Source organism: Triturus cristatus, chromosome 10, assembly GCF_964204655.1.
Source record: "Triturus cristatus chromosome 10, aTriCri1.1, whole genome shotgun sequence".
NCBI classification, from domain to species: Eukaryota; Metazoa; Chordata; class Amphibia; order Caudata; family Salamandridae; genus Triturus; species Triturus cristatus.
The window spans coordinates 1,080,399,538-1,080,687,895 of NC_140593.1; the positions used below are offsets into that span (position 1 = coordinate 1,080,399,538).

The following is a 288,358-nucleotide window of genomic DNA, read 5'->3' on the forward strand; positions in this document are numbered from 1 at the left end:
TTTTGTAGGATTGAACCTGCCTAAAAATGGTGCATTAGTAACACAGGACTTGATGGCAACAAACGCTGTTTGGCAGTCTTCCTCCCATACAAAGGTTTTTTTTGCTCTGAGTAAATTTCGTAGATGTTCCACCATGCTGGCATAGATTTGTATGAATTTTGAGTAGTATTCTGATAGGCCTAAGAAAGAATTAAGTTCTTCAACATTGGAAGGAGCAAGAGCATTAAGGATGGCATCGACCAAATTAATCTTGGGCTTGATACCATCTCGGGAAATAGTATGTCCTAGATATTCCACAGAACCTACTCCGATTTGGCATTTCTCTTTCTTTAGTGTTAGGCCAGCTTTACTCAATTTGTGTAGAACTTGTCTCAGCATGTCATTGTGCTCTTTTATGTCTTTCCCATGTATAAAAATGTCATCTTTGAAGCACAGGATGTCTGGAACATCCTTGGGAATATGCTGCATAATTCTTGTAAAGGCAGCAGCAGCTGAGGCCATTTCAAAAGGCGTTTGTAAATATTGAAATGCACCTAAAGGAGTGATGAACGAAGTGAGGTGTTAAGACTCAGGGTGCAGTTCCACTTGGTGGTACGCCGAGGATAATTCAAGGGCACTGAAATAACTGGCATCCTTGATGAGAGTTAAAATCTCATGAATCTTCGTAAGTGGGTGTCTGTCTACCCAGATATTACTATTTAAATCTTTGAGGTCAATGCATAACCTGACTTCCTTACTAGCTGATTTGGACGTGATAACGATGGGAGCTAACCATTGGGAGCTCTTTATAGGTTTGATAACTCACAATTCCAACATCCGGTCTAACTCTTTTTGAAGGGGAATCTGCATGAGATGTTGGATGGGTCTGACTTTATGTGCTACAGCTTTAGCCTTGTCTTTAAGTTTTATGTGGTGCTGGAAATCTTTTAGAAGTCCAAGTTTGTTAGTAAAGACTTCTGAAATTCCTCACAAATGTTTTGACCACATACGGAGCGATCAACTAAAAGTACTTGGTCTGGACTGTTAGGGTCAAGTTTGATACCCAGTTCCTTTTGATGTTTCCAACATAAAAGATTGGAACCCTCCTTGGTAACGTAAACTTTACCAACAGTGATCCTCCCCTTGTACCCGAACAGCATGGTGGTCATCCTCACCAAGGGGATAGGATCACCATTGTATCCTCCAGGTTTAATGACAGCAGCCTGGAGTGTACTTAGTCTGTTGGGGAACATTTCGTCAAAAGCTTTACCCTCTAAAAGAGTGTAAGGGGAACATGAGTCCGCAAAGACCTTTTGTTGTCTACTGCAATACAACACTGGGGAAAGTTGACACTATCATCCTTGTTCTCCAGTTGGAACACCAGTTTGGTTTCTACTGATGTAGTACGTTCTATTAAGGATACAGTTTCTTCAACGCACATCACGACAAACTCTGGCCAAATGTCCTTTCCGTCCACACTTATGACAAATCACATTCCTGGCAGGACAGGATGGGCTATTGGGCAAGTGTGCCTGGTTACCACACCTGTAGCATTTGGACTTGATACTTGCACTCCCTTGGTTAGGTCTCGCCTGAGCCAGCGCATGCGCTGGTCTGGTGAGAAATTTAGTGAGGGGGCTTTAGAAATCTGACCACACGCTTTTGCTTGTGGCCTAAAGCTTGCGGTTACGCACGCGGTTACGCGCACATCCGCCATCTGGCTTTCCTATCTCTCCCTCATTAAGCGCATCGCTCAAGCGCATCGCTCGCGGGCACGCTTAAAGCGCGCGCACCAAATCAGCATTAGTTATTCACTCCTGCACGGCGTGTGGACCGAAAAGGTTCCCACTCTACCGTACACCGATATAATTGCAGATGTTTACCTCGCAGCCCGATATACATAGTGCTATAAACACTAAATATGTCAGCAAAAGTATTGCCATACGCAAATCTTTACTTACAATATTTACCCAACTCCAGTCAGACACACTTCTGCCTCATACCCTGCAAGATGCTTTGTTTCATTCGTAATTGCTCTGCCCCTAGCAAATTGGTGTGCACCTTCGCGGCAACACGTACACACCCACTCTTAAACAGCGGTAGCCTAGCCAATTTCTATACCGGGCCTCCCATCTACCGGTGAATTCTTACTACTTTGCACATTGGTTATGCAGTCCAAGTCGCTGCACTAACTAAAAGGACACGTCTTTTTACACTCTCAGCAACACCACTTCCCCAAGCACAGGGAAAAGGGCTCGGCTGCACAGTAAGTTCAACTCCTACAACTCGGCCCCCCCACGGGACCACCACTCACTTTAGGCCATTACGCAAGATTTTGCCTCCTGATCCTACTGCTCCCCTTATAATAAACTCCCCGCCAGGCGCCAACAGTCCGCTCACCTCACCCCCAGTTATAAGAGTGCAAGCTCACCACCATATTACACCTGCACCCCCAAATGCTTTCAGTCCGCCGCCGCTCTACAAAGCTCACAAAAATAAACACATATGCCACATACCACCCAACTCGCCCGGAAATATGTTAGCTCTACAAAATCTTCAATAGGCTAACTCCCGGGCCCCCACTCACCCGCCAAAAGCTCCCTGCTACCCGCTACCCATAACCTCATCAACCCCTACAAAGCCTCTCCAATAGCCTAACAGCATCTCCTGCTTACTCCATAGCCCTTGCTGCATACCCCCCTCAAGCCCCATTATCGATGCGCCTCATCCTAAATTCACCACAGCGCCCCAGCAGCCTTACCCCCAGCGGACTCTCTCACTAAACCTCTCATCTGCCTGTGGACTCTTGCTGCTTTGTACCTTACTCACACAGTCCCAGCCGCCATACTAACAACTAACACAAGTCTATCAAAACCTCCGCAACACAACTCCCGCAAGCACAGCGGGAAAGGGCTCCTTTACACATTAAGCGCAACTCTGAAAACTCTGCTCACCACAGGGCCACACACTCACTTTTCGCTGTTGCCCAGGGCCTTACCTCCTTAACTGCTAATATGCGATATGCCTGCTTCGATTTGCAGAGAAATTAGTTACAATATATCTAATCCCTCCCCCATCCTCTAAGAAGTTCTCACACCCCTTCCTATGAGCTTCTCATCTCAGGCAGACACGCTCCTTTTGCGTCCCTGGCCTCATGACATTGCCTTCCTCTTCCTCGGCCGCAGCCCGTAGGTGCCCCATCCGATCAGATAGATGCCACAACCCCCACCTCTACCCGCTTCCTCCCTCCGCCATTTTCCCTCTTCCTTCCCTTCCCCCTCAGGGGATTTTTTTTCATGTTCAACATCGTAGAATTGCAAGAGCACACGTCCCTGCGAGAGACGAGCGCGTGCTTGGGGAAGATGAACGTGCACGAACCCGGGTTTTGACGTGCGCGTGACAATCTTTGCCTGTTGACTGAAATGACAGTCTAAACAGAGAAAAAAGGACTCTCGTGGTTCGCTCGGATTTTGTTGATGTGCGTAAATGCAGGTTAGATGAGTTTACGTTACATAAAGAAGTATATAAAGTGTTAGAATCCCCTGATATTGCTGTGTATGTCTGTTTTCTCCGGTTCTTTCATTCATGCCTTCTCCATTTGCCCTCTGCCGAATCTCTTCTTTTATCGTGTTTATTTCGCCTGTTCTCTGTCACCTTCTTCTCTCTTTGGGATTTACACTGTTCATCTTCCCTACACCTCTTTCTATCTTATCTCATCATTTTATTTTTCCTTTCGTCTATTATTTCCTTTACGTGTTTTACTGCTACTCTCTTTTCACCGCGGTTTGTTTTCTGCCCGCTCCTCCGCCCTTTTCACTTTCCTCTCTGACAAGCACTTTTCCCACCTCCGCGCCTTCCCTCCTCAGCCCGCGCGCTGCCCCGGGCTCCCGCCTCTGGCAGATCTTATCTTTGGGCCTGTGCACCTCAATAGAGAAAACCCAACTTTAAAGGCAGGACTTCAGGGAGGCTGACATAATGTAGTCAACAACCCACCCCGCCCCCCCGCACTGTTAGCCTTTTGAAGAAACCTCAGTGACATCTGTATCCATTTCAGGGAGATGTTGGCGCTGTTAATTGCTTATTGGCCTTTACCAGGACAGTGAAGATTTGTATTAATCGGGGGTCTTTTGCTGTTTGCCTGAGTCAGTCACTACTCACTGCACCCTACCTCACTCACAGATCGGTCTTCACTCGCTGATATACCCCTTGCTTGCACGTACATGCCAACTATTTTAGAATGGAAGCTTTAACAAACAAGCATTGGCATAGCCAATAGGTCTTGCCTTTGGGACCTTATACGTGTTTAGCCATGCAACAGTTGATGTTGTTGCACCAAGGATATTGTGCTGCATAATTAAATACTTATAAGGTCCCAAAAGCGATACCTATTGGCTATGCCAATGCTTGTTTTTGAGTTTGTAGTCCTTATCTGACCTGTGAATCTCTTTACTCTCATGTTTGGAAATGGCATTGACCTCATTACAGGATTCAGTGCTCACCAGACCTTTGAGCACAGCAATATATGATCGGATCTTCTCATTTTTGCCTTGGACTCTTGAGAAAAATGTGTGTCTCTCTAAAACTACATAATGGCTTGACCAAAATGTTTCTCCAACTTGCTCACAGTCGCTAAATAAACATTGAAGTCACCATCCCCTTCATCAAGTTTTACGACCTTCAATACCCAAATTGTGCAACAGAATATGTTGTTCCCTGCAGTGGGAGAATTTGTCCCCACCAATAGTTATAAGATAAGACTAAAACAGATCTTTCCATTCTTTCCCAGGAATAGTTGGTTCACCGACTTCATTTAAGAATGGAGGTGGTAAGGACATATTCAAGGCAGCCATAATACAAAATACAAAGTTAACAGGCTTGACAGAGAAAGGTAGCCAAGGGGAGTAAACAAGGAGGGCTTGGGAGGGTTAATACCAAGCCAGCTACGAATTACAATGGTAAGTATCAATTCAGTAGAAATAAAAAAATACAGTTCTTTGTTGTGCTAGTAACGTGAGTACAGTGAGAAGGAATCCCTTCTGTTGTTGTCTAGTTAGTTGAGTTATCAGCGAACCAGAGGGAAAAGTGAGCGACAAGCTTGCTGGGCGTGTCAGTGTACGGAAACGAGTGACTGACGAGCTTGCTGTGCCCGTCAGCGAAAAGGAATCCAGTGACTGACGACCTAGCTGTGCCGGTCAGCGAAATGTTGAAGCAGGTGTGAAATTGATGGACTTGCTGTGCCCGTCAGTGCCAACGTGGTAGATAGCGCAATAGGAGTCAGCTGTGCCCATCAGCAATGGTAATATGGCGGAGAAAAAGCAGCAGCTTGCAATGCCCGTCAGCGTACACCAAGGCGGAGCTACAGGCCGTCACTGCCTAGTTTACACCCAACCTGTGGAAATGCGTAGGTCGACATTACGGTGGGCACAGATGAAGGAAGGCCACACAGGAATCCCACTTGTACACATTTTTCAATGCCGGGAACACTCTCCGAGCAGAACAGAAGATGTGGAAGGTGCGTGGCTCAAAAAATGGCCAAGGTCTCTCCGGGTGTCTTGAAGAAAATCCAATTTCAATGTTATCAACGGAATCTCCGTTAACAAGTAGCTCCAACAGGACACCAAACTGGAGAATGAAGAGCCTCCCTGGGTGGTCTCGTGAAGGCAGAAGGTTGAATAGTAGGGCAGAGACCACCCCCCCCCCCCGTAGTCAAGGAGACGGCACAGGAATGCTGATATTGGAGACAGAAATTACCTGGGCACACGATAAGGCTTCTTGAGATCTGATAGGGATGTATGGGAGAATACAATTCTCTTAAGAAAATGGATTAACAGTACCTTGGCAGTTGTCAGAGACGTAACGTGAAGGTCTTCAAAATAATTATTGCTGTCTTGGAGTACTGCTTTATCGTAGGTAGAATACAGCTGGGATGGTGGTGTGGCTGCCCCCATGTAGCTGGTCGTCGCCAGTGTTAAAAGACGTAACACTGAGTAAGTGAAGAGGAATCTTTAATGCATCTTACACCACCAACAGGTTCCAGTCTGCTGGAGGCAGCTGTGGAATATTGACTCACCAACTGTCAGAACATTGTTAAGGAAGAACATGGAAGGGGGAAAGGTGGAGAAGGGTAAAACCAAGTAGATTACAACCATATTGTAAGAGTATTTGGTCTTGCCAACCACACACTCAGTATTGAAAAAGTATCACAGTGACTTAGGTTGTGTTTTACTAATAGGAATGTATTTCTAGCCAAACAAACCCTTTTTAGCAATATTAGGATATTGAAAGACTGGGCAAAAAAGCATAATGTTCCCACTTATACCATGCAGTTTGCATACAGCTCTTTGATGATGCTTCATAGGTCACTGTGCTATATTATGATTGTAACTTATGAACTGCAAGTAACAAAAGGATCTCTGTGACAAAATCAGTAACCTACTGAGCTTTATACATAAAATTCAACTCTGATCCGCATGGAACACGTTCTTTGCAGCAGGCATGTTAACCTTCTGCATTACTTTAGGATGAGTTAAAACTGCTACTAGACAAAACTCCAATCTGTCTCCAGCAGGAACATTGAATACCAAAGTTCTTGTGACACTTTTGTTGTTGCCTAAAAACTGTTGAACACACAAGGAATTCTGCAGCAGGTGCTTTTAAATCCATAAGTTATTTCTAAACACTACTATCTCCACCTCTCAAACTCTGTGCCAGGTGCAGTTGCACCGGTCACACTTAAAGCCAGCCCTAATCGAACTCTAAAGGAATATTTTTATTCATCTGCATACTATACTGTTTTGTCTTTACTTATCTTATTTCCAAACATTTTTGTTGAAACCCTGCACATGCATTCATAAAGCTCTGTGGGCTAAGCGCCTGTATCTGTCTGACCTATAGCTTCAGTTCCTGGCATGGCCAAATGATCCATTCTTTCCTTAAATACCAGTGAAGTCAGCATCAAGTTAAATTGGGTAACAGTGGACTAAATAAAGGTGCAATGTAGAGAGCTCTTTGGATAAAAGGTCCAGCTTAAAATTATTTTTAAGAATGGCCTAGAGACCACTTCAACTTTCTCCCCAGCCTCACTATAATCACAAATAGTCATAAATAAAAATGCATACACATATACTTACATAGAGCGGCTTTGGGTCAGCCCTCTTCATCTACTGAGCTGTTCCATTGTGATTCACATTTACTTCCTCTGGACTCGACATAGAGCATGGGGTATTGGGTTAGCCCACTTTAGTCACTCGTTTTCGTGCATTGTGAATGATGATGGTATATTTAACTGATCACATGTAGATGTCCTCCTAATGTATACTTTGCTTTATATTTCTTTTATTTTTTTCCCCATCCTCTTTTAAATATTTTTAGCCATCCTTGTATGTTTAAACTAGGTCTTCTGGTTACAATAATTCAAAGCCAATAGTGCCTTTTCGTGTGCCAATAAGAATAATATTTTCTTGTGTTGTAAAACTGAAAAGTTTTTTTTTTTCTATTTATAAATCTTTTTATTGCAAACAGCTCAGCAAGTAGTACATCAGTGACACAATGGATTCAAATAATATTCAACCAAGTTTACATTTGACTTTATGCACACAAAGAGAATACCACGGTAGTGATGGGCGACCATCCCCACCCAACCAGAGCCCCTTTAGAGCCCTTGACATGCCTGCCATTGTCACCCATTTCTTCGGGCATCCTCTACTTTAATATGTTGTCCATTCAGCTAGCCAACGCCAGTTCAGATCAGTCTGCCAGTCCACCACTCTCGGCAGCGCCCGGGCCCCACAGCACCATGGCCATTTTGCGCTTTGCCACTACTGCCGCCAGTGCTAGCTAAATTTTGGTATACCTAGGCCAATCTTCCTCCCCATCAATCACTAACAGGAAGTGAAATGTAGAAAAGGAGACTGATGTAATGGTAAACTATATGCTCATGACCACTGGGATTACGCAGTGTGGGAACACAGGTGATAACTAAACTGATAAACTCTTCTTCGGTGTATCTCTGGGAAACTTCCGCCACTGTGACTTCACGGGAACCTCAAACCCGGTCACCTGTGCCATGACACTTTTGATTTCACCCCAATATTTCTATGTTTTCGGGCACTCCCAGAGGAGGTGATAGAATGTGCCTTTGTATCTACACCCCCTAGGGCACATGGATGACTCTGTTCTGCCCAGGCGACACAACAATCCTCTGGAACAATATATTCTATGTAAGACCTTCAACTGAATCAGATGAAAACAGGAGCTTATTGCAACTTCTCTAGAGCCTCTATCCAGTATGCATCATCTGTTTTACCCATATCACCTTCCCATGCTAATCTGAGTGGTCCCAAGGGATCTGGAGCGCTGTTCACCAATTTTTTTGTTTATGCATATTAAGGAGATTGCCTTCCTCTCTATGGGGTCTGTCAGAAGTCTATCTTCTAGGTAGGATGCCTCCACCAAGTCCTCACCCTCACAGATGTGACCCTGCAACGCGTGGCCCAGCTTCAGTTATCACAACCATTCACCAGGGCCTATTTCATACTCTTGTTGGAGGGCCACAAACGTCACAAAAGTCTGGTTCCTCCAGACATCTCTGAGTTTTTCCAGACCAAGCAGTTCCCAATTACTGAAGCCATTCAACCTGCTAACCTCCCCCAGTTGGTTGCTGGCCCATAAGGGAGTCATTGCCGTCAGCTTGCCCTTCCAGCCCAAGTATTTTGACGCCTCCCACCAAATTTTAACCACTGTTTGTGTATGTACCGGTAGTACCTGAATCTTTTTCCCATCGTATAGTAGAGAGGGATATCCCCTGACCCCCATATACGACCTATCAACCCTATAAGCTGGTTCAGCCCGGTCCCCAAAGGCCCAGTCATTCACCGTAACCAGCTGAGAGGCCCAGTAGTACAATTTTACATCCGGGACCGCTAGTCCACCCCTCGTAGATGCCCCTTTGTAATTTGTGTGGAGCTATGCCCACAGTCCACCACTCCATAACAGGGATCGCAACTTTTGCTCTATCGACCGGAAGAATAATGTCGGAATTTGGTACGGAGCATTCTGCAAAACATATATTAGGTGTGGGAGTGCCATCACTTTAAATAAGTGCTACGCAAACAAATGATGGACGGAATGCTGAATAAATCATACATTCACCCCCAGTCATAATATCTGTTATGTTATGTTATAAGGAACTTGTAAAAGCGCACGGACACCAGGGGTTTTTTATGGCGCTAGACTTGAGTAGTGTAGACAGCGAGAGGGCCTATGCATAAGCTTGCGTAAATAACCAAGTTTTGAGAGCTTTTCTGAAACCTAACAGATTGTCACAGCTCCTGATTGCTAGGGGTATGGTTTTCCAAAGTTTAGGGGCGAGATAGGAGAACCTACGGCCACCTTGCCGTTTGAGCTTGAAATGGGGGAGGGTTAGAAGATGGAGATGGGCAGAACGCAAGTTGCGACGAGGTGAATGTTTAGAAATCATGTCGTTGATGAATTTGGGACTCCTGCAATATAGTGCTTTGAATATCAGACAGCCAGTCTTGAATGCTATGCGTTGGGCTATAGGGAGCCAGTGAAGTTCAGATAGCCAAGGTCTGGCAGAATGCCAGTTAGGTTGTTTAAAAATGAATCTTGCGGCCTGGTTCTGCACCAGTTGGAGACGGTGAAGTAGGAACAGGGGCAGGCCAAAATAAATGGAATTGGAGAAGTCGAGACGTGAGAGGACCAAGGCGATGACAACTTGTGTAAGTGCTGAGTGAAATAGTAGATGGGCGATCTTGCGAATTTTACGCAGTTGAAAGAAACATGAGGAGACCACTGCACCAACCTGTCCTTTAAGAGACAGGTCAGAGTCAATGGTCACCCCCAAGCTCTTCACAGCGGATGAGGGGTTGGGGGGGCTCCTAGTTCGGTAGGCCAATAATGATGTCCCCAGAGAGTCTCACTCTTCCCAGGCAGAACCAGTTCAGTCTTGCCTGGGTTAAGTTTGAGATGGTTGAGATCCATCCTGCGCTGGATATGAAGCATGGTGGCTTGGAATTCGGCCACTAAATCAACAGAGTCCAGGGTGAACACTAGCTGAAGATCATCAGCATAGTTGAAGGTAGTTACCTTTCTGTCTTTTAGTGAGTGAATCAATGGTTTAAGATATAAGTTGAAAAGAAGTGGAGATAGGGACGAGCCCTGTGGCACCCCACAGGTGGTGGGAAGTTTGGGGGCCGTGAAAGGACCAAGGCGAACTGCCTGTGTCCTGTCTTCGAGAAATTACTTTATCCAGTTGAATGCGGAGTCCTGTATGCCGGCCTGTGTGACACGATCCAACAAGATTTTATGGTCGACCGTGTCAAAAGCGGCCGACAGATCCAGTAGCACCAGGGCCTGAGGGATGTTCTTATCTGAATTAGCTCTAAGGGTGTCCAGTGCTGCAAGAATCACTGATTCCGTGGAATGGGCAGGCCGAAAACCGGCTTGGCGGGGCTCTAGATATTCTGTTTGTTCAATGAAACAGGAGAGGTTGCCTGTAACATGGGTTTCTAAGATTTTGGCCAGGAAAGGGAGGAGAGAAATAGGGCGATAGTTTGATAGATGCAAAGGATCAGACCCTGGTTTTTTCAGCAGGGGAACCACTATGGCGTTCTTAAAGGCTGTGGGGACCGAGCCTTGCGCTAAAGACTGATTAAGAAAGGGAAGCGCATGCTGAGAGAGGTTAGCAAGGGCAAGCCTCATAACTTGGGAGGGACAGCAGTCGTTTGGGGACCCAGATTTAACACGGGTCATTAGGTCCGAGAATAACTGAGGGCAGATGGATGGGAAATGAGAAAGGGTTGCAGAGTTAGTAGGCCCGCTGGACAGAGGTTCTGGATAAGTACTAGTAGATATGCTGGCTTTAATGGTGGAGGTTTTGTCCTGGAAATAGTAATTCAGGGAATTACATAGCTCTTGAGTCGGAGACTGATTGGGAAGTGTTCTCTCAGAGTTGCAAAGGTCATTTACAATCGTGAATTTCTTTCGACTTATTCTGAGCGTTAAGAATTCTGGCTGAGAAATAGGCTGCCTTTGTCTCCAGTATTACTTTTTAGGTCTCGCCTGACCCAGCGCATGCACTGATCTGGCGAGACTTATTGAGAGGGCTCCAAAAAGTGCTACCAGGCCAGCCTAGAGCTACAGTGCATGTGTGCGGGCGCGCGTGCCACGCTTTACCCCGATTACTTTCACTTTCGCGGCCGCACGGCCGCTTTGATGTTTGATCGTGATCACTTTCACTTTAGCGGCCGCATGGCTAAACACTTATAAGGTCCCAAAGGCGAGACCTATTGGCTATGCCAATGCTTGTTTATACTCTTTACAAGCCTGTACAAACAGCAATTTATCTTCAGTGGAGTATCTGGACCTCCATTTCCTCTCTTTTTGGCGGAGCATCAGTTTTAGTTTTTTTAGCTCTGCCGAAAACCATTTGTGAGCGTCCGAGTGACGGGCGCGGGAGAATTTGGTGAGGGGAGCATGAATATTGGAGGCCGACAATAACCAATTAGATATGTTTTTTTCCATGATGTTGACATCGGGGTTGAAAGTCGGGGCTGTGCTGGACAGTGTGTTAACGAAGTCAGATTCGTTAAGTGTCCTCCATTTTCTAGTCACCCCTCCTGTAGTTGTGGGGGCTTTGGACCCGGCGTTTATGGAGGCCGTAACAGTCTAAATCTGGGTTAAATCCATCGTTCTCTTGCTCACCATGCCACCCCAGTTTAGACCCAGCCATATGCAAATCAGTCTTGACCCTGTGCCTCATGGGAACAGACCAGACCGAACTGCCAAGTCAGGTCCTCCCTGGACCGGAAACAAGCATCCTGGGACCGGTTTCTGGGTAATACCCTTAATCAGCCAGCCTAGCTTGAATCCAGTGGCATAGTGAGCAAGGGACCCATGTCTGGGCATACCCATCCCACTTAGGGTGAAAGGTGCTACGCAAACAAATGATGGACGAAATGCTGAATAAATCATACATTCACCCCCAGTCATGAGATCTGGGTTAAATCCATTGTTCTTTTGCTCACCATGCCACCCCAGTTTAGACCCAGCCATATGCAAATCAGTCTTGACCTTGTTTCTCATGGGAACAGTCCAGCCCGAACTGCCAAGTCAGGTCCTCCCTGGACCGGAAACAAGCATCCTGGGACCGGTTTCTGGGTATTACCCTTCATCAGCCAGGCTAGCTTGAATCCAGTGGCACAGTGAGCAAGGGACCCATGTCTGGGCATACCCCTCCCACTTAGGGTGAAAGTTGCTACGCAAACAAATGATGGACGAAATGCTGAATAAATCATACATTCACTCCCATTCATTAGATCTGGGTTAAAGCCATCATTCCAGCTGTAGAGGCCCAGTAGTACAATTTTACATCCGGGACCGCTAGTTCACCCCTCGTAGACGCCCCTTTGTAATTTGTGCGGAGCTATGCCCGAAGCCCACTACTCCATAACAGGGATTGCAACTTTGCCTCTATCGACCAGAAGAATAATGTCGGAATTTAGTATGGGGCATTCTGCAAAACATATATTAGGTGTGGGAGTGCCATCATTTTAAATAAAGCAGCGCAGCCCATCAATGTTAAAGGTAGCAACCTCCACCACTGGGCATCTGTCTTGAATCTTTCTAACTGGGGCAGTTGGTTCTGGTCATAAAACTCCTGGAGGGTTCCTTGTTATATTTATCCCCAGGTATTTGAACCCATACAGCACTAATGGGACCTCGCAACTGGACGTTAGTTTGTGGGCAGCTCCTACCAGTGGAAAACATAGAGATTTATCCCAGTTGATATGATACCCTGCGAAGTCTCCAAAGATGCAGAATATTTGCAGGATTCTATTGATGGACTGCCTTGGGCGCTGGACATATAGAAGAATTTTATCTGCGTATAAAGATGTACGCTCGTCCCACTCGTTGCCAATGGGAATGCCCCATATCAATGGGTCTTGATGGACCCATGCAGCTAATGGCTCTAGGGCCAGGGTGAATAAAATTGGTGACAGGGGGCATCCCTGCCTCGTCCCCTTCTGTGAGGGAAACTCGCGGTAAACGGTTGAATTAACTTGCACCCTAGCCAGTGGTTGTTCGTATAGCAATTTCATCCAACTGATAAACCTCGGTCCAAACCACATGTTCCCTGGCACCGCCCACAGGTAGTTCCATTCCACGCTATCAAAAGCCATCCTGGCATCCAGGGACAGAAGAGCCAATGGCATCGAAGAGTTTAACTCTGTGACATGCAAAATTCTGAATAGTCTACGCAGGTTGAATGTGGTACCCCTGTGAGGCATAAAACCTGATTGGTCTGTATGTACGAGAGAGGATATTACCGTACTCAGTCGCATGGCCAGAACCTTTGCCAGTACCTTCACTTCAAAATTAAACAGAGGCATCAGTCGATATGTTCGGCAACGGAGGCTTGCCCTCTTTGGGTATTGTATTGTATTGTATGAGATATTTATATCGCGCAACTATCACCCCACGGGTATCCTGGCGCATAGAGACCATGATGACATAAGGCAACCAATCGATTCGGCCACTAGACGGGAACCTACTAGCTGTTTCTGGCAAATAGCCAGGTCTTAAGGTTTTTCCTAAATGACAGTAAAGAGTCTACTTGTCTAAGGCTTAGGGGAATTTCATTCCATAGACAGGCTGCTGCCAGGCCGAAAGCTCTGCCCCCTAGCTTTGTCGAGTTAACTCTGGCAACAGACGCCAGGCTTTGGCTGGCGGACCGAAGAAGTCTTTTGGGCGCATACCAGGTAAGCCGTTCTTGTAAGGAGAGCGGACCGGAATCATGGAGTGCTCTAAAGACGAGACATAAAGATTTAAAACTGACTCTGTCCTTGATAGGAAGCCAGTGTAAATCCCTCAGTGCCTGCGTCGCGGAGGAATTACGCTGTCTCTTAAGGGCCAGTTTAGCTGCCATAGACTGGACTCTTTGCAACCCCTGTAGAATGTACTTGGGAGCACCCAGATACAGGGAGTTGCAATAGTCCAGTCTACTCATGATGATACTATGGACCACCAAAGGCCTCACTTCACTAGACAGTAGAGGGAGGATCTGACGGAGGGCTCTCAATAGTGCAAAACATATGCCGATTGTTTTATTGGCCTGGGTTTTCATTTGAAGGTCTTCATCAAACATGACTCCCAGGTTACGCACCGTCCTGGATGCCTCTATAAGGGCATCCTCTGGTCTGAGCCTGAATTCACCTATCAGTTGTCTGGACAGTCTCGCTGCACCACAGTACAGCAGCTCTGTTTTCCCCGCATTAAGCTGGAGAGAATTAACTCCAAGCCAGTCTGAGATCTGCCCCATGCACGCCTGAAAGGAACTCATGGATACTGCATGCTTTCCGTGGATGGAAAAAGACAATTGAATGTCATCGGCATAGTTGATAACATCAATCCCAAAAGATTTTATGATGGGGATCAAAGGGCTTAGATAGACATTAAAAAGAATCGGGCTGATTGCTGAGCCCTGGGGTACTCCAGAGCATACTGGAGACCATGAGGAGACATAAGGCACCATACTGACCGCCTGCTGTCGACCTGACAGATATGATTGAAACCATTTCAGGGCACATCCCCTTACTCCAATACTCTCTAGTCTTGCCATCAGTACTGCGTGGTTGACCGTGTCGAATGCGGCCGACATATCCAGTAGGACCAACACTGAAGAGGTCCCACTGTCGGCTTGCATTCTCAACTTATCCATCATTGTGATCAGAGCGGTCTCCGTCCCATGCCCTGGCCGGAACCCAAACTGGTCCCTGTCCAGGAGAAGATTATCCTCTAAGTAGCATGACAGAGACCTACTGACCAACTTTTCCACGATTTTAATAGGGAAAGGCAGCAATGATATGGGGCGAAAGCTAGCTGGCAGCAAGGGGTCCAGGGATGGCTTCTTCAACAGGGGGGTCACCATCGCTTGCTTCCAAACGCCTGGTACCGCTCCTTCATTCAAGGATTGGCAACAGATGAGCCGTAAGGCCGGAAAAAGGATGGGGCCGTGATCCTTCCATATTTTATGAGGAAGGGGGTCAAGAGGTGATCCAGGTGAGACCTCCAGTGCTAAACTGTTGAAAAGATCCTCTGTGAGGGGTTGGAAATTTTCCAGTGATGTGGTCGATCTATTGTCCTTGATAGTTAATGGTGAGCCCTTAGAATCAGAAACAAAGCCCCCCACAATTTTGGCCACCTTATCAATAAAGAAGGCGGCAATCTCATTGCAGAGCCTTTGTGATGGCTGGATTCCATTGGCCGTACACCCAGGGTTACTAAGGTCTTTAACAATTTTGAAAAGATCCTTAGTACTATTGGGCGCCTGTAAGATAGAGTTGGCATAGAACTGTGCCTTGGCTCCCCTAATGGCTTGATTATATTGGGCTTGGGCTAATCTGGACGCTGTTTCATCTGACTCAGAGTACGACCTCCGCCATCTTCGTTCTGCCTGCCGGCGGGCAGAGAGGCGCTTTTTCAATTCCTCACTGAACCACGGTGCAGAGGGTTTGCCCTTGATTTTACGTCTTTTCCTGGGAATGCAGCAATCGAGCGTATTGTTTATAAAATTGCTGTAGCTATTATAGTTCTCCTCTACTGAGACATCAGGATCATGTAGATATTGCTCAGTAAAAGGAGAAGCTAGACTCTCACTAGGTAATTTTGACCAATCTCGGCCCCATCGAAAGAAAGCTTGTTTTTTCCCTGTGGGAGAAGCGCTAGATATAGTAATCCTAAAACGTATCAGGAAATGATCTGTCCAGCTTAGCGGGGATATGTTCAACACCTCAAGCTCGGACTGCTTGGCGAAGACCAAGTCAAGCGCATGTCCTCCCTGATGAGTTGGCTCTTGAATGTGTTGAAATAGGCCGCAGTTTTCGCAGGTTTGACAGAGAGCTTGAAGATGATTCCCCAGGCTCCCTGTCCCCCAGAGATTAAAATCACCAAGTATTAGCAATCTAGAATGTGTTAGTGCTAAGTCGGCAATTGTGTCAAGTAGGGCCTGTAGCTGGTGATCAGGGCCCGGAGGTCTGTAACAGACCAGGCCAGTCAGCACTCTCCCTTTGGGTTCTTGTAAAGTAAAACCCAAAAGCTCGTGCCCAGCTATCTCATTTACCTGCAGCAATGCGCAGTCCCATTTCTCTTTGAATATTAACCCCACTCCTCCTCCTCTTCCCGTTAAGCGGGGTTTATGAAGAATTTTATAGCCTGGTGGACAGGCAAACCCAATTTCCACCAGGGAATCTGGGGTAGTCCAGGTCTCGGTAATGAAAAGGAAATCCAGATTCAGATCTTCAAGCAGGTCAAAAATCTCCTGATGATGCTTTATCAGGGACCTGCTATTGATCAAGCCACATATCAAATTCAATAGAGATCCCCCCGTCCAGCCTTACCGATACTCAACAGACTGTCCCTCGAATAACAGATCCGACCTGTACTGGGTGCACCAGCAGGGGGGGCGCTGGGCGCGACCAAGGCGCGGACGGGCGCAGACGGGCTTGCCTCTGGCGCGCCTCCGGCGCACCCGCTGCGCGCGCGCGCTGCGCGCTTGCATCCCCTTGTTCAAATAGACCGCTAACAACAATGGCGCTCGGTGGGTGGCGCGTTCCTCGGTCGTTCCGTGACTGTCTCACCAAGCGGTGATGTGAATACCTTTTTAGTGTGCAAGTAAGTGGGCTATTGTTGCGATCTGCTGGTCCTGCAGTAAAACCCCTGTCTGGTTAGCTTCTTAGAACATTGTGAGGAGGTGCAGTACCATCATATCATGCATAAGTTTGAATAGCTCCACTGGGAGACTGTTTGGTCCTGTGGCTTTCCCCAACTGCTGGGCTTGGACGGCCGCTGTAATCTTTTCCTTTGTCAGTTCGTCCTCCAATCTTTCCTTATCCGCTTCAGACAGACCTGGTAGGGCGATGTCCCGCCGGAAATCAAAAAACTCTGACTCTGTGTGCCCCAGGGTGGATGTATATAGCCTTTCATAATATGACGCAAAAGCCTCCACGATCTCGTCCAACCATACTAATAATTTACTGGCCTTGTCTCCTATCTCATAGATCCTGTATTTGGAGGCCCTGGCCAATGCCCTGGCCTCCTCTTCCAGTAGCTCCCTCAATTCTCTCTGGCATAGACCGAGGCGATGTGCCCACTCCTCAGGCATACCTTCCTTTCTTTCCACCCTGGCCTCTAAGTCTAAATTCTCTCTCTCTAGTGTCATACATTTTAATTTCTGTTCTTTTTGATGGCCCCCAATAGGAGTCTGGGCGTGGCCCCTCAGTACTGTTTTAAACGCCACCCATAATGGCAACCCTGAGTCCACTGATCCCATATTTTCAGTAAAGAAGTGGTCGGTGCATTTCCTGACACTGTCTTTAAATTGTGCATCTCAGAGATACCATGGGTCAATTCGCCGGGGCATGACAAAGTCCAGCGGGGATCCTCTAACATGGCCGACACCGGGGAATGATCGGATATTCCTCGAGCCACGTGTTTGGCCTTCTTATACCGGCCCATGTCATGCGTGTGTGTGAGCAGATAGTCTAGATGTGTAATGCTGCCGTGTGCAGCGGAAAGGTGAGTGTACTGTCAAAGATTGGGATGATAGCGCCAGATATCACCCAGCCCCATGGTCAAAAGGAAATCACACAATGCTCCGGCTCTCCTCCCAGAGGCTACACCTCCCAGGAGGTCCATCTCAACTGAAAGCACGTCATTCATATCACCCCCCAAAGAACAGACTCCCTTGTGAGAGCTCAAGTAGAAGAGATCCCAATGCATCAAACGTGATGGGCGGAAGTCTCGGCGGAGCATACACCGAGCATAGATTGATAGTCTGGGCCTCCCATTGGCCACTCAATGCCATGCATCTACCCAGGGGGTCTGTCCATTGTCTTTCCTCGTTGAAGGGGAACTTTTTCCTACAAAGCTCTCCTAACCCCCTGGTGCCTGTGGTATATCCCGCGTGTGCCAGTAGAGTGTAGCCGTATATATCTAGTGCCTGACACTGATTTCCTCTTAGGTGCGTTTCTTGCAGTAGAATAATGTCTGGGGCGTGTTTCCTGATAAATTGCAAAGCTATTGTGCATTTCACCTTGCCATTTAGGTCATTCACATTCCATGACCATATCGTCATTGATTGTTCAAGCTACTAGGCAGTGGTGTTAAAGTTTGGATTCCAACCCGTACAGATACACCTGGCTGCAAGGGGTTGTGGTCCCTCTCCCCCACTCCCTCCTGTTTCGTTCAGGTACCCCACTTCCCACCGCAATTTGTCACTGAATTGCCTGCATATAACAGGTACAAAACTACACCAACCCTCCCCTCCCCCTCGCTCCCTGCTACCCTGCAAAGCTGGGTGCAAAGTCCCCAACTACCCAGCCTGCATTGCGTAACATTTCTAGACTTCAATAGGGGTAGGCTTGTTCCACCAAGATACTTAATAAACTAGCCCAGTTTCAATTCCGAGCCCCTCCGAGCCCCTAACGAATTGTAGTCGTTGCATTTCCCATAGGGCCGTTACATGGCCGGCAGTTCCAGAATGTTCTCTTACATTCTTCCGGTCTTGATGCCCCCAAATATGACCCTCCTCAGGATCAATCACCAGTACCACTTACTCTCACCTCTTTGGCGGCCCCACCTATTTAGGTCCCTTGAGTCCCAACATCCAATTGCTGGCCCTCTGCCTGTGACCCCACAGGTTGTTGACTTTGTGAGGCTCCATCTTCCTTGCAGCCTTTGCTTCCTCCTTGTTTGCAGCCCGGATCTCTGTCTCTGCTCCGACCAGCTGTGCTCCAACCCTCCAGCCACTCCCAGGCTTACTCCGGAGATGCGAAATGCCAGGTTTTCCCCACCGCTATGACCCGAAACCTTGCGGGGAAGAGCATCCTCTATTTAATGTCTCTGTCTCTTAGTTCTTTTTCTACAGATTCAAAGCTTCTACTTTGTTGCACTTGCAGAGTAAAGTCGGGAAAGAATCTGACCAAGGTATTCTCAAAGTGTATTTCCCCTTTCGCTCTGGCTGCCTGTAGTATTGTGTCTCTGTCGCGGTAGGTAAATATTTTTGCAATGATTGTTCTAGGCGGGGCCCCCCGGTTTGGGGGAGGGCACCGGAGCTCTATGTGCCCTCTCGATGCAGTATAATTTCTATAGTCTTTTGGGCTGCAACTTTTTTAAAAGGAAGTCCTCTAGAAAAAGGTTGATGCTGGGGCCCTCCGCCCTTCTCCGGAACCCCCACCACCCATATGTTGTTTCTCTGTGCTTTACCCTTCTGGTCTTCCAGCCTTGCGGCCATGTGCGTAGCTTGCTGTGTGTCAATGTGAGCACCTGTGCCTCTAGGTGCTTTGCTGTGGACTGGAGCTGAGCAATATGTGTTTTGGCAGTTGAGACTTTGTCACTCAATTTGGAGAGGTCCGCTCGAATCAGCGTGACCTCGACCGACTCCCGAGTCTATTTTAGGTTCTAGTGAGCCCTTCACATCCTTGATCGCCGCCATTATTGCTGCCAGCGAGGGCTCCTCAGCCCCTCCATCCTCCATAGCTTTAGTAGGCTTCAGGACGGCAGAATTGTCCATCTTGTTGGTTTGAGGGGGTCCCGCGCACTTCGGCTTTACCATTGTCTACCCAATTATTGCCAAATGGTATGCAAATCTATCCGTGGTGCTGGGCCTGCGACTCGCTATGCCACCGCTGATGGATTGTCAGCCAAGAGTCACTCAACATGTCGGCACAGGACGTGCTCGCCCACCCGTGTCCCACCTAGACACCGTTGCAGGATCTACTCCAGTTGGCACTAGTTATGTCGCCCCCCTATCTTCCTCTGAGTCGCCTCCTCTGGGCCTAATCAATAGTCTTCCCTCACAGTTTGCACCGACCATGTGGGCCTGTCACAATTTCTCAGCCTTTCAGTGGGTCTCACAGCCCGTTGTCTAATTCGTCCTGGGCCTAAATCAACTGTGTCAGAGTAAGGGATTAGTTACGGACAACAGGGGCAGCCCTGAACACCTGAACCATGGGCACATAATACTAGATTCGTAACAAAGGTTAAAGGTAACAATACATAAACACACCTAGATTCAAACAATAAAAAAAATTCAATTAAAGAAATCAGTAAAAATGAAGAAGAAAAGAAAAGAGAAAAAGAGAGAAAAAAGGAGCAACACATGTACAAATAGTTTACAAATTGTAGAAAATGTACTCACAACATTTTTTAAGTACTAAAACATATAACACAATGGCGATCGAGACAATACACAAACAACAAAAATGAGTAAACAGTACAATGTGTAACCAGACAGGTGGCGGAGGGAAGGAATTATACAAACATTTGAGGTTCAGGACAAAACTGAAACAACACCAAGCAAAACAATGCGTCCTTCTTCAGTTGCGGCCACATATGTGCGTCGACGACGTTTCGACCATTGTAGAAATACACTGTCATCCTCAGGACAAAGCAATAGTTATCTGAGCGTCCAAGTGAATTGAATAAAACATCTGTTCATGAAGGAAATCACATCCAATAAGAATTTCGCGACTAAGTTGGATCCGAATTTCGCGACTAAGTCGGATGCGTCAATAAATTGAAACAGAGTTTGGAGTGATTAGAACATGGAATGTAAATTATATTGTGGTGTCTTTTAAGATCAGGGACTCAATGAGCCCACACATGGAAGTAAAGGGACCAACTAAGGTAAACTAAGCCAACTAAATTGACAAAGAAATTGCAGCATGTGATCGCCTTAACTATTGGTCACGTACTCACGACTGTTGTAATTACTGCATTGGGCACAGACATGAAAATGAAAGGAGGCAGTGCTAAAAAAGTCCATTCATGACTGCCGGGCTCTCAGTCTCCCGTATGTTTTGAATGAATTGAAGCACCACCATGAGTAAGGGATTAGCCAGAAGGGCCGGGAGACGTCTGTCCCTCTTCCAGGCAGTCCAGTAGTCCTGCCACCCGATATGGAGCCGGCTGCAGTGCAGAGTCTGGATAATGAAGACCAGTGGGGAATACCCCTCCTCTCCCAAGGTGGGTCTCCCACCGAATAACAGCTTAACATGGCCTCAGCCCGACCCTAACACTGCACCCTCCCCCCCTAGGCCCACATCACCTCATCGCTGGCCGAGGGACCTGCTAAGTCGGAGAAGGCCCAGCTGTGCACTCAGTCCCACGGCGATCCCCGGGGTGGTCCTGGCTCTGTTCCTCACGTCGCCACCTGCCTCTCGCTCCGCTCCCTGAACAGGGTGGAAAGCCCTGCAATGTGCCGCCGGTCATCTTCTGCCCAGTCTCAACTCTCGTTACAGGCCTTCCCTTAGACCCATCGGGTCTCCCCCGGTGGCCCAGACCTATGCTTGTTCTCTGCCTGCCTCTCCCCCGGCTGGACCACAGACATGCCCCCATGGTCAGCTTCGCACACTGGGCCTCTTGATTCCCTGACCTCAGGGGGGGTCAAGTTCTGTCTGATGGATTTCGTTGCTGCCTCATCGGTCATTGATCAGGGCTTCCGGTAGCCCCGGGGGCCCACAGCTCTGGAGCAGGACCGGGTGGAGGGGGCAAAGTAGAAGGCCACCCTCACTCCTTCTCACAACTTTGAAGGCAGGATAAATGTCCCACAGGGACATGGATGCAGCCGGATGTTTCGGGATTGGATGGGCGCTCCTCTAAGTTGCAGCCATCTTGGTCCGCGGTCAAGCCACGCGCCCGAAAAGGGTTTCTAAACATGTTTTATATACATCTGCCTGTCAGAAAGCACCAGCCTTAATCTATTAAAATGAAATGAGTTGGTTATTTTTTTTAATTTAAATTTATATTGCATGCTTTTGTTTTTTTATATTTTTCTGGCATATGATTGCAACAAAAAAATAAATAACCACCACACTAGCTTGCAGACGCGATAACTATTAACTTTGCCAATTCTTATTGGGGAAAGAATGCTTCTCACCAATGTAACAGGGTGATGCTTTAGTTTCCTTGCAATCTGTTAGTATTTTTCTTACAAAAGCACCTCCTTCAACATATGAACAGGTCTCCAAATATTGGTAGATATCACTTGTGGGGGGTGACTGCACCCCCAATACAGTAATTTAAAATCATGTATGAGCACTGGGGTTGGGCATTTCCTTCAGCAGACAGAAAAGAACAAACTGTTGTTGTAAATATGTGGCCCAGCGCCCCATCTCTGTCCTTCTTGTAGCTAAAATTGATGCATCTAGGGGGTTTAAAATGATCGTCTAGATCTTACGCATTACCTCAGTTCCTAGTACATGAAATAGCATAAGACCCCTCATTCAAATATTGCTTGAGTGAAATGTAAACACAGTAATCCACGAAAGCAAGGCTTACCATAAATTATTATTAGGCCCAGGACAAATTTCAATTACACCTTTGTAATTCAAGTAACTATGGGAATATCATATTACGCTTGTTATGCGAAATCCTTGGAATTACACCATTGTGCCATGTTGCTTAATTATTTGAGGCAAAATTATAGTGCACGAGTGCGGAAACAACATGAACAATCAGAATGCGACCAGCTTTTATTCACTGTAATTGAGGTTTTTACTGTTTTTTTGTGTGCAAGATGCTTCCTTATGTCAAAATTTGATGCAAGGACGCATTTCACACTAAACATAACTCTAAATGATGGATTGAAATTTGATGTAAGTATGATCTATTTTCACCAAATTTTCCTGAAATTTGCAAAATTACTCAAAAGTATATTACACTTATTCCACCCCCACCCCCTTAATTATTATTATAAACTAGATCAACAGCCCTGGAGTGCACTTCCATAATCCAGTCCACCAATGTGCATCTTTGTCAAATACCAGCAGGGTAGTAAAACCTGGACATCTTGTTGCTGTTTCACGGCAAACACAGAACCGAAACTGGCAGTGCTTAATCTGTAAACAATCAAGCGCCAGGGCCCAAGGTTTTACTCTATGATCCACTGCAGCTGACACAGCCACACGTAAGATTTAAGTGCAAGTTTTATCATATATTTACACATATATTAAATAGTGTTTAACGCTCAACTAATGAACCTTGCTTAAAAATACATGCACAGCGCCACCATGTGGTAGTTTCTCATTAATATGTGCCATGTTTACAAATTAAAGCTGGTGCTGAGCACCGGAGAACACCTGAACAATTTAAGCACTGGAAACTGGGCTCTTATCACAGGCAGTACAACAAAGCATTTCAACTTATAGAAAATGTTTGTAAAAAGTCAGATATAGTCAAGCAGGTCTTTGATACGACAAAGACCACAATTCGAACACTTTACCATCTTTATTTTTCTTCAGACATTTCAACAAAGTTGTATTATTCTTAGAAAACATGTTTTTCTTGGATCGTGTGGAATAGGTATAAAAGAGTAAAAGTACTGAAAAATAAACATGCCGAAATCTAAAGGTCAACAAAACAGAAATAGTGCCAATGCTGCACTCCACTTTGAAAAGAATTTTAACCATGAACTGAATAAAACAGGTTCACTCTCAACCACTTTTTCGTTGAATTTAATCAAAATTATTTTCATGCAATAAATTAACTTATTGATTTGCACGGTTTCACAGTAACAATTAAAGCATTACACAAATAATAGAACAATATATCATTGATATTTACATTACATGGACATATATAAACGACACCACCACTAGCATACTCCAAACACTCAGACAGAAACAAACAGACTTCTCAGACACACTAACTCAACACAGTTTGAAAAAACGATTAACAATTGAATGTAGAAAATACATCAGGCCATCAGCAAATATCATTTAGAACAATGATAAAAAATTGCATTTAGTTGTTTAGCAGATGATTGGCCAAAAGCGAAGATAGGTCTACGCGTTTCGAATCCCTTCGCAGATGGGGATTCTCATCAGGACCAACACTATCTGAAACAAAACGGACACACTTGGTCAGGGTCCTTTGGTTTAATTCAGTGTTGTGTCCAAGGGAAGTTTAACACAATCTTTGTGAGCCCATGAAAATGTTAAATATTTACCACACACATAAAAAGCACTCATTTTTAAACCGGGACTTTTGTTGGCATCCATGTGTCATTTCATGTCAATATCTTTCTGCTGAACACAACTGACATGAGGGAAAGCATTTTAATGCGTTTTTATGTTTGAGATGAGTCATATTTACAGTTCCCAGAAGCATCTGTATATATTAAAAAAACACTTTTTTTTAGAAACAAAAATTTCTTTTAATGTTCTAGTTGAACATTGCTAGAGTGCTCCTGCCTCTCAGATAGTCACAGTGAACGTTTTAAATCTGCGTAGAGAAGACGAAACCAAAGCAACAATAGGCGAATATATGTTAGGTAGGCCCGAGCCTAGAATAGAAGGAGACAACAGCAGGTCTCTGTGTTTCACAACTAGAGACAGAAACGATGAAGATTGTTGTGTGTTAAATGAAAAAATGATTTCCTTCCACAATCTACTTTAACTTTTTTTCAAAACTTTGATCAGTAAAGGTTGCAAAATGCTTGAAAATAAACATTTGTGCAAACAAAAATCATGTGTAGTTAGGTTTCTTGAGGAACCATCAATGCAGAATGCAGGTTTATTTGAACAGCATTCTTGTGAAAAGTATTTATAGGAGAATTCTTCCCACCAAAAACATTTTTGCTCGGATTTTCATCTGCAGACAACGTTTTGCAAAGATTGCATCACGAGTTCGTGAAGTTGCAAAGTCTTCCCCCCAACAAAAGTATGCAGGCAGAGATTTATTTTCTTACACCCTTTCTGCGGAAACAAAACAAGAAAGAATTCATTGTCTGCAAGAGATTTTGGTAGACGCTCGATGGGACAATTCCTCAGAAGTCAGAGGCCAGGATGGAATACAGCGAGCAGTTTTAGTAGCCATCACAGATGTCTGAGCCTGCCCATGTAGTCAACCTGTTGATGAGATTCACGTTTTTCTTTTTTTTTTTTTTGCTTTATTTTACTTTCGGTTCATTTTATTTTAGATTTTTGTAAAGTGCTGCATATAAACTTGCATTCCCTCAGGTTACCCTGGGAGTAATGTGCTAACAAGGAGAGTAGAAACAGTCCCTGAAATGAGCAGTCAATTTGCCAATAGGGTCAGATCACTGATCATGTATGGCGACATTGAATGCTGAACCGTAGGAGGAAATCCAGAAACGTCACAGGAATCCTGAACCAGAAAAGATGAGGACCGGTCTCTAGGACTTTCACATAGAATTTGCTGAATGGAGTTGCTAACATACTGTTTCACCATTTGCCACTCATCGAAAAACACATACCAGTTTTTGGGGACATTTTTTCATACAGAAAATGTTTTTGCAAAAGAAGGGCTGTGTCTTTAAACCTAAGAGGCCCAACTTGCATAATTTAGATGTCCTGTTTGTGCCTAGTAGATTTCACCCATGACCCCTTCTCTGAGTCTGAAAAGACTTTTAAAAAGCAGTCCATTCAAATTCACTGGTCTGAAAAGTCAGTCACACTTTAATCTTAAACATTTAAATATTGAAATTTAAATAAAATGTTGAGTTATTTTCATCCCTAATAGGGATATAGGAAAGACTATGACATTAAACCAGGTAGACGTTTTGTATTGTTTAAATACTGGTAGTACTTAAAAGTGCCTCAATTTCAAGATTACGATTTATAAGGGAAAAAACTGGCAAGATGTGCACAGAAAAGAACAAAAACGAGGAATAATCGAAGGAAAAGACATTTGTGTAAAATGCATCAGTTAAGTGGATGGTGTGAATAACGAGAAAATCTCACATTTTCAAAGAAAAGGACAAAAACATGCTTTCAGCAATCACTTTAAATACTGGGCTAATTATGAGTCATTATCTTACCCTCTACCTCTCGCTCCATTAGCTTTATTTGAATTTTGGGTGATAATAACATAACTCCCTCTGCCTCTCAGCCTGACATTCTTGATGTCTCTTTAGCTCCTTCCACCCCCACCTCTCAATTCACATCACTTCTCATCTACAACTGAAGCTTGGTTCCTCCACCACCCGCCCACACAAATAGCATATTTTTGCACAATGGGTGGTGCAGGTAGAACTCTAATGATTTGACTAGATATACAGAAATAGTCTTAGCCATGTAGGTTATGTTGTGTAAGATAAATATTTTGTCAAACAAATTTCTTGAAAGAGATTAAGTTCACTCTAACCTTATGCAGCCTCATAACCCCTACTACAGAGTAATACATTAGATATTCAACTCAAGGCAACCTCTCTTGGTGGAAAAAATCTGAGATACCGGTCCCAGAAATTGGCAGAAGTGTGAATCCCCTGGTAGGTCTTCAGGTAAATTTAAGCAGATACATTGTAAACACAGGACTTGGCTTTATTAAGTTACACTTTTGCATCACTCACATTTTTTCATTGGCATGACCTCATAACACTTTAGTAGTCCTGTGACTCTCCATGCGAGACTGTGAAACTGATTTGAACATGTGATGACCTGATTGACCTTGTGATGATGGGTAATGGTGGGAAATGGGGCAGTGGCAATGTTGGTTGCCAACAATAGGCCACATCAATGCTGGGACGGAAGTGTATATGTCTCCTCTCTAATATTGTTGGCTATCCTTTCTTATTGGTTAGTGCTACTGCGCATACCCAGGCTTTGATGGTTGTCTGAATGGTCCTCTCATATGTGTTCTGTTAGATATTTTAGTGTGTTTTCAATCACTGGATTGTGTTGTTGTCAACTAATTGCATTTGCTACCCATTTCGGTAGTACGTAAATGAATAAACCGTGAGCTCATCACATCAGGAAGTGCTCTGTATTCCCAAATTTAAAATCGGTTAATGTGAGGGCTGAGCTATCTCAATTTAGCCACTGGATGTAGGGCTGCAGGGGGTGCTACCGCACCCCAAAATAATTATGCTGGCAGTCAGAAGGGGAATGAGCAGTAAAGATGCTTTTAAATGTTGGTTGTATCTTGTCACTTTTTCTGTGCCTTAAAAGACAGAGGGCACATTTCAGGCTGTGTTTTCTGACACATTGCTGCTTATTCTTTTTACATGGAGATTAGTGTTTACTTTTCATTCTCTGACTTAAATGTCAGTGGACTTTATAAAGTGAACTGTCCGACAATCTTGCTAGGGTACAAAGTGTGAAAGGAAATGCTGTGGGATGTCAGCTTTTTTCCCTAACACACATTTCCTAACACACTACATCGAAATCCCTGTAAATTAACTGCACAGATATTTCAAAATATATCTGTAGTTAGGAAAGCGCAAACAAAGCAAATTTTTTATACCTGTGAATTGTGATGCAAACAAAGATTTTAGTGGTTTCAAAACAAATCAAGACACTCTACTAGGTGATGTGTGGTGATGTGCAAATGATAAATATTTGCTGAAACCCAATGTCTACACAAGTATTGTATGTGAACTGTATAGTTTTATCAGTAAAAGTGCATGACTGTGTGTATTTCGTGGCCATTCCAAAGGAAAATGTGCTGTCTATAAATGGCAGTGCGCTACAACTCCCTGCTTTAGTAATATCTTTGCAACAGTGTGCTCCAAAAGCACCACAGGCTTCTCACCCTTGCCACTCTCCTGCTGAACGGGGGTGACTCATTTGACTCTGAGAGTTGATTTTCTGTCAATAAAGAGAATTGCAAATTTACACTGTCCTCCATCTTGCCTCAATGTCACAATATGTCATGTGATGACTACTGCTGATTTCTATTCTAAATAAAGTGTGTCTAGTATTTACTTTAGTAATCAGAAAGCGCTCTCAGAGAAGTTTCTCATTGTGCCGGATCTAGGATGGCTCTCACCATCCCAGGCTTATGGTAAAATAATTTATTAGCATAACTGTACAGCCAAGACTGTGAGACAGGGGCATCCAACAGGGCTTGCGGTGGGGGAGGGGGTGGCTAGAGGGGGTAGATCTTGCGGGCTGCTTTAAAAAAAAAAATGCCGCTGTCGGGTTCTGACTCCAGGTCGGAATAGGAAGCAGGCAGCCAGCCTCCCACCCCTAAGCCAATCACAACGCTGCAATGCAAGGCGCTCAGCCATGAGCTGAAGGGATGGGCATGTTCTCCATACAGGCTGTAATGCAGGCTGCATGGAGAACAGGGGAGTGCGCATGACAGTTTTGGGTGGCCCGAGAGGGCGACCAAACAGACATTGCGCATAGGAGTGTTCTACCACTCCTCCCCTGCAGCTCAGCTCAGGAGCCGCCACTGCTGTGAGAATGGTTGAATCTCTTTTTTTTGTATTTATTTTTATTGAGCAGAGCAAAAGGGTTCCAAGATACACATTTACAAACACAACATATGGACCACCACGATTGGACAAACCATTAATGCTTGGTATATTAACACAAACTGGGGCAAAAAAAAAAAAAAAAACATTCAGGGTGCTGTGTGATTATATATGCTATATCATGCCAATCTATCGTGATATTAACAAGCCATCAAATAAAGTGCAAATGCAGAATGTAGCAACAAAATCACATGTATCTCAACTGTGATATAAGATCCATCTTGGGTCATTTAAAATGAAAATTAATTCCTACATTTAAAGTGCAAATGCAATAGCAGCCAATAATTATCTTAGTAAAAAACAGTACTATTAACATCACGTGCAATTATTATCACCACATAAAGTGGAAGTATAATAGCAGCAAAAATTTGCTTAAAAGAAAAACACAGTATTTAAGTCATAAAATGCAGAATATAAGATTAACAAGATAAAGTGCAAATGCAAATAGCAGCCAATAAATAGCATAATAAAATCACATTCAATAAACCAAATTTTTCTTCATCGGACCCCTGAAATTGTGCGTTATAAATCATATACAGCTTGGGAAAGTACAAAATCATTGCCCCAGTCCCCTTGGAGATCATTACGATTGAACCTGTCAGATTAAACACCAATAAAAGTATATAATACTCTTCCAGAATTAAAAAACCCGCGACAACTCTACGTCCTATCCTTAAGTAGAAGCAGTTCCTCAAATGTTTTCCAATTTTTCTCATATTTCCTTATGCCGCCTATTCTCTTGGCATAAGCCTCTTCAAATTTCGAAATCCTTTTCATTTTATTAAACCAATTTAAATGATTTGGGATCTCCTTAGATTTCCAATTTTGAAGTATCAAGGAACGAGCCACCATACAAGATATAGCTATAAAAACCTTATCAGAGCTAGATAAGTTGGCCTCGTCCCTTGAAAACCCGAATAATGCAGTTTCAACCTGGGGAAGAACACTCATACCTGTAACTACTCCCATATCATTAAAAATTTCCCCGCAGAACTGCTCAAGTTGCGGGCAGGAAAAAAAATATGCAGCCATCCTCCTTCCTCCTCCTGGTGGCAGCGAAAACACCTATTAAGATGGTCGGGGTATCTGTTCTGAATCTTAGCCGGGGTCCAATAAGCGAGCCACCTTGATAGAAAGGACATTCTTTTAAAATTAGCAGCACGTAAGGACCTATGCCCTAAAAGGCACATTTTTTCCCATTCCTTAAGACTGAATCTACATCCAGTGTCCCTAGCTATTTTTTCAATGTGGGACACTATACCCTTTGCCTGTTCGTCCTTCCGCAATACAGAATACCATTTTCCAAGTCCCGAGCGCTTGAAATCATAAAGTTCTACCATGGTATTATGTGGAGTATTCAAAATGCCCTCGGTATTGGAAATGAAATGGACTATCCGCAAATATTCGAGAAATGTGGGCTTTCTACAGCCTTCTGTCCTGGCCATAGTTTCTTGCCAAGATACTATTTTGTTATGGGCAATGAAATGTTTGAGTTGAGAGAACCCACACTCTCCCCAAATCTCAATGTGTCTTAATTGCAGATGTAGGCCAATGCCATTACACTCACCCAAACCCAAATATTGAAAGCCGGAGGAGCTATTTTTTTTAAAGAATGCTTGAAGCCTGAATTGGACTTCTCGTAGAGACTTGTAGCGGGTTTTCTTAGGTAATTTAGCAGTTTTTAGAAAGACGGGCGTTTACGTTCCCCCTTCTACTATCATTTTATTAAAAAAAAACTGTCATAGATGCACTTATGATGTATTAGGTCCACCACTAAATTCAATAGGGCTGCCTCATAATATGTCCGTACCTGCGGAAATGCTAGACCCCCTTGATTTATAGGCAGCTGAACTGTAGCTAATTTTACTCTGGGGACCTTTTTCGCCCAAATAAATTCCCTAAACAATGTATCTAGCTCATTAAAATAAGATTGGTTGAGATGAATAGGGACGTTTAGGAATAAAAAAATCAATAGGGGAAGAATGGACATTTTAACCAGAGAAACTCTCCCTATAATAGTGATGGGAAGTGCAGACCATTGTTCGAGAGAGCTTTTTATCTTCTGCTTAGTTCTAAGATAATTTAATTCAAATAATTTCTGATACTGGTTAGTAACATAGATATCCAAATATCTTATCGGATCAGTTTTCATGGCTTGGGCCCTCAAATTGTTAGGAAAAACGTTGGGATCAATATTAAGAGCCAGTATCTCGGTCTTTTTTTCATTTATTTTGTATCCACCGATTTGTTGAAAAAGAAAAAACTCTTTAAACGCTAACTCTAAGTTCTCTTTCGTCGGGGCTAAATATAGTATGATGTCATCAGCGAATAACTTAACTTTTGACATCCCTGGTATAGGAGAAAGAATAGCAGCATTATTACGAATTTTTAAAACCAGGGGTCCAATAAAAAAGGTAAAAAGTAGCGGGGAAAGCGGGCAACCCTGCCTGGTTCCCCGTTTTATTGTAACTTCCCCTATTAGTTCTTGATTAATAACCACCTTAGCACTAGCACTCTGATAGATATTCCATAACATATTAATAATCTGTTGTGAGAGACCAATACGACCTAAAGTTAGAAACAATGTTTGCCAATTCACAAGATCAAAGGCTTTTTCAGCATCAACCATAATAATTGCAGCAGGGATTTCGTTGATATTAAAAAAGTCTAAGGCATGAATTAAAAATTGAGTATTTGTAGCCATAGATCGACCTGCTATAAAACCTGTCTGATCTTTATGGATTGTTTCTTGTGCAGCAGGAAGGAAACGTGAGCCCATACTTTCATCAGGATCTTGTAATCAGCATTAAGTAGGCTGATTGGCCTAAAAGAGTTCACATCTAATGGGTTCTTGTCTTTTTTCACAAAAGATATTATTATAGATTCCTTGAACTCACTCGATACAGTTCCGCCCTTTCTGATGTCATTAAAAAGTCTCTTTAAGGGAAATAACAGATCTTTAATAAAAACCTTATAAAATTCAATGGGAAATCCATCCTGGCCACATGCCTTGCCCCCTGCCATGGAGTTGATTGCACTTATAATTTCTTCCTCCATTATTTCATCGTCTAATTCTCTGATTCTGTCCTCTGAAAGCCTGGGAATATCTACATCTATCAAATACTCCTGAATTTGTTCGTTATTAACCGGATACTCTGTTGAATAGAGCTGCCCGTAGTGATGGAGAAAAATCCGTGAAACATTATCCCTATCTGATACAACTAGTCCTGTAACCGGGTCCCTGATGGAGGTGATTAGGGAGGATTCCATTTTTTTCCTGGTGGAATTGGCTAACAGCTTCCCCATCAACTGACTCTCTTCATAGATTTTTTGCTGAAAGATTTTAGAGTTACATATTTCCTCCAGGATAAAAAAATCTCTTAGTTCCCTACTAGCTTTATTAAAGCAGTTGGGGGAATGCTGTAGCATTAAAGAATATTCTTGATCCACCTTATTCTGAAGGTTCTCAATTTGCAACCTCCGAGTTTTGGACTGACCGGCCATTACAGCTATTATTTGGGCCCGGGCCGCGGCCTTAAAACCTCCCCAGACAGCAAAGGGGATGGCGGTATTATTGTTGATCTCAAAATATTGTAGAATCCACTCCCTAAATCCAGTAATCCAATCTACGTTTTGAAGGAGGAGGCGATCCATCTGCCACCTTGATCGTTCCTTGTCTCTCCCCCCCCAAAACCAAGGAAACCCCTACAAGCGCATGGTCAGAAAAAGAATTACTACTGATCCATGCATTTGTCACCTGTATAGACCTTGAAGTTAATAAATAATCTAGTCGAGAGGCCGAAGAGAAGCGATGGGAGTAGAAGGTAAAAGATTCCATTTCTTGATGGAGATGCCGCCATGAATCTACGAGCCCAAACTGCTCCATAATTGTCCCAATTATTTTTTTGGTGTTGGGCTTCAACTGTCTTTTGATTTTATTAGTGGTATCCTTCCTAATATCCATAATAGAGTTAAAATCCCCCCCTAGAACAATTTGTCCAGGAGAGCTAGTCAACCTTTCATGAATCTGGGTCAAGGGTAAGGCATTTTCGGATATTGGGCCATAATAGTTGATGAAGTTTATTATCCGACCCCTAATTTTAGTTATTACCCAGATCCATCTTCCCAAAATATCTCTGTGTACTTGAAGAAATTCCCAATCCATTCTGCTATAGAAATAAATTGCAACCCCCCTCATTGCTGCCCCAGAAGAGGCAAAAAAGGCCTTTGAGAATTTTTTAGGGATAAACAAGTTAGGGGAATTAGACTTAAGATGGGTTTCCTGGAGGAAGAGAACTTGGGGGTCGAGAAAGGAAGCCCATCTTATAAGTGCACCATATTTCTTTCTATTTAATAACCCATTGGTGTTCAACGACAGAATCTTGCAACTACCATTTGCCATATTTCTTTGCTCTATAGATCAATCCCGACCACCCTGACAAAAACCCCTTCCCTGGAAATGTGGAAACCCCCCCCACACCATGCAGACCACATCTCCCACCTCCCACAATTGTTCCTGGGTGTCATGTTGTTACTCCCCGTGGGGCGATCGTGGTCACGCCCCCCCTCACCCCTCCTGTCCCCTGATCAAAACAAATCGAACCCTACGGAGCTGAGAGAAAAAAGATAGAAAAGAGAATAATAGAAAAAAAAAAAATGAAAAACATTACTAGTCGAGAGCGGCCAACCCAAGCTTAGATAGAACTAGGGGTCACGCTTCACCTGAGGGACCAGATATCTCCTTCAAACAAAGCTGGGCCTCCTCAATATAAGAGAACATAAAAAATCTCCCCTTCGCCAACACCCTTAATTTCGATTGCTGTACGATGGAGGCCTGAGCCCCATGAACTTTAAAGAGATGTAGCATCTTAACAAACTCTTTTCTTCTTCGGGCTGCGACAGCTGTCATATCGGAAAAGATTCTACATTTCTGTGTCTCGTTAATGGGGAATTGTCGTTGTTAAATAGCTTTTGCCAGAACTTTCTCTTTTATTCTAAAGTCAGCAAAGTTGAGTAGAATTGTTCTCGGGTAAGGGGAGTTTGGAAAGGGCTGGGCTGGAATACGATGTGCCCTAGTGATGGACAAATCTCCTTCATAATCCGGCAACACTTGCTGCTTGATAAACGTGTTTACCCAGAGGAGGGTCTGGGAACCCTCAATCCCTTCGGGCACCCCCACTAGGCGTAGATTAGATCTCCTAGAGCGACTTTCCAGTTCCTCAACCTTATTCTCAAGATATCTTTTCTTCTTAGCCGCATCCTTTGACTCAGCCATCACCGTCACCAGTTGATCTTCAATGGTGGAGATTCTGGCCTCTACTTCAGAAAATCTGGAGGGGAGGCCCGTGATGGCCTCTTCGATTTTATCTAGCCTCAGATTAAGGGTATTAATCTCTATTTGCTGAAGCTTTTTCATTTCCCTTATCTCTCCTAAAATTAAATTCAGCATAGGGGGCTAGAATGGTTGAATGAATCTCAATGTACTACTATCCTGAGAGACACCTTGAATGTATTTCGTAAAAAAATGTTTCTTTCAACTTTTTCCACATTGGTGCAAACCCTGAGAACCATGTATTCCTACAAAGTGTATGAAAGACTTTGTTAAAAAACCTGTAAAAGTGTGTGAATTTCTGTAAATAGATGGACCACTTTTTCCCCACCATAGAAGCCGAATCTATGCTGTATTTCATCCTGAACTGTACTAAGTTTTCTTTGTACTTTATATGCTTTGCAGCTAAAACTTGCTCTTGCTACCTTTTATTGTAGCTTTCCTATTGATTTTTATATAAAGCATTTAAACAAGAATCTTTGTCTATCATTCTTCTGAGAATGTTTTAGCCTTATTATATGGGTTCCCTGCACCAAGTAAAAGAGAAAGTTCCAGTCGGGGATCACCAAAGTCCGTATCGGGACTAACCCGCTCCAGGTCCTAGGTGTCAGTGCACACAATGTGATAAAATTAAGACTGATTTGTGTGTTGACGGATCTGGTATCAGGGGTGATGGTTACGACTGGAGCTGACCCATAAATAGAGAAATCTATTGGCTGAAAACTGAGCACGGCACCCTCATGGTCCAGACGGCTTTCCCCGATATTTAAATTGACCAATCCTAATCCAGTTCTAGTTCCAGAGGGAGAAGATGACCGAAGAAACACAATGACATGAGAATCATTAGGGATTGCATGTGAAATTGTGAATGAAGTAAGCGCAGTGCATGTTGGAAGGTGACAAAGCAGCAGTTAGGGAGAGGTAAAAGAGTTCTCCTTGTGAGAGGTACAAAGAGGAGTGTATGTACATTCCCCGTGGTCTGAGTCAGATCTTTTCCATTTCCCCAATTCCCTTCCAAAGCTTATAGAGAATCCTGATAAATGGTACACTCAGATGGAACAGATTGTGATCATCTCCAAAGTACCGTGGCAGGGCTTGGATATGTTACTTGAAGTAGTGGCCCAGAAAGATCTGTGGGCAGAATGCAAGAGAGCTGTGGAATGGCCCACACATGAACCATTACAGTTGGCAGGAACAAATGCCTCTTTGCCTATTGCTAGGGCCAAGTATGAAGAGATCATGACACCTCAAGACGAAGGTCCTCGAAAGAGAGATTAATTGGCCTCAAATTTACTGAACTTCTCATGAGCCCAAGGAATCAGTGAACGCCTGTTTTGAGAGACTAATGGAGGTGTATAGAGAGCACAGTGAGATGAATGACCCCTTAGGCAAGTAAATGGAAGGATATCTTGCCTCTTTTGTATATGGACTGAGGCCAGAAATTAGCAGCCACATTTTGATGGTGTCCTCTGTTGGCAGAGCAAGTCTGTTGCCAAGATCATACGAAATATTGCAGTGAAACTTAAAAGGCAAAGCAAAAGGGGCAGATGGAGAAGTCCATGAATTCCCAAACCCAGTTGGCACAGAGTGTAGGGACAAGGTAACTTAAGGTCCCACCCTAAGGGTCCGAATTAGATCCCAGTTTTGGAATGGTAATGCAAGGAGTTCCCCAAAACTACAATGGGAATTTTCCTAAAATGGGGAGAGGTCATGGAAATGCGGAAGGGACAAACATAAGTGCCCTAAAGAATGTTACTCAGTGCCATATTTGTAACGGGGTAGGGCATTGGAAGCAGAAATGTAGGTACTATCCAAACCCAATTGTGACAGAATCCCAAGGGATGACTTTGACAGGACAGGGAGAGTTTACCCCAGTATCTAGACCCTCTATGGCTGTTCAGAAAGTTCAAATAGTGGGAGCATTGCCCAATAACCTTAACTCAGTACAGATGCAAGGAGGTATTCCATCTCCTCAGCCAAACCATAGGGTCCCCCAAAATCTGAAGATTCAGCCAAGAAACCCAGTGCTCATGTTGTTCGAAACTTCCATAGACCCGTATTAATGACGGTGCCCGAGTGGGGGAGAAAGAGTGAGTGCTTGGCTCAGTCCTGGAAGTGGATCAGAGTAGACAGTTTGTAGACTGAGAGGTTAATGGATATCCCAAAACTATCCTAAAAGATACAGGAGCCACTTGTTCAGTTGTTACAACCCCTGAGGTCCCTAACCTACCCCTCTTGGGAAAAGAAGTCCAAATTGTAGGTATCAGAAATCAGCTGTATACTAACCAAATTACTGCCCTAGTGACAGTAAAGATAGGAGGCATTAGGGAGAAACATCAGTTTGTAATCTCTAATTCCAGTCCTGTAAACCTTTTCGGACAATACCTTCTCTGTAAGCTCAACTGTGTTATATATTACATGCAGGACGGGGTATGAATTAAGACCCAAGCGGTTGATGCCAAGTTCAAGTTACAGCCATCAAAGCCTGTCATCAGACTGTACCCGGTCCTCACTACTGAGGACTTGCCAATCGACTTGGGGAAATAGTCAAAGAAGAGGTCTGGATTATACCGGAAAGGTAACTGGGTTGATCAAGGATGCCAAGGCTCTAATGATTGCCCTTAGGACCAACGCTGTTTACCCCCAGACACGCCCATACAAGAAGACCCCAGAGGCCATTGCAGGAATCACTCCCATCATAGAGAACATGATAGAACAGGGGATCTTAAAGGAAGTTATCGGAAGCCCATGCAACTCCCCAATACCGAACCCTGCTGTGATTCTATTGCAAATCACGCCAGAAGCGGAGTGGTTTATGATCATTGATCTTTGTCAAGCATTCTTCTTGGTCCCATTGCATGAAGAGATACAGTTTATCTTCAAGTTGTGGTTCCAAGAGAAGACGCTCATGGGATGTTGTGTCCCACAAGGCTACACAGAGAGCCCATCCTAATTCAACCAGATTCTTAAAAAGAACCTAGTGTCCTTGCAGTTGCCATGCAGCTCGACACTAATCCAATACATAGATGATCTCCTGATTGCCCCAATGACCAAAGAAGCTTGCAAACAGGACACTACTGCCTTACTCAACCATTTGGCTGAAAACGGGCATAAGGTCTCATCTAAGAAGCTGCAATACTGTGAGTGGGAAGTCATGTATCTGGGACATAAAATAGTGAAAGGAGTGAGGCGAATGTCACACAAACATTTAGAGACAGTTCCTAAAATGAAGTTTCCAACCACTGAGAGAGAGGTGAGGATGTTTTTGGCATGGTTGGCTACTGTCAACAATGGATCCCAAACTTTTTCTTGGTGGCAAAGCATTTGATAAGGTTGATGCTTACTGATCTCGATGGCCTGGTACCAAAGGATGATGGAAGCCATCCAGGAGCTCAAACATTTGCTTTGCAGTGCACCTGCTCTTGGAATGCCAGACTATGCGAAAGATTTATTTTGTCGTGAAATAGATGGGTGTGCATTGTCTGTATTAAAACAAGCCCATGGAGATACCAAGTGTCCCATCGGCTACTCTTCGTTGCATGGTTGTCTCAAAGCAGTTGCAGTGGTTAGCCTTAGCATACTGCACTCAATTGGAATCCTCATGACTCGCACCAGAACTCAGCATTTGACAAATAACCGCCTAACCCTCTATGACAGAATCATCTTAGCAGCTGAGAATGTTTCCATTTGGAGATGTAACACACCAAACCCTGCTTCACGATTACCAACCCCAGAAGGAAATGATGAGGGTGACTTCGACCATTACTGTAACAGTTTAACTGAGCTGTGCACAAAACCAAGGCCTAACGTAGTTGCTATATTTCTTCTTTGTGTGAAGCTTGGATTTTTCACAAACCCTACGAATTCAGTGATTTAACATTAAAGGCAGCACCCCATTTGAGAATTGTTCCAGCACCACTATTTTTCATTTGCCAAATCCAGATAATCGAACTTCTTGCCACTCTGAATATTTGTCAAAACATGACTGTTTGTTCAGTACCCTTCTTTTTTCGTCTTCTGCTTGGAGTACCTTTTACCTAATGTACTATTGCCTTGAAGCTTCTGCAATATGTGTTGTACAAATTAAACCAGCGTAAACAATAGGCAGTTGTGGCGAGAACCACTGGAATTATGCAGCAGTGGCGAACCAACTAATTCAATTTGTTATGGGAAACCTATGTGGCAAAAAAGTAAATTATTCTGTTATGATGCACATTTGTTGGCATCACTATATGACTTTTTTGATATTTTACCTACCTACCTTTATATTTTAAACATAATGTTTTAAAATAGTGGAGTTAAACTGCCTTTTGTGGCTGAATACAACAATCCGTAGCTAACTTTTGCAAGTGTCTGGCATGGCAGTGCACGCTGTGAGAAGCAAAGGTAATAACTTTTCATGTATGTCAGCCTGAAAGCAATTTTTTGGAGAAAACTATTTCAAGTTTCATGTTTTGAAACTTGAAAACTTAAAATAAATTGTGCAAATGATGATGGATTATGCGGCGAGCTCAGCAGATGAATATTTATGCAGCAAACACCGCAGCCACCTAATGACATTTTTCAAGTAGCCCAGAGTAAAGGGCTCTTTTACAGGGATATACTGTGCCACCACTAGGTCGGCAAAACAAACTTCAATGATTTTGGACAGTGGTTTGTTTTAGAAGATTTGGCCATGAACCGATCTATTTTTCTCGAAGATATGAGAGGAGTGCTGGGAGAGGGGGATATTTCTGCCTCCAGCATGGTTGTATTACAGAGCACGCATGCAATTTTATCGCTTGCCTTAACAACGCGATCTTTACCACGACCGCGTCTTTACCACGCATGCCTTTACAACAAATTTTATAGTAAAGACTTGATTGGTAAATGGATATGCGTGGTTTAGATTACATCCCAGCCGATCACCCTGAGCCCTAAAACTTGGCCCACAGGCCCAAAAATGACCCAGACCCCAGCCCTAAAAACACCCAGCCCCACTCCCTGAGACCTAAAACTGGTCCCCAGCCCTAAAAAATGACCCTGAAACTCCACCCTGAGCCCTGAACCAGGCCCCCAGCTCTAAAGATGACCCGACCACAGCCCTGCAAACACTCCAGCCCCCCACCCTGAGCCCTAAAACTAAACCCCAGCCCTAAAAACTCACCCACCCTCAGCCCTAATACCCAGCCCTAAAAACTCCCCCGACCCCCCCCACCGCCGTGAGCTCTAAAACCCGGCCCCCAGCCTTAAGAACTACCCTAACCCCCCCACCCTGAGCTTTAAAACCCCACCCCTAGCCCTACTCACCAGGCCACGTCCCAATCCTTCCTGTTCCTGTTCCAAGACTTCCCACCACTGCCCATTTGCTCTGAATCTAGAGATCTGACTTCCTTCGCCACATATATGCCTCTATCGCCTTAATGCATGCGTGTAAAGAGCTATGCACGGTAAAGGCATATGCGTGATAAAGGCAAGCATGGTAACGGAAAGCGCTATTCCGTCCGCATTGTAAATGCTGTTTCCACTCCAGCACTTAATACCAGTGCATTATCCACTACTCCCTCAAATGGAGGTGGACTGCACTGGAGTAATAGCTTAGTCAGTGGTCCCTTCAGATACAGCCTGCGCTTCGACTATGATGGGGTTTGAACGTTCCAACTACACTGGTCTTCATGATACAGGGCCTACTAACAACCAGTGCAACACGCGACTGTTGTGTTATAATGATTCTCTCACACAAAAGAAAACCATCCAGCAACAAGCTGATCCACTTTGAGTATTTTTAATTTACTTTAATCGATCGAAGGTGAAAATTATCATGGCGGGTAGCGGCAGTCCCAGATCGTAGCTCAATGCTCAACATTTCTACTCAACTGAGCTTTCCGGCTTCTGCTCCCCAAGTCTTTATCAAACCTCTGGCATCTAGGCAATTCCATTTGCTTCTCAACCACATCATATTCACTCACTGCCTCCCCTGTGAACTTCCCATTTCATTCATTGTCACAAATAGAGGGATAATGGTAACTTTGGACGCTTTAGATTCGAGACTAAAGCTCCTCTTTAACATCCCTCAGCATTTATTCTATTTTTTATCTTTTACTTCCTATGGTACTCAACGCTATCAATTACAAACGAATTTATAACTCAAAAGAGAAAAATTGTGTCTTGACCCCAAACCAAATAGCAAGGGTTTGAGAGCTGTACAGAACACATTAAGATAAAGACAACTTTAAAATGAGACAGGCTGGAATTGATCACAATAAATAATATATAGCAAGGCCGATTTGGGCCAGCCCAATTCACACATTGGCTTCCTAGGGTCACCCACAACCAGATATTGCTTGTTTGCAGTGTCTTTCACACTTTGGGACACAACAAAGGATTTTGAGGATAGCAGCATCTTGCACATTTACATATTTTTTTTTTTAAACAAATTTTATTTGCCAAGATGCACATATATTGCAGGGCTCTGCACTCCAGAGACAACTGCACAATCAGACCATACAAAAATCATGACTTTGGCATTTTTCACGTGAAGATAATAGTACATAAGTAACAATATAAAGATGTGTCCCAACTCCCACCCCCGACCCTCCCCCCCAATCGCACTGAGTCCTCATACTCCTGGTCAAAACCCATGAATATACCAAGGGGATCTACCCCCTCAGGCCCCTCCCCCACACAGCACCTCAGCCCTCCAAACATGTACACATCAGTCAGCCCAACGGGTGAGCCTCTGTTGCTGATGGCGGATCCAACAGTAGCCCCCGATAGTCCGCCCATCGTTTCCAGATCTTGTAGTGTTTGTGTGGGCACCCCCTAGCAATAAAAAGGGGTTGTTCCAGCCCCATGCAAAAGTCTAGGCCATTCTTCCAAGCAGCCACCGATGGGGCTCTCGCCCTGGCAATGTCCCTTTTCGCTAGAGTAAAGCCCAATTGCATCAGATGCCGCTTGTAGATATTGCCTCCTATTCCTTCCATAACATGAAGCAGGGGCAATCGCAGTGTGCGAGGGAGTTCTCATCCCAGGACCTCCGAGAGGCAGTAAATACCCCCCTCCAGAACCGGCCCAGGGAAGGACAATGCCAAACCGTGTGGATAAATGTGCCCTCCTCTCGACTGCATCGAAGACACATAGGAGAGGCCATTGTGTAAAATAAACCCTATGTAAATATTTGAACTGGATGCGGTGAAGTTGTATGGCTATGGCCGACCCCATGGGGCAGCCAGGGCCTCAGGCCAGTCTTCCCCCTCCAGTGGACCCACATCTCCCTCCCAGTCCCCCCGGAGTTTCAGAAGCTTGGGCGAGTAATGAGTAACCAGGGACTGATAAATCTGGGAGATTTTATGATCTTTTAGGTCCCCCATAAAAACCTTTTCCTCCAGTGGGCTGAATTCTGGAAAGGACTCCATGCCTTCCAAGCTGGGAGACAGGGCGCGTCGAAACTGAAGATAACGATAGAACTGGGACTGCGGCATGAGGAATTCTTTCTGAAGGTCCTGAAAGGATTTGAGAGTCAACCCCCTCATCACATCACCCAAGACTGAGATACCAATATTATCCCACCCCCGGAATCCCTGTAGAGCCGCCAGCTGTGGTAGGCGCCCATTATTCCACAGGGGAGTCTCCCGGGTCAGTGTGTTCCACCACTCCATCCGTCGCAGCACCTGCCTCCAGATCTGGAATACCACCCATTTCGCCGACGGAAGGGAGCCCCACAAAGGCGCCGAATAAAGAAGGGTGTGTAGCGAGTGTTGTCCCATGATTTGCCGCTCCACCGCATATGCTGGGTTGTCCCTGTTGCCGTACCACCACTCATTAAGGACCAGCAGATGCGAGGCTTGATAATACGAGTGAATATCAGAGGACGCTAACCCCCCGTAGTAAGTGGACAAGAAACAGGTTCGTAAAGTTACCTGCACCCTTGCCACTCCGATAGAAACTGCCCCTGCGCTGCATTCACTTGTCGGAACCATCGGGATAGGATATGATAGGGATGGTTCTCTAAGTGATAGAGGAGCCGGGGGAGCACCACCATCTTAAATATGGGCGATCTGCCATATATTGACAGGGGCATCCGAGACCGGGACTTGATGTCCTCACGTATTCGTTCCCACACCAGAACCAGAATACGCTCCCAGGAGACCACCGGCACATCTGTCAAGAACACACCGAGGTATTTCAGACCCCCCCACTGCCAGCTGGACAGAGAAAACCCACGTGCCTGCGCCCATCCGATCTCCAAGAATCCATGACGTGGACTTACGGGGATTCATATATAATCCAGATGTCTCCCCAAAAATCTGCATGATATGCAGTAGCCTCGGCCCCATTTTGTCCACGGCCGTGAGAAAGAAGAGGACATCGTCCGCATATAATGCAATCCTATCTGAGAGTCCCGTCACCCATTCAAATCCCCGCACCTGTGCATCAATGCGCACCCATGCAGCCAATGACTCCATAGCCAGAACGAAAAAATAAGGGGATAGGGGACACCCTGCCGCGTGCCCCGCCTGATAGAGAAAGTGGAGGAGGTCGCACCTGCCACCCGCACTGACACTGTCAAATCAGTGTATAGGAGCATTAGATAGGAAAGGAAGCGCGGTCCCAGGATGAGTCTTTGCAGCAAGGTGAACAAATACGCCCAGCTCAGGGAGTCGAACGCCCAGTCCATGTCAGTCAATAAAAGCGCCGCCGGTTCCCCCAGCTGCCGGATAGCCGCCATTGCCACGTGTGCCCGCCTGATGTTATGCCTGGTCGCCCTGTGGGGCATAAACCCAGCCTGTTCTGGGTGGACCAGGGTGATGACGTGAGGCAGGAGATGATTGGCCAGGGCTTGGGCCACAATTTTCACCTCCACATTTAAGAGGGAGATGGGCGGTATGAAGCATGCTGCTCTGGGGACCTGCCCGGCTTATGGAACACCACCACCTCTGCATGTCTCCAGTCCGGGGGAAGTGAGCCCCGTTCACGAGCCTCCTCCACCACGGATCGATAATGAGGGGCCAGTTGCATGAAATAGCTTTTAAAGAATTCACTAGGGAACCCATTGGGCCCCGGCGCCTTCCCGGGATTCAATTCCCCCAAGGCCACGCCCAACTCCTCATCCGACAGCGACAGCTCCAACTGGTCCCTTATCTCATCCGATACAGCTTTGGGCAGAAGATCAGTTATGAATTTATAAATAGAGGCGGCAGGTAAGCATTCCTTGGGAGCATACAAATCCGCATATTATGCGGCAAAGCTTTCCGCAAGGGCCAGTGGATCTGTAAGCGGTTCACCCGCAGGGCCCAAGACGCCCCGGCAGGGCTTGAGAATGAAACGTCCCCTGACAGAGTCTATGTAGCATCTTGCTAGACTTGTCGCCCCACTGAAATACCCTGCTGCGCGTCGCCAGCCAGGCTTGACGGGCTTCGTCGATCAAAAGGGCTGCATAGTTCTGTTGAGCCAACAATAGCTGTCTCTGAGCCTGGCCGCCTTCTGCCTCTTGACTCCTGCGTTCTAGTGCCTCTATACCTGCCTCCGCCTGCAGCAGTTCTTCCCTGCGCTCCCTACGTGCTGCCGTGCACCAGGAAATGTCTGCTCCCCTCAGTGTGGGCTTCAGTGTCTCCGATACTGTCCCGGCTCCAGGAACGGACCCCACGTTGATCGTCAAATATTGATCTATAGCTTCGCTGATATGTTCCCTATAGCCCTCATTTTGCAGATGCCACACCGACAGGCCCATCTGAACGGTTGCTTCTTTCGCCCTATTTGGAGCGTTAGAGCCACTGGGGAGTGATCCGATAGGCCCCATGGAAGAATCTCCAAGGACACCACCCTACCAACCGCCACCCGGGGAACAAAGAGATAGTCAATTCTGGAGTAGGAATCATGGACCGCAGAGAGGTAGGTGAACTCCCGACTATCTCTGTGGAGGCGCCGCCATACATCCACCCAACGAGTGCTGTCACTAGGGAAATCAATCTCATGGGACGGCCACTCTCTGGCCCAACCCCAGCCCTCCATCGATCCCTTGCCAAGTCCATAACATCATTCCAATCCCCACCCACCACGGACAATGCATCAGGTATGTCTGCCCAAATGGTCATGAGCTGCTCTACCAGATTCCATTGTAACGGGTGGCATAAACACTGCCCAGCACCAGGGGGTCCTCCCCGATCTTACCCTGGAGAAATAAGTAACGCCCCTGAGGGTCTGTCCATTGTTTATCATGTGTATAGGGGACCCTATGGTATATCAATATCGCCACCCCGTGACTCCCTCGTAAAGCCGGCATGGAAGACTTGTTGAAACCCATAGCGCTGAAAGCAGAGGCCCTTCGTACCCATAAGGTGGGTTTCCTGTAGCATGAGGATGTCCGCCCCTGCCTGTTTAGCCTGCTGGAGAATGGCCCCCATATAATCTTGTCCAAGGCGCCATGCACATTCCAGTCAACAATTCGGAGAGTACCAGGGGTCGCCTGCCCCCTAGTGGGTGTGCTGGCCATCTGGGACTGTATCTGCAACTACAGGAATGAAGGGAACGTCTCGGTGCATGTGTGAGGAGCAACGGACCATCAGTAAATGTGCGATCTGCAACCATAAACAATGCCCACCCAACAAACCCCCCACCCTATACCTCAAGAACACTGAAGCATCTGTCACGGCGGGACTGACCCCGACCCCCAACGGGGGGACGCGAGCCACCCCGACCAATTGATCCCCAACTTACAGTCCATGTCTGCTGGGCACGTCCCCGGCCAGCGAAAACCTGGCAGATGTCCCGGCCCTTGTCAGAGTCTTTCCGATCAACATTAATTAGGTTAGAACCCCACAGTCCCGCAGGAACCCATCAATCAGTCCGCCAATGTCTGCTGCCCAGTGGCGGAACCCTTCATGGAGGAAGCGCCACAGGACTGTGAGCGGTGCTGGGATCGCAACCACCGGATACCCTTCTGCTGCCACAGGGTTCCCCTCCGGGCCGCGTCGCCAGATGAGGAGTCAGAATCCCTACCAGGTGGCGTGTGTGCCCGCACCCGAACTGTCTCATCAGTCCATTTGAAGATCTCTTCCGGAGAATCGAAGAAGTGGGTACGGGAGCGATATACAACTCGTAGTCGGGCAGGAAATAGGAGAGCATACGGAAGCATGAGATCTCTCAGACGGGCTTTTGCTGCCATGAACGACTGCCGCTGTTGCTGTACCTGCCGCGTGTAGTCTGGAAAGATGAGGATACGTACATTGTCATAGAGCAGGGGCTCCTCGAGACGGCCCTGTTTCAATATCGCGTCGCAATCAAGATAGTTCAGTAATTTTGCTATCACTGGCTGTGGGCGAGCTCCCGGTGGGGGTTTCTGCATGAGTGCCCTGTGGGCCCGCTCCACCACAAAACAACGGGACAATGCATCCAGAGGGAGCCAACTCTGCAACCACTGTGTGAGGAAGCGTTCCATGTTGCCCCACTCGCATCCCTCTGGAAACCCAACAAAGCGCAGATTATTGCGTCGGGCCCATCACTCAGCATGCTCCACTCGCAGCGCAAGCCCCTTCTAAGCAACCTCCATGGCAGCCTCCTTTTTCTTCAGTGTGGTAACATCGTCCTCCACTCCGGAGATATGGGTCTCAGCCTCCGCAATGAGTGACACCGCGTTGCGCAAATCTTGCCGCAGAAGCGTAACATCAGAGCCAACCGCCCCTATTTTGGCATCCAACATATCTCTGGATTGGGTGATAGCGGCCATGACTGCCGCGTTATCTGACATAGTCCCCTGCCGCCCTCGGGAGTCCCCAGCTGCTGCTCCCGGACCAGTGAATTTATCAATGGGGCCCTGCTTGGGCGGGCCACTACCTCCTTTATCCCTCGTCATGGCCGCAGTCGGGGCTCCCACTCAAGACCAGGGAGATCAGGGGAGGGGGCAAGAAGGGGAAACCTGCAGTAGCGGCCTCCTGTGGCCCGACCCGGCCGCCGAACAGGAGCCCGTATGAGGCTGCCCCAAAGGCCAGGGCCAACAAGCCAACCCAAGGCCCCGGCGGCGGCGAATGCAGTCAAATGCCCCGGCGGCGCTCACCGATGCGTGGACGTCCTGTAAACAAGGCAGGGGGGCACTTAATCGCATGCGCCCACTCGGGCCCCCTGAGTCCCCAGAGCTGTCTCAGATCCCGTGCCTCCAGGCCTCACTCCCCCACTGGCACACACAAATCCCAGCCAGCTGCAGGGTCGCAAATGTCTTCCTCGTGGTCCGACTGACCGCTGATACTGGCGTCCCCTGTGGCCGGGGGACGGGAAAGAAGAGATGCTGCGCACAGAGAGGGGCCCCAGGCAGGCCCAGGGAGATGCTGACTGTCACGCCTGCCCACCACCACCACCGCGGCTTGTTGGCGCTGCCGAGTTCCCACTGCTATGTGGGCCCGCTGATGCGTGGATGTCCCATACCCAAGGCAAGGGGGCACTCATTTGTATGCTCCCACTTGGGCCCCCTGTGTCCCCAGGGCCGCCTCAGACCTCGTACCTCCAGGCCTCACTCCCCCACTGGCACTCACAAGTCCCAGTCTGCCAGAAGATCACAAATGTCTGCCTCGTGGTCCAACTGACTGCTGATACGGGCGTCCTCTGTGGCCAGGGGGGACGGGGAAGAAGAGATCCTGCGCATAAAGCGGGGGGCCCCTTGCCGTCCCAGGGACACGCCAACTGTCGCACCTGCCTACTACCACCACCACGGCTCGATGGCGCCACAGAGTTCCCGCTGTTATCAGGGCCGAGGGTGGAGAGGGGGGAGAAGGACCAATTCTTGCAGCTTGGATCCTACAAGGCCCAATAGCTGCGCACACTCCAGGCCTCCACCACTGCCGAAGGGGGGACTCTCTAGCCACAATGAGGACACGCCCACCCCGTGGGACCAGGGGACCACCGACTCACTCACTGTGCCAAGTGCAGCCCTAGGCCCGTCTCTCCTGTCCCCGCACCGCACCTCACCTCCACGACCCGATCTGGCCACCGAGCCGTCCAGCCGCCCCCGATCTACGTCACAGGCGGTAGTCGTCCCCCTTCCTGCTTCTCTCATCTGCCGGCCGGCCTCAGGGTACGCTCCTCCCCGCCTCAGCAGCTATGTCGCCCCCAGGAGGCTGCTCTCTCCCCTCCTGCGATTTCAGCTAATTTTCAACGCAACGTCCCGGTCTCACGTCAGGCAGCCAGGCCTCGTTCCCAGCAGGCCCCGTCTCAGCTGAAGCCCCTCAGCGCCGCCTCGAGCCCCAACGAAAGCCCCAGTGCAGCTCAGGACGATGTCCCAATATCGCGGGACTGCCAGGTCTCTGTGGATGCACCACCCGGTAATTTGGGGGCCATGCAGCTTGGGATTCACCAGGCTGTGTTATGGGACCGCAACGAAGGATCTAAAACGTGCCCTACCTGCTGAGGCTCATCTAAGGGCTTGGAGAAGTTACCAGCAGAGATACTGAGTGCACCCATAAGGGGCTTAATAATCACGACACGGACTATGAATCCCAGAAATCAATGCGAACACCGCATCGGCGGAGCTCATCTGAGAGCAGTTAATTATTTATTTAATGGGGGCGTGTCAGAGCAAGCACACCACTGAACTGTCGAGCCTCTGAGGAAGGAGGAATCAACCTCTGAAACGCGTCAGGCTTATCGGCATGTAAGCTGCCAAACGGATTCGGCATGGTGGTGCACGTTTGTACCTAATAAAGGGCTTCAAGCTGGTTGCTGTCTGAGTGCGTCCTCAATCAATGGGCAACCTTGGAGCGTGAATATATATATATATATATATATATATTATCTACTGGCGGTCGCCAGTAGATAGTTATAGTTAGGACCGTGTTTCCATAGGAAATCTCAAAATTCTATTTTGAATAACTTTGGCGCCGGTTGACGAATCCTCGCGAAATTTTCAAAACTAATGGGGCGCTCCGTTCAGCTGCTACCCTGAAAGTCTCGGGGTGATTCGTCAAGCGGGGGCCGAGAAAAAAAGGGGGTCCCAAAACGCGTTTTCCCCATGCATTTTTCCATAGGACCTTTAGACAGGGCTACAGCCCGAACGGCTGAACAGAATTACTAGAAATTTGGCAGAGAGGTAGTCCTCAGGTCAAGGAAGTGCCTTTTGTAGGTTTGGTGTAAATCTGTTCAGTAGATTCTGAGAAAATAGCCTTTAAATCAATATATATATCTGAGCCAGCTTACGGTGCGCTTACGGTACGCTTACCGTACGCGTACGGTGGCGTGCGCGAGCGCGATTCTGATTGGCTCTTAGATCTTAGTAAACATTCGAATCGGCCGAAACCAGGAAGCGGCGGCCGCCATTTTCTCTCTCGCACTGAGTGATGTTTAAAATATAAAGCACAAAAACATGTAAAGGGGCTGTTTAGACAGCTCCCACACACATAGCCATATTGAGGGAGTCCCCAAAGATCCCCCAAGGCCAAAAACGGAATTTTTATTTTTTCGCTAATTTCGCAGATTACGCTTACCGTACGGTAAAAAATAATAAAAAAAAAAAATTATCCACACTCTCCCCAACCCGTGTGCAATTGGTGGCCGAAGGCCACCAATTGAGCATGGCTTATTACTGGTGAGATAAACTATAATATTTAAAAAAATAATAATAAAAAAAAAAATTATCCACACTCTCTCCACCCCGTGTGCAAATGGTGCCCGAATGGCACCATTTGTGCATGGCTTATAAAAATTACGAAAAATTAAAATATTACCTTTCAAAACGAAGTGCATCATATGTCCTCCATGTGCGCACGGTGCGCGAAGCGCATCGTGCGTACATGGCGCATCTAGCGTAACGTGGGCACGCGGTGCGCGTAGTGCACCGCGTGCCCACCGTGCGTGCACGTCACTAACTGCGTAAAGTGGGCGCGCGGTGCGCGAAGCGCACCGCGTGCTTACTGTGCGCGCACGGTGCGCGAAGCGCACCGTGCGCGCACGGAACGAACTGCGTTAAGTGGGCGCGCATGCCACGAATGGCGTAAAGTAACTTAGCATTTAAAAAACTGTACAAATTCACTGAAAAAACCATAGGTTTCACACACGTTATAGTTAGGAATTAGCATTTAAAAAACCTTGCAAATTCACTGAAAAAACCATAGGTTTCACACATGTTATAGTTAGCGGAAATTTTACTGATAAAAAACCAATGAAATTCCCCCGTTATAGTTAGTGCAGGCAACTATAACTCACGCGACCGCAATCTTCTGCTGATGACATATGTGTCTTTATGAAAAAAAAAATATTTGTAATATATGTATAGCTAAAAATGTATGGAAGAAGACATGGGCAAATAAGTGTCTAAATACAGTATTAGCATCAGCAGAGGATTGCGGTCGCGTGAGTTATAGTTGCCTGCACTAACTATAACGGGGGAATTTCATTGGTTTTTTATCAGTAAAATTTCCGCTAACTATAACATGTGTGAAACCTATGGTTTTTTCAGTGAATTTGCAAGGTTTTTTAAATGCTAATTCCTAACTATAACGTGTGTGAAACCTATGGTTTTTTCAGTGAATATATATAAATATATATATATGGGAAACATTTTTTTAGGGTTTAGTGTGGGTATATGTTTTTGGATGGTAGCAGTAATTTTAGGGTTCAGGGTGGGTATGGGTTTTTGGGTGGCAAGGAAATTTTTAGGGTCTAGGGTGCATACAGGTTTTTGGGTGGCAAGGGTATTTTTTTTTTGGTTCAGGATGGGTACTGGTTTTTGCGTGGCAAGGGTAATTTTAGGGCGGATATGGGTTTTTGGGTGGCAAGGGAATTGTTAGGGTTTACGGTGGGTAAGGGTTTTAAGCAGCAAGGGATTTTTTTAGGGTTTTGGGTCTGTATGGGTTTTTGGGTGGCAAGGGTCATTTTAGGGTTCAGGGTAGGTATGGGTTTAGGGCATCAAGGGAAGTTTTAGGTTTCTCAGTGTGTGTGGGTTTTTAGGCTTGAGGGTGGGTATTGTTCTTTGGGTGGCACGCATAATTTGGGGCTTTAGGGTGGGTAAGGGGTTTTGGGTGGCAAGGGTAATTTTAGAGTTTAGGATAGGTATGGGTTTTTGAGTAGCAATAACATTTTTAGGGTTTAGGGTGGGTATGGGTTTTTGAGAGGCAAGGGAAGCTTTAGGGTTTCAGGTGGGTATGGGTTTTTGGGTGGGAAGGGTAATTTTAGGGTTTAGGTGAGTATGGGTTTTTGGGTGGCAAGGGTAATTTTACAGTTCAATGTGGGTACGGGTTTTTGGGTGGCAAGGGTAATTTTAGGATTTAGGGTGGGTATGGGATTTTGGTTGGCAAGGGTCATTTTAGGGTTTAGGGTGGGTGTGGGGTTTTGAGTGGCAAGAGTAGTTTTAGAGTTTAGGGTGGGTATGGGTTTTGAGAGGCAAGGGAAGCTTTCTGCTTTCAGGTGGGTATGGGTTTTTGGGTGGCAAGGGTAATTTTAGGGTTGAGGTGAATATGGGTTTTTGGGTGGCAAGGGTAATTTTAGGGTTTAGGGTGGGTATGGGTTGGCAAGGGTAATTTTAGAGTTTAGGGTAGGTATGGGTTGAGGAGTTGTGGGGTTTTAAGGATATATATATATATATATATATATATATATGTGTGTGTGTGTGTGTGTGCGTATTCATATTCAAATATATAAAATATATATAAATTTATGTGTACATATATTTCATATATTTATCTACACACACACACCCATATATATATACGAAAAAGTGTATGCACCTACCCATTGTAACAGCATGTGTTACAACAGAATGCGTGGTTCCGTCATACATCCTCTCACAGCCCAAATACTGCAGGCTACAGCAATAGTCATGTTCCCATCTGTTCGATTGCAAATCTACCATTGAATCCTGGTTTCTCCTTCTGAGCTCTAGGTTTTGACAGTTCAGTGGTCAAATAATTTGCTACAATATACTTAGAGTGGGTTTTGTGCCTGCCCCTTTCATTTATTGGCTTTCTTTATCCATAGATGAAGCAATTAGCTTGTGACATTGTCAATGGTGTCTTGTAGCAGCCCAGTGTATTAATAATTTCTCATCTAATGCTAGTGGCTTTTTGGGTGCATCCTTCCCCTCCACTTGAGTGCTTGCATCAAAATGTATGAGAGCCAAGATAGTCCTCCAGGAGTGAGTCTTGCGCTATATCAAGAAACAGAAATAAATGAACGAGAGACTATTTATGATTAATATGTGGTATTTATGAAGCACAAATCTCTATGCAGGGTTCCAGAGCACTTTGCAACCATTGCCATATATATCCTCTCCTGCTGTCCTTCTGCCATGTTACTTACTCTAATGTGCAAATACAACATGCATTATCACCTTAATTTCAGCCCTAGTGGTTTTGCTAATGTTTATACATTTTATGGAGAACTGATTCAAAGTCTATTGCTTCCCATATGAGTAAGGTTCATCATGGAGGCAATAGCTCCCATTTGAACTCTCACCCCTTTGGAGCTTCTTCCTCTAAAGTTAGTCCTGGCCCCTTGATATATCTCTGTAAAAAAAAGTGTTGTCCAGAGAATTTCATTTTTGATTTGTGTTTTTGAATAATTAGAGAAGTAATTTAGCTTGAGTAGACATTGCTTATCCAGGCCAAATTTTTCTGGATACCATTTTTAAAAATGGCGAATGTGTTGCAGTGATGATGTGAAATTTCAGGAACCATGAGACCTATATTCTTTATTTTGGTGTCAAAACATAGGTTTTGGGGGTCTTGTAGACTTATAGAGACAGAACATAACTCCTCAGAGCAACTCTTCTGCCATTTTCCAAAATGTTGGCTCTATAATGATGTGTTTTAGCCATCATACTGGTAATTCATTTTAATATTGATTTTGTTTCAGGTTTTCTGTTGACTCAAATTTGTAAACATGAGTGAAGCAGGTGGTAGCAGAGGATCTTTACCACCTGGCAAAGTGTTGCTGACTACAAAATCTGAACACTCCTTCAACAAAGAAAAATGTGTCATATAGCAATTTAATTCGAAAGAAAAGCCAACATCAACTGCGGCTGGACAGAAAAGAGTTCGAAATGCAGCAGAAATACAGCAAGACGAAGTTCCCAAAAGTTTGAAACGGATGGGTGAAGAGGATCAAAGATTCTACCATTGTAACAACAAGTGCTACAAGTTGTATACAATGCACAGAAAGGGAGCTCCAGGGTTTGGGATCACAAACCAGTTAAAATCCTGCCTTAATCCCTGCTATCCACCCTTCTGATGCCTAGCATGCTTACAGACTTAATGCTAGAGTGTGTAGTGGTATTCTCTTCAAACATTACTCACTCTGATAGATGAGTTTCACCAGCTACAAGTCACGATACACTCCAACGCCGGGGTCGGATGCAGTCCTACAGGCGAGGTTGAAGTGAGGTCCAGGTCTAAGATGTGGATCTTGTTATGGGGCATGGTGAAGCTTGACAGGAAGCCTGGAACCACTGATGTTGAACACGTTGAGGACGACTCGCCGCTGTTCCGGCCACGTAAGTGTGCTGGCCTCCATGATCGTCATTTGGGAGTGGTGAGTAGGGACGTGGATGGTGTAGAGGGTGTATGTGGTCATTTGACCTGGTGGTAGTTCCTTACCTTGTAGGCAGAGAGGCATGCGATGAGCCCAGATCGCCCTCCCTCCCCCTTGACCCGCCGACACCTCTTAGATCGGCCACTTCACCACTCCGGTAGAGACACAAGGCACTGGATCGGCTCCTAGGGTGCTGAGGGTGCTGGTGAGTGGGTTGGGCCCAGACACAGGAACCCACCACCTTCGGCCTGGCGTGGGCATGCACTGTGAAGCTTCTACAGCGGAGTCACTGTGAGGATGGGTGCGTTTGCTCTTCCTGCCTGTCTCCCTTGCGGTGCTACCAGGGAGGAGCGAATTTCACCCGGTCTGCAGTAACACCTTACAGGAAGCATTTGGGCTTTTGGTCGCATCTCCTCCTGCCTACCCTTTTTAGGCATGTTGTGCAGGGTGTTACAGACATGACCTAATCACTCGGTGGGAAATGGATTTCAGATCGGCTGGCCGACTCTATGCAGGCGCGCTTTGTGATTTGCCTGAACTGTGTTGTGTGTGCTGTTAGACATTAGTCATCGCACCATCTGGTAAGTTGATCTCTACAGCCCAGATCTTTGGGCCCCTGCCACAGGATGGGAATATGACCATCCTATGCAAAATAGACAAAGGACTCTTCTAGCCCTAGAAAGACCCTGGCAACTAGACTGAGGTAGGACCAGCTCATTTAAAAATAGACATAAGACTATCAATTTCAGCCCAAGAAAGTCACGGAAAGCAAAGTACTATGGCATGTTGACCTTGCATTGAAAGAAAGGTAGGACTTCTCACTTCTTACCTATTAGGTCCTGGAAGCAGCAATCTTGGAATGATTTTTCTGCACTGCCAATATTTTTACCATGCTCTCTCATTGAGCCTCCACAGGGTCCCTGATGCACTAAATCATTATCAAGTCCCTTACTAAATATACATACTCTAAGTCAGAATATAATTCAGTTTTAAAACAGGACATCTGATTATGAAGACCTTGACGCAATTATAATAATTGGAGTAACATGCAAATTCCATATAATTGGCCCTCGAAAACCCTTACCCAGCATTGAATCCTCTCTGTTGTTGCCCTCTCAACCATGGCTCCTGAAATCACTAGCCCCAACGAGGACCTGCTGCCACTGGTGGAGAACAATGCTTGTAAGATTCTTTACCCCCTAACCTGTCGAAAATGCTGCTAAAAACTTTAAACATAACCTACTTAAACGCAGCCCAGAAACGCTGGTCTTGGATGCCTACTTCTGTACATCTAAAGGCATTTTCTTTAACGACCTAATCTTCTTCACTAACAGGAGAGACTAATGGAGAAGAGCCTTTTAAGTCCATGCTCAGATCCAACCCAATAAGGAAAACACCTCACGGTTTCAGACTATCCATTATGCCCTCACCAGTCCTCAAAGCTGATCTTGCAATATCACCTTACAACAAGGGGAACATTCTTTTTTTACTAGCTCCAACCACTCCACCTCATGTTCATCACTTATGAGAAATCAACATGATCAACCCCCCTGCACCAATGGTGAACACTCAGTGGTTGAACCAAAGCCTCAATTAGCACCTACAATCTTCCTGAACAACAACTTACCCTATGGCACCCTCTACAATTATGGCATTGAATCACAATGATCACCCCCCCTATAGCTCTCAACAATAACTAACGGGAGAACTTTAGGTCTACTACCCATCCCTCATCCACACCTAATCTGCCCCGGGTGAGCCCCGTCCTTACAGCCCGCCTCCCAACCCACAGACTTCAGCGGTCCCTCAACTCAAGATGGCCAGTGAAGGAAATATTCTGACACCTCTTCCTCTCTCCAACTCCATTAGACCATCCACTAACCCGCAAACGCCCATTACCTCCTCCACTACTTACCCCCTGCCTTTTGAGAATTCCACACTTCTCTCCTCCTCTCCCCCCTCTGAGGGATCGCCTATACAGCCTACCCCTAAACCAGTCACACTAACGCCTAACCCTCCCTCCATTGAGGATATGCTGGCTGACATCAAAAAGGATCTTCAGCTAGTTAAAGAGGGCCTCCAGAACATATGACACTTCTTGTTGAAAATGGAGAAGTTATGAGATCTCAGTTCGCTCTCAAAAACTAACCAACCCACCCTCTCCTCAATGAGCAAACTCTGCCGGAACGAAATCTCGTCCATGGAAATACCAGTGAACACAGACTGGATTTTACTGCAAGATCCCAATCACCACTCCAGGCCACATAGGATTACAGATCACTTGACAGATGCAGATATTCACTCCCTACTATTATCCTACAAAGCTGCGCGTCTTGACCCTTCTCCCTCAACTTTCAATATCCAAATTATTCCCTCCAATTTGTTTCGAGAATCCACTGTCAGTCTCAGATCTATGAACAAGGAAAACGTAGGAACTGTACACACATCACACCTCGAAAATGTTGTAACCAAAGCTCACATCAAATTGATAGTCATTAACCAGTAGCGGCTCGCATAGGGAGTGCTGCGGGGTGGTGGGGGGCGGGGGAGGGGCAGGGTGGGGGTAGCAAACACGGACATACGACGGAACGGAGGAACGTAATAATTACTTTTCTTCCGTTCCGTTGTATGTCCGTGTTTGCTACCCCCCCACCCTGCCCCTCCCTGCCCTGCCTCACCACCCGCAGCACGCCCTATGCGAGCCGCTACTGTCATTAACTAGAAATTGGCTGTAAGACATGCAGCGGATATTGCCGACCTAATACTCGTTCAAGATTTAGACCTCCTGGTATTAACTCAAACTTGGCTTAATGACTCCTCTGCACCAATCTTGGACATTTTAGTTTCCCCTGACATCATTAGACTTGATGGACCAGTTAAAATCAGGGGTGGCATCACTTGCATCTATCGGACCAATCTCTCCTTGAGACATGCACAACCAGCCCCGATGTCATCCTGCGAATACCTGGAAATCGAAATCCTGAACAATGACAAGTTTGTATGCACACTCCACATGATATACAACCACCCTGTAGAGAATCTTTTGTTCATCGAACAAATAATTGAGACCATATCAGTTAACTCTGATCAACTCCCTAACCATATGTTCCTCTGGGACTTCAACTTACACTGGAAAAACGAAAATGACCCTTTACTATGCACTTTCAAGGCTTTCATCTCTGACCTTAACTTCAAACAATCAAGCAACAGTCCTACATATAACATGGGGGCCACCCTAGATCTAATCATAGCCAAAGACAACGTCATACAACTGGATGACATATCACCATGCCACTCGTATGCCCATTTCCCAATCTCTTTTCTCATCCTGGAAAGAGTGCTGTTTAGGCAAGGACAACCGCGTAAGCCCAAACAATGGTCTAGAGATTTAAGAAACATCAATGTAAAGGATCTTACCAGCGTGAGCAATAATATTCTTCCTCCCCCCAACATGATGAATCTGGATGCACTCAATGATGGGAGAGGAGTTGCCTAACGGCTAGGGCGGTCGACCTCGCATCTGGGAAACAGGTTCGAGTCTCCGCAATGACATTGCACATCCTGTGATTCTGGGCAAATCACTTAATCTCCCCGTGCCTAACAAAAATTAATGTCTCCTCATGTAAAGCAACTGGTGCTATGTAAATCACTCTTATGCCCAATTCGGGTCAAGTTCGCGCTATATAAAACTCTGTAAAATAAAAAAATAAATCACTACATTCATTCCATGATGAATATTTTCGACTTGCTTGCTCCAAAGCAGCTCAAAAGGATTTCCAGCAAACATTCAAAACCTTGCTTTAATAGCTCCCTTAACAAGGAACAACATAAACTAAGGCTTGCTGAAAGATCTTGGAGAAACGCTCCTTCCATATTAACCTAAGCAGTTAAGGATGACAAGAAGTGCCAATAACAAACATATCCATTGCGCCAAAACCGATCACTTTAAGGCTCAGTTTGATAAGGTGAAAAACAGACCAAAAAAACTCTTTGAAATCATCAAACAACAAGCGAACCACTCTACCAATCAACTCTCCACACTCAAGGACTCACTCCCAAGTGGCGAAGAGTTCTCTTCACACTTTATGGAAAAGACAAGGAAGATCGAACTGGAACTGCAACGATCCTTCCCTGACACGCAGAATCCAGCCCGATCCTCTCCCTCTCCAAGGCTTCTTCGGGCGAACTCTCTTCTGGCAGGACCGGTGGTCAGCATTCCAAATGATGCTTCATGGAATACCTTCATACAAACGGATGAAACGGAACTGCTCAACATCATTAGTTCATTAAAACCTTCAAATCATTTCAAGGATCCTTTGCCCGCCAAGTTCTTCAAAGAGCTTTCCTCTTCCACTTTTCCTCTGTGGTCTAAGATTGTACATGAATCTCTTGTGCAAGGCCTGATCCCAGATTGTCTCAAGATCAGGCTAGTTGCCCCATCTCAAAGAAGTCAAATGCATATTTTTCTGATCCTAACAACTTCCATCCTATCTCCAATATCATGACTTTAGCCAAACTACTTGATAAGTGTGTACACCCACAACTCTGCGATCACATTGAACAGTTTCAGCTACTAAACCAATACCAGTCGGGCATCAGATCTGGACATATTATTGAATCTGCTGTAACACACATTGTTGATGATGCCCTTCGACTACTTGACCAGAACGAACCTTCCCTACTTATACTGCTTGATCTTTCATTGGCGTTTGACATAGTCAAACATGACAACTTGGTTGACCTTGTTGAAAAAAGGATGGGGCTATCGGGTCCAGTCTTAAATTGGTTTCCTTGGTTCCTTCAAAATAGAATACAAAGAATCAAAGTCAACCACAAACATACACCATCACATGCATGCCAGTGATACTCAATTGTACTTGAAAATGTCTTCACCAGATGACATCAATACTTTCAACTCTGCTCTTCTTACAACTCAACAGTGGCTATTTCATTACCACCTTATGCTGAATACCCTCAAGACGGAATTCCTCTAGCTGGCCCCACAATCATCCTGCCCCCATTCAAGATTAACTCACACAACTAACAACCCTCCATTGCACCCCACACATTGTTGACTCAACTAGATCCTTAGGCATAACTTTGGACAAATTACTGAATATGCAGGACCACATCGGTGCAACAACAAGAGGAGCTAATCACTAACTCTACACTTTAAGGAAAATCAAACCGTTGTTGCCGACAGCAGACATGCAACTAGCAGTCCATTCCCTAGTTATCTCCCGCTTAGACCATGGAAATGTGACCCTAGCCGGATTACCCAAAGCTAAACTGGCCCCCTTAAGGGCCACTCTGAACTCTGCTTCCAGGCTCATCAGAAGATCTAGAAAACGTGATCACATCACACCAGATCTAATCCAACTCAACTGGCTGTATCTCAATGCAAGAATCAGGTACTAGATAGTCTGCTTGACACACAAAGTGCTGTATCAGAACACTCCTACTTACTAGGCAAATAAGCTTGAACTATCTGGTGGGAATCAAGCCCTATGAAGCTCAAACATTCTACTGTTAAAGCCACGAAAGTTACAAATAAAAGAAATCCTACAGCGGACCATTTTCTGGTCTTGCTCCTAGAATATGGAGCGTTCCCCTTCCCATATCAGAACAAACGCTTTGACCGATACATTTAAAAGAAAAGTCAAAGTATTGCTCCTGAATAGCCACCTGCGACAATAGACCTGTAACCTTGCAAGCCAACTGTGTTTGCTCCACAGCATTGACCTACTTATCTACCATGCAATGTGTACCTTTTGTAACTACATTTATCTCTATTATTTTCTGGAATGGGCATGTGATGTATCCTCCCCTGTGTCTATGATTTTTTATTAAATGTTTTCCCTTTACCAGCACAACTTCTCAACCTCAATGTACAGTGCTCTGATACCCTGATGGGTCTTGTTCGCGCTATATAAAACATTTCAAATAAAAACTTTTTTTAAAAAACATGTGCAAAATCACTACAAGCCATTAACACATCCCAGTATACCAGAACGTTTCAAAGTGGCTGAAGACATGGATCTTCTTCTATCTGATGTTGCAGTCCACACAGCTGATTTAACTGAATTTAACATATTGCTTATTCGGTGTGGACTGAAGGATGAAGTTCCTCTGTGGGTTAGAATTCATGCTCTGATATCCCAGAATACCATCCCACTGAGGAACTTTGAGTTTTTACCAGTAATACCATCTCCAGACACAAACTATGCAACAGTATACACAGCTCTAAAGAAATTCCAAAATGTGCATGCTTAGATTGAAGACCAGCCTATCCTGCCAAATTTCTGTGATGAAGGGGTTTTCCGTATTATAGCTGACATTTTTATGAGCAATCCAGTAGAATTTGATGATCTTTATCCAATGATGGGCATTTGCCATATGACAAAGGTTGTGTTGAGCTGTGCAGGAAGTTATCTCACTGGATGTGGCATAGATTATGCACTTATTGAGGCTGAAATCTCTGGAATAAAAACTGTACAGTCAGTATTGAGAGGAATTCATTATGTTCGTTTGTTACAAGGTATGCTCATCATATCTGAGGCTATAGAAACATTACGTTGGAATGCTTTCTGGAATAAGAATGACAAATTAGGTTTTGCATATCCTATCTCCGAAATGAACAAGGCACAGGATGCACTTCATTCAAAGGACATAATTCAAAGCCAGGCAATAGTCAGTACACTCAATCCAAAATCTGAAAACCAAGTTTGTAGAGTTTGTCAAAGAATACGGTAAAACATCAGAACTTTGCAAGTACTGGGGAAATGTTTTACACATGATAGCTCTAGTGAAAATCTGGGTACATGCTGATCGGGAAGGTGATTGGGTGCTGTACGTGAAGACTGTGGAGTTACTGGTTACTGTGTTTTGCGAATTCGATTGCATAAACTACCTGAGCTATAGGTCCTGGTATTTTGAAAGAGTGAAGAAGCAAGAGATGCGAAAACCATACCTCTACAGAAAATGTATTCAAAGACATTTTGTGGTGAAAGACAGACAAGAAAGGTTCAATTCTGTGGTTCCAGATATGAAACTGGAACAGACAATCCAGAGATTATAGAAAAGCTCCAAGGAAATTGTTGCTCAGGCATGTAAAAGTGAATATGTTTCTCAATGGCAGCTAGTTTACCATGAAGTCCTTTCTATTTGCAATGTTTTCTGAGAAATGACAAATTCAAAATTAATGGACCATCGTGAAACTGTTCCTCGCCACAAACTTGTGGGATTGAGAGGGGAACTTTTTTAATAAACATGTTGACAGCCTTCTTCATTTCATGCAGCAGCAAGGAAACCCCTTTGAAATGACTGAGCCTGTGCGACGACACAACTTTGTGGCCAAACAATATGTGGATAACGATATACAGACATGTCTACTGATCGAATATGTGACGTTACAACGCATGCTATTACATCGCATGCCGTTGCAACGCAAACTTTCACTCCGACTTTCTGTCGGGGTGGCGCTGGAAGTTGGAATAGATTAATTTTCTATTCCAACTCCAGTTTGTGCAACAGTAGTGAAGGTGTTGGAGTTAAATCCAACACCTTCTACCCACTGCTGCACACCTTTTGTGTTGCAACGACATGCGATGTCAAGGGATGCGTTGTAACAGTTTCGTTGTAAAGGCTGTCTCCCCTACTAAATGTACTGGAACATGGACCGAAAGTATTCGCACAACTGAAGCAGGAGAGCTTTGTATTGAAAGAGAAAAAGCTGTTTGGCATACTCACTAAAGCTAAACTTACACACTTTTTATTGCCATAGTAAGAGTTTCTTCCAACCAGCCACTATTAAACAGGTTACAAAAAAGCAACATTCTGAAGCACATAGAGAGATGGATATAGCACAAGAAAGGGGTGAATTTATCAAGGACATTCTGTTGCATGATATTCTTTCAACAAATGCATTATTTGATGGAGATGCTGCAACCAAACCAGTGAAGCACAAACTCATGCAAGAGCTAAAAAAAAACTTCCATTTAAGAAGGTGCTTTCATTGAAAACTGCAGTTGTGGTGGACTATATGTCACAATTGTGAATGGTCAATATTTCATCCATGCAAATCTCCAAAGAGGTCGTTCAGACTGTTCTACAGATATCAAAGTCAGTGTGTACCTTGGAAAAACTGCATATTGTCTTTGAAAGTTATCTTGAACTATTGACGAAGAATGTGAGAGAGTCAAACGTATGTCTACAAGTGGAACAATTGACCTTGCCTCCATTCAAATGTGGACACCTATACCTGTGCAACTTGATAAATTCTGGTCATCTACATCAAACAAGATGAACTTGGAGATGTTAACTCAACAAAACATTGCTGATGCTTCAGTGAATGCTGGATTTGCAATTATTGCAAGTGAAATGATTGTCAATGAGTTCCTGCAGAGATATATTCAAAAGGTATGGGCCATATTGTTCAAGAACTTAACACCCAATTGGTGGAAGCAGACCTTTGTGTTGTGCCACATGTTGAGTGGGCTGTTCGCAATGGTTCCAATCTAGTCATTGTATTGTCAAATGGCACGGATATTATTATTGTGCTACTTCGGTTTGTTGCAATGTTCATAAGTCAAGGATTGTCAGAGTTATGGATACGTTATGGAACTGGCAAGAAAATACACTTAATTCCGCTTCATATTCTGTACAAGAAACTTGACCCAGAGATGCCCAGTGTTGGAGCTTTCTCTGCTGAAACTGAGAAGTTTCTAACAGGATTTACTGAGACAGAAGTAGAGTGTGACTTTAAATATATTGTAAAATACCTTGTGCATGTGTGGAAAACTAGTTCGGACGGTCACACATTTGGAGATCTTCGGTACAAGGAGTTCAAGAGATCAATCCCGCTTAGTGACCTTCCACCGACATCATATTCTATGCGTGGACATATTAAAAGTGTTTTCTACTCGATCAGAAAATGTGTAAATGTTTTCGATCATGCATATACAGAGAGAGATCCATGTGAATTTGGTTGGGAAGATATTGATGGGGTGCTAAAACCTATGAAAGTTCTAAAGCCTCTACCCACAGAAATCACATGTACTTTCAAAACCTGTGCTACAAAAAGATGTCCCTGTCGATATGCTCTTCTCAAATATTCAACATTCTGCAAATGTACCACGAGCAATTGCAGAAACTAATAAATAAATCAATTGAAATATGAACTATTATTTAGTGTATGCATAAAAGGATTGAAAACCATTATTATTTGTTTCATGTCTATATATGTCTCTTCTACCTCTATTGTAGCTGCCATTTTGGAAAATGGTGGAAAGGTTGCTCTAAGGAGTGAATTTCTGTCTCTATAAGGCTACTTGTCCCCAAAACCGATGTTTTGACACCAAAATGAAGTATATAGGTCTAATGGTTCCTGAAATATTACATTATCACTGCAACACATCTGCCATTTTTAAAAATGTCATCCAGAAACATTTGGCCCGGATCATCAATGTCTACTCAAGCTAAATTGCTCCTCTAATGATCCACAAACACAAATCAAAAAAGGAAATCTCTGAAAAACATTTTTTGTTTTTACAGAGGTATATCAGGGGGCCAGGATTGAGCCTTGCCACTCTGGCTCGGAATACAGTGGCCATCTCCAAACAAAATGATTTCCCATGTGCTGCAAGATAAGTTGACTTGTTTTGCCTCAAAATGTCCATTTATCATGGCTTATGGTTTCCAAGCATCTGCAATACACACTCCTGCCAACTTCAAAATAATTTTCACCATGTGAAAGGCTGGATGGAATATTGAAGGGGAAAAGGTTTCACACCAAGATCTGCCTTCAAGGCACTCCAGCCTCCTCTTTTCCACAAATCTGTCCACATCGCAAAAAACAGAAACCTGCTGAGACTGCCACTGCCGCTCTAGGGTGTTTTCAAAACCCATAATGGACACTGGCTGTTCAGGGCCTTCAAAGACTAAGTGAAAACCCACAAAGTACATGGGGTTCCAGCTGGCCTTCAGGAGTTGGCAGGTTTGAATAAATATGCATTTAAAAAAAAAAAGAAATCGATCTTATCTGGCAGGTGCAAAGAAGAGAAAACTCAAAAGGACAGCCTTATCTGAATGTGCCGTCTATCTCTTGATGGTGGACTGAATGAATGATTCATGAGTACCACTTCCTGTTCTTGGAAGATTACTTGTTCCCTTCCTAGAGCACACATGGTTCCCCAGTATCTTCTTGACCTAATATTCTATAAGCTTCTGCCTGCTGCTGCCTTCCCATATATGATTTCAAAAGCGTTTGATGTCTTGCTTTTCACATTTATCAGTTCTGGAGGGTGTTTGCTGTTTAGCTCAAAAATTGTTTTGAACCTGATGCAGGATGCTTAGGTCTGCAACTGCAACAAACAGATAAGGCGGGCGCAGCACTTTAATACAGATGTTTAACCACCATGACCTGGTTTTATGAAGACACCAGTTTCTTAAATCCTTTGAATTTGCCAAATCGTGTTTTTTTCGCTTATGTTTTTTCTGAAGATTAGCAGAATGGGGAGTGCTGTAAATGCATGCAAAGCTGGTACTTTACACTTTTGTACTTGTGTAAAGGAGGCTGAAACGATCATTGGTTACCTGAAGGGTGAAAGTGCACACCCCAGCCTTGTCAACAGCCACAAGTTCGGTAACCCTTGTGTTTTACATCCTGGCTAAGCAGAAATCGGCATGCAGGGAAATTCATGAAGGCAGCCATACAAGAGTAGAGTCTGTCTCTAGGAGAGAAAACACGAGCAAAGCCCAAAAAAAGAACTTTTATTTTTCATCCTACATCAAAATATTTTGCATTTAGCAAAGGATGAACTGTGTTTTCAAAGTGTTCTATGTTAGGGGTTGGTACACTAATTTAACAATAAACTGTCCATAGCCATGTATCACTGGTTTTATTTTATTTATATTGATTTACCTTTAACACATTATGTAGGTTAGCTGAAGTTTTATTTTCCTTGGGTGAATTTGAGCATGACTTTGAATCCTTCATTTTTTAACTGACTGTTCTACACTATATTCTGGTGGCTTAATGTAACCAGCAGAGTGAACAAAGCTATCCCTGGATTTCATCCCGTTTGTGCCTTTTGAAGTCTTGTCATAATGTCTAACATTCACCAAGAGCTATCCAACGCCTTCTTTATTTACTTGTTCTCACCAGAATATACTTCTATGTGGCACGTGTACTTGCCCCTTTGTTGTTTGGCCTCTACACTGAAGCCCTTGTTGCAGCTCTAGCCTCTATTGGAGCCTTTCCTCTCAAATTAAGTAGCACACAAGTGCACATCTTGACCAAACTAAGGCTGGCCTGAGGAGACCATTAATTAACATATGGCCTGTTTATGAATAAGTGGGGCCACCTATTATGAGTTTGGCAGTCGGACCACCAAAGGACAGATGCAACCTCCAGGGATCCGTGATCCCTCAGCGGTGCTGCTGCGGTGAGAGGCCGCAATATGCTGACGGTGCTTCTGCTTCACAGCCAAGCAGATTACGAGTTTGCTCACATCCACCATTTTCATGGTCAGCCCACAATAAAAAGGGTAGTGGTGAGGAAACAAAGGGAGGCACTACAGGGCACCCTGTTGCCTCAAGGCCTGGGGATGCATGTAGGGAGGCCCATGGTGTGGCCCTCTGTGTGAATGCACCCCCTTTTTCCTGCACAGCATGGACTTCACTGTCCATGCCGTGCAGGAACAGGCTTTGGCGCTCCCATTGTGGTGCCTTTCTAATAGGCACTGCAGTGGGACCGCCAAAGGACTGCCTGTCAGACCAGGAAAAAACTCCTAACCGGTAGTCGAGTTTGGATGTCTTGGAGCGGGACGCTGGAGTGGTGGCCTGCTCCAAGACCGTCTAATTCATAATCAGGACCATAGTCTTTTGGTTAATGCTACAAAGCAAAGGTCAAGAACTCTGAGAGGGGAGCTACACGTGGGCAAGCACACATTTACAGAAGCACCAACTTGGAACTATTAACGATTTTGATTAAATAAAGGTTGGTATTCCTGCTGTCATCTAACAACCTTATAAAGTAAATCATCTGCCCTGACATTTGCTTTCCAGCATCTGAGTAAGCAGCTTCCAGGTTTGTCAGTAGACCTCATGCTAGACGTCATGAAGGAAAGATAATGCACAACCTTTTGTATGATCACGTGGCCTATTTTGGAGCCATTGGTGCCTGTTTAGATTAGTTTCAATGTCAGGTTCATAGAAAAGTTTTTTAGCTACAAAATGCAGTGAATAAGAAGCCACTTCGACTCGAATTTGGCCTGATAGGGCCACTCAACTTGTGTTTGGAAACTGAGCTACTTTATTCGATCTCCTAATAGCCATCATCATTATCCTTCATATTTGGGAAGAAATGAATCCTTAAGAAAAAAAGCAGGAAGAACAATCCCTTGGCAATTTCTATAAACTCTGTCTTGAATACATTTATATGTGTACATTTACTCATGTGTGAATCTACTCCTGCACCTATGAGTAAATTAACACTTTTGAGCTATTTGTCATTTCCCAATGTCGATTTACAACTAAGGGCCTGATTACAGTGTCAGGCGGACTTGCGTCCACCCAACACCGTTGTGCATTAGAAACCACCCGACCACTGATCGGCAGTTCTGACTGCACAATTTGGGTATGACGTCCCATGGGCGGTCGTAAACATCCATTTTTTAATGGCAGCTTGTGCGACGGAGGAAAAAGGCCCACAGGACAAGCTGCCAATAAAAATGACGTTTCTAAACATCCCTTCACCGTGTGGCAGGCACCTGGGGGGCACCACCATAGGTGCCTCCCAGGCCCCATAGCGGAGGGCCATCGGGGAAAGGGCAGGGCCCCCAAAGTAAGTTTCTGATAGCCTTTTCATGTCAGAAAGACCAACAAAATTATAATGACCCTGGCGCCCTGTGAGTTTTCTGCCAGGGTGTGGGGTCATTTTTTCCGGCTCCAGAATGCCAAGGTTTCCCTGGCGGTCCTGAACAGAGAAAAAGGTACATTAGATGGTCCACTCTAAATAGGGTGGCTAGTCTGAATAACTTAGACAGAAGTCTCCAAGTCCGTTGGGTCATCAATGTAAGGCTCACACCCTCAGAGCCAGCAGGGGCACCACTAGCAGAAGCACGACAGTGCCACTGACTCGGAATAGAGGTGATAGGCCGTCAGTTTGGCGTATAAGGAATTCTACAATGTGGTGGAGTGCCCTGTCCATCAAATTCCAAATCAAGCTCATAATGATAAATTGAAGTTGTTCTTCCAGCCTGCATCATACATGCAATATTAATTTACTCTGTTTTACTCTGTTATTTCTCAAATTAATATCGGGGGTACATGACCTTTTCCTAGTTAAATATATATATTTGCATACAGATTAGATTATGGCTTCACGATGTGCTTCGGCTTTCTGCATTGAGGAGGTTGATGGTCTGAATTTTTTAGACAGTACATGTATGTAATATTCAATACAAAATATTTCAAAATTCTTAAGGCATCAACCAAATTTTAAGTAAGAACTCTGCTACGTTCATTCCATGTGGGGAAACTGGAAAAATCGGTTTATTCATGTTTAACAAAAAAATGATTAATGTGGTAGATAGCGTTCCCACCGAGTCGTTGGATAAACAATCACATGGAAGGCAGACAAATGTATCAGCAGATCTAAAAATAATCTGAATTCTATTGTAAATTATTTTCCGCTGACTGTTGCTCAGCCTTCCGAATCTGTGGTAGAAGAAGGTTCTTCTCTTTTATTATGTGGAAATATGGATTTTTATGGTCGGTTATGTCCCCTATCTTGGACCCCAACGGTTTCATGTATAAGTCACAAGTACATGTATGTTCCCTCCAGTTCCAGTTTGAAGACGCAAATACATGTGCGTCCACCGTCAACATGTCCTCTTTCAGATCCGCCATGAATGAGCCGGATATTCTATTCCTAAGTATGAAAGGCCACCGGCTTTATATGGTTCATTTATCCCATTTTACAGTCCAGGCGAGTAGGCCCTGATTCTGCCACCAAGCCTTTTCTTGCCTTCTGCCTCTGAAAGCTCCAGTCTGAGCCTGCATCTGTGACCATGAACTTTGTCTTACTCCCTGCGCGGCTAACGGTGCCTGATCCAGCCCGTAGCCTGCCAGAAAACTGTATTTCACCTTCAAGATTATCTCCTCCGCCCCTCATCCGATGCATTCCTGTCTAGCAGTTTAGGTAAACATTCCTCCAGCTACCGTGCAAAGGGGCCAGGCTTCGCTGCCCTCATGCCAGTAATTCATAGCCCTGTTACCATGGAATATTCCTACCCCCTCGCATCTAGTGTAGATACTTAGACGCTTGTACACGCACTAACAGTCAGTATAGTCAGTATAGAATAAGATTCTATCCTAAGAGACCTCTCTTTTTGGATAACACAGTTCTTTAAACATAGGATATTAGATATGATTTGGGATTAGGTTGACATAACCCCAGACTTTTGTCTCCACATGTAGAGCTAAATGTCAAGTTCCTTTCTCCTTCTAGTTGCACGTCAAATCACACGTCATGCTGCTGCACGCGCATCTCTGCCAAGTATTTTTGCTGACATTGCGAAATTCTTTCATGGAACCACCCATTTGTGACATCATACCTAATGACGTTCTTTAGTTACGCCTAGTTACACCCATTTTAGTTACGCATGTATGCCTTTATCTCTGTTATCAACTGTTACGCCTCCTGCATCTGTTTTACTGTAATGCCTTTTCTATAAAAATGATTACCTGTCAATAATGTATTGTTCCTTCCTTCCTGAACTTTCGTGGTGATGGAATAGAAGGCCCATAATTCGAATTATGTTCCTTTGTATAGGAATAAAGCCCGTTCCGAACCTCTAATACCACGGATTCTGCCTCTTATTTTATTGAGCTATTCTTATTAATGTTCCGCATCAAATTAAGTTCCGGTAATTAAATTATTTACCACATATATGGCGCCCGAATAGGGACACTTTCTCATCTCACGCGCCGGAGGTGCGTTGCAGGCCCGGTCTCCTGCCACAGCTGGACGGACAACAACGCGTACCCACAGGATTTCCTGTATCTCCCTCCTGCCGAGCGGGGGTAACTGAGGCTGCGATCAACACCCAGACGAGGCGGTGAGAAGTGCGAAGTATCCCGACCAGAGCCTAGCTGAGAGAGCAAGATCCGAGGTATACAGAGGCCCACCAAGTTCCGAAGTTCCGAAGTATCGAGTCGAGTCCAGTCCGGTCCAAGTCCAGTTCAAGTTCAGTTCCGAGGCCTTCCGTTCCGAGCTACCCGGTGAGTACCATTGCCGGGGAGGCGTTCTGACGTGCACATAGGTTGTGCCGGTCAAGACGGGTTTGGGTACACAAATCCGGTCTGCACTGTTTCAGCAGTGTATCTGTACTGTTTAGCAGTATATCTAGTATGTCTAGTATATAATTCAGGATTACCTAGTTAGTGCCGAGAATTATGCTTAGTGACTAGTTCCCTAAATGGCCATCATTGTTGTTCATTAAATGTTAAATGTTAAATGTTTTAAATACGTTCTGCATATTGTGGTGTGAATGACTGTTCATTATTGTGTTTTGTTGTATTAAACGTGTTCAAAATTAGGTATCAGATCAGTTCTCAGTATGCCGCTCTTTTCGAAATTAAGACAGATCAAAACTAGAAAAGGGGTACTCGAAGAAGCTGTTCCCATTCCTCCTAGGGACACTCCAGGGTACTTCATGTATCATAAACATGGCCTAGACGCCATATTATTTCTTGACTTATGGGTAGACTACACCAAGGAATTACCAGAAAGTCAGAGGTGGCCCGCAGCTGGGACCTGGGATGCAGATTGCATCATGAAAATAGAGGAAGAATTATGGAAAAAGAAAGCTAGACAATCACAGAAAGATGCCATTGAATTATGGCGTAAAGAATCGTATAGACGTACAGAAAAAGCACTCAGACAGGAAGAGAAGAGTAAGGAGAATTCAAATAAAGTCCGAGAAAATCTATTAATTGAAGAAGGTACCCGAACAAAAGCAGAACAAGTAGACAGACAAAGAAATGCCCTTATGAATGGTATGTATCCTCTTTTGGCCGAAGGGTTACCTAAGGCTACTCTGGAGATACCCAAAGACTTGCCACCTCCATTGTTTCCGATAAAATCGCATCCCAAAGGGCATCCCAGAACCGCAGAAGATGTTTTCCTTTCCTCTTATTTAGACGACGCAGCTCCCGAGTATGCTAATACTGCACCACATAGACCGCCTGCCGAGGGGGTTCAACGCCAAGACCCTCCGTCTGTACCTCCGCAACAACAAACTCCGACACAAGTTCCGGCAAGCACATCTGTTTCTACAGCTGTACTCACACCTATGGTTGCTATATCACGTTCAACGAATCCTTTCCCATCCAGCACCCCAGGCGGTGCTACAGGAGGTACAACAAACATTTTTTCCACGCCACCCAGAGTAAATAAACTTTCCTTTCAAGAATTAGCCCACCAACGTACGCCCAAACTAGTAACTCCCGACATGCTTAAGGAACTTCTAGTAGATTGTAGATATGACCCTGTGCCCGGCAAAGAGGATGAAATGCTGCTGGCATCATTACGTATCCGACGAGCTGCAATATATTTGGGGAGGCTACCAGGAATGACTACACATTTAGAAAATATATATCACTTTGTCCAGTCAGGGCGAGATTCTGAAAGTATTAATAGAGCCATGGAGTACCAGAAAGTGGAGATACAGGGGGAACTGTTACGTTTCCTCATAAATTGTGTGGTCAGAAATCAAGACCGACCAGGGGTAAATCCGGAAGAAATGCGAATTCTTACCACATGGAGTCGGAATATATCAGAGGGGAGACATGATAAACTACTAAGTATAGTAGCTATGTGCCGAAAGATCCGCAAAGAAGTAGAACGAATACACGAAGAAAGATTGGCGGTAGACCAGCCTGAACAAAACGAGGAGGAGGAAGAATTAGAACTGCCCACAGGACAGTTAGAAACTATGGCCTATGTAAGTAAAGGAAGACCCCATAATAATACCAGAGGCTTTACTGATCCGATACGTCCGATACGTCCAGAAGATAACAGAAATTTCCAAACCCCTATAATAAATATAAGGTCCCCCGAACATTCGTTCCAAGCCGCTGACAAATTACTCCGAGAACGAAGGGGTTATCATATACTCGATTCTATGGACGAACAAGAATTAGCCAGGTCAGCCGTTCACTGGGTTGACGGTCCCGGAAAATATAGTGATGATACACTAGCGCACACGTTTTTGAACCTCACCCCAGATGAACAGCGTTTAGCTGGTATCTACATGATTCAACAACTCCTTATATTATATAAAAGCCAACACTCCGATCCTGGTCCCTTACCTGATATATTGACTGAATTACTCACGAATAAATGGAGAGGTTCAGGTACTGAGTTAATTAGAGAAATACTAGAATCCAGAAAGCAGTACATTCTTTTTGTATGCCCCGAACATGTCTCACTGCCCATCAAGGAAAGAACGACGTATTACATGGATAGACAGAATCCCTTACGCGAAGTACACCCGATAAAAGGTGATGACAATCAGTTTAAACGTGTGTTTGTATACACACCCATATCTAAAATGGAACTATTAGAAATGAAGAAAGTGGTACCCAGTCATGACAAAGACCCAGCGGGTTTCCACCGTGAAATTAAAGACATGTTGCTCATGGGAGAGTATACCTATCCCGACATTATGAAAATATTAAAGGTATTAATGCCTGCGGGCATTTACGAAAAACTCAAAGAAAAGGATTGGGAGGTGGGAGACCAAAAGATAGATTGGACAGCATTAGAAAACGAAGAAACAGCTCGAGGTCCAGGTTGAGGGCTTGGGGAAAAGACCAAAATACTACCAGGTTTATTAGTACAGGTACTGCCACGTTTATTAACTACGAAAAAGGAAGACTGGGGTGCAATCTCAGCCTGTAAACAAAAGCAAGATGAAGACACTAGTGATTTTTATGCCCGATTCGAAAAGTGTTTTGGTATAAATAGTGGAATAAAAGCAAGTAGCGAATCGTATCCACATCTGTTTGTGACAAAATTAGTTGAAAATGCCCTGCCCCAAGTTAAGAATAGAGTATTGAAATTCGAGAGTACCTGGCAAGGTAACACTCCGTCACAAATGTTACAAATGCTACAGTACCATCACAATAGAATTAGAGAGGAACAAGAACATGAACAAAGACGCATGAAAGACACGAAAATGAAAATGCTAGTTTCCCAGACAGTTCCAGCTGACGGTCATAAAAAGGGTATGACACAGTCCAGTGTTTCAGCAGGTTCTGTAAAAGGGACATGCAACTATTGTAAACAGCCAGGTCATTATGTACACGATTGTCCAGTTTTAAAACATAATATCGCCATAGGTAATACAAAAGAAAGACCACGGCCACTTAGACAGGATCAGGCACCGAACCAACAAGGAGCCCCGCAGCATGCACAGGCCATGCCAGCTCCGCAACAGTCTATGCCAGCTCCACCACCGCAGCCTATTGCTGCCACACCAACAACGACACGACAGATGTACCAGACCGCACAGTATGACTACCCTGATTATCAACGATACTCATGAAACAGCCTAGAGAGGGAAGTTGGCTTACCCCTTATCGAGGTCCCTGTAGATCAAGAAGGACCTTATGTACACAGTGAACTATTAGGCCAGGACAGAAAATTTTTACTTGATACAGGGGCAAGCCGAACAACCATAAAACGTAGTGAAGTTCCAGGGGCACCCCTCTCAGGCTCACAGAATATTTCCCTTGGTTTTTCAGGAAAACCTATCGTTAACGAAGTATCACAGCCTCTTCCACTTACGATTGGTCCCTTGACACGAACTACAGATTTATTGCTTACTAAATCATGTCCAGAAAACCTGTTAGGTATAAAAACATTGAAAGCTCTAGGAGCTATAATATGTTGTTCTCCGGAAGGAGTAAGATTGTTTTTACGTGATTTCAAAGGGCACTATGTGTCCCGAGACATGGATCACCGACTGCAGACTTTACCCACACATTTATGGGCACAAGGCCCTACAGATGTTGGTTGCATGAACATTACACCATATCGAGTCACACTAAAGACAGGAGTGGTACTACCACGAATGCGACAATACAAGTTACCCCCAGATGCTGTAGTGGCTTTACTGCAAATCGTTGACGAGCTTATTACCCAAGGAGTGGTTGTGGAAACCGACTCCAATGTATGTAATTCCCCGATAATCCCGATTCTTAAACGAACTGATCCAAAAGCCCCGCCAGTATATCGATTGGTTATTGATCTGCGCGAATTAAATAAATGTATTGTACCACAATACCCCGTAGTTCCAGACATTTCTTCATTACTGACAGCCATTGATTCCGAAGCAACATTCTTTACTGTAATTGATCTCAAGAATGCCTTTTTCAGCGTCCCAATAGATCCGGAAAGCCAATACTTGTTCGGATTTAGTTTAAATGGACGAAGCTTTAAATTCACACGCGCACCTCAAGGATTCACAGAAAGCCCCAGCATCTATAGCCAAGCACTGAAACGAGAACTTGACAGTATCCACATGCCAGTCAACACTGCACTGCTTCAATATGTCGATGATCTGCTGATCACCGCTAGAAGCGAACCTGAATGTGAAAAAGCCTCACTGACGGTTTTACAATTTTTGGCCGAAAAGGGGCACAAGGTGTCCCCTTCTAAGCTGCAATTCTGTGTTCAGCGAGTTGTTTACCTTGGGCACTCGCTGTCCAAGGAGGGAAGGCAGCTTACACCAGATCGCATCCAGTTAATTGCTAACATGCCAATACCCAAGACACAAAAGGAGGTACGAGCTTTTATAGGCCTCACTTCATATTGTAGGCAGTGGATCCCTCAGTATGCATTTCTAGCAAAACCACTCATTCAGTTGACAACACAGGAGGCGGCCACATCGACTGTCCTCCCTTGGACTCAGGAACATACACAAGCTTTTGAAAGCCTAAAGAAAGCTTTATGTCAAGCACCTGTTTTAGCAACACCATGTTACAATAAACATTTTACGCTCTTTGTTACAGAACGCGAAGGTACTGCCTTGTCAGTACTCACACAGGAACAAGCAGGATCACACAAACCATGTGCTTATTTCTCTAGTACATTAGATCCAGTAGCTCAGGCTCTGCCTGCGTGCCTGAAATCAGTGGCAGCGACAGCTTTAGCAATCAGACAAAGCGATGCTATAGTGTTAGGACATCCATTGACAGTACAAGTACCACACGCAGTAGAGGTTCTTGTGAACAGAACGCAAACACAACACTTGACTATAGCAAGACTCACCGGTTACGAATTAACATTGTTTCAGCCACACATAGAAATCAGACGTTGTAGTACATTGAATCCTGCCACACTTTTGCCAGTAAACGGAACAGACCCACTAGCACATGATTGTATTGAAGTTATTACTATCACGACGAAACCCAGACAAGACTTGACAGACGTCCTATTGTCAGATCCAGACCTGACGTTGTATGTAGATGGGTCATGTATGAGAACAAGTACAGGAGAGCTAGTGGCCGCGTATGCAGTCACAACAGACACTGAAGTCATTGAAACAAATTGCATAAACACCTTGTCAGCTCAAGCAGCAGAGCTCATCGCTCTGACACAAGCCTGTATTCAAGCCACAAATAAGAAAGTCAACATATACACTGATTCACGTTATGCATTCGGAGTTGTACATGACTTCGGCGTGCTGTGGCGAGAGAGAGGTTATTTAACTTCTCACGGTGCCCACATTCAGCACGGACCCCTCATTCATGCCTTATTAGATGCAATACATCTACCCACTGCAATATCAATTATGAAATGTAAAGCTCATACGAAAGTTACTGATATCATTTCCCAAGGCAATGACCTAGCTGACAGAACAGCTAAACAGACTGCTCAGAATAAAACTCACACATCTGACATGACAAAGACAATAGTTCTGACACCAACACATTGCATGACGGTTAAGGATCCCGCTCTTGACGTAATCGACATACAGACACATGCTTCACCAGATGAAATAAAGAAATGGACTGAATTAGGAGGGATCCAAACAGATCAGGGATGGATGACGAAGGAAAAATCTATATGGTTTCTTCCCGACTCAATGGTCCAAGTCATCATTAACACAATACATAGTCCAGCGCACCTAGGAGAAAAAGCTATGCTAGACAGCATTCAACACATTTGGTTCAACAAACATTTACGAGCAGCAGCTAAACAAAAAGTTCGTACCTGTATGATCTGTTGTCAGTTTAACCCAGGTAAAAGCATTCCCGTAGAACAGGGTGGATTTCAGCCTCCTGATCACCCTTTTGAAGTCCTCCAGATGGATTATATCCAGATGGAACGATGTCGAGGATTCAAATATGTTCTCGTAGTTGTCTGTGCTCTTTCCCGTTGGACAGAAGCATACCCGGTTTCAGATTACACTGCCCCGACTACTGCCAAACAGTTAGTTCGAGAATTCTTCCCACGGTACGGTTTACCACGTGTTGTCTACTCAGATAACGGCCAGCCGTTCTCATCCGAACTAATGAAACACGTTTCACTTTTGTTAGGCTATCAATGGAGATTTCACTGTGTCCGACACCCCGAGGCAGCAGGTCTCGTGGAACGACATAATCAAACTCTGAAAATTAGATTGTCCAAAATATGTAGAGAGAAAGGTGTCGACTGGGTAATAGCCTTACCAGTTGCACTCTTTTACATGAGAATGGTAGCACACTCTCGAACAGGGCTATCCCCGTATGAGGTGATCTTCGGTAGACCACCAAATATGTGGGGGACGCCTATACCACGCAAAATAACTGATGTTGACTGTAATATGCTGACAGATTACCTGGCTTCCTTGATGTCTGCACTACAATCTTGTCGTTCACAGGTAGCTGCAGCCTTTCCCGACAACACCGAGGTGAAACCCCATGACGTAGTTCCCGGGGACCTGGTGTTAGTGCGTAATTTTGACCGGAAGACTCAGCTGGATCCTAGGTGGAAATCGCCTCAACTTGTACTGCTCACCACGAGGACAGCCGTGAAGATCGAAGGTCGCAAAGGTTGGATACATTCAAGTCATATCAAGAAATTTTATGGACTACCATCCGATATAGAGACTAAACCCTGTATTTCCTCAAAGACAGACTCAAAGCTCCCTTTGGTTGAGCAATCGAACTCAGAACTATATAGACTAAAATTGAGGTCCAGTCAGTCAGACAATTTGATTGTTTAAGTCCTCCCCAAGGTGAATCGGTTGAATTTGTCTCTGACATGTATCCTCTGGACCGGAATAGAGAAAGAAATAATCAAATGCAGTTGAAAAAACATGCGTACTGTAAATCACTGCGTAGTCATTGCACAGTGACGTTATTAATTTTGTTCTTCTTATGTCTTTTAATAATCGCTGCAAGTATATTGTTGCACATATATTATCCTATTTCTAAACATGTTTACAATGTTACTGCTGAACATTCTTTTAGTGAATTACCCCCGCATGAGTTGTCCTATAGATTTGCGCTGCGCAATAACACTTTTATTAGTATGTTACATCATTCCCATCAGACTAGCAATGCTACAAATTGTTGGATATGTGGCCGACTCCCTCCCTATCAGAACTATAAGGGAGTTTTGCCCCTCTTTCCCTATCCGTTCACACACAATGGCTCCTGTGGAGCATGGTTTAGTTTGATCAATTCCCTAGATTCGGATTCCGCAGTTTATCAAGACAACTGGGTATGGGGAAACCTGAACTTAGTTTTGCTTAAAGTCTGCTACCCTAACAAGGAGGGACTTCCCAAAAGAACAGGAACTGATCTAGAAAATGAAGTATACGGATTAGGTAATTTTACACTTAACCTCATGATCCTGAACGTTGAATCTGAAGCTACACCAATCTTGTCCGCCATGTCAGTATTCCCAGTAAAAGGGGAACTATGTATAAGAAAGAATGGCTCCATACACATGGGCCATAGTAAATGCACCACTGTGATAAAATTCAGTGATCAAGGCAAGTCTACATTTAGAGCTTCTCGTCATTCCTACTTTATATGTGGCCAGACCGCATATATACGCCTACCTCTAGATTGGGATGGTACCTGTTATATAGCATTCCTCCTACCACCTGTTTTCCTAGCTCCTCCTGATTATCATAGAAACACTCATTTAGTACACAATAGGCAGCAGAGAGATCTCCCAATCGTCGATTACACTGAAACAGCATGGGAAAAATACACAGATTTCAATAAAGGTTTCTTTCCTTATATAGGTACAGTTACTAATAGTAAGCTAATACGTAGATTAACCAGAACCCTCGAAGCAGTAGTGAACGAAACTATTTCCGCCTTAGGCAATTTAACAGAAGAGCAGTCTGCTATGCGGATTGTTGTGCTTCAGAATCGTCTTGTCCTTGACGTCATCCTGGCCGATAGGGGCGGAGCTTGTAGGGTCATCGGATCAAGTTGTTGCATTTTCATACCAGAAAATTCACCGTCAGTATATAAAGCCATAACCCGCCTTCATAAGATTGTAAGCCAGATACACCAGAGTCCAGGCACCTGGACTTGGTCCGGTTGGTTCTGGGGCGTGTGGTCAGCCTGGGGATGGAGAATTCTATCCTTCCTAGGTATTGGCTTTCTCATACTATTCAGTTGCTGCTTATGTCTACAATGTGGGCCAGCGATTTGTGGTCTGTGTGCCACCTCGTGTATCCCACATCCAAGTTTTCGTTCGAGATCCCGGAAGAAGAAAGAAGAACAAATGATGTTATATGAACAGATCGATGGATTGATGAAGATTGATATCTCCTAAGGGCCAGTAGGGGACAAGGAGGGAATGTGGAAATATGGATTTTTATGGTCGGTTATGTCCCCTATCTTGGACCCCAACGGTTTCATGTATAAGTCACAAGTACATGTATGTTCCCTCCAGTTCCAGTTATGAAGACGCAAATACATGTGCGTCCACCGTCAACATGTCCTCTTTCAGATCCGCCATGAATGAGCCGGATATTCTATTCCTAAGTATGAAAGGCCACCGGCTTTATATGGTTCATTTATCCCATTTTACAGTCCAGGCGAGTAGGCCCTGATTCTGCCACCAAGCCTTTTCTTGCCTTCTGCCTCTGAAAGCTCCAGTCTGAGCCTGCATCTGTGACCATGAACTTTGTCTTACTCCCTGCGCGGCTAACGGTGCCTGATCCAGCCCGTAGCCTGCCAGAAAACTGTATTTCACCTTCAAGATTATCTCCTCCGCCCCTCATCCGATGCATTCCTGTCTAGCAGTTTAGGTAAACATTCCTCCAGCTACCGTGCAAAGGGGCCAGGCTTCGCTGCCCTCATGCCAGTAATTCATAGCCCTGTTACCATGGAATATTCCTACCCCCTCGCATCTAGTGTAGATACTTAGACGCTTGTACACGCACTAACAGTCAGTATAGTCAGTATAGAATAAGATTCTATCCTAAGAGACCTCTCTTTTTGGATAACACAGTTCTTTAAACATAGGATATTAGATATGATTTGGGATTAGGTTGACATAACCCCAGACTTTTGTCTCCACATGTAGAGCTAAATGTCAAGTTCCTTTCTCCTTCTAGTTGCACGTCAAATCACACGTCATGCTGCTGCACGCGCATCTCTGCCAAGTATTTTTGCTGACATTGCGAAATTCTTTCATGGAACCACCCATTTGTGACATCATACCTAATGACGTTCTTTAGTTACGCCTAGTTACACCCATTTTAGTTACGCATGTATGCCTTTATCTCTGTTATCAACTGTTACGCCTCCTGCATCTGTTTTACTGTAATGCCTTTTCTATAAAAATGATTACCTGTCAATAATGTATTGTTCCTTCCTTCCTGAACTTTCGTGGTGATGGAATAGAAGGCCCATAATTCGAATTATGTTCCTTTGTATAGGAATAAAGCCCGTTCCGAACCTCTAATACCACGGATTCTGCCTCTTATTTTATTGAGCTATTCTTATTAATGTTCCGCATCAAATTAAGTTCCGGTAATTAAATTATTTACCACAATTAGAGGAGTCCATTCCTCCAGGACCCTCTGGTTCTTCTTAGATTAATATTTCGACCCAAGTATTGCAGCCTCTAATAGGCAGCATATATTATATATATATATATATATGTATATATATAGTGTGAATAATACTAATGATGACAATTAGTATGGTTCTGATCTGATGATGATGATGTCATTGATTTCTCAAAGTCAGATGACGATTTTCAGAAATTCAGAACAGAAATGTAAAAAGAAAATCTGTTGATGGTTCTTTTGTTGATCCAGAAATAGTAGTTGTAAGTTCGAAAGGTGTTCCAATGTTTGCCCCCCCCCCCCACTTTACCCTTCTAATTCTTCTAATTCTATTGAGTGGATGCCCTTGGGGCACGTGGGACTGCATGTATCAAGTAAATTGTAAACTCCCTTAGATGAACAGACATGTTCCAGGTTACATTTTGAGTGGTCACGTCCAGCCCTGCTAATTATTATGACTTTCACCTCTGTGATGGATCAAAACAAGCTGGTATTTTCCTCTAAGTTTGGAAAAGGTCCAAATAAAGGGTTATAAAAGGCGTAGTTGAATTGTCGGGATACATTGCCAAACGTTATAGGGTCTTTAAATAGAAGACTGGACACTGTGGAGTAGGCAAAGTTAGAGGGCACCAAAATTGGACCCAGGTTTTATTAATTTGGACACAAAAAGCTATTGGTCTCTTAGGCGACACCAACACGGCCTTAGCCTCATGAGCACGGGAAAGGTCTCCTTTTTAAGTTATAGACTAAACAGGGTACAGTGGAACTTTCTGAAGTGCGCACACAAGAACAGAGAATGATTTTTGGGGAGATTCAATTATTTAAGAATTAAGAGAATATGTATCCACCTTTGCATCCTTAGACAAGGCATAATATTCTCTAAGGAGAGATTTGGGGATGCATATTTGTCCGAGGGTCGGCGAGGAAGGGGCCTCTTTGAGACCCATCACAGCTCAAGAGGAACTCTTTCTACGGATTTTCTAATTTCCTATTCCTGGAATACAGACTACAATTCTATCCTCAAGTATACAGTGGCTAAAGATGCCACGGTCATGAGCACAAAGAGCAGCTCTAATCGCTGGAAAGTTCAGCCTCTGGCCTCTCTTCATTGGTAGCTGACAGACAAAGTGTTTTTGGCTTCGCAAAAAAAATCACAGATGATCCTTGGGTGTTAAGCACTGTCTAGTGGTATTTCATTGTGTTATACTCAACTCCTTATTGGATTTCTCTTCCAGACCCTCTCTACTTTTCTCAGGATCACAACAATTTAGTTTCTCAAGAGGTTTTTCAAAAAGAATCAATAAAGCAAACCGACATGTCATCTAAGTACAATTTTCCTGGTTCAGAAAAAGAACATTAAAAAAAAGTGACCAGTGATAAATCACAAACACTTCAGCCAATTTGTAGGGGACCATCATTTTGAGATACAGACAATTATTCATCTCTGAAATCCTCTGTTGTATGAGGATTATATGACTCCGCTAGATCTCCAGGACATCAGAATAACTTTTCCTATGCACCAAAGTTGCAGGAAAAGTCTACAATTCCAATGGCTCTACCAGATTTATCCGTTTACTTGTTTACTGTGAGGCCTTTCCTTTTTTGTGTGGATTTTTACAAAGGTCATGTGACTGCTGATGCCAGTCCAAGACCCTGTAGTTTTATACTGATATTTTACTTTGATTGCATTCTGTTCATGGTGCAGGAGGCACTTTTTCTTCCTCATCATCTACCTATGTCAGTTTAGTTACTTCAGGACCTGGGTATCATTCTGAATTTTAAGGAGCCCACCTTAACTCAATTCATCTGGACAGAGTTTTCAGGATTTTTTAAAGATTCAGAAAAATCCATAGTCCAATTACCCCAAACAAAGTCTCAGCCATAAAAGAGGAGAAGAGGAGATAAAACAAGCTCTTCTCAAATCCACAATTTCCCTACATCATTTGGCATTCTTCTTTAGTTCAGTCTGTCTTTCCAGGGTCGTTATATTACAGAGCATCACAGACTAAACGTTTGTCATCTTCTATGGGGTTTCTCCTTCTCAGATGTAATACCCCTTGAACAAAAGCCTTTCTAGGTCCCCCAATGGTGGCTAGGCCACTTTGACAAGTGAAATGGAAGAATAATCTTTATTTCTGGCCCAGATGTAGCATTAGCATCAGATGCAAGCTTAGGCTGTGGCACAACACATGGACAGTTCATTATTGGAAGCTCATGATCTAATCAGGAGTCATTTCTGCATACAAATTGTTTAGAGATGGTTGCCGGCCCCTTTGCATCCAGAGTTTTGCAAATGACAAGGTAAGCTGAACAATACTCCTTCAAATGGAGAATCTGCTAGCAGTCAATATATATTGGTTATTGAAGAAAAACAAAATCTACACCTCTCCGTGACTTGTCAAAGAGTTCTTGGCAGATCTTTCTCCAGCCACAGTTATCGGTCCAGTACAATGCAAGGGTGGTATCAGTAGATAATTATTCAACATTACACACACCATAAAAGGAAGATACGAAACATAGTGGAACAAACACGTTGTGTACTGGAAGATACAGTGTTATTTAATCACACTGAACGTACATACATTTGTAACAATGATTGAATCAAACAATACCAAAAAGACAAGTGCCCCAGAAGGGGAGAAGAGAGGGGTGTTGGTGATAAGAAAAGTAAAGTGATTTGGGTGAGAATAGGAGTTTAAACAGAGAAGATATCGTGCAGATCACATAATTTTTACATGAAAAAACGGCTTATGCTTAAGCCATAAAAATCAAAACAGTTTCCAAAAGTTAAATAGCCACGATTGAAAACACTATCCCAGTGAAAAATCGCTGGTGATCAAGCTGGCAAATGGCAAAATGTCAATGTCAGACATGTTGCCATTTGCCAGCTTGATCAACATCAGTTTTTCACTGGGATAGTGTTTTCAATCGTGGCTACTTTACTTTTGGATACTGTTTTGATTTTTAGGGCTTAAGCATAAGCCGTTTTTTCATGTAAAAATTATGTGATCTGCACAATATCTTCCCTGTTTACACTCCTATTCTCACCCAAATCACTTTACTTTTCTTATCACCAACACCCCTCTCTTCTCCCCTTCTGGGGCACTTGTCTTTTTGGTATTGTTTGATTCAATCATTGTTACAAATGTATGTACGTTCAGTGTGATTAAATAACACTGTATCTTCATGTACACAACGTGTTTGCTCCACTATGTTTCGTAGCTTCCTTTTATGGTGTGTGTAATGTTGAATAATTGTCTACCGGGACCACCCTTGCATTGTACTGTCCTATACCCAGGTCCCTGCGGCGTATGTTGGGTTTACCCTTATTTGTAACACAGTTATCAGTCCAAGCAGAATGCCTGCCATGCATCCTCTATATAGTGTGAACTTGCATTTCAGGTTACTTTATGATTATAATGTCTGGAGGCTGCATCCTGTTGTATTCAAATGACTTTTTCCTACTGGTTTCCCTTCATAGTGGATCTATTCACTTTGCGTTTGAATTTCCATCTCCAACATTTTCCATTTGGAGACCAGATTCCCCCGCTTCCACTACAGATGCTCTTCCATAGGACTGGTCTCTGGGGATGAGGTGTGTTTCCCCCTTTTATGGTTGCCAGAGTGCTGGCCCAGGTGTGAAGACAAGATGTAGTTCCAGTCTGTGGCTTTAATAACATCAAGACTTTTCTGTACTGACAGATAGGAAAATGTGTATTCTCTGTGTTAAAATAAGCATGCAATATTGTGACTTTCTAGTCAAGGTACACATTAAATGTACATTTTAAAGCATTATGCATGAATTTTTATGATATGAGTTGAAGTCATGTGGAATACACTTAAACCATATTTTGCTCCTAAATGTAATGGAATCCTGAAACAAATAATCTGATTTAAAACATCTCTTGCTGTAAGTCAAAAATCTACTTTTACACCTCCATTACAATTTGTATACTAAGCCTCCTGCATGATGGAGTCCCTATTGGCTTCTTTGTTGGTGCTTCACTGAATGGAGGCACTTGAAGGCCAGTCCTGGATCTTTTCACAAATAAAATACAGGCATAATAACACCACCATATGTAGGTGGTAAATGTAGGTCTTCAATATTGCACCAAAGTTCAAATCAGAATAGGGCAACAACAGTTTTATGTAGCCCACAAAAAATAGCATTTTGCTTCTGGAGTACCCGCAATACATTGAAACCAAGCAATGGCAAAACCAATGAGTCTGACTTTATTGTGCCAGTGCATGTAATGACAGGCATTCACGAATGCTGTTTATGTGAGCTTCATGCACAAATGCTGTTTGTGCCTTTAATGCCTGCCCTTTTGACTTTGCTAATGCTGGGATATAAACAGAAGAAAGGGTTGCTTGTGTTCTGTACAAAATGCATATAGGAGATAAAGAATTTAATGACTGTACTTTTCAAGAGAAAAATAGTCCCTTATCCATTTCAATGGAAGCATTTCCTGTAAGGCGGAATAACATGAGATGAGAGATAATACTCCTCTGGGTGAAGTCAAGGCCCACTCTGTGTGCTATAAAGAATTGTTAACAGATGTGCTCTTAAGCCAGACCTAAAAAGGTCATTCGACTAACATGTTGTTGTAATGTGGTGATACCCAATGGAGGCTCCCCAATGCCTCTGCTGTACTTCACTTTGTGGGAGCGCCGCCTGCTGCAAGTCATTTAATAAAACGAAGTCTCAAGAGGTTTAAGTGTACTCACTGTGTTATGCATACAACAATATGCACTAGTCCTAGCCCTTCCCGCACAAAGTCAAATAGTTCAGTCGGGGTGGCGGAGGCTTTCTTTGTTACCTAGCAACGGTAGAAGGTATCTAAACATCCATCATAGCGAGCAGGGCATATATAGGCCCCTAGGGAAACGCTGCTTTTTTCAGAACTTCTCTCAAACAGGACTGGAAAAAATGGCAGGCAGATAAATATAAAAAAGACGGGCCAATCATGGACCAATCTTTTCCACACACCATTAAATTAAGAATATTATCTGTGGCACCCTGCTTAGAATCAGAGCCTTCTGCAAGGTGCCCGCTGTAAGTTTTAGGACTACAAAGTGTTTATTTGCGACATACCTCATAAACAAAATAATTCTTAAATGAATTGTAGAAACAATTCCAAACATATTTCAAACCCCAGCTGGGATCGGTGGCAGTCTGAACCAGGTTCCTTGGACGTCCCTCTCTCTGCAGTGCCGATCCTCGCGACGACCCCCATCTGACAGTGGGTTAAAGATAGCTGCACACGGCCTCCCCACAGACCAGCCTGGAGAGTGAGTAGCGTTCGTTGTTCATGTGTTACAGCCAAGAAATGGAAACCCCTGTTTCAATTTCATTAAAATGTCATTAGCCAGAGCGCGGGTCCCTGAGGGAGGGGGCTGGCTGATTCCCAGCTCTCGGAATACCTGTCTAAACCTTTCAAATACATTTTTCATTGGCTCTTTACATCCATATTAGGCGCATTCATCACTGCAGACGCTCCGAGCAGGCCCATCTATATTTTATGATTTTTATTTAATCATACAAGGCTGCCCCCCCCCCCCCCAAACAACACCCCCACCCCCTCCCGGACAGCTCCTAGACCCTCTTTAATAACACGCTTGTTACAGCGGTTATTTCGGGAGTGGGTTACTGCCCACCTGTTTTTTCTGGCGTGGCTTCAATTAAAGCGACCACGCGACGAACAACCCAGGCAGAGGCCCGGATGACGCGGTCCAATGGCGCTGCACGTCGGGGATCAGGGACTTACATTTCATTAGGAGCAGATAACAGCCAATGAATATCTTAGTGGCCCGCCTCGCGCGGCCCTTTCCTTTACCGCACGCGCTCGGTACTAGTTTGATGCAATATATATGGCTCGTGGGGTCTCCGGCGCACGAGGCCGTGAGGAGACGACGCTTAAGCTGCATGAACCTTGGCGGCGAGAAGCTAACATTTCATAGTAATTTATTGTGTGGCCATAATTTGATTTGTTTATACTCCTTTTTTTAATGTATTGTTTATAAACTGACATGTACTTCTCAATAAACATATACCAAAAAAAAAAAAAAGAACCTTGGCGGCAAGATGCAGGGTGTTTAGCACTCAGGAAAGAAGCCTGTCGCAGGATATAGGAGGGAGTGGAAAAGGAGAAATTGTAATAAAAGTTATTTAATTTCTGTTTGACATTGGGGAAACCACCGTGACAGTTCATGGACTGAAGTGGTGGCTAGAAATATGGATGACCGTGAAGCAGGCTTCCTGTGGGATAAGTGGAGTTAATGCTGTCATGTCTCAGGGGAGGTCAGATCTGTACTAAATGCCCTCAAGAGGTGGGAGAGGTAGATGTTTGGAAGGATTGACAAAAAAAAATGTAGTTTGTCTCCTTGTGATTCAGTATATTACGGGGGGCCAAAGGCCGGACTGGAAACCCAAAGTAGCCCTGGCAATTTTATCGGACAGGCCAGCACCCCTGGCGAAGAGTGGGAAGCTTCTGCTTAACAAAACCGTCCCCCAGAAACAAAACCAGACCCCACCGCTCCAAAACTGTCCCCCACCCTTCCAAAACTGGCTCCCACCCTTCCAGCATCCTGGGCAAACGACTGTTAGCCGCTATGGCCAATCCGGCGCTGCCGGGACCAACACTGAAGTAAAAACTTCGACTACAACTTGGACCTAAACTGAAAATTTAACAGAGGCCAAAACTGAGATCATAAACTGGCCTGTAACTGCCATTAAAGCTGTGGCAATAACTGAAACCATAATTGTGATATTAGGAAGTCTTAAATGGCGCGCTCCTTAAGAGTTTTGCAATTGTACTGGTGTTTGCCCATTTAGGGTGTACGAGGCAGAGTATTATCAACTTTTAAAGGCAGCTACCAGCAGCATCAACTCCCACAATAGCAAACCCCACTGTACAATCAGCAACCCTACTATCCACCACCAGAAGCCTGACCAATTTACTCTTCAAACACTAAGCAACAACCTAGGAAGAGATCGCACAGGGCCAACAAGCATTTGCAATGCAATAGGTCTCGCATTTACGCAAGTTTAAGCTATTAGCATTGTAAATGACCGTGCCTCTGTACCTGACAGTGATGGACGTAGATTGTGCGGTAGTGGAATTGATGACATTTGGCATGCTTGTGATGGGACTGTGGGCTAGTGCACAGATGTTGCTGTCAAGGGGGTTGTGTGTATAAAAAAGTGATTTCATGCATGCCTGCTTGCTCCTGGGAATGCGTTAACATTAGCACAGGAATGGAACTTTGTTAGAATAAACCAGTTTGTATATATGGTTTCAGCAGTTTTGTTTTTCCCCATTTTACATGTATAACAACATTTAATTAGAAAAACAGGGGGCAAAGGAACGTTAAAAAAGAATACAGCTTGAAACACCATGGGATGCGTAAACGAGCACCGTTTTGCACTTTTGCTGCATGTGGAAGCTTTTACTAACTTTAACTAGAGCATTTGTACATTTCCCAGGTTACCACAACTTGTTTCTTACATAGAGCTACTAAGCACTGCAAATAATAAGTGTCAATATGACAGAATATAGTGGTATCATTTTCCCTATCACCAGTAGGAAGGAAGGCTGCAATACCTTTGCTGGGGTTCTAACGTGTAAAATGCAGATCACCACATGTTTCAGAGGCGGGCAATCGAATCTCCAAGGCTTCCTGCTGGTTTATTACGCGTCATCGCTACAATTTTTGATACTTTCCTGTGGGTATTTTTACATATTTTCCAGCTAGTAGCACTCCTTGCAGAATCTTTTACACTGCTCCCACTCCTTTTGGGGCCTGTAGTGTTGCTCCAGTGATGCAACTGGAACAATGCACTCTTAGACTTTGTTTGGATTGTAAGGGGTCTTCCTGTTGCTACCCCTCACCTTGTAGCTTGTGTAGTATCACCCCGTAACCACGTGGACCATAGTTAATAAATAGGTAGACGGCTAGGCGTGACATCAGAGACTGCCTGCCACGAATCCCAGTCACACTGCACTACATGTCAGCATTTGCGGAGGGTTTGCTCGGAGCCACACACGCGCGCTTACACTGCACTACATGTCAGCATTTGCGGAGGGTTTGCTCGGTGCCACACGCGCGCGCTCCACCGTGTGCCTCACTCCCTATTGTTGTGGAATCGGCATGGAGGGGGGTTGTGAGGCACCATTGGCTGCCCTTGAAATCCCGGCATCTTAGTGTGTGCATGAAATAAAACCCTAATAATAGCAAGGAGCGGACGTTATTCTTAAAGCGTCCCGCGTTGCAAACATAAATATATAATTTTATTTTGTTGTTGTTAAATTAACCCGCATTTTAAAAAGAAGATCCGCTGGCGCCATTAACGATGTGCTGCGAGAAAAAAAAAGTACAATGTTAACACAAATAGCACATCGTGCGATTTAAATATATATATATATTTTGTTATATTAACCCGCATTTTAAAACAAGCGCGCGCCTCGCGCGGCAGCAGGGGAGGGGGCCTGTGCGATTACCTTGCGGGAGCGTGCGACCATATGGCACCACCATATGGCGCTGCGCGCTCCCGCAAGGAAATCGCCAGACGTGCACGCCTTAGCATTGCAAACAATGCAACACATGCATGTTTTTGCCCCCAAAGCTGTGCCGATGACATTAGGTCTCTTTCCAATGCAGCGCATGCGTGCTGCGTAGGCGAGACCTAACAAGACTACTCTCTTTAACAGTGATCTTCCGTGCGTAGGCGAGACCTAACAAGACTACTCTCTTTAACAGTGATCTTCCGTGCCTTTCAAGTGACCTTCCTCGATTCCAGGTCCTCTAACAGATCCTTTCCATTCAGATATGATCTGTGGGTGACGGGAGCTCTGTTTTTTGTTCTCAATGCCAGGCCATTACACCTGACTAGTGGATATTGGGCATAGTGAAATTGGTTGCACACTCAAGTTTATCCATAAGACTCTCCAAGTCCAAGAGCTGAAACCTACTCTCTACCTCCTGCGAATCCTACAAGCAGAAATAAGATTCATGCATTAAAATGGGGGCCTGGATCCTGTCCACAAATCGCAATGATGCAAAGAGTTCTACTCAAGGTTTTTTCTAGTCAAGAAAAAAATTGGGAGAATGGGAACACATCCTGGACCTCAATCAGCTCAACAAACATATAATGAAGCAGTTTTTCGGATAGTAACTCTGCTAGAGGCACTGCAATTGCTTTAAGTAGAAGATGTCACCACCCCTCTAGGCCTGCAGGATGCCTATATTCACAAACCCAGCCAACCAAAACAATGCAAATATCAAAGATTTGACAGAAGACATACACTCTATGGGTTCAAGACGACACAGAGGATATATGTAAAATTGATGGCACCAGTTAACTGTGATGCCTCAGACCCCAGATCCTTCCCTACCGGGACGATAGGTTGGTCAGATGGAAGCTATATCCAGAAGGGCCATCAATACAATCGATCAAGTCTCATCTGCAGCAGACCGCGTCCGTTAACTTTCTAGTTGACATCAGCAATCGGGCCTAATGAAGAGGTGATCTGTAAGGTATTTATGCAGCACACAAACAGTCATAAAGTGAAAACACAACATAAGAAAAATCCCAAACTAATCCCAAAACCAGTTATAGAGGAAACAGAATAGAGTATACAGAATAGAGTACATTTTAATAAATATATTGATACCAGAATGACAAAAATGAAATCAGTAGAATCAGAGATATTCAATGTGAAAAATGTTTGTGAAATAAAAATAGCACTTTAAAGCACAAAGAGCCACTCATGCTCAACTCGGTGCACTTGACCAGGGAAAGTCACAAGTTCAGACCGACTGCAATGGAGCACGGTTCCTATACAGGAACCAAGTTAGTCCCTCTGAAAAGTTACCTACTCAAGACCAGCACAAATAGTTCCATTGGCATTGAAGGAGGCCAAGAGGAGCAGGTCAAGCATCTCAGAGAGTCGTCACTGTAGCGCGAGGAGCAAGCCTGGTGTCGTGGACAGTCATTGCTGTAGTGCGAAGAGCCGGTTGGGCATTGTGGAGGTCGTTGCTGTAGTTTTGCGTTGGCAGTCATCGCGGGCTGTCACATTGCCAGTCATTGCTGGCTTTCACTGGCGGTGCAAAGAGCCAATCTCACCAGAGCTTTGTGTTGGCAGTCACTGCAGGTGGCAAAATCCTGGTGCACATGGCCTGTTCGCGGTCGCGATTAGCCCAAACATCAGGATTTTCACTTTCTATTCAGGAGGAGTACACTCTAATGCCATCCAAGTGTCCAAGACCTAGGGGGTCATCCCTTTGGGATCAGGACTCACCCCAGCAGAGGCCAGCAGCAGGGCTCGGTCAGATCCAGTTGCAGGTCCACGTAGGTCCAGAGTGGCAGGTCAGCTGGGCAGTTGCAGGAAGGCCTCTGAATCTTGTTGTGATCCTGTATCTCCTACAAGATGTCAGCCAACTCACCCTTGAAGTCAGCCCAGGATGAAGGCAAGCAGGTCCAATCTTCCTTCTCATACAGCAAGGTTATCTTTGAAGCAGCAGGGCTGTCTGCTGACAGGAGGGCAGTCCTTCTTCTGTAACCTTCACAGGTCCAGGAGTATTCTGAAGAGTGGCTCTGGAGGTCCGATATTTATACCTGATCCCAGCCTTTGTGGTCAGGGACTCCATGTCCTACCCACATATCTGGTTCTGGAAAGTTCATCTCTTTCCCCTGTCAAGACTCCAAATCCTCTGGAAGTGACAAAGTGCAGGCCTGGTATCAGGTAAGGGTGGGTGATAATTTCTGCTCCACGGGCAGAGTTTTGCCTCTCCGCGCTATGCCAGGTACACAGAGTTTGGCAAAACGTCCGCCAACCCGCCTGCAGAGAGAAGTTTACCGGCACATTCACCCCTAGTCCCAGCAATCCCTCTGTGGAGGACTTACTTGTGGCAACAATAGGGGTTCTTTGCACCCAACAACCCTCAGCAGCCAAGGGGACTTCATAGCCCAACCAGTAGTGCGCCCGGAGGCCCCTCTGCAGAGTGGTTGAGAAAGGGGATGGGCCTCTGATGACATCCTAGAAATCCCGCTGTGGGGTACTTACATGTGGCAAGAATAAGGGTTCTTGGTTCTTGGCCTCCAGCGACCCTCAGTAGCCAAGTGGACTTTATTAGAGGTGGCTGAGCAATACTTCGCTGGCTCACGGAACTCTGCAGAATTTGGCAGAGTTTTTAAGCAACTCCTCGGAGCCACAAGCTCTGCTCAGGCCTAATATCAGGTTCCTTTGTGTGTGCAGTAGGCAAAGACCTTTGACGTATAAGTGTGGCTGGGTACAGCCCCTTCCCAGTCATCTTCTCAAGATGGCCGACCTAAGCCTGCTTTGTGTAGCTGTCTGGAGGCAATAGACAAACCCGAACAGCAGAGCCATTCACAGCCATGTGACTTAGGACACTGGCAGGTGGCACAGATATTTGGGACAAGAAAATGCCAGATTTTTGAAAGAAGCATTTTCAGAAATGTGAATTAAAACTAGATTACACCATTAAAGAGGATTTTAAATAACAATTTATGTGAGTGCAAACAGCATATCTCTATCTGCCCTCAATCTAAAGTTAGCATTTATTAAATATAATAAGGTAATCCAGTGTTAGTCAATGGGAGAGATAGGCCTTACAGCAGAGAAAAAACAACTTTAGGAGTTTTTCACTGCCATGACATATACATCTTAAGTACACATGTCCTGGTTTCTAAACATAATGCATTCTGCTTTATGAGCCTTTGGGGCCCACTTAAGGAGTGATTTATACATATTAAAAAGGAGGGTTTAGGCTTGGCAAAAGGTTTAATTTGCCAGGCGGAAATGGCAGTTTAAAACTGTATCGTAGAGTGCTCTGGCAGGCCTGAGAAATTATTTTAAAGTGCTACCTTAGTGGGAGAACAATAAGTGCTGCTGGTCCACCAGTAGCATTTAATTTACAGGCCCTGGGTACATTTAGTACCATCTACTAGGGACTTACAAGTACAATCACTTTAACACTGGTTAGTGGTGGTGAAGTCTACAGAGTCCTAAAGCCAACAAAGATGAATTCAGCAAACAGGAGGGGTGAAGGCAAAAGGTTTGGGGGATACCATGCCAACGATGTTTGGTCTAACACCCCATAACTGAAACCATAACAGGACTAAGTACCTGAAACTATATCCAAGATCATAACTGAATCCAAAATGGAGTCAATAACTGAGAACATAAAAGTGGTCATAGATTATATCAAAACCGAGGGCAAATCTAAGGGAAAAACTGGAATCATACTTAACACCATACATTAGAACATACTGCAAGCCACAAGTAAAATCATGAGCAAAGTTAAAATGGTAACATAACACAAGCCATAATTTAAAGAATATTCAAAGCCTTCAGCTACATTCAAGCAGAGACAGACCAAACCTAAAAACGTAACTTAGACCATAATCAAGACAAATACTGAGACCATAACAAAGACAATAATGGAGACAATAACTGAAATTATTAGCAAAATTATAGATTAAACCATGACTGAGACCATCACCGACACCATAACTAAAACCATAAAAAAGTCCATAAATTCTATGGACTTACGCTTAGTGATTCCCAGTGATGTCTTGGGACGGGGCGGGCAGAGGGATGGGGGGGTGGGCCTGGGGGGAGCCGAAGGGACATGCGACTGCCGTCTTACTGTTTACCACTGTATAAAGAACTTGATGCTGAGGTATTATCATTGAAATGTCTCCCAATTCTTGCTGAGTATTGTTTAAAAAAAAATCTGTACTGCAACTATGAAAATGCCAATAAATACATAAAAAAAAAAAGTCCAGAAATTCAACAAATTCTGAAACAATATGAAACAATTCTGAGCAGAATTAATTGCAACCTGAGATCATAAAGGAAACCAACTAAAACCTTTACTGGAACTAAAACTAAAAACATAATTACAATCATCACCATAAACGTATGGTTAAAATTAAGTGAGATCACAGGTGTGACAATACATAAGGCCGTAAACAGGACCATATTACTGTGACATAAAGAAATCTATTTAATATAGGTATATAACAAAATCTAAAGTCACAAAGTTAAAAAGCAGTAGCAACATAATCAGGATTAGACAGATTGATGTGACAATCCATACGTTGAACTTGCAGCCGACACGTGTTACACATCATTTCAGGAACGACTGCGCCGTGAGGGATTCTTCAATATGAATAGGGGCATATCATAGCCCAAGATTCTGTGACTAGCAAAAATTTGAAAACAACCAGTGTTCTGATACGAATAATACGAGACACAGTCGAATGATACAACCTAGTACTATAACATACCGAGAGACAGACGATCTCTTTCTACAAGACTTGGACAACCTCTATACAAAGTTACTTGGTTTCTTATACAAATACCGATTAAAGCCTTGAAAAAGTTTAAAGAAACAAAACACGTGTCGGCTGCAAGTTCAACGTATGGATTGTCACATCAAGCTGTCTAATCCTGATTATGTTTCTACTGCTTTTTAACTTTGTGACTTTAGATTTTGTTATATACCTATATTAAATGGATTCAGCAAGAATTATACTCATGTTGTGCTGATATTTAGAGTAATCATTCGGAACAACTTTGTGAATCAATAGAGAATTGAATAAGAGTGCCGAGGTTTATACTTTTGTTTCCACGTTTTCACTGGGTCCAATTGGGCTTCGGTGTTTTAGCACCTTAGGCAGTGGGGTGCAGTTATTCTAATCTTGAGGGGCACCAATACATGTATGTTTACATCTAATGCACAAAGAGAATAGATGTGCTACCAATTGAACCACCATTGCCATTTGTAAATATTATAAAGAAATCTATAGCTGAGAGCACAGATGTGATGACATCTAAGACCATAACCAACGCCTTATCTGAACAATAACTTTGAATATAAATAAGACTGTAAGTGGGACCACAGACGAGAATAAGATGAGATCAAAAATTATTTAGTAGAAAGGGATATTAAGTGATTTAATAACATTTACCATACCAGAAATGTTGAGAAAACATTAGGTGATGACTGTGAGATTGCACCTTAATGGTATTTATAGATATTGAAATGTGTGTTATGTGGGTGTGCAGGTGCATTAGGAAGAACTGTGTGCAGAGGACATGTCATGGGAAAATATTCTTCTACATGGTAGTTCAACCTTTCACATGAGCGCGGTTGTTCAAGGATCAGAAACTAGTTTGTTAAACTGAATCCAGAATTTGCTTAGTAGGAGGGAACAAAGAATGTTGATTATTAGCATTTACTCTGTGGAATGGATAGTTATGTGTAGGCTGAATCATTAATGAATCCTGTGTGATGCAGTGTGAATTTCTCTTCTTCTTTCCCGCTTGCCTGCCTTTTCTGCCGTAAGCTCATCCATATCTTCCAGCTGCCCTCCTCTCCCCCACGCCCTTCACTCTCTTTGGATGTCTCTCCACCCTGTCTTTCCTCCCACTGCACCCCTCCTCTCTTTTGGCTGGCATGTCATGGTGTTCCTGATTGGTGCTATATATACTATGCAGGTACCCTTCTGCCCCATGCTGTGCCCCTGTGTGGGATCTTAAACTGTTGTATATCCTAACAAATGTTACTGTGTTGGATTCCCGGGTGGTCAGGTTGCAGCAATATTTGCTATTGACCCCGTAGTCACCTGGTCCCATCTCGGTGCACACTTGGTCCCCTCTTTAAGCAATTGCACAACGTATTACTTGTTTCTGTAGTTTTGCTTGTTTACTCTAGTTTGGTCAAATGAAAGTAGTTTGTTGGACCTAGAATTGGGGAAATATTTCTTCTTTCAACAGATATGTCTTAGTGCTTTCCTTGTCTTTTACTATTTGGGAAGTCGTCCTGCACCTACGATTATGACTAAAGTAGCGACATGTCAATTGTTGCATAACTTTTACATAAGTGACATAGGGTCCTGGCACACCTACAATTCCTAAGCCCACTTTAGTCCATTTGCAGGTGACTCACAAATCCGCCCCTGAAGCTGTTTAATTGCATACAAAATAAAGGGGGCAACTGTTTGCCACAACTTATTCAGGGTTCGCCATTGGGAGGCTGTCTGAGGGCAGAAGTCCTGTTTGAGGTGCAGGCTACTAAAATCAATACTTAGGAGTATTATGTCTTTGTTCGTGGTTTGCTAAATGCAGTGATGGTGGTCTTTGGTAGTGTGTACCCCCTCAGCACGGAACAGGTCGTCTTCCTGCAGCGGTTGTTCCTTATCCACCCCCTCAGCACTGAACAGGTTGTCTTCCTGCAGCTGTTGTCCCTTATCCTAGTGGAGTGGTCCAATCTTACCTGGTTCATAGGTGGGAATTTCAATGCGGTCTTGGATATTAAACTTGATAGTTCCCATCCTCCCTTGCCAAATACTAACTAAACAAGGCAGGCTCAGGCTCTCTCGAGCTGCCTCACCCATTGGTCCCCGTCCGACATATGGAGGGCTCACAACACGGGCATGCGAGAATGCTCCTTCTTTTACCCCCCACAAGGCTTGCATGCCCGTTTAGATCGTATCCTATGCCCTATACATATGATCGTGGTGTTTTCCAATGCAACTTATTTGGGGAAAACCTTTTCTGACCATAACCCGTTGAGTTGGTCCTAACATGGGGCAGAATCCCCTCACCGATACCCACGTGGAGCATGCAGCCGTCACTCCTGGAGGATGTAGTCTTTAGGGATACCCTGGATACTGCCATTGATACTTATTTTACTACAAATGAGGGCATGGCCTCCACACCCCTGGTGGATTGGGAGGCCTTCAAGGTTGTGATTCGGGCGGTTGTCAACAGCTGAATAGACCCTCCGGGATTTCGCAATTTTGCGATTTGAAAAAAAAAATCACGAAATCAGCAGTTATGTAAAAATGCCATATTTTTACAAAACTGCCCACGAAATTTGGAGAAGGTGATCATGTTTTTTTTTTTGACGAGGCTGACAAAGGGCTGTGAAAACAACAGATATTTTCACCTCTCAATTCCCAATTTTTGGAAACAAGGACCTCTTGTGGTCATCCCATTGGAGTGCTCACTTTGTAGCTCAAGACACCTCTTCTTACCTGAGGTTGGCACAAGATGACATTTTCTTCAGTGCCATAAGGATCTTATATCTATTGGGTCAATTGGAGAGCCTTCGCTGAACTCTGAGAACCAAATAGCAAAGCTGACTGACATTCCACAGAAAATGAGCGAATACTGCCAAAGCTGTTTAGTGCACAGATCTGGTGGTAAGGGCAGAGTCACTATCGTAGCTTCTCTTGGCTCCTAACCGAGTCGGATATTTCCTTCCAGAGGGAATTTCCATAGTGCATGGAACAGGAAATGCCTTCAAGCAGATTTTGGAAAACACGTTCCCTAGTAAACGCCGTAGTATTAACTGGGATTTTAGAATGATAACACAGAATTTCCCAATGTCCCTCTTTTGATCTTCGACCAAAACCACGTTTGACTATTTTGTTTTTCTATATCTGTGTACTATTTCTCTAAAGGATTAAAAGGATTACACCCAGGACGGACAGTGTGTACTTCTTTTTTACTGCACCAAATCCCAGGAATCTCAATCTCTTCCTATTAGATCGCTGTAGACGGTTTTTTGATACATTCTTATAGAATGTGGATGTTTCAAGATACTGCAAATGCAGTCTTCCAGAAGAAACAGCCAATTCCTTGCACCTTGCATCAATGCCATGGCCATCTTGGGAAAACAAATGATGATGGGTGGGGTTCAGCATTCATGATGCCATCACATCTTGCATGGATGCCACTGCCTCTCTGGGAAACCAACTAACATGGGGTTTCAGCCTTCAGAACACCTCTCAACTTTGTGGTTGTGGCTAGACAGCTAACACTTTCCATTAACCCGTTGAGCAAACCCTCTGAACCCTGAGTGGTCACTTTGGGACTGAGTCGTGGTATGCATTGTTGGCACAGAAAGCTGTTTCTTTTCCTTCACATGACTTCTTCCTGCCAGAAAGCCCTGCTTTACATCCATCATTTAATTGTATCCCTTTCTCAAGAGCCAGTCTCAGTTATTTATGCACAAACATGTGCATGTGGTCACTGTCAGCATCATTTAAGGAAAAGTGCATGCCTGGTCGGGGTGCGGAACTTCGATGGAATTGCAAACACCATCTAAATTCTTTATCAAATTATCTACAACAAATACCTCCTGCGCCACAGGATCTTGGCACCAGGCGTAGAAGTAACATTTATGTTAGCAGGGGAAAAAAGAAAAATAGGAGACCAAAAGGGAAACAAGAAAATAAAAGCTTCTGGTCAGCTGCAGCATCGGTTGGGGCTTCAATAGCTGGTCCTAGACTGCTTTGGATAAAGTCATGGAAACTAGACTCCACTCAGAGAGGTCTACTTAAAAAAATGACATTTTAGAGGATCAAAACTATTTGGTAATAAACTTGATGACATGGTGCAAAAAGCAACGGAAGAGTAAAAAATTCTCAGACCTTTTAAGCTGGGGTCTAGAAAGTAATCCTCTATGTTCAAGCGTCCTCTCCAAAATCTTCAGAACAAGAGTCCCTTTCGAGGCCAGGCTATGTTTGCTCAAGTCGACCTATGAGGAATGGACCAGGTAAGCCGGAGGTGACCTATCTATGCAGTCTGTCTCACTTATTTGGATGGGCCACTACCATCCTGTGTCTTAGGGTGCCTGAGGAAGAGGTGTCCTGCTTCACGGATCCGGGAGGCAGTGGTGCCCCGACAGGGGTGCATACATGGGTGCTAGAACATAACAGGGAGAAATACAGCTCCCCCCCCCACGAGGTTGGGACTGGAGCTGTGCTTCCGTAGAGCTGCAGACACTTTAAACATGCCTATTTCAAAGTGAAATACTCTACTAAAACAGTTTCCATTGATTTCTGGCTAAAAATGAACGATTATGAGTAAAATAAGGAGCAGCAAAAATGAAGCTAAATTTCCACATTTGTGACACAAAATCTGCTAATCCATGCCGCAATATTCTGGGGGGTCTGGCTGAAGCAGCTGGAACCAGGCACTCAGTTCTTAACAAGCTACACTAAATTGAGATGCGCATGGGCATCCTCGAACAAGAAACATTTCAGGACCCCACACAATTAGAAGAATTCAGGACATTAGGATGCAACACGCAGAAACCCTAGAGCAGCTGTGGTTAGTTACTTGTCTACAAAACCTATACGCACAAGCTACTCTCTAAAGGTAATAAGGCTGGTACACTTCTTGCCTGCATGATCCAGCCACAACTATCTCCCTCACTGATCCTATCCATTACGTCGATTACAGGGGGCCACTGCAATACACAACTGGACGTTAATGACGCCTTTCATGCCTATTATGAGAACCTGTATAGGGCTAATCCTACGCTGCCCCTGGCGTCAAGGGATCGATTCCTAGGTGACTTGAGACTCCAGCAGGTCTCGAATGAAGCGTCTGTGGTATTGGCGGCTCCCCTCAAATCGTTAGAACTGTGTGCGGCCATTAAAGGGATGAAGCATAATAAAATACCTGGTATAGAGAGTCTGCCTGTTGAATTCCATTCCATGTTTGCCACATGTTTAGTTCCTGGGTTGGAGAAACTAAATGGGGGATCTCTAGAGGCAGGCTCCCTACCTTTAACCTGACCAGTCAAGACCTTGTCATCTCCCTGCTTATGGTTGGTTGGTCCTCAGATGACCTATCCTCTTACAAACACTGTCTCTTTTAACCTTGGAATACAAAATACTGAGCAAGGTGCTCGCTCAGAGACTGCTCCCCTTACTGACTTATTTGTTGCATATAGACCAGTATGGAATAATTCCCCGTAGGAGTACCTCTTTGAATCTTAGGCTCCAATACCAAGTTAGGGAGATGGCGCATGGTCCTTTCCCTCTCATTGGACCTGCAATAGGCCATTGATTCGTTGGACTGGAACTATCTGTTCTGGGTGTTGCAAAAATTTAACATTCCTACTGCATTTATTAAATGGGTCAAAGTGTCACATGTTCATCCATCTGACCGTGCAAAATATCTCAGCACAATACCAAATATCCCACGGAACAGGCCAGGGATGTCCATTATTGTCATTACTATTTGCACTGGCGATGGCACCCCTTGCCCATCGGCTCTGCCAGAACGCAATGGGGAAAAATGTTTGCTGTGGATCCCCCTATACGAGGACAACATCATTAAATACATCCACGATCTGGACATGGACCTTGCTCCTATTTCCGGGTCAATCATGCAAAGTCACATGCGTTCTCTTTCCAGGGCACTGTGCTGCACGATATGATCCCCCTAGGCTCACATGGTATTCCAGTAAGCCAATTGCTGAAATACTAAGATATGCCAAGTATAGAAGCGACAAATTGGAAATGAAACACAAGAAATTGAAGGAAAATCTAATGGTAGCACAGATGAAAGCTGCACAGCGAGGTCAGAATCAGCAGTTTGTTGGGAAAGCTAGTCCTGTGCAGGAGATGTATCAGCAGGGAGTTCCAATGATGCAAGGTGTCAATGGATTTCAGCAGCAAGCTAGAGGGCGTGGTGTCCCAATTGATCCGAGTACAAGGATTGATGTGGTGACTTTAAAGAAATCCAATCCATGCCACGTCTGCGGCAGGCAAGGGGACTAGAAGGGCAAATGTCTATTTAATTCCGACAAGTTCGCTAATAGGAATATGGTTCAGGATGGTGGATTTGTGCAAACTCAAGGTAATAATATGGTACAGACACAGCAAGTACAGAGGCAAAGGGTTCACAATCCCAATGTACTTCCAAGCTCAGGTAATGCAGATTCCACAAGTTTTAATGCAACAACAAAATGAAAATGATCATATGTACAATATGAATCAGGCTCCCAACGTGAATACTAATCCTTTCGTGAATCAGGGTACGTCTCAACAGTACTTTATGATGCAAACAGAATATTTATTACAGCTCAAACCTGTTGCAATGATGGGGTCTGAGAGCGGAGGATTGCGTACTTGAAGCAACCTTGGAGGAAGACCAGAGTGGTCCATTTGTGGATGGTGAGGTAAATGGGAATCCCATATCATTCCTCATTTATACTGGTGCTACCTGCTCTACTGTGAGAACGGCAGAGGTTCCCAACCTACCTCTTCTGGGACAAAGAATCCAAGTTGTAGGAGTTCCAAATAAGCAAATGACTAGCCCAGTTTCAGAAGCGGTACATGTCAAAATAGGGTCCTTTGAGGAGAATCACTGATTTGTGGTGTGTGATTTGAGTCTGCTTGGACGAGATCTTTTGTGCAAGCTTAATTGTTCCATTTACTGTACCCCAAATGGGAAAGCTTTTCAAAGTCTTGATGAAGACATTGCCTTTAAACCTGTCAGACAGAGATCAGAAATCGGACTGTACCCTATGTTGACAAAAGACGATTTGCCCCCAGAGCTGAGTGACACAGTGTTATCTAAAGTCTGAGACTTTTCAGGGAAAGACATAGGTCTAATCAAAGGTGTTGAACCAGTCCGCATTACAGTGAATCCTAATGCTGAATACCAGAGAATCCCACAATACAATCTGACCCTTGAAAACATTGCTGGGATTACTTTTGTGATTGACTCAATGATTGAGCAAGGCATTCTGAAAGAGATTATGGGGAGTCCATGTAACTCATGTTATGGGTTTGCAGAAACCCAACAGAAAGTATCGCATAGTGCTGGATTTGAGAAAGGGAAACTCTACAGTTGTTCCTTGTTGTCCTGTGGTGCCATATCCAGCTATGATTATGTTTCCAATTCAATGTGAGGCCACGTGGTTTTCTGTCATTGAGTTGTGCCAAGCCTTCTTTCCCATACCATTTCATGAGGATAGCCAATTCCTTCTCGCTTTCCATTTCGGCAGCAGAGTTTTGTCATGGTGCGGAGTCCCCCAAGGGTACATGGAGAGGCCATCCATTTTTAATCAGACATTTAAAAAGAATGTGGAGTCTCTGGTGATGCCCTATCACTTAGTACTAGTGCAGTCCATTGACGACCTTGCCCATTCTTAAGAGTCCCTTATCCCCTTGACGATATGACAGCACCTGTTCCTGATGTACTGATGGTTAATGTGAGACAGAGAGAGCAGGTTAGTCAAGCTGTTGAGGATCAGCAAGAAGCTGGGACAGCACTTGTTTGACCTGAGGGGGGTCTGAGAGAATCAACGGTTGAAGTTGGTACAGAAGGGTGTTATCCTGTGGTGTTGATTCAGACCCTGGTGAAGGGCCTACTGCAGCAGTAACATGAGTTGTACCTGGAGACCTGTGTCTAAGAAGACAGGGGAGAGGGAGACACAGTTTTTCTAAAGTTCGTAAAAGATCTGGCTTAAGTGACAGTGATGAAGAAGGGCCAACAGTAAGGAGATCAAAAAGAGCTAGAGTACCATGTAGGAGGTATTCTTCACCTGAATGGACATACCTAGCCGTCTTTGTGGCTGAACTGAGTTTTGAAAGTTCATTGGCACTATATTGAGTGAGTCAATTTATCCTAGAAGTGATCATTAGTGAGTTTGAACTGAGCATATTTTAGATAAGGAACGTAATAGATTTTCCCAAACTACTAAGGACAGTACCAAGGCCCAAGTCTGCTGAAGGAGCATATGGTTGTCCCCTAGATGAATGCTAAGTAGGGCTAAGGAAGTTCATTTATCTGTACTTTACTGGAAAAGACATTCAAACTTTGCTTTGCTATTTTCACAAGTGGAAACTAATCGAAAAGACTGTGCTGCAATCTTCTAGTTAAAAGGTCTGTCAACAGAGAATTCATGGAGCCTAATGCCAATACTAGTAGACTTAGATGCTTATGTGTAGGAGTATTTGTCATTTTGACATTAGTACTGATCGCTTTACTTGTAATATTGAGTCTACCCCATCCTTCACAAGTAGAGGAGCTTAGGTCTTTAAGTCAAACACCATTTCCTACTGACAATAGTTTACCTGCAATAGATGAGAAAGACTTACATGTAGATTCAGCTAGAGGAGATTATTCATTGAATGTTCATTCAAAATTGCTTTAAGAATATGTTGACACAATGAATGCTAGGGATTGCTACGTTTGCATGCAATTAGTCACCTCCCCTTGACATATGCAGCTATCTGTAGCTTAAGGCTGAGCTTATTCTATGGAAAGGGTCCTCTTAAATATTATTACTCCAATCATGACTTGGTTTTATAGAAGTTCCTGTGCTGAAACATTTGAATCGACAGCCTGATACTAAAAACACTTATATAGTGGTACATTTCGTTAGACCCACCATGGCACTAGACTTTGCTTATGCACAAAGACATAACTTAACTTGTTCCTTGGGGGGCGTGGTACGACGCGTGGTGGAATGGATGCCTCTTGAGGGAGCTCCGCACGCCAGACCCACATATTCGGCAAATCCCATGCATTATGGACACTTGTGCCGCTAAAAAACTACATGCATCGGTGACTATTTGCCTTTGGCACGATCGGGGAGATTTTTGAGCCTGTCGAAGCGGATGAACCCACTGTAATTGACATTTGACTCCCCTGATCGGCCGTTAAGAAAATGGCACCTGCCCGCGGCCCTGCTGCAAGCGAAGACTGCTGAAAAGGAGAGACGGCGCGGTGCACACGATCGCTGTACTGATCCCTGCAAGACGGCGCACTGCACCGAGCGGGACAGCGCTATGCCGGCAGTGAATTGCTCCTGAGACGGGGCTACAGTCAGCGTGGTGCGAGATAGGGCTAAGGCGAGAGGAGTCCCGGAGGCCTGTAGGTGCCGTTGCGGGACGGGAGGAGCCCTGCTGAGAGCGACCTGCAAACCTGACCCGAGACGGAGCTCGGCGCGCCTGAGGACCCGGTGGAGGTGCGGTAGGTGGGGAGTGAGCCGTTTACTGTACCGGGTGTTGGTTGGGCTGCGTGGCCCTGCTTTGACGTGCCTGCATTGTACATAGGCGGCGTTTGAGAGGGCCAGGGCAGGCTGACTGTGCTAGGTGCGGTGTAGTGGTACAACCACTGCTTATCAGAGGGAAGCTGTGCCGGCTTGGCGCCCCGTGATGAGGGGGTGCCAGTCTGAATGCCCTGGTACATGACCAAGCCTGCTTCTGCGGGCTGGGGTGTCCAGGGCTCTGCTGGTGCTTCTGGGCTGCGGGGTGGGTCGTGTGCGTACCCCAGGCACGTGTAGAGGGGTTGGCGCGGGCTGGGAGCATCCTGGGTGGTGCGGGCTGAGCAGTTGGAGGCAGAACTTTACTTGGCAAAGCAGCCGTGCTCCTACTTGACAACAGCGGGGGACTGTAGTGGAGATCATCGGCCGTTACTGCGGCGCTGCAGGATATAGCATAGTAACGCCATAGACTCATCTTGTGTGGGGGCAATTTCTGGGGCCTGATTGGCCGTTGCCTAGGTGGTGGTGATTGAAGGAGTCGTCTGAGGGTTTGGCTCACGACCACGCTGACCCCCTGAGAGTGACAACGGCACGCATCCCTGCAGGCTGCTATACCCACCTGGCTGCTGTGGGGCGCTGAGGCATCGCTGCACGGCTGGGGGACTGAACTACTGACGCAACGGATCTGAGTGTTGGTGTTTTGACCATGAGAAGAGCTGAGGCGGGGACAGAGCGCTATACCCTGTTCATATACCTCCACCATTATGGGAAAAACTGACCCAAAACAGCCGAAAATTCAGTTTGAAAATAAGCGTAACACACGTGCGAACAAAGCCATGGGGGACCAGCCTGGGACGCAGGGTGCTTCAGGGACAGTGGAAGACTCAGAGGACGACACCAGGACTATCCTGTTAGAACTACGCTCTGGGATGAAATCAATAGACAGCAAAATAGACGCGCTGGCGACTGGTCTTGATGTGGTGAAGAAGAAGATGGCCAAGCATGAGCATAGGCTTGATGTCCTGGAAAACAGACTTTCAGACACGCAGGACTCGCCAGCGGAATCCCGGACCCAAATTCTACAGATGGAGAAGGTTTTAGAGGTCATAAAGGCAAAAAATGAGGATTTGGAAGGGCGCGCTAGGCGCATCAATCTTCGTATAATTGGCTTGCCAGAATCCACCGCCATATCCAAAATGGAGACATTCATTGATGGCCTGCTGCGCGAACTGTTTGGCTCGGTGTTATCCACAGAAATGATTGTTGAGAGGGCACACCATTCCCTGGGCCCCAGAGCTAAACCGGGGGCGTCGCTGCGCCCGATAATAGCGTGCCTACAGAACTACGCCAACAGGGACGCTGTTCTGCGGGAGGCCAGAGCTAAGAGCCCCATCAATTATAAGGGAGACAACCTGACTACACCCCTGCGGTGCAGGCAGCACGTAGGGAGTTTGTGCCAGTGAAGAAGCTGCCTCTGTACCATATGCAATGTTGTACCCGGACAAATTGATAATTTCTCACGAGGGGCAAACGCCCTGAAATTCTCAATACATATCTGCAAGACTAGGCCTCAGCAGAGCGGGCTGGGGAGACCATCAGCCTCACCAAATCTAGTAGACACAGATTAGGGATGATGACATTGTTTTTCTTTTGATGGTCAAGGGTAGATTTATAATGGAGTTGCGGGCCGTTGCTGATCTGGTCTTGTCTGTTTGAACAGTTGTAGATAGGGGACAGTTCCCCTATATATTTGTCACATGTTTGCATGTAGTTATATTAAATTGTGTTGGGTCAGCGTCTTGGACTTTGTCTACATTAATGGTTGACAACGCACAGGTGTACCACACAGTTAAAGTCTGGCAAGTCTCATCACGGAGTGAGTGCTCGCTGCTGTTCCCTCCCCCCCAGCGGGTGTTCCCCACTTGTTGAGTTGTATGGAAGATGGGGTAAATGTGTGGGAGGGGGGATGTAGATGGTCTCGACCTAATTGGGACGTTGGAGTGGGTGGGGGGTGAGGCGATGGGGGTACGTGTTCTGTTTTATTTGGGTGATTGTAGCATTGATGTCGGTTGGAGTGAGAGCTGGTCATTGTGGTGAGGGGTCGCATGTGGCAATGACATTGCCCTTCTGCTGCTGATCGCATTAATTATCACGCTTCACAGGGTCATCAAGTTCAAATATGGGTGAGCGATACCAGTTGTTGACTTGGAATGTGAGGGGCCTCAATTCTTCTGAGAAAGTACGTCAGGTGTTGGCCTACTTGATTCGCCATGACATACATATAGCTTTATTGCAGGAAACACATTTGACTAAACATACTGGCGGCTTCTTTTTCATCATATGCCAGAGGCTCGCTGATTCTGATTAAACGGGGCATTGCCTTTACGCCTGCCCGGACATATATAGATGAGGAGGGGTGATGCGCAATGGTTCAAGGGAAGCTGGGAGGCTCTTTGGTAACTATAATCAGCATGGGCCTATTGTAGATGATCCGGAGTGTTTTGTACGGATGTATGCTAAATTGAGGGTCTGGCCTGAAGCAAATATTTTGTGGGGAGGTGACTTAAACACATACTTGAACCCTGAACTAGATAAGTCCAATCCAATGTCACACCGAACTCCTAGAGTAGCCCGTGCATGATGAGTGCTATGCTTGAATTTGGATTGAGTGATGTGTGGAGGGTATGAAATGCCCTGGTGAAAGAGGGAACACATGCGACACCGCTACACAACAGCTGGTCGCGTCTAGACTATTGGCTGCTGGGTAGGGATGCGAAAAATTGGGTCCTGGAGGTCGCGAACTTGCCGCGAACTTTATCAGATCACAATCCGGTACAGGTAGACATAGAGATCCTGACGGCCATGCATCACCCATTCATGTGGCAGCTGCGCTCGGAGGCGTTACTCGATCCGGTGTATGAGGCCACAGTGCGGGAGGCCATTGAACAATACTTTCTAATTAATAAGGGTTCCGTGGATGAGGCTTTCACTTTGTGGGAAGCTTTCAAGGCGACGATCAGGGGGGTGTGTATAGGTACCGCGGCGGGCATTTTGAAAGATATTAGGGCGCAGCTTTTCAAAGTTGAGAGTACGCTTCAGGTATTGGAACGTAGCTACGAAGTGGCTCCACCGGCTGACACCTTGACCCGCATACACGAGCAGATCTTGGAATATGGGGCCATATGTAGGTAAATTACATTTACCGATTCTTAAATACCGAATTTTACCGATTCGGTATTTATGAATCGGTAAATGTAATGTAGGTAAATAATTACCGATTCGGTATATGTCGGTATTTTAGAATCTGTATTTACCGATTCGGTAATGGCAACTGGCTTCCCATTCATTCCTATGGGCCTGGAGGCCCATAGGAATGAATGGGAAGCCAGTTGCCATTACCGATTCGGTAAATACCGAATCGGTAATGGGGGAGGCATCATCATGGGTGGCAGGGTGTCACATTGACACCCTGTTGCACCCCTGATTCGTCCATGTGTGCACATGTGGCGCACATACATGCCCTAAGGGCATGTATGTCTGCCACATTGCACACTTCAAATTGCAAAAAAATGCTTTTTTACAGGTATTCGTCATTTACCATCAACTTTTAGTTGGTGGTAAATAACGAATCCCCACACCAACGACACACTCCCCCTACATATCATTTCAGGATTCGGTATTTACCGAATCGGTAAAATTACCGATTCGGTAATTTTACCGATTCGGTAAATTACCGAATCCTGAAATATGCCCCCTACATACCAAAAGCCTAAATACCGGTTGGTAACGGGATTTTTACCGAAAATCGGCCGTTACCGACCGGTATTTGGCTTCCTACATATGGCCCATGATACCTTAACTGAAACTGAAATACGATACACTTCTCGTAGGTACACGGCGAGAAGATACGGAGAGGGAGGGAGACCAGGGCATACACTAGCAAGCAAGATTAGAGACCGTATGGAGCAACCACATAGAAATAATATCACGGACCCACAGGGGAAGGAGCATTATCACCCATTCGCCATTACCGAGCAATTACACGACTTCTACGCGGACCTCTATACATCCAAAGGGGAGTCGACAGCGGCTGAGCTGGAGGGGTACTTGGAAGACGTGGCATGCGCTTGGCTGTCCAATGTTCATAGAGAATATTTAAGCTTGCCTATTGACACCGAGGATAGTAAGGCTGCTATACTTGCCTTTCCAATGGAAAGGTGCCAGGGCCGGATGGCCTAATGGTTGAATTTTATAAAACATATGCTGATTTGATTACTCCGTATCTGCTAGAGGTGTATGCTGAGGGACTTATTTAGCCCTGCTCGCGCCTCGCACAACTGACCGAATCATTTTTTAGCTGTTTTTACCTGCTTTTAACATTGTTACTTGTCATTTCATGCTGGGGAGGGCTGTTGACGCTAGGGGTTTTTTAATTTGTTCTATCCTTGCACTGACCTACCTTTATCTTTGCACTGGCTTACTTGATTTTTAAAACTTGCTCTGCTTCTCCTTGCGTGATTTTGCACTGTCTTACGCTGATTGCTTAGGGCCGCCGCGGCTGACGTGCCGATTGAGCGGAGGGCGGACCCTTCAGCTCACACTACTTTGGCCAACCCACTTCCGGTAAGGACGCGCTCTAGACGTCCGTCGGAAGGGATTTAAAGCGCCCATGGTACGGACGCGCACCGGACTTATTTAGCCCTGCTCGCGCCTCGCACAACTGACCGAATAATTTTTTAGCTGTTTTTACCTGCTTTTAACATTGTTACTTGTCATTTCATGCTGGGGAGGGCTGTTGACGCTAGGGGGTTTTTAATTTGTTCTATCCTTGCACTGACCTACCTTTATCTTTGCACTGACTTACTTGATTTTTAAAACTTGCTCTGCTTCTCCTTGCGTGATTTTGCACTGTCTTACGCTGATTGCTTAGGGCCGCCCCATTCCGCCACGGCTGACGTGCCGATTGAGCGGAGGGCGGACCCTTCAGCTCACACTACTTTGGCAAACCCACTTCCGGTAAGGACGCGCTCTAGACGTCCGTCGGAAGGGATTTAAAGCGCCCATGGTACGGACGCGCAGCGGACGCGCGCAGCGGGCGCGCCGCTGGCGCGCCTAAGGCAAGCCCGTCTGCGCCCGTCCGCGCCAAGTCCGTGCCTAGGGCCCTCAATTCTGACCCGCGGCCCCTACCTACTATTAAATATACTAGCGGCGACCTTTATGCCTTGGATAAGCAATGCAGGTATAATCGGGATGACTGTTGTGCTATGAGTCTTGGGGTTGACATGGCACGTTGTGTTTGTGGATTTGCTCTCCCCCACCCACAACTCATCTCGGCTCTGCAATTATCTCAGCCTTTAGCGAATGACATTGCCTATGAACAAACTATGCTTTTTGGCGGCCTTATTAATGCCAGATCACTGGGCAAACATAGATACGAGATCGCTCACAGCATAGAAAGCCTGGGTCTGGATATACTATTCATAACAGAAACCTGGGCAGATGCAGCATCAGACCCCGACTTTATTACTGCTACACCAGCTGGGTTCAGAGCAATTAGAGTAGATAGGGCTTCTAAACGAGGAGGTGGAGTAGCTATTATTTTTAGGGATCATCTTTTGGCCACACATTATCCGGTGTCCACCCCCGCTTATGAAGCTCTTCATTTCTCGTTTTCACTCAATCCCAAATTGACATTTAAGGGAATTCTTCTTTATCGTCCTCCAGGTATTCGTAACCCTTTTCTAACTAACCTGGATACTCTGCTGGAGCCAGTTTTTTGAATTCAGATTTTACGATTCTTGGAGACTTTAACTTCCATCTGGAAGAGTTAGAAAATAAAGACACATTGGGGTTATTAGACACCTTAAGTTCACTGGGACTCACTCAATTGGTGCAGTCACCGACACACATAGCAGGACACACGTTGGATGGTGTGTTCTCCTCAGCCTATGGCCTTGCGGTAAAGGAAATTCTTCCGCTACCATGGTCCGATCATTCACTTATTAAGTTCAGCCTTCCCTTCCTTAGGACAGGAGAGAGCTGTATCACCAAACGGTCTGCCTCCACTGTCTGGAATAAAGTGGACAAGCCAACCCTTCATACCTACTTGGAAACCTTTCGTCCTCTCTGTCAGGACCAGGTGGATTCAGCCGTTACCAGCTACACTAAGTGGATTTCGGGCGCAGTTAACGCCTCTGTCCCTTCAAAAACACTTTCAGGCAATAGGACTACGCCTTCCGCCCCGTGGTTTTCGGAACTTCTTCGACTAGAAAAACAGATGTGCCGCCGTTTAGAACGGCGTTGGCGTCTAAATTATGATGAGCCGGGTAAATTAGCTTACAAAAAAGCCCTCCTGAATTATAAAAAACTTCTTATCTTAGAGAAAAAAGCAGCAGATTGATTCGGCTATTAATTCATCCAAGGAACAGTTTGCTGTGATTAATAAATTGGCTACCCCCTACAATAAAGGCAGGAAGATCAATCAGAAATTTTGTACTGAAATTGCTGACACTTTTAAATTAAAGGTTTTTGACATTTTTCAAGCCTTTAAGGAGGCCCCTGATTCTTACTCTTGTGGCACTGACACCATTAATCACACTTTATTCGCGTTCTCTCCGGTCTCTATAGAAGAAGTAAGAAAGCATGTAAATCAGTCTAAGTCAGGGTCACCTTCAGACCCATGTCCACCGGCATTCCTCAAAGTTTTGGTAGATTTTGTGAGTCCAGGTCTCACAGATATTTTTAATCTGATGTTTACCTCCGGTGTCTTTCCGACCAGCTGGAAGGAGACATCCATTTTGCCGTTATTAAAAAAATCTACATTAGATGCCACTAATCCCACTAACTACCGACCCATTGCTAGATTGCCCCTGCCGGCAAAAATAGTGGACAAAATTATGAACACTCAATTGTCGCAATTTATCAACGCTAATGGTTTGCTGGATCATTCCCAGTTCGGTTTCCGTAAAGATCATAGTACGGAGACCGCCCTTATCAAAGCAACAGAGGAGATCAGAGTGGTGATGGATGGGGGAGGCGCGGCGGCTCTCGTGCTTCTCGATCTGTCTGCCGCTTTTGATACGGTTGATCACTCTCTCTTGCAAGGCCGTCTGGAGAAGTTGGGGGTGGGGGAAGTGGCGCTCGCACTTTTGTCTTCCTTTCTAACTGATCGACAGTCTATTGTATCTATTGATGGCTTCAGCTCAGACCCCTATACTTTACCCTGTGGCGTCCCTCAGGGTAGCTCGCTGAGCCCTTCACTGTTTAATATCTACGTCTCCGAACTGGCCCCTCTTATCCAGGAGTTTGGGTTCAGCCTGACTACATATGCCGACGACACTCAGATCGTGGTAGCGGCACATAAACTCCAAAATTCCCCTGCTCCGCAGTTTAGATGCTGCATGAGTGCTATCAACAGTTGGATGACAGCACACTGACTTGAACTCAACTCCAATAAAACGGAAGTTTTGATTTTTGGCAGTCTGAAGCCCTCCTGGAACAATTTGTGGTGGCCAGCGGAGATGGGTCTACCACCTAATCCAGTGACTAAAGTAAAAAATGTGGGTGTGCTGATGGATAATAGATTGTCATTCAGCCAACAAACCAATGCTGTGGTGTCCGCTTCTTATTTTCTCATAAAGAAGATCAGGAAGATTTTTCCATACATCCCGGATTATACCAGGAAGACAGTTATTTCCTCCCTTATTCAATCCAAATTGGACTACTGTAATGGTCTGTATCTTAACGCCCAGAAGCAGTGTCTGAAGAAACTCCAGATACAGTTCAGTTTCCAATGAAATTCGTAATCTGCACTGGCTCCCGGTGCCTCAGCGTATTGAATTCAAGACATTATGTATTGTTTTTAAAGCTTTACATCATCTAGGCCCGTCATTTCTGCAGAATTTTTTCACATGGTATCAACCGACTAGACACCTTCGGTCAATGGGGGCCCGCTTATTGCTGGTACCAAGAATTCGTACGGCCCACTGGGGAGGCTGCAGCTTTTTTTATAGTGCATCAAAACTGTGGAATTCCCTTCCTTTTCATCTTAGGAATGCTAGTTCTCTGACTGCCTTTAGAAAGCAATTAAAAACCTGGCTCTTTCAGTTTTAGGTACGAGTCGGTGGCTGTACTTCCTAGCGCCAAGACACCTTCGGGTATTTGTGCGCTTTTATAAATTTATTTAACAAATTTATTTAACATAACATAACATGGGTCGGGGATACTACCGCCGTCATTGCGGCTGGAGCTGATTATAACATTGCTCAAGAAAGACAAGCCCCCAGATAAATGTGACTCTTATCGGCCCCTTTCACTGATTAATATAGATGCTAAGATCCTTGCCAAGATTTTAGCTGTTAAATTGCAACCCCTGATGCCGTGCTTGGTGCTGCCGGACCAGCCGGGTTTTATACCTGATACATCCACGTCCCACAATCTTCGGACTATATTTTCCATGTTTCATATCTTGGAGCCAAGCATGTCGGCCGCGGCGGTAATGCTGGACGCAGCTAACGCGTTCAATTCGGTCGAGTGGAACTATATATTTTTTATCCTTCAGCGCATGGGTTTTCCGCCTATATTTATTCAGTGGATCAGGGTGCTATATGCGGATCCATCGGCCAGGGTTCGGGTTGGCGGTTTGACATCAGACCCGTTTGATATAAAGAGAGGCACTCGTCAAGGCTGCCCTTTGTCTCCGCTACTTTTTGCGATTATATTGGAGCCACTGGCGTGCGTTATTAGGCATAGACATAGGGAAACAGCGCTAAACTTTAACTATTGCCCAGTTGCCATCTCATTATATGCTGATGATATGGTGCTTTTTGTTCGTGAACCCTCCAGGTACCTGGCACAGCTGCTGCGGGAGTATGTAAGGTTTGGTCGTTTATCGGGCCTAATCGTAAATTGGGATAAATCCGTTGTTATTCCTCTGATGGAGTCCACGGTACAGCCGGACATGGATTTTCCGTTGGTATGGTCTGTGGACCCAATAAAATATCTTGGAGTCTGGATCCACCGAGACCCGGATAAGGTGATACGTGAGAATTATGGTAGGGCATACACCAAACTGGAGCAGCAGGTGGACGTATGGGTCACCTTACCGCTTTCATTGGCGGATCGTATTGCGTTAATCAAGATGGTGGTCCTGCCGCAGTTTTTGTACTTGTTTACTAATATCCCGATTGTGCTGTCAAAGGGGTTTTTAGCACTCTCCGAGGGACCCTGCTCCGGTTGGTTTGGGGAGGCAAACATGCCTGTGTAAAATGGTTGGTTCTCAGTAGTGATTATGATAAAGGAGGGTTTGGGGGCACCGGACTTCTATGTTTATTATCTGAGTGAGCAAGCCCAATATGCGTTTTATTGGATGAGACCGCATGCGTTTACTCCACATGTCGCGGTAGAGGAGGGGGATGTATATCCAGTTCCATTACACAGCATGATAAGATACCAGGTACGTGGAACCCCGAAAACGGAGATAAATGCAGTGGACAAGACAATTGCTGCCTGGCAGGAAATAGGGCGTCTGGCGCGTAAACTCCCGTTGTACGCGCCAGCCATGTGCATAGAACATCATGCTGCACATTCGGTGACCCATGAAGCACCATCGATGCGGCTGCTTAAAGAGGCGGGCTTTCAACTGATGCGGGATATTTACCCAGAAGGGTCGTTTCTCACACCAGACACCCTGTAATATATCAGTAATCCAACGTTGTTGTTTAGATTCGCAATGCACAGACTTAGACACGCGGTTAAGGCTCCCTACGACACCTACCCTCTGGAACCTCCCACATTGTTGTCCCTACAGTTCGTGCTTACTACTCCCACTAATAAAAAAATGATCTCTTGGCTGTATAGGTTGATAAAGGAAGAATGTATGAGTCACCTGGACAGAAGTAGGGAGAGATGGAATACCTGTTTACCTGATCCGATATCAAAGAAAGATTGGAAGTATGTGTGCGAATTAACGGGTACACTTATCATGAACGGAAACTTATGTATCATACATTTTAAATATATACACCAGGTGTATTATACTCCTGCACGGTTGTATAGATTTGGACTACGTGAGTCTGACTGCTGTGCGCGATGCGGATAGGCGGACGCTGACTTTCTGCATCTCGCTTGGGTTGTAGGAGAGTGGCTGAGTTCTGGGCGCTTGGAGTGAGAGACTTAAAGACCATGACAGATGTAGAGCTGCAGTGCACTCCGCTTGTTAGTCTGCTGTGTTGCGTGCCCCACGTCAAGGGAGTTAGTGGTAGATTTGTATGACTGGCCCTGCTCATGGCTACACGGAGAGTGGCTATTACGTGGGGTGGGAGGCGTATACCAAAAGTAGAACACTGGATAAAGGACTTGTTCTATTGCAAAGATAACCTGGAGACATATGCAGAAGAATTACCCACAATCTCAAGACCGAAGGACATTTGGGAGCCCCTGAGACACTTTCTTCTGAAAAGGGCAGCTGAAGCTGAGCAGAGTGATGCGAGTTAGGCGTTATGGGAGGGAGTAGTGTGTGGCCTGGATGTGTGATATGAGTGAATGGAAGGGAGATGCTTTATTATTCCAACACGACTTTGTAATTAACGCTCAGGAAGGAAGTGGGGATTTATTTGTCTCTGTATTATAATTTGGTGTTTTTGTGTTTTTTGTTGGATTTATGGGAAACTTTATGTTTATGACTATTCATGCATATTGATGATATGCTACAGGATTATGTTTATGTTTATTGTAGATGTATTGTGATGTCCCTTTTGAAAAAAAAAAGAAACGTAACTTGTTCCTTAACAGGTGTAGAAGAGAAATTCATAGATTCAGTAGAAGATAGACGAAGAGCCATATTGGCTAAAGCAACAAACATTCAAAAGTACTCCAGTGGGCCAAAGATGAGAGTGAACATAGATTAGTGGGAAATATGGCAGCATTAGCTTAAGACTGGCAACACAGAGGGAAATTATTCACATTCCTTAGAAAATCCACAACTCATAAACATTTCATAGGGAATAGTGAATGTGATCATACTTTTGAAGTTTGAAGAAATTGGGGGCTATACTTAGATGGAGTAGATCCTGTTTTCCCTAGAGTTTATTGCATTTGCGAAAAAAATAAATTGTATAAGTTACCCTTGAGATGGTATGGAACATGTTACATGGGGATAGTTTTTCTAAAGATTTATCATGTGGGTCAACTTGATAATCCAACAGGTGAACAACATGTGAAAACAAAAAGAGGTGCTGGTGCTCTGATATCATCTGTAGGAGTCATACTCAACTCACGCAAGATTAGAAAGCTTTCTACTGCAATTGATATGTTATCTACTAGTACAGCTGGAGGATTTTCAGTTATAGATACTGAAATTGTTGCTATAAGGTCTATGGTTTTGCACAATAGACTTGCATTAAATGTTCTTCTAGCAAACGAGGGTGGAATCTACCAGATGTGAAAAGTTCAACAATGTTCAGATGAAGGCAAGGACTTGAAGAAATACATTAAGAACATTACTGTCGTAAACAAAGATTTGAAAGGGTTAGAAGCAACTGGTGCTTGGGAAGCAACAGGGAATGGATTTTCTGCTATAGGCCGATGGTTTGGAAACTTATGTAGTGGAATTGTTGGAAGCATTTTAAATCCTTTTGTGATAATTGTTCTTTGTGGATTATTCTTCTTTGCAGTCTATAAGGGATACAAACGTGCACAGGTGAGAACTGAAGTGAAGAGAAAAAGAGCAGACATCGAACTGGAGGATAGACAGAGAAAATACTATGATGACATGAAATTTCTGCAGGATACCAGAAGACAGATGATGAAAACAACCAGATTGTGATTTGTCCATCTGATAAGACATTGATGTGATGGCTTCATTTTCCATCAGAGTGGGGATTGGTGCAGCACAAATTTTGGCTTCATCTTTACACGTCACAAATACATGATATGAATGTGCACTTAGAATTTTCTTTTTTAATTTTTAAGAAAAGAACATGCACTTAGCACATGTTTCTCGTGTGGTCTAACAGCATTAAAAAAGGTACTGAACTTGACATTGTTACTAAAGTGCATTGATTGTAGTATTAGCAACTTTATTCATACTGTGTGCCTTAACCATATTAGAGATGTTAATAAATCATCCTAGTAGACATGTACTCACAATAAAATGAAGTTGATTTACATAATGTGTGCCATAGTAAATTAATTGACCTTTACTGTTTAGGTGTTTGAATAGAAACCATCCCCACATTATGAAGTTTCATTTATATTTGAAACAAATTAGATTTATGTAATGTGTACTTTAATGTTTCATATATTGTATTAAAATGAAGTTCTTAGACATGCTTTCACGTATACATTTAAGATTTTACTGTATGCCACATGTAATATGAATCTAATGTACTGACAGGGACAATTTATATTCGTTTGCGTTTAAATGTGCACACACATATTGAATATGCACCATTGAGTTAATATCTTAAGTTGTCTTTAGTAGGTCTGTTTTAATTCTGCATAAAATACAGTTTTCCATTTTCTGCTAACATGATATTTCTTTCAGGTATTCACACGCATTGTTAGTTTGAGAATAAATACATTACTGTATTAGTGATAGATGGAGAAAACCTGAAAAGAAGACCTTGACGGAAGAACATGGATAACCAGAGTGTTAACCGAAAGACCAATTCAGCAACGTTACAACCTAATCTGAGTGTGAGAAGACTATTTTGTTCCCATGTCCAGTGTGAGATCTTTTGCGAATGTTGCAGTCTGCAACGTGAGAATGGAAGAGGATAACAGTACCTCTGATGATGTGTACAGAGGGGTGTTGCTCTCACGATCCTGATGGAAATAACTGTTGTTCACACCGTCTGAAGGTAACACATTTTCTTTGGATTTTGAGAGGTTCGGATCTCTATGCTTCCTTTTGATTCTTCCCTAGTGTGGCTTAGGCTAGCACTTATTTCTGTTTCCCAATAAGATTCTTGATTGAGCCTCAGCAATGCTGGCACATTCTTACTTTTTTTCCTGCCCCGTTCTATTTTCCTTTATGGAATTTCCCTGATTTTTTTAGATCCTTTAGAGTTCAAACCCATCCTTTCAACTTGGACTTTGATTTAGGTAATTTAGATTTCCTCGTGTATAGACGAGAAAATCTGAGATTCTTCTTTGAGATTAACTTGTATTGCTGTGACTGAACTTCTTGTTTTCTTAATACTGGTACACCTAAACTTCTTTAGGAGGTTGGGTTTCCCAGTTGTTATTCTGTATCTTTAGAGCATAGTGCTGAGAGTTGTGCACCCTAACTTGAATGTTAACTTGTAATAAACCTTTTTAACTATGGTTATCGATTCCTGGTCCTTATTGTGTAGCCAAATAGAATACACTGTTATTTGAAACTGATTAATGTAATGTTAATTCTCCTCACCTCTCAGTCAGATAAGAAAAATGTCCACCGGAGGCTAAACGGTAAGAGAGTGAGCCCAGAGCACTGGATCCTTTCAAAATGTACAATTAGCTGGATTGCCTTATTAGAGTAAAATATTTATATTATTTCAACCCTGCTATCATTATGATGGCTTGTCTCTGCATTCTCTGCATTCTTATTAGTTGTTTTTTTTTGGGAAGTGTTAAAAGTGGGCCATTGAAGATTGATTAGTAAGACATCACTAATGAATAAGTGTCTTGCAACAGGGAATTGCAATTTTGCTTGACTAAATGTTTCTTTTTCTAAATTTCTAGGCATCCAGATTCATGAACCACCATTTTGATGCTCTTCAGCCTAAATCACCATTTTGAGGCTTGCCAGACTATCCTTGGGGAAGTGTAAAGTTCACCATTGATGGTACTGAATTAATAGGCTAGTGTGTGTTTTGGGCCTCCTTATTGGGTGTCATTTTGGTCCACTAGTGAGTTTGAAATGTTTTGCTCTTTTCCCACTCTTACCCGAACAAAGCAGAAAAGCAAAATCGAGATTCCACAGCCCAGAGAGTCTTACTGTGCAAAAGGCCACTTTAAAAGACATTTTCTAACATCGCCCCATCCTTAAACTTCTCTAGAATCCAGACACCCCATCCCACAATTCACATCCACTAAAAGCCAGTACAGGGCTTGGAGCCAATTCCCAGTCCATTCTAGACTGGTTCCTACTCCTCCCTCCTTGACTCTGCCCACCTTTCCTTGCTATAAGGCTCTCAAATACTTGACCATCCCTTCCACATCCCATCTGAGCTGAATCTGCCGACCAGTAATGGTACAACCCTCTCTCAATACTCGACTATCTACCCCCTTCTGCTCATGGCCTGTCCTATAACAGCAATGGCATTAAAACCTCTGGACCTGTGTCATCTTAATCAACCAACAAATTGTAAAAAATCAACAAAGTAATAGATCCCTCCCCATTTTAGTAATTCGAAGTCCTCCTGCCTCTCACACACTACCCTAAACCCAGGCTCCTGGGTTTAGGGTAGTGTGGGTTTAGGGTAGAACCAACCACACTTCCCTCAATCAACAGGAGTGAAGGACCCCACTGAAAAAAGGCCGACCTTCGAACTCACCTCCTTAACCCTACCTAGGTCTCTGCCCCAAATGCCCCACCTGCACCCCTACACCAACCTTCCCAGGCCACCCTTCACCTATCACTGGCGTGCTTTCATGGCAAGCACTCTTCAACACAAAAGACCTGGGGAAGACTTTAGTATGGCTCCTCCCTCTTCCTCCCCACCCACCAATCCACCAACCAGCACAGAGGAGAGAAAATACAGTTTTGAACTTTTTACTTCTGAGTGAAATGTCTCTCCCATCCCACTCACAATCCCCCACTACATCAGGAATATGAAATCACATACCAGTCGAAACAAAAGGGACTTTCTACAGTTGCACAAATGATATCAGTATAGCATAGTTTCAACAGCTTAACACTTTGCCCAAATATCAATGGGCAGAAGTACAAATATAAAACCCGGAAACAAACATTTAGGCGGTCATTTGGAGTGTCTTACTAAATCAATAGCAAAATCAAGAACACATTACTTTCAATTTAGTAGAATGCAATGCACATGCTAGTGTCCGATTACAGCAAATTATGCATATTTTTTTGCTGGTCAATATCAAATACTTAAAAAAGATAATGTGCACAGAAAACAATTTTTTTTAACAATATGTATATGTAGCAGTGATTTTAGAAATGTCACATGGATATTGCTTTTCCCAGCTGAGCATGAGAGATATGCACGTGAACGCCTAAAATCATGCAGAATGACACTGACCAACCAACAGTTAAAAGAGCACCAGAGTCCAAACTCATTGCTTCATTATCTGCAAGAATGCACATTCCAGCTCTCACAGGGCCCAACCATGACACCCCAACCTTCTGTTACACCAATGTCTGGAAAGAAACATTGAGCCCACAAAACACCCCAAGCTCGTTACTTCTGCCACGAAGCGGACCATTTTGTAGAGAGTTATGGTGCAATAAACTGTGGTGCAGGGACATGCGCATAAAATATTTAGGAAACGCACAAAGCCCGGGGGCCACGTGAGTTAGAGGTTTAGAATGTGCACGCTCAGTGTAGAGTAGCAAATCAAATGCCGACGTTCTAATGGCCCTTGGTGACACCGTGAACTGCTGCAAAAGGCCTATGATCTCCTATGCAAAGGGGGCTCTTGTCATCATGCTAACGTATCATACTGGAAAATGAAAGTATCTTCTGAAGGGGGGTGCCCCTGCAACCCTAGCATCTCCAAGATTAACTTAGACCTCACAGTCAGAGAATGCAATGAAGGATGGGTTTCTTACTGGCCAGTTCCAAAGTGAGTCTGAACTCGAGTTTCAAGTCAATTGAGTTCAGCAGACCTCAGCAGTTTCCTTGATGTTTTTTCCCAGTTTGCATCTCCACTCCTCAACAAACCCAATGAGTGATGGGTTCCGAGGGCATCTGGTGTAAAACCCAACCAGATAAACATCTACGCCTAAAAATAATCACCAGGTGACTCTTAATTGTTCATGTACATTGCATTTCTCTCGCACTTGTCTCATGTTTAGTAAGTTACTCGTTTTGTACCAGGATCTACCATGCAGAGCAATGTTGCTCCTAAATAGATACTCCTTCACTCTTCCATCTGGTACTCCAAGGTGCCGGACTGGAAATCAAAATCCGCCCTGGCAAAATGTTCAAAGCAGCCACCCCTGAACCTACCCTCCTGCGGACATGTCCCTGGCCCGCACCTGTGGCCAGATCCACTTGCCCAAAAATAACTGGTGGGGATGCCATTTTGAACTCTGCCCTGACCACCAGTTGACTAACTCAGAGCATAGTAAAGAGGAAGTAATGATTTCATCTTTTTACGTTTGAGTGAAATGCCTCTCCCACCCGACTCACAATCTCACACTACGTCAGGAATATTAAATCATTTATCAAAGGAAACGAATGGAACAATGCACTTGTAAGTCTTTTTAGAAGTCTTACCATTGCAGAAGGCTCTTACTAGCTTGGGGTGGGTGGAACTCCAAAGTTTCACTCCATGGAATTCCAATGAGTTACATAAAAACTCCATGAGATTCCGCAGAGTTGCGCCAAAGTGGGAATCTACTTGTGGGGCATCAAATCTATTTGAGAAGCAGCCCTCTGATTCCAAACAATCGTAATCACCCACCTTAGAAACTCGTACAAGGGAATGCCAAATCTCGCTCACCAGTTCACATTTCTGGCACCTTGCAGGGAACAAATTCTGCCATGGAGTGATTGGTGAAATTTGACCGAAACTCCACATTACAGGAGTAATCCGAGCACTCTGCCAATTCCGTGGGTGGAATGAAGCATACCGCCCACCCCTAGCCGTGACTAGAAAGGTATCATGAGGGCATGGTTGGGTCATGGCAGCCTATGCTTCTCTCAAAACACCCCCCTAGCATTTGTAGACATTGAGTGGATGGTTCGTTAAACAAGCAGTTGGGCTTTCCCAAAGTGCTACGTGAATGTGATTCCAGACGGAACTGTGCCTATTACTGCAATGTCTTACCTTGTCAGACATTACAAAGTAGACTACGGGCCTATTTAGATCTTGATGGATGGGTTACTTTGTCACAACAGCGACAGATATCCCATCAGCCACAATATAAATCCCATTGAAGCCTAAGGGATTTATATATTGGCGGACGGGATATCCGTCACCATTGTAACGGAGTAACCGATCCGCCATGATCTAAATCAGGCCCTAGGTCTCTTATCCCATAACTACTATAGATATATTTTGGAACTGGAAACAAACTTAACCGCTTTTGCCACCACAATTACCAATATAATGCAAACTTCATTTGAGGTGCATTTCCCAATTCAAAGTTACAAAATAAATGTCATATTACCTTTTGTATAGTGGAAGATTTGTCAGGTGGTCCCTGTGTTTCCTACATGAATCCTAATTGTACCCCATACTAATGTCCTCATTATGAATGCCCTATTAGTTACCAGTAATCTTTATTACTCCTGGTCCCGTTGTCCCCGTCCCATTCATGACAAGTGAGATAATCCTATCTCACATACAGGGAGTACATAAACTTACTTATCTAGCATTCCTCCTGAACTACCAACCCCCCCAGATGAAGGCCGGCCGACAGGAAGGGAGGGAAGTCATGAATGGGCCTTGGACAACGGGATCAGGAGTAATGACAATTACAGGTCATTACCCCCAGGTCCCTCTTGTCCCCGTCCCCTTCATGACAAGTGAGAATACCGAAGCAAAACACCGGCATATTCATCCACAACAAAATACTAGGAGACAGAGAAACAGCAACACCCAGTGATTTATTGTAATACAGAGACATGAAGTCAGGAGCGCACAGCCTGCAATGCTCCCAACCCAAAACTAGCATCAGCACGCAGCAAATTCTGGATTCGATATTGCCTTACAAACGTTTTAGAGGATGCCCAGGTAGCCCCCCTCCAGATCTCAGACAGGGAAACCCCTTTCACCTCAGCCCAGGAGGTCGGCATCCCATGAGTAGAATGACCTTGCACCCCAACAGGAGGGATGAACCGGACAGGGAGTAAGCCAACTCAATGACCTGCCGCAACCAATGACCAATAAATGAAGAAGAAGCCTTCCCACCTGAGAGGCAACCCCAAAGGAAAGAAACAGTGAGTCCGACTTCCGTACATCGGCAAAGCATGACTGACATCCAACAAGGACCAAGGAAGATCACAGTCTGACAAATGAACCCTGCATAAGGCAGGTGACACCAACTCTTGAGAACAATGAAACTGGGAAGGAACCTTTAGAACAAAAGAGGAATCCAAACGCAACACCACCCCATCACTGAAAACAGGAAAGGTTCCTTTGCCATCAGAGCCCTCAACTCAATAAGGCGCCTGGCCGAAGTGATAACCTCCAAAAAAAACACCTTGAAGATGACAAACTTAACATCCACCTCAGTCAAAGGCTCAAACGGAGCAGCCACAAACACACAAAACACAAGGGTAAGGTCCCACAAAGGGAACAAGGGCTATACCAAAGGAGGGGACAAAGAAATACTACACAGCAACCGGGAAACCAAGTCGTCCCCATCCAGCAAATTCCCCCTAGGGGAACGAAACACCCCAATGGCTGCCCACTGAGCCCACAAGGTGGACACAGCCAAACGCTTCTCGAACCCCTCCCAGAGAAACTGCAGTACCACCGGCAGGGAACACTCCAGTGAAACCAACCCCAGAGCCTGACACCATTGCTGGAAATTCCCCCAATGTCTACGATAGGACTTCAGAGTTGAAGGCCGACGAGACCGCTGAATAGCCAAGGGTAAAAGAGCGGAGAGACCGCGACAGGAAGCCACCCGCCTCCCGACAAACCCAGCAACCTGAGAGTTGTGGAATGCAAAACTAGGAATCACCTCCGCGGCTTAAGGTAACCGCAAGGTCTCCCTTCAAACCCAGCAGGGAGGGAAACAAGAACACCAGCCACGTCCCCACCGGCTTGCAGAGGAGACATCCCGCCAGAAGCTCCCGCTCCTGACTCATTCCATTCTGACGAAGACAGAAAAAAAGAACAGGAGGAATGCCAGGTAAGTACGTTTATGTACTCCCGGCAGGAGGAAGGGGACGGGGTAGGGTGCAGCATTCTTTTGTTCCTTTTTTCTGTATGTGAGATAGGGTTAGCTCACTTGTCATGAATGGGACGGGGACAGGAGGGACCTGGGGGTCATGGTCAATTAATTTCAACAGGGATTTTCTGTTTACTTTCTCCTGGAGATGTCAGCTGCTTTCAGCTCAGGCAAAATTTAGAAATTACGGGGCGGGGGAACCGTACCCACAATTACTGATCCTCCAAGCAACTCCTCCTTTCTTAGTAGACCCTTATTAATTAGTAGATTGGATTTTCCTTATCCTGAGAGTTACCAGTGCGACTGATATCTGTAAACCTGGCGGGGAGGAAATGCCAGCTAATTTCCGTCACTTCTCATAAGGAGAAGCTAACTGTTTAGTTAAGTTGGTTCTAAATTGAAGGTCAGGCTATTAGGACAGTATCTACTGATCAACACACCAGGAGATGGGTCTTTACCACAAGAGGCTTTGCAGCCAACCTAGATGCGCCCACCTGCCTAATTAATTATGTCCATAAAGGTTCAATAAGTCCTTAGGTAAGTAGAAAACGAATTGATGTGCTGCTAGGTGTCATAGGGATGCTATGAGGAGAGCTCTTTTAATAATGAAACTGTATGTGTAATTTCAGGAGCTTTTTTAATTAAGTGTCTGAATCTCTCAATTAAGTGCAAATGATTGTTATCCTGATTCTGTATGTTGTATGTAACTGTAATTGGAAATGCGGAATGCAAAGAACCGCCAGCTGAGCTGAACTGTCCTTATCGGATTACATCGGGATAAGCCTTCACACCTGACAAAATGCTTTAACATCCCTGCCTTGCTGCTCTATCATTATCTGATTGTAATTATATGCTGATATTACAGAGTGTTAAGGATTGTTCTCAGAATAAAATTATGAAGAAAAAGGTTTCCACACATTCACAGCGGGCTAGTTTTTTCATGTTCAGTCGCTCATCCGTAAGAAACGAGGTTAACCCTTGATTGGAAAGACGGCAAGGCAATGTTCAATCTTTAGACCTACAAGGCACATGCATAGTGGGGTACACAAGCTCACTTTTTAATCACATTTTGTCACATCCTATTGCCAGCTGTTCACTTATAAGCATTTCAGCTATTCGCTGAGACGCGGTGCCTGGTCACCTCTTTTACGGCGTGCAGGAACGCGTCTAGTAAATCTTTGCCAACATATTTTTTAGGCGCATGAAGCAGACAGAAAACGTGCACGGAAAAGGACCAAGGGCCAAATGTGCGAAGCATTGTATAGCAACTAGTAAAAGGCTTTTTGCCATGTATCAACCCTATTTTGCAAGTCGGTAACCTATTACTGACTTGCAAGATAGGGTTTGCAAGTCGCTATTAGGAAGGGGCGTGTTAAGGGCGATAGCGAGTCACACTGGTATGTAGGAATGTTTTGCGTCCGGGAATTCGGTTACAAAACATTCACAGTTAACATTAACTTCAAGTTGGTGGTAATACATTCGCAAACGGGAAAGGGTCCCAGAAGGACCTCTCCCCTTTGTGAATGTGGGCGCCAAAATTTTTTAAGAGCAGGCTGTGGTCGAACGAACTACTGCCTACTCTTATAATAATTACATTTTGTAGCTTTTTATTTTTAATTTCGAAGTAAATCTCGATTATCTTTAAGGAAAACGGGCTGCATTACAAACAAACATTGCTTTATTTAAAAAGCAATCACAGACATGGTGGTCTGCTGACCCCAGTAGGCCACCATCCCTGTGAGTGCAAGCCATTCCCAATCGGTCACAAAGCGAGACCTACCTCATGAGTATTAACCCCTTCTGTGCCCATGACGAGCTGGACTCGTCATGGGCCGCGGTTGCGCTGTGCCCATGACGAGTCCAGCTCGTCATGAACCCCGCCCGCTAATGCAACTCCCGGCACAGGGCGGGGAAAAGGCGTGGCACACAAGGGGTTAATGAGGGAGGTCTATTTACAACCCAATGGGAATCACACAATGTGTCTAAGGCACATTTGTAACATGGGTGTTTGCGATTTCCTAATTGTGAATTTTAAAAATTCATAATTAGGAAATCACAAACTGATTTTTTTGTACATCTGGCTCCAAGAATCGGGGAATGACATACAGAAAAGAGCTTGGTAATGCTGGGATATGTTATTCCACATTTCCAAACCCAAAACTGCATACTCTATGTGCAATAATATCAGCAGAAAATGATAATTCCAGAGCTCGTATTCCCATGGTTTTGGATCATTCTAGGGCAAACAAAAGATCAAACGTCACGAACTGGTCCCAGGAAGCCTGATAGCTTTCAAACTATTTCCCAGACACCAACATATCCATAAATGGCAACAAAAGCGTCACTTTACTGATAATAAATACACACTCAGGCATTCATTGGCAGCCAAGATAAAAATCATTATCTAGCTCTTCCCAAAGAGATGGGTGAAGGTCTGCAGGACATTTTACACTTAGACACAAAGGCATTGATTCACAGAGGTAGTTGACACTTTTGAGTACGTTTACACTTCAGAGTAAGTTTATTACTTTTCAGTATTCAGAAACCACTTTTATAGCAATTGTAAGTGTAATTCACTACAAAAGTGTAGTTGGGGAATACCGATACGTAGTAAACTTACTACAAAAGTGCAGTTTCTGAAAGTACTTTGTAGTACGTTTTGTAGTAGTACAACTTACTAACCAGTGCATTTGTTAATCAAGTTCATATCGTTTTTACACAAACAGCATATAAAGTTCTAGGCATATACGCTTATGTATGGCAAGATGTGGGTCTTTTAACAAGCTGATATTTGCTTTCATATAACAAGATGTGGGTCTTTAAAAATACATTTGTAACGTGGTGGAGTGTATGACTTATGCAGGCTTTTGGAGCCACTGGAAATTGTAGCAACTTTTCTTGACTGTACATCACTCGGTAACTAGCATGACTGCATTAGAACCGGTAATGTGAGATGGTGCGTACTTTTGAAGCTCCTGAGCAAATTACAGTTGCAAATTTGGAACTAGAATTACTGGATTAAGGGCCACATGTAGTATCTAATGGTGATATATTGTGACTCGCAATAAGAGACTCGCAAAATGAAATTAGCGATGTTGGATGTTGGATCGCCGGAGGCTATTGGATATTTCCATCTGTCCATTCTCTCTTAGCAAATTTACTGGAGCTCACATAGAACCAACAGCTAATGCCAGCTGAAAATGACTTCTTGAGCAAGGTCGGAAGTCTGAGAAGTTTGTGCAGAGCAGGTTTTCCTGACCTGAATTTCCTCTGAGCGAGGCAAGGCACTTCTCCAATTATGGAAGACCGCATCTTTCTCTACCTCCTGTCGCAGAGTACATTTGCTCCTCTGATAGTTCCTCTGATAGATCTCCATACAAATGAACGTTTTTCTTTGATGCTAAAAAGATGCTCTTGGCGATAAGTGAGTGGTAAATAGCAGGTCTACCATTTTCAGGAACACGTCTGGACTGGGTGTAGTGATCCCAGTCTTCGGTACCCAGATACTGGTAGGCCACCAGAGTCTGCACAACTGGTGCAAGTACTTCCTAATCTCCACAACATCTGGACAGCAGAGAGTATCCAGCTTCTCTCTTTCTAGGAGGTGAGATCTGAGGTGTCAGAGGAGGTGGGGCACTAAACAACTGCTGGTAGCCACCACAGAAGACCATGGACTCCACTGGGCAGGTACCTAATCAAGAGGCCTGCTTCAACAGTTCTATTTGCAAGTCTTGGTTCATCAGAGACTCAAACAGGTACAAAAAGAGTCCAAGACAAATCTCTCAGTGTTCTTGTTCTTCAAGGCGTACACAAGGGTGACAGGGTGGAGTAGAAAAGATAAACAGAAGAGCTAGGGCCCTGTTAGTGGATATTTGTGAACACAAACACACAAAGACATACACACACAGATAAATGTACCAGGTCCAGACTCCCAGTTTTTCGACCAGGCATTTCCCTGGTGGGCTGGAGCCTTTAAAAGCCTATTTTTAGGGCACCTCCTCCACTTTCTCCATATCCCCTGGTAATTAGGGGGCTTCAGGAGAGAGAAAGATCAAGGAGGAAGGAAAAGGGCAGGATTAAATATTTTTAGGTCGAGCTTGGGCAGCGCATGCATGCGCTGCTCTGCGAGGAATGCTGTATTGAGGTAGGGACGTGAAGCTCCGCCCACTCTCCACCCATATATTTTAATTTGCTTATGTCATTGCCCACTGTAAACTGTGGCTGTTCATTGGTCAAAAGGCTTAGTAGTCCCTCCTTAGTACTACCTTGTCACATTTTGTAACCTTCCATGACGACACCCACTGTTGCGTGTGTTGTTACTCGGTAGGCTTTAATTATAGCCTCCGAGCACTATCTCAAATAACTTTGTCCTGTCTGCTATTGCAGGCAGGACACGCTCTATCCTAACGCTTTTAATTTGTATTTTTATAGCCCGTATTTGCCAATCAACAGGTTTCACATTTGTGAGAGTTTAAGCTATTGTCATTATAAATTACAATGTCTTTTATTTATCTGTTTTAAAAACAACACATGACTAAAAGGCATTATCATTTGCAATGTCAATAGCTCAAACTCTCGTAAATGCGAGACCTATTGCATTACAAATGCTTGTTGCTCTTGGTTCCCAGTCTGGCTCTCACATGTACACAAACATACATAAATGTGAGTGCAGGCACTAGGACACACTCAGACACACACAGACATATACACACACAAAAAACACAAAAGATTAGCATTCTGTTCAAGCGCATCCCTAAACACACATGAACACACCCACAAACACACAGAGACACATGCTCATAAAAACACATGCACACACGTGTGGACACACAAGGACCAATGCACACACACTCACAGATTAAAATCCTGTTGGAGAGTACCCCTAAACGTACTTGCACTCGCATGTAAGCACACACAGACACACACGCAAATTCTCACACATATACACACCCAACATACACAAAAACAAAACCTTTTACTATGGGGCATAGTCTCAGTGATACTATAAAGATGGTAACGTGTGGGCGCTATATTTCCTATTCAGATAGTTCACTTTGTTTACACAGGAACTTAATTGACAAATCTATACCCCTTCCAAAACAAAGCTTGAAGTGCTACCGTTCAAAGCTGTCAAAAGAGAACAAGAGACAATATTTGCGTTGCAGGAAAAATGTTGCATATTCTCAAAGTATCAGTGCACAATTATCCAAGTGACCACCCAGAGGTGAAGGTGGAAGGACACTGCATGCACCATGCTCTAGGCATCGCAAATTCACACCTTCAATTGTCGGACCTGTCTCATATTAATAAGGGTGACGCCATAGAAGGTCAAGTGATTGTAATACACAAGTGCAGGATATTGGGCTTGTGCAGCAACCCTCAGTGGGAACCAGAGGTCAAATAGCTAAAACTGAAAGAATAAACCATGGTCAGATGGGGATTTCTGCATACAAAAATAAAAAAAAAGAATAAATAAATATTGAAGTCCACAACTTATGACCAAGGATCAGTTCTCCAATTACCCTGACAGGCCTAAGACTGTCTTTGCCAACAGCATTAAAGTGCTTTGGGTAGGTCACCTAGTGCTTTAAGTCTGTACTGGATGCCTTTATATTGCTTCTTATTAGCTACAGTTAGGCCCTCATTGTGTGGGGCCAATGGCCACAGTGAAAATGATTGCACATGTTAAAATGCAATACCGTAGGTAATCAGAGTTAATGTTATTCCGAGTTCACTTCTACAAAATGGGCTTTTTAACCCTGAGGTTTGAAAAAATCCGGTAAATGTATAATTCCAACCCTTAAGAAATGGGTGCTTGTGCAGGAGACAATATTTACTGGACCACTCGTGAGGAGAAGCCAAAAGTGTTTCTGCAGCAGTGTAGTGCCTTTGGTGTTACATCACTCCCCTCCCCATAACCTTTTGAACAAAGGCTGCTTATTATCCCTGAAAGGGTACTACCTGGTTGGAAAAGGAAATGTGCCTTTCTCCTCCCTTTAATCGGGAGAAGCTTCTGTGTCCTCATTGGTTCAGATCAGGAGAAGCTCCTGTGTCCTCATTGGTTCAGATCAGTAGAGGCTTCTATGTCCTTATTGGTCATTCATCCTTGAACTGCTTTCAAGCAGCAACTTTTAGTGAAGGCGGGGTCGGGAATGGGATAGTCGGGAGGGTGGTGGGTGTTGCAGTGCTGGGCTCAAAAGGCTGCTCAGCACATGGCGCGTAGGACAGTGGTACACAGAAACACAGTGTGTAATTTGCTTAATCTGGTGGGCAACTATCTGCCCGCCATGTCCGACGCCTTTTAATTCAATTGCGCCGTTGCGTGCAAAGACCAAACTATTGGCGGCCGGTCAGCGGGGGAGTCCATGGATGAACCCCGCACCGTCGCGCTGATTAACAGTGTTACATTCCTCCTTACCTTTATTTAAATAGAACCCCATTACACACAATCACAAATAATTCAGGGGTGCTAAACAGTTATGCTGATGTCCCTTGGCCCAAATGGGGCTTTTAGATGAGATCGTTCTTTAGGTGGGTGGATGGCACTGGATTGCTTAATAGACAGTGTCTTTTGTTACAACCCCATCCGTCAGAGTCCTGGGGCTGCGAGGCAAGGGTAGGGCCTTCATCGGAGGCTCTGCATGAGACAACAGGAGATGTTCCTGCCAGACTGGGAGCATCGGGGTTCTCTGCCAGGGCAGGATTGTTGGGCGATGGGAGCAGGGCGGCGTCTCTCCCAGGCAAAGGACAGGTAGCCACGGGGTGCGGGTGTTTATCATTGAAGTCTCTTGCCGCTTGAAAAATGAGATGTTGCAAGGGATTTCCTTGTCCTGTCTCCGGGCAGTGATCATGGTGCCCCTTCGTCATATTACGACTCAGGGATAACTCTCAAATTTGCTTCTGGGATGCCGGTTTCTTACAAATACTCTGTCACCCGGGCGGATGCTGGACTGGAGAGCCCTTTGAGCGGCAGTTGCTCAGTGATTCGGACGCTTCCTCTTTTGAAGAGGTTTTGGTGTCCACTCTGGATGATGTGGGATTGTGGCGGTAAAATAATCAACTAAGACGGTCCACTAGAGAGTGGCAAGGTCAACTCCGTAGTGTCTTACACCACAAGGTTTCTTTAAAAGAACCCTCACACACCAACCTGGTTGGTGTCATGCTTCATCATTGGGTTCCCAGCTGGGTAGCCAAATGCTACCCAGCTGTGCTACAACACCTGATTACAGTGGAGCGGGTTTTTAGGTTTTTTTTTGTGATGTGCTGGGGTGAAGTGAAATTTAAAAATACCTCTGGGAAACTCACTACTCAATACTTTATTCCCAGTGGCCCAGGGTATATTAAAACAATGAGATGGATAATGTGTCAGAGCTACAATTAGTGTCTGAATTATCCTTTGGTCAACATGTTTCAGCTCTCAAAAAAATAAAGGAGCTTTCTTCAGGACCTCTCTATACTGACTGTGGTGGAAAAGTGAGTGGTAAAAATGTAACCACATGTTACCACACTTTTATACACTCGCTAAGGTGTGTTTATCATGCTCGATGGACTAACCGTAAGCCTGGGTCCATCAATGTTAAAATTCCTGTGAAGAAAAAGGACAAGACAATACAACATATAACATATCAAATTTAAATCACTCGCTTATTGTTTGTTGTTGTCGATTCCATACTTATATCGCCCAAGTGGTGATAGAAACAATCAGTGTCACTCATACGTGCAGGGTCACTCATACATATGCAAAAATACAATAATATACAATTTAGTACCATGCTTGCTCGCGACTACAGTGAGCATGCTTACAATGTTTTCTAGTCATGGGTTCATGCTACACCCTGTGATGACTACCGCTGTGTAAAGAGCGATGTTATTCGCTTAAAACTAGCATGCTTGTGGCCAAATTCGGTGACCATGCTAGTGTCTTCTATTGCCAATACGCGCCGCGTGAACTATCAACTATCGCTACAGTTGTGAGTGATAGTGACTGGTAACTGCGGTGCTTGCCCAGTGGTGGAATTTGGAGTCGGTCAATATTCCCTGAGGAATGTATAGATGGCTTCTTCCACTGATTGGTGATTGGCATGGGTGATGCGTATTACTACGTTCAGGGTGCATATAAAACGCTCTACTTCACATTTGACTTAGGTCCAGCGGGGAGTTACTTTGCAGTGGTGGATGCTCCAGGACTGTAGGTAGTCTGCAAACTCTTGGCTTTGAAATGGCGGCCTATTGTCAGTTTTGAGTTCTTTTATGAGACCGTGGGTGGTTATCATTTTTGCTATCTACAGGATGACCTCAGTGGCAGCTGGAGGCCCTACAGCTCTATTTCTGGATATTTGGTGTTGTTGTCTATTAAGAAGAGGGTGTAGCGCCTGTCAGGGAGACAACCAAAATCCAGGCTGGTGCACTCCCATCGCGGCTGGAGGACAGGTTCGGTAAGTACAGGGGCTGGTGCTTCTGGGGGAACTGAAACTTGGCATCATTGACAGGATCTCATGGTAGTTTCCACCATCTCATGTACCAGACATTTGCTCTGAGTCGGTTTTTTTGTCTTCTCCATGCCTTGGTGGCCATGGTGGGTGAGCTGTACGGCTTGCTCTGTCAGTCTGGAGGGGATCAGTATATGGGGTCCTCATAGCAAACACCCTGTGTCGTCACTCAGGAGTTCATAACGTACATTTAATGTTTTTTTTAAATCTTCTGCACCTCTGGGGTTCTGTGGGACAGGTGTTACTTGAGTGAGTGCCATCTCCATGACTGGATTGCTGCAATGGCCCTTTGCAGGCACTCATCCACTTCTGTTGCAGTTTGAATGACATTGAGTGAGAGGGGAAGAGGCCTGGATCTTTCTATGATGTATCTGACATACTCTTCTGTTTTTTCCGTGTACTCTGCCTCTTTTGGGTGGTGCCTCGGGTATGCCGGGACAGGTTGTCTGCTGGATTGTTGGCACCTGGTCGATACTCTACCTGGCAGTCATACTCCTGCAATTGGAACATCCACTTTTCAATGCGGAGTGGAGGTTTGGACACCGAGCCCTGGAACCGGGGTATGAGGGGCTTGTGGTTGGTTATGGCCACAAATGGGTGACTGTAGACGTATAAATGAAAATGCCTGCAGGCCCAGTGTATGGCGATGGCATCCCTTTCAATCTGTGAATATCTCTGTTCTGTTGCGGTGAGCGACCGTCTCACATATGCCACAGGGGTTCAGGCTCCTTGATGCTTTTGTTGGGTGAGGACCGCTCCTAACCCCTTTGGGCGGGCGTCGACTGCGATGGTTGTTAGTTTCATTGGATCAAAGTAAGACAGAGTGGCATCTGCTGAGAGGGCTCTCTTTGTCCACAAGAAGGCTTCTTCTTGTGCCACTCCCCACGTCCATGGGGTTGTGGTCTTTATGAGCTCCTAAAGGGGCTGGGTGAGGTCTGTGAGATCAGGTATGAACTGTCCACAAAAGTACCCAGAAAGCTTCTTACTTCAGACACACTGGTCGGGCCGGCTGGACGTCACGCACCTTCTCCGGGTCTGGAGCTACTCCTTCAGCCAAGAAGGCGTAGCTAAAAAAGTTGTTGCTTTACGAATTTGCACTAATCTCTGTGAATTGTTAGTCCCAAGTCGTGGATTCTCTGGACGACCCCTCGTAGGCATTTGAGATGCTCCTTTATGGACTTGGAAAAGATCAGGATGTCATAGCTGTGATCGGTCGGTGACACCCGGCAACCCTGTGAGCATTTCTTGGATGGTATTTTGAAATACCTCGGCAGTGCTCGATAACCGGAAGGTGAGCCTTCGGTAGCGCCAGAGAACGTGGTTATATACCTCGAGTCTGATTGTAGAGGCAGTTGGTGGTACCCAGAGCGTAGATCGACTTTGAAAAACCATTTTGCCCTGTTAAGCTCCCCGATGATGTCATTGGCCGTGGGAGTCAGATGGCATTCGTGCTTGATTGCAATGTATGGGAGCCACATGTTCATGCAGATGTGGAACTCTCTGGGCTGCTTTTGTTTCTTTACTACCACCATTGAGGATACCCACGGTGTGGGCCATTGACTGTCTCAATGATCCCGGCAAGTTCTAGTCTGTCCAACTCTTCCTTCACCTTGGGTCTGAGGTGGAATGTGATGCGCCGGTGACATAGCACTACTGGCTGTATAGATTGGTCAATGTGCAGCCACATAACTTTGTCTTACAGGAAGATGATCTCGTGGAGCACACTCTCAAACTCTGCTAGTATGTTATACAACTCCTCGCTTTGCACACCAAGTGAAAAGGAGATCAAGTCCAGAGTTTTGGCAGTATGGCCACCTACTAGCATGCCATGACCTCTCTCGGTCATGTAGATGGGGGTATCCATGCATGCTTCTCCATGGGATATGGATGACCTGAAAATTCCAAGCATAGGCAGTGGTTGGGTTTGGCTATATGCAAAAACCCTGACCCTGGCCTTCGCAAGTGTTGGGGGGGTTTGGCAGTGAGTGATAGGTGTTCACTGACATGAGGTCAATGGAGGCTCTGGTGTCCATCGTTGCGGTGATGGTGTATTGGCTCATCTGGAGTTGGCACTGCGGGAGCAGGCGAGGTGCGTTGTGGGCGTGCCACACAGCAAAACCGGTGTGTAACATACACAGTGACGTCATCGTCATACATGTCTTCTGGCCCACTCGATGTTTCAGCAAGTGTTTTAAGGATCTCCTTCAAGGGTTTGCATTTTGTTGATCTGCTCACTTTGGCAAAATGATTGTACTTGCCACAGGTTCAGCATTTTCGGCCTTTGGCAGGAAAGTCACCTGGCCTGTGGGGTTGTCCCCGACAATATCCACATGCCCTCTTTGTCTACGGTGGCCTCTTCGGGGACTCGGTGCTGAATTGTAGTTGGATCACCTTAACAGGTTCCTTTTTAACCGTTTGATGAAGGGCGGCTTCCATATACAACGTGCAAGCTTTTGAGAGTTCCTTCGATCTTCCTAGCTGCAGGATGTCTCAATGCGATTTTCTGGACTCCTGAAATATGGCTTCTCTTAGCTTGGAGAACACACAGCCTTGGATAACCTAGCCTCTTATTTCTTCTTGTTCATCATGGAAGCTGCACATGCTTGTTAGTTCTTCAAGTCTGCCATGAAATGTGTAAAGCAACTCTTCTGGTTCTTGGTAGGCCTGTCTAAAGACGAACCTCTCATAATCTCTGTGCGCCATTTGTTCAAAGTGTGCATTTAGGGCTGCGAAGAGCATTGTGTATGTCTTAGGTGTTTCCTTCATGATGATCCCAGGTGCAATAGGAGGGCGCAGCACCATTTCACTGCTCTGTCTGTTCCTGTGAAGTAGACCTGGAGATGTTCCACCCAGTCTTTCCACTTAGGGGCCTGTAATGAGGGCGTGCCTTAGACGAGGAATGGCTCTGTGTCAGGGGTGATGGCCATGGTGTTGCAGTATTAGTGCTGTGTGGCTGTGTATGTGGCTTCTGTTTGACTTGCCTTCAGAGGGCGTATACCCCTTGCAGCGCAAACACTGCTTGCACTGGGGATGCAACACAGCTGCCTGGATGAGGGATGACATGCAGTCTGTGCACAGCAGCAGGCCCCATCTTAGATGCTGGGCTGGTGTAGTGCCCACCTGTTACCTGTTAGTGGTGTTGCTGGGGCGCATGCTGCAGGCTTGCCAACTGTACCTCAGTGTGGGTGTCTGGCCCCTCCAACCAGTGATGCACTCTCCCAGGATTCCCAGGAGAGTGCCTTGCGGTGACTCCAGGCGAGGGGAGCTGATCTAGCTAGCAGAACACTTTGACCTGTAATCTGGTGAATGAAGCTGGGGCAGGCGGCAGGGTTACAAATCAAGGGCTGCTCAGCAGAGGGGGAGAGCCAGGCCATGGGAGGAATTGGCTCCCACCTCATTGCCAATGTAGCGCTGGGCCCCAAAGGCTGGCCAGCACGTGGTGCGCAGGACAGAGGCACACAGAAACACAGTGCATAATTTGCTTCGCTTAGGGTGTGACTAACTGGTAAGCCTGGGCAAAGCACTACGCTACGCTCGCATATTTTGCAAAGTATGCACTACTTCGCATTACGCAAATTGCACGTAGCACAGTGCAAACGAGCGTAGCATAGCGTAGTGCAGCGGTAATGTTTTGCTTGCTCGCTGTCCTCAACGTCAAGTTGGCGACCGCAAGCAAGCAAAATGACATCCCGGCGAGACTTTTTCCTCGTTCGCGATCAGCAACATCAAGTTGCAGTTCGCGAGCGTGAAAAATAAACCTCCCGGCGAGCTTCTCAACGCGGGAAGGTCAGGTTTCTCATTGCGAGTGCTCGCGTATGCTTGCGACCGCTCGCGATGAGAAACTACCAGTCCGCGTTGAGGAAGCTGTCGCTTGAGTAGAAATCTACTCGAGCTACAGAAAACGACCGCTTGTACTGTGCAAGATGCAGTTTGCACTGATTGCACAGTGCGGACAAGCATCCGGCACTGTGCAATCAGTGCGAACAGCATGTTGCACAGTGCAGTACGCAGTTTGCGAAGCTACGCGTAGCTCGCTTAGTGTGAAGTGTACTTCGCGTAGCTACACGTAGCGCTACTTCGCAAACTACGCCCAGGGTTACTAACTGGCTTCCTGCCGTATCAGATGCCTTTTTATTCAACCATTGCACGGAAAGCCCAAACTATTGACAGAACATCGGCGGGGGAGTCCACGGATCACCCCAGCGCCAATGCACAGATTAACAATGCTACAGGTACTACTGGGACTGAGGGGAGCATTCCATGCTGGTTAAGGGAGCGATCATGTGAGGGCCAGGCTGTGCCTGTGCCCGCACCTGCTGCCCTGCAGTCCAAGTTGGTTTTTTCCCGATGTGGAAAAACACCTGCTAAAATGCGCGTAAAGTAATTTTGTGTGCAGGAACATCGGGCCACACAAAATTGGCCGGGACACTTTGCCCCCAAAAATATCACTCCAAGGAACTCAGACTGAGAGCCAACAAGATAGGTTGTCTATAGACATGCATAACTGCCTTTGCCATGCCTGCGTGATAATGCAACCAGCCTTAATGGAAGGCAGCCATTTTAAGGTGTGTATCTGAGAACCGTCTGTAGTGTGTCCGTCTTTATCTGCATGTTCTTCAGTTTCTCATCTGCACATCCTTATCTCTCAGTACCTCCATCTTGTCCTGCCTACGGCAGTCAGAGAGTGACGCGCAGAGGGGCCGCCATTCCCCAAACAGAAGACAGTGGGCACTGGAAAAGCGAACCATATTTAAACGCTTATATCTCCTCTGTCATTTCTCTATAAATTGTTTCGTCGTGCTCAGATGATTACACTGCCTCTGCCTGACCCAAAGGAGGAAAGCGCATCTTTTATCTGGAAGGAGAGACGGAAGCGCGAAAATGGATGGTGAGCGTTCAGATGAGGGATGGAGAGAGAGAGAGCCAGAGATGAAACGATACAAGACAGATCTCACAGGGTACCCTGAGATGAAGAAGGATGCATTGGTAAAGACAGGGCGGAAGAAAATAACAGGAGTACGGAGGCCGACGTGAGAAGAAAAGGAAGAGTCAGGCAAAGATGCGGGAACGAGGAAAAGGGAAAACGAAAGTGTGACGAACCTAAAGGTTGTTGGATAATGGGAAACAAAGGGGCTGTGCCTAATATTTCCAATGTGCTTTGTCATAGGAATTAGGGGAGTGCGTAATTATGGGTATATAAATGAACTTCTACAAAAATATTGTCAAATTGCACAAAATTATGTGAAATGCAAAACTGGCATTTAGCTCTATATGCAGAGACGCAAGGGGGCATTTCACGATAATCAGCAGCTCATGTTCTAGAAATTTGCATTGTTCCCACGCTTCAAGGCTAAACGTCGCTATATAATTAAGCCATGTGGTACAATAGTGAAATTTTGTGGTATTGCGTAACAAGTGTAATGAGAAGTTCACAAAATTGCACAACATTTTGCTAGTTTAAAAGGAATTTCCAGCAGGCCTGCTAATAATCTGCTTAACCTTGTTCACACAGCAGTAAGGGGCATGGCACCATTGGGTTGTAGCTGCAGGAAGTATAGACAAGACAGATTAGAATTTCTCAACATTTTGTGGTTTAGGGTAATGATCTAAAACATTTTTCTGACATGGACATCAATTCACCAAAATGCCAAGGGTTGCGTAAATGGCATCACATGCTCTATCACCCCAGATGATGTCACAGGAAGTGACTTCAAAGGACCGTTGACCTGGTGACATCACAGGAAGTGACACCATGTGAACTTAGGACCCCATGATATTACAGGAAGTGATATTGCATGATTGCTTGATTCAGTGCCATCACAGGAAGTGGCATATCTACCTTTGGTTAGTTACATCACACAAGTAGATTTGAAAATCTCTGGCAGATACAAATGAAATACTCTATAAAGAAACATTCTTTATTCAAATCCTTTTTAAAATGCTTCCGGATACATTGGCAGTAGCAAACTGCATGATCAGATATAGGGTTGAGATAATGCAATATCATTAAAAAACCTTTAAACTAGTGTACAACAATGAAAAATATGCTGGTCAAGTTGAAATGACCCTACATTAAATATGTGTTATATGATGAGTCGATAAGCATATAACTCTTAGCACAAGTTTACTTTGGCATTTGTTTATACCATGTAATGAAAGCTCAGTCTGAAAATGTAGATCACAGCGCTATCTGATGCAGGTGATGTTCTCCCAGCAACCTTTTTTACCATAAGTTGGTATACATCCTTGCCCTGGTGAGGAGCCAATGCACCTTCCCAGGTTAGTGGACAGCAAATTGTACTCAGCGGGCGGCAAATCTAATGGAGGCCTCTTGTGCCTGGCAGCATGCTAGATGTTGTTTTGCAAAAAAATACATTGGAGAAGTGAGCAGGTGTCTTAACTTAAAATCATTCAAATATACATTTTAGCCTTATAGAACAGCTCCTTGAGTGATGGTCCTGGGTCAACAAAGGCCGCTCCCATATCGCTACTCTTTCCATGCAGGGAAAAAATCACACCAACCCCGCCAACTCATAACATGGTAGTCTGTCAAACATCACCCACAATGGTTCCCTCTGAGCATGCCCACACACACAGATACTCAGAGGACACAACACCTTTCCTCAAACCATTTTCAAGTCTACATAAAATCCACAAAGCCCAACACACTACATTACAAATGATTCAGTTCAAAGTATGTACTACACAAAAGGCACATGTTGCATGAAAATCCACAGAAACACACAGCCGGAAATAGCAAATACATCTAGGAAAGGCTGATGTAGGGTCAAGTAAAACATGTGAAATGTGAACAGGAACTGCATCTCTGACATTAATTACATTAAAGGTTGTTAGAAAGCAATCAACCCCTGCTTTTGCCCTATTTAGCGTTACAACAAACAATTGATGGACGGAATGCTGACAATGCAGACATTCTCCCCCAGTCAAGAGATCTGGGTTAAATCCATCGTTCTTTTGCCCACTACACCACCCCAGTTTAGACATGGCCATATGCAAATCAGTCTTGACCCTGTGCCTCATGGGAACAGTCCAGCCCGAACTGCCAAGCCATGTCTTCTCTGGACCGGAATCAAGCATCCTAGGACCGGTTTCTGGCTATCAGCCGTCATCAGCCAGGATAGCTTGACTCCAGTGGCGTAGTGAGCACGGGTCCCAAGTCTGGGAATACCCATCCCACTTAGGGCGAAAAGCGTTACAACAAACAATTGATGGACGGAATGCTGACAATGCAGACATTCTCCCCCAGTCAAGAGATCTGGGTTAAATCCATCGTTCTTTTGCCCACTACACTACCCCAGTTTAGACATGGCCATATGCAAATCAGTCTTGACCCTGTGCCTCATGGGAACAGTCCAGCCCGAACTGCCAAGCCATGTCTTCCCTGGACCGGAATCAAGCATCCTATGACCGGTTTCTGGCTATCAGCCGTCATCAGCCAGGATAGCTTGACTCCAGTGGCGTAGTGAGCACGGGTCCCACGTCTGGGAATACCCATCCCACTTAGGGCGAAAAGCGTTACAACAAACAATTGATGGACGGAATGCTGACAATGCAGACATTCTCCCCCAGTCAAGAGATCTGGGTTAAATCCATCGTTCTGTTGCCCACTACACCACCCCAGTTTAGACATGGCCATATGCAAATCAGTCTTGACCCTGTGCCTCATGGGAACAGTCCAGCCCGAACTGCCAAGCCATGTCTTCCCTGGACCGGAATCAAGCATCCTAGGACCGGTTTCTGGCTATCAGCCGTCATCAGCCAGGATAGCTTGACTCCAGTGGCGTAGTGAGCACGGGTCCCACGTCTGGGAATACCCATCCCACTTAGGGCGTAAAGCGTTACAACAAACAATTGATGGACGGAATGCTGACAATGCAGACATTCTCCCCCAGTCAAGAGATCTGGGTTAAATCCATCGTTCTTTTGCCCACTACACCACCCCAGTTTAGACATGGCCATATGCAAATCAGTCTTGACCCTGTGCCTCATGGGAACAGTCCAGCCCGAACTGCCAAGCCGTGTCTTCCCTGGACCGGAATCAAGCATCCTAGGACCGGTTTCTGGCTATCAGCCGTCATCAGCCAGGATAGCTTGACTCCAGTGGCGTAGTGAGCACGGGTCCCACGTCTGGGAATACCCATCCCACTTAGGGCGAAAAGCGTTACAACAAACAATTGATGGACGGAATGCTGACAATGCAGACATTCTCCCCCAGTCAAGAGATCTGGGTTAAATCCATCGTTCTTTTGCCCACTACACCACCCCAGTTTAGACATGGCCATATGCAAATCAGTCTTGACCCTGTGCCTCATGGGAACAGTCCAGCCCGAACTGCCAAGCCATGTCTTCCCTGGACCGGAATCAAGCATCCTAGGACCGGTTTCTGGCTATCAGCCGTCATCAGCCAGGATAGCTTGACTCCAGTGGCGTAGTGAGCACGGGTCCCACGTCTGGGAATACCCATCCCACTTGGGGCGAAAAGCGTTACAACAAACAATTGATGGACGGAATGCTGACAATGCAGACATTCTCCCCCAGTCAAGAGATCTGGGTTAAATCCATCGTTCTTTTGCCCACTACACCACCCCAGTTTAGACATGGCCATATGCAAATCAGTCTTGACCCTGTGCCTCATGGGAACAGTCCAGCCCGAACTGCCAAGCCATGTCTTCCCTGGACCGGAATCAAGCATCCTAGGACCGGTTTCTGGCTATCAGCCGTCATCAGCCAGGTTAGCTTGACTCCAGTGGCGTAGTGAGCACGGGTCCCACGTCTGGGAATACCCATCCCACTTAGGGCGAAAAGCGTTACAACAAACAATTGATGGACGGAATGCTGACAATGCAGACATTCTCCCCCAGTCAAGAGATCTGGGTTAAATCCATCGTTCTTTTGCCCACTACACCACCCCAGTTTAGACATGGCCATATGCAAATCAGTCTTGACCCTGTGCCTCATGGGAACAGTCCAGCCCGAACTGCCAAGCCATGTCTTCCCTGGACCGGAATCAAGCACACTAGGACCGGTTTCTGGCTATCAGCCGTCATCAGCCAGGATAGCTTGACTCCAGTGGCGTAGTGAGCACGGGTCCCACGTCTGGGAATACCCATCCCACTTAGGGCGAAAAGCGTCACAACAAACAATTGATGGACGGAATGCTGACAATGCAGACATTCTCCCCCAGTCAAGAGATCTGGGTTAAATCCATCGTTCTTTTGCCCACTACACCACCCCAGTTTAGACATGGCCATATGCAAATCAGTCTTGACCCTGTGCCTCATGGGAACAGTCCAGCCCGAACTGCCAAGCCATGTCTTCCCTGGACCGGAATCAAGCATCCTAGGACCGGTTTCTGGCTATCAGCCGTCATCAGCCAGGATAGCTTGACTCCAGTGGCGTAGTGAGCACGGGTCCCACGTCTGGGAATACCCATCCCACTTAGGGCGAAAAGCGTTACAACAAACAATTGATGGACGGAATGCTGACAATGCAGACATTCTCCCCCAGTCAAGAGATCTGGGTTAAATCCATCGTTCTTTTGCCCACTACACCACCCCAGTTTAGACATGGCCATATGCAAATCAGTCTTGACCCTGTGCCTCATGGGAACAGTCCAGCCCGAACTGCCAAGCCATGTCTTCCCTGGACCGGAATCAAGCATCCTAGGACCGGTTTCTGGCTATCAGCCGTCATCAGCCAGGATAGCTTGACTCCAGTGGCGTAGTGAGCACGGGTCCCACGTCTGGGAATACCCATCCCACTTAGGGCGAAAAGCGTTACAACAAACAATTGATGGACGGAATGCTGACAATGCAGACATTCTCCCCCAGTCAAGAGATCTGGGTTAAATCCATCGTTCTTTTGCCCACTACACCACCCCAGTTTAGACATGGCCATATGCAAATCAGTCTTGACCCTGTGCCTCATGGGAACAGTCCAGCCCGAACTGCCAAGCCATGTCTTCCCTGGACCGGAATCAAGCATCCTAGGACCGGTTTCTGGCTATCAGCCGTCATCAGCCAGGATAGCTTGACTCCAGTGGCGTAGTGAGCACGGGCCCCACGTCTGGGAATACACATCCCACTTAGGGCGAAAAGCGTTACAACAAACAATTGATGGACGGAATGCTGACAATGCAGACATTCTCCCCCAGTCAAGAGATCTGGGTTAAATCCATCGTTCTTTTGCCCACTACACCACCCCAGTTTAGACATGGCCATATGCAAATCAGTCTTGACCCTGTGCCTCATGGGAACAGTCCAGCCCGAACTGCCAAGCCATGTCTTCCCTGGACCGGAATCAAGCATCCTAGGACCGGTTTCTGGCTATCAGCCGTCATCAGCCAGGATAGCTTGACTCCAGTGGCGTAGTGAGCACGGGTCCCACGTCTGGGAATACCCATCCCACTTAGGGCGAAAAGCGTTACAACAAACAATTGATGGACGGAATGCTGACAATGCAGACATTCTCCCCCAGTCAAGAGATCTGGGTTAAATCCATCGTTCTTTTGCCCACTACACCACCCCAGTTTAGACATGGCCATATGCAAATCAGTCTTGACCCTGTGCCTCATGGGAACAGTCCAGCCCGAACTGCCAAGCCATGTCTTCCCTGGACCGGAATCAAGCATCCTAGGACCGGTTTCTGGCTATCAGCCGTCATCAGCCAGGATAGCTTGACTCCAGTGGCGTAGTGAGCACGGGTCCCACGTCTGGGAATACCCATCCCACTTAGGGCGAAAAGCGTTACAACAAACAATTGATGGACGGAATGCTGACAATGCAGACATTCTCCCCCAGTCAAGAGATCTGGGTTAAATCCATCGTTCTTTTGCCCACTACACCACCCCAGTTTAGACATGGCCATATGCAAATCAGTCTTGACCCTGTGCCTCATGGGAACAGTCCAGCCCGAACTGCCAAGCCATGTCTTCCCTGGACCGGAATCAAGCATCCTAGGACCGGTTTCTGGCTATCAGCCGTCATCAGCCAGGATAGCTTGACTCCAGTGGCGTAGTGAGCACGGGTCCCGCGTATGGGAATACTCATCCCACTTAGGGCGAAAAGTGTTACAACAAACAATTGATGGACGGAATGCTGACAATGCAGACATTCTCCCCCAGTCAAGAGATCTGGGTTAAATCCATCGTTCTTTTGCCCACTACACCACCCCAGTTTAGACATGGCCATATGCAAATCAGTCTTGACCCTGTGCCTCATGGGAACAGTCCAGCCCGAACTGCAAAGCCATGTCTTCCCTGGACCGGAATCAAGCATCCTAGGACCGGTTTCTGGCTATCAGCCGTCATCAGCCAGAATAGCTTGACTCCAGTGGCGTAGTGAGCACGGGTCCCAAGTCTGGGAATACCCATCCCACTTAGGGCGAAAAGCGTTACAACAAACAATTGATGGACGGAATGCTGACAATGCAGACATTCTCCCCCAGTCAAGAGATCTGGGTTAAATCCATCGTTCTTTTGGCCACTACACCACCCCAGTTTAGACATGGCCATATGCAAATCAGTCTTGACCCTGTGCCTCATGGGAACAGTCCAGCCCGAACTGTCAAGCCATGTCTTCCCTGGACCGGAATCAAGCATCCTAGGACCGGTTTCTGGCTATCAGCCGTCATCAGCCAGGATAGCTTGACTCCAGTGGCGTAGTGAGCACGGGTCCCACGTCTGGGAATACCCATCCCACTTAGGGCGAAAAGCGTTACAACAAACAATTGATGGACGGAATGCTGACAATGCAGACATTCTCCCCCAGTCAAGAGATCTGGGTTAAATCCATCGTTCTTTTGCCCACTACACCACCCCAGTTTAGACATGGCCATATGCAAATCAGTCTTGACCCTGTGCCTCATGGGAACAGTCCAGCCCGAACTGCCAAGCCATGTCTTCCCTGGACCGGAATCAAGCATCCTAGGACCGGTTTCTGGCTATCAGCCGTCATCAGCCAGGATAGCTTGACTCCAGTGGCGTAGTGAGCACGGGTCCCACGTCTGGGAATACCCATCCCACTTAGGGCGAAAAGAGTTACAACAAACAATTGATGGACGGAATGCTGACAATGCAGACATTCTCCCCCAGTCAAGAGATCTGGGTTAAATCCATCGTTCTTTTGCCCACTACACCACCCCAGTTTAGACATGGCCATATGCAAATCAGTCTTGACCCTGTGCCTCATGGGAACAGTCCAGCCCGAACTGCCAAGCCATGTCTTCCCTGGACCGGAATCAAGCATCCTAGGACCGGTTTCTGGCTATCAGCCGTCATCAGCCAGGATAGCTTGACTCCAGTGGCGTAGTGAGCACGGGTCCCACGTCTGGGAATACCCATCCCACTTAGGGCGAAAAGCGTTACAACAAACAATTGATGGACGGAATGCTGACAATGCAGACATTCTCCCCCAGTCAAGAGATCTGGGTTAAATCCATCGTTCTTTTGCCCACTACACCACCCCAGTTTAGACATGGCCATATGCAAATCAGTCTTGACCCTGTGCCTCATGGGAACAGTCCAGCCCGAACTGCCAAGCCATGTCTTCCCTGGACCGGAATCAAGCATCCTAGGACCGGTTTCTGGCTATCAGCCGTCATCAGCCAGGATAGCTTGACTCCAGTGGCGTAGTGAGCACGGGTCCCACGTCTGGGAATACCCATCCCACTTAGGGCGAAAAGCGTTACAACAAACAATTGATGGACGGAATGCTGACAATGCAGACATTCTCCCCCAGTCAAGAGATCTGGGTTAAATCCATCGTTCTTTTGCCCACTACACCACCCCAGTTTAGACATGGCCATATGCAAATCAGTCTTGACCCTGTGCCTCATGGGAACAGTCCAGCCCGAACTGCCAAGCCATGTTTTCCCTGGACCGGAATCAAGCATCCTAGGACCGGTTTCTGGCTATCAGCCGTCATCAGCCAGGATAGCTTGACTCCAGTGGCGTAGTGAGCACGGGTCCCACGTCTGGGAATACCCATCCCACTTAGGGCGAAAAGCGTTACAACAAACAATTGATGGACGGAATGCTGACAATGCAGACATTCTCCCCCAGTCAAGAGATCTGGGTTAAATCCATCGTTCTTTTGCCCACTACACCACCCCAGTTTAGACATGGCCATATGCAAATCAGTCTTGACCCTGTGCCTCATGGGAACAGTCCAGCCCAAACTGCCAAGCCATGTCTTCCCTGGACCGGAATCAAGCATCCTAGGACCGGTTTCTGGCTATCAGCCGTCATCAGCCAGGATAGCTTGACTCCAGTGGCGTAGTGAGCACGGGTCCCACGTCTGGCAATACCCATCCCACTTAGGGCCTTATTTAGGCCTTATTTGGGTCCCACTCAGCATGAAGGAGAGGCCTTTCTGATCAGAACTCCTTCGAGCAACCCAAGTGACTTCTGGTTAATGAGGAGGAACAAGGAGTGTCTTCTCAAGTTGTCAAATGTGTCCCCTTTTTAAAACACAGAGGTGGTTTGACCAGACAAGGAGGTAGTCTTTCTGGGAGTAGGCTGGCTCTGTAGCAAGAAGATGAAACTAACTGCTGAGTGGCTAAGGACAACACTGCTCCATGTCATGATCTCGTTGACATTGAGCACTCGGAAACATATTTTTAGGTCTTTACCCATAAGCAAATGCAACTACATTTTTAGAAATTTGAGTCTGTCTTGTCTAACTCCTACAGAAACAACCCAATGGCCTTTACTGCTGTCTGAACAGAGCTAAGCAGATTATTAGCAGGCCCATAGGAAATTTCTTTTAAATTTGCTAAGTCCTGCATAATTGTTCGATATTCACACCATACTTGTTACGAAAAAACACAAAATTAGGCCATTATACTACATTCCAATAATTATATAGCAACTTGTGCTGATTGGTTTTTTTGTGACTGAGTTTGGCAGAGCTGAATACTGTCCTTCCTGTTCCAGGAATGCCTCACCCAAGGCCATGCCAGTAGTGGTCAGCCCCCATGGTTCTCAGTGAAACAAGGAAACCTCTGTCCTTGACCCAGGTGGGGATCTTTCATGGTCCAATGCACAGCTGTAAAAATGTCAGCTTGTTCATTTAATCGAGAAGGATCCCCGTCGCGTGGTCCAGAAAGGTGCTAATAGTGCTATTGTCTTAGTTGGTGGGGAAATAATGGCTAGCTGCCCCCTCTAAATGGTCATGTGTTTCAGCCCATAATGTTGTAAGACTGGTGACTACCAGTTAATATTCTTGCTTAATTAATAATTGTAATGATGTTCAAGAGGGTAGGGGTAAGCATAAGTCAACTTAGAAAGTAGTTGTCAAGAGTAAAATTATATTATGTTATATTTATTTGTATAGCGTGCTTATCACATGTGAGAGTATCAAGGCGCTTTGCAGGTGGGTAGTGGCTGCCTCTCTGGTGAGTGCATTTGAAGAGCCAGGTTTTCAGCTTCTTGCAGAACTCAAGAAGTGATGGCAAGGCTCTGATGTGATGTGGGAGGTCGTTCCATGCTTTGGGGAGATGTAGAGAAAGTGTGGCCTCTGGCTTTGGTTTTGTGGCTGTGTGGTATGTGTGCAAGTGAGAGTCCAGCTGAGCAGGGGTGCCAGGGAGGTAGGTGGAAGCGTAGGCGGCTGTTGAGGTGTGCTGGACTAATGTTGTGTAGTGGTTTGTATGTGTGTGTGAGAAGTTTGAATTGAGCTCATTTGTGTATGGAGAGCCAGCTCTCAGGGGTGTGGGATGATGTGTGTGCAGATAAGTAGGTTGAGGATGAGTCTTGGTGCCGGGTTTTTGATTGGTTTGGAGTGTGTTCATTAGCTTTTTGGTGATTCCTGCGTAGAGTGTGGTGGAGCAGTTAAAACGAAAAATTTGTATGCCTTTTCTATTTTGCATGAAAACACTAATTACATAATCAATTTAAATATTAACATGTATTAATTGTTTGCAGTGGTATAACTAATCAACATTACACCTTAATAAACACGAATTACACGCGGGATTAAATGCTAATGGCATGGCAAATAACTCTAATGACTAACTGTGGTACGCATATTAACGGTAGAATGTGTTGATATAGAAAATTGCATGAATTATGTTGCTTTGTAATGGTTTTGCATTCCTGGTATAGCGAAATGGTGAGTATTATTGCTTTAAATGTTGCTATAAGCTAGGAAAATACTAATATAGAAAGGGGTTAGTGTGGGTTTAAACATTAGAATCTTCATTTCCGTATATTAATTACTTTTTTTATGTTTGTTTTGCTTAAGTTGGCATTCGGGCCTACTAGGCCATGATATTCAAAATGGAGTTCAGAAGTGGCCACCGTCGTGTGAGCGCGATGTCTACTGCGTAGACTCGGATGGCTCTGAAGATCTCCAGGCGTCCCCCGATCAGGGCACAGTGTTCCTCGTCAAGGATAGGAACGTGGAGGACTGCCAAAACTCAACTAGTGTGAATGACAAAAAAGACAATGGAAACCTGTCCTTAGAGGTCTGCATATTGATACTTCGGACCCTTTCGCATGAGAACTGTACAATCTAAAGGATGACATATCCAAGTCCATGTGAACCAAGAAAACTCTGGGAATCGTGTCCAGTATTACAAAATTGAGGGGCTTAGCCAATCCGAGTGTTTAGATTTTAGAAATTGTTGCTGATTGTTTTAGAAATTACTATAAAAGGGGAACTGTAGAAGAGGGTATAGACTAGTGCGTTCCAGAAGGGTGTCCCGACTTTGCGTTGGTGGCTGTAGATCGATTTGCGTGCACGATTGCCTGGTCCTTTGGATATCTTTGGGACCGTGTCGTGCCAAGCGAAAAGGAACTTTTCCCGGACTTATTTGGGTATTAGTCTGCATTCGATTGGACGATTTCACCAGAAGGGATTTGATTTATGCAGGGCTAACAGGGTTTAAGAAATGGTCACCGATATCAAGATTTTGGTAAATATAATTGTCATGATAATTTGTGCCGAATAATCAAATTTGAATTCTGTGTTGACAATAACACTGATTATGTAAATGAAAGCGAATTAATTAGATGAACTAAACATTGATTTACAGAAAATGAGTTTGTGCTTCTTTAAATAAGGTATTGATTAAAGGTTCCGAAGCTTTAAATGTGTTTTAGCTGGTTCTAAATCACCATCAACGAGTCCAACTAATTGGTCCGTCGAACAAGTGGTGGAGTGCCTTGATGTTAAAGTTAGGATTCTATCGATACAGATGTACATAATGTATTTAATGTAAATATTTTTCCCCTATAAGTAATAAGGTATTCCCACATATCCTGTGCTTCTTTCCTCCTATGTGCAGATTCAGAGTGAGACGTATGAGTGTTATGGGCCCCGCCAATGAATGCGTGTATGAATGAGTTAGTGTGATGATGGGTCTGTGACGCAGGGAGGATATGCACATTTGCCCTTTCCGCTGGAGCAGTTTTTCTGGTAGCAGAGTTATGGTTTTATTGCATTGGTTTGGTGATTATTGATTTGAGTATTGATTATTGATGATTGATTATTGATTTATGTTCTAACATTCTATGTTGAGTCGCGTCACGTTTTATGTTGTTTTTGAAGACTTCCGGGATGTAGGAAGTTGGATGCCCTGTAGGTACACGGGGAAAACGTGTGGCAAGTGAAATCGCACGACGCATTGTCTGGGTTCAATTTGGTAACATCGTCGTGTGTTATCGTTAGGGACATTTCTGTGTTAAAGTGCGTGAGTGCAATAGCAACAGGTTTTCTCATGAAACTCTGGCCTTAATTCTCAGGAGCAGTGTAGTGTCCACATGTGTTTTATCCCCAGAGAAACGGTTAGCCTTTTTGCTTGTTCGAAGGGTAAGGTAGAGGGAAGTGCTACTTTATCGGCGAAAACTGAATAATTCTGTGGAAGGGCAGAGGTAAGCACTGCTCTCAAGAAATACAGAATTCTTGTGTAATTTGACAAAGCTATCTCTTTGGTTTAGTGAAAAAGGCAATGGTGGTGTTTTCATGTCGTTACTAACAGACTTTGATTGAAGAAAACGTAAGTAAAGTTTGCCGATAAATTTTGTAAAGGAGGGGTCAGCAGAAGCAGGAGTAGCGAGAAAAGCTGACGTCAGAAAGACCGCGCTGGTATTGGCCAGCCATTGAGAGATGAAGTTTCACGGATTGGTGCGCTAGGAGTGGAGAATAGCCAGTGTGACGTAGATGCTCAGGATTGGTGCGTTAGTGTGAGTCGTGCTGGGAATGGAGAATTTCAGTGTAACGTAGACGCTCCTGATTGGTGCGTTAGTGTGAGTCGCGCTACGATTGGACAGCAAACAGAATAGTTGTAGAAAAGCGATTCAGGAAGTCTAGCGGTTTGAGATTGAAGAATAAGAATAATGATGTATTACGATCCACCAGAGAAAGAGAAAAAGTCCTGGTTTGGGAAAATCAAGAACTTATTTAAAAAGGATAAGTCAATTGTGACTAGGGAAGGACAGCTACTTCCCCCACTGAAATCGCCTGCATCTTTTATGATAGCGAAATATGGGTACCATACATGTATTTGGCTAGATAATTGGGCAAAGTATACTAAAGAAGATGGAGTTCTAGCATTTCCAGAAAGTGGTTCATTTAGTTAACTGTATTAAGGAACTTAAGAGAAAGGATGATGAGATTAGAACCGAGACCTAGACCTACTCAGTTTGAAGCTTTAACAGAATGGGAAGATGAAATGTATGAAAGAGAATGACAGCGGAGTGGCGGAAGGTATAATTACATGTTTGGTAGACCGTGTGGACAGGAAAGTCATGATGACAGGATGAGGAGATGGCGGAGTGCAGACATGGCTGATGGGATGTTCCCTTTGAGAAACGCTGAAGAGACTAGTGGTAGAAAGTGTACAGAGAAGAGAAACAATACAGGGTCAGAAGGTTACAAGTATGGTGTGAATGAGTCGGAGGATGATGTGTTTGAGGACATGTTTTATAAAAATCCTCCCCCGTATCAACCAAACTCCACGTTGCTGACGCCGAGTGCGCCAGTAAAAGAAACATCGCAAAATAAAACTTTTGAGCAAACGCCACCTGATATAGGGAAAAATAATCCATTTAGAGACTCTGAAACAGCACAACTTGTTAGGATAGTAAATGAGAATTCAGCTGAGTTGGCTAGAACTACTCTGGAATTAACTGAGAAAATTAGGGAATTGACCAAAAATATGGAAGCCGTAACTGTTCCTGTAACTATAGGACCAGTGATGCCTGTTTTTGATAAACAGAAGGATAGCGAGCATTGTTTAATGATTCCTTACAATAGTAATAAACAAACTGAGACGGGAAAAAGAGATTCAGGAGAAAATCCATGGGGAAAATTAGTAGGAACCTCAGGGTTAAGTACTCCTAAAGTTATGACAGTGAATCAAACTCCAGCAAGTAAAACGCTGATGACAACAGAATCGGCACCAGAGACCCCAGAAAGAAGTATAGAGCGATTAAGAAATGAAATAATGCCTGTAGGTCCCACTTCAGATGAATTAAGCAATTGGTTAAGGAGTTTACAGCGAAAAGATACAGAACCTCAACCTTTTGATGTGGCAAAATTAAAAATAACGTTGGAGGAATTAATAGTAGGAACTATTCCAACTGAAAAATTAAAAGCATATCAGGACGAGGAATTAATGTTTCTTTGTAAAAGTATAACTTGGAGAGCGAGAAGTTTGCATGAAAAATTGGAAGAAGTGGCGAGTGAAATGGGCATTGATTTTGGGAAAATAAAATCATTGCAGAAACCATATAGAGTAGATTTCTCTGAAAAAGATATTGAGAACTTGAATACTGCAGGAAGATTAACTCAAATTAAAGAACTGATTGCATTGCTAAGAAAATGGGGTGATGTAGATAGATGGAAAAGTAGGTGGTTTCGGAAAAGAGACGATACAACAAATAAGATTTTTCAGCATTTCCAGTAGGAGAAAGGGAGGTTGCAGTCACGGAATGCCCTATGAGGGAGATTCCAGGAGGAGGTTATGTGCATGTTCCCTGGACTAGACAGGATATTTTGTCATTTACAAATGACTTCCCCAGGCTCCGGGAGAAGCCTGTGGAGTGGTATCGACAGGTAGAAAGATTTGTCAAATTATCAAAAGTACTGTGGATAGATTTGAATGGTCTGTTCGATATAATTGTGCCGGCAGATCTATGGGCAGAATGTAAAATCACGGTAGGTTGGCCCACTCAAGAGTATCCTAGGGATCCTAAAACAGGTGCCCCTGATCCAGAAGTAATGAGAAAGTATGAGCAGGTAATTACTTTTTTGAAAAACAAAGTACCTCCGAAAGAAACTGATTGGGTGAAAATTGATAGAACTCACAAGGAAGTAAAAGAATTGTACATGCCTATTATGAGAGATTGCTATTGGCTTTTAAGCAATACAGTGGTGATGAGAAATTGAGTGAGCAGGATTTAAGTCATTTTGTGTATCGATTTGTGTATGGGTTGAGACCTGAGGTGAGTGAAATGATTAAACAGCATACAGTGGATTGGCAAAATAAAAAGATAGATGAAGTACTGAGACTTGCGAAATATTTTAGTGACGAAATTGAAGCAAAGCAACGCAAGCTAAAAGAGAAGGCCATGTGGGCTCAGGTTAAGGTAGCGGAAAGGCAGGAACTGATTGAACAAGCAAATGGCATGGGTCATTGGAGACAAAAACCTAATATTGGAAAAGGAAAGGGACTGATTAGTCTAGACGAAGCCAAAATGAAGTGGCCATGTCATAACTGCAGGAAGGTAGGGCATTGGAAATCCGAGTGTAAATTGCCCCCAAGTGCTAATGGCGATAATGCATCATTGAATCCACAGGTGCAGAATGAGGTGAGTTGTCAACCACAGCGACAGCAGCAGATTATTGCCCAACAGTGTCAGGTGCCAAAGCCACCTTTTCCACAGAGCGTAAACCCTCAGAGATACAGTAATGAGACAGAATTCTACACCGAGGAACAGGTAACAAAGCTACCGCGCGCTAGTGCTGTTTCGCAGTATTGGCTGCAACGCGATGAGAGTGAGTCAGAAGAGAGTTATTGACGGTGCCGAGGAGAGGAAGAAGAGTGTGTACGTGGCGCAACTCTAGAGGTAGACCAGACAAGCCCTTTTGTGGACGGAAAGGTAAATGATGAAAATATTACTTTCCTAGTAGATACTGGTGCTAATCGTTCAACTGTTAGATCAGCTGACGTCAAAAATCTTCCTCTCTCGGATGACACAATCCAAGTAGTTGGAGTCTCAAACAGACATATAAAAACGTATCTTACTGAACCAGTTAAAGTTAAAATAGGGAAATTTTCTGACATGCACCACTTTGTTGCGTGCGATACCAGCCCTGTAAATTTATTAGGGAGGGATTTGTTGTGTAAAATGAATTGCACGATTTCTGTACTCCGGATGGCATAGCTTTTGAAACTCCTGATGAGGATGTACTGCATAAAATGACCATGGCCAATATGGAACCCGAAGTTACTGAGCCATTTGTTGTATTTGACCCAGAAGAGTTGCCTCAGCAATTGAAGAAAACAGTGAAACCCGAGGTATGGGATTTCACAGGAGAAGATATGGGATAGATGAGAAACCTAGACCCTGTAAAGATAACTGTAAAAGAAGGAATAAGCTACCCAAATATTCCCCAGTATAAATTGACACCCACAATAATTGCAGGAGTGACTCCTATAATAGTCAAAATGATTGAACAAGGTATTTCGAGAGAGATAATGAGTAGTCCATGTAATTCACTAATCATGGGTCTGAAAAAGCCTAACGGAACTTTCAGGATAGTACAAGACCTGAGAAAAGTGAATAAAATTGTTGGACCATGTTGTCCCATTGTACCAAACCCTTCAGTGATCCTATATCAGATTCCTCATTATGCAGAATGGTACACAGTCATTGACCTGTGTCATGCTTTCTTTTCCATCCTATTGCACCCTGACAGCCAACAGATTTTTGCGTTCCGATTTGGCGAACGTACTTTGGCATGGTGCCGAATCCCACAGGGGTACACAGAAAGTCTATTGATATTTATTCAGATTCTTAAGAAATCCCTGGAAGATTTAAAATTGCTCGAAAGCTCAGTACTAGTTCAATGCATCGATGACCTACTGGTGGCATCAAGAACCAGAGAAGCCTGTGTGGTAGATACCATTGCGTTACTGAATCATTTGGCGGATGGAGGACTTAAAGTATCCCCATCGAAATTACAATTTTGCAAAAAGAAAGTACAATATTTAGGCCATAAAATTGAGAAAGGGCTGAGAAGAGTGACTGCAGACAGGGTCAGAATAGTAAAGGGAATGAGAGCACCAATGACTCAAAGAGAAGTGAGAATGTTTCTTGGAATGGTCGGATACTGCCGTCAGTGGATCAGCAACTTTTCACTGATTGCAAAACCTTTGGTGCGATTGACGAAGAGTGATGTGAAAGACCCCCTTGAATTGAACAAGGAAGAATTGAAGGCTTTTAAACAATTAAGAGACAGCTTGTGTGAAGCCCCGGCTCTTGGAATGCCTAACTATGAAAAAGAGTTTGAGCTCTATTGCAGTGAGAGAGATGGATGTGCACTTTCTGTGTTAGTACAGTAACATGGAAAATTGAGACGACCAATTGCATATTTCTCGGCTGGACTAGATCCTGTAGCTGTGGCATTGCCTGGTTGTTTGAAAGCAGTGGCTGCTACCTGTAAGAGCTTGGAGCAGAGTGAAGGAATTGTGATGGGATATCCTGTGAGAGTGTTTGTACCTCATGATGTGGCAATTGTTTTAACTAGGAGCCGCACCCAATTTATGACGCATAGTCGTCTAATTAAGTATGAGAAAGTCATTTTGGGTGCAACAAATGTGAGCCTTGTGAGGTGTCTCAATGTAAACCCCTAAACATTGTTGCCTGATGCTGTAAATGTGGAAGTGAAGGATGACGTGGATCATGATTGTTTGGAAGTGCTTGACTTTTGCACCAAACCGCGTCCTGACATACAAGATGTGCCTCTGAAAGAAAGTGACTATGTGATGTTTGTGGATGGGTCATGTTTGAGAACCGAAGAAGGAATTTTGAGTGCAGCATACGCAGTGTGTACTTTAGCGGCTGTATTGGAGGCGTCTTGTCTGAGAGGAGTGAGATCAGCTCAGGTTGCTGAACTGTTTGCGTTAGCGAGAGCATGCAAATTGGGAAAGAATCTGAGAGTCACTGTCATTACTGATAGTCAGTATGGATTCGGAGTTGTGCATGACTTTGGCCAAATCAGGTCCCAAAGAGGATTCTTGACATCGAGTGGAACTCCTATAAGGAATGCTGAAGTGGTTGGGAAGCTGCTTGAGGCGATACAGCTGCCTAAACAGTTGGCAGTAGTAAAATGTGCTACCCATTCGAAGAGTGCTGATTACGTATCGGCTGGGAATGAATTTGTAAATGACAAAGCGCAATATTGTGCGCGCAACCAGAACTCAGTCAATCAATGGAAAAGGAAATGAACTCATGTCCCTTACTTTTTACTAACACTGTGAGTACTTAGGAAGGGGTGAGGCAGTTACAGGAAGAGGCAGGAGATGAGGAAAAGAAACAGTGGATAAAATCAGGATGCGCACCCCGAGAGGCAGACCGAGTTTGGGTTTATCGGGATGGAAGACCAGTCATGCCTGATAGCATGGTCTCTACCATGGCACGGATGTACCATGGACAGGCACATCTAGGAAGGGATGCTATGCTCAGACTTTTCAAACAGACATGGTATAATGCCAAGTTTCGGCTTGTAGCTGAGAGCCTTTGTCAAAGATGTCTCATATGTAAGCAATACAATCCAGGAAGAAAAACAGTGGTGAGCTTGGGAACAATAGGACGGGAGGGAGGTCCTTTCACCAGAATTCAGATTGATTTCATTGAAATGCCCCCATGTCATCGGCTAAGATATGTCCTAGTGGTTGTTTGTCTGTTTTCACGATGGGTAGAGGCGTACCCAACCAGAAGGAGTGATGGGGTTACAGTAGCAAAACTCCTATTGAGAGAGTTTATTCATAGATTTGGTTTCCCAGTTATGATTGAATCAGATAGAGGAAAGCATTTTGAGAATGATATCATAAAATTGATTTGTGAAGCATTGAATGTACAACTGTAACTGCATTGTGCCTACCGTCCAGAGGCTTCTGGAGTAGTGGAACAAATGAATGGCACCATTAAAAACAGATTGGGAAAGATGTGTTTGGCCACAGGTTTAAAATGGCCTGATGTCTTGCCTCTAGTGCTCATGACTATTAGATCTATTCCTGATAGAAATACTGGACTGAGTCCCCATGAAATTGTTATGGGTAGAGCGATGAGACATGTTTTCATTCCTGTCAACAAACTACTGCCCATATCTGATGACTTTGTGTTGGATTATTGCAAGGGGTTGGCTGATTCCATTCATTCTGTGTTTCATGAGGTTGGATCGGATGCAACAACCCTTGAAAAGAAGCCAGCTCATGATTTGAGTCCAGGAGACTGGGTGAGAATCAAAGTGCATAGAAGAAGAAATTGTCTGGTCCCACGTTGGGGAAAACCACGTCAAGTGATTTTGACCACGACGATGGCTGTGAAATGTGCCAGAGTAAAGAACTGGATTCATGCAAGTCATACTCTCCAAATCCCGAGTTCTGCAGGTAGACCTGAAGAAGAATATCTGGGAGAATCAGATACCAGTTATGAGTCAGAATCCGAAGAAACCAGAACCAGACCAACTCCAAGAAGAGGAGAGTTGGAACCAAGCCAAGTTACAGAACCAGAGAATTTGCCATTGAGAAGACGATTGGAGATTTCTGATATTACCTCTGAGTCGGATACTGAACAGGTGAGAGTACAGGAAAAGGTAAACGAAAATATTGAAGAAACTGTCAAAGAAATCCTTGATAAAGAAGCTCCACATGCAAATACGAGAGAGATTCCACCTGAGGTCATAGAAGTAGAAGGTGAGGAATTAGATACAGACAGTGAGGGTAAGATTGTTGCGGAAGACCCCCGAGGAGTCGTAGGGAAAACACACATCCTGGTAGAAGAAGGGACAGTTAGTCAGCAGGAAGATTGCGTGGAAGAAACACAAGGAGGGACAACTGTAGACAGGGAACAGGAAGTTGTAGAAGAAAAGTCGACGGAAGGTAAAAGTCACCCTGAGACCGCATCCGAAGAAAGTGATGGAGAAGCACAAGAAGGACGAGTCTTGAGGAAGAGAGCTTGGAAAACCGAGGGATGTGAAAAGGGAAATAAGTTGAAAAGGCCAGCAAAAGAGGAAATTTGGCCAAACAAATAAAAAAACTAAGGTATTGATTAACTAGAGTGAAATCAGCCAAAGCAGAACAAGTGAATGAGGTGTCTAGTCAAGAAAAATCAGAAGACATTGATCCAACACAATTGAAGAAAGAAAAACTAATTAAGAGACCCAACCAGAAGTATAAGTCACCAGAGTGGATGTATGTGGCATATCCTGAAGTACAAGAGGAAGCAGACAGCCAAGAAAGTCTAGGTGTGACTGTACCGGAAGTGGTTGAAGAGGAAGAAGAGTCAGAAATCCTGAGAGTTATCTTGTCCGATATCGGAGAAGAAACGGATGTTCAGGAAATTCTGAATAAAGATTGTGAAACCAAGAACAAAGACAATCAAATGCCAGACTGAAGTGGCAAAAGGAGATACAGAGAGATTGAATTACCGGATAAGACCTATAACCGAAAATAACCAAGTAGTCGCTTAGAGCCTTGGGTTTAGACAAAGTTAGTTGTGAATAAAAGAGGTTAAGTCAAAAGACACTGGTCATTTCCGAAATGGCATACACAGAAGGTAGAAAATCTACGTGTGTGTTCCTTCGAAGATGGTGCAAAGTGTGTTATTGTTGTACAGGATTACTAATGCTTCTGTGGAGTGTATTGGCTTTAATGATTTCATTTAAAGTAACGTTCGAAACGGTAGAGGGTCATACGGAGAACAAGACTAATATAGAAAAGATTCATGATACTTACGTAACTAGATTGATAGACAGAACTGATCTGCATAAGGATAGGTCTATAACAGATTTTTCTAATAATGTTTTTTCAAAGTTATTGTATGAATATGTAAAAACTATGGACGTTAGAGATTGTTATGTTTGCATGCAATTATCTGCATCGGTGTCTGAAGGTGTTACATATCACCACCTTCCTGTGACATTTGGAATAACCTGTAGTGTTTTGGCAAGTTTGTTTCATAAAACAGGGAAATTAGAATACTATTTCTCTGACGTAGATAACATTTTCTCACAAGTACCTGTAGTTCCTGAATTGAATAAGATAAAACCCGGTAAGACTTTAGGTGAATATTTCTTAGAAACTAGAGAATTGACATTAGAAGCAGTGTTTAAGAATAATCTTACTTGTAGTCTAAAGAAGGAAGAAAAGACCTTCGTGGACATGGTGGAAGAGAGGAGAATCAAGATGCAAAGAAAGATACCTGATGGAAAAGGAGAGAAGACAGTTCGGGACGTAGAAAAGGAAAAACACTTAAAGGGAGAACCAAGTCCCTCAATGGCTTTAGATTGGCCTCAGAGAGGAAAATTGTGTATAAGAAGAAATGAGACTGTGTATGATAATTATTTTATAGGTGCGAGTGAATGCCATGATATGTATAGAATCATGGGAGGATGGGGATTTAAAGGAGGGAACGATCCGGTATTCCCTGGATTATATTTTATCTGCGCGAACAAAGCTTATTATCGGTTGCCAGACCATTGGTATGGCACATGTTACCTAGGCCTGGTCTTCCCAAAGATATTTTATGTGGGAAGGAGAAAGGATGGTGCGCATGAGATAGGTAGAAAACTAACACGTAGGAGGAGGGAAATTTGGTCGGAAATTGTAGGGGATATTTTTGGAGCACTGATACCAGCCGTTGGAATATCTCTGAATGCACATAAAATTAGAAAATTGTCTACAGTAGTGGATTTCTTATCGACAAGCACTGCTGGAGGGTTCTTACTGGTAAATACCGAAATGGTTGCCATGAGAGCCATGGTGATGCAAAATAGACTTGCCCTTGATATTATTTTGGCAAAAGAGGGAGGAGTCTGTGGAATGCTGAAAGTGCAACATTGTTGTACTTATATTCCTGACGAGAGTCAAGATTTAAAGAAATATATTAGGAATATAACAGACTTGCATGAGGAAATTGTTCCATTGGAGGGTGAAAGTGTTTGGGAAAAGATTGGTAAAGGGTTTTCTACTATCAAAAGCTTCTTAATAAAATTAGGTAGTTCATTTGTAGGTAAGATTCTAATTCCAGTGACTTGTATGGTAATAATAGTATTAATACTAAGATTAGGGTGTGTATGTATAAAAAGAAGAAAGTTACAAAATAAAATAAAAAGAGAAGTAGCTAAGAAAAGAGAGAAAGAAACAAAGGAAAGAGAAATGGGGGATATAGAACTGGACGAATGGAAAGAAACTATGTATAAGAAAACGAGAGAGGATGAGATAGGGGAAACAATGATGTGACGTAACCAAATGTAAGAGAACTGAGAATCCATTTCCGTAAAATTTTACACTGAAATTTAGTGGGATTTGTGGTGATATTAAAAATCACCAAAGGGGGGATTGGTGGAGCAGGTAAAACGAAAAATTTGTATGACTTCTCTATTTTGCATGAAAACACTAATTACGTAATCAATTTAAATATTAACCTGTATTAATTGTTTGCAGTGGTATCACTAATCAACATTACACCTTAATAAACACGAATTACACGCGGGACTAAATGCTAATGGCATGGCAAATAACTCTAATGACTAACTGTGTTACGCATATCAACGGTAGAATGTGTTGATACAGAAAATTGCATGAATTATGTTGCTTTGTAATGGTTTTGCGTTCCTGGTATAGCAAAATGTTGAGTATTATTGCTTTAAATGTTGCTATAAGCTAGGAAAATACTAATATATAAAGGGGTTAGTGTGGGTTTAAACATTAGAATCTTAATTTCCGTATATTAATTACTTTTTATGTTTGTTTTGCTTAGGTTGGCATTCGGGCCTACTAGGCCATGATATTCAAAATGGAGTTCGGAAGTGGCCACCGTCGTGTGAGCGCGATATCTACTGCGCAGACTCAGATGGCTTTGAAGATCTCCAGGCGTCCCCCGATCAGGGCACAGTGTTCCTCGTCAAGGATAGGAACGTGGAGGACTGCCAAAACTCAACTAGTGTGAATGACAGAAAAGACAATGGAAACCTGTCCTTACAGGTCTGCATATTGATACTTCGGACCCTCTCGCATGAGAACTGTACAATCTAAAGGATGACATATCCAAGTCCATGTGAACCAAGAAAACTCTGGGAATCGTGTCCAGTATTGCAAAATTGAGGGGCTTCCGAGTGCCAATCCGAGTGTTTAGATTTTAGAAATTGTTGCTGATTGTTTTTGAAATTACTATAAACGGGGAACTGTAGAAGAGGGTATAGACTAGTGCGTTCCAGAAGGGTGTCCCGACTTTGCGTTGGTGGCTGTAGATCGATTTGCTTGCACGATTGCCTGGTCCTTTGGATATGTTTGGGATTGTGTCATGACAAGCAAAAAGGAACTTTTCCCAGACTTATTTGGGTATTAGCCTGCATTCGATTTGACGATTTCACCCGAAGGGATTTGATTTATGCAGGGCTAACAGGGTTTGAGAAATGGTCACCGATATCAAGATTTAGGTAAATACAATTGTCATGATAATTTGTGCCGAATAATCAAATTTGAATTCTGTGTTGACCATAATACTGATTATGCAAATGAAAGCGAATTAATTAGATAAACTAAACATTGATTAACAGAAAATGAGTTTGTGGTTCTTCAAATAAGGTATTGATTAAAGGTTCCGAAGCTTTTAATGTGTTTTAGCTCGTTCTAAATCACCATCAACCAGTCCAACTAATTGGTCCGTCGACCAAGTGGTGGAGTGCCTTGATGTTAAAGTTAGGATTCTATCGATGCAGATGTACATAATGTATTTAATGTAAATATTTTTCCCCTATAGGTAATAAGGTACCCCCACATGTCCAGCGCTTCTTCCCTCCTGTGTGCAGATTCAGAGTGAGACATATGAGTGTTGGTGTTATGGGCCGCACCAATGAATGCGTGTATGAATGAGTTAGTGTGATGACGGGTCTGTGACGCACGGAGGATATGTAAATTTGCCCTTTCCGCTTGAGCAGTTTTTCTGGTAGCAGAGTTATGGTTTTATTGCATTGGTTTGGTGATTATTGATTATTGATTTGATTATTGATTATTGATGATTGATTATTGATTTATGTACTAACATTCTATGTTGAGTCGCGTCACGTTTTATGTTGTTATTGAAGACTTCCGGGATGTAGGAAGTGCCCTGTAGGTACATGGGGAAAACGTGTGGCAAGTGAAGTCGCACGGTGTATTGTCTGGATGCCCTGTAGGTACACGGGGAAAACGTGTGGCAAGTGAAGTCGCACGACGCATTGTCTGGGTTCAGTTTGGTAACATCGCCGTGTGTTATTGTTAGGGAAATTTCTGTGTGAAAGTACGTGAGTGCAATAGCAACAGGTTTTCTCATGAAACTCTGGCCTTAATTCTCAGGAGCAGTGTAGTGTCCACATGTGTTTTATCCCCAGAGAAACGGTTAGCCTTTTTGCATGTTAGAAGGGTAAGGTAGAGGGACATGATAAGACCCAAAACATATCATGGATTCATCAAATTGTCGCAATAAAAATGGACCCATTTTGGTAATGTTGGTAGCTGTGGTATTTGGGGCCAGGCTTGGCTGCCTTCCAGGAAAACCTACTAAACCTGAGATGTGTGGCAACACTGGGTGGCATGAATTTTGTGGTGCCCCATAGATTCTTAAACTCTACCTCACAGAAATGTGAGAAAATAACAAGTGGGAACCATAAGCCACACTCTCTTGGATTTGCCTGAGTCTCTAGATTTCATAAATGTCCACGGATCAAAAGGTTCACTTTACAATGTCAGCAGAGGACACTGTCAACCACACATCTCCAGTGGTTGTGGCTACGTAAATGCAAATCCCATTATAGTTGAAAATAGTACTTTTGTAAGTGGGTTCTACATCAGACTGCATTTTGCTACCAAGGACGTATTTTATATCTCTTTTCAGATATTCTATCCTTTATTTTACTGTGTCCCTTAGAATTCTGATACACTCCACAATTGCATACACCCTCTGTTTGATATAACATTAATAGGGGCCAGATAGGATTTTATGCTAATACCATAGCTTCTTATAATCTCTGTTTTCCATTTCACTGCAACCTAAATGTTCACTGCATGCTTCTCTGCTGGCCAGCCCCGATTTGTTTTCATTGCCAACCTGTTAGCCCATCCTCTCACTATATGGTACCACAATCTGGATGCTACTATGATAACATTTTCTATTTCTACCTACACTTAATATTTCTATTGCTCACTCCTTACAAAACTTGGCACATCTTTCATATTTCAAGCCTCTTGTTAACTCAACAGGCCAACCTAACAATATGGGGCCACAATCTGGCCACCATGCTGGATACATTTTCTCTGTTTAGCCACTTTTAATTTTACTTTTATACATTCCCATCTTAACATGGCGTGTCTTTTCTCTTTTGTGCCTCACAAAGCACTCCTCTCTCTACTATTGCTAAACGTAATAATTGGCAACACAAATGCACACGTGAACGTGGCATTCAGTGACACCGAGGCTGTCAATCAGAACAGTTGATCTACACTGGTACGTTTCAGCATTCCTCTGGCAAATTTACTAGTCTGTATATCATTGTTCACTTTGTTTTTTGTCAGCACTTCTTTCCCAGTTTTTTTGTTTGCCAATGTTATAAAAGGTCTGATTTAGAGTTGGTGGGATGGCTACTCTATCACAAACTTGACTTATATCCCATCCACCTTATTACTTGTGCATTATATCCTGTGGCACTTGAAATACGACTAATGGGATATCCGTTATGTTTGTGATGGAATAACCCATCTGCAGAACTCCAAACCAGGGCCTAAATCTATTACCATGGGACGCCACATTAGGTCAAGTAACTTCTTCATAATTCAGGGAACTCCGTTCAGTGCTTGTGGACCCAACGGAGACCGGTTACGACACGCGGAGAATCAAGTGCAGACAGCGGGGCACGCCACCATCAGTTTGGTGAGGCATTTTGCTTAACTAAGAAATGTTACCTCAAACTTTTGAATACTCTCTAGAAGCAATTGAGTGAGATTACCGGAAGAGTCTGGTCCGGTGTTCATTTGGCCCCGACTGCAGGGCTTTTTGATTTGCCCCTGAAGTTTCTTTACCCTTGTCCTGAGGAGGCCAAGAAGGATTAGAAGGCTGAAACGCGCACGTGTCAACAGTCTTTTGATTTGAGGCTAATGTACACATTTTTTTGACGAGTTAATGTACATTTCTGAACTGCTAACTGTAGAGGGATAATTTCCTTGTGTGCATAGCTGATGACCTCTAAGTGGATCTCCTTCATTTAATAGGAGAACACTGTTTTTCTACTTATAGGGGTAGAAGAAATTTATGAATGTGTCTGTGATGTGTATTTTTTCTGGATTTTATTTGTACTTGTTTGTATTTGTGTACATACGTTTGATTGTTCTAAAGGTTGACGCTCAGAAAAAAAGAATATCGAAAAATATTGATGACGGAATAATCATTATAATGATAATATAAAACTAAAACAAAAAAAATGTGTGGAATTGTGTCTGTGGGATGTGATTTTTGTTGAAATAAGATAAATGAACTAAAAAACAGGATTTTGCACTATTAATGGGGCAATATAGTTTCCTATGTTTAAATAGACATACATATCTATTCCTCCTTGCCAACCGTTTTCTCTTTACCTATGTGTAGTACCTTACCCAGGTAGAGGAGGGTGATTTGGGTGAACCCCGATATTTTTTAGATAAAAATCTATTACCACAACAATCACCCCTGATACTTATAGCCGGGGCCACTAGAATTATGCAATTGTGCGGCCACAGCGATTTAAACATAATTATAGATTTGCCGCTTTTGGCACATAATCTTTCATCTGCCACATAATCTGCAGATTTTAACAAAAATGCATTATTTTTCTAGCTCAAACAGTTCAAAATTTACAAAAAATGCAGCGCCAGGTGTTACTGTGCGCTGGAAAGCCGTTTGCAAAACTGGACGGGTCACCTTTCTGTTGCTTATTGCTATATTTTTTGTGATAAACTGGTACTAATGAGGTGCAACTAAGGCCCAGACAGCATTCCCAAGTTTAAAAGTGATAAATAATGTAGTGATACTATTATAAAAAGGTACCTCATTATGCCTCATAATTTGCCTTTTCTTGCTGCATAATTTACTAAAACCAGCCGCGTAATTTAGCCCTCTCCTGCCGCATAATTCCAGTGGCTCAGTTTATAGCACAGCCCCCTGTGGCTCTGGGGTTAGTCTCTATGGCAACACTCACAATACGGATCTACGAACACCACCTCAACTTGCTTTAATATGAAATACCAACCAGGTTGTCAACCATTTCTTTACCATGGCAACTTCCATACACAAGCAATCTTTTTGGTCAACCGTTGCAACCTTAACTCATCTTAATGACCATTTCCAATAACCACTTCCTCATTATTTTGTTAATAAACACCATTCTTTTCTGCTTCTCTTCCCCAAAATGCTGCCTTATGCTGACTTATCTCCCTATGGCACCGTCCACGTTCCTACCATTTCCAGTCCCTTTGTACCTTTGTTTGATACCCGGCCACCCCACAGTGGCTTTCTGTGTAGACACCACTGGTCTTATTTGACATTATAACAGTTTCTATCAAGGCTACCACTTTTGCGTGTATTGATTCCCTAAATCCGTTGTGGCCTTTGAATTTGTCGGCACAGGTAAAAGTGGTGAGGCGGTGGGGTAGGGTGGAGCAGGTTGGGGGAGGGAGTTGACAGAAAACAGGAATAGGTATTATTAAATAAATAAATAACACCTATTCTGTCGTCTGTTGACTTCCCCCTGACGCACCCTGCCCCGCCTCACCGCACTTACCTGTGCCGGCCGCCGCTGGCACTGAGTCTTAATTCCTCACTTTTGGGCGACATGACTTTTCTATTATTTTATACTCAGTGACTTAAGTTTATTCAGAGCCTTTTATGCTTTTGCTTAAGGTCTTCACGTCCTATTGCGAGTCTCTTCACTCCACATAGTGACCACGGTCTTCAGATCCCTCCGGTTCTTTCATCGTCTTTCAGTCATGTTCACAATTTTTCTCAAATTTTAAATGGTCTATATTTATTTTAATTTGCGTCCATTTCCACATCATTTTTTCACAGCCTTGAAAAAGTTGTTATGACGAAACGTGTCGGCTGCAGTTAACGTGATGTGTCTGTGATTCATGCCTGCTTACATCACCCAAAGGAGTAACAGGAAACAACTTTTGTTACTTCTCTATATTATGTGTGGAGGCAACCAGATATTGGTCCAACATCTCCAATTTGAGGACTGTCATTAAACTAAGTGCAGAACTTTGTTACTACATGCTCTACTGCAATAAATGAAATTGTCTGTTTGATCACTCAATTTTGTTTTGACAACTTATAGAAATTACATTCTTGTCACATTGAATAAATGTGGTGTGCTCCTGACTAACCTTATCAGGCTACATAGGGATCCCTGGCTGCTGGCTGATCCTGAGCCCAAATGCTACACTCATTCACAATGGTTAGTGAAAGGAAATTGGGATTTACCACCTCTCTGTCAGGCTATATGTCAAAACTACACCCAAAAAAATCATACATTTCTCTCATTTTTAAGGAAAATGCATATGCTATAGGCCCCAGGACAGCAGAAAGACTATTAGGGCTTTAAGGGTGATGAGGTTGCCTGGTGTCAAAACAGGGTGGCACCCACCCTCTTTTATTTTAAATATCCCTGACATCCTGTGGGATTTCTGCCCCTTCAGGGTCAGATTAGATGTAAATCCTCTAAACTTCCCCTAGGGAAAAAAAGATTGTTGGAGCTCTAGGGGTGGAGTATGGACAATGTGGGCCAGACTCCCTCCCATTCTATTTTTCAAAAACATCTGTGCGTATAGTGTCTTTCTGCACCCCCTCGCCATACTGGTGTAGCAGACTGGGTTAAACCCCGATCTGTCTCCCATGCGGACAGGAATACTGCTGGATTGATCATGGGGTGCATTTCTAATGATTGGGCAGCCACTCCAGCTCCTTATTTTTTCCTGATTTCTCAGTGGTGTCTAGTGGGATTTTTGTAAGTGTGAAGTAAACCCACTGATCACCATCCTAGGAGGTCAGAAACACTGCTCCTTTTGAGGGGCATGCACTTGCCCATGCCTAGTGGGCCGCTCTCCCTCCCCCTATTTTCCAGTGAGAAGACCTCTGCTTGGGATGGTGGTCCTTCGGTCAGGGGCGGCTGGTAGATTTCAAAAGTGGTAGGGCAAAATGTTTTGAGCTGAGTATAACACACTAGCTAACGCAGCTAGCAGGCCTGAGTTGAAAGAGGAGGTGCGACTGTTCCACTTTTGCACTCATCACACTGCACACACAGGCCCACGTCTCATCCTGCACTCAGACACACAGCTCTCTCTGCCCTTAATCAGGTGTAAAGCTCACCCTGTACTCACACAGCAACAGTGCTCAACCCGCACTTACACAGCTCACCCTGCACTCACATAGGCACACAGCTCACCTTGCATTTACCTTGCATTTGCAAAGGCACATAATTTACATAGACACCACTCTCACTGCACTCACAAGGGCACACTGCTCACTGTTCTCTCAGTGGCACAAACTTACCATGCAGTCATAGGCGCATAGCACAGTCTGGACTCACACAGGTACACTGCTCACCTTGCACTCAGACATGCTCACTGCACCTACACTGTAACATTGCTCATCCTGCACTCTCAAAAGGCACTCGTGAAGCATTCCCGTACTTTAATGGTCTGGATTGGGGAGGTCAAGGTCTGGGGTATAAGAAAAGTTGATTTATGTCAACAGTTCATGGGATCCCAGATTCTGTCGCGGTCATTACTGTGTAATAATTGGTGCCTGCACCAAATGCAGATTACCATGGTGCATCTGTTAAAAGAAGGTCACATGGAACATTTAACAAATGCAGTTCTAAAAGGTGCATTCACTAAATACAGCCCTCTGTGGGCAATCAATGCAGGTCCTGTGGAGCATTCAGCAGGTGTATTTGACTATAGTCTATAATGTAGTCTATAAATAAAAGTGACTTTTGAAGCATGTATCAAGGCTCAAAGATTTGATCCCTCACTGCTTACCAAAGCCATGAATTCAAATCAAATCGTACCAAGGCAGATTTCCATCCTTCTGAGGTCAGCAAATTGAGCATCACAAATTAGGTAATAGTCACACATGTTGTTTGCATTGTTCAGAAAAGACAGAAGTCGTGCATGAATCCTTATATACAAACATTATGCGAAGTTCACAGTCTTGCACTGCGCCACTCTGAGGCCCCTGCTTGTGTTGAGGTCTCCACATGCCCTGATCCTCAGGGCCAGACTGAAAACCAAAATGTTCAAGCTAGTCTTACACATTGCACAGCAGTGCAAGTTGGATCAGGCTAATGGGGCCTGGTTAGATAATGGTAACTCTTCCCCAGGTCAGACTGACTTATAGAGCAATCAGGCAGTGCCCGACAGGCTGGTCTCACAGGGCAGTGTGCGGGCAGGTGTTTCGGCTGCTTGTGGGCCTGTTCTGTGGTCTGCTGGGCCAGTGTTTACCGGTGATTTCCCTGATTTAAAACAAAGATTGCCTACAGCAAGATCCAATCAATGCAGTCTTCCATACCTGCTTCGGTTTGCAGACGTGGGCCATTGTTATTATGGTGCCCAGGCCTATTTTCTGTATCAGCCCAACCCTGACCCTTCCTGTGGTAAAATCTTGCCCTTGAAAATATACCAGAGTGGAAGGATCGCCAGGCCGCACCTGCATACCTCTCACATCTTGCTGCAGCATTACTGCTAGCAGTACTGTTATGCTCATGGAGCGAAGCTGCTCGTTTCTTACATTGTCCTATTTTTCACCATAACATTTCTGCCATTCATTTTTGCACATATTTGCAATCACGACAATGTTGGATTCGTTTCTCTAAAACTGCTACGTTTACACATATAGCTTTGCACAACATTATCACGATGCCTCGAACATCATGTACAAGGCCTCTTTACGCACTATGTACAAATGTCGTTCAATCTTCATCCACGGTGCGAAAGAGCTATCTACATATCCATAACTTCGCTAATCTACCACGTACATAGCAAGGCTGCTTTCTATTATAAATAATGTGCATGCTGATAGATTAGCAGAGGAGGCACTTCAGCTGACACAGAGGGCCACTGCATGCTGAGACTTCACCACGCAGCGGTCTGACATTTCTTGAGGGGTGTTCAGTTCATGCCCAAGACGGCGTCCTTCATTCTCTCCCACCAGATAATGGGGTTGGATTGTCCCTTGAGGAGATTCTTGGCTCTATACCTACATACACTCTAGGTACACATTGTGTAGGGTTGGCATAGTAGGAGTATGCCTGATTACTTTCTTGTTAATATATCTGCATATATGCACTGTTTTAGCACCATGGTAGAGTTGTACAAACTATTTACTCTTTTGGTGCTCGTAATCACTTGCATCTGCTTCTGATTATCCCATCACATGTATTCTATACAAGAATAATGTTTGGTCAATAAATATATATTGATAAAACCGCATTGTGTATTCTGTGTATTTCTCTGATCACACTTAAGCACGAGTGACTTGGCGAAAGGTTCTTATCTGGTTCCGCACCCGCCCCTGCTCCTCTACACCAGTGACTTGACACATTTGTCACATTGCTACCGTGGGCCAGACCTGTCCTCATGGAACCCCCGGCCGGGTTGGAATTATCACCGGCCTTGTGGAACTACCTTCCTTTTTGCACCACGCCATACAGGCTTTTACTTCACCACTGTCAATACAGCCTTGAAGAGTCACGGGACTATTCCCGTTGTGATGAAACACGTGTCGGCTGGTTGCTTTCTTTTGTTGTTGCTTCATTAAATAACTTTGAACAATACACTGGTGTCGACCACAGCAATTTGATCTTATACGAGACTTTTATACCATTAGCATATTCCCACTACGTGTGCCCAGGACAGTGTTCTCATTTCTAGTGTGGGTTCTCTTACTCACACACCAACGGAGGTTATAGGGTAATTCCCCCGACCTGGCAGCACCGTATATAATTTCGAGCATAATTGACACCACGCGTACTAGTCTGAGCGCCAATCTTGCTGTCTTACTAAAGACCCTGCGTCCAAACATCATATCCTGTGGGGGTGCCCGGAATCAGTCTAGGCACCTCAACCAAAGTTTATTTTGTCCACACAAACTCGAAGGTCCTACAGATTAGTAAGAACTACACAACAGTGCTTAGTTTGAGACCTTGATTTCTGGTGTGCGGCACGGCACTTAATTGTAAGCACTGGTACCTATGACAGTATGCCACATGTTGGTGCTGTTTTTTTCGTTCAAGGATGAGCACAACAACTGTTGTTTATTAATTCAATATACATTAAGAATGACTAATACCTGCTGCCAAAGCCATTCTTTTAACTTTGGAGTCCTGACATTTTCAGAATTGTCACACTTGTAGGAGTGCGACAGTAGTTATGCTGTTACTGTAATTGACAGCAGCAATTGGCAATGTAAGAGGAAGTGGCCTGCTGACTAGAGCCCTGGCACAGATGTTTTTGCAAATTACGCACTGACTGGTAGGTTGAGCGTGTCTGTGACGATGACTGCTAATCTCTGCACAGAACGCCGACCCATTGTGGCGCTTGGTAGGCCACAGAGGAAGGGCAATGCGTGTATCTAGAGGGACTGCTGACCCGTCAGCAGACAGATCACTGATCTCTTTCCAGCGTTTTTTTCACATTCATTGAACAAGAACCCTACGCCTTTCTCTGCCCTGACCGGTAAACCCAGCAGCATTCACAGGGTCACTCATTCCCAAATATTGTTTTTCTGAATCATTATGGGGCTAGATGAGGTTAAATAATTGGCTGCTGCACAGATAAATGAGGAATTGGGTCCCATGCTCTTCATGCCGCTGGAATCAAGCAAACCTTGCTGATGAGGGGTGATACCCCTAAACTGGTCCCAGGGTGCTTGTTTCTTGTCCAGGGAGGACCTGGCCTGGCAGTTCGGGCTGGACTGCGTCCATAGGGAGCAGGGTCAAGACTGCATTCTGTCCATCAATTGTTCTTTTTGCAGATAAATGAGGGCCATACACTTAAGTGCCCGTTACATATGACTCCCTAAGAAAAGTTTGTTTTCTGATCACAGACACCTTTGGAAGTTAGCATGCTTTGCTGCTGACAGCAGTGCAGCTACTACAAATTAAAATATGATTTAAGCTACTTGCTATTCTGTTAACATAAATTGGAAGAGTGAATCGAGTGTGGGCGCGATGGAAAAATACACCCGGATAGAAACAACTCCCCGTGTTTTATATTCAGTAAATATCTGCTCATTCCCAATTTGTACTGGTCAGTAAATAGCGCTAAAAAGTAGTGTTTGTTAGCGCTTGGCCGGAAAGGTCTTGTTTCTTTATCACTGCCTATTAGTGTGGCTCTTATTATGGTCAGCTCTTGCCAGGAAACAGGTAAGCACAAACCCCTTCTCCAGGACTGTCGGATTGTGTGCCATGTGGCATCTTTTTATGGGCATTACCGTGAGAAAATACATGGCTCTATTACCACAACTTGCAGTCACCAGCATGCAGACACACCGCAATCATATAAACACACGCACACACACACATATATATATATATATATATATATATATATATATATATATATATATATATATATATATATATATATATATATAGATATATACACACGAACACACTGCTGAAAATTAAACTTACCTCGGTCAGTCCATTTCGAGAAGAGCTTGCATGCTTCTAAACTGCATGGCGATTCTTCAGTCTCCCGTTTCCTACCTCCGGCAGCACACCAGAGCCTGTTTCACGAGCTCCTACCCTATCAGAAGCCTGGACGGAGTTAGAGGTAGACACTTTTTCACTATTTTCAACTTCTGATAGGGTAAAAGGGTGTATGATTGACAAGCCCTGAAGCTCCATTATCTGACATGCTGCACTTTGTGACGCAAGTGCACATGTCAGACTCACAGTTATGGGTCGGGAAACATCGGTTACATTGCGGTGTTTACACAGCAATACCTTTACAACGCGGGTATTACAACTCAAGTCATTACAATGACTTGCGCTGGATGGCGCTCTAAGGTAAGGAATAGCATGATTTACTATTCCAACACCTTCCCTACTGTAACGTAGGCTGGAGTATGATTTACTATTCCTAAGTCCAGCGCCCTCCAGCGCAAGTCGTTGTAACGACTTGCGTTGTAATGCCTGCGTTGTAAAGGTATCGCAGTGTAAACACCGCAATGTAACTTCGTATATTCTTATGGGCCGTTAGTAGGTTGCCGCCCGTCCCATGGCTCGAGGGGTTGGCAGTTCAGAATGGCCAGGCTGCGGTTGATGAGCTGCTCGCAGCACCGCAGTAATCAGAACCCCCTGCGGCTCGCTTCGCAACCGACATGGACCCAACCCAGCTGGGTTAGGCCCCTTCTGAGAGAGGCGAGCCCCAGGCAGCTGGCGTGGTCGTGGAAATTCAGCGGCTCTCGCTGGCCCTGCTGCCACCGGCCATTGCAAATTCAAGTGTATCTGCCTAGCCAGAGCGAAGTCTAAGTCAGGTCTGGGGCGTTAATTAAAATCATTCAGTAAGTTCAATTTTGTTGGGATAATAAAGTTTCAAAGCATGTACTTCACAGCTTGTCTTGCTTTCCTCCAGTAAGTTCCATGGCACACATGACGTTGATACATGGACTCGCAGCCTCACTTGACTTAGACACTTAACATGCACAGTCAATGTGCTGAAGCTAACAGACAGCACAGTCCTCTACGGACTGAATGATCATCTGCAAAATGTGTTCGATCTGAGCCTGCCAGCCTGGTATATAGCGCTGTGCACAGGGCCGGACTGGGAACCGAAACCGACCCTGGCAAACTGCTCGGCCGGCCACCCTGGGGGGGCTGAGGGGGTGCGGCCGAGCTGTTTGCAAGGGCCGGTTTTGGCCGATTTTGTTACCGGGGGCCGATATTGCCGGCCCCTGGTAACAAAAACAGCCCCCCAGGGACCCTAAACCAGCCCCCACCCTGGCGGCCCACCGGGGAAACGCCCGTTGCCCGCTATGGCCAGTCCGGCCCTGGCTGCGCATGAATGTTGAAAGGAGTGGTGGCCGGAGGGAGCCGAGCGTTGTCTTCAATTTTCTAGTCAATTTGAACAATTAAAACCAGTTAATTCGAGTGTACTATCTGTCTGCAAAGCCAGCACCAGCCACATTGCACCGAGCGCAGCTTTTATTATTTTACACAAAATAACACTGCTGCGCATATAGATTTTATGAACACTGCCCAGTGCTGTCTGCGGTGGCTGGAGCGAGTCTGAGTCAGCTGACCATTGGCGACTAATCTTTGATTGTGATTGGGCAGCAGCTGAGGAGATCCGTGTCCATATTAGGGTTGATCAAGCAGTACTATAGTCAAGTCTGATACAGCCTCTTGGCTTGCTGTAATGTGTGCACCTCACTATTCTGATTTCTGGCACTTTGCAGTAGTTTTAAGAACTTCTTTGAGCTTCTCGTTGCTCAAATTGGTGTCATTTCTGATATTTATATGGTTTCCTCGTCTTCATTGCTTTATTTTGCTTCCGAGAAAGTATCAAGCATAGTCGTTGAAATGTCACTCATAATTACACTGAAATTATGAAAATGTCACACATAGGAATCTGAAACCTTGGCAGCTATGGCGCTGGCGCCCCATACAAAGGAGCTACTGCTGCCTGCGGTGATCTCAAAGCAGTAACTCACTTGGAAGAGGTACTGCTGGATAGGAGATTGTGTCCCCGGAGCACCAATCACAGTGAGATCATGTGACGCAATTGGCGCTCGCTGGTTTTAATTTCAAACAGTGTGATGTCAATTCAATGTGCGTCTCAATGGACACTCTTCCCTTGTGTCCCACACTTATGTTTCAAAAAGAAAATCCTTCTTGTGCTCCCACCAGAAGGATTTAAATCTGGAGGATGAGAAGTCCACAGAGTTAATGCCTGGTTACTTACTAGTAATATATCTTACTCCGAGTCCATGTCTTTCTCATCACAGTCCTTACGTATGAGTTTATCTCCTTTCATGCAGAACCTAATTACCAAACTTGACTATTCCTTCCCAATCCAAGATGTCCCCATACTAAAGCGGGAAGGACTTCCTGAAGAAACAAAACTTAGAAAGAAATCAGTTGAACAACAGGGAGAGGTGGGAGGAAACTTAGGACTGTGATGAGGAAGACATGGACTCGGGGTAATGAATATTACTGGTAAGTAACTGGGGATTACCTTCTCGTCCATCTTTCTCTCACAGTCCTTACATATGAATATGTCCCCAAGCCAAAAACTGATTTAGACAAATACAGAAAAGGAAAAGCAAAAACAAGCATATGGAAGGCAATGACCCAAAAACATGACACTGCCAGAGGACCCACGGAACCCAAAATAGCAGACCCAAAAGCAGTATCCTATCACCCCACAATTGCAAACAGCCATGGGACATGAAAAGGCGAAGCAAAGCCCAAATAGCAGCAAAGCAAATGCCCCCAAAGGGAGCACCCAGAAAAGCCACCCAAAAGGCAGAAACACTCCCGGCAAACTATCCCAGAAAAACACCGGAATAGGCAGGCCAGTGGCAGAAAAAGAAAAGGAAAAACCAACCCACAACAATGGGACCAAGGAGAGAGAGAGAGAGAGAGAGATAGTGCCCTCCTCCACCAGAAAAGGAGTCACCAACAAAGCTACTGACCTGCAAAACAAAGCAGGGTGCAGAAATTAAACAGAAAGTGCACAAGGAACACCCAGAAATGGAATCGCCCTCTCCCCAGCACTAGACACTGGAGGAGGACCGAAGGTAGGTAACCTCAAAATACAAAGTAAAAGAGCAAACCACCTCATCCGGAAACCAACCAAAGGAATTTAGGGTCGTGCAACAAAGCCCCAAGCCCCCACACAGCACCCTGAAGAAAGAACCAACAGAAACACAATTGTGGCTGAAGACACCCAGAAGGCAGTCGACTCCAGAAGCTCAAACGGAGCACGCTGCCAACCAAGCAGAACCAAAGGCAAACCCAACCAGGCACTAAGGAGGGAACATCCGTATGCCGGAAAAAGCAAGGCCATAGTCAGCGAGCCGCCAGAGAGGCCCACACAGAACAGCTGCCCCCAAAAGCCCGAAAAGCTGACCACCAGCCACTGGGATAGGCAGACAAATCCAGCAGAAAACTGCTCCAAAGGGACCCCAACACTGCTGCAGAAGCACTAGGAGAAGCAGGCACCAAAGATAAAACGACCGCTCAACGACAGCCAGAAGCTGCAAAGGTAGATAGCCGATGGGACCACAGTGCTGTAACAACCAAAGAACACCTGAGTACCCAGAAGGTCAGCTACCCAAGAGCCAGACAGCGAACCTCAACCTGAGAAGCGTGGCCAGAGGAATAAGTGGCAGAAACTGGGAGGACAGGAGGAAGTAGCACAACTCAATGTGGCCGCACTAACCAATGGTTAAACCAAGGGAACCAAGGGTGCAACGAAGCACCATCAGGGCCCTCACCACCATTGAAAACCCCTGAGGGAGATGAAGAACAGGCAGAAAACAAGAGAAAAGGCCCCCGGCGACAGAACAGTCACAGCGGCCATTGCCCAGGCACTTGAGGATGGGACCAGCCAAAGAAGACAGAACCGATGAAGAAAGGACTGAAAAAGTCCAGCTCTAAACCCAAAGGCCCAGAGAAAGGACTGACGTAGGGCAACATAAGGCCCGAACACCCAGCCAGAAGAGAGACGGCAGCAAGCCAGGAGAGGGGAAAATGGCCAGAAGGGAAATCTCTGGGAAAAAGAGAAACAGATAGGGGCTCGCACTGCCCCACCTAATCACAGAGAAGCAAACAAACTGGACGACCGCCAGAACCCCGGCCACCATGGGAAACAGCAGGGGACGGAAAACAAAAGACCAACAGAACAGCTGCCAGCACATCCCCAGTGGAAGACTGAAGTGCCCCCAGACGAGGCCCCCACCCCAGAGCAGCCAAAGCCCCAGTGTGGCCCCCATCAATCCCACAGGTAAGAGACATGAGAAGCAGGCCGGGAAGATCCAGACAAAAGAGCAGGGCCCAACCACCACCGGAGGGCACTGCGGAACGGAGGAGGCACCGGCACCAGAAACTCGCACCCACAAGACAATGGGCACCAAAGATGGAGGAGATGGCGCACCAGGGGAAACAGACATCCCCCCAAAGGGAAAAAAGGTCCCACGTTGAGGACAGCACCCCGTAAAGGCAGAGCCACAGTCCCGCAGATGCCTAAGGGCAAAGAAGGCGAGAGGTCAAAGGGAGTGGAGACGTACACAACTCACCATTGACACAAAGATCCCCTCCAGAAATGGGCCTCCAGGAAGAGGAGATCTCAGGACATCTGGACCAGGGACAACCACCAGTGGACCAAGAAGCTGTACCCCAGCAACCACGTGGGCACCGAGCTCCAGAGAAGGGAAGAGGTGGACACCAATGGAGCAAAGCGTGCTATAGACCCAGAGTGTGGGCGCCATCCTGAAGTGCAGGACCCAGAGCAGGGAGTTGAAGCCCTGGACCATGAAAAAGAGGAACTGAGGGTGAGATGGAAGGACTTGGACAGAGAGAGAGGCAACCTTAAAAACAACAGAAGGCAGGAAGATGCCTACCAGAAGCAAGGCAGAAGCAGCAGGAGAGACACCAACCGGAAAGACGCAGGAGGGAGAAACTGAAGGGCTCCCTGAAGTCCAGAGCAGGGCAGACACACCTGATGCCAACTGGACCCAGAAAAAAACAGGGACAAACCTGCAAGGAAAATTCCCCAGGAGGAATGAAGGCAGCCGAATGGACCGGCATGAAGCAATACCTGCCTGTAGAAAGTCAACCCATACTCAAGAGGGAAAGCTACGACAAAAGACCTCAGTGGGCACCATGTAGAAAGAAACCGAGGAAAACAGCCCCAGCAATTTCCGCCGACTCCCAATACAAGCCACAAAAGCTAAATGAGTGAGCAGAAAACAGGGACCATCGGCACCACCAAAACAAAAGATACCAGATTCCGTCCAGGAATCAAAATAGGAAATGTGGGAAAGTAGAACCTACATATCCGCAGTTGAAAATCTGAGGAAGCAGAACACAAAGCCACAGGAAGGGGCTGGAGCTCTGTAACTAGCAGCAAAAGCAGAATCCTCTAGCTGCGTGAAACATTCTGTACAGCAGTTCCAGAACAAAAAGCAAAAAACTCCGGGAAAAACCCCGCAGGGTGAGGCCCTCTCCAACTCCCGAGGAAACCACAGAATGGTGTCACAAAAAACAGTAGTACCCCTCCATTTTCCTAAAAGAATAGTAAGGAAAGGACAACGTCCATCCAAACAACATGGCGGGCCCGCAATCCCATGGAACCCAGCAACAGAGAGGGAGCAACACCCACCATGTGCCTCACTGTCAAGCAAGAATGAAGTGGCAACTCAACCGCGCATACGAGAAACCCTATGTGGCCTCCCAGATAGCAAAGCGCAGACTGACATCCCAGCTCCCCAGCCCAGAAGAGGAGAGGGAACATCAACACCAGCTGCACTTCAAGAGCAAGCCACCATTCAATAGAGCGAGCCCCTGAATTGCCCAGCATAGGGGGGAGTAAAAGCCAACAAATGGTGGAACCCCAAAATTTAAACATGGACAAAACTGTGCCCTGCACAAATGGCCTATAAGATCCATACCACCCCAGCCAAATGGGAAAGAACCAATGCATCAACCATGACATAGAAGAAGGCCCACCATGGAAAACACCAGGAATCAAACCCATAACCGTCAGGGGAAGAGTCCAAGACCAGAACCCCTAGGTCCCCAGTGACTCAGTGTAAAACAACAGTCTCTATGTGAGGGGCAGTGAGACCATCACAAGCTGCAACCAGCATGGTGCTGGAAATATAATGTTCGACAAAGCCAGCAGTATGCTCAGACAATGCTACTCATGCCCCTGAAAGGCCACCAAGAGCAAGCCTCTGTCCCACAAGACAGGGCCCCATAACCGCCCAGAGAAAGGGGCAGCAAACAATGCAACAAAAAATAAAAAAATAAAACTGCCCATTAGGGTATCCCCACCATGGAAGGAACCAACCTAGGCCCATTAACGGTAGGGGAGCCTTGAGGAGGGAACACATTTAGGCATCTTGCCGATTAAACGACATTTCTGGAAAACAATTGTAATCTAAATTGCAGCTGCTAGTTTATGGGTTTTAGTACCCTTTGTTAATCAAAAGCCAGTAAACCAGCAGCCTATTTAATGCCTAGTCTATGTATACAAGCCTCACATGGTCTCCATATTTACTTTCGCTTACTCAGGGCCTAATTTATGAAAAGTGTTGCATCGCTGCGTGAAACCAGCGATGTGCCACTTTTCAGTAAGCCCTACTGTTGACACCTTGGATGCACTGTATTTACTGTACGGCGGGCCATTTCGCAAGTAGTGAACAGATACATCACTAATCCTGACGTATCTGTTAGTGCAGTAATGACGCATTGCTGGAGTGTGTTGCAAAACAGACGCAACTTGTTGCGTCCAAATAATTATTCCAAGGGCCACACTTACCACTGGCCCGCAATATTATGTAAAATAAGGAGCAGTTGGCAACGTGGAAGGTTCAAACGCTTATTAGCCACCACAGAACTCTATATAGAGGAGCCTCGTCGATCCTCACCCATCAGGTGCGCCGAGGAAGACTGCTGGCTCCTTGACAGTAACACACTTTTATACATTATCAGTACAGCATACAAAACCTTATATGTGGAAAAGTACCAGTTAGTCCTGGCGCCCCTAATGAGCTCATGCCTATTTCTAGTTTCGGTTACACATACAAAGGGTTACTATCTTTACAGAGAAGGTCGAAAGGGTGACTCCCTTCTCGTCCCAGGTCTAGAGGAATTTGCTTGATACTCCCTTTTAGCAGATGTGACCTTGCTTCTCAGCAACTCAGCCTGTCTCCTAATAAATGCAAGAAAAGGGGGAAGCAGAGGGTGTGCGGAAGAGACCACGTGATTCCCAAGTAAAAGAGCCGCAATCCAAGATGGAGGCGGTTCGGTTCTCGGCCCTTTTTGTCGTGCTAAACATAATTGGGGATTTCGAACCGTTTAACACACCGTAACTAATCAGACTATCATTAGATATACTGCGCTAATCATACCATAGTGACTTGAATACCTCAGAACGGCCCTTTTAGCGCAGCATAGCTAATAACGGGATCAGTCTTCGAAAATACCCTCATCGATCTGCATTAAGTCATGCATCTCCTTCTGAGCCCGTTGGGTATCTATTCTGGTTTGGATGGGCTTGGGCCTAGGGATGGATCGGCGAACCTGAGTAGCGCAATATGCACAGCAAGCAGGCCCGCACTGTAGACAAAGGCAGCAGGTGAAAATGAACCCTACTGCTCCCAAAAGAATCATAAATAACTTCCATCCCCAGGTGGTCACCAAATCCCAAAACCACCCGGACAAAGACCAATTACCAGTCTCAGTGTGAATTTCAGAGGCTAGCCGATGCAGTTTCTGGATGGCTAAATGGACAGAAGGGGCGGAGTCAGGTATATATACACAACAGGAACTGCCGATGACTCTACAAGCTCCTCCGCGATCAGCTAGGATAACATCTAAAACAAGACGATTTTGAAGGGTCACAAGCCGGGTCGCCTGGAGCTCCACTGTGATATTAGTTAATATTCCTGCAGTAGTATTAACCACCCCTTCCACCACTCTAGATAGCCTCCTAACTTCTTTACTATTGAGGATGGGTCCCCATATGGGCAACACCCCTTTTATGATATCAACGAAGTGTTGGGCTGGAGTGTCAGTCTGGTCAGTGGCGTCATTACTGGCGGCTTCAGCTTTCAGGCTCCGCCGATTTAAGGAATGAGACTTATGATAATCAGAAGGAGCTATGTAGACCGGTGGGTAAAGGAAAGATAAGTAACATCGACCTGCCCATCCTCTGGGTAGCCAAGTGTATGCGTTTTCACCGCACACAAAATAAACATTGGGAGGGGTGAGTGTTGGGGGACTACTGAAAGTCTGCAGTTTATAAGTGTAATTACATCTACTATAACCTACGAATAAATGTCCAGTACCCTGCACGCAGAAAGAGGAGGATGTATTCAGTACCGGGACCGGAATGATTTTCTCATCTGAGACATTTCGCTCTTGGAAATACTTGAAATACTCAGTAAAGTTAAAAGTCATGAAATCCAATACTTCATCCCTCAACCAGGTATCATTTTCATGATCAGTGTATACGTTCATGCAGGCGGTAGGATCAAGGGTACCATCCGTTCCCTCAGCATTAGGAGTAAAACCTTGGTGTTTCTCTATATAGGCTAGAATCAAGGCATAATCCTTCTCTGAGAATCGACGTTCATCTATAGTGTAGTGTTCATATAGCATGGATAACATTTTGAACCAGGCTTCGCAACTACCTAAATAAGATAAGGGCATTGATATGAACAAATCTTGCTTATGCATCACTGACGGGAGAAGACCACAGACCCAACAATCAGTAACATTTGTGGAACTATGAGTCTGGTGTAGCATCTCAATGAAGGCATTATGTACATATGTCTGTCGGTGTCTTTCCTTATGAGGGGCAAAGGTCTGGAAATGATGTTCCTTAGGAGCAGGGGTAGACACTATCAAGGTGTGTACAGGATGGCGGAACTCTAGATATATAAACAAACCTAAGCATAGTACAAATGATACAATCAGTATAGAAATGAAAACAATTTTAACACGCAAACTCCATGAGGAGAACATTGGCAAATGCGGGGGAATGGCACGGGGTACTATGGGGCGCCCTTCTTCAGGGATAAAACGAGCAAAAGGGTACATTTTCTCACTAAAAGTCCAATATAATCTCGGGAAAAGGGGCTACAAGCAGTCCGACCTGCCGGAGGGTGCTTCTTTCCTGTGTCCATACAGAGCCTCACAGGCAGACTCCTATCGTTCAGAGAAACCAAAAAGGTAAAAAGATAAAAACTTCTCGCGTTGGGGTCGCACTTGACGCAACCCTTGTTGAAAGGAAACTCCACCTGGGCCCCCACCAACCGATCAATGTCTCTATCTTCGTTCTGAACAGAGCTTTACTGAAAGTTCCATGCTCTCAACCAGTTCAGTCCAGTGTTCTACCAATCCTCAGGTCTTTGCCGAGGCCTCCAACTTCACTCGCCAAGGCTAGACCTGGGATTCTCTATTTCCGGGGCCGCAGGTGATATCGATCCCGACCAGGGGTTTCAGGATTCACAAACAAAACGGGCACAGTGGGGTCAGACGAGGAGCTGGGCTCCCGACCAGATGCCTCGCTTTGAGCAATTGGGTGGCCACAAAAAGGGGTTTCCAAGCTCACAGCACTCTCCCCTCGCCCGTCAACCTCTCTGCGGGTGTCCAGGGTTAGTGGTTCTCTAGTGCTGGGTTCGCCCTGAGTTGGCAGGCCTTCCTCCTGGTCAAGCTGCTCCCTGGGCAACTGGAGGGGAACTCGCTTAAGATGGGAGATATGGATCCAGTGCTGCTTCCCCTCGACTTTCACCGCCGTCCGCGTGGCCAGGAGCACCTGGTACGGCCGGGACCAGCGAGGATCCAAACTCGATTTTCGTTGGTAGTTTCAAACCAAGACCCACTGTCCAGGTTCCACGCTGTGTCCAGGACCCTCCGGCAGGGGCTGCAGTACGGCAGATATCTGTTGATGAATGGAATGGAGATCTTTAGTCAAAGCATACAAATAGTCAGTCAACATAGGATGGTCGATGTCCCTGAGGGATTTGGGCCGGGGTACTCCCCACACGTTGGCAGGTCTGCCAAAAATTACTTCATAAGGGGAGATACCGCTCCGGGAATGGGGAGTAGTTCTCACGGACAACAGGGCCAGGGGCAGGAGATCAGGCCATTTTAATCCTGTCGTGTCCTGAAGTTTAGCCAGTTTCAATTTCAGAATCCCATTATATTTCTCAACCAGTCCCGCTGACTGAGGATGTCGGGCTGCGTGAAACTTCTGCTGGATGGACAGACCCTTGCATACATACTTAACTAAGTTAGCATTAAAATGTGTCCCGTTGTCACTCCAAATCACCCGTGGCAACCCATATCGAGGGAAAAACTCTTTTACCAGAGCTTTCGCGGTTGCCAGGGCAGTATTTTCCTTTGTGGGATACGCCTCCACCCATTTACTAAAAGTACAAATCACCACCAGCACGTATTTCAGATTGTTAACTCGCTCTAGCTGTATGTAATCCATTTGGAGTACTTCAAAAGGCAGGGTGGGTGGCGCAAAATTACCCGCCAAGACGGGAATGCTAACCCCAGGATTATGCTGGAGGCAAATCATGCAATGCTGGACCAAGTTCCTAGCTGTCTTATGGATATTAACATTATACCAGACAGGATCCAATGTGGCACAGATGCCCTGAACCCCTACATGTGAAGGTCCGTGTGCCATGGTTACTACCGCATTTACAAATGCGTTTGGCAGTAACCATCTACACCTCTCTGACAAGTCAGTCCAACATCCATTCTCATCAAGCCTCCCCACCTGTTCTTGCCAGTATGTCAGCTCTTCCGGGGTCACCTCCTTTTGTAGCTCTTTCACACTATTTATGGTGTTGTTAAAAACCCCTGCTTCTATCATTCTTGTCACTACAAACATGGAAGTGGTGTCAGACTGGGCTGTTTCTTTGGCGATTCTATCCGCAAAGAAATTTCCCCTCCCCACATCATCAACTATAACCTTGTGTGCACTGCATTTGACTATGGCCAAGGTCTTAGGCAATGTTAATGCAGCAAGTAATCGGTCAACTAATGGTCCATTTTTTATCTTCTCGCCATGAGATGTCAAGAATCCTCTTTCCGCCCATAACCTCCCGAAGCTATGTGCTACACCGAACGCGTACTGGCTATCGGTGTAGACATTTAGCCTTAAGCCTTTCCCCAACTCGCAGGCCCTGAATAATGCAACCAACTCGGCCGCCTGGGCCGACCGGTATGGTATCTTTGCTGCCTCGACTACCGTTTGCAGGGTAGTGATCGCATAAGCCGCAGCTGTCGTACCATCCGGTAATCTAAAACAGGACCCATCAACATACAATTCTCCTTGGGCATCAGATAGTGGGGTGTCAGTTAGATCTATCCGGCCCTTGGTTTCTTCTTCAGTTCGAAAGATACAATCATGTATGTCTTGTCCACCATCTCCCGAAGGGAGGGGTAACAACGTGGCAGGGTTCAAATTAACACATCTTTTGATCGTTATATGAGGTGCAAACAGGGTCAATTCGTACCCTGTAAGACGCGCACTAGTTCAGTGCTGCGTCTGTGTCCTGTTTAATAATACGTCCACAGCATGAGGCACCATCACTGTCAGATCCATATTCAGGACTAGCCCTTCCGATTGTCTGATTGCTACAGCCACTGCCGCTGCAGCCCTCAGACAACTGGGAAGTGCTCTGGCGACATTGTCCAAAACCGCCGAGAAATATGCACAAGGCCTTTGCTTACCACCAAAGTCTTGTGTCAACACTGAAAGAGAACAACCGTCCACCTCATGCACGTAGAGCACAAAAGGTTTCCGGTAGTCAGGGGTGCCAAGCACAGGAGCAGAGCAAAGAGCAGTTTTCAGAGCGGAAAAAGCAGTCTGGCATTCATCGGTCCAAGGTAAAGGCTCATGCACATCCTTCGTAGTTAGATACAGGAAAGGTTTAGTCAAGAGAGAATAGTTAGCAATCCATTGGCGACAGTAGGAGGTTATACCAAGCAAAGCGCGGACATCACGTTGCGTGCGAGGAACAGGCATGTTAGTTATGGTTGCGATGCGCTCAGAAGTCAGCCGTCTTCCCTCCTTCGACAGGAGATGACCGAGATAGGTCACCTCCGGTCGACAATATTGAAATTTAGAGAGCGACACCTTGTTACCATGAGTGGCCAAATGCCGTAGCAGGGTAACCGTGGCATCGCGGCAACCATGTTCTGTATCAGAGGCCACAAGGAGGTCGTCGACATACTGCAATAGGACATTACCTGGCGTCAATTGTAAAGAATCCAATACTCTTTTGAGGGCTTGGCTGTAGATACTAGGGCTTTCGGTATACCCCTGGGGGGCGCGACAGAATCTAAAGCTGCGGCCCCCCAATGAGAAACCGAACAAATGTCTACTATCTGGATGTATGGGAATACTAAAGAAAGCATTCTTCAAATCAACCACCGAGAAAAATGTTGCAGTGGGAGGAATCATGGTCAAAATGGAATTAATGTCTGGTACCACAGGATATTGGGGTACCACAATCTTGTTAATCTCTCGCAAATCAATCACAAATCGGTAGGTATCAGCATAATCAGGGGACTGGGGCACGGGGGCTCGTTTAAGAATCGGAAGAATAGGACTGTTGCAGATATTGGAAGTCGTTTCCTCCACCACCCCTGTTCTAATCAAATCAGAAATAATGGCCAGTAAAGCGCGTTCTCCCTCGGGGGCTATTTTGTACTGTGGGATCCTCGGCAATTTGGCATTCTGTTTCAGGGTGATGGACACCGGGGGAATTTGTAGGAACCCTACGTCAGTGTCCCCCAGGGCCCAAAGATCCCTCGGGAGTTTTGCAAGCTCAGGGGGTAAGGAGAAAAACATTGCATGGAGGGGATAGAGGTATTCCGAATGGTCAGGTAAACTCCATCAGGGGAGCAATAGATGTGGGCATGCAATCTTTTTAATATATCCATACCCAGGAGATTTTCCCCACACTGGGAGGTGAGGAGGAAAGGCGATTCTATCGTAACCGGTCCCAGAGTAAGGGAAAGTGGCTTAGAAATGGGGCTCACCACCGGAGTTCCAGAGAACCCCACGGACACATTAGTCTGGCCAGACAGAGCGGCCCCCGGGACCAGGGCACGTGAAACAGAACTGTTCATAGCCCCTGTGTCAACCAAAAACTTACCTGATGCATCCAACAATTGTGCATGGACATAAGGTCCAGCTTGATCTATCGGGATTGACACATGCCCCTTACTCTGCCCTTGGCTGTCCTATGCTTGAGCATACCCGGTGCCTTCGTCCGTTACACGTCCGTCATGGTAGTACTGTTTACCTTGGCTTTGGTCGAAATAATTCTGACTGTTCTCACCTCGGGCTGCCTGTTCTTGTCTCGTGTATCCACCTCGATGCCCACTCATCCTTCCCCGTCCACGACCCCTTGAAGCAGTATTCTGCTCATACAACAACGGGCACTGCGCTCTCCAATGCCCCTCCTCCTTACAGAAAGCACATTGATTTATGCCTAGATCCGTTCGCCCAGCCGTTTGTGCGGGTCCCGCCCCTCTTGGAACGAAATTCTGCAACCCTCTTCCTCTTCCTCTACCCCTCTCCACTTGCTGCAGTAACACTCGTGTTTTCAAATCTTTCGACTTTCTTTCTGTCTTATCCTTGCTCTCATTCTCCCGATGCTCATAATACTGAGCCATGCTTAGTATCGTGGAAGGCGTGGTGGTCGTCCAGGTACTCTCAGCTGCCTGTAACCGGGCCGATACCTCAGGTAGCAAATTGGTTACGAATCTATTAACAAATAAACGCACACCCCCCTCCGTGGCCAAGTCCTGTCCGCTGAAGTCAATGAATACTCCCTCAAACCTCGTGAAGAAATCGGATACACTCTCGTCCTTCTTTTGCTTACAGGCCGTCAGCTTGTCCCAATCTACTTTCCTGGGTGGGATCAATGAATGCATATAAGTTATTATTTTCTCAGGCAAGGTCAGTATCTCAGGTCGGGGCTTGTTCCCCGGTTTACGATCGCTATCCCAGTTTCTCAGTTGGTCCCATGTCCCACCAAATTCCGTAACATGGTCCTGGTCATGTACCTGGCGCCAAATGTCCACCGGTACTAATAAGGCAAAGAATAATTCAATATCCGCCAACGTCATTACTGCTGACGAGGCGGCCTCGGTCAGTTCCTTGTAATATGCGGTGGGGTTTTTTCTAGGATCTGGCAACTAGCTTTTTAGGGATAATACCTCACTCTGCTTCCAGGGGGTATAGACCCATTGTTCCTGGAACCGGGCGTCTATTCCCGGGCGGGTAACGACACCGTGGGCATCCACCACCTCAGCAACTTCCGGATGGAAGATAGGGTGCACTTCTCGCATAGGGAACTGGGAGAATCCGGCGGGAATGGCAGACTGCAAACGAGTTTTATAAGAAACCAAAGTCTGCACCTTCCCATATACCTCTTCCGGCGTCAACTGAGATTTGTGAACCTGATCAAGAATATCATATAATATAGCCGGAGCTCTCCCTTCCAGGTGTACCTGTTCCCACACAGAAATAAGACGGTTGGCCATATGCTCCAGGGCATGCTGTTGCATCACCGGTTCATAGTCTCTCATGGTACTCCAAATATCAGCAAGAGTATAAATAGGATGTCGCATCCACTGGGATGCTTGTGTGGCAATAGTTTCCCTTTCTTCCGTTCCCAAGGCAGAACGAGTGAACAACCTCCTACCCTCCGTTAGACTGGCCGGATGTATTGGAGTAGTCACAGCTGTTACCGGCGTTGTACTGGCGGAGGAGGAGGGCAGAACAGAAGGGGAAGACATTGACCCCGGCAACAGCTGAGGGGTCCCGGCTGCAGCTGCCGTCAATAAATTAGGCAGCATGGCCATAACTTCAGACACAGATGTCGGCAACCGGGAGAGGTTCGGCAGGGAGGGAGGGGTAGTAGTGGCCGGGGGAGCCGAAGCCGAGGCCCCCAGGGATATATTTGGGGCCGGGGCCGAGGCCCCTGACACCTCCGGATATATCCTCTGTGGTACATAAGGGGGCGGTGGCCTAGTGTCCAATAAATCCTCTATTTCATCTTCCGCATTCGGGCGGGTCACATAGCTCTTATCAACCTTCAATCTAAATTCGCGATTCATGCAATCCAATCCCTTTTCTACTCTTTCTCGGTCATAGGCCATAGCTTTCTGAGTAACGTTCTGTCCTGCCTTGGCCCTAGCTACTTTCTCTTCCCTTATTCGCCGTTGTTTGGCCTCCTTCTGCCATGCAATTAGAGCATCGAACATGGCCTGCCTACTTCGCCTAGAAAACAGTTGTTCCTGTAGGAACGCAATTTTCTTCTCATCAAACGAACCCGTCTTGGGCCATCGTAACTCCTCATTTCCCTTGGTATACTTATGCCACAGAGTGCAGAACAACAAAGGAGAGATCCCATGTTTGACATACATAAAATGGCTAGGACTGCCCTCCGGCGGGACGGGTTGGCTCTCAGCTAATCTGGAGTCACTTGTTCGGCAGCAGCAGCCAAAACAATTCAGTTTACTAAAACAGGACATTTTGGTTAGTTTTCAAACATGTATACACAAAACAACAATCAACACAAATCATACACAACATACAATCGGTATCAGAGAACCAAGCCCGTCGACTCTGGTTCACAGTCCAGACACCAAACTGCACGCGGGATTCCGGCCACCCTCCTGGCTCACCACTAAGACCAGCCCCCAACGGGGACTTGCCCCGTCAGGAGTATGCCTTGTGGCTACCCAGTCTAGGTCGCAGGTCTTTCCACGTGCAATCCGTCTATATTCCTCCGGCGCGCTGTTTTTACTCAAATCAAATACAACCTGTACGTACTTCGAGTCAAACCACGGTAATGCTAACCCGATCAAGCAAGACACCACTCTCCGGTGCGTGCCTTCAAATCAATGCACCGCTGTCCAGCGCGAGCTTCAAACAAATGCAATCCATGTTCAAAATCAAAAATGCATCGTTCTCAACGAATGCTCTTAAATCAATCAAATAGCACACCGTCTTCAACGCGTGCTTTAACCAATAATGCACCGTTTATAACGCGTGCGTCAAATCAAATCAATACTCACCGGGTGCACCCAGATACGAATGTTCATTCTCCGCTGCCAACTCCTCCCGACCAAATCAGTCCATTTTCTGGGTTAAGCCCGTAGGACCCCGGCGAAGGGTGACTAGCAGCAGGAGGACGTACCGAAAAGTCGCGCAGGGTGGGAGAAATCCTCAGGCTCCTCTCCCGCCAACCGATCAGGACGCCCCCAATCCCACCACCCGAATACGGGGGGGGGAAGACCCTTTCACGGGGTCCCTTCGTGGTCGCCAACTGTTGCGTCCAAATAATTATTCCAAGGGCCACACTTACCACTGGCCCGCAATATTATGTAAAATAAGGAGCAGTTGGCAACGTGGAAGGTTCAAACGTTTATTAGCCACCACAGAACTCGATATAGAGGAGCCTCGTCGATCCTCACCCATCAGGTGCGCCGAGGAAGACTGCTGGCTCCTTGACAGTAACACACTTTTATACATTATCAGTACAGCATACAAAACCTTATATGTGGAAAAGTACCAGTTAGTCCTGGCGCCCCTAATGAGCTCATGCCTATTTCTAGTTTCGGTTACACATACAAAGGGTTACTATCTTTACAGAGAAGGTCGAAAGGGTGACTCCCTTCTCGTCCCAGGTCTAGAGGAATTTGCTTGATACTCCCTTTTAGCAGATGTGACCTTGCTTCTCAGCAACTCAGCCTGTCTCCTAATAAATGCAAGAAAAGGGGGAAGCAGAGGGTGTGCGGAAGAGACCACGTGATTCCCAAGTAAAAGAGCCGCAATCCAAGATGGAGGCGGTTCGGTTCTCGCCCTTTTTGTCGTGCTAAACATAATTGGGGATTTCGAACCGTTTAACACACCGTAACTAATCAGACTATCATTAGATATACTGCGCTAATCATACCATAGTGACTTGAATACCTCAAACTCCAGCAAAGTGTCATTACACATAGGCAAGTCCCATATTAACAGCGCCTGTGTCAGTCTTTCGACTGCTGTGAGGCAGGCATAGGAATTTGACACTGTGGCGTCCTAGATGTCATCATTTTTTACGGGACAACGCCCAACCTGCATACAGTATACCAGTTGCAGGTATAATGTAGCGCACAGGTTTTAAAAAGTGGCAATCTGGCTCACTTTGTAAATAAGGCGCAGTGTGGTGCAGCGTCACAAAAAGGGGCGTGTCGGTGGAGTAAAGGGCTCATAAATAAGGCCCTCAGTGATTTTAGTTTCTTGTATCTAATGGAGATCTTTACATTTGGATCCCATGTTATTCTAACTTCCCAGTGGTAGTGGACGAACCCTCTCCGATCTCCTGGTCGGACCACTTCCTCATTTGTTTTTCTTGGGAGATTACTTGGCCAGTTCAGCCTTTGCGCTCCACTCATCCTCCGAAGTTCAGTAAAATCGATCCTCTGCAATTTAAGATTTCTTTGCCTGCCTCTAGGCCCCCTCGTCAGCAAGATCTTACTGGGAGTGTGGCCGGGTTTACGAATTGGATTGCGGACTCAGTGTCCTCACTATCATTGCTCCGTCCATCTAAACTTACCAGGGAATCTCCATCTAAACCTTGGTTCCTACCGGAGCTGAAAACCCGGAAACATGAGTGTAAAGTGCTGGAGAGGGCCTGGCGCTCCAGCGGCTATTGCCCTTTGGCAAAGCATACGCTGAGAGTCAAACAAAAGAGCTATTATGCCGCGATTGCAGCTGCTAAAAGCCAATACTTTACATCACACATTGACCAGGCTAATAACAACTCCAAAGAAATCTTTTCAATTGTGAAAAGTTTTATGTCCCCGTCGGCCTTGGCGCTTTCCGTTCCTGTTACGGAGGATTGGTGTAATACCCTGGCCAGGTTTTTTCAGTACAAAATTCATGCTATTCAAGCCACGTTTGCCATCGGCACTTCTATACCTGTGCCCTGCTCCCCTGTTTTGCCCTCAGTTAAGCCTTCACATAATTGTTTGTCTTTCTCATTGGTAGATTTATCTACCTCCCTTAAAATTTTGAAGGCTCTGAAATCAGGCTCTCCCACAGATCCCTGCACTGCTAGACTTTTGGCTTCTGTCGCGGATTGTATTATTCCAGAGGTCAATCATATCATTAATATGTCGCTGCGGGGAGGCCTTTGTTTCAAAACTCTGGAAGCAGGCTAAAATTCTACCCCTCCTTAAAAAAACATCTTTGGACCCTTTTACCCCTGGAAATTACCGCCCCATCTAGTTGCTCCCGAGCCTGGCCAAGGTCTGCGAAAAGGTGGTTACCAACCAGCTCACTGAGTACGTCGAGGCCTCGGGCCTGCTCCATCCGGCGCAATCGGGGTTCCGGGCAGCTTACAGTACAGAGTCTGCTTTACTGGAGGTGTCTGAGGCAATCAGAGAGTGCCTTGATGCCGGCGGGAGGGCAGCCTTGGTTATGCTGGACCTCTCGGAGGCTTTCAATACTGTGCCTCATGCTTTGCTTCTTGATCGCCTCCGGGAGATTGGAGTCTCTGGGTCCGTGTGGGGTTGGATTAGGTCTTTTTTGGAGGGCCGCACTCAGCAGGTTTGGCTTCCACTGTGTGCTTCTGCTTCACAAACGGTGGCCACGGGTGTACCACAGGGGTCATCCCTTAGCCCCCTTCTTTTTAACATCTATGTTACTCCGCTGGTCTATCTTGAGGAAGCATTAGGGGCTAAGGTGATGGCCTATGCTGATGACACCCAACTGCTGTTTTCCCCGTGCCGAGACGAGGATTCGGTTCTCCCTGCCCCACATTGCTTATCCTCGGTTTTTCTGTGGCTCGCTCAGGCACAGCTTAAATGCAATGTGGAGAAATCGGAGATCCTCTTGTATGGCGCATTCCCTGATGACTTCAGAGAGAAGTTATGGCTTCCTGGTTCTCCCCTTCCTAGTTTTAAGGGTGATTCCGTCAAGAATCTCGGGGTCTGGTTCAGTGAGAAGCTGATCTTCGCTTCGCAGGTTAAGAAGATGGCGGGCTCTTGCTTTAGCATCCTTAGGTCTTTGAGGAAGTTTCTTCCTCTTCTGCCCAAGGCTGCGAAGGAGTCTGTGGTTCGTGCTTTAATTCTCTCACGCCTCGATTATGCTGATGCATTGTACGCTGGCATTCCGGTTTACCTGTTGGATAAATTGCAGGTGATTCAAAATACAGCCGCCCGACTCCTGCTAGGTCTTTCTAGCAGCTGTAGTGTGCGTTCTCATCTGCGATCTCTGCATTGGCTCCCGGTGAAGGCTCGGATAGAATTTAAAATGTTATCCATTGCTCATAAAGCCCTTTATGGGCTGGGTCCCATCTATTTACAGAATAGGTTGGCTTTCTATACCCCGGCAAGACAGCTGCGTTCGTCTTCTCAACTTTTGGAGGAGATTCCTCGATTCAAGCTCCAAAGACTTGGTGGAAGTTCTTTCTCCTGGCTGGCAGCGCAGGCATGGAATGCTTTGCCATTGACTTTGAGGGGAATTAAGGACCCTTTGATTTTTTTAAAAAGCTGAAAACTTTTCTGTTTTAGTCCTTTTATCTGTTGTTGATTTGGACCATTAACAGGCTCGCGCCGGGACACTCCTCGGAGTATCCGTGCGTGCTACAAGTGTATATAACTTAAAATATAACATAACATTCTTAATTTTTCCAGCCTACTAATGGTTTTTCACTACTTTCCTCAAAGGCTTCATTGTTCCATGTATGAAAGAAAGTAAAGAAGCTAGACAGGACGCTTGTTAACAAGCAGTGGTTATCAGCTAACACCTAGCTTTCTAAAGAGAAAGGCAATTGTAATTCAATATCAACAAAATGGTAGACTGAAAGACTACTTTACTAGTGGTAGGAAGAAGGATAGTTTCTTTAAAATTTTTAAGTAGAATAAACAGGAAGACGTCGCTTTATTAACCACTGAAGAAAACGGGAGGGGACTGTGTAACCAAAAACCCTTGGATTTTCATGCTTGTTTCTGGAGCAGAGGGAGAGCTCTAACTTAGCAGCAGGGCTTTAGGTGGGCCGGGTCCTGCTGGTGCTCAGCACCGGCTGTACTTAAAAGCAGGTGCCGAGACGGGTCCCTATCAGGCTCTCCATTTTTACCTTGAGGGTGGGGGAAAAAAACCATTACTCTGCATCCGCCACTGCTTTTGATGTAACTTCAAAGTAACTCACTTTTCAGTTTTATATAGCCAACCGTGGGGCAAACATGAGCGCCAGTTACATTACACAAATTCATGTTTTGAATCACAGGATGTTGATTGAGCCGACGTGAGGCTCCCACCTGCTTTCTCAGCTCGAAGGTCAGCAGCACCAGCCTTACGCCACAACCTCGGCCACAAGAACAGAAGCATTTTCAATAGTATATACAATGAAGTCATAGTTGTTGCTTATTTATCTTATTCAATTTACAGCCATTGACAAAGCCAGTAGCCCTGGTTTATTGTAGGTGTAATGTTACTTGTTGTGGTATATATCCGGATAAATGTACAGACGCAGCAAAATACCAGTGGGGCAGCACACTATGCTAAGTACAGATTATTTGCATAAGTGTTTTAAGCTACGCCCCTAAGTACATCGGCCACGCCCCTATGAGAACCCCCCCAGTTTTTTCATCCCACTTAAAGCCCTGCTTAGCAGGGAACCAGTTAGCAGACTAAACAATATTTGAACATCCCAGAAAAAGGGATTCTGTCTTGTCCATGTTTAATTTTAATGCTTTATTGCTTGGAAAAGAAGCTGCTTAGGAAAAGCACTCTTTGAACTTCTCCTTCGCAAGAGCTGAATGACCACCCAGATGGATGATCAATTGAGTAGCATCTACACAGGTCATACGTTGAATTCATAGGATCTGAGCATGCTAGCAAGAGTGGCAACAAAGATATTTAACAAAGTGGGGCACAAACTAGGGCTCGAGGAATCCATATTTATATGGAGCTAGGTGCACAATAGCAGGTGATGATTTTAACCGCCTTAATTCTGTCCCGTAGCTACAACCTTAGTAATGTAAGAGTTGAGCCATGAAGACCAACCTCATATAACCAATCACAGAAATATCATGAGATATGGTATAAATTGCAGAGATTGAGAAGGATAAGAGCTGTACTACCTCCGAACTGCTGACTTTGGAGCTGGGGAACCAGGTTTGAGTCTCGACGTCCGCTCAACATTCTCTGATTCTGGCCAAATCACGTAATCTCCCTGTGCCTACCAAAATTGAATGTGTCCTTCTGTAATGTAACTGGTGCCATGTAAAGCACTCCAATACCTTCGGGCTGAGTTTGCGCTATAAAAAAACCACACAAAAAAAAACTCCCAATCGAAGGGGACTCAGTGCGTCGAGTGTGGAAAATCCTGACTGAGCAGGATCTAATGCTGAGCTAGGTTCAATGAAAGAAGAGATGGTAAGATCAACATGTTCTTTCAGCACCTTGATAGGTGTCAGGAGAAAAGAATTGGAATGATAATCGCATGGAAAGAGTGGAGAAGATTTTAGAATGGGAGAAACAACTGCATGCTTCCATTAGGGAGGTACCTGGCAGAACTCAAGAACAAATTGTATAGCTCTGGAATCATAGGGCAAATTTGTCCCTGGTGTAAGATCTTAGCTGAAAAAACCTCTACAGAGTAACCCAATTTCACAGAAATAAAGTATTGTGTTGTCATTGTTTGTATGTGTGTGTGTGTGTGTGTGTGTGTGTGTGCGAACGCACACACAAGGGAAGATTACACTTATGTTGTTTCATTTGTAGCGCTTATGTAATTAACACTTACACTAATGATGGCTGTGCTGCTCTGTGTAAGTCAAGGAAGATGGTCATGCTGTTACTGAGGTGTGTGTGTCGTTGTGTGGGAGTGTGTGCATTCAGGGTGTGTGCATGAGGAAAGCTCGCATTATTGCTGATGCTCACGCTCTTCTTGTGCCTTTTAATGAAGTCTGGTTTAATCTTTTCACTGCATAAAAGCCAAAAAGCTTGGCTTTGTCATTGCTTGTTTTACTTTTTATTAGTTTCTTTACGGGTTTTTAAGTAACATTATACACATCAACTGTGCAGTTTGAATCCGCACTCAGGTAGTACACAATCAATTGATGCCCACTATCATTGTACACATATATCCTTGAATTTGAACCTTCGCCATCATCCCACCGCGATTTGTTTAGTGGATTGTGGGTGCCTCCTTCTGTGACCCTGTTTGGCTATCAGGTGAGGTGGACCTTTAGTGTAGTTTGATGTTGGGCTTGGGGCAAGTCCTATCTGTGAGCAGTGGTGGTGCGCTAGACAGGGAAGTTGTCTGTCATCTACACTCTGTTTTTCACGTGGTACGCTTGGTGTCCATCAAAGTCACACCTGTTGGGAATCATGGGTATGTGGATGTATTCAAGGTGGGTGGGTGTCATTTTTCTTCTCCAGTTTAGAGAGGTAGTGTGCCCATATGGTGCTGTCTGCCCCCGCCTCCATTCTGTCTGGTAATGGAAATTGCGTCTATCTCAGCTCTTGCCTGTTTGCGTAGGCGCTGTAACCAGTTCTCTTCATCTGGTGGTTGGCTGGCCTTCCACGACATGGCTATTTTTCTCTTGAAGGGGAGGAGAGCAAGGTCTATGAATCTATTTGCAATCTTATCCTCAGTAGCGGCTGCTAGCGAATGGGGATGGTAGGGCAGGGGGCGGGGAGAGGAATGTAATAAAAATAAAGGGCTTACCTTTAACTGCCGGCCACTTCCTCTACTCTGTCCATACTGCCTCATGCTCTTCATCTTCCTGTCCCGGCTGGCAGCAAGAAGCACCCGGACAGACAGGCTCAACCGAGCCAATCACAACGCTGCAATGCAGTGTTGTGATTGGTCTGAGCACCGTGGATCGGCGCTCAGACTGTAACAGGAAGCCTGTGCATGTTCCTGACCAGGCTGTGTAATGCAGCCTGGTAGGCACATGCAAAGTGTGCATGAACTGTTTGGTCGACCCAAGAGGGCTGGTCAAACAGTTCATGTGCACCTAGTGAGTGCAAACCACTCCTCCCCTGCTCTGGCCAGCCCTCCCCACCCCGCCACTGACTGCAATAGGAAAAATAAAATGATTATATTGATACGTTATTATCATTATACACAGCTCGGTGATGCTTGGCACAGTCCATCCAACCAGTTTCAATACCTCATCTATCACTGTCCAACATGTCGAGCCTATCCTCAGGCAAGACCAGACCATGTGATAAAAAGCAACTACTGGCTGTCTGCATCTTGGGTAGTCCGAGGATGCCTCCCTACACATTCATTGTATAGGTGTTGGTGTGAGATATGTCTGATGCAGGGAATTCAATTTTGTGTTTCAGAATCTGGAGTTCAAGTCAGTGCTTGTTTTATGATGGCTTCCAAGCTTGTATTATGTCTACCTGTATTTGCTGTATTTTACCCTGTGCTGATGTCTTAGACACTTTTCTATTTCCTTGTTCTAGGAGTTGTTTAACTTTGCCTTCTCGATAACCTTTAGCCAAACTGAATCAGTGTAATTTTGTTTTGATTTTTCATGAACTTTTGTTTTGTTTGCATGACTGCCCTGCAACACTTTGTGCTGCTTATGGGGTCGTGTCCTCGCGCTGATGCCTTTAGCTGTTTTGCTGCTGCCTCTAGCCCCTTAGTTATGACATTCAAGCACTGCTCTGAATTTTAATTTCTTCTAAAGAGTGAGGTTGCTGCACTGAAACATGCCTGCTATGACATGTATATACATCACTTTAATTATTCCATAATGTTGCAATGCCCGCTTGTTCTTTTCTGTTTTTTTACTGTCTTGCTTTTGACGCGCCATGACCTCTGTGGTATTACGATGCATTTTACACACGTAGTGTGTCTCTGTTGTTTGTTGTGACAGGCAGCCCTGATGCAGATATGCTTGACTGGTCGATAGAAAGCAATTGAGCCCAAGCTGTCTGGACCGCTTCGGCCCATAAAACCAGGGATGGTGGAAGCCAGGTGGGACACGGGTGACCTTGGAGCCCAAACATGCCCCAGCTACATAGTACCTTGCAAAATGAGCATCTTCCAGCTTTATGCAGCTGCAAAATTGAGTATAGCAGTCATATAAACCCGCAGCGTTTCTTTTCTCAGTATTTTATTTCCATTCAGAAGTTATTTGGTCTTTTCTTATTGTGCATTCTTATTTCTGTGATTTCTCTTCCCCTCACCCCCCCAGACTGAGTATTGAGTGACAGATGTTATTGTTCTCTGATCTGCAAGAAAAGGGAAAAAAGTATCATCAATGTTATCGCATTTGTCAAGAAAAAGGTACACAATATTTACGATAGATTTACTGGTGAGACACCAGGGGTTAAGCATGACAATATCTGTGTGCATGTAATGGTACTTTTAAGGTGCAATCGAACTGGAGAGCAACAGAGCTTCAATTGTGAACTGAGGGCCAGATGTACAGAAAGCCAGTTTGTGATTATGTAATTGCTATTTTTTGCAATTCGCAATTAGGAAATCGCAAACGCCCATGTGTAAATGTGTCTTAGACACATTTTGCAATTCTCAGTGGGTCGCAATTAGACCTACCTCATTAATATTCATGAGGTCGGTCTCGCTTTGTGACCCATTTGAAATGGCCCTGCACTCCATCATGTCTGTAATTGCTTTTTAAGTAAAGCAATTTGGGTTTTTTTGTAATGCAGCCCGTTTTGCGTAAAGGAAAGTGGGATGCATTTCAAAAAGAATAATGAAAAGCAACCTTTTCATTTTTAAGAGTAGGCAGTGGACCACTCCCTGCTCTTACAGAGTATGGCCCCCACATTCACAAAGGGGGAGGGGTCTCATGGGGGCCCTTCCTGTTTGCCAATGGGAAGTTGGCAGTAACTGTGAATGTTTTGCGACCGCCTTCTCAGTCAAAAAACATTCCTACAAACCAGTGCGACTCACTATTAGGAAGGGATGCCCCTAACACGCCCCTTCCTAACAGTGATCCACAAATCCTATTCGGCGAGTCGGTAATAGTTCACCGACTTGCAAAATAGGGTTGGTACATGCCACAAAGCATTTACCATTCGCCAACAGCCCGATGGGCCTTTTGCAACCAGTAAAATGCTTCGTAATCTGTCCCCGAGACTTAAGATTCAGGATTGTCTGCCAAGGAGTAGAATTTACCAGATTCTTTTTATACGAGCACAATTTCATGTAATTCCCAATTGTTGGGTTTTACGTATTTCCCTAATTTTTTAATGTTTTGTAATTTGTGCATGGGAGATGTGCTCAACCAGTAAATTTGTGTCATATTATGTCATTTTTGTGAAAATAAGGTGGATGACACAAGACAAAATATTTGCAATTCTCCCTACTCTTTCAAAAGTATGAGCAGGGCCACTGGAATTATACGATTCTGCAGCAGCTGCTATTTTCGCATAAATAAGGATTTGCCGTACTTGCCACATAATCCATCATCTGTTGCATAATCTGCAGATTTTAACAAAAAAGAATTGCTTCTAGCTCAAACAGATTAAAGTTAGGAAAAATGTGGCCATATATGTTTGAACGTGTTGTAAGAATGGTAGCACAGGTTAACTGATCATCTTTCAGTTGCCTGTTTATGTATTTATGTATTTTGTTGTTAAACTGTTACTAATGAGGTGAAATCTTTGCAGAGCCAGCATTGCCATGTGTAAAAGTTGCAAAATAACGAATGCCATCATAAAATGTGCCACATTATGCAACATAATGTGTCTTTTCTTGCGACATAATTTAGTCCACCTTGTCTCATAATTTGGGGTTCCCTGCCGCATAATTCCAGTGGCCCTGACTGTGACTCAAAATACAAGTGTAAATGTGCTGATAATAAATATAGGAATATTTTCAGTGATAATCTGCCAAATATTGTTTTAATTCTATGTACAACTATGAATTGAAAGAAACAGGGAAACAGGCACCACCCGGGTGGAATCCCACCCGCCTGTCAACACACCAGCACAGGTCCACGCCCATCGGAAGGGAGGGAGCAGTGCAACAGGAAACAAGGCTTGTGATCTGAAGATGACAGACCCAGAGGGAGAGTCCACTCCAGGCACAGGTTATGCATCTGCGTGAATCAGCCCGCAGGAATGGGCGGGCTGGATGTGGCCTTTTTTTCTTAATTACATTTCCATTAAGGCGGGCAGGATTTGATCTTAATGTTAAATTAGGGATAATTACATTCCCGACAAGCTAATGTGATTAAGGATTTGCCATAATGTGATTTCGGCGAGCTCTACAACGTATGCGATTAGGACGCGCCACGTCCTATGTGGCCTTACCAAGACAGATCTGATAAGGTAATAAAATATGCAAATCGTGGCTGTGCAGCTGCTGGCATCTGGAGGATAGGGTTGATTGGCTGATGAATGTCGTGAAGAATCAGTTTAATTTGTGCTGCACATCTCCCATCTGAAATGGTCGTTGCATGACATACTATGGCGTCTTCAAGTGCCTTACCCTGGGTTACCAGACGACGCCATAGAGCCACCGACACAGGGCCAAGCCACAAGGTTTCATTTGAAAGCCTACTGCATCTTAGGAGTTGTAGTAATGCTTCACACTAAAGCGCCTGATTATGACTTTGGGGGTGTATGCCTCCACGCCCCGCCCCCACTCCCACACCTCAAGTCATCTGCTCACGGCCCGGCAGATTACGAGTTTCCTCCTGGTCTGGTGGGCGGTGCTTTGGCGGTGGGAGCGCCATTGCCTGTTCCTGCATGGCCTGGACTGGTGCTGTGCAGGAACTGGGGTGCATGCAAACAGGGGGGCACAACATGTGCCCCTTGCAAGTACCCCATGGCCCTTTTCATGGCAGGCTTACCGCCATAAAAACCCTGGCTGTGAGGAAACTTAGAATATGCTTGGTTGTGTCGAAGGGCACTGCCAGTATATTGCTTGCCCAGACGGACGCGCCACTGCTGAGGGTAATGGATTGCAGGCAGTTGCGGCGGTACTGTGGCGGTGGCACTCATAATGCAGCAGTCGGACCACCAGTGTGGTGGTTCCCGCCACGCCGCCATAAGTTTGTCTATCCAATGGACCGCCAAACTCGTAATCAGCCCCTAAGTGAACTCAGAAAAAATTCCATATAATAGTGGTAAATAATTCTTTTTTTATGGCATGGAAGTTGATGCCATTTAACAAAAGCATCTTTCCATCATTCGACTTGGTCCACAATGGTCCCTTTCGATGGGAAGCTCTCTCGATCTTTTGGTGACCATGTGAAACATTCAGTAGCCAACCACCAGTAACTTTGGCCACCGAAGAGAAAAGAACACACTTTGTGATGAGTAAAGGGTGATGTTAACAAACAAGAGTAAAACTGTAGATGACCTGAAGCACACACTGTCTTTATTTGTAAAGTTCATATGTATTCCTTTTTTGTTGTTTAGCGTGCAGCACTCAATTTATGTGCTCTGTCCTCAATGCGCATTTGAAAATCATCAATGAGTGGTGACGTGCTGTTTGCGGGTCACCGACGAGTTGCACAGCCTCATGCACCACTTGTATTCCAATGAATACTCGTAATCAAAATTATTTCAAATGTTCCATCCATTTTATGTCTAAATGTTAACCACACTTGTCCATCGCGTCAAAGGCACGAGGTTTCAACGTTTTTTGTGTTTTAATTGCTCAAGAATTGCCCATTTGGGCCTATTCACAGGCATATAACGAAACTCGATTCATCCAAGTCAGCAATGGACGATGGACTCATTTACATCAGAACGTTTCTAGGCTCCCTGTCTCATACTCAGGGGAATGTCACACCACTTCGGAACTAGAAGTGGATGAAAGAACAGACCTCAGATTACGATATATTAGAACATTGGAATGTTGAGTGCTCTGTTGCAAGACAATGGAGTGCTCCGGCTTCTAATGGCTGGTAGACGCCCAGACGGACGCGCCACTGCTGAGGGTAATGGATTGCAGGCAGTTGCGGCGGTACTGTGGCGGTGGCACTCATAATGCAGCAGTCGGACCACCAGTGTGGTGGTTCCCGCCACGCCGCCATAAGTTTGTCTATCCAATGGACCGCCAAACTCGTAATCAGCCCCTAAGTGAACTCAGAAAAAATTCCATATAATAGTGGTAAATAATTCTTTTTTTATGGCATGGAAGTTGATGCCATTTAACAAAAGCATCTTTCCATCATTCGACTTGGTCCACAATGGTCCCTTTCGATGGGAAGCTCTCTCGATCTTTTGGTGACCATGTGAAACATTCAGTAGCCAACCACCAGTAACTTTGGCCACCGAAGAGAAAAGAACACACTTTGTGATGAGTAAAGGGTGATGTTAACAAACAAGAGTAAAACTGTAGATGACCTGAAGCACACACTGTCTTTATTTGTAAAGTTCATATGTATTCCTTTTTTGTTGTTTAGCGTGCAGCACTCAATTTATGTGCTCTGTCCTCAATGCGCATTTGAAAATCATCAATGAGTGGTGACGTGCTGTTTGCGGGTCACCGACGAGTTGCACAGCCTCATGCACCACTTGTATTCCAATGAATACTCGTAATCAAAATTATTTCAAATGTTCCATCCATTTTATGTCTAAATGTTAACCACACTTGTCCATCGCGTCAAAGGCACGAGGTTTCAAGGTTTTTTGTGTTTTAATTGCTCAAGAATTGCCCATTTGGGCCTATTCACAGGCATATAACGAAACTCTATTCATCCAAGTCAGCAATGGACGATGGACTCATTTACATCAGAACGTTTCTAGACTCCCTGTCTCATACTCAGGGGAATGTCACACCACTTCGGAACTAGAAGTGGATGAAAGAACAGACCTCAGATTACGATATATTAGAACATTGGAATGTTGAGTGCTCTGTTGCAAGACAATGGAGTGCTCCGGGCTTCTAATGGCTGGTAGACGCCTGGAGCATCAACATTCCAATGTTTGTTCACAACTGTTCCTGTGAACAAAAGCCTCATGGAGCCTGAGGGGATTTAAACCCCCCTCATGCTCGGTGAGGCCTTTGTTTTACAAATGGGGGCGGAATGTTCTAATAGCCTTTGAGCCCTCCATAGCGGCATCTACCAGCCATTAAAGGCCCGCTCCCTTGTATAAAGGCCCCCACGGCACTGGAGTGGGCCTTCAATGGCCAGTAGAACCCGTACGTTGGGCTCTAAGGCTATAATATCTCACACCAGCTCCTAGATTCCACCTGCATCATGTAAGTTGTGGGAGAACATTTCAGACTTAACTACAGACCGTATTAGTTAGTACAACCAGCCTTTTAAGGATGGAGTGTGTAAAAACACTGAATTAATCCTTGGATTTCCAATGGGATCGTAACCTGTGAGTCATAGTAGAAGGCCTGTTAGTAGACAAATGTGGTCCCACATTCATCCCTTGGTAATTCTAACCTCATTCAAAGAACTTTGTAAAAGTCTCAGCCAGAAGGAGCTGAGTGTTCAGTACCTCTACAGATTGAAAATGCAAAGTTTCTAAATACAATAATTTTCCGTATGATAGTAAATGCTTACTCAGAGGGATGGTAAAGGGATATCGGGAACAATTGTGTGTACAGAATATTGTGTCAAAGATATCAAGGACAAAAATATCAAAAGGGTAAGTACAAATAGGTAAGTATTAATTTACTATTCTTAACTCCAGATACATACTTTGAATATTCATCACTCCAATTCTACTAATTGGATTGTTGTTGTTATGGTGGCAATCATTTATTATTTAACTAAATTTGTGTGGGGCTTTTTCTTGTGTTGTGCTTTGACTTTATTACTGTTTGTGTGCTGCATAAACACTGACTCTACACGTTGTCTCTAAATTAAGCCTGGCTGCTTTTGTGCCAAGCTACCAAAGGTTGAGCCAAGGTTAATCTAGTGTGTTTTATGCTTCACCCTGACAGGGATTAGGACTGTTGCTTGAGCAGGGTTAACACCCCACTCAACCAACATCCCTATTTCTCAAACCCTCCATCTCTAGTTTTAAATTTTCGGGTGAATGACGTGGATCCTCGAGGGTGCAGCAAAGTCCATCCAACTGAACAAGGGGGTGCAGTATCTGTGGAATCACTTCACTGTCTCCTAGGCATGTATAGTACTTTCTGCCCCCTCAGAACCGCTTATAATATCAATTACTTTTAAGCAAAATTGTGATAAAGTGTAGTCTTTGGCAATATTTCTCTAAAGGCTTCCTTACTCCCCTTCATCTCCAGTCCTACGGCAGAATGTCTGTTTTGCATGGTGCACTGGCCTGTTCGGGGCAATGCATGGCTGCTATGGTTTCTTTTGCAGGGCTGCTATTGACACCAAAATCTGCCTGCCCTTGATAGATCCAAACTTTGAGCAAAGGTCTCAAACCAGAATGTGTTTATTTATTTATTTTGAGTTTTATATAGTGCGAACTAGACCCAAAGGTGTCAGAGTGCTTTACAAAGGATCAGTTACACTATATGAGCATTTCATTTGTAATATTACATTGCCTTAAGGACACGTTTCGTGCTGTAGGTTACAATTAGTCAATGCCTTCTTCTTGAGGGAGTTTGAGTACGAGTTTGTAGGTTGACCTTCAAAGTCATCATCATTCTCTGATAGACCAGGTAGAGTTCTGAGATAATCCTGTATGCCTGATAGACAGAGCCTAAGAAGGAAATTAAAGGGTTTGATGCACTGGAATCAGCCGCAAGATTGGGTGCTTCCTGATAGGAAGGACGTGGGCCAATGGATAAGTTGGAAAGTGTACAGACAGGTTTAGGGTGACCCATCATGGCTGTGAGTAGTGATATCATGGAGCGTGTAGCTGTAATTGTATTTATATAGCACTTACAACCCCTGGCGAGGCATTTAGGCACTTTGCAGCGAGTAGCACGGGTGGGGTGTGTTGGCCTTAATCTCTCTGCGGCTTGCAGATTCCCGCCATGTAAAATACCAGTGGCAATTAGACAAGACAGAGCATTAGACAAGCCAACTCCCTGCTATGTTTTAGAAAAAGTCTGAAAACCTGGCTATTCCCAAGGAATGAGCACAATGCTTCCCTCTGATAATCAGGTCAATGCTTGCGGTTGTCATGTTTTAAGTCACAGCGCCAGGATACCCGCAGGGTGACAGTTTGCACTATATAAGTTTTCTATAAAATATAATACAAATAATAACAGCAAATACTTCCTGTCCCTAACGTTTAAATTTTGCATGATATTTTTTGCCATGCTGGTCACGTCATGAGCCTATTTATAATCTTTCTTTAATAATTCAGATCTAATCAGTAGCTTTGCCTCTGTGCATTCATCTCTTTGCTTTCCTTGCAATGCATATATTTCTATAGTAACAATTAAAAGTGATGTTCCCTTCGAGTTGTGGGCAACAAGGGCAAACCCATGGGCGGGTGGGTTTGAGAGGAGGCGGAGCTCATAATTGGCTGCCTACGCTGAAGTTCTGCTCCTGTTGATTAACAAGCTTATGATGTATTCGTTGCACGTTAGAGTGTCTGTAGGCCCTGGGACTCTCTTTCGCAAGCTTTCAGCAGTCAAAAAATGGTGCTGTCCATCATTAATAGCATAGAGTGATGAAGCAAGGGCGTCATGAACCTTAATGCCTTCAAGGAAAATGGCCCTCTCTATGCCTTGGTTAGTTTGAGGCACGGTGGACTCCTCAGAACCCTTGAACCCAGTGCCACTGCACTAATGGTGAGTGGATGTGCTATTAGGACCAGAGCTGCTGACTTTAGAACTGGGGAACCCAGTGCTTAATTTGAGCCGGTGCTTTCCGGTGTTCAGCGCCGGCACTTAATTGTCAGCACCATGGCTTGTACCAGTCTGCCACATGGTGGTGCTGCTAAAAATGACTATTGACTGCCGCCCAAGCCATTCTTATAGCTTTGGGGGCCTAGAGTAGGCTGAATTGTCACACTTGTAAGAGTGTGATGATTAGTAATTGTGTTGGTACTGTCATTGGCAGTGCTGGGAGGGCCAATGTGTGCTGCAGGCAGCAGTAGCCTCCTGACAGGAGCCCTGGCACTTATGTTCTTTTACAAATTAAGCACTGGGGGAACCAGATTCATGTCTTGCCTCAGCTCAAAATTCTGTGATTCTAGGGAAATCACTTAATCTCCCAGTGCCCAAAAAAACATTATGTGATCTTTTATAATGTAACTGGTGCTTATATATAGTATTCCAATATCTTCAGGTCGAGTTTGTGCCATATAGAACTGCAAAAGAAAATTGGTAGCTGTGCCTGGATAGCACATAGCGATGCATCTGGTGAGTAGAGAATACAATGAATTCAAACACATTCCAAACACTGTGTAGTAAATTATACAGAGAACCCAAACTCCGAATGAAAATGGAGTTTGACCACCTCTTTCATTTTCAGGTTGAGAGTTCACTAACGTTTCCGTGCAGTTTTGGAAAGCTGTTTGTGTAATAAGCCTTGCTGCAGACAAAGAAAATATGCCCCATTTCTCAATTTGGTATTAAACGACAGCAATGCATGGAGTGTAGTTTTCCCTTCACAACCCTGGTCTGTGGTGCCACTGTACCTTTGCATCAGCACTAGCTGTGCCCTTGACACAGCTGGCATCTTTCCAGATTCTTCAGAGCACTCACTCCTCATGTTTGTGTCAGTCAGGGCCAGACTGGCCGCAGCAGGCATCAGGCGTTTTCCTGGGAGGCGGGAAGGGTGGGGGCTGATTTTGCAGCAGCAGGACGCGGTTTTATTACAGGAGGACGGTTTTGTAGCGGTGCTGCAATATCGCCCCCAGTAACAAAAACAGCAGTGCTTCACACTTCCAACCCCCTCAGCCCCTAGTGGGCTGGTCAGGCAAAATTGCCAGGGCTACTTTGAGTTCCCAGGCAGGCCCTAGTGCAGAGGTCTTCAAACTTTTTTAGGTTGAGCCCCCCTAGCTGAATATTTTAGATGGCGGGCCCCCCCACAACCTGACAGAAATTTCTGGAATCTGGTACACTACATAATCGACCACATAATCCTTGCCATATCTGCCAAATAATGGATTAATCCAACTACATCCACAGCCAGTTATATCCATTAGCTCAAAACTTTACTGCTTGAAGCTTAACAATGGGCATTGTACATCTCAATAGAACAAAACAGATTACAATGTCCTTCAGCACATTAATCCTTGCACATAATGTTCATATCATTAGATTTGTGAAACCATTTCTATATATTATATTAAAAAGGAGAAAGAAAGAGGGATCACTGGTTCCTTGCTATATCGATCACCATGGTGTAAACAGGTTTTATGAATCCAGAAGTTCCAAACTTATAAATAAGGTGCCTTATTAGTGCATGTTGTTTGGTATTCTGCAGCATTTTCTACAAATTGATGCTTTTATCTAGCCTGCTTTCACTGATTCCTCAATTTTTCCACATATGTTCTGCTGCTGGACCTGGGCTATTAAAAACTCTTCTTCCGCTGCTCACCCTAAGCCTAGTCTGTTGATGTTAAGTTTGGGTTATGCGAGGCTGTTCTCAGTTGCCTTTCCGTCCTAAATTTCTGTGAAGAGGAACTGGACTACAGTGGACAAAATAGTCAAGACTATCTCCCTGAGCCCCAATTGTGACTGGGCTTACTTTTCTAAATAACTAAAAATGGATGTGCCTAACCCTGTCTGTTACCACTGTCCAGGAGCTCCAGCCTGCCCTTTTAGTTGGGTACACCGTGATGCTCGATAAGAAATCCCAGACTCGCAAGCCCCTAACATTATTGAAAAGCTATGCCTCCAAATACACATTCCTCTGGAAGAACAAATACAGCAGTACTACCAGGTATTTTGTACTCTCTTTTCCTTTACCTAAAAACAGAAGAGCTGCTGAATACACAGGGATGGGGAACATCCTTTACCACGCAATCATTACAACGCGGTATGGTTACCCTTCCTATTGCAAGCAGACTAACTTTGGGGCATATCAACAAGGGCTTTATCTCTGCTTTTTTGGCTTTAAAAGCCAAAAAAGGAGAGATAAAACTAGCGCCCTATCAACAACAGGGTGCTAACATGCAAATTTGCATGTTAGCACCCTTTAACTCTACGCTTCCCCTTGCATCTCTAATGAGATGCAAAGGGGGCGTTCCAGAGTAAAATAATAGGAGAAATGTCGCTAAGCGACATTTCTCCTATTATCAAGAATGTCGCTAAACCTGTTAGAGACAAAAAAAGCAGCGCTAACCGCGGTTAACGCTGCTTTTTTACGTCTGGTATTTTTCTGACTTAGCCATGATATCCTATGGAAGGAGGATATCATGGCTAAGTTCGCCTGTCCCTATCAACAAGGTAACGTGAGATTATCGCTGGGTTTCCAGCGATAATCTCACGTTAGCCTGTTAGCGTGAGGATTTTTATCGCTATTGAGATAAGCGTTGCTAATTGCACGCTATCTCAGCGATAAAAATTCACGCTAGCCGGCGATAATTATCCTAGCGCTAAGTGCGCTTAGAGATAATTATCGCCGGTTGTTGTTGATATGCCCCTTTGTGAGTGAGCCTCAAACTAGCTTATCACAAAAAAGGAGATGTCTTATCTCATGCCACAAAGCAAGAGGCCACTTCTTAAATGTCTTAAATGTATCGCTTGTGGGGCTCCGTACTAATCAGCCTTTCTTAATTACTACCACGGAGAATGCATGTTGAAGTAAAGGGTGCACTCCACTTCTGACTGAATATACATCCATCCAAGTGCTCAATGTCTGTCAACAACTAGTAGTGGACCCACTCTCCCCCAGAAGGCCTGGCTAATCGCCTCTGGGTACTCCATTTCCAAACCTTCCTCTGCTACCTTCATATAGTGGCTTCTGCTGCTTCCCAAGGTGCCATGCAGGGCAGTGACTACCAGGGCTACTATCAGTTTCCGCTCTGTCAGGCCTCCAGCTGTACTACCTGCATTTGGAGTACAAACATCCAGCAGGCATAGGTGATTTGGTGGATTGAAAGGTTGTACACACTTTTAAATACCTCATTGAAAAGATGGGTTGGCAGTCACCATTGGCCCCTGCTAAAATGACTTGGGTGTACTTCTTGCACAGCTGTTGGGCATTCCTCTCAACCTTTAGATCTGCTTGGAGGGCAAAAGCCAGACCACCAGAACCACCAGAACTTTGACCCTAGCAACTACACAGGAAGAGATATCACATGGCCTTTGAAATAGTAACATCACGTCTTTGCTACCCAACTAAACGGCTATCATTTTATCGACCTCAGAAACATGTATGGCTGAGTGGACCTACAGGAAATTGAGCGTGTGACCATGGGATCAAAGACATTTCTGAGATAAAAAATGGGGCTGGCACACCATTTAGAAAATAAACGCAGAAGCAAATTTTCATCATGTGATAGCGCTAGGACAGCTGCACCTTTTTAGTCACAATTCTGAAAAACACTGATCTTAGATAATCAGCAAAAGAATGCACAGCTCGTTTAATGGCCGCGGTTAACAATCTAGTGAGCACTTGAGTGTTTTCATCCACTGGGCTCTGATCTGCATTTACAGATTTCTGTATCGCAGCCATTTGATCGGGAGTGGTGAGGCGCATTTTCCTTTTTCCTTTCACTTAAATAGAAAACAGGCAGGCTCACTGTGTATACATGTGTGCTGTTTTTGTGTGGAAGAGGGCACCTTTTCTTACCGTACAACCAGATAAAAGACTGGGAAAGTTTCACAGACAAGTTAACAACAATTATCTCCACTATACACAAAAATGCTGGGTGGTCAAAAAACAACAAGTCACTTTCAACTGAACTGGTTAAACTTAAGCTAGAAATATGGAAAAACGCAAGGATACTGAAAAAAACAGTGACGTCATGCCTAGACTGGGACCTAAGATAGAATCTTAAGAAAAAGTATAAAAAGATACTGTGGGAACACAAAAGAAGAAGGGAGGACAACGTCTGGGCAAAATTTTATTCACGGCGAAAAACATCAACTCAAGTGCATTTTGGAGAATAATAAATGGGCTAAAGCACCCCGTGAACTCAATTACCTCAAGTGTACAAGAAGCTGACTGGGCCTCACTATTAACAAAGAGATTCACAGACACTGAACCATTGAATCACGTAGAATGGAGGGAGAGGACACAAGTGTCGCCCAAGGAGCGCGAAGAACAATTAAGGTCCTACAAATAATAAACAGTTCCCCATCTTGCCGATGGTCTATATTGCACAACACAGAAGAGGCACAGGTGAGAGAAGACAGTAAGCCAGAAGGTGCTTCTGGAAACCCAGGCTTCAGTGACGAAGATGTAAGAAGAATACTCTTGAGGGGCCGTGGAAATGGGGCTCCCGGTCCAAACGGCATTCCCCCGATAATCTTTAAATCAGCTCCAGATTTCTGGAGCGGAAGACTGAAAAAACAGTTTGAAGAAGTGACAAGAGAATGCCAAATTCCGACGAGCTGGCAAGGTTCAGTAATTACTCCAATTTTTAAAGGAGGAGATAGAATGTCTCCAGCGAGCTACAGGCTGAGAGCACTTCTGGACGTGAATGCAAAGCACTACGCCTCACTACTACTGGAAGACCTGACTACTTGGTCCGACAGCTCAAAACGGATCCCACTCAACCAAACAGGTTTCAGAAAAGGGTGCAGAACAACAACAAATATTTTATCACTCTCACTGATAGCTGACAAATACACCCGAAGGAAACAACAGATGCACCTCGGTTTTATCGACCTAAAGGCGGCTTTTGACAGCGTGGATCATCACATTCTATGGCGAAAATTACGTACATGGACAAAATACTTGGAGGAATATTTTTCTTATACTCCAACACATGGATGAGAGTAAAACTGGGAGATGGCACACGGCTATCAAGAAAAGTTAAAACCACCAAAGGACTCAAACAAGGATGTGTCCTGCCCCCCATCTCTTCAATCTTTTTATGGCAGACCTTGCGCCAAAACTCAACAAGATCACATCCCACCCACCTAAATTAGGCACCTTACCACTAACCCATTTACCCTACGCGGATGATGTTGTCTTGATGAGCCTAACCAAGATTGGTCTACAAAGATTGCTTGTAGGAACGCTGGAATTTATAACCAACAACAAGCTAGAGGTAAACATCACAAAAAGCAAAACAATGCTTATTAGCAGACGCCAGACAGCCAAACAACAATTCCAACTAGAGGGCGAAAAGCTAGAAGCAGTATCAAACTACAAATATCTGGAGTTCTACTTTGACAACCGGCACAACCATAGGGAGCAAAAAGCTTATATTACTCAGAGAGCAAAGCCTCATCATTCGCCTTCAGGTCTTTATCAAGAAACCTCAAGGGGCCATCATTTAAACCCCTACTAGCAGTTATAAAAGCCAAAATGTTACCAACGCTATCATATGGCAGTACAGCTCTACACGGGAAAGAGGCTGATCTGCTAAACAAAGCAATACCAAAGGGGATGATGGACGGAGCGTTTGAGCAAATCAAACACTCACCCCCAGTCAACTGATCTGGGTTTAATCCATCATCATTCTTTAGCCCACTCTGCCACCCCAGTTCAGATATCGCCATATGCAAATCAGTCTGACCCTGTGCCTTATGGGAACAGTCCAGCCCGAATTGCCAAGCCATGTCTTCCCTGGACCAGAAACAAGCATCCTGGGACCAGTTTCGGGTTCATAACCATCATCAGCCAGGCTAGCTTGAATCCAGTGGCAAAGTGAGCAAGGGACCCACGTCTGGGCATACCCTGCCAACTTAGGGAGTGGCACCATAAGTGAAACACAATGGGTTAGAATGCTTTCCAGAGTGATTGCAATTGGGTTAGACTATCTGCAAGCATATTGTATCCATCACCTTTTATGTCTCTGAAGCAAAAAAGTCTTCCCTAAAGCATATTTAGTTTCTCTGACTATATGTCTGTTGAGACATATCAACAATAAATACTGTAGAGGGCCCACAGCCTTTATTTCCAGGCTGCAAATTGCTCTATCACTACCCTGTATTCCATTACACTCACCTAGAATGGTTGCGTGGATATATTGCCAGTTTTCTTGTCACTGATCATTATAAAATAGTATAATATTGTAATTTTTATTTTACAAATGCCCCTTAAGCATCATTCTCAAACAGCAGAATGCTGGGAGTCCATCACAGCAGGGCATTAAAATATGTAAAGATTACAGAAAACACAGACAGATAGACCAGAAGTCATTAATTATAAGACATTTTTTTCATATTTTTTTCACTTTCTTGTTATTTCATGAAAATGACACAGTGGCCAGTGTAAACATGTATACAACAGTAAGCATCCCCAAACCTGTGGACATCTGAAAATGGCAACCTACCAGTAAACATCGGGGTGAGGTGTCACTGCCAACAAAAAGAAATTTTGAGAAAAAATGTTGAGCAGGTAAATTTCAGCGGGGTAAGGTATCCAACTGTGTCCAACAAGAGGGCGTCATGATCCGGGAGCCGCTGCACCAAGTTGCAGTGAAGATTTCTATGTTCGGATTTTGTCACTTTTTTGGAGGGTGAAAATCTCCAGCAGGATGAAGCTGCAGGCTGTAGCTGACAAGCGCTCCATGAGGCCAGATAGCCTTTTTATAGGAGATGCTTAACAGGATTTTCTGCTGAGAAAAGAACCTTTTGAGAACTACCACAAAGTCAGGCCGACTAGTGATGCACCTTGGGTGGATCAGCAAGCAGGTAGGTCCCAGTCTTCTGAATACACAACAACAATATCCACGGGTCTAATAGACAATGAATCCTCAAAGGAGCTATCAACTGAACTTATCTGACTTTATCAGAACAATGAAGGAAAAATCCTTTAATAGGACGGATTCCCATCACTCACCAGTGGTGACATGCTTCATCATCTGGGTCTCCTCCTAATGCCACACTAGTGGCACTAAGGGCTACAACCCTTGCTTAAAGAAAGGGGAGCTCACGGATGTTTTAAACTATTACGATAAAGCAACCTGTGTTTGGACCTACAGATGTGAGTACTCAATTTATGTGGGAATGATAGGTGCAGTGCAGTGGTGTTTGTGAAACGTGATTTAAAATTGACCGATGAGAGAAAAAAATATTTATTGATACCTCTCAAAGATCAAGAATAAAAACAGTGCAAACAACAGTTTTAAGCAAATAACTGTCTAGATGTGAAGGGTCAACATGTTTCAGCAACTGATGTATATATTTTCCTTGCCTTCTTCAGGACCTTAAAATATTGCTACTGCAAGTGAGTGTTATATATACAAACAAGTGTTATATATACAAAGTGTAACGTGTATAGAGAGTTGGAACTAATACAACCTCTTCACCTGTGAGCAGGGATAACAATTCCTCTGTAAATGACGGCTGATATTTTTCTGCAACAAAAAAATATATATACATTGTAAGATAATGATCTGTAAAGTGAGACAAGTACAGTCACAACAAAGAACCTGAGGTTAAACAGCTGAAATTATTGTCATAATGGCCAATCAATTCAATTGTGCCCATTGTTCTTACATCTACTGTATGTATGACGTGCAAGCTTACCCGTCTTTTATGAGGACAAGACCTCACCTCACCTGGCCGCGGCTCAGGACAAAGGAGGCACCGCTCTATAAGGAAAAGTAGGAATAGCCTACTTAGCATTATGTCTCTATACCATCTCAGACGTATAAGTGCACCATATACAAAAAACGAACTGAAAAACAAAAAGATGGCTGTGAACATTAGAGTAGTCTCTCTATTGGAAAAGAACTTACTGTTATCTTAGCATCTTGCCTAGTTTTCAAAAAGCACGCAAGAAGCTTTGAAAACTCGCTAATTAAAAATAATGGTATGTAGCATTCTCGTTGTGTCCTACGCAATTCAACACACACCCAAAATGCCTAAGTAATATGGTTCTACTCTCCGAATGACCAAAAAGATGAAAAACATGCCTTCGCTTATATTGCATAGTACCCATACAGTCATGCGTGAAAACATCATCTATGTGATCAAATTGTGACGCATAGAGTACATGTAACATGTAAAACTGTACTATATATGAAAACTGAATATCAGTTAAATACGGAATGTCAGTTAAATGCGCTCACGCTCAAGCGCTTCCTCAGTGTCTTTGTTTTTTACTCGCTCTTGACCGCATTCAAATACATCCGATGTCAAAATGCTTACCTATCCATCGGTACCTCTAGCGGTTCCAAGAGCCGTCTGGGGAGGTGACCGCAGTGGTAAAATGTCATTAGTTAAAGAAAAGTGGTCAAACGCATGTCAGTATAAGTCACGTTTTGCGTGGCAATTACGTCTAGTCACATGTTCTCGCGCCCTTAGGGAACATGGGCAAAGTAGTTCTCTAACAATAGATCCAGCGTAATGTCAATGTTTTTAACAAAACAGAAGCGAAAAGCAAACGCGGGTTGTTTAATCAAAGATGTGATTAAAAAGAACATGACACATATTTTTTTAAAGGACCATGACAGATATTTAAAGAGGTCATATAGCAATATGGGACTATGATTAGTACTCGTCGTATGTGTACTCTTCGTACTGCCGACAGCAACTATCAAAGGTTTGTCTTAGCGTGTAATTGATAAAGACCTATATATTAATAATGCTTATCAACATGTTCTGAAAACGTGATTTCAAATGTAATTTAAAAGAGCATGACACATATTTACGGGGGTCATATGGAAATAGGATATACAGTTAGTGCTCGTAGTGTTACCGACAGCAACCATCAGTAGTATGTCTAAGCAAGTGATTGATAAAGACATGTATATATAGATGATGCTATATAACACATAAATCATAGAAAAACACCTCTTATATGAATAACAACAGAGGCATGGAATAGTGTGTCAGGACTGTTAAACTGTGATCCTTTCATGTACCTAATCATAGTATTGTCCAGGGTACAGCATCGTTAAGACCACATTTGTCACTCTGTAATCTAAAGACCCATTTTTGTTCTTTTACCAGTAAGAATCTTGAAACATCTGTGATATATTCAGGAATGAGTGGTTGTTCCAATACAGTCTAACTGAAGTCATCAGGCCGATGTTTCATTTCTAAAAAATGACGTTTTAGTCTTGTTGATTGTTTTTTGCACCTCACAGTGCTTTTATGCTCCAGTATTCTCAATTTAACCTTTCGAGTGGTCATGCCCACATATTTTAAATCACACGGACATGTGATCATATAGATAAGCTTGTCACTGTTACAATTAGTGAACTTCTTTTGTAACCATGGCCTGTCAGTCCCTATATTCACAGTTTTGGTCATTTGTGTCTGGGTACATGCAGCACAGGAACCGCAAGGGAAGTGGCCCTGTACTGCGGGTAAATCCTAAAGAGTCCCTACTCCTGTAGTTTGGTTCTAGGTCTTGTATGGACTAATTGGTCTCGAAAGTTGGTACTCCTTTTAAATGCAAAGAGAGGGGGTGGTATGCACTCATTGCCTATGTTCATTATTCGCCAGTGTTTACAAACACTTTTTTGAATCCCCGAGGACATAGTGCTGAAAGTGTTAACAAATGTCATCCTAGTCGGTTCAGATTTAGCTTCTGGCAAATCTAAAAGGGCCTCCCTGTTGTTATTGGAGGCCCGTTTAAAAGATCGTCAAACCAGTTTTTTAGGGTAGTTCCTGGCGCGTAGTTGAGAAGACAGTTTGGAAACGTGGTTATTAAATCTCTCCTTAGTAGAGCAATTTCTCCGTACCCGGAGAAATTGCCCAAAGGGCAAATTATCTCTGAGCGATTTGGGATGATGGCTGTCATACCGCAATAGCGAATTTCTAGCCATCGGTTTCTTGTACAATTCTGTCTCTAAACCTGACGGTGTGGCCACAATCAGTAAATCCCAAAATGCTAGTTTCTTTTTATTAAATTCCACAGTGAATTTCAAAAAGTCATTCCGGCTGTTCAGCCATGTTAAAAAGAGGCCAATAGACTCTGTCTCACCTCGCCACACAACTAAGACATCGTCTATGTAGCGCCTCAATAGACGTATTGAATCCCGGAAGGGATTGGTCTAGGTAAGCAAGTGCTCTTGTTCAAAACCGTGCACATACAGATTCGCCAGACTAGGAGCGAAAACGCTCCCCATACTGGTTCAGGAGACTTGTAGATAGATGGTGTCTTCAAACGTAAAGAAGTTCTCCTTCATTGCAAGTTGAGCGCAGGCCATAATAAAATGCACCGGAGTGATGGAGTCCAAATCTCTCTCAGTCAATAGCTGTGCAATCGCGTCCAATGTCTCATCCTGGGGAATAGAAGCGTAGAGAGACTCTACATCAAATGAGACCAGAACATCAGTTTCCATATCAAAATGCACCTGTGGTAGCAGGCGAAGCACATCTTTTGTATCCTGCAAGTAAGTGAGCATTTCCTTCACCATTGGTCTGAGGAAATTATCCACATAAGTGGACAAAGGTTCCAGTACTCAGCATGCAGGTAGGTCCCAGTCTTCTGCCAGTTCTCAAATCACTTTTTAGTGGAAAATGTTCTAAGTCCTAATGTTTGATTTTTGGCTATTTGAGCACATTTAGCACTACTTCCTATGGTCCAGGACTGGGTGGGCAGCACTTGAAGAGAAGGACTCACTTCAGGCAGGGTCCAGGTGGAAGGTTCAAGTTGTTGGAGCTTGTTCTGTCCCTGTAGCTCAGAAAAGGAGGCCAGTCAACTGGCCTTTGGAGTTACTCTGGTAGCTCTGGGTTCAAGCTGCGGGGCAGTCCTCTGAGGGTACAAGGCAGGCTTCAAGCAACAGGAAAGTCCTCTGAGGTACAAAGCTGGCCTCAACAACAAGGAAGTCCTTCTGAGTGTCCTCCGCCGGTCCAGTAGTCTGCTGAGAAGTAGGCTCGAGGGCCCAATATTTATACCTTGTGCAAGCCTTTGAAGTAGGAGAAACTTCTAAACCCCCCCCCCCACACATCTATTTGTGGGATTTTTGTTCTCCCCTGTCCAGGCTCCAAGAGGTCTAGGCTGACAAGAGACAGGTGTGAAGTTTTTTGGGAGTATGCTGCAGGCAGCTCCTTTGAAATGTAAGTGGGGCTGGGAACAGCTCCATCCCTCCTTCCTGACGGAATGGCCCATCTTGCTAACAGCTAGTCACCCTTTGTCTCATTGTCTGGAAGCAATACACAAAGGCCAACTGCCACTCTAATCACAGTCATGTGACCAAGGACACAGACCGCAGACACCAAATGGTTAGGACATGAAAATGCCAACTTTATAAAGTTTGTTAATATTTACTGCACAACCCAATATAGCCTTGTGGGCTTGGGTATCAACATTATTAGAGGCAAAAAGTGTCTACAAGGGATTTTATTTTAACAAAGAAGAAAAGTTATACCAGAGCATTGCTTGTGAGTGCCCCAAGAGGTGGCCTCAGATATATAAATGTGAAACATCAATTTCAATTATTAAACAATTTATAAATCATTAGAGAAGCGGGTGTATTCTTTTTTGATACAATGTATGATTACTGACACAGTAAAAGGGGTACAAGAATTATCTTAAATACCGAGGTGACAGAAATTCACACTCATTTAGTGCAATATGTTCTTTTCACCCATGTATTAGACCCATTTATTAATGTCTATTTACATAGAATCTTGTCTCAAACTGAGGCATACATTTCAAATACAAGAAAGGCTTTTTCTACAAACAAAAAATGGGTCAACGTTTCGATGTTACAGTCTTGTTGTGTTGTTCATCTAGTAGACCATCTTCAGGACAAAAATTCTTTAAGTAAAGGTAGAGAAAGAAGAAAGAATCAGAACCATAAACAAATTAGGTTTAAGAAGATATACAAATTTGGTTATTCCCAATGGTGCCTGCGAAGATTAATGCAAATCTATCATTTGTTGCAAAACAGAAATGCCATCATTGAACAACATGCAGGCATGGTGAATCGCGGGAGACCAAGTTTCTTGCGTCTTCACCGGTCAGACCTCAGCGGTTTGTGGAACCAGCATCACAGATCAGCGTCCAAGCATGGTTTGTAGAAAAAGCCTTACTTGTATTTGAAATGTATGCCTAAGTTTGAGACAAGTTGCTATGTAAATAGGCAATATAAATGGGTCTAATACATGGGTGAAAAGAACATTTTGTACTATATGAGTTTGAATTTCTGTCACCTCTGTATTTAAGATAATTCTTCTACCCTTTATATTGTTTCACTGATCATAAATTGTATATAATTGGAATTGCTGTTTAAAATGTATTTGTTTAAGGCCACTTCTTGGGGCACGCACAAGCAATGCGCTGGTATAACTTTTCTTCTTTGTTAAAATAAAATCCTTTGTAGGCAATTTTTACCTCTAATAACTTTATAACAGTGGCATTTTCAGAATTGTGTTTGAAAGTCCGTCTTTTGCGTAAGAGGGTTTTAAAATACAATTCTTTTGAGGTCAACCATGATATTGCTACCTGCTCCCAAACACAAGTTATCACTTATTAAATGTAATGAGGTAACCTGATGTTATCCTATGAGAGAGGTAGACCTCCCAGTAGTAAAAAACACATTTTGGATTTTTTCACTATAATACTTAAGAAACTTATAAAACTTAAAAGTACATGTCCAACCTTTTAAATACAAGACCCCCTTTCCAATGGGTTTTTTAGGGTCTACCTTTGGGGTGACTTGTATGTATTAAAGAGGGATGTTTATGTCTGGCAAAAGGTATATTTTGACAGGTGGAATTGGCAGTCTAAAACTGCACTCAAGCTTCAAGGCAGGCCTGAGACATGTAATAAAGGCTACTTAGGTGAGTGGCACACTAAATGCTGCAGGCCCACTAGCAGCATTTGAGTTACAGGCCCTGGGTACATGTTCTACCAATTTACTAGGGACTTTCAAGCAAATTAAATGTGCCAATATAGTGAAGACCAATTGTATCATGTTATACGCTGTATAAGGAGTGAGCACAAACACTTTATCATTGTTACCAGTGGTAAAGTGCATAGAGCCCTAAAGCCATCAACAACGAATTTCAGCAACAGGAGTTGAGTTGGGAAAATGTTTGTCAGAAGGCCACCCTAAGTATTACAGGTCTAAGATGCTGCTCACACAGTATTAGATAAAGTAACACTCCAAAGCATGCAGGTGCATCCCATGGCTCATCAACCAGATAGCTCCTAGGGGAGCCTAACAATCAAGCAGAAAAGGGCACACTGGCATCAAGTCGGCTCCAGTTCTTCCACTGGATTATTGTAAATGTAGTGTTTTACTCACAAATAGAAAAGTGTTTGTCCCAGTATTGGCACAACCAGTGCTTGCATTCATCCACAGTTTATACACAGATTGGTCCTGGGACATGGAAGACGACTGGTGCTGGCATCCGCTTCAATTTACTTCTGTCTCAGACTCTCAAGGAGGGTGTAGGCTGAGACATGTACACCTTCAGTGAGCAGAAGGTCAGGTAGGGGGTAAAACGACCCAGGTGTATTAGGATTTTGTTTCAGGCACCCTGTTGAACTGCAGTAAGACTCTAACAAAGGTCTAAGAGGGCCCGTACAGTGTGGTGCCTTGACAGGACCCACATTGAGAAGGATGAGAGGCACAAAAGACTCCCAGTGATCAGAACACAGGTGCAGGTGAACCTTCGTCCTGATGCTGTTGCCCCAAACACTAACTTGAACTTGTGCCTGCAGTGAGAGCGGAGCACCAGTGAAAGGCAGATTCGCTTATTGAGACTGCTCACCGCAGGTTGCCGACCCACCCTCATTTGCAAGAGGAGGTAGGGATTCCACCAGAGGAGGGTGGTGTGTGTGACTGCACATGATTGGGGAGTACCTGGGGTGCGTCTGGGGCATCCCTGGTTCCGCCCAAGTGCCACTGCCAGAGGGTGTCTTGGGGGAGGGGGGCAATGACTGTGTGCCACCTCCTACAGGGCACACACTCAGTGCACCTTCTAACAGATTGTATGTCCTTGCACTAGCTGTTTAATACAGAGCAGGGGCAAGGGCTTTCCTAATTTGCATGGGGCAAAACACCATGCAAATGAAGGAAAACCATTCTGTTATCACACTGGCACGCACAATATATATTACACAAGGGGTGTGCAAGCATCTGCGGTCCTCTCTGTAATACCTAAGAGCCAAGCAGGGCACAATGCATAGTGCACCTCCAGAGGCACTGTTCATGACTCCATGTCTGATGCACTGCAGAAGCTCTGGCCCTCCTGTGCTAACATACATTGTTTAGTCCAAGTTGTACACATTTGCAGTGAGTTTACAGCTGTATTTTACTCAATCAATTATTCCCCCTGCTCGCATAATTGCATTCGATTTTTTCAGTCCATTTGTGGCTAGACCTGGTTTTGAACATGTCTGTGGGAAGCAGTGCTTTTATTTCCGAACTGTAGGAAGCAATGTTTATTGTGGCTGTTTTGTTCCGTCTACGAATTAAATTAAACAAATGAATTACGCTTCATCTGGAATGAATTGCTGATTTTGCATTGAATCACAGATGCTAAAAGCATAGAATATATGTTTCAGGCAATTTTCATCTCACAAATCTTTCAGGAGTTATAAATTAGAATTAATGTGAATTAACGAGATGGTCATATCTATCACAAAATAAAGAGAAACATTCATATGCAAATGAATTGCTGTCATTTCATCCCAAAACATTTCAGAAAATTAAAGAAAAAAAATTGAATAAATATATTTCATCGTAATTAGGGCAATACATTTGATTGACAGGTTAGAGAACTACTGTTCGAGTGTAAGTTAGGACCACCGTTAGGATAAGGGTTATGTTTGTGGTTATATGGAATTAAGTTTAGGTCTAGGCGATATTCAAATTACTATGGCATAATTTGCGTAATGTTGGGATTTTTGATTTACGCTTGTTACGCTTCCAGAAATTACACCAGTATGCCACAACACATAATTACGCTGCCATTCTCGGTAAAATTACAGCGTGGGAGCATGGGAACAACATGTACAACCAGAATGGGAGCGGTTATTGTTTGTGTACTGAAGTCGGTTGTGGGCTGGCTCTGTTGGCTTAGTGGACTAATTCATCTATTGTAAGAGCCTATGTTTGGCCACATGGTCAGGGGTTCAAATCCTGGTGGGTCCACTTAGCATTTCAGCCTTCTGAGGTTGAAACGTAGGGTAACAGCAGCTGCGGTTCTGTGGAGGAAGTTATGTGGGGGAGGGGCAGGGTGGGGGGTACTAAACACCAGAATATGGATAATTGGAGGTAAGTAAACGACTAAATAAATAAAACGAATTTTGTAGCGCGCGCTACATCGCATTTTGTAATGCAGCGCGCGCTACGAAATTCGTTTTATTTTTTAATTGTTTACTTACCTCCAATTATCCATATTCCGGTGTTTAGTACCCCCCACCCTGCCCCTCCCCCGCCCCGCCTTTCCGCCCCACGGAACTCTCTCCACAGACCGCGGCTAGGTGACAGTAGACATTTGTTATTCAACGCCAAGATACCCTTGGGTGAGCTTGTGCTTCACAGATTTTTCTGTTACGCAGTTGGGTTTTTTCTTGATATTTTTTAGTGCAAAATGCGTCCTCACTACAAAAATTGACACAAGGAGGAATTTCCTGCTAAAATATAGCACTAAATCACAGATTTGCATTTTGCATAATTATTCATAATTTCATTTAATGTTCCCAAAAATGTTGATAATTATTCTAAAGCCAATCACATGAATTTTGTATACTCCTAGTCAGGATAAGTGCTTGTTTAAGGTTTTGTTATGGGCTAGAGACAAGGTTTTAGTAAGCTTAAGGAAATTAGGGCTAGGATTTGGGCTATGAACAAAGCTTAGCATTGGGGTCAGGATAGATTTTCATGTAATTCTCCATGTAAATATACACAAAAAAGGGATTTTTCAATGAAGGTTAATGCAGTTTTTGAAGGAAAGATTTTCAGCAAGTTTTCACTGAAATGTCAATTTCAATGCAAAGCATTGATCAATCTGGTGTTTATTTAAACTGGGGGGGGGGCTAATTTATGAGAGGCTTGCACCACCGGAGCGTCATTTTTTCTGATGCTCCGGCAGCGCAAGCTTCTCAACCTTATCTACGAAGCAAGCAAATCCAATTTGCGTGGCTTTGCATGGCCTCATAGACTTTGGAGTAAGGCAATGCAGTGCAAGTCGCTGCGTTGCCTTACTCTGCACCAGGGAGGTGTTTCATAGGCGTAGCGGTTGGTTTTCTCATGGAATATGGCACTGACCCAGATTTACTTAATCACGTAAACCTGAAACAGCACCAAAACCTTACGCCTCCCCAGAGCAGTCAGAATGAGGAGAAATATTTTATTTCTCTTTGTGTTTTTCTCTTTCCATCTGTGCTGCATTCTTCAGCACACATAGAAAGGGGAAAGCGCCACTCTAGATTGTTTTTGTGCAGGAAGGTGCCCCTTCCTGCACTAAAACAATCCTGCATGCAACACACACATGCATTGGCACTAGACATTGGCACTAGACAGCAAATTGTGCGCCAGCGCAGGAGGAGAGGACAGGAATGCACCGTATTTCATAAATATGGTGCATTCCTGCCATTTCACATTGGCATAGGACAGCGCAGCAAGAAGACTTGCGGCGCTGCCCTACGCCAATTCCGTATAAATTAGGCCATTGGTTTCCAGGTAAAAGATTTCCTGAAATGAAATTTCTGTGAATCGTGCTGATATGAAATGGCAGAGTTTAGGATGAGTATTGATATTTGTACAGAGAATTATTTGTTCTGTTGAAAATGGAATTGCGCATCGCGGCTTCACTTAGGTTGGCATTGACTCTTTGTTGAGCGGGTGACATGTTGAAGGTACCTGTTTTGCAAAGTTTTCTTTTTACCATAACAAACTTCCAAAGGTGGAGTTTAAAATAAGAAAAGAAAGGAAATGTCCCTGACACCCTGGGAGCTTGATCCCACTGCGTAGCAGGACCTTGTCTTCAGTTACCTGTGGTAGCAGAGAAATAGGGCAAAACTTTTCCAGTTTAATCGGATCCTAAGCTGCCTGTTTCTAGCAATTGGGTACACAGAAGTGGCTCCTCCATTATCGCAGAGAAATGTTGCCCCATAAAAAAATGCCCCAGAAAATAAAAATAAAATGGTAATAAAGATTATTTATTGCATTTTCATTTTTCTCCAACCCGTTCTGAACATCCCTGTCAGGACTAGGCGGGACAATTGCTGCTGAGTGTCAGCAGGGAACTATGCACTTATGTTTAAAGTGCGCATGTCCCTTTGGTCATCCATCTTGCGTCAGCCAGCCAGACATGCACATTTTAAACCTCTCTAACCTGGCTGTCTTAGACACCTGGGTTAGAGAAAGCACAGGCTTCCACTGCTCTTAAGAGGGATGATAGAGGCTGCTCCCTCCAATCCTGGTGCTTCTCTCATGCTGGTTAACAGATTGAGAGCAGTACCAGGATTGGTTAGAGGAGTTGGCTGGGTCCCGTGTTGGCATCTGGAAGAGGGAAGACTAGAACACCCGAGCAAGGAGGACGTTGTGCGGCAAGCCAGGAAGGTAAGTGGCTTTTTCTTTATTTTTCTACTGCCCCCTCCCATTTGCCCGCTCACCACTCTCCTTACATGCCAGCCGCCACTGTGGGGACAAGAAGCAAGAGAAGAATTAAAAATATGGTTAAAAAACGGGTAAATCACCTCAACTGTATGGGATAGAGCACTAGGAGGACATGGATCAAGAGATGAACCTGATTTACATTGTAGGACTGCCTTCCGTGACTCGTCCAGCGAGACCTGGTCGAAGATGTATGAAGTACACGTAGCGGCAGGCTTAAGACCATCATACCAAGAAGGGGAGACCAGATCCCTTTTGACAAACAAAGCTTGAAAGTTCCCTATTTTATCAACAAAGAAGGTGGCTTGCTTTTCACATAACCCTTGAAGGCAGGCACCCCAGATCAACAGGCTTTAGGATGGAGAAACTGTTTTGCAATTTTATAGAGTATCATGCACTGAATTGTCTGACTTTCTTATTCTGAATGAGAACAATTTCGCTTGTACTATTTTGATCTTTCTGTAATATTCTTCTAAAACCTGTTTGTAATTATGTTTTTTCTAACTGCTGTCCAATTGTTGCATTAGCCAGACATGTTTATTTTTTCTTTTGCTTTTATTTTCTTATCATTTCCAAGAGGCCATGTCCCGCAGGACACCACATGTTTTTCAGTGAGATAACTCCTTTCATACAGAAGGCTGCTTAGCACAGGCCATTTGACTTCAGTACTCTCAAAGCCGGCTGCAGGAGGGCTCCATCTCCCTCGAACAGACAAGGCCAGTCTTTCATCACTCTGCACTAGGGTACCCTTCCACTCTCTATGAGATACCAGGCCAGTCTCTCACAGTCACATAACAAGGGTACCATAGGTCCTCATCCTAGCAGGAAAAGTTGATCCTCGACACCCAGTTTGGTCATTAAAAAAACAGCTAGAACTCAGTGTAGTGTCTTACGATGATTTATAACGGAACTCTTTTGGCTCCTAACGGACTCCGTAGAGCAGTGAGCTAGGTGTCAGAGCGCAATGCCATGAACGTTTGTTTTAGAATATTGAGTTTGCAGTTACACACTGAGTGTGACTGGCATCCACACCACTGCAGAAGACTTCCAAGCATTTTTGTACGTGGATGATTTTCTGCTACTCCTGCCCCGCCCCGGATGTCAATAGCAGCCACAATGTCACTTATTGATGACTATTCCCAGCTTTTGGGGTACAAAATCAACTGGTCTAAGTCTGAGGCCCTTCCTATGTCTCGTTTGACCACCGCTGTCTGCGTCAGAGCCTATCCTACATGCTGGGTCTCGGCCGATCTTAATTACCTGGGTGTTAAGATCAATAGAGGCCTTGCCCATAGGTGGAGAATAATCTGCTCCTGTGGATGGACCGTGAAAAGTGGGATTTCCAGAAGTGGTCCCTCCTACATATCTGGGGCAGGGTGCAGACCATTAAGATGACTGCTGCTCAACGCTTCAACTATCTGTTAGAGTTGTTGCCTCTGCACATACCGTCGTCTCTCCTGACCACCATAGACGCAGATATCCGCGGTTACATTTGGAATGGCCGCAGACCCAGGCTCCGGGTAGCGCATTTTAGAGCAGACACGGAGGTCAGGGGTTTACAATTCCCGCATATGAAGCCTTATTACCTAGCGTTCCAGCTCTCCCAGGTGGCTGTGCCTCTGGGCCCGCCTCGGGACACCCCTCTATGGATGTGTCTGGAGCATCACTTGTTTGGTGTTCTTTCCCTGCCCTTGCATTCACACCTGTCCCCGTCCCATTGCTCAGTGTTCTTTAACCCAGTCTTTGCATCGACTATGGTGGCCTGGAAGGATGCGCATAGATTGATGGCCGTTCCTTAATGTTGCATGTGAAAGCCATGCTGTGACATAATTCTGCCTTGCGCATCGGGGGCATAGCATTCTGTTGGGAGTCCTGGAGTGTGCCAGGCCTGCGTTCGGTGGACTAAATGTATGTTGGCACCCTGCCTGGCTCTTTACATGGAATTTAGACTCAAGACCAATAGCGTCAATGCCAACTGACTCACTAATGCCGAGCTGCTCGGGGCCAGCACCAACTGAGCTTCCCACCTCGCCTGTTCTGCAGTATCTCCTCACTCTGGCCCATTACAGGGGTCTGGTTTCGGGTCTTTACAGGATCCTTATCAAATTACTACACTCTGGTCTTTTGAGCGTTGCTATGGATCTGTCGTGACAGGCATTGCTTTGCAAGGCCTAGTCGCTGGAGGCATGGGTATCCCTACTGGCTGGGCACAATAGAGTCCTTTGTGAATCCCGACTCAAATTCCTGTACTTCAAAGTGCTACATGATTGGTACTGGTCCCCATTGAAATGTAAGTGGGCTAAGTTGCTTCCGCATGATCTACGCTGGAGGTGTTACACCGACCACTGTGATCTGTTCCAAATCCTCTGGGCATGTCCGTCTCTTATGGCCTACTGACCAGGCATAGAGACTCATCTCCGCCATCACTGTCTCTTTCCGGTTACCTCCTCAACTCACCCCCACTCTCCTTCACGACACCTTGGACCTCCCAGACCTCACTTCCCATGAGCACCAGTGAGCTGCCGCTGCCCTTGCCAAGCTTTGTATCCTTTGGCACTGCTGGCAGCTGGTGGTGTCCACCTCTAAGGAATGGAGCATAGAACTACACAGAATTTACACTCATGAAGGCACGACCTGTAAACTCAATGGCAACTTGGACGACTTTGAGGACGTCTGGGGCTCATACGGTTCGGCTCTGTCCTAACATGGCTTCCGGGACCCACCCCCTAGAGTCCCCTACATCACATATTCGTCCTGTTCTGCTCCTTCTACATCTAGGTGGTGGTTCCATTTGTCTGCATCCCATCCTACCCAAGGACGCTGCCTCCGAATGCTTCATGACTCCCCTCCAACCCCCCATGGTACCCACATGCCTCTTCCCGCCCCCGGGTCAGCTGCCCATTTTTGTCTCCCTCCCAGCCTCCTGCCACTGGGTGCTCCATGCCACTGGACCACTATGCCATGGTGGGGCTGGTTCCCATGCCCTGGGCTCCAGCCCTCACTTTTCTTCTCTGGGTGCTCTGTGTGGGTGGTTTCATCACCTTCGGAATCTGTATACATCCAGGGGCTTCCCCAATTGTCAGTTCTATTGTTGAAAATGCATAGGGTTCGCAAGCTGTATCACATTTTTGTGTGTTGAAAACCACAATAAAGAAGTGTTGCTGAAAAAAGGTGATATAAGTTAAACATAATAAAATACTAATTTAAAATCAATGGCAATAAGCTGAAGAATGAGAGCACATTTTCTTACATATGACAACAAGCATATGGGATCAAAACGTTAAACTATTTCGACATCAGATAGCAGATTTTAAGAAACAGGCAACTCTGAGACACACCTCCTAATTACTCAATAACTGCAAATAAATTAGCAACACTCTACATTTCGTAAATTGCAACCTCCTTAAAATAGAAAGTAAAAAAGCCTGCAACAAATGCTTGAAAAATGTGCAGAAGAATAGGAAATGTAACAAGGTTTGAGTGGAAGATTCATCACAAGGGCAACAACAGATTCCCGCCACATCCTACTGCCCCGAAGGGAGGCACAGATTCCATCTAATGGACCCCAAATGAACCCTAGTGGTGGCAAATTTTACAGTCATTCAGTTCTAAATTTTTGTTGTGTTTTGGGAGCGTTTGTGATGTAAAAAGCTATGAATTCTGAACAATGTGTTTACCATCATGCAATCCACATTTAGGTTCCTGCCCAATTATATTAATTAAACATTATATTGATTAATACATGAATAATGCCCTAAAATGGGAGACTTTGAGTCACGCATTGAAATCCAGGCGACGCCAAACTTCTTTCAGCGGCATGAATAAAATAGCAATTATTAATGTGCAGCTTCTTTGTAAAGTGACTTGACATCTTAGCTTGGCTGTAAAGCACTCCATAAAGACTACATTATAAATATGAATCACCCCATAAAATCTAATTTTAGCACCTGTGTACAGCTTTGTCATTTGCCTCAAGCCTCATTTTGCATGGGCGGCCTTCATAAGCATGTCTACATGGATCACCCAGAGGTTTTAATGAAAACGCCACTTCCGCGGTACTCCGCGGTCCCTCAAATCTTCTTATGTTAGATGATAGCAATAACTCATCATGTAGGGCTTTCAGCCACGATTTTAAGAATTATACATGATATATTATTTTCCAAGCAGCTGCTGGTTGGGATTCCCCTTGACTTCATTCTAGATGCCATTTACATCTGCACTGGAAAGGAATTTCAAATCTCCTGTCACTTAGGAATCGATTATGATGTCTGTCGGAGTTGCCTCCGACCGACACCGTCGCGGTCTTGGGCCGACCGACCTCCGGTTGGCAGTCCCAACACTTCAATTACAATGAGTTTGCACATGGTGTGGTCGCATACTCCCATTTTTGTATGGGAGATTGTGCTGCGGCAGTAAACAGACCGCAGCACAAGCTCCTATGGAGAAATGGGATGTTCTGTTGATCTCTGCACTGCGGTGCAGGGATGAACAGGCCCTTCGTCCCCAACTGGAGGCCCAAGAGTGAAGGGGGCCCTGCCAGGGGCCATCAAACTCACTTTCCGACAGGCTTTCCATGTCGGAAAGCCCAGCATGGAAAGCCTGTCGGAAACTGAGCATCGTAATCCCAAGAGAGGAAATACTCTCCATTGGGAATACAGGCCTGTCCCTGACTGGCCAAATGTCTCCTTGAGCCCATCGGAATCCAGCCGGAATGAGTGTCTGGTTTCAATTCCGACTGCCAGGATTTTAATTAGGGGGGGTTGAAATTGAAACCACGATGAGGCTCGGAAAGCCTTCAACCTGCGGCACGAGGCTTTTCGGGCCTTGTCGTAATAAGGCACTTGATGTCATACCTATTGCGATATTCTCACCCCTTCACTGATTCTGTCGCTGTGGGAGGCAGGTGGATTCTCCCATTACGCTTCTTCGATATATAAATAAGTGTGAAAATATGTGCGTTTCTCAATGAATATTCCGATTTTTTTGTTTTCAAAGTACATAAATTGTAGTTTAAGGTAGGTATTTCCTAGAGATCAGGCCTCCAAAAGTGCTGACGCACAGTGATGATGTCACAGTTTCATTGTTTACAATGATTAGATGTATTATGGTCTACAGTGGTATGGGTCCGTTATATTACTGGGCGCTGCATTTGTGACAAATGAGTAGGATAATGAGCCAATCGGGAACATTGCCTTTGACTATGAGGCCACCTGCAATAGGCAAGTGCGAAGTTAAAAACTTTGCCTGCAAACTTATCCCCAACTTCAACAGTGTACATTTCCCCCTCCCAGGTCTCCATAACTGGGCTGTTTTCTGGGTGCCCAGGAAGAGTTCCATCCAGCAGCATGAAGTTGCATTCAATACATGGTGGGGATGACATACAAGGGGAAAGGGATTGGTGTTTTGGGGGATCTGGAACTCTCGGTTGTTCAGCAAAAGTAGAAAATGGACCTTGAATTTAGGACGCCATGAATCACCCAGGGGAAAGGTGAAGTGTGTAGATGGGGTCTCTCATGGGCGACAACTGCTAAGTTGTACCAGTCCACCCGCTGTTCTTTCGCAGCAGTGGGACACTCCTGCAGCAGCAAAGAGACACTGTAGGGTCCCCTCTCTTTTTTTTTTACTCTGCAATGGTCACAAAATAAAAATATATATATATATTTGTATAGATGCAAATCCATACTCGCAGCTTTACAGACCCCTCTTGGTGGCGTATGTGGAAGACCACATAATACAATTCAGTTCAGTGATGTAGGACTTTTCTCGTTCAACAATGTACATGTTTGGACAAATCAAGATAATATGAACTTAACTCCAAGGAACAGCGTAATACTTCACTTGAACATTTCTTTTGCAGCCGGAGCTTGTCAAACACAGGGTGTTGTTGGCTGAGGAGTGTATTGTGTGGAGTACAGTTGAATTGGGATGAGCTGGTACACAGGGTGGCTACATGTAATGGGGAAAGCCCTGGACAATAAGGGTAGCTTTTACTTCATTTGTATTCACACATTAACAATGCGCATATTTACACTTTGAGGTTCACATGTGAGGACCATGGGGGTAAAAACCCTTATTTTCTGAAGTTTGCAGGGGCGGCGTGCAATGCAATCACAATTCAGTGCTTTGCCTAGGGCCTTTAAATAGCAAATTGAGACTCTAGGTATGAATGCAGGAACACGTGAATTGGTATTTCAAATATGCAATCCTAGCAGATTAGCATAAGAGCTCTGTAAATTTAGGGATATAGGAGATGAGTCAAGACTGTGGACTATATTTGCAAGGGTGGGGGATGACCCTGGAGAGGGTGTTCGAAAGCCTTCTAGCAGGACCTGTTAAGATGCTCAACAACAGCTTTGTCCTCAAGCTTTTTCCTCAACTCCATGAGCAACAAGGCAAGCCAGATATGACGAGTTGCATTGTTCCAAAAATGTGGTGCAGAGTTGTTGAACACTTGTAAGTTTTCAGCAGTTCTTCTCTTCTAACCATGTAGCGTCCTTTGTCCTGGTGTTGCATTGCCCTCACGGTACTAAATGTTTTCTGCCATATGTGGGTTGTGTTGCTGTCCATTACTGCTTTTTATGTGATGCAACAGTCCTTGAAAATGATGCTGTGCATATCCATCAGCAAGAGATGGATGAGGACAAATTTCCTTAATCCTTTTGTAAGACTTATAGTGTCTTGGAGAATGCTCGTTGGAGGGGGCTGAATTGTTTCAGCTACGCCAATAGCATGGGTTCTCTCATGAGTGCCCGGTGGGAGAAGACCAGGCTGGGATGGTGGGTCTAAAGTCCCCCGCCAGCACGTAAGGCTTGATTTTGCATTGTAGTTTCTAACTTATATGGGTTTTAAAGAAGAAGCCAGAGTCAATGGTGAAATCAAGTGAATATTTGCATTTCTTTACGTGAATTCATCCAGATCCACCTTGGAGAAATATTTCTGGTTCCTGGGCTTCTTCAGGATTTTTGGTGATAGACTGTTTTTCAGGTTGCTTTTGTTCAGATATCGCCGATCGGTGAACCCTAACATTGATCCTTGCAGGCTAGGAGGAAGTTTCTTAGGTGACCAATGCTGATGACGTTGGACACTAATAGGCGCAGGTCTGTGGGACTGGTGTCTGAGTGAATATTTATTGATTCTCTAGATTCCCTGTCCAGGAAGATGATGTCTGGGGAGATGATTGATCGTTGTTGTACTCTCAGGTAACTGTCAGTCAGTGGGATGTTGAGGTGATCAGACATATTAGATGGAATAGACTGGAGATGTAGGATGAAATCCAATGACCTAAAGGATGTAGACCATGAGCATGAAGAGTATGATACAGGTGACTGATGATCAACAGTCTCAAAGGTGCTACCATGAAGAATACAATGGATTGGCTACTCCGTCACTCATTCCTCCTCACAATCCACACTCTCAATAGTGAGGCTTATGTAATCAGCTTTAGTTTAAAGACCTCAAACTCACCAGATCTCTCTTAGTTATTTGGTTTCAAGCACAAATAAGGAGCATTTGGCTAACAGGCCCCACATCACATCATCAACACAGTATGAACCAGCAAACCAGTCATGTTTGCCTGAGTCTGTTTTTAAGACTACATTGGCTCCAGCAGTATTTTAGCTTTCTCAGTCTTATTGCTCCAAAATTCTGTCTGAGATGTTCAAATGATTTGCTTAATTCTGTTTTCATCACTTCTAAAGGAAGGTACGTCATGCACACACTTTTCTATACTGGAAAAGTTAGTTTCCCTTTTCTCTGCGAGCCACTCTTCCATTTCATTGTCCACCCCACCCATTTCTCTTCATTCAGCATCCAACTGTGATCTTCTTGAGACATATTCTCTTGCTAAGAATTTGTTTTCTTCTTAGATTTTATGTATTTTATTGGTAATATGAATTGAATAACCTAAACTCAAATATCATCCGAAACACATATTGTGTCATATATATCCTTTACAGAGATCATCCCTTTGTAGGCACATTTTCCTTTACTTACTTCAATGGGACCAAATTTTTGTGAGCAAAATTTAGGACACAATGTTTACGTAATAAGTAAGTCTGGGCGGTGAACTCCGCTCTGCTCGTGAGTGACGAAAATCCATCTCCCGGCAATATTTTTCCTCGTTCGGGATCCTCAACATCAAGTTGGCGAGTACGAGCATGGAAAATCAACCTCCTGGTGAGATTTCTTAATGCAGGCAGTCAGATTTCTCATTGGGAGTGGCCGCGTATGCTTGCGACCGCTCGTGTTCAGAAACTGTCCATTCGCATTGAGAAAGCTCCAGCTCGAGTAAAAATCGACTCGAGCGGCAGCAAGGAAGCAGCACCCACTTGCGCTGTGTATGGTGACGTTCGCGATGATTGCACAGTGCAGACAAGCACCGGGCACTGAAAATCACTGCAAACAGCATTTATCCAATGCACTCTGCCGCTTGCGGAGCTTGCGTAGAGCGGCTGAGTTTTCTTTGCACTTCACGGAGTTCCACGTAACAGAAGTCCATGAACTCCGCCCAGGCTTACATATTGGGACTATGGCATTCTGGAAAACACGGTTTTGACCATTCCTTTCATGTCTCACACCTTTTCTTGGTTGTACATGCTTTTGTACAGGTGCATAAGACTTCTTTGTTAATTCTAAATTCGAGGAGAGGAAGAAAGAAAGAAAGAAAGAAAGAAAGAAAGAAAGAAAGAAAGAAAGAAAGAAAGAAAGAAAGAAAGAAAGAAAAAGGCAGAGTTGTGATACATTTGAACATCTACATCTTCACGGATGTCCAAATGTCAACTTACTTTGCTTCTTGTACTTTATTGTGGTGTTGGTTTGGTTTGTGGACAGGACAGGGGTGAGCTGTGGGGTACAGATTCTGAAGAGGTGGGCGTATACTATAGTCGGGGGTCCAGGAGCAGCAGTGGATGAATAGAAAGCCTTGTTGGAAATATTAATGCTTCCAGTGCAACAGCTTCCTTCAAGGTACAGATAATGATTGGATGAGGCGTAGGACAGGCAGGAGTTACGTCAACAGCTGGGTGGGGTGTGGAATATGCTTGTGGCCCTATCACAGTAAGGTTTGTATGTTATTGGCAAGGATCTTGTTGCACTGTTAACATTGTGAAGGAGAGCACCAGTGTTAATTCTTACTGTGGCTCATTGGCAAACAAAAGTTTCTTATTGCCTTTCCTTTTCCTGGGAATCAGTAAAGGAGAGGGTACTCTTTAACTTAAATTAATGAAGTAGCTTAGTGGTAAAATATCTATTCTCCAGATGCAGTGTGCTTTAGGGAAAGGTCTACCCTGAATGAAGATTGCTGCTATGATTACACTAAGTTACCACCCTAGGTAGAGGCCCCTTGGCCAGCCTGAGTGGAGGAGGCAAGAGCGGATGCATTGGGACTTGAGGTGCACAGATACAGCGGCCCGAGAGTTGCAGACGCTTTGATGATATGAGGACAAATATAAAATGTATTCTATTTCCAGCCCTGTTTGGACCAAAAAAAACCCTTCAAGGCCCAAATCGCAATATCGCGGTTTAGCCAGATGAAGGTAACATAATATCTGGGTGTGAGTCACCGAAACATGTCTTGACGTTCCTTATATCCCATCATGACCACCAATATTTATGCAATATAAGTTTAGCATTAGGTCAGTTTGAACTGAAGGTAGTTTTGGCAGGGTATGCGAAGACATATGCCCCTTGCTCACTTTCCCACTGGATTCAAGCTAGACTGGCTGATGAGGGCTGTTAGCCCAAAACCGGTCCCAGGATGCTTGTTTCCGGTCCAGGGAAGACATGGCTGGACTGTTCCCATGAGGCACAGGGTCAAGACTGATTTGCATATAGCTGTGTCTGAACTGGGGTGGCGAAGTGAGCTAAAGAACAATGATGGATTCAACCCAGATCTGTGACAGGGCGTAGGTGTCTGAAAAGTTTCAGCGCTCCGTCCATCATCTCCTTGTGTTTGCTTAGTTTTTTAGAATGTCATAATTATGGATTATTTAGTCCATAATTGTGTACTTGCAAGTTTGTTCAGCAAGTAAAGATGGTCAAAGCTTGACATGTTTTCAAGACCTCTTATTGGCCCTTCTCATTCCTCTACTTGTTCTTTATCTCTCTCACGTGTCTCATTCATACCTCTCTTTCCCTTACACCCCTTCTTTCTTTATCTCATTTCCCCTAATTCTCCCTCCCATGCATAAATGTGCCACCAAAATACAATTGCAACTACACACCCTTTCCCGAAACACTCACCAACTTTAAGCAGGTTCTCTTCCCATTCCCGCCGTATGTCCATAATTTCTCCTGCCCTTTGCTGGTGGCAACTTCTGAACACAGAATAAATGACTGTATGAGAATGCACATGCCAACCTTTTGTTAATACCTACAAACAGTTTGTAAGTGTGGACACTTAGACGGGGAATCTCCGTTCTGGAACACCCACAGCACTCCCCTTGGAGCAAATCTGCTCACTCTTAATATTACAGAATAATTGTGTCAAAGTATGAGATTACAACTTTGTAAATGCAAAGCATGACTATACATTACATTTATAAATTACATTAATTGTTCTCCTAATTTTAGCTAAGGTGCATAAATTACTTTGTTTATCCCGCTCAGAATATCTGCTGAGCAATAAAACTGCCATTTATCCAGGACTTATCCAGTAAATTGACAAGCTCAGTCGCATAGGATATCTTTTTCTCTTACAATTATGGAAGTCCTAATGAAAATGTGTCAATACATCCAGGACCAGATTTACTAACATTTTGCGCCTTATTAAGAGTGCGCAGGTCCATGGAACACCATACTCATGTGGGCACGCAGTGGTGGTTTTCCGACCGCCCTATTACGACCATGGCGGTTGGGCCGCCCTCGGCCCACCGCAACCACCAGGGATGAGAGATCCCTGACAGTGCCGCAGTTGTCTTAAGGTCGCAATATGCTTGGCGGGACTGCAGTGGTCCCGCCGAGCATATTACAAGTTTCCTCTCCGCCACGGTTTTCATGGCGGTGAGCCATTCATAAAATCCATGGTGGAGAGTATACAAAGAGCCTACAGGGCCCCCTGTTGCCTTAGGGCCATGGGATGAATGCAGGTGGACACATGTTGTGCCCTCCTGTGTGCATGCACCCCAATACTTGCAAGGCATGGACTGCCGCACTCCATGCCGTGCAGGTACTGATTTTGACATTCCCATTGTGGTGCCTATTTCACAGTCACCACCGTGGGAACTCCAAAGAACTGCCCGCCAGACACTGTAAAACTCCTAATCTGGCAGGTGGTTCAACCATGGGTTTCTCAGTGCCAGAACGGGGCAGTCCCGCTCCTGCACCGCAAAACTCATAAAGCGGCCTTTTATGTCATGGTTGCACCACTTTTGTGGCTCATCCATGACGCAAAATATTAGTAGATATTTACAAAGTCACTCAAGGGGCGATTTGCGCCACCTTGTGTGGCTTTGTAAAAAAAATGTAATGTAATGTAGTGGCTTGAGCTGCATTGCGTTACATTTCATTCCGGGAGTCGTTCCATGGGTCGAGAATGGGCGTTCCCAAGCATCCACCCGTGGATTTTATCCAATCCCAGATTTACAAAGGTTTGTAAATCTGGGATTGCGTGAAATCGCTACTCCCAGAGGATGGCGTAATGAAGAGAAAAATCTTTATTTATTCTCATTATTTCCACTTTCTATGTGTGCTGCAATCTGCAGCACTCATATACAATCACAATGTACAACAGTTTCTCAGACACTATTTGCGATTCCCAATGGGGTCGCAAATTGCATGCCTCATGCATATTAATGAGGTGGTCACAATTTGTAACCCCATTAGGAACGGCTGGCACTGCCAGGGATTGTGGCCTGCTGGACTCATCAGACCACCATGTATGAGACTGCTTTTAAATAAAGCACTTTTTTTTCAAATGCAGCCCGTTTTCCTTAAAGGAAAACGGGATGCATTTTAAAAAATAATGAAACTTTGAAGTTAAATTTTTTAAGGGCAGGCACTGGTCCCTGGGACCACTGCCTGCCCCTAAAAAATATTTTCGTATGCATTACCAAAGGGGAAGGGGGTCTCCTTTGCGAGTGCCTTACCACCCTTTTGAGAAGGGTGGTAAACATTCATACATTCGTTTAGGAGTCGCTATTAGGAAGGGACCCCCTTGGAACGCCCCTTCCTAATAGCGAGTCGCAAAACATATTTTGCGAGTCACTAATTGATTAGCGAGTCGCAAAATAGGTTTTGTACATTGGGCTTCAGTATTTTGCGGTCGCAAAGGAGACGAAATCCCTTTGCGACCGCAAAATACGGTCATACATCTGGCCCATGATATGGTAATCTTGAACAGCGCACAGAGGCCATTTCTGGAAAGTTGAGCCTCCCTACTATTTATGATGGAGGGACTCTCTGCAACTCACTGGGAATGGGTGCAATTGCAGAGATGTAGGTCTTTGTAAGGCTAAGCAGAACTTACTCTCTGCATTCACAATTAAAAGGGCAAGTTTTGCCTCCTGAGTCCCTCAGGGGCAAAATGGGTTACTATCCCAATGTATCTGGCACCTAGCAAAATAGACATCAGGGGGGGCATGGAATGATGTATGTAAAGCTAACATCTGCTCTCTCCGAAATCCACAGATGCATTTGATGAGCGAAAGCTGCTCCTCTGTAACAACCTCCACTGTGCAAATGGTTGCGGACTGCCCTTGTCAGTTGGTGACCAGTTGATGCTCTGCAGCAGCAGCGTCAGGTGTGTATTTCTGGTCCCTTGCTTTGTTAGTCGTGACAATGTGGGATGCCACTTTCCACTCAAAGGGTCTAGCAGCTCACCTGGAGTCGCAGTGTTCATGTTGCAAGTCATGTAAACATTTGTTACTCACTATGGGGCATATCTACAAGGCGGCGATATAAAATTATCGCCGCTGTTGCGGCTGTTTTCAGCCGAAAAGCGGTGATAATTTTATCGCTATATCAGCAAGGTCACGCTGTCGCGTGAAACCTTGCCTTAGCGCCTGAATTCCTAACGCCCATCTTTGCATCTCTAATGGGATGCAAAGTGGGCGTTCCTCCCCAGGATAACGGGAGAAATGTCGCTAAGCGACATTTCTCCTATTAGCAAGCCTCACGCAGAGCAGCATAGCGACAAGAAAAGTAGCGATAACCTCTGTTATCGCTACTTTCCTTACGCTTGCTTTGAAACTGACTTAGCCATGATATCCTATGTAAGGTGGGCATCATGGCTAAGTAAGTATGTGAGGCCTTATCAGCAAGCTATCATGGGATTCATGGGATTATCGCTGGGTTTCCAGCGATAATCTCACGTTTGGCAGTTAGCACTAGGATTTTTATCGCTTTTGAGATAAGCGTTGCTAATAGCACGCTATCTCAGCGATAAAAATCCATGCTAGCCGGCGATAATTATCCTAGCGCTAAGTGCGCTTAGCGATAATTATCGCCGGTTTTTGCTGATATGCCCCTATGTCACTTTAGTATACTGTGAACTTGTTTTTTTTTCAATAACCAATTTGTATGCCAAAGTCTTTGAGTTTGCAAAAGGCCTTTTGTACATCTGACCCCCTATATTCTACCATTTTCTCAGCTCAGTTTCTAAACACTGAAGTTCAGTGTTTGTAGAAATCTATAGCAAACCATACTTCCAATAAAGATGTACTGCCCTCCTGCTTAGTAGCAGTCTCCCATTAAGCAAGCATGGCAGCCTGACAGAGGAATGCCTCGACAGTGCCATTAAAGGCTTTTCACCCCGGCTTACAAGTGCCGATGATGTATAATTGGAAGCATAAGAAAGAGTCCTGTGCGAAATTAGGTTATTGTCCCTGGATGTATATTTGTATATATGTCATATTTCTATAGCACATCCTAACCAAAAGGAATCAGAGTGATGTACAGGGTGAAAGACCAGCATAAAGTCAATGAGTGAGTGGAGAGGTAGCGACATTCTCGACAGTTAATGCACTGTGATGTGTGGAAAAAGGTGAGCCTTCAACTCTTTCCTAAACATCCGGGTGCTTAGATGGAAAAGCCTGCTGCCTTGATTTTACTTTTTTATATGTCTTAGTCTCCAGTCTGTTGATGCAGGTGTGCTGATAGTGGCCAGAGATGGAGAACTTTTCTGCAAGATACGGGGGGGGGGTCTTGATAGCTTTCTAAAAGATGCAGCTGGTTTTGAAGATGGTGCTGGGCAAAAGGCTGAGCAATGGAGTTCCATCAAAATGGAGGTGATATGCTCACATTTCTTCAGGCCCTGCATGAGACATGCTGTGGCATGTGGGATGCCCTTAAGTGGTGCCAGTGTGCAGTCCGGGAGGGTTTAAACAGCATTTCTAAAGTCACCTTCTTGAAAAAATGGTTTGACTTTCTATAGAAGAGAGAGCTGGTAGAAGGCCCTTTTTTGTTTTTTTGGCAATGTTCTTCTTGCATGTGTGGTTGGTGTCCAGGGTAAATCCAATTGACTTGGCATACAGTAAATAGCCATCAAGGTTCATGTCATTGAGTGAAGTTTGCACTGTTGTTAATGAGTTATCCTTGACAAATAACGGGGATTCTGTCTTGGTTGGGATGAGCTTCAGGTGGGTGCTATACATCTAGGATGGGATGATATGTAGGCAGTGTTTGATGTGTTGAATATCTGAAACGGAGGAGAGTGTCAAGTAGAGTTGTGTATCATTGGCATATTGGTGAATCGTGATGTTGTTATAAGTGAGTAGAGCATCAACTGGCTCCATCTAGAGATTGAAGGTGACAGGAAATAGTAGGGAACCCTGGGGGACTCCGCAGGTTACAGGGATCTTTTGGCACCTGGAGGGGCCCTTGTGAACAGACTGGTGTCTGTTAAAAGTATACCAATACTGCTGACATGCCCGAGCGCAGCCACATTGATTACATATGCCCAACTTCCAAGTGCAGGTAGTGCTCCTTTAAAACCTTATAGAAACCCTGCTAAGAGGTGCTTTTATTTCACAAAGCCGCCCATCACTGTATTTTATGCATCTTCTAAACTTTCAAGGGTATCTGTGGAGGCAGAATTCATAGCCATACAACAAGTAATGTAGACTATCTCTCTTTTAAACGCTGACTACAAGCTCTTTGCAAAGGTTATGGCAGGGAGGCTAATGGGTGTATGCCGCTCTTGGTGAATGAAGATCAAAAGGGGTTTATTAGAGGAAGAGCCTTTAAAGAATTGACGTTTTCGCTGATAGGTTCTATAGATATGGCCACGGATTACGACCTTCCTTTGGCAGTACTAGCGTTAGACGCAACTAAAGCATTTGACCGCGTTAATTGGGTTTATTTGCAGACAGTGGCCAAACATCTTAATTTGGGTACAATTTTCTGTAGAATACTGAGTGGTATTTACTCTGCTCCGGAACCCAGAGTGTTGGTTAATGGGGTGTTGACACAGCCAGGGAAGATCATGTGGGGCACTAGGCAAGGCTGCCCCTTTCCCCACTTTTGTTTGAACTTTATATTGAGCCGCTAGCTAGAAAAATAAGGAGCAGTATTGATATATTGCCCTTTGAATTTAATGGCTGGATTAAGAAACTTGGGCTCTATCTTACATTTTACAACTAATTTACCACAAACTTTGAGAGCTGTCCTGGAAATAACAACCAATTTTGGGAAAGTCTCAGGCTATGATATCAATAAGGATAAAACGGAAGTCATGAGTTGGAATATGGGGACAGAGGGGATAGTGTGCAAGAAAGAAATGAGATATCTAGGAGTCAGGATTGCACAGAATATTGCAGACCTCACTAAGGCAAATTTCGACAGGGTCAAAAAGGAAATAAGTGCCAGTTTACGGGGTTGGATGCATCTCCCACTAACATTATTTGGCAGAGTGAACTTAGTAAAGATGATTGTTCTTCCGAAGTTAACTTTTTTGTTCGAAACAATCCCCTTAAGTTTTAGGAAAGAGTGGTTCATAAAATTGCAGAGTGATATCAACTCTTTTACTTGGCCATCTAAAGGGCTGTGAATTGCCTGCCGTAAACTTAGGAGGAGATTGGTGAAGGGGGGTTTAGCGCTGCCCTATTTGTTGTTCTATTCCTGGGTGTTTTTATTAAAAAATGGTAGAATGTTATTGGACACCCCTACAGATTCAGAGATAGGTAGGATGTTTAAAGAAGTGCTGAGAAAAGAAAAGGGAGCAGAAGTGGGGTTTATGTATAAATACGCTGATCTGAAATATTTTGAGAAAGTTAGATTAAAGATGTTAAAGGACATGACTGAAATGTGGGACAAACTTAGAAAGGCCCTAAAAATTCCGTACTTTAGTCAGCTGGCCCCGATATGGGATGCACCAGGCTCTCCGGAATGGACTAAGGACATACTGGCTTTACCATTAAAAGATGCGGGTATAGTTAGATGGAAGCAGTTATTGCCAGACGGTCAGTTGATATTGTGGGGTTGGTGCAAGCAGGTGATAGGTCTAACGTTTTCGAGGTTTAAACTCCTCCAGATCCAAAGTTGGTACTTGGCGTTGGGTGAAAAAATAAGAGATCCTAATGAACTTGAGGAAAAACTCCAGTCCAGCCTTGTGTTTAAAAACAAATTGCATTGTGGTACAGGCTGATGCTTGAGACGGAAGACGGCGCGTTTACCTTGCCGGAGGATCTGTGGGGAGGATGCTTGCCAGGGTCTGCGCTGGAAGACCAATGGCAAGTATCAATGTCTATGCTTTATAAAATAGTTAAACCTGCATATCTGAGGAGGAACCATCTTATTACTATGCATAGGACGTACTGGACTCCACGAAAGTTATCAAAATTTGGGTCAGGAGGAGTGGTGGCGAGTCCGAAATGTGGCAGTCTGAATGAAGATGATCTACACATGTTTATATACTGCCCGAAGATTCAGTCCTTTTAGGAGGCCGTGAGTAATTGCCTGTCCAGTATTTTAAATCTGCAGATCAAGGTAAGCGCTGCATTGGTTATATTTGGAAGATTGGAACTGTAATGTATTGTTATGAAGGACAGCGCAAAGTTGGTATTCTATGCTGTGCTCTTAGCGCGCTGGGAGATTTGTAAACTATGGGTATCTCAGGTGCCCCTGATGAAGGATGGTTGGCTGAAATCGATGAGTTATATTGCTAAGTTGGATATTTCGGATCGGGGGAAAAAGAGATATGAATTTTGGACTCCCTTTGTGTCTTGGTGTGGTCAATGAAAGGGGTAACCTGAACAAGGGTCCAATGATTAAGCCTTCATCTGCCTCAGCTGGTGCAGTCTTTTCTGTGCGAGCAGAAGGACATGGAAAGGGTCTGTGGTCGAATTAAGGAGGAGCTTTCTCAGTAAAATCCTTGGGCACTGTTTTGGGAGCCTTCACCTTTTTCCCCTTTTCCAGCGTATGAGGTTTGAAAACCTAGGGTTGACATAATTAGAAGAAGGGTGGAAATGAGGCAAATGATAACAAAAAAAACAACAAAAACAAGTAATGTAGACCTGAGAAGACTGCGATCAACATTTTCAGCACTTCCAAATTTCACTTGTTACTCTCTACTGGAGAAGGAAACAAACTTGAAAAATGTGCCTAGTATACACTTTTAACTAAAGTGATTGTTATTGTACACTGCATTTGGTCTATTTGTCAAACTGTATGCCATTTAATGTGCCCCCTCCTCCTTTTGTAATGTAAATATTTAGTTATGTGCATGGTGCTTTGTACCAGCCTATTTCTAAGCACTTGAAATGTTTCAGATAGAGAAACTGATGATTATAACCCAGATGATCAACTCCATTACAGCATGCCAGCATCCTTTCAGATGCCCAACCTTGCAGCATATTCACAAAATACATCTTAAGTTTCTCACATAAACAATGGGGATTATTAAAAATTAAAAAAGGCATGTTTCTTATTCTGTCTCTGCGTTCCCCAGCCATCTGTATTCTGAGCTGAACCTTTGAGGAGCTCGTAAATCTCTGACAGCTCCAAAGGAAGATAAAGAGTGCAGAATGTACAAGTGAAATGCCCATATCACATCCAGAAACAGAAATGGTCAAATTGTAATCAGAAAATGATGCCTGTTAAATACCTAAGCTGAGGGAAATATCTCCCCTCAGACAAATGAAGGGAAGACTCAGACCATAAACCCACACCCTCCATAAATGCCAAGAGTGCAGAGCAAGCCTTGCTTGCTGTGAGTCTTGCAAGGAGAATTCAGTTTATTTAAAGGGATAGTGTTGCAGGGATTCTGCTGATACACAGAACTATGCGAAGAACCCCAGGACCTCAGTGAATTGTGGTGTACCAGAAACTCACCTCAGAACCCAGAACCCAGTATCCGGCTAGCATAAGTGTCCCATTCGTTATCCGAGATTTAGCTCGGCGGTCCCAATGTGTAGACAACCCAGAACAAGCGACTCAGTACATACTCAGGAATGGTGGGAATCGGAAATACCTGTTCGTATATTATTCTCACATCAGTCCACAACAATAATCAACAGAGACACGTTGTAAATAAAAGGGATTTATTTTTATAGACCACGTGTCCTAAGATGCAGTACTTTGGCTAATACAAGCAGACAAATGATTAATATCAAAACCAGCAACATAGTTACAATACCATAGAATATAAAAGGGGTGATCATATTATAATGACAGTGGATACTACCACCTTCCCTTTACTAAGAAGCTAATATTACTATTATGCTAATAGAAGGTCTCTTAGGCTTGAATAGGGGACCCCATACCTCAAAGATCAGCTTAGTGAAATCACATCACAGGAGCATCAGGAGTCTTCTCGCAGGAAGGCTCGTCTTCGGTCTGAATAATAAACATGATGTCTGTGATATTAAAAGCACTAATTTTCAGGCATTTGCAGCTGCGCGTGTGTTATGGCTAAATAGTGGGCCGATCAACCTAGAGTGAAAAACATGCATTGTGTAATAACCCAGACTGTTTGTCACACCATGTACAGACCAAGGTCGCTGCGCAGAGCTTGGGATAGTAACAACAGATCGCGCTTGTGTGAAGCAAGTCTCGAGTCAGCAGTCTGTTTTAAGAAATAACATGTAAACGCAGTGTCGTGTGCAAAAGCAAAAAGATGGCTTTCTAACATCTAACGTGGTTATGCTAACTTAACAATGCCTGTACGTATTCAGAGAGAACTCACTACACGCCCCCTTGATCGAAGCACTATTTAGTAGGCAAGAAAAGAGAGAACGCAGAGTTCAGTTTCGTCAGAGCAGAACAAGGCGTAACCAATCCAAAGGGTCAGAATGTGTTAAAGTCTGAAACAAAAAATTGAAAAACAAAAGGGGAAACTGTGGTGTCCGGAGAAAAAAATATAATCAAAAAATAAAAAAACTCAAAACAACCATCAGGGAGAAGGCAAAAAAAGAAAAAGGTAAATGCCTCGGCAGGGTGCTGTCCAGGAGCGACAGGCGCCAAGGACGACAGTGCAGTCAATCCATGAATGTATAGGCAGCATATGTGGCAACCGCTTCCAACAAAAAATCATTCGCAGGGCCAGCGAAAGTCTCAGCCATCCAATCCATCAACGAGAAGGAACACACGTGTTCTTCAATCAGCGGAGCTTCCAGTACGATCAGAGGGCATCCGGAATGTTCCTCCAAATAGCTCATAGCCAAGAAGTTGTAGGCAGCTGTAGAGATGTCCCAATTACCCAGGATCCCATGTGCCGCTCCGCAAGCCATTATCCGGACACCAGAACAGGTCAACTCGTGAGACACTAAGGGCCTCATTAGTCGATCGAAATCCGGCACCGGAGACACCAGGCTGGTCAAGCACAAATCCAAAGGCCATTCAAAGGGACAATCCAGGCAGTGAAGCACAGGCTGCACGCAGGTGAAGTAGCAATACCGGAAAGATAATCCATATGCCAGGCTTAACGTCGCCAATGGCAGAGTTCCATAAAAGTCAAGCATCCTATCCCGAAGAAGATGCAGGCGGGACAGGTGCACGTGTGGCACAGAAGGAGCAGCCATTCCGTAGTATGAAAAGGAAAAGCAGCACACCCGCCACTAGTGCCAGAAGCAGCGGAACACCTCCAAAGATGCTCGAGAAAAGTGAATGAAAAAAGCCCGGAACCACACCAAAAATAGTTTGGAAAGAGGTCACGAGACCCGAGCCCACAAGTTTAAAAAAATGAGCCAGGCCGGTCGTGGACGAGGCATTGAAAATAGTTTGGATCAAAGAGCCGAAATGCAGGGGGAGGTCAGTATTCAGAAGCGCCTGTACCTCAGTGCGCGTATTAGCAACGTGAAGGTCGAATGTTTCACGTGATGAAGTCAAAGACACCTCTTTTTGGGACAATAGGGCTCTTATTCTGCTCAACTTGTTGAACTCTGCTTTCAAGGTTGGAATCGAAGGCCAGATGGAAGCATCCAGCCGCCCATGCGGGGGTGGAAAGAGAACATTATTGCAGCAGACCACTTTCTGCGAGACAGTTACAATATACGGGATTCCCACTAACATCCCACAGCAAGCTTCACTATTCAAAATCAAATAACTACCGTTAGCAAGCAGTGTGAAAGAAGGCGTAATCACAGGCACTGGGACACCCCGTAAGATGCATGCTAAGTTCGGTGCTTGTACATTGCATGCGCCGTGTAATTGAATGTGCCTACATACCAAGGAATGGTCAGGTGACGTGGTACATTCCTCGCCCTTCAAATAAACCTCAGTCCCGTCCCTAGTACATCTATACGTAAAGGGGAGGGACCAAACCTCATGTATGAAAGCGGTGCCCAGCGGTTCATATCTACCCAAAGCATAATGTTTCATACAAGACGTAAACTTAAAAAGTGCAAACGGGAGAGTTATCAATCCGTGGATTAACCACGTAGCTGCATTGATCTCCGCTACAGAAAAAGGCAATGGTTCTAATTTTTCAATATGTAACAATGAAAATGTAGCATCCTTCATGGACATAAATCGCTGCTTGTCAGTAAGGTTAAAGGGAAGGAATAACGATGTAGTGTTAAGATAGTCCCAAGGGACTCTCCCTGCCTTTAAAGTCTGCAATGTCCATGCAAACTGCATAACAGAACGCAACTGGTTTTGACCATGATATAACACAGACATATCATCATGCACAATATCAACAACTGATGAAACAATATTATCTAATGTATAAATCCTAGAAGAGAGAGTGCTAATGCTATTATCTATAACGGCCAAAACCTTCTCCATGTTTGCTTGGTCAATAGCTCGCAATCTGGAAGCCGCCTCAATCTGTGACAACTTCCAGACTTCGTTGTAAATAGCATACGCCCACCTCTTGGTTCTGCCACCCACAGGACCCTTAACAAAATCATTCAAATCTATTTTGTCATGTAATTGTGATAAATGAACTTTGACAGACGCCAAAGTGGAATGTTGCAGCCAAGATTGACATAACTTGCCCACAGAGTATGTAGTTACAGTATGTGACGACTCAAACCGAGGGTCTACGCGTTCCTGAGTATACCCCGGTTTCAGCCCCAGAAAACGTCGTTGACAGATATCTGAACTGCTTTGCCAAATTAACCAACCCTCACTATTAACTTTCGAAATATTGAAAGAAGTATTTGAAACTAAGGATTGCAAAGCAGCAAGGGACAGATCTGTGTGGTTATCCCAATTGGGATAAGCGCCCAGATCTGGCACAGAAGGTGACTTTAATTGTTTAGAAGTAGCCAATCCAAAACAGGTGGTTTGGAAGATGGATGAATTTAAAAATAAAATATGATTTGGTATAAGACAGGCACGATGTAAGGCCTCTGTACCCTGTACCTGCCACGGCTTGGAACCCCAAACCGACTTTAGATCAATAGTAGCCTTCCATACATCATAACCTTTGATTGACAACTCGTCCATAAAGGACTTAGAATAAAGTAGCTTCGTGTGTGTCAGTCTAACCTTTGCGGCAGACTCAGGCAGCACCTTAAAATAAAACGCTGCCGGGTTGGAAACACTGAAATCGGTAAAATATGAATACTTGTTAATTAGTGTTTGTGAACTTCCGAATTCGGGAGTAGGACAGTGTTCCCATTGGGTATAATTTACAAAATTTCTAAATGTATTAGCTTTATGCAGGAAATGATTGCCATAATGTTGAAAACAATACTGTTCCGCATAATTAGCCGCATTTTCATATAAATCTTCAGCATCAAAAGCGGCATAATATTTTAAATCAGAAAACAGTGATTCAATGGCGTGTACATCCCAATCATCATAACGTATGTTCTGCCTAACCACATCACCCATAGAAACACGAAATACATTAGGTACATTAATGACCTCTGTAGGCCCATGAATTTGAAATTTAACAGCATCCCATGCGATTCCATCCATGACGGGCCAGGCAGTAATATTCACAAAAGTCTGGTCCCTCTTCATGATGTGGGACGAGGAGTGGGGGGCCAAAGTTCCATTGATAAGTCTAATTGTCGATCTCTCACTCAGATAGTGGCCATCCACAAGACGGAAAAAAACTATCACAAATCCAATGGACATAAACAAAAAAACACTGAAAAGCAACAGCCAAATGTATGTCCAAGGGGCAATCAAAAAATGTCTCTTAAACCAGCTGAAAAAAACTGCAATGTTCGATGGGGGGCTTGAGGGCAATGAGTTAGTGTCAAAGGAGAAACGGGACTGGCCAAGTGCCGTAGATTGTAAAACAGGCGAGGGACCACGTGTAGGATAAGCATACTCAGTTTCTTCGGGCAAACCACCTGCCGATGGCATCAACAAGGGATCAGTAACCGTTTGCATCTCGATGGCAACATCAGGCAAGGTGTTAGAAGCAAGAGTCAACATTGAATTTCTTTGCATCGTCTGGCATGAAACTGCTGGAGTCATGCTAAGAAGTATCGGCCACTCGCTGAAGTTTGACATTGTCAATAGAGATGTACCTGTTTTCTTTGCGACCAGGAAGTGGAGGTAAAATGACTGTTCTTGTACCCTGCACTCCAAGCACTGGAACTGGTGCACGATAAGAGGGGCCGAACTCCTTCTTGTTCTCCACCTTCTCACGGACCAGATCTCCAACTCGGGGTAGCCAGCCGACTACCGGAACCTGAACTTCAACTTCAGATGTGGAGGGCAAGTGTTCCTTCGATAGAGTGTCTCTGGCTTCTTGTAGAGTCTGTAAAACAGCACAGTGATCATCTACGTCAAAGGGTGCGGTCGACGCCGCCATGTCTAGACCATCAAGGTCTGGTACAAACATTCTGATTCCGAAGAGCATCATGTACGGGGTCCGCCCACCCAGAGACCTTCTAGGGAGATTATTAAGTGCACGTTGGACGTTATACAAATGGGCTAGCCATTTTCGGCCTGTGCCTAAAACACGGGCTGTCAATGATTGCTTTAAGTCACGGTTCATTCGCTCCACCACACTATTACCCTCAAGTCGGTAGGGGGACGAAAATTTGACTAGGACCCCCAAATTTCTCATAGCCTCCTTGTAAGCCTTAGAGGCAAACGCAGGGCCCTGATCAGAATGGAAGGTACCACACGCAAAAGTTCCCACAAAGACACGCAAATCTCTGATGACAGTCCGCGAGTCAGCACTCCTTTGTGGCCATACCCACAGAAAACGTGTGCACGAATCCACTGCAACCAAGATGTACTTGTACGCAGTATCAGAAGAAAAAGGACCGCAGTGATCCAAATAAACACAACCAAATGGTTTATTGGATATGTACAACTGTGTTTGTGATGGGCGCGCAACAGTAGAAGGTTTAATCTGTTGGCAAATGTCACAATCGAGAACATAAGCGCGCGCTTGTTTATATAAACCGAACCACCAGTAACGTTGTTGTAGCAGAGATATAGTGGCTGACACTCCGGCGTGGGCTGACGCCAACCCCTCATGAGCAGCCAGAATCAGTGCGGGTCTGCAGTCCGCGTTGGGAATAATTCTGTCACCAACGTCGTTAATCCTCACTAATGGGACATTATCAGGACTTAAATGGTAAATGTAACGAGAAGGAAAACCCTTCGGGTAATCGCCTCCCTTTTCTGTAGCAGCAATAGCTGCCAAGATGTCATCATCAATCTTACTCTTTGATCTGGTTACTGCTGCCACTAAGTATGTAGCCACTGCTGTTTTTGCTGCCTCGTCAGCCAAGCTGTTGCCGACAGCATGGACACCAAGTCGTTGGTGACCAAGAGTGTGAATTACATTCACGAGTGGGAGACGTTCTTTAAAGTCCGCCACTCGAACCCAAAGCGTTTTATGCTTAATTGTGCCACCTTTTGTGTCTCGATAATCATTCTGAGACCAGAAGTGTAAATTGTCATTATAGGATTGGACACAGTAAAAAGAATCACTCACTATTAGAGTAGTGACTCGGGGATCAGCAAACTCCAGTGCAAGCACTAGAGCCCGAAGCTCCGCCAATTGCGCGGTACAATCGCCCAATGACTGCGTATGCACCGCATCAGATTGGAATTCACCATTTACGAAAGTACCTACGACAATTGCGCAAGCCGCTGAGTAGGCGTGCTTTGATCCAATTGCGGGCTGCGCAGACCCGTCAGTGTATATGACACAATGGTATTCTTCGAGCGGGCGCAAAGACAGAGGAGCCGGATGAACGAATTCATACTGCAAGAACTCTTGAGTCTGTAATGAGGCATCAAAGATGTAGGTGACGTCTGGCGACGTCAGTGTTGTGGCCCATTGTATCCACCGGGGATGCAAAGCTTTAGAATTTGGTACACTTGCCTTTGTCACCGCTTCTAAGGCGGGATAGGGTGTTACAACCAGAATCTGTTTCCCATGTGACAGTGCGCGTTCTTTAAGGATCGCCATCTGTACAGCAGTCAGAACTTTTTCGACCGCGGAAAAACGTAATTCAGCAGAGGTGTACAAGTGGGATTTGTACGCAATGGGGACTGTATCGCCCTCATTAAACGTCAAATACGTGAAACCCACGGCGCCTGGCACTATTCTTATTACCAGGTTGGTGCGGTTATCACGTGTCAGCAAATATTGTGAAGCAAGAAGGTCAGCCTGTAAAGACTGTAAAATTTTAGAATGTTCCAGCTGCCAGCTAGACTTCGAAAATGTGGGTTGTACCAAGGCGTAAAGCGGCTTGATACGCTGGGCATAATCAGGAATGTAGGTACGGCCGAAATTCAGAAAGCCCAGCAGAGATTGTAATTTCTTTAGTGTCGTTGGCGCACTCAAGCATGCGCACTTCTCCAGAAAGTGGGGAGCTAACCCCTTTCCTTCATTATTGAGCTCGTAGCCCAAAAACAACACTGTATATTCCGCGATGTGAGACTTCGCAAAATTGAATTTGTAGCCATAGTCAGCAAAACTCACTACAATATTGTCGACTCGAGACAGATGCGGCAACAGCTCGTCATCCGTGAGGTAGATATCGTCAACATAGGAGTATGCCTCGGGGTCTATTCTTTCTAAGAGAGAAACCACGCGAGCGGAAAAGACGCCAGGGCTATTTTTGTAGCCCATGGCTAATCTCGTAAACTGTTTTTGTTTACCGCCCGAAGTAAACGCTGTCCACTGGCTACTCAGTGTGGACAGGTTATGGCTAAAAAAGCCATTGGAAATGTCAAGTGTCGTTTTAAACCGTTTACGCACGAGACTGTCGACTAGAGCCGAGCTATGTGTATTTTGTACCGCGCAGGTCCGGCAATGAGAGTTTAGGTGCCGGTAATCCAAAACTAAACGGTACGAGCCGTCAGGCTTCGTTACAGTGAATAAAGGGTTATTCATAGGGGACACACATGTTTCAATTACACCCTGATATTCCAATTGTTCAAGGATCGCCGCGACGTGAGGTCTAGCTTCACGACGCATGGGATATTGGGGCTGTGGCTGGGGCATAGACCGCAATGGAATCTCATGGCAGGGGGACAACCGGTCCCAACCCACCTGAGTACGATACACCGCTGGCGCAAGTGCCAGCGCCCACTCACCAGCGTACATTTCAGCTTGGTCCTTAGGCACCGTGTGCGCAAAGGACGGGAGGATTTTCTCCTCCCCTCTAGGAGCTTCCAAAATGAAGGCCGGGGGCCAATCTGCCTCCGCTAGGAGGATATCATAGGTGGTGGTCAGATTATCCCAAAAAATCCCTTTTATAGTACGTTGTATGTCACCCTCTATTAATAAGACTATTTCAAAAAGTCTATCAGGGGGAGCCACTCTGGTGTCAGCTGTTTCAACAGTAACCAACACATCAGTTGCTGTCGCCGCCAGAAATGGACGCAGTGCTTGACGGACTATGGTAATTTCTGCCGCGCTGTCCAGTAGCGTCAGCGCCCATGTCCGGTTCTGAAGCTGTGTCCGCACTATCTGAGGCATATTTTGCCGTCAGAGCCGCCACTTTCTTCTTCTGAAACGGGGGTCTTTGTCGAGCAAACTCGTCCTGCTTGCCTTTACCCTCAGTCTGTCGGGGTTGGTCACGCTGTTGTGGAGCACCCCGACCTTTGCCACCGCCTCCGCCACCAGACTGTGTAGCCGATGTGTCCTGTGAAGAACGAGGAGAGCGCGGTTCAGAAACCTGAAATCTATCAGGAGACTTAATAGTAGCACGATCTCGCAGATCATAAGTGCGTTCACTACTTGACTGAACGGGAGAGGCAGGCCGAGAGCCCTGTTTCTGCTGCTGCTTCCCCTGTTGTTTAGTCCGCCAAGGTTGTTTTGGAAAAATTGGCCGACCATCCTTACCAAAAGTTTCTGCCTTACCCTGCTGCTTAGAATCGGGATTTTTGATCACAGGCTTAACTCCTAAAGAGCTACGACCCAAATCACGATATGCTTCTGCAATTATTTTAGCAAATTCCTGCGGCTTGTCCTCTTCAGCAACTTTCTTCAGTTCATTACGAACCTGAAAGTGCAACGCATCACCCTTAAGGTTTCCCATTATCATGGTAGCCACCAGGCCAAAATCTCCGAGGAGCCGCATCCCCAATTCTATCGCAGACTCCGCTCCATGGTCCTCTTGAACCTGTTTAATGATGGAGGGCAGCTGTAACATAGACGGAGTGCCGAAGCACTGCGCGTACGTCGCAGCAAAAATCTTACCCCAGGATACACAGTCATCTATATGGGGAACTAAGTCTTTAGGCAAACTAATGGTGAGGATCCTGTGTTTTTCCACAGGAGTTGTATGCGGATAAACCGCCTCTATTTGGTCAAATTTTTCAGCAAGCCAGAAAGGATAATCATCCCTTGTGAGGGGGCGCTTGCCCACAACAGAATTGACCATAACAGGACTAATGACCACCGCGTGACGATCACTAGGTTGTCCCGCACTAACAGGCGCCCCCGCCTGTACAGTGCGCGACACATACTGCACTAACGCCCTATATACCGTTATAAGGGCAGTGTGTAGTACACGCAATTCATCCACCGTCACCGTGAGGTAACGGGGATGAGGCGTAAATCCGGCTAGTACCGGCCAAGTGGCCCCCGCAATTGATAAAGGGCCCATTCTCGGCGGTATAACCACATGGGGGAGGGCGCCATTAAACCAAATCTGATGTTGCCAAGCAGATATTGGTATCTCCTGTGTCCTATAAGGTGCATAGGCGGCAGGCACGGCAGTGGCAGTGTAAGAATGAAATGTATCATCATTACCACTGACTGCCGGAATCGTCACCCAAGAGTAGAACAACTCAAAGGGGTGAGCCGCATCGGCTCCCACCACAAAGATGACGTCCATGCCCGCGTCCGGCACCCCATACTGCGTCAAGTGACGTTTCAGGGCCGCACGGCTATGCGCCGCAATATTAATTGCCATAAGGACAAGCTATACTTCAAGTATTCAGTAGCACAAGGGTTCAATAACCTTTTTAATGATCAAGCTTGAAGGAACCTATATCAATAGAACTAGGTAGGTTTAAATCCGTCAGACTTGTTATCCGGAAACAAGAATGATGGTGCTGTGGACTAAATGTAAGCACTACTAAGGCGTTTCAACTCATAGACCAAACGTTAGGTGCGCCATGTTGCAGGGATTCTGCTGATACACAGAACTATGCGAAGAACCCCAGGACCTCAGTGAATTGTGGTGTACCAGAAACTCACCTCAGAACCCAGAACCCAGTATCCGGCTAGCATAAGTGTCCCATTCGTTATCCGAGATTTAGCTCGGCGGTCCCAATGTGTAGACAACCCAGAACAAGCGACTCAGTACATACTCAGGAATGGTGGGAATCGGAAATACCTGTTCGTATATTATTCTCACATCAGTCCACAACAATAATCAACAGAGACACGTTGTAAATAAAAGGGATTTATTTTTATAGACCACGTGTCCTAAGATGCAGTACTTTGGCTAATACAAGCAGACAAATGATTAATATCAAAACCAGCAACATAGTTACAATACCATAGAATATAAAAGGGGTGATCATATTATAATGACAGTGGATACTACCACCTTCCCTTTACTAAGAAGCTAATATTACTATTATGCTAATAGAAGGTCTCTTAGGCTTGAATAGGGGACCCCATACCTCAAAGATCAGCTTAGTGAAATCACATCACAGGAGCATCAGGAGTCTTCTCGCAGGAAGGCTCGTCTTCGGTCTGAATAATAAACATGATGTCTGTGATATTAAAAGCACTAATTTTCAGGCATTTGCAGCTGCGCGTGTGTTATGGCTAAATAGTGGGCCGATCAACCTAGAGTGAAAAACATGCATTGTGTAATAACCCAGACTGTTTGTCACACCATGTACAGACCAAGGTCGCTGCGCAGAGCTTGGGATAGTAACAACAGATCGCGCTTGTGTGAAGCAAGTCTCGAGTCAGCAGTCTGTTTTAAGAAATAACATGTAAACGCAGTGTCGTGTGCAAAAGCAAAAAGATGGCTTTCTAACATCTAACGTGGTTATGCTAACTTAACAATGCCTGTACGTATTCAGAGAGAACTCACTACAATAGTTACTAACAGAAGCTCTGCGCTGGGCTAGATTTATGGTGGGGGAAGTGTCAACATATGTGGGCTGGACCCAGCTAGACCTCCTAATCTAGAGCCCTGAATACACATTTTTCAATCTCACATTGCCTTCATTTACCTAAGCTTTGAATGCTTGTCCAGAACTATATGTGGAGTCAAAAACATTTGGGAGGCAAACTTATCAACACAGACTGAGTACTCAGTAGTCTCATCCTTGTTTACATATACATTTTATTGGTTTAACAAAAGCCTGGCAAAGAATCATACAATACCATTCTAGCAGGTAAAGCAATGGTGACCAAAATCATTTACTATCTGTCAGTGTGACGGTAGAGTAACCAGGCTCTCTAGAACCATGTCACCATCAACATTCCTAAAACCAGACAGGTAGGAAATGGGGTGCCAGTTACAAAGTTGGTCCTCGTCCTTGATGATATCAAAGTCTCCTCATAAGACAGCCCCAGCTCTTTTACAATCTTACTAATAGATACAGGCGAAAAGTGAAGCATCTCATTAACTGATAAGTTTATGTTTGCATCAGCTTTATCTTAGATACTGGTTCGAGATGCCATCAAAGATGTGTAGTTGGGGGGCGTGGTTTGCTGAGCTACGGAATGGCCGTGAGCTAAGCGAGCTCCGCCGACCGAGAACTCATCCTGTACTTATCCGGGCAATCGGTGAGGATCTGTGGGGCAGACACTGCACCGGAACGCTGCCCAGTGACCGGGGTTCCCAACGATTGGCTGATTGAGCCCAGATCCAGGAATATGGAGGACAGGGGGCTCCGTCTATGGAGAGCGGAACGGAGTTCTCCTGCCCCCTGGGAGGTAGAGCGGCAGGGTGCAGAAATAGAGCCCAAAGCTTTCCCCTCGAGGCGGGCCGTAGAGCCAACGAGAAAAGGCGGATGCTGACCTGTTACTTGGAATGGTGATCCGTTAATCGAGATCCAGCGCGGCCAGGAGCGAGTGGGGGACCCTGCCTGCATTGCTGACCACACGTGCAGAGGCTCGTTAGGCGGGGCATCGCCAAACTTGAGGCCCGGGCGCCATATTGAAATCAGGCAGGTAGGCCCCAGCCACACAGAGGGCCGGTGCTGATTGCATGCAGTAGCCGGGGGGCCCCATGGCTGCCAGATGTTGCTTGTCCATCATGAGGGACGCCTGAAGGCCACCCCATGCTATGGTGAGGTGTTGAGAAGTGTTGAGAAGTGGGTTTGGGAGGCCCAACGACCGGACACTTGTCAAAAGTTACATCCTGCCTCTACCAATATTATTATAACCCAAGCCAAAGCTTGAACACAGGATCTAGACGCCCTAGTGTGCTCTGGTGAGAGCGGCATCCACTGTTATTCATCCTTCCTAATTGCCCGCTACGCAGTGGAAGGGTATATTTAGCCGCAACGCCCTGTCTAACTCGGAATCCGAACGCTGGCAAGTAACGTGGGAGGAGGTGCACAGATATTGTACCAGCTGGTGTCATGCACAGTGGCAATTTTAGTCGACCTAAGGCCGTCGTAGTGGAAATCTGACACACCTGAAGCTATTCGTTTAGTGGAAAGTACCAACAAACGACCACAGTTGGTCGCTGTGCTGGGCGGCGCAGTGCACCGGCACTGGACACTTAGGGCTCGTTGTATAGCCAACATACATCGCCTGCATCCGTGAAAATGGGCAAACAGGATGCCAAGCAGCCAAAGCTGACCTTCGACAACAAAAGATCCACAAGGCACACAGAATCGGATCCGGAAACCAGCACGGAGAGGACGCCCGAAACACAGACGGACGGCCAAGGGGAGGACCTACGCACCCTTATGCTAGAAATGTGATCTAGTCTGCGCAATATTGACACTAAACTGGATGTGCTTACTTCGCAATTGGACGCGGTCAGGACGCAGGTGGGGTCGCATGAGACTTGCTTGGATGTGCTGGAAAATCCCTGCTCGGATTTCCAGAGTTCCAAGTGGAAACAAAGGAACAGCTGCTACACATGGACAAAGTGTTGGGTATCATCCGAGCCAAGAATGAGGACTTGGAGGCGAGATCATGCAGGAACAATTTGTGCATTCCCGGGATACTGGAAATGACAGCCATCTCCAAGATGGAGACTTACGTCACGGACCTACTTCGTGCACCTTTTGACCCCCACTTGTCTACAGTGTTCGTGGTGGAGAGGGCGCATTGATCCCTAGGCCTCAAAACTCCAGTTGGTGCTACACCTAGGCCCATCCTCGCCAAAATTATGAATTATCAAGACAGAGATCTAATCCTCCAGCTAGCCAGGGAAAAAGGAACAATTTCACACAAGGGAAACACCATCTCTTTCTATCCCGATTTTACTCCAGCTGTACAGGCGGCAAAGCGTGAGTTCCTGCCTGCAAAACGTATCCTGCTTCAAGCTCAAATTCCCTACTAACTGCTGTACCCCGCCAAGCTCAAAGTTCACATGATGGAACAGCTCACTTTTTCACTGATGCGAAGTCCGCATTAAAGTTTGCCAAACATATTAGTAAGAAGAGGAACAAGCAGATCCGAGGCTCTACAGACTCACAGACTGGTCGCCTTAGCAATAACGATTGACATGGGTATCGTGATGTTATATCCTCTACATACTGGATTACATGGTGGGCTGGATCTGGGTGCCACAGTTCATTGCTTTCTTAGTATACAGTGATGGCCTGGACGGCTGATGGACGCCTGATCGAGGCTTTCTGTCTCAAGCAGAGACTGAATACAGAGATATCCAGAGCCATTTAGATCGCCAGAACACCAGTGTCCCAAGATCCGATCCATAATGGTGCGCTGCATCAGAGGGTGCCATCGCTTCTAGCCATGATGTGCTGCTCCGGGCATATTTTTCACCGATATCTCAGCCAAGTGAGGAGGTGTGATGACTGGAAATGGTGGATCACGAGTAGCAACTTCACGGATCATTGGAACGTCAGCTAAATCCCCGAATGTCCCCCCAAGCACCAGATTCTTTAGCACTTACCCAGATACACCCTCTGGTAAGTTATTTGTGCCGATAATAATCCACTTTTGAGACGTTGCGCTGCTCTTCTCGGAACGAAGCCTGACCCGAAAATGGCGGCGGTGAGTTTAAGGCAGGGAGCAGCGATCTGAGTACAGCAGGGTGTGAAGGGAAGCCTGTGCGTATGTCCTACCGCTGCTATTGCACCGCATTTAGCCTATGAGTAGCACCTCTTGGATAGACCGAGGTCTGCTATCTGTTGAATTTGCTCAGAATGGTGCCTGACCCTAAAATGGAGTTCTCTTGAAGATGAAGAGGCACTGTTTTTTCCCCATTGACAACAAGCGCTGCAACACTGGCATGTTAACACCTATATTACTTCAAATTCATCATGAGCGTTTTTTTTCACTTCAAACGCATTACGAAAATTATGACATTAATTATATATTCCCAATGCATTTCGGCGTGAGCCTTCATCAGGGGAACTCTAGAACAAACGATAAAGATGACAATAAGCATTATGTATGAGGTCTAATAGTTACTCGTGTGTTAATGAGGCGAAAAGAAGTGGAAAAAAGTGATTTAAAACCGATGAGTTGTGACGTGAAGGGGTTTAGTAAAAGTAAAAAATGTTAGCAAATGTTGATGCGCGAATGGTACCGTGCTCGTGAGGGTTATGGGGAGCTTTTTAGCAACAAAAAAATGGATAACAACGATGAAATCAACAAGAAGTTACGACTGTAGGAAGATTTAAACATGATTTCATGCGAAAAGTGATTTTATCGGTGACTGACGGTGTGGCTAATGTCGAGATTTACATAAGGTGATACAGTTAGAAATGAAGCGTGAAAGCATTCTCAAATGGTAATAGAAGTTACTCTTACCCGGTGTGAAAAGCGTAGAAGTGTGCTCTCAAATTCGATCACGAACGTGGCAATAGTTGTGCATCAGAATATAGGTACGGGAGTTAAAAAGCTAACGGCGTGTGACGTAATGAAACGAAGTGCTCATAGAAATAGGACTGGTGCTAGATTACGGACAACCAAAGAAAGACTACTCTAACGGAGTGAAAAAAAGGGGGTTTGTTGTCACAGTGAGGAGTGAATAAACACAAACCACCACTGAGCCATTAGGTTGTGCACGTACCAAATCCATTTCAACACCTATATTACCACAGCACATGCTGCAACTGGGAAGCGATTCAGAGTTTGCTAAATTTCGTTTCCTGACAACAACTCTGCGCTGCTCTTTTCGAGACCTTTAAAATGGCGGCGGCAAACTCAAAACGGGGAGCTACGATCTGAATACAGTGTGGATGTGAAGGAAAGCCCGTGCATGTGTGATACCGCTGCTATTGCAGCGACCGTGGCCTATGTGCAGCGCTTCCTGCAGAGACCGATGTCAGCTACCTGGCAAACTTACTAAAGAATAGTGCCTGACAACTTTAAGCCGATTGTAATGTAATGTAATTGCAATGTAACCTCAAAATGGCACCCGCCAGGGACATATCACCACAGAGAGATGATGACCCTGCATCCGGGTCCTACCGTACCATCTGAAAAGAGGCTTAACAGAGAATCAGTACTCACAGTGGCAAATCCAGCCTCAGAGTCACCGGGATCTACAGATTCCTATAATCAGCACATCTCTTTTCCCCTCCTACAGTGAGTGCCTTTCTCTACCAGCTTGACTCCCTAAAATGGCCCCCATAAGTATGCCCTTGTCCAAAGCACTCCTATTCCCCTTGTTGGTTGAGGATCCAGCTTTTTTGCCCTGGAGTCTCAGAGACCCTTCTGAGAGAGTCCACAGTGACAAGGGAGTCACACATAGTGGAAGTCTAGGATTGATCCCCATACCACTGGGAACCATCTCCTACCCTTGCCGGACATCGGACACTGTGTTCACGCTGAGTTTTCTACCCCCTCCCCCACCTCTTCCCTCCTTCATCCCTCTGAGTGTGCCCATGACCAAAGCACTCCTCTCCCCTTGTTGGGGAGTTATTCAGCATCTATGCCCTGGAGTCTCAGCGACCCTGCTGAGAGAGTCCACCGCGACAAGGGATTCACACATAATGGAGGACTGGGAATGATCCCTTTACCACGGGGAACCGTCTCCCACCCAGCCGTACGTCAGACACAGTTACTTTCCATTCTCCACGCTGTGTCTCCTACCCCCTCCCCCACCTCTTCCCTTCTTCATTCTTTGCCAACCTCCCCTATTCCTTTCCTCTCTCCCCTGAATTTCTCTCCCCCTGCCTGCTTTGTTTATCCTTATGCCTCTGCTCCGCTTAATCTTCCTCCCCGTTACCCGTTTACATTACCCCCTTACTCTTCTTCACGCCATGAACCAACGGATGTAACTTATAATTGATGTACCTTCTGTAACAACATGTAACTTGTAACCTATGTAATCTCTCCTCATGTAAAGCACTCTGATACCTCCCGGTCTAGCCAGCGCTATATAAAACTCAAGTAAATAAAAAATAAAAAATCTTTTATGGACTGGAACTTGGTTGCTGCGGCATTGTGGCATTAATCTACGTCGTTAGTAGTTAAACTGCAGTACTCTCAGTAGTACTCTCGGCCACCCTGTGCTTTACAGGGAAGTTAGCCGACATTACTGCGCCCTCATGGGAGAGCTCCCAACAAAGGACTTTCCTGTTGTGTTATTTAGGTCGGGATTACTACAACCTGATTGGGGGGTTAGAGTGGGAGGTGGGTTGTAAGGGGGGGTGTTGTTATGTTTAATACCAGAATCATGCTATGCAGTCCCCAACACACCCACTGGGATTCTATGTTTTCATGGGAGAGTTTTCTACAACCTGATTGGGGGGTTGGAGTGAGCGCAGAGTTAGGGGCTGGTATTGTTGTTGTGTTTTTAGCCAGTATAACTGTCAGTTACTTGTCTAATTGCAACGTTAGGTTTAGGATTAAGCTGTACTGCCCTTGCCTCATTGCTTTCTTACACTTTACGCTGTGTGCCATCATGCTGCCAATCTGAACTTTCTCACGTGGAACATCAGAGGATTGAATGATTGCAGGAAGTCCAGGCTCGTGCATGCTCACCTCTTGCGGCATAACATAGACATATGTCTGCTGGAGGAGACCCACCTTAATGTCGTGCCTTCCCCTCGGCTGATTGCGGCTTTTCGAAGGGCCAATCAAGACCGGATTAATAGTGTTATAAGTGCAAATTTCTATGTGAATACTTCTGTTTGACCCTTCTGATTGGATTTAATTGTTCTCTCGCCGTTCCGCGTTGTCATTTTAAACACTTATGTCACTGCGCCGTTCACTTTTTCACTTCACTATCAGTGCACATATGATTGTTATGGTTACTGTAAATTGGACATACCTACTGTGCCTCTAATTACAAATAACAATTTTTCATTATTCTTTGGTCTCCCTTGTCCCTATTTTGTTGTTTTTGATTAATTCTTATGTTTAATAGTCCCTTTACATGATGTTCTAGTTGAGACATTGTTTTTTGATATCTTTCCCCTCGGCTGAGGCAAAACAGGTGGAGCCACGTTTACTCCTCCATATATTCCAATTACTCCTGAGGAGTAGCGGTGTTGATTAAGCGGGGCTTGGACTAGAGAGAGGGGGAACTGCACAAGGATCCAGAGGACAGATTTATTATCATATTGGGAACATTGGGTGGGGCTTCAGTTGCGATAGTTGTGTTACACGGCCCCAATGTGGACTCCCCTAGCTTCTTCCAGGACATCTGGGCTAGAGTCAGGGCGACCGGTTGCAGTATCATTATCTGGGGGGGAGATTTTAATTCTATATTGGACGATGACCTGGACAGAAGGGGGGCGGCCTTGACCCTACATCCTTCAGCAAGCAAAACTCTCAATGCCATAATTGTAGATGGGGACTTGATTGATATATGGCGCTGTAGACACCCCGAGCTCAGGGAAGTCACCTGTATCTCCGAACATGACGGGTTCTGGCCCCGTTTGGATTTTTGGTTGGTTTCTCGCGATGTGGCCACCTGGAACATTGAGGTGTCTCATCTGCCAAGATCCCTGTCAGATCATGCCCCAGGTCTGTTGAAATTGGCACTTCCCGAATCCCCCCACGCATGTTTTCTTGGCATCTCCCACAACATTCCCTGTTAGACGAGGGATTCAAGGAAGAAATAAGGGCAGATATCACCGACTACTTCACCCACAACTCCGGTTTGGTGGACACGGAAGCCTCCCTTTGGGAAGCATTTAAAGTGGTGATTAGAGGTCAGTGTATTGCTCGCCAAGCAGGAGTGTTAAAAGCCATACGAGGCACGCTTGCATCCCTGGAGTCCCAAATCAGAGGACTGGAAACACAGTTTTATTCTTCAAATGACCGTAATACCCTGGCTCTCTTAAAGGCCAAGCTGCTTGATTACGATGAGGAGGCGCAGCGGGAGGTTAAGTTTCTCGGGAAATATGCCAAAGCGTGGAGGTATGGGGAGGGCGATAGGCCAGGAAAAACGTTGGCTAGTATGAGTCGAGCCCTGCGTTCAACTACCTACAATTCCCGAGTTTGTTAACACACAGGGGGTTGTTATTAGAGTGCAGGCGGGTATCCTAGACAAATTCTCTTCGTTCTACTCTAGACTCTACACTGCCACCCAGGAGACGTGCCCAGAGGTAATGCAGTCCTTTCTTGACTCTTTGGAGTTGATCAGGTTTAGTCAATGGTACAGGGACTACATGGACTTCCCGTTTAACGTAGAGGATGTCTCACAGGTCATAAGAAGTTTACCTCTAGACAAGGCCCCCTGGTCTGATGGCCTCACCACCGCCTTCTACAAGGCTTATGTGGAAGACCTAGCACCACATTTGCTGGCACTATATGAGGAAGCCCGAACTACTGGTATATTACCACCAACTATGCGTGAGGCAGTCTTAATCACTCTGTTAAAACCCGAAAACCAGAGACCGAGCTTGATTCATATTGGCCATTGTCATTAACCAATGAAGATGTTAAAAATCTGGCAAAAATTGATAGCCAATCGATTGCAACCCCTGCTTCCCCTTATCGCACCCAGTCGGGATTCGTCCCCGGGCGGTCGGCCTCCCATAACCTCAGGACTGTCTTTTCGGTGTTGCATTACCTTCACCCAGACGTTCAGGCCGCTACAGTTTTTCTTGATGCTACTAAAGCATTTGACACGCTAGAATGGCCTTACTTATTCGTTATTTTAGCCCGCATGGGGTTTAGCCCGCTTTTTATCAATCTCATCCGATTGTTATACACTAAACCCACAGCTCGGATCAAAGTGAACGGCCTCCTATCGAAATCCTTCCCTATCTCGCGCGGCACACGGCATGGATGTTCCCTGTCCCCCGTACTTTGCGCAATTGCGATGGAACCCCTCGCTGCAAGCATCAGGCAGCACCACACAGCCAGGGGGATTGGATTTAGTACCAGAAGCCTCCTCATCTTGTTATATGCTGACGATGTTACATTATATATTACTGACCCTGTGTCAAATTTAGACCCCCTCTTGAGAGAATTTAGTAGATTTAGAGGGCTGGCTGGTGTCTCCATCAATTGGACTAAGTCTGTTGTGTTCCCCTTAACGGAAAACACTTTCCCGGTGGCCTCTGAGTTTCCTTTGAAATGGGAGGCCGAGGCGGTCAAATACCTGGGCATCTGGATCAGCCGAAGCCTGCAGGAGGTATGGAACTTAAACTACGGATGAGCTATCGCCTGGTTGGAGGAGAAGGTAACACTATGGGATAAACTCCCGTTATCCCTAGCAGGGAAAATTGCCCTAGCTAAAATGGTCGTATTACCAAAATGTCTTTATTTATTTGTTAATGTCCCGATCCCCCTCACACACACCTTTTTCAAGACCCTCAGATCCCTGCTGATTTCTCTGATGTGGGCAGGTGGGCAGGCTAGAGTATCATGGGGGCTGCTGACACTCTCCTATTGAAACAAGGTGGAATGGGTGCCCCAGACATTCAATTATATGCTTGGTGCGCTCAGGCTCAGTTCCTCCACCATTGGGTCCACCCGACACCCTTCCAGCCTCTAGCAGTGGAGACTGATGCGGTCACGCCTGTTCCTCTTCACGTGGCACTGTACCAACCATGCCGCCGCCCTTGGGACGGCATAGACTCCTCGGAGACTCTACGTTGTGCGTGGGATGAACTGCGGAAGCGGGCGGGTGCTCCTGTTTTATATGCCCCTTCTATACCGTTGGCACATAACCCTATGTTACCAAATCTAAAGGACGGAATTAGTAAAACAATGGCGCAAAAAATGAACCTCCATACGTTTGCAGATCTTTATCCGGAGAACACGTTTAGATCCCCCACGGCGGCAGACAAGGGCCACACAGTGCCATTTGCTGAAATCTTCTTATATCATAAACTACGCGCCGCCTGCCGTTCCCTACACGACGGTTTTCCGGCACCCCCCCCACCACTGTCAGCATTAGAGAACCTGTTAAGCTCACCATCACCCCGTAAACTTGTCACACGCCTCTACACACATATGCATACTACGGCCCCATTGTTGAAGCCCAGGGCATTACAGGGATGGAACGACGAGCTTCCCGATCCGCTGACTGAAGATCAATGGACGTACTGTTGCCGCCAACTCACCAAACTGTCCCCAAATTATAGGCTTCGCCTAATTCATTTCAAGTTCCTCCATAGATTTTACAGGACACCTATAGGCCTACACCGCATGGGACTGAGGGATGGCTGAGGGATGACGATAGCAGTCCCATATGGCATGGGACTGCTCAGAGCTGACGACATTCTGGTCCACAATTTTCACATTGATCAACCAGATCATTGGAACATCTCTGTCTCCCACTCTCCTGCTGGGCTTGCTGAGCTATGTCAAAGTTACACCACCTAAGACACGCAAACCTCACGCCCTACTTCTCCTGTTTACAAAGCGCCAGGTAGCCGTTCACTGGGGGAGGAGGAGGGTGCCTTCTATTAAGGAGTGGATAAGGGACGTCACGTATGGTCACTCCCAACTAACCACGTTTTGGGAACTAGTGCCCTCCCACTTCCAGACCTAGAGACATTTGGGAACCATTTATTACTTGGGCCCGGGAGAGGCAGGGGTCAGACGGGGACACATTGACTCACACAGGGCCATCCGATGGGCTACCGTGAATGGCTACAGCTGTCTCTCTGTTTAGCCACCCTGCCAGCAGTATATGTGATATACGACGAAGCTCTGGATTTGTAAATGCGTCCCTAATATGATTATTTCCTGATTGGTATCATATTGGAGTGACCCTGTACACCTGCATGCCTAGTTTTAGAGGTAAGGGCGTTTTTTGTACAAAATTTGCAATGAACTGAATGTGCAGACTTTATTCCTGGACATACACTGGCTTGTTATGTTGTTTGTGTTTCTGTATTTTCTTTTGAACATGCCAATAAAAAAATAAAAAAAGATGTGTAGTTGGTCATTAGGTTTGCAAATTAAGAATTTGTGAGAGGACATTGTCGTCATAGCGTCACATCAATCCTCCAGAGCCGGGATGTTGATGACTTCCATTGGCAGAGAATGCAGAGTTTTCCTGTCGCCAAGGCAGAGGCTGGCCAGCATCTTTTATGGTTTGTCATTCCTGGGGTTTTGTGGTCATGGTGGAGCATGCCTGGTTCTAACAAGGGACAAAGTACAAGGTCACTGGTCTGAGTTAGTTTCTCTCAGATAAGTTCTTAAGAATTCCTGGATGGCTTCGCACAACCACAGTATATCATATCGCTTTGGGGTCTGTTGCATCTCCAGCAGGAGTCCTTTAGTACCAAACGTGCACAGAACAGCTTCTGAGGAGACCAGTGCCATTTGTGCAGTATCCAAATTTCAGTCTGGCTTCTCAGATGCTTTTATTATACATGGTAAAAAGGCTGGCTCATATTTTGTCCAACTGTTCAGGCTTCATATGCAGATGCTAGAGGATGAAAAAATCCTGCATATGTCGGGTTAGAGTACATGTCGTTAATCAAAAAGCCATAGAGTCCAGAAAAATGTGTAGCGCTCCTCTAGTACTTTAAGCAAACTCATGAATGCCTTTGTGAATTGGTCTCGTCACAATTCGAAACAAGGAGCTCGATTCACAAAGGCAAACTTAGACGTTTGGTCTAAACTTAGACCAAAAGTCTACCTTTACAACTTTGGGAATTCACAAAGGGCATTTATGAGTACTATCTTTATGTCCGACCTCGTCTAAGTTTACCTTTGTGAATCAGGCCCAAGGTAGTCAGGGATTCTCGGGAGGAGTGCCTTAGAGCTCACACAACCAGCTTTGAAGTGGATTGTAGCATGGAGAGTGCCTCAATGCAGTTTCTTCAAGGTAGGGAAGATGTGCTTGAAATGGTCGGTGAGTAATTGAGGCAAAGTGTGAAGAACAACTTTGTGAGTAGTGTAGTGATTCAGTGAATGTGTGATGAGGTGCTGGACTGTGGACTGGAAGTTCATACAATGGAGGCAGGGCTTGTTTGTGTTCACTGATGCAACCTAACACAATGTTGCCCGGACGTGGTTCTTGACATAGAAAGAGAAGTTAATGAGAGGGGTCCATGAATTTGGCAGAGGATGACGGGGCGAGAAGTCATGTAAGATATTTTTCTTGAGAGACTCTATCTACGTTCTAAAATTCACATTCTGGGGCATATTTACAAGCCCCTATCACCACCACCACGTCACTTTCAGTGACGTTGTGATGGCTATAGGGGCCTCGCCTTATTTACAAGGCAGCGTTAAGCCACTTAATGTGGCTTAATGCTGCCTTGTGAATAAGGCACCCTTTCATGCTGTATTTAGCGTGAAAGGAAAGAGTAATGGGTGTTGCGATGGGTGTTCCATCGCAACACCCATTGATTTTGACACTGTCCCTATGTACAAAGGCAGCGTAAATAGGAGGCAGCGCCAAAATTAAACCAGGGAAAACCTGGTCTTAAACAGGTGAAACAAGGAGAAATGCTTTATTTCTCCTCGTTTTTGCTTTTTTCTATGTGTGCTGCCTTGTGCAGCACACATAGAAACAGCAAATTGCCTATGATTGTTTACGTGCAGGAAGGGGTACCTTCCTGCACACAAACAATCATTATAAAAAAATGCAGTTTTGCAACTTCTAAGTGTGCTGTATTAAGCAGCACACATAGAAGTTACAAAAAGGCAATTGAAGCATGTTTATGTGCAGGAAGGGGGACCTTCCTGCATGTACACAATCTTCCCCTCAACACAGGCACCCTTGCACTATGGTGCAAGGGTGCCTGCGTCGGCACTAGGCAGCTAAAGTTAGCGCCAGAGCAGGGGGAAACGCAGGGCTGCACCATATTCTAGTACATATGGTGCAGCCCTGCGTTTCTAAAGTGACGAAGTGTGTCGTTGGCCGCCTTGGCTTAACGGCACGCTTCGCCGCTTTATTGTAAATATGCCCCTCTGTTTTATCTTAATGGCCCTCCACATCTCATGGTGTCCTCCTCTTCATCTTTCCTCCCAGCTCTTATTTGAATGTAGATCAAATGGCCATTTCAACATTACTCCACATAGTCTCTGGCACTGTACTGCATCACAGTCCCTGTCCACTCTCCTGCTATATGCAAGCTTGAACTTCCATGAAGTATGATCTTGTGAGAGCAGTGACTCTCACCTGACCTTAGCGGTCATTTTGGGTGCAGAGGAAACTAAATACCAGCCACATCCTGTTCAGGCTCCCAGCTTCCCTCTACAAATGTGGTGTGTCTGAGACATCCCAAGTGTCACTTTAAAGGCAGTCCTTGAACGGTGCAGGAACCGATTCCTGATGCTTCAATGGACTGTAGATGGCCCACTTGCCAATCAATCCCTGTTCTGTGCCCTCGCCCCTGCTCTGTCTCGTTTAAAGAGCCTCGGTTCCCCCACCGACCTGCTCTCCGCTTGTGTCCCTGCTCCGTCTGCCTCATTTCATGCCTCCATCTCTGGCATCTCGTACCTTGATGAGAGGCAGAGCTGCAGGCAGACACACACCTGCCAACTCACACAGTACCACTGTGTGTCAAACAGTGTTGGCTCCCTTCACACAGTCACCCGGTGGGGAGCCAAAATTGCACTGTGGCAGGGAAAACGAGCGGGAAACTTTCCTCCTCGTATTTAGAGGCTCTGAGCAACCAATTTCCATGAAGGGTGTAAAACATCCCAGGACATTGATGACAGCCTCAGTGGCCCTTTGTGTTTTTTTCTTTGAGAGGGGGCGGGGAATTGGCGGGGGCGTAGTGTCTCCTAGGTAACTCTTGTTACTTGGCACCGCCCCCTTCGAGGCCCCACCCCCTCCTCACGCAGTGAAATATATTTATAAGTTGGCAGCAGGGGCGGCTCCTCCACTAGGGTGAAGGAGCGTTGCCCCACTGCTTTCTCGCAGTGTGAGAAGTAGAAACATAAAATGATTACCATTTTATATTTGGTTGCGGGCGGGAGGGTGGCGGGGCTGCTCTGCAACAATGGCTGGGGAGGAGTGTGCCTACTTCTGAGTGCACAAAGACTGTTTGGTCGGCCCTCTGGGGCCGCCCAAACCAGTCTTGCGCACTCTGCCCTTCTCCAAGCCTGCATGGAGGACATGACCTCCCCAAAAGCCGATGGCTGGGCGGCGTCCTGACCAATCCCAACACTGCTTGTAGCGTTGTGATTGGCCTAAGGGAGAGAGCCTGGCTGCCTGCTTCCTGTTCCCAGTGCAATCCTCCCCCTCGCGCCAACCCACCTTCCCACCATGAGCCATGCCGGCCGCGACTGGTAGCAAGTCTGCAGATCGTCTGATTCCTTCCGGCAGACACAGCGTTTGGCCTAGGGGCCAATCTGAGCTGAAAATCACCACTGATGCTGGAGGCAGGCGCAGAAACATCGCCTCAAGCGAAGCCAGAAAACGTCATTTGACTTTGCCAAGGGTGATGTTTACAACTTCACCTTCGAGTTAAAGCAAAGCCAAAGCCCTAGTTTACGTTAGCATAGTCTCATGTTATCAATCAGAACTGATTTTTCCTAACATAGCAAAACATTTTTTAGGAGGTTTACCATGTTAAAAAGATGATGTTAAAAATTATAAGAAGCACTTTGGTGCTTCTAATATATATATAGTTGTATGTGAATATGAATTGCTCCTCTTTTGCATGTGTGCCACATTGCTACATATATATATTTTATATGATGTGCTTGCAACTGATGGACCACTGATGAAGGAGGGGGTGAACAGAGGTAGAGAGCTGTAAGGGGGGCTCAGGGCGTGCTAATGGATGAGCCGCCTGGGAGTAGGCGGCAGAATCCCAGATTAGCTCATCTATAGCCCCTGGCGCGGATTATTGCTTAAACTCGCTTTGAAAGAGTGTATGAGGCAGATGACATTTGCATCAGGGTGAGTGCGGAAGTGAAGGCTGCCTCCCCGCTATGGCTCTCCGCCTATGTTCACAAGTTCAATCTTTCCAATCCAGTCATGCATGAGATGTTCATTGCTTTCCCTTTCAATTACACACTTGCTTGGCCCGCTGGAAAGGCCTGCTGCCCTGATTTAGGGGTTCATGCTCAGTCTCCTGACGTGTCCTTACTGTTGCAGAAGTTCAGGCTGATCTCAGGTCTGCTCAGCAATAGGAACTCACCACCACCAGGGATGTTGGAAGGTGAAAAGATATTTGTTGTGTAACCTTTGCATAGTTCTATGGAAAACCTGGTAAACCTCACAAAGGTTCATACTTTCCTACATTAGCAGGAAAATTGTGACTTTTGTGACATATGTTTCAAAAGTTAAATTAGCAAAGAATGCATTTGCCTTTGTGCATTGAATAATTCTGCAAAGGGTTACTTTGCAAAGAAAAATGTGTGCAGACGTTTTTCACTGTATTTAGGTTTGTGGGTGTGATTTGTCTTTGAATGCCGTGAAAACATGGGGCCTTATTTATGAATGCCTGCGTCACTTTTGCGTCGCCGTTGCGTCACTTTTAGTGACGTGGCGGCGACGTAAATAATGCGCCATGTTGCGCCATATTTACGAAGTGACGCATCTAGGCAGATGTGTCACTTCGTACACCCCTGTACTACATTATACCTGCGTCAGGTATAATTTATGCAGGGTGGGCGTTCCCCCGCAAGTAAGGGTCGTAGGAGTGGCGCAGTGAAATCTATAAGATTTCACTGCGCCACTTCTAGTATGCCAATGCGTCAAAACCTTACGCCTGCCTCATGGCAGGTGTAAGGGTGACGCAGGCCCTTTCACATGGGGCTTGCGTCACGCTTCCAACACAACTCCAGCAATGCGCCACTTTTGCACCAACAGGTACATCAGTAATACTGATGTATCTGTCATTCCTCTCCACATGATGCATCATACAGTAAATATGATGCATCGATGGTGTCGCAAGGAGGGTGCAGTGAGAAGTGTTGCATCGCTGCTTCCACGCAGAGATGCGATACTTCTCACAAATGAGGCCCATGGTTTGTAGTGTTGAGAAAAACTTTGCTGAGGCACAGGTGAACTGAAAACAGCCAATTTCACAAACCTTGCAGCATGTGAAAATTGTGAACTCTGCAATACTTCAGAGGAGTAAAATCAAAACCTTTACTAGGCCTGACATAGCATCAGAAACTTAGAAAACATCACCAGTGTCAAAGGATTTTGCAAAGCGTTAAAAAGCACCATCTGTGACATCTTTACCCATGTCTCCAGAGATCAATAGTTTCAATTTTTCACAGGTTGCATTCAATGTGCCTAAACAGGCCTAACACACTCATGCAGGCCAGATCTGCAAGCTGAGGTGCCAATCTCATGATAGATGTCAGTGCATTATGATTGTGGTTTTAGACTCAAACCTATTTGGCTCGAGGTTGAGGCTGCTATGTGCCACCCCTTTCCACTCTCATCCACTCTGACAATGTTATACTATCCCTACTCCCAATCACATATCATTTTTAGGGACACGATAGGCATTATGCTTTCCATTGAGTCAATATTGGAAACTACCATGCGTAGCTCAACTATGACGTCCCTCTGGTATAATAAGAAACTATTCACTCCCGACTCTCGTGAGTTTAGACATTTGTGGGCTGCCAAAGGGATTACAACGATTTCTAAGCTATACGATACCTCCGGTATGCTACCTTCCTTGTCCCTACAACATAAACATAGCCTGTCTATTCTAGACTTTTATGACTTTCTCAAAGTAAAAACAAAGATCACTAAAAGGAGTCCTCTCTCTAATTCTCAACTCAAGATCACACCGCTTCAAAATTCTACAAACTACTCGCTACTTAAAAATGTCCTCAGCATCCACCTCTAGAACAGAAATGGTCCTCTTTTTTCTCCTCCGATAACCTTGTTCTACCAGATGCGGACATCTGGTCCAGGGTAGGCTCACAACTACTCCAACATAAACTGATCCTGTCGTTAACCCAGACCAGACTCTTTGCAGAGCACCGCATGTATTGGACGCCGGCACAAATATTCCGGTTAAAGTTGAAGGACGCTAATACATGCTGGACCTGCTACTCGTTCCCCAGTGACAAGGAACACATGTTCTTCTCCTGCACTCATCTACAATCCTACTGGTGGGAGGTGTCTTCACAGCTTCAGAAAATATTTAGATCACCTATTCCACTCTCCCTTCCGATCATCATCCTAGGGCCTCAGATGGCAGACCCTCCATTTGATCAATTTGATCTTTGTGCCAAGGACCTATCACTTCTTGATCTTCTTCTCACCATCGCTATTAAAGTTACTCTAATTGACTGGAAATCCTCCAATAATGTATTCTATCATACCTGATGGGCTTGGGTAACCTATCTCCGCAGTAGACATATCAATCAATCTCATGCAAGAGTTTGCCCGGCCCCCGCTCAGGGTATTTGGAGTACGCTTGACCTTTTTATTTCCGACTCTTTAACAGAAAGGGAAATCTCTCAATTACCTACTGAACACTAACTCGTATCACATGACTCCCCCTCTTTTTCCTGCCCTGCTTATCCCCCACTCCCCTCTCTATCCTTCTTTCTCTCTTTTTTATTTACTGCATCATTAGTGCATTCGTGGAAGGTAAACATCTGACAGTTCCACCTGGTTATTTCACCAAGTCCTATATGATCCACATAACCAGGTACCAACTGCTTCTGACAGATATATCTGGGCGGAGCCTAACCACACATCTCATCGTGAGATCTGATTGGCTGTCAGCACTTCATCCAAGAAGTGGTGGCAGCCATCTTGGGACCAATATACATGATAGCACCTCATTAAAAAGCATTGCAGTTAATAGAAGGTTTTAAGACATTAGTTACATTATAAATAATTTGTTGATGGTACCATACTCATTTTAGGAATTGTGGTGTGTTCTAAGGTGATTTTACCATGTGAAAAAGCCTTCTGCTGGGACATCATGAATCATTTTTGAGAGAAAACTATTTTCTCATGCTTTTCCCACAGAGGTTTGGAAGGTGATCTATAAACTAAACTGAGAGCATATTTTCTGTAAATTCATTTAATCAGATCCTATTTGATCCACATAACCAGGTACCAACTGTTTCTGTCCCTTCTTATATGCTGGATTCATGTCTATTGTTATTTCATGCCTTTATCATCTGTATCTGTAAAGGCCACATTGTTGTATACCCTCGGCACTGTCAGATGTTGGAGATTGAATCTTCTTCTTCTCCCTCCTCACTTTCTCTGTACTGCTTTCATTATAAAATCAATAAAATGTATTGAACCCAAAAAAAAAATGATTGTGGTTTTAGATGGCCTTTCCAAGTGTAATGATTTTAAAACTTGTATCCTTTAGAATCAGAGAGAGGTTTGAATTATGGCCATTATTGAAAGTTGGGGGGACTGTGTACTGCTTCACAAATGTGGCGGATTACCGTGTCTGCCAAACAGACTGCTCTCTTTAGAGATTGGCAGACCAGAGCTTTAAGTGGGATGAAAAAACTGGGCGGTCTCTCATAGGGGGGTGGGGATCTAATTAAGGGCATGGCTTAAAAACACGTAGGCCAAATATCTGTGCTTAGCATAGTGTGCTGCCTGAGTGGTATTTTGCTGTTTCTGTCATTGCATCCAGATATATAATACAACACGTCACATTACACCTACAGAAAGTCAGGACTATTGACTTTGTCAATGGTTGTTAGTTGCATAAGAACAATAAGCAACAACTATGGCTTCATTGTATATCATTTTGACAATGCATCAGTTTTGAAATGATGAGACTGTGAAAGAACTATAATGAGTCTCTTTGAAGTAACATCAAAGGTTTTAAAGGATGGCACTGCTGCAGAGTTAAGATTTGTTTTTCACCCTAAGGCTAAGGGCAAAAATGGAGAGCCCGACAGGGACCCATCTCAGCGCCTGCTTTTTAGAACTGGTGGTGCTGAGCACCGGCAGGACCCGGCCCACTTAAAGCCTTGGGCAGAATATCATGTTTCTGCCTACAGTGCCCCACTGCGTCTGCAGATATAAATCCTACACCGACAGACCTATGGACTTGGGCCATCGGTGTTTCAGTACATTAGACTGCCCTCCATATTTAGAGCAGACAGCCCGATGCACTTTTTATTCCTGTTTGGGACAGCCAGCGAAAGCCTGACGATCCCAAACTAAAGAAAAAGAAAACTGACCCCCAAAGCCTGGGAGAGAACTCTCATTGTGTCAGGGTCCTTTTTTTACAAAAACAAACTCCAGCTTTGAGAGTTTATTTTTGAAAAAGCAAAAAAGTTTGCTGAGTGGCAGCATCAAAATGGCGGCCGCCCAGCAAATTTTTGATTCATGTGGAGAACTCTTTTTCTTTTAACCAATTTTTATTTTAATTTATCAGGACCACATTTAGATACATCTCCTTGATATCAACACATATGTGCATAATCTGCGTTCCTACCACATTGCTGGCATTCGCATTGCATCAAATCGATATTGACGGGGGTCCCTGGTTCATTCTACAAACTTCAAAAACCAGTGGCACAAAAGAGGTCATGCAGAGGCATCAGCCCTATCGGGTGTATTACAGTCATCACAGCAGGTCCTTTCCATTTCATATCCCTGTTGTCCCACAGGAGTTTGATCAAATATAAGAAGTGTGGGCGCCTAGCAGTGTAGTATTTTATAGGACCCTCGGGGCATGCATCTGGGCATCATTGTTGTATATATAAAAGAGAACAGATGGCAATGTCTGTGCAAAAGTATATCAGAAATGGAGCATATACAAGTCAAGAGCAAAAATAAGTGCTGTAAAGAGGCCACAGAGTCTCAAATCTGGTGGGAGTCACACAATAGCAGAAACGAAAGTGCTATCGCTAGTTAACCAGACTTGGGGGCATATTATCAAGACAGGAGATAAAATTATCGCCGCTTTGGCGGCAGAAAACTGCCGCTAAAGCGGCGATAATGGGCTTGATAATATGCCCGTGAGAATTCCAATTGAAGCTCAGGTTTGATGTCCTTCACATCTAACATGGGCTTCAACTGGAATTCCATAGAGCATATTATCAAGCCCATTATCGCCGTTTTAGCGGCGGTTTTCTGCCGCTAAAGCGGCGATAATTTTATCGCCTGTCTTGATAATATGCCCCTATAATTTAAGTATTCAAATCAGCCAATAGCGTTTCCCAATCTGCTGCTATAGGTTATTTGCGCATCCCACAAGCTTCCTCTCGTCGGAGCGCTACATCCTCCCCTGCCCCCATTTAAGCATCACATTGCACCGATGTGCTTTACCTGGCAGTGTCCAAGCCTTCCAGTTTATGAGTCTGGGAGTAATTAACGCAGTATACTCTAGAAAAGGTTGCGGTAGTACTTTTTTGTAAAAACACATACAATGGAAATAGCATTCACCGCTTAGAGCTTCAATATGATTCAAAGAATAGGAATTTAATTCCATGAATTATGCAGGCATTTAATGCAATATAAAGTCAAAGCATTCATGATTAGCAACACAGTTGCTCCAATCAATAGCAGTGCATTCAATATTTACAGTCCTCTCGTGAAGAAAAGGAAGGCTAGGGTCAATGGTAGTGAGTCAGCGGGTGAGGGACAGGGTACAGGTACGGAGACATATACACATTTGCTTACGAAGACCCCAATGTGAGGAACAAATCACCCTCTATATCCAAGGGGTCGAAACGTAGACAATCTACCACCTGTTCACAAGCTCAAAGAATTGAATAACTAAAGCAATATGTACCTTTGAGCCATGTTCGTATATGGGAACAACTGACCTACGCTAGGCTGGAAAGGTCCATTTCTATGTAACAGCAAATGTGTATATGTCACCATGCCTTTACCCTGTCCCTCACCCTCTGACTCACTACCATTGACCCTATCCTTCCTTCTCTTCACAACGAGAGCACTGTAAATATTGAATGCACTGCTATTGATTGGAGCAACTGTGTTGCTAATCATTAATGCGTTGACTTTATATTGCATTAAATGCCTGCATAATTCATGGAATTAAATTCCTGTTCTTTGAATCATATTGAAGCTCTAAGCGGTGAATGCTTTTTCCATTGTATGTGTTTTTACAAAAAAGTACTGCCACGACCTTTTCTAGAGTATACTGCATTACTGACCCGGGTCGGGTAGGTTTTCGTGGGTTTACCCCGTTAAAACTCAACACTGGGAGTAATTAACAGCACTAAATCAATGAATCTATTGGTGGCTTTTGTATCTTTTGGGTGCTTAAACAATCCCAGCAGAGAGCCCTCCAGCGTGCATACATCTGTGCGACCAATCACCTCTGTCAATGCGCTAAACCCTTCCTCCCATATCGCTGTGACTCCCGGACAGGTCCAAAACAAGTGTACCACGTCTCCTTCCACTTGCTGGCACCTACAGCAACTAGGGGAGGATCCACACATTTGATGTAGTCTAGCTGGGGTAAGATAGGCTCTATGGAGGATATTAGGATGGATATATGCAATTGGAGCTCTCTTAATATGGCAGGCAGTAGTTCATGAGGGCAGCAGTGGTGCCCCCCTTGTGGATGACAGGACAACCACCAAATCCTTAATCAGGCTGGATGTTTTTTGTGCTACATCAACAGTTTTCCAGTTGAGTTGGATCGGTGTCAGTTTCAGGAACTCAACAAAAATAAATTTAAATACTATTAAACTAAAGGCAGCTCACTTACATAGGCACTGGTTGTACTGAAATATAACATAGATCTAGCTGTTCCAGGGACACCTGCTAACTAATTAGAGCCTGTCTAACCAATAATATGATTTTCAGAATTGCATCTGTTGGACCTAACCCTTTCTGCAGGGTCATCCCAAAACATTTTGCCTTCACCCTCCTTTTTTCTGAACCCGTTTTTGCTGGACTTAGTACTCTGTGCACTTTACCACTGCTAACCAGTGGCTTACATCCAATTGGCAAGTTTAATTTACTTGTAGGTTCATAGTAACCTGGTACTATATGTACCTAGGGCCTGTACATTAAGTGCTACTAGTGGCCTGCAGCACTTATTATGCCACCCACTTAAGTAGCTCTCTAAACATGTGTCAGGCGTGCAATTGCAGCCTGTGTGTGCAGTTTTAAACTACCATTTCGACTTGGCAAAATAAACCTTTTGTCAAGCTCAAGCCTTCCTTTTTAATACATATAAGTCACTCATAGAGTAGGCCCTGAATAGCCCAGAGGGCAGAGTGCAGTGTATTTAAAAAGTTGGACATGTACTTTTAAGTTTTACATGTCCTGGTAGTGAAACACTCTTGAATTTATTTTTCATTAATGTGAGGCCTACCTCTCCCATAAGTTTAACAATGGGTATCCTTATTACATTTTATAAGTGGTATCTTTTGATTGGTAGCAGATAGGAATGTCGAATTTGGTGTCTAAAGAATTGTAATTTAACCCCCTCTTTAATGGTAAAGTCGGATTTTAAGTCACAATTCTCAAAATGCCACTTTTAGAAAGTTTGAACTGCATATATTTTTTTAACTGAGAGGAAGGTGCATGGACATTCCGAGGGCCGTTTAACACACCATGGACTTTGTTTGGTTTAATGCAATGGGTTTTAAAGCAAGGCATTGTTATGTTTTATTTATTTTGCAAGACTTCATTTATTTTGACAGATTTCACATGAATTTACAGGTTATTTCACATGCACATGTTCAAATAGATTCGCTTTGTTTTCTACTACCACTCGTTTTAATTTGCTTTTCACGTAATCGGGTTCACAGTTTGAGATATTAGGGTTAGTGCATTATGGGAACGGGAGGCATTATTTTTAGTGCGCAAGCATAGGTCAAGATAGGTCGTGTGATATTGTTTCAATCAGGGATTAATTGGGTGAACGTGGGTAAACAGGTCTTAAAAGAGAAGATTTGTGTGGGAGGGAAGTTAATGATTTTCTAAACATGGAGAAAGGCACGTACACTTCAAACTGCCGGTTGCAGCTTCATTAGGTAAAAGAATACATTTTGCTTTCTGTGAACGTTAGGGAAAGGGGCTGGAGCATGGATTTTGTGGTACTTAGCATTTTTTTTTTTTAGCATAAGCACTTGCGTGGTTTGATAAGGAGGAATTTGGGAAGAGCAACTGTTGTTGACATTATGATTTATATGTATTAAGCACATTGTGGTTTTGAACTGCTTTTTATGTATTTTTTTGTTAATGTGAGCACCCACGGGGTGGGTTAAGGAGGTAGATTATGGGGATACATCAGAATGGTTCTTGTTGACATCATTATTTACAGGTATTAAGCTTGTTGTTTATGCACCTTTTTCAGATTTATTGCAGTACCCCTGACGAAGAACTAAAAATTTCGAAATGCATTGGGTAATTTTACTGTGTTGGCTCGAAGGAAGGTTGACAGCACGTGTCTATGTTTAGGCTTGGATTGGCAGCATACGGCATTTGAAAATGTAGAATAAAGCATTCTATCTCAACCTAACTGTCGCTGGAATGATCCAATAAACATGGAATACATGGGTTACTTGATAGCTATAAATGTGTGGATTACTATGGATGACTTTGTTTAACAGAGAAAAAATCTGGTTTACTTCAATAGGAAAAGTCCCTCACTCTAGCTGTGCAGCAGCTGGGGGCGCCAGTGTCGCCCTCTTGGCATTATCACTTTTAGAAAGTTGACATTTTCTTGTCCTAACATTTGGTGTCTCTTGCCTGTACCCTGGCTTGGCTAACATGACTAGGCGTAGCTGGAAGTTCGTCTTTGTGTATTGCTGCCAGACAGTGAGACAAAGCGGGAATAGGTGTTGGCAGGATGGACCATTTCTGACTTGATGGGGGGGGAGAAACTGCCACCTACCACACTTGCCCTTCACAAATCTTCTACCTCAGCACACTCACAAAGGCTTTGACACTAGTCTTTTGTGGACCCACACACACCTAGACCAGGGCAGGGAGGCAGGAAATAACAAGCTCCTCTGGGGGTGAAAGCTTCTAGAAACCTCATTTACTTCAAAGTGGTCACCAGATATAAATATTGAACCCTCAGGCCCAACTCTTCAGTACACCTCTGGACCTGTGGAAGACTCGGAAGGACTGCTGTGCTACTATGCATGAAGGACTGCTACTCTGCTGCCCTGTTGCCCTGCTTCTTGAGTGAGAAGGACTGTACCTGTATCTTGAACCCAGAACTATCAGAGTGACTCCAAGTGCTAGTTGGTTGACCTCTTGATCAGAGCCTCAGGGACAGGAAAGGCTCAAACCAACTTGAACCCAGCACCTAGACTCTGTCTGCCTGCTGGGAGACTTGCACCCCAAGTGGTGCCACCTAGTCCTGGACCCTTGAAGGTGGGCATGAAAGTGCTCTGCCAGCCCAGCTGTGGTGTCAGCAGAATCGATGCAGTGCAATGCAGCGTCACACATCTCCTCGGAACCACCACTGAGCGATGCATCTCGATGCAGGATCTCACTTCGCAGCACCACAGCTACTCAGAACCCCCACTGCATGACTGATCTTGATGCAAGACCTCGTATTGGAGTCCAGTAGCCCATCAGCCCTGCCACTGCGCAACACATCCTCAACGCAGGATCTCGCAATGTTCCTCAACCCAGGTTTAAGGCACTGTGTTCAGTGGGCCTGACTTGGTCCCTATATCTGGGTCGCACTCCATCGTGGTCGGCCTGAACTTGTGACTTTGTCCCGGTCCAGTGCGGCCAGATAACCAGAGTTGGCGCTTTGTGCTTCTAAGTGCTAGTTCTACCTAAATCTTTAAAATTGCATATCTCCGGTTTTACTAATTGGATTTTGGTCATTTTGGTCTCAAATGATTTATTACAGTCTACTCTAATTTCCTAAGTTAGTGTTGTGTTTTTACTTTATTATTGTTTGAAGTGGTGCATAAATACTTTACACATTGCCTCTAAGTTAAGCCTTACTGCTTTCGTACCAAGCTACCAGGGGGTAAGCCAAAGTAACTTCGGGTTTTCTTGTGTTGTTGCTCCTTCATTAGAGTTTGACCCCCCTCAAGCAGTAACCCAATTTCCTACAACATCTGTTGGTCACATTAATTATTCTGAGATGTGGCTTTGAGTGGCATGTTCAACTGCAGCACTTCAGTAGACAGGCTGTAGGAAATAGGGCTTTTAGTTGTGTGGCTTGCAGAAGTAATAGGTCCACAATTTCCCTTAAAGGGAATTAAGCGCCTTATTGTAGCGCTTGACTGTCTCACTGTAGTGAAGCAGAGCAGTCCAAGACCAGAGGAGGTGGTGTGAGCTAGTAATCACCGCTCGCTGGCACACAATAATAACACTCAATAAATTACAAAACTGAGACTGGGTAGTGATGGCTTTTTTATAGGTCACACCACTATTCCGCATGTGCCAATATATTTTTCCAAGATTCACAAAAAGAGTAATTTGGATTTGATGCTTCTAGGTACAGATACATCAAACTTCCCAAAGTGCATCAATAACATTGGTGAAACACCTCCGTTCATAGAAGAAACTAATGTACCAGAGCACTCGACATAAGTAAATCAATGGTATTGTCGCCATGTACAGCATTGTCAAAAGGAACACCAGAATCAGAGAACAGGAGTCATGAATTTGTTGTAAAAACTTGTGTATTGTAGTCCATGATACAGCTGGCACATGTTTTGTCACACAAGAGACTTCTTCAAGGCTAAATTGTATAAGACTGTTGTCACGGTCCAGTGGGTCAACAGGCCTGGGTACTGAAGATATTCCTGTAAGTCACAGCCAGGAGCGATATGCCATCCCAGGTCTTCAAAACTGGTTACAATTTTCCACACTGTGGTAGAGTCTTTCAGCTGATCAATATATAGTACATTTTGTAGTGAAAAAAGTGGAGAGTCATTAATTAAGTTCCAAGTATCTCTGTTGAATAGAATTCTTCAAAAGTGTTCACTGTGATCCAAAATCTAATGGAACCAATGGTTGTTGATTCTCGAAAGTGACCTGTTCAGCCCTGAAACTGTTGATTAAGTACCTACTAAATATTTTGATGTAGTCCCATCGGGGAGTGCCTTGATAAGCTTCCTTCGCAGACCATATACTACGAGCACTCTTCTGAGGTTCCGTTTGAACGGAACCTCAGAAGAGAGCGAAGGAGGCTTCTCAAGGCGCTCCCTAAAGCCATGGTGCGCCAACCTCCGGGCCTTGATGTACCCCAGTGGTAATATCAGAAAAGGGCAGAGGAGCCCCATTCGCTCAAAGGGTTCAAAGGTCGCCAATCTTCAAGACGCAATAACTCGTGGCCCATTGGTCCAGTCTGGACAATTCTGGGCTCATTTTACTTTTGGTGGCAAGCTCTAGCCATCAGGAGCAGTTTCTGCAGAAATCCTCACCTATGAAGCAGTGTAATTCACAGGCAGAGGATTCTCCTGGCTCCCTGCACCAGCCTTCCTCCTGTCTTTGTCTCTGGGTGCAGAAGTCCAGGGCATTGCCCCAACTGGTCCTCAGGGTGTTTAAAGGGGCCAGTCTCACTGACCCCTGCGGAGCCCCACTGGTCCTGGGGGCAACTGGGCAGAGTCCTCAGTCCTTTTTGGGCATCAGGGGGTTCCTACTTCTAGTTGTCCATGGTAGTCTCCCCTTTCTGCAAGAGTTCTTAAAGAGGGTGGAAGGATCTAGAAGCCAGTCACCCCTGGCCAATCTTGGGGCGCTGCGTCACCTCTTCACCCCTGTACCAACACTTCTGCACAGCACCCTGAGACAGTTCATGATGGTTTCATCCATCAGTCACTAGTCACATCTGCTCAGGGGCCTCAGCTCTGCCCCTTGCTGACATCACTTCCAGGACCTTTCTCAGCAAATCTCCAAAGGAGAGCGCCTCCTGTATGGCTCCAGAGAGCTGGGCTCACTCCTTTTTTTTTAGTGGGCTTGGGCTGGCTCATCCCTAGTAGAGTGCAGCTGATTGATTAATGCAGATCCTTCATCCCCAACCCTTTCTTCCTCAGGAGCTGAGTGAAGCACTCTTAATTGCTACATTTGTGTGGGGAGGCATTTGTTCCTGTAGCTGGAGAGAAATGTAATTAACTTGGCATAGCAGGGTGACAAAAAGGACTGAACTCTGATGCAGAGCTGAGCCAGAGATCTATGACAATTCTGCATGACCCATAAGTTGTACAGATATCTTTTTGGAACTTACAGATTTTAATTTTCTCGTTCATGTAACGCCTCATTTTGATATGTCACTGGATGTTGTAGGCCAAAGGGAAGAGAAACTGCACTCTAAGGCAGCTTTCCTTCTAGGTGTATTGTAAAGTGTCACTACTGACGAAACAGTAAATCACACTGACCTTCCCTATTAGTGTATAATAACATTTTAAGGCCTACCCCAGGTCAATATCTAATCATGCAGAGTCCGCTCTGCACCAGGCTACCTGTGTGCAGTTACCAGGCTGCACTTAACAGTAGTCTCACACATGCAGTCCACACACGTGTGAACATGTGTCCATGTGTAACCAGCCAAGTGCACCTTACCCTTGCCGTGTGCAGCGGTCTTATTTAACAGGCGACACTGGCGGTAAACACGTGCAGTTTTTTTGCCATGAGATTACCGTGGGTAAGACACATGTAGTGAGCCTCCCCACAGTAAAAAGTTCACAACTGGATGATCCAAAAAGCAAAAAATCAGGGCGTACTGAATAGGCGGAATCCAATTGCAACACAGGCCATTTACGGAAAACACAGAAGCTTATAAGTAAAAAATCCAGTATTTGTAAAGCTCGAACTACTCACCCTTACGGGTCTCAAGGCACTGGGGGCCGACATGGAAATTAAGTGAGCTATTGCGAGAGTCACATGGTGCTGAGCTGATCGGCCACCGGAGCCAGGAATCGGACCGTGAGCCCTGAAGTCAGCTACCCTGGCCGCTGCACCACACCTCTCCACTAAGTGATAGAAGTTTGTGAAGGGAGAAGACAAAAGAATGTGCCAATCAAGGCACTAGCCAATAAAAGTCGTAAAGTCAATGAGCCATGTTGTTGAACAGTTCCTACATATTTTTGTTCTTCAATTTAATTTCTAGGCATTACTGTTTCTACGTGGTTGTTTGAGTTACTCCTATTTTTCGGGGTGGAAGAAGCACTTTCATTAAAGCAAAGTCTTTAAATAATACTCATGCTGCTCCTTAATGGACTGAAGAATACGAAGTTTGGAACCAGTCTTGGGTTGCTTATGTTCTGGTTCTGGGGGGACATGGCTTGGCGGTTCGGGTGGACTGTTCCGATTGGAGCAGGGCCACAATGATTTTCATGACTGTGTCGAAACGGAGGTGCCTTGGTGGGCAAAGAAACAATGATTTGAAATGCTACCCTGAGTGATTACCAGTAATTAGACTTATTGCAAGCATTCCTCCCATCACCTTTTGGGTGTTTGATGTAATGTCTTAAGAGATGCTCAGATGTGGGTCTTTTGCTCACTGTGTCACTGGAGCCAAGCTACACCCAAATGGGTGGCTTGTGTTGTGGTTCAGGGATGACCTGGCTCGACTGTTCCGATTGGAGCATGGACAAGACTGATTTGCATATGGCTGTTTCCAAACTGAGGTGGCACGGTAGGCATTAGAACGATGGTTCGGAATGCCACCCTGAGTGATTGCCAATCTTTCTTCCGTCTTCTTTTGTGTGTTCATTATTAGAGTTGCATTCTTCTCTGTTTGCTTTAATTATTTACATTAGTAAGGTTAACATTTTTTTTCGAAATTTGGTAACTATTTACCTTGTTTTAATTTCACATCATTATGATACAAAATAGAGATTTTGCTTTGATAGTGTTTAATTTGCGATAATTATGAACCTCTTTTCAGCAGTACAATACAGTAAATGTCTGTGAACAGCTGTCACAACGACATGACAGCTGAATGGCATGCTGCCACCAGTGCCCTAGATTTCCACGTGAATAGAATAGCAGCAATGCTGCAAGGAATGCACCATCGGCCAGCTGTGGCAGCAGAGTATATGTATCACTCCACACTATACAAAGACATGAAGCGGGAAGGCATCAACTACACAGTTGAGTAGTGAGGTGTGAAGGAGACTTAGCACACTCAGACTTAGACTTCTACCTGCCTGGGATACCTGAAACCAATGTGAAAAAGAGAAATATTCTGTATCACTGCAAGTGCAATCAACCACAAAACTATTAGATGAGAAGCTGCAAGGGTGTTTTTAAGATAAACTGTGTATGCATAATGAGATGTCTCTACAGCACAAACCTAGCTGAAAGGCATGGGAGGGTCTTGTGACTAGGGTCAGATGAGGATGAAATCTGACGAGCCCTTCTTCAGGATTACCAGTGCATTTTAGTGTCCCACATGGGTACAGGCAGTGCTTAATTTGTAAAATATTAAGTGCCAGAGCTCTGACCAGGAGGCCACTGCAGCTTGCACCACCCATCGCCTCAGTGGTAATATCAGAAAAGGGCAGAGGAGACCCATTGCTGCCAAAACAACTGCTAGCCCTCTTTCTTGCCTGCAAATGCGACAGTTCAGATTATTCCAGGTCCCTAAAGCTAAAGGAACGGCTGGGGAGACAGGTATTAGTATTTTTTTAATGTATATTGTTTTCCTAAACAACTGTTATATACTGCTCATCTTTAAATTACACCAGCAGCGCCACCTTGTGGCAGACTGCCCTAAGTGTGGTGTTGACAATTAGGTACTGGTGCCGAGCACCGGAAACCAATTAAGTGCAGGTGCTCAGCACCGGAAAGCTCCGGCTCAAATTAAGCACTGGGTACAGGCATATGCCAGTGTTTGTGAGAAACACGTATGCTCCTGTGTAAAGTATCACATTGTATTGTACTGTAGCATTTGTATAGTGCTTACCAACCCTATGTAGGGCATTGAAGTGCTCACACACACCTTGTGGTGTGTGTGTGTGCGCTTGAGAGGGTATTGTTTGTGTTTTGAGCCTACATGGGAAATGTTTTAAAGTTGTGTGTGGTGACCATCAAGGTGCGGTTATCATGTCATAGGATGCACCGCCTGGTGGTGTGGTGGTTGAGTGAGATAGAAGTGCATATTATATAGTTTCAGTAAGGACTAACCAGTTAATCCACAGGGGCAGCAGTAATCGGAGAACGTCCAATAATCCACAAGGCGACATACACCAGGCAGAGATGATGTTGAATGAGTCAAATGAGACCAAAAGTGCAAGAACAGGAATTTATGATGTAGGCAGGAGCCATGGACCATTTTATGTATTTATTTATTTATTTATTTTAAGCCAGGGATACTGACTACTGCTGAATAAATAGAACCCATGAAGGTGGAAGGAAGTGGAAGAGCAATCGAGACTGACAACCTGTGCGTAAATTAGCCCAGACAAACTTTAAAAGTTCCAGATTGGACCTGCTCCTGGCAGGCTGAAGGAAGACAAAGCTTTGAGCAGAGATTCATACCCCAAGCCCCTCTCAAGCTCTGGAAGGCTCCCAAAGGTGGGTGACCACCTAGTCTGGCCCTGGCTCAGACCCCAGCCATTCGGGTACGCTGCGATGTGCTTGGAAGGGAATCAGGTTGCGTCCTGTTACCCCCCTGTCCTCACACCTCCATGTGTGCCCAATGCTTTTCTTAGATCACAAAGACTCTAGGGGCATATTATCAAGCACGGCGTTAAAATTATCGCCGCTTTCGCGGCAGAAAACTGCTGCTAAACCGGCAATAATGGGCTTGATAGTATGCCCTGGAGAATTACCATAGAAGCCCACGTTGACACCAAAACATGAGCTTCTATGGGAATTCCATAGAGCATATTATCAAGCCCATTATCGCCGGTTTAGCGGCAGTTTTCTGCCGCTAAACCGGCGATAATTTTTAATGCCATTCTTGATAATATGCCCCCTAGGGGCATATTATCGAGCCAGGCGATAAAATTATCGCCGCTTTAGCGGCAGAAAACTTCCGTTAAAACGGCGATAATGGGCTTGATAATATGCTCTATGGAATTCCCATAGAAGCCCATGTTAGACGTCCTTCACATCTAACATGGGCTTCAATTGGAATTCCATAGAGCATATTATCAAGCCCATTATCGCCGTTCTAGCGGCAGTTTTCTGCCGCTAAAGCAGCGATAATTTTATCGCCTGGCTTGATAATATGCCTCCTAGTTTTTTCTAGTTTACATAAGTAGGCATCCACCTGACCCTCTGGAATTTCATCCAGAGCAACTTACACTTTCACTAACAATGGTGAATGACACTGTGGTGAACAGGGGCCTACCCTGCTTCCATTGCTTCAGCTGACGTATTTTTGTCTGCCTTACAAAGCATAGCATAGGGCAGCAAAGGAGAGTGTATCTTCTATATCTGTGGCAGCAACACCCAACTCACACCAGGACCAGATTCGACTCAAGCACCAATCAACCACAGTTTCAAGGCTGCTGCCTGCCTCCTCCTTTCCTCGTGATCGCCACTATGAGACTAGACCAGAAAACAACACCTGTGTGATCTGGCAACTAGCGAGACACCGGGCAGGCACAGTCGGTGGGATCCTTTCTGTCTGTATTATTCAGGAATTCAGAGCGGCAGAGGAAACCGTATGTGAGATTTCCTGGAAATCTATCCATGAAGAATAAATTCAAACTGGCATTAATGTAAACTTTAGCCTGAGACTAGTCCTCTGCTAATTGAACTGAAACAAACAACATTACTATTTAGGAAAATGTTCTTAATCTTAAGTAAATCACTTTCACTCACGTTGGGTTTATATAAAAAAAAAACGAAAAATAGCTAAACCGCTTTATAAAACTGAAAAACAGCTAAATAAAATGGATTAAGAGACTCAAGGGACTGAAAACAGTTTGCCCAGCATGGAAGATCCCCACAGCAGGCCATTTCAACCCTGTATGATTTCAGCAAGCTCCTGCATCACGTACAAAGCAGTAACAAACAGTGTCCCGCTTGGCTTAAAAGGTGAACAACACTGGGGATTACCACATCAAAGGAAGCCCAACATTTCCAGATGGGGAATGAAAAACTGCAAAAAAAACAACAAAAAAACCAGAACCAAGACGTATCCATATATGAGCCTAGAATATGGAACAGGAACCTAAACACACCATGACTGCCCCATTGCCCCGCCGTTCAAGAAAGACATCAATTGTAGGTGCAGCCAATCAACCAATATGTGCCATCTTTGCCATTTTGCTTTGTTCTCCTGGTTGCTGTTGATTGTTATTGATAATATTTATAGAGTGCCCGATTGCCCCCACGTGTCTTGGCGCCAGCGGCGGTCGGTACAGGTAAGCGCGGTGGGGTGCTGTGGCTGGTGGTAGGGTCGTAAGTCGACAGACAACGGAATAGGTATAATTAAATAAATAAATAATACCTCTTCCGTTGGGTTCCCCCTCTGCCGCGCCTTCTCCCACCGCACCACGCTTACCTGAGCTGGCACCGCTGCTTGCCACTAATGTCTGCTAGAATGTCATCAAATGTTCAGCTAGTTAATTGATATATATATATATATATATATATCTGATATATCTGGAGCAATCCTATTGGTAACGGAAGAAAGTGATATATATATATATATATTCACTGAAAAAAACATAGATTTCAGGCACGTTATAGTTTGGAATTAGTATTTAAAAAACCTTAGAAATTCACTGAAAAAAATCATAGGTTTCAGAGGCGTTATAGTTAGCTGGACATTATACTAAAACGTGCCTGAAACCTATGGTTTTTTCAGTGAATTTCAAAGGTTTTTTAAATGATAATTCCTAACTATAACATACCTGAAACCTATGGTTTTTTAAGTGAATTTCAAAGGTTTTTTAAATGCTAATTCCTATCTATAACTTATCTCTAACCTATGATTTTTAATGAATTTCAAAGGATTTCTAAATCTTTATTTTTCAGTGTATCAATTCCTTTATGTTTTTATACTGTTTTTCAACATTTTTTTAAGTTATTTTTTTTACATATTTTTCAAAAAAGTAATAAATATTACATGTTTTTAATGGAATTTTGCAAAAAAAATATTTGTAATTTTTTTTAAACTCTATTTGTTTTTTAATTTTTCAAATATTTTTTAAACTATATTTTTAATACTTTGTTATTTTTTTTCAATTATTGCTTGGAATCGCGCACCCAACGCGTTAGGAACCGCACACCCTACGCAAGAGAAATCGTGCACCCAACGCGTTAGGATGCGCGACTCCTAATTTTACTGTAAAAAAAAATAGCCCCTATCACTAATTTTTATTATCCCCGGGGAGCCCCTCCCCCGGGCTCATAAAAACGTTGGGGACCGTGGGGGGAGCCCCAACGCCCCCACGGTCCCAGCCAGCTCCCCGTATTCTTCGGCAGCCGGCATTGCTTTTCCACATGGGGAGCTGCTGACATGCAGCTGCCCATGTGGAAAAGCAACATGGTTTGGATTTTGAAAGAGAGAGCAGGTTTCCCTGCCCTCTCTTTCAAAATCCAAATGAATTTTGCTATGGCAGGGCGGGAGACTCCCGCCCTCTCATAGCAAACAACAGTGTCCTGGGGGTGGGCACCCCAGGACACTCTAGGAGCCGGCCCTGGGGGGCGGCGGTCCCCAGGGCTCTCGAGGGCTCCAGGAGGGGGCCACGCAGCCCCCCTCCCTCAATAAATAAAGCCCCAGGGGGTGGGGGTCCCCGGGGCTTGTGGTGGCCGTTCAGCCCCCCCACCCTATTTATTTTCTAGCCCCGGGGGGCAGCGGTCCCCGGGGCGGGGGGCCCCCCTGGGCCCCCCATTAATTTTTTACGCATTTTGCCCCGGGATTTGGCACCCTGGGGGCTAATTATTAAGGAAGCACGAAAGCCCGCGCTTCGTTTTTTTTTTCTTTACGGCTGGATCCGTGCACCCTTAAAATCAAAGGGGCCCTGGGAGTCCTTCTGGGACCCCCTAAGCAACTCTAGAGGGTCAGAGTATTTCTACCCTGCCCCCTTTATATCTTTCACACACTTATTTCCCTTACTTCTTCAGCCTCGCTTCTACCGAGGCACAAAATGGCTGCCAACAGTTCCTGGTTTTGAATGTTGACAGACACTTGACAGCCAATTAGCATTCAGCACATGATTGGGAGGGTGTGTGCACGGTTCGCAGAGGGTGCGCTCAGGTTGCGCATAGGGTGTGCGGATCCTCCGAGGCCATAGATATATATGTACTTTTAACTCTAATTTTCTCAGGAATCACTGAACGGATTTACACCGTTTAAGCAAAAGGCACGAGTCTGAAGTGAGGACTACCTTTTTGCCAAATTTGGTGTAATTCCGTTCAGCAGTTCGGGCTGTAGCTGCGTCAAAAGGTCCTATGGGAAATTGCATGGGGAAAATGCGTTTTGGGACCCCCCTTTTTTTCTCGGCCCTCGCTTGACGAATCACCCCGAAACTTTCAGGATAGGAGCGGACCAGAGCTGGCCAAAAGTTTGGAAAATTTTGCGCCAGACTTATTGGGAATTGAATATTGCGGATTTCCTATGGAAAATAGGTCCTAGCTATAACTACCTACTGGCGACCGCCAGTAGGTAATATATATATATATATATATATATATATATATATATATATATATATATATATATATATATATATATATATATATATATATATATATCATTAGAACCAACGTTACAAATAAGTGCACTCTCAGAAACACAAACTCCGTACAAAAGTGAAATCGCCGTTTATTCACTATAAATATATATATATATATATATATATATATATATATATATATATATATATATATATCCACTTCCACAGGTTGCCCCAAAGCGTGGTGCACTTACTGCCAGCGTATATCAGGTCCGGGAAAGTCAACCGCATACCCTGCGCCTACTACTCACCTGAGTCTGATTGTATGCACCATTAAAAGGGAATATATTGGATAGCCACGAGTCAGCATTTCTATGTAGCAGCGTACCTCTGAAGAACGGCGGAGCCCGAAACGTATCAGGTGCTGCAGGCGCAGGGTATGCTGATGACTTTCCCTGACCCGATATACGCCGACAGTGAGTGCACCCCGCTTTGGGGCAACCTGTGGACAGTCAATAAATCCGGCGGGTCCAGTCGGGGGGTGCACCGCCGCACAGACAGCGGCTCCGCAGCTGTTATGAAATGATAGCGCGATGGAACAAACTGGCGAGTGGCTGAATGGGGGAAATTGTCCCTGGTATGCCCGTGAAACGATGAACTTTGATTGCATGGAAATGCTGCCAGCCCACTCGGGCATTATATGGACTTCCAAATCCCAGGATACCTTGTGCTGATACTCACCTGAGTCTGATTGTATGCAGCATTAAAAGGGAATACATTGGATAGCCACGTGTCAGCATTTCTATGTAGCAGCGTATCTCTGAAGAAGGGCGGAGCCCGAAACGCATCAGGTGCTGCAGGCACAGGGTATGCTGACGACTTCCCTGACCCGATATATGCCAACAGTGAGTGCACCCCGCTTTGGGGCAACCTGTGGACAGTGAAAAAAAAAATATATATATATATATATATATATATATATATATATATATATATATATATATATATATATATATATATATATTACCTACTGGCAGTCGCCAGTAGGTAGTTATAGTTAGGACCCTGTTTCCATAGGAAAACCGCAACATTCTATTTGGAATAACTTTGGCGCCGGTCGACGAATCCTCGCGAAATTTTCAAAACTAATGGGGCGCTATGCTCCGCTCCTACCCTGAAAGTCTCGGGGGGATTCGTCAAGCAGGGGCTGAGAAAAAAGGGGGGTCCCAAAACGCGTTTTTCCCATGCATTTTTCCATTGGACCTTTAGACACAGCTACAGCCCGAGCGGCTGAACAGAGTTACTTGAAATTTGGCAGAGAGGTAGTCTACAGGTCAAGGAAGTGCCTTTTGTAGGTCTGGTGTAAATCTGTTCAGTAGTTCCTGAGAAAATAGCATTTAAATCAATATATATATCTGTGGCAGCTTACGGTGCGCTTACCGTGCGCTTACGGTAAGCTTACCGTACGCGTACGGTGCCGTGCGCGAGCGCGATTCTGATTGGCTGTTACAGCTTAGTAAACATTCGAATCGGTCAAAACCAGGAAGCGGCGGCCGCCATTTTCTCTCTCGCACTCTGAGGGGGGGAGGAAAAACAAAGGTTGAAAACATGTAAAGGGGCATGTTAGACAGCTCCTAAACACCTACCCTTGATTAAGGTGTCATAATAGAACCCCCAAAGCAAAAACTTGCAATTCAATTTTTTTTCGAAAAAACGCCGATTACGCTTACCGTACGCGTACGGTAAAAATTTAATATAAAAAAAAACTATCCACACTTTCCCCCCCCCCCGTGTGCAAAAGGTACCTTTTGTGCATGGCATAGACAATATTAGGAACAATTAATAGATTACCTTTCACAACGAAGCGCATAATATGTCCTCCGTGTGCGGACGGTGCGCGAAGCGCATCGTGCGTACATGGCCCATCTAGCATAACGTGGGCACGCGGTGCGCGTAGCGCACCGCGTGCCCACCGTGCGTGCACGGCACTAACTGCGTAAAGTGGGCGCGCGGTGCGCCTCAGGATTGAGGAGAAATTAATTCCCCAACTTAAACTGCGCCACAGGGTGTGTTTGCAGACATGTCACTTCAGGCCACGCCCCCTTCCTTCACCACTGTGAAACGCGCCCCGTGGCGCGTTTTAAGTTGGGGGATTAACTCTCTTTTAATACTGAGGGTCCCTGAGGGGCAACTAGCCCAACAGGTATCTCCAGCATGCGCCAGGGAGCTGCGTTGCAGACAGGTGTTCAGAGGCCACGCCCCTTTTTACACCTCTCTGGAACGCAGCTCTGTGGCGCTTACTGGAGGTACATAGTGGGCTAGTTTGACGCTAAGTACCCTTAGGATTCAAGGGGACTTAATCTCTCAACTTAGAACGGCCACAGAGCGCGTTTACACAGTGGTGAAGGGAGGGGACGGGGCATGAGGTGACGTGTGCAACCACACCCTGTGGCGCGTTTTAAATTGGGGAAATAATTTCCCTTCAATCCTAAGGGACCCTGGGGGCCAACTAGCCCACCAGGTGCTTCCAGTAAGCGCCACTGCGCTGCGTTGCAGGGAGGTGGTGCAGGCTGTGCCCCTTTTTGCACCTCTCTGCAATGGTGCTTATTGGACGTACCTAGTGGGCTAATTTGCCCCTAGGGACCCTCAGGATTCAAGGGGAGTTAACCTCCCAACGTAAAACGGCAACAGGGCGTGTTTACACAGTGGGCAAGGGAGGGGACGGGGCCTGAGGTGACATGTAAAAACACGCCCTATGGCGCGTTTTAAGTTGGGGAAATATTTCCCCTTCAATCCTGAGGGCCCATGGGGGCCAATAGTCCACCAGGTGCTTCCAGTAAGCGCCACTGTGCTGCGTTGCAGAGAGGTGGTCCAGGCCGTGCCCATTTTCTCTGCAACGCAGCTCTGTGGTGCTAACTAGAGATACCTGATGGGCTAGTTGTACCCAAGGGACACTCAGGATTCAAGGGGACTTTATCCCCCAAATTAAAACGGCCACAGGGCATGTTTGCACACGTCAGCTCAGCCCGCCCCCTCCCTTCACCAGTGTTCAAACGCGCCCAGTGGCGCGTTTTAAGAGGTAATTTTAATCCCCCTGCCCTATTATATACTAGGGGCTTACAGAGGAAGTCATGCTAATTACAGGGGTACCCCAACGCATAGTGTTCCCTAGTGTATGTAGGTGTTTTAACTGTATTCTAAGTGTCTTTTAGCATAGCACTGGCTATAGGACTGATTAGTCAGAGTCAGTTACCACCAGTACCCATCTGAAAAAGTTGAGGGTACAGGATGATTTTGCAACAAAGACTCTTTCTGCTCCTCTGTTTGTTCTTTCTGCACGTCTTCCTTCTTCCTGCACTTTTCTTCATCTTTGAGGACTTCTGTTGCTTCTTTCTGCATTTCTTTTTCTTCTTTCTGTGTGTTCTTTCTTCTTTCTTCACATTTCCTACCTCTCTAGGCACAGTTAGAAACTAGCATTTAAAAAACCTTTGAAATTCACTTAAAAAACCAGAGGTTTCAGGCACATTATATTTAGGAATTAGCATTTAAAAATCCTTAGAAATTCACATAAAAAACCATAGGTTTCAGGGGTGTTATAGTTAGCTGGACATTTCACTCGTACAAAACCATTGAAATTCACCTAACTATAACATGTGTGAAACCTATGGATTTTTAAGTGAATATATATATATATATACACAAAAGGCCGAGCCCCGGGGGATGGGGTCCACAGGGCCGAAACCGGCCTCGAGACAGGGGCTGCGTGGACCCCCTCCCTTTTTATTTTAATAATACAAAAAAATGAGTCAGGCCCCAGTGGATGGGGTCCACGGGGCCCAAAAGCATCAAGGGAAGGGGGTCCATAGTACATAGGAACATCAATCGTGTACCCTCCCAATGCTTCCACTCTAATGGATCCTTGCAAGGCACTCTACGGCACCCAGCTAGCTCGGCTCTGCCCAAGTAAGGATACATAGGTGCACATACATTCACGTTCACACAAGATTTATATGTTTTATGGATCCTTGAGTGGGTTTGTATCCAATGAAAAACCTTTCTATGAAAGATGGATGACACCACTGACTGACCACCTTCGAGGGCTGATGTGTGAACGGACCAATCGTGGTCGCTGATCCCCAAAAGAGATTGCTTTTGAGTGTGCTTAGGGCGCTGAAATGGAGGGTTCCTAGGCCTAGAATTCTTCAGCGCCAGAATAAATATATTATTAAGTTATTAATATCAACAGCCTTTGTGACATTACAAAAATACAAAGAGTGTCTCTGCTAAGCCCAAATACAACAAATCTTCAAATGTCACAGTGCCCTTTTAAGTGCGTGACATTCACAGCATATAAATAACACCATAACTTGATTTTAATACAGCACAAATGCCTTAATAAACTAGTAATACAGAAGCAGTTAGTTATTATGTTTATTCAGGACTGATTCTACAGTCATGGGACACAAAAGACAAGGTAAGGACCACTTACAATTAATGATCACACAAGATTGTTAATACCCTCTGTAAATTCCCTATCTAGATAAGATTCTTTCTCTCTAATTGCACTAGAGATGTATGTATGCATAGGCAGAGGGAGGTGATCCAGATTTTCACACAAAACAATGACAGTGCTCGCATAATAAGTGGCCTGCAGATTCACCGGTTTGCAAACATGTTATGTATCCCAACTCCACATTGCACTTCATAATGTATAAACATATCCTGATAAAAACTGCACTGAAATAGAAATAGAAATAAATTGCCTGCTATATGTCAAAGGTTCCACTTGGACCCCTTCAAAAAGCCCCTTTTGGTTAGTGGTATAGATAGCTCCTCTAACCAATTCCCTGCGTGGCATATGATCGCAACACCATGCACCCACACATAGTCTTAGGAATGGGCTACCTATGAGTGTCCATGTGGTAACCACATGAACACTCATAGGTAGCCCATTCCTAAGACTATGTGTGGGTGCATGGTGTTGCGATCATATGCCGCGCAGGGAATTGGTTAGAGGAGCTATCTATACCACTAACCAAAAGGTGGTGTGGTCATTGAGCAAGGGCTTAGTATGGTGAATGACAGAGTTTGTGGGAGCCAGATTGGCCAAGCGCCAGTATGGGTGTGTCTGTGTGTGCTTGAAGTGAGAACACCAATGTGGAATCTAGCGAATAGTTAGATGTCTGAGGTGGGACTATGGGGGCTGCCTGCAAGGCAGCTCCAGGCGCTGGACTCCAGCCAGACAAACAAGGCAAAGCCAGACCAACAAGGCAGGCGGTGAGCTAATCTAATAGGTCTTCTTGGAAGGCCTTATGCCTGGTGTGGATCCTTGCAGCGTTATAGGGATGGAAGACTATTATAGACTTCAGGAATGGACAGGTTATTATCAGAAGCTTGTCCCAAGTCACGGCTTTTACAGATTCCCTCGGATACCATGTCCACTACCGCTGGAGGCAGGTGAGATGGCAAATGGAACCCAATGTACAAGCATCCCAGCAGAGCAGGTCATGTTACCATGAGGGCTACCAACCCATGGGAGAGTGTGCTAGAACATGACCCTCAACCATTAGCCCTAGTCTGCACAAGGCACGCAACAGGGACATAAGCATCATAAATCTTTGTGACTGAGAGTTGGGACTTGACCAGCAAATTCAGTATAACCATCCAGGATATGAGATGGTTGATCCCTCACATTAGCACTTTGACTGGATTTTACCTCACTACCTAGTGTTTTGCCAAGCAAGGGTGAGGTAAAGTGATATCCCCTAAGAGTCCAGGGAAAGTAGGAGACACCCATGCCAATATGAAAGATGAAAGCATGTGCATTTAGTACCTAAGATCAGAAAGGTGTACGACTATTAGGGCTGAGTATGTATTATAGAAAATGCAATACCTACAATGAACTGCCATGTTGTGGGCCTTCTGGGTGGTTTTGTCATTCTCTACCTGGTTTATTTCATTAATTTCCTCTCATTTAAAGAGCGAGACAGTTCCAGCCTAGACCTCCTGTGTATCAAGGAGAGATGGGCTTTGATAATGTATCCATGAATGACCCATAGCTACCTGTGTATATCTACATGGGCTGATTTAGGGTTTGGCAAAGAGGGTCCTCAGTTGCAATGGAGTACCATTCCACCAAACTGAAGGTCTGCCTGCCTGATTTACAATCAGGCGGATCTTAAGTCTGTAGGCGACAGAGCCTACTCTGGCTGAGTCGCTGACATACTCCTCAAAACCCCTGACGGTGTAAAGGCCATCGTCGGTTTGGCCATTTGTTCACCCATATGAGTGTCCAGTTCTTACTATAGCCTTATAGCCCGCCGTAGCGGGCTATACCGGCTATTAAAGGCGCGCTGCAGCGTTAAAGGCCCGAGCCGAAGGCGAGGGACTTTAACAAGGCAGCTGGACTTTAAAAGCCAGTATAGCCCTGCTACGAAGGACTATAAGGCTATTAGAACATTCTGCTGCTAGAGGGCAGAACAAATTAAACAAAGGCTTCAGGGAGCGCGAGGAGATTGAAATTTCCTCAGGCTTCCTGAAGCCTTTGTTCACAGCGACAAAGAAGCATTGGAATGTTGGAGCTTATACCAGCCATTAGAAGCAGGGAGCACTCCAACACTTCCAACATTCCAATGTTCTAATATGCCTTACTGCTGTGAAAAACCTGGCGGTAAGGGACAGTATAAACATTTAAATGAACCTCACACCATGGGAGAAAACCACCAGTTTTAGTTTTTCCAAAAACAAAATGCAGCTTTGGGATTTTATTATTGAAGAAACAAAAACAAGTTAAAAGCCATCATGTCTAACTTTTAACTCATTGACAGGGATTGCCTCAATGGAGGTTCCTATCAATGACTAGAGTTGTCGGCAGACACAGTAGACAACTGTAAATAAGGAGGGCGGGTACTCGGTCGGGGCAACAGAGTATTTTACCCATGTCACCCTGACAGAGTAAATCCTATACTCTGATCTCTAAATCAAGCCCTATGTCTGTATTTTAGTGAATGCTCGCTCTAGGTCCATGAAGTACAAGCTACTGCATTATATTTACTGTTACCTCTTGATTGTCTACCCTAATTTTTAACAGACAGGAACATAATTACTGCTGATGAGAAATAATGCTGCTTGTGAAAGGTAGTCAGTGGCTACTCCTCTTCTAAGGCGGAAGAGCGTTGCCACACTGCTCTTTGAGCAGTGCAGAAAAGAAAAAGTAAATGATAATAACAAGACGTTATTATCATTTTATTTTTCTTTGTGGGACTCGGAGTCATGTCGGGGCAGGGCTGAGCTTGCCAGAATGAGGAGTGGTTTGCACTAAATAAGTGCGCATGACTATTTGGCCAGCCCTCTTGGGATGGCCAAAAGGTTTTGCGCACTTAACATGTTTTCCACCTGACTATGTTGTAGAGCCCGGTGGAGAACATGCCCAGGATCCCAGGCACTGCCATACAGGCCGCTCAGACCAATCTCATGCAGCGTCGTGATTGGCTGGGGGAGTCTGGGAGCATGGATGCTTCCGCTCTTACTGCAGTGCCGAGTGAGGACGGAGGAGAGGCGGCTGTGGCCGAAGGTAAGTTTATTTAATTTATTTTTCTCCCCCCACGCCTCACCACCCCATACCGAGGCGGCCACCACTGCAGGTAGTTATATTAAACACGTCATGGGTTTCTCTTCAGTACCCTCTGTGAACCAATGGCTTCTGAGCAAGTACATTTGAGGCGTTTGGTCCATATTTTTCTGTTAATTCTTGCCCATAAGGGTTATTCTCCCCTGATCCATCTAATGTGGGGATGACATAAAAACATTTTCCAGAGCTCCTCCTGGCTTCCACCTCAGTATACGACGCATGATCCACAAATTGTCCAATCAGTACTATGGTAACTTTTGTCCCTTTCCCTCTATGACCCCTGAATGCGTCCCTCCATTTTTTGCTGGATATTCAGGGAGATTTTGAAAGTGAAAGATTTTGGATTGCAAAAAACCTATGCATCTGTGCAGAGATAAAGCTCTTTTTGACCCTTCTCTCTAGTCAATCTCTCCCTGAACGGTAATACCGGGTGTTTATATGTGTCAAGATTTACGAGGCAGCTCTAAATTGTTTGAAAATGGCAGATTTCTGAAGGAGCCACCATGAGAGGAAAGATTTACCAGAAAGAAAGTGACAGTGCTCGAATGCCGGGTCTGTTGAGTTCTGATGTCACCCTGTACAGTTGAATGGGAGCAAGATCTAGGAAGATGGCAGAATAAACATGACTCAAAAGTGGGCAAAGTTATCTCTTCCATATTTGGTGTTCTTTCCTAGTCATAGAAACATGAGTATGATCCCGTTGAGTGTGAAAAAGGACCTGCCTGGCAGCGATCTCCCAGCTTAGTCTGTGCCTACCCCAAAGTCAAAGACCCCATACCTATCTCATTTGACTACTAGATTTCAGCAGGAATCCATAGTGACCCTTTCAGCTTGTTGGGAGATCCCATTTCCCACGCCCTGGGGAAAATCAAGTTGTATTGTTCAGAATCTGTTCATATTAGAAAAACTTATTCATACTGGATCCAACTTTGAACAGGCTCGCCTCATTATTAACAGCAGAGCTCACAGGAGAAATGTTACTTTCCAAAGAAAATTCACTGGCGCAGGAACACGATTGGGCACTTATAGTATCAAAAGAGATGTGTCTTTAATCAGACAGCACCATGCAGAACAGGTATAAGAGTTATAATATGATATACACAGGATGACCATTAAGTCATCAAGTATCCTGGGTTTTTTTTGTTACTAGTGCAACTTCCAGTTATTACTCTCAAGTAACATCTTCAAATTCCATCTTCAGCTCAGGTCAAGCAAGGACTCAATGAAGGTCAAAGAAATAAATCTACCTTCCTTGGAAACACAAGCAGCAAAAATGGTGCAGCAAATACTCGGGTACATAGCACTGGAAACAGAGACAAACGGACACAGCAAGAAAACAGGAAATGCACAAGGTATATTCCTAACCAGGACATATTAAATAACTCCAGAAAGCAAATACTAGAGAACGGAGAATGGTGATGAGTAAATAGTCCCAAAGATCTCAGAGAGCCACTGGACTGGAGCATATACTGCAAAATACCAAGTCTGAGGCAAATAACCAGGGGTTACAATAACCCCCAAGACCCTGGGTTGCTTTGGCTGCATACTTCTGAGAGCAGAGCAACAGGATTCAGCCATTTTCTAATTTGATTTATTTTGGGCCAGTCATGGTCAGGCACTTTATTGCACAGACTTTTATCATAGGTGGAATCCCAACTGGGCTGGATGAGGCCAAAGAGATGAAACCACTCATGACATAGAAGAATATTTATTAGAGGCGGACAGGGCAGTTGATACAAGAGAACAGATATGGGTCACTTTCTGTAGTACTTTTTATAGAAGTAACTTGTCGACTGATCTATTTATCCCACTGGTTGAAGAAAGTGGTTATCGATTGTTGCTGAACCTAGTTGCAATTTTTTTTTTTTTATCTAATTAGATTATTTTTGAATTGTCTGATGATGTATATTTTGTTATCACTGTAGTCATGAATTATATTGTATGTAAATAAAATGCAATGTAGTTTTATGGACATTTGAATTGTGGTCTAGCTTTTTAATTAAATATCAACTAGAGAACTATAGCACACATTGAAACAAATAAGCACAGAGGGTAACTTAAAGACTGAGCAATAGCAAACAGAACAGAACACCTTACCAGTCCATGGATCTTTTAACCCTATAATAAACACCATGCGCCTCGTTCACTGGTTATTGGAAAATGTGAAGCAAAGCAATAGCTTACATCTCTCAGGTCATCCCATATTAATTGAAGTTCCAATGCTTTCTCACAAATCTATATCTAATATTGTTTGCATGTAAAAATGTTTCTGTGGTATGAGATGCTTGCGTGGTTCAGGGCTAGGTAAGCTCTGGTGGCCCGTTGTCCCCGAGGGCATTTCCACATTTTGCCGGTCGTGTTTTAGGTGGTTCAGGTTGGGGCTAGACCATGGGTTTAAGGGCATCTGTCCTTGTGGTAGTGTAGCGGGGTGCAGGTTTACAACTCTCATTGGGCAATACTATCATGCAGAAAGCTCAAGGGGAGAGTGCCGTATGCAGAAGTTTCAAGGATGAGCTAAAACAGATTGTCAGGTAGGATATTTAGAGGCATATCAGCAACAACCAGCGATAATTATCGCTAAGCGCACTTAGCGCTAGGATAATTATCACCGGCTAGCGTGGATCATTATCGCTGAGATAGCGTGCTGTTAGCAACTCTTATCTCAAAAGCGCTAAAAATCCTCACGCTAACTGCCTAACTTGAGATTATCGCTGGAAACCCAGCGATAATCTCACGCAATGTGGCGTTAGCTTGTTGATAGGGCCTCACAAACTTAGCCATGATATCCTCCTTCCATAGGATATCATGGCTAAGTCAGTCCTGAAGCAGGTGTTAGGAAAGTAGCGATAACAGGGGT

At 44.9% G+C, this 288,358-nt stretch overlaps 1 long non-coding RNA gene across 1 annotated transcript; it reads left to right on the forward strand.

Annotated features, from left to right (window-relative positions):
- The first annotated feature begins 3,373 nt into the window (after positions 1-3,373).
- Positions 3,374-113,347, forward strand: LOC146796595 (uncharacterized). Its single transcript, XR_014969944.1, has 3 exons — positions 3,374-3,471; positions 51,420-52,094; positions 111,694-113,347. It is a non-coding gene; the product is annotated as an uncharacterized LOC146796595 (long non-coding RNA).
- Positions 113,348-288,358: the final 175,011 nt, after the last annotated feature.